At 41.6% G+C, this 288,358-nt stretch overlaps 1 protein-coding gene across 1 annotated transcript; it reads left to right on the top strand.

The window, feature by feature from the left end:
• The first annotated feature begins 2,556 nt into the window (after nucleotides 1-2,556).
• Nucleotides 2,557-211,519, top strand: LOC127647271 (heparan sulfate glucosamine 3-O-sulfotransferase 4-like). The gene is made up of 2 exons (XM_052131419.1): nucleotides 2,557-3,149; nucleotides 210,865-211,519. Exons 1-2 carry the CDS (start codon nucleotides 2,557-2,559, stop codon nucleotides 211,517-211,519), a joined length of 1,248 nt encoding a protein of 415 aa, XP_051987379.1.
• The last annotated feature ends 76,839 nt before the right edge of the window (nucleotides 211,520-288,358 follow it).

Raw genomic sequence — 288,358 nt, forward strand, 5'->3', positions numbered from 1 at the left:
TTAGGACAGTATTTTAATTTTTGTGTAATCTAGCCTTTTAAAATGCAACAGCTCAACCTCAATCAGTGCATTTTTTTTACATTGCACATTTTACTAACCTACACTGTCAATCAATGCTTACAAATTTGCTTCACACATCAACAAAACTAATTTTAAGATCAGATAGATCTTAGAGCAGGTAGAAAAAGCTTCTTTAATTAACAATTGCAGGTTATCACTTTTTACAGTGAATGGTCATTGTAACTTATGATTGTTACTGTAGCCAGTACTGCCAAGTGCATGCAGGCAGTTTAAACCCTAGATAGTATGCCTTTTATAATTTAGTGGAGGTCTTCATAGGGTTTGCTCATCTTTCTTGAATTTATACAGATAACCCCCCTCCATTTTACTGCTGGGATTCCAATTTGTCAGGAAAGTGAAAGGCTTACTTTTAACGGATGCTCTGAGATGGAAGCTAAACATCCAATCCTTTTTCAGAACCTGAGGGATATGATGAATGGGGTGTTCCAAAGGAAGGGGACATATCATTCAGCTCAGAAGTCATCTGTTTATTTCCCTAAAGGACATATGTCTAATCCCTGTAACATATTCAATAAATAACAAGGTCTATCACATTTAATTCTAAGTGGACCAAATTAACTTTGTGAACATAGTTGCCTGAAATATTACTCCATTGCTTCTATTTAGGGAACTCAATATGCATTTCCATTTGGAAAAGCAGATAAAGGCATTTCCATTGTTGAATTATTCAGTGTACATAATGCAGGGATATGGCTGAATTCCAGAGATAGGTGCATCCACCCATTCAATCAATCCTCTTCTATTCAGCCATGCCTGCAATCTGTGCATTAATGTGCTGTAATGTGCATTACGTTACCTGTCTGTCTCATGAAGAATTACCACTCTTTCATGAATTAGTCCTGCATCTTTCAGGCCAGTAGAGAGCAGGCATGAGCTTCTCTGTATTGGCCAAAGTTAGTGCTTATGTGATGAGATCCATAGTCATGACTGTAATATAATTGTGCATTGTCATATCAGAAACTTACAGTCAGCTACAAAAATAGCCCACTAACATTTCTATTATCACTGTACCCTTAATTTACGTATACCACCAGAATTGTGGAAATGCACTCACTAATTCAAGATTCGCTGTTAATAGGCCTACAAGACAAAATAATGTCTTTGAGGTTATATTATATTATGAAATTATAAAAATTATATTAGGTATTTTATTACGAAAAATATTATGCATTTGATAAAGATTTATTTTGTAAATACTTAATATTAATGTTTTTATTTTTACAATTAAATTAATATAAATATGTTATATTATATAATATTTAATACAATTAATTTATATGAATTAGTGTCTTCAAATTGTGTATTTTATATGTTAAAAATTACACTGTTTTATAATAATTAAAAATGTGAGTATATATGTTCTGTTTAAGATGCATATTAATGTTTTAATATTACACAAAATTTAGTTGGGTTATTTTTTATTTATTTATTTTTACTTTTAAACAAAGCATATAGTAACATTTGTAATTGTTATAAAACAAATAATACAAATAGTTGTATAATGCAGTGTATATTTTCTGTTTAATATTAATAATTAAAAAAATCAAAATATTAAAACGAATCAATGTTTTAATGTAGCATTCAAATTTATACTAATTACAATATTTTCCGTCTCGAGTAACTGTTGTTTCTCTGGATAAAAATACAAGCATCTCCGGTGCTTCTTCCGCCATCAGAAATTGGGCATGGGTTGTAGAAAACAGTGGGTGTATCAATACGATCTTATTGTAGTATTATTCCGATGTTTTTTTTTTTTTTTTTTTTTTTATGAGCCCACGGCTGATGCACAAATTGCGTCTACCAATCAACGTGAGGCATTACGAGCGCGAGCTGCACTCTCAGCCACTGAGAGCAGTCAATGAATATTTATGCCGAGGCTGCTCAATCTCCACCGCTCAAAGTTAGTGGATCACCAGTGGGAGGATGTCTCCGTGATAGAACATCATCAGCTCCATGCGATTAAGACCCATCGTTTGCGCCAATTGCCACTTGAAATCAGCGGTTTGAAGGAAGGTGTCAAAATTGTACCCAAAACTGATCGCGTCTCGTTTTGGCTGAGGACGTGCCTTGCACATCACTTCAGAAGACTTTGACCCCCCCACCCCTACCCCACCCCTCTTCAAAGATGCCAAAACTTGGTTCATCATCAGCATCACCCTCAGCCCACATCAAGCCGGGCTGCTCATTTGGAATGAAGCCCGACCGCAGCCTTTCTAATCTGCAATTTCAATCCGATGAATTGTGACAAAAGCTGTCAGCGTTGGAATTAGAAATCGATACCCGAGACGTTCCTCTGGAATTTTAATCATCCTTTCCTTCATCACGTGAAACTGGCGCGGAGCGCTCCGCCTGCTCTTCGCAGTTTCAGATGTTTGCCGCGTTGATGCTGACAGACTATTGTTGTTGAGTGTCCATGCGAGACTTGGGGTGGAAACATGTCTGGCCACTTCTCTGAGAGGATCGCTGCTATCAGAGATGGCATTTTGGTCCAGCACTTCGGTTTTTACTTCTAAAGTGCCCCGGAAGATCTTATTCATGTTCACCCTCTCCCTTTCTGTCACATATTTGTTTTATAGCTTGATGAGCTGTTACAACTCCTTCCAGTTCCAAGAGAACTACGTTTATCAGGCTAGGCTGGTGACAGAGGAAACAACTTTTGTCACGCTAAGGGAAAAACTTTACCCGACTTCGTCCCAGGGCTATTTCGACGAGGAAATAATAGAAAGCTCGGCGACGGAGCAAACTATCGCCGTCTCGAGTTTGAGAAACAACGCGGGGCTCGAGGAGAGGACGGCGGCATGGGCGCGAGTTCCGGCGGCTCCGACCAGCAGCGTTTCGGTCCACCAGCACCCTGAATTCAGCACCACGGACAGCGAGCTCCGGAAAGTGGTGAACTGCACCTCGGATTACGGGGAGAAAACATTGCCCCAAGCCATTATAATCGGAGTGAAGAAAGGGGGTACAAGGGCTCTGCTCGAAGCTTTGCGGGTTCATCCCGACGTCCGAGCGGTTGGGAATGAGCCGCACTTCTTTGACAGGAACTACGAGAAGGGTCTGGATTGGTACAGGTGCGCGCTTTCACGTTTGTCTATTGTTTAATTTAAATCAGAAATGAGAACTCTTTTAAATTGACAGTGAAAAGGAGAATGCATTTTGTAGATTTTCCACATTATTATTTTCTGATTTGATAGGCCTATATCAAAATGATTCAGTAATTTAGAAGAGCAGAGAATGAATGAGGCTTGTATTCAGAAAAAAAAGTATTGTTATGGCAATTATATAAATATACTGTATACACACACACACACACACACACACACACACACACACACACACACACACACACACACACACACACACACACAAATACAGTGCATTATTCTACATGGAAGACAATCAAAGAAAAACAATCCTCTGATCAAGCCTGACTGCATGATCAGGTGTGCAATGGGGTTACCATTAAATATGTTTTTTTGAATACTCATGTAAACAGCCTGAATAGTAACCCATCTGAAATATTGGCTACTTCTGTACACATTGCTTTGAATGACTACTGTATTAATATATACTCTGTAGTCCTGTGCATCTGTTTCCCTAGTTTGCATATGAGAGTATGCTTTTACATAGATTATGATTCAAAAAGTGACCAAGTTCCCAGCTGCAGAGGATACTTTAGTTCATCTTTAGCTTGTAACATCATGACCACAGCTACCATGACTGTTTCATTTCATGGTGAATATATGTTCGTATTCACTGCTCAGTGGCGCCGGTTGCAGGGAATGCTCTAATGACCTCTTTCAGCATACCTGGGCTCCAGGCTCCCAGGTGTGTGCAAATCATGAGGTGCTTACTCAGGGCTGTGTGCTCCCACACAAACCCATCTTCAACTGCTCCCAATACACTCTGGAACAAAACTAGTGATACCTCCTATTCTACATCTCTCCATGCCATTTGCAATCTGTGTCCATGCTGCCTACAGAATGTGTTATTACAGCCAGGCCATTTTTCTTCTTAATTAATTTACCTAACATTATTAATTCAAGCAGATGCCCATGGTCAGGAGATGCTTGTACAGCGATCAGTGGAGTGGCAAGCTGAAGCAGATTTAAACCAAGGTGTGTTGTGTGTTTGGCAGTGCAGTGGATCTACTAGCACAGGGCTGTGAGTCAGAGCTTTGGGGTTAGGCAACATCTGCCGCAAATTCACATAATTGTTCATTTTCCTGTGTGTTATTGCAAGCTGTTTTGTTATGCACATTTTGTGGGGCTTCTAGACTGGGGGATGACAAGCCTACATAAATAACATCTAAGAGTGGTTGTATACTTTAGAGTCCCTGAGTCTGGCAAATCCCCTAAGCGGCCTTACGTTTCTTTCCACATCTACGCGCCACATGACTTATAGCTTGCAGGAAGCTTAGATATGCTACTGCTTACCATACACACTGATGGAACAATGTTATAACTAGCAATAACTATGTCAGGCTAGATCATAGGGCAAAATTATGATTAAATGTAGCATTTCACCAACAAAATAAATGAATCTGTGAAAAATTAATTAAAAGTATACATCATAATAAGCCATATATTGTTTAAGTAGGCTAAACAATACAAACAATATACAACATAAAATCATTTGTGTTTTAATGTTGGCCTTGGTGTCTGAGTCAATAATCTCACTAAATGCATCAAACTGATTTGCATTTGCAGCAGTGGCTCATTTAACACTTGGCATTGGCTGTAAAGCTTAAACATGTGGCACGGGTAGTTCATAAATGTAAAGAATTTGCATATATTAGCAATTTAACTTGCTGGTGACTGATTACACTTAAACCCTTGGCACAAATAAGCTACAGGCAAAGTGTTACATTTTAACTCATCATTAATACATTTCCAGTGGAAGGGCTTTTTTGGGCTTCATTCTCTGGGTTAGATAATCTTTTCAGTCTTGAAATATGATGGTAAACCTCCTTGACATTTATTTTATGTCCTGACACAATGTTTAAAAGGCTTGTCAGGGAGGACCCCATGCTCACTTTCACAGAGTGGGTAATGCGATCCCCCTGTCAAATTATTATAGCTCACCATCATTAGAATAAATTGCACCATTGCTGGGGTCCATTCAAGGCTTAAAAGTCTGCAGAAAAGAAAACAAGAGGGAGTTAAACCAGTGCGGTCCTTTTTTAATTTTTTTAGATTAAATAGTGCATGTTGATTTTACTACAAAACATGTTCACTATGTTGTCTGTAATTAATAATTTCTGTCATTTAAGTATAAATATGATTGATATTGTCATTTTTATATGCCTAGTAATCAGATAAGATATTTGTACATTTTCAATTCTAGTCTGACATGCTGTTCAACTGTTCTATTCAGTGGTCCCTCACCACAGTATTCAGAGCTGAAGATCCTTGGCTATTTGACCTTGGTCCTTGGTCTTTGAGAATGATCATGAGACTGTAAAAGGATATAAAATACATTCTGATCTTTGATAGCTACACAGCGCTGAATCCTACGCATTGCTTGTGCCCTGTCCAAGGCTACACAATGAAGCACTCTTATTCCATCAACTTTTTATTCACTGATGCCCTCTTGTTTGCTGTTAAAGAAAATAACTTGTGGTCAGACATGTCCTGTTCTGTGCAGAATTTTGCAGTTTAAAGGAATATTCCAGGTAAAATAAAAGATAAGCTCTATCAACAGCATATCTGCTGCCGGCAGCATCTTACATGTTTGCCCTATAGACTTCCATTTCTAAGTGCATAAATGTCAATGCTTTTTTTATTTTCTTTATTTCTTTAGAAAAAATATTTGTATAGATATTCCTCTTCTTTTAATTATTTTTCTTAACAAATATCAGCAAACTGTTTAGTGCATTACCCATTCAAACTTGGTTTTGTATTTTTCTTTAAACTTACATAAATCACTTGTTAAAAAACACTTACAATATACTCTACAGCCATGTAGTGTATACATTATAAAAGTGTAGGATTGTCCCAAATGACAATTTAAAAATACGACACTTTTTTTAACTACGTGGAAGCATTCAGCATTTAATTCGGCAGATGTGACGATGTGACGATTTATTAATAATTATTTGCCAGACCAGTACAGCCAGGTAACACCGCTGCTTCCGCTACGTATGAATGCACAAAGTGTCCACAAAGTGCATTTTCTGTTTTAAAATATTACTCAAACTACTTACACTTAAAATGATAAAGAATAGTACAGAAGTGTACGGTGGACACACATTCAATTTTAAAACAAATTCTAGTAAACTCACTTGTCGTCCACTGGTTGTACAAAAAGATTACCCTGCACAAATTTCACATAATTTGTTGAGCCAATTAGCTGGAAGGACCACTTAAACAATCAGAGGAATGTTTGGATAGTGCCACGGTGTTACACTTTTAGATGACCTACAAATCGGATACGAGCAAGAAATGTAACATAGAAAAAAATTTAACTTCAGCTTTAAGACTGAAATCTCAAAATAATATTAAAATAATAATTAAAAATAAACACCTACATGGACCCTTTTTTGACCCTTTTCCCGGTTTTGGAACTCAGAAGTAAAAAACAGCAGGGTAAACTTCGATAGAGGTGAATTAATGGGAGACCATGCCAAATATAATCTTTGCTTAACCATTAGCTCACAAGTGTATTTCAAATTTTATTTAGTTTTTATTAAAAAAGTTTCAAATACCCTCCTCGGTTTGAATGACATGCCTGGGTCTCAGTGATGGAGACTGAACCCGAGGAGGTTGGCTCCCCTCGGGAACATATCATCACATTGTGAAAAGGTTCCAATGGTTTTGATAGAATGTTCTGATTTCAAAATTGAACAGACTGTTATGATGTCATCATATCAAATGCAATTGGTTGTTTCTTTCTTATAGCTATAGAGAACAATCAATAGTTTCTATAGTCAGCAACAGCAAAGTGGCAGAACCAAAGCATAAAACCTATGCTTGCAAATGCAAATCTAGGCATGCATTACTTGTCATTTATTTATTTTGTTTTTATAATGAATATCATGATTAAAATGCATTTGAATGTATAAGGCAGCTTTTAAGTCTTAGGCTCTGTAACAATTATTTTGTTGCCTTGGAAGCACTGGAATCTTTTGTGAAATGCAAATCTAGTTGGAATGATTTTCTATAGTAATCAACAATTTGCCTCAAATTATTTTGATACAGCTTTACTTGTATTTAACTGGGAAAATTCCTATGTTCATGTATAGTGAACCATTGGTGTGTTTGTGAGGAGTGTGAACAGCATGCAGTGTTGATTCCTTCCATCAGCCGCTGAGACACGAGCCTCTGACAGGAGGCAAAAGTCGTAGATGCAGATCCACTGCTGAGCGAAGCAGGACAGAGCCTAAATCCAGCGTTTATCCTTTGTTTACCCTTCCTCAGCACACCACTCTGCAGTTCAAGCCTGACTCCCGTCTCCTGCCTGGTGGATTTAAACTGTGAGGGGAGGTGGGCTGCTTCCCAGCTCAAGCTGGATGCCATCTCACTCCTTGCTCCTCCACGTCTCTGCACCTCACTGTGATGCCCCAATCTGCCTGCTCCTGATAAGCTCCCACCAAGGCATGCAAGGACACACCTCTGGGTACTCAGATGCCAACACGGCAGTCATGGAATTAAATGTTTTAATTAGCAGCATGCCCCTGTGCCTGTCGAGAGTGTGGACCGCTGCAGTCAGGTCTGTCTCATCCCCCTATTTGCACTTAATTAAATTCACTGGTACAACAGAACCCAGTGACTACAAGAGCATCAACCCTGCCACTTCACATGTGTATGTCCATCACTGTTATCTTTTGACTTGGTGCAAACATTCAGCAATTCTGTTAGGAATTCCTTGTCTTGTTTCACTGTTGCCCTCTGTCTGCCATTTTTATGTTAGGAATTCCTTGTCTTGTTTCACTGTTGCCCTCTGTCTGCCATTTTTGTCACCTTTGCATTCCATAGTTTTCACTTTTGTCCCTTGTTTAGCTCCACTGTCTCACTTGTCATTGTTTAGAACTACACTTCCCAGAATCCACCTGCCATCATCACTGCCATTTTGTTCTCACCTGTGTCTTATTCAGTCATCACTCACTGTGTATTTAAGCCCTGCTTTTTGTTCACTCCTTGTCGTTCGTTGAATGTTGTTAGCCTGGTGTGTGTTCCCTGCCTGTGTTTTCTAGTTTTATGTTTATTTCCCCATTGAGGGTTTTCCTTTGTGTTTTTTCTTGCTTGTTTATTTAATAAAGTGTAACTGCATTTAGATCCGCATCTCCTCGTCTGCCTTGCTGCTCAATCGTGACAGAACGAATGACCCAATATGGATCTAGCAGCTTACCTGATGGAACTGACCCAGGTGGAGTTGACCATCCGCGAGTACTCCCACTTCTTTTCCGCTGTTGCCATCCACACCGGCTTCGACGACACATCCCTGAAAACCATCTACCAGCTCGGGCTACCAACGTACCAGCTGAGGGGATTGCCGAACTCCGGAGACCTCACGTGGAGGGAATATGTGGATCTAGTCTTGGGAGTACTCGCTGCCGGGGAACCACCTCTCTCGATCCCGGTTTCCGCCACTGGGCTTTCCGTGCCTGCCACGGCCAGCGAGCCAGAGCCCACGCCTGCCACGGCCAGCGAGCCAGAGCCCACGCCTGCCCCGGTCTGCGAGCCAGAACCCTCGTCAGCTACGGTCTGCGAGCCAGAGCCCTCGCCTACCCCGGTCTGCGAGCCAGAGCCCTCGTCAGCTACGGTCTGCGAGCCAGAGCCCTCGCCTGCCCCGGTCTGCGAGCCAGAGCCCTCATCAGCTACGGTCAGCGAGCCAGAGCCAGAGCCCTCCTCAGCCACGGTCAGCGAACCCAAGCCAGCGCATACCACGGTCACCCAGCCAGAGCCTGTCGCCTCAGAGGTCAGTGAGCCAGCGCCTGTAGCCTCGACCGTCCCTGAGCCAGCGCCTGTAGCCTCGACCGTCCCTGAGCCAGCGCCTGTAGCCTCGACCGTCCCTGAGCCAGCGCCTGTAGCCTCGACCGTCCCTGAGCCAGCGCCTGTAGCCTCGACCGTCCCTGAGCCAGCGCCTGTAGCCTCGACCGTCCCTGAGCCAGCGCCTGTAGCCTCGACCGTCCCTGAGCCAGCGCCTGTAGCGTCGACCGTCCCTGAGCCAGCGCCTGTAGCGTCGACCGTCCCTGAGCCAGCGCCTGTAGCGTCGACCGTCCCTGAGCCAGCGCCTGTAGCCTCGACCGTTCCCGGGCCAACGCCAATAGCCAGGACTGACCATAAGCCAGCGCCAATGGTCATGCCCGTCCTAGAGCCTGCGCCCCTCGAGCCTTCCGAGCTTCCCAGAGCTCCGCCTTCCGAGCTTCCCAGAGCTCCGCCTTCCGGGCTTCCCAGAGCTCCGCCTTCCGAGCCTCCCGAGCTTTCCAGAGCTCCGCCTTCCGAGCCTCCCGAGCTTTCCAGAGCTCCGCCTTCCGAGCTTTCCAGAGCTCCGCCTTCCGAGCTTTCCAGAGCTCCGCCTTCCGAGATTTCCAGAGCTCCGCCTCCGAGCTTTCCAGAGCTCCGCCTCCCGAGCTTTCCAGAGCTCCGCTTCCCGAGCTTTCCAAGGCTCTGCCTCTCGAGTCTTCCAGGGCTCCTCTTGAGCCTTCCAGGGCTCCGCCTCTCAAGTCTCCTGAGCCTCCCAGGGCTCCGCCTCTCAAGTCTCCCGAGCCACCCAGGGATCCTCCTCCCAAGCCTCCTAGGGCTCCGCCTCCCAGGGCTCCATCTCTCAAGTCTCTCGAGTCTGCCAGCGCTCCTCCTCTCGAGCCTCCCAGGGCTCCACCTCTCGAGCCTCCCTCTGCTCTGCCTCCTGAGCCTCCCACGGCTCTGCCCCCTGAGCCTCCCGAGCTTTCCATGGTTCCTCCTCCCTCGGCTCTGCCTCCTGAGCCTTCCATGGTTCCTCCTCCCTCGGCTCCGCCCCCTGAGGCCTCTGAGCCTCCCTCAGCTCCGCCTCCAGAGACTCCCTCAGCTGAGCCTCCCTCGGCTCCGCCTCCACAGCCTCCTATGGCTCCACCTCCAGAGCTTCATACGGCTCCGCCCTCAGAGCCTCCCGAGCCTCCTACGGCTCCGCCCTCAGAGCCTCCCGAGCCTCCTACGGCTCCGCCTCCCGAGCCTCCTACGGCTCCGCCGCCAGAGCCTCCTACGGCTCCGCCGTTAGAGCCTTCCAGGTCACCACCTTTAGGGCCTCCTCCCAGGGGTCCTGACCCTGTCCCTGACCTGTGGCCTCCTCCCAGACCTTCTGACCCTGTCCCTGTCCTGTGGCCTCCTCCCAGGCCTCCTGATCCTGTCCCTGTCCTGTGGCCTCCTCCCAGGCCTCCTGACCCTGTTCCCATCCTGTGGCCTCCTCCCAGGCCTCCTGACCCGGTCCCTGTCCTGTGGCCTCCTCCCAGGCCTCCTGACCCAGTCCCTGTCCTGTGGCCTCCTCCCAGGCCTCCTGACCCGGTCCCTGTCCTGTGGCCTCTGCCCAGGCCCCCTGACCCAGTCCCTGTCCAGTGGCCTCCTCCCAGGTTTCCTGACCCAGTCCCTGTCCAGTGGCCTCCTCCCAGGTTCCCCAAACCTGTCCTTGCCCGGTGGCCAGGTCCCTGACCACCTGAACTTGTCCTTGCCCTTTGTGCCCCCTTGGACTTCCTGCCTGCCATCTGTGCCCCCTTGGACTTCCTGCCTGCCATCTGTGCCCCCTTGGACTTCCTGCCTGCCCTTTGTGCCCCCTTGGACTTCCTGCCTGCCTTCTGTGCCCCCTGGACTGTCTGTCTGCCCCTCGTTGCCCCCTTGGTCTGTCTGCCCACCTCAAGCTCCCCCCCAGTCATGGACATTTTTTGTTTTATGTTACTTTGATCGTCTGGAATCCGATCTTTGAGGGGGGGCTATGTTAGGAATTCCTTGTCTTGTTTCACTGTTGCCCTCTGTCTGCCATTTATGTCATCTTTGCATTCCATAGTTTTCACTTTTGTCCCTTGTTTAGCTCCACTGTCTCACTTGTCATTGTTTAGAACTACACTTCCCAGAATCCACCTGCCATCATCACTGCCATTTTGTTCTCACCTGTGTCTTATTCAGTCATCACTCACTGTGTATTTAAGCCCTGCTTTTTGTTCACTCCTTGTCGTTCGTTGAATGTTGTTAGCCTGGTGTGTGTTCCCTGCCTGTGTTTTCTAGTTTTATGTTTATTTCCTCATTGAGGGTTTTCCTTTGTGTTTTTTCTTGCTTGTTTATTTAATAAAGTGTAACTGCATTTAGATCCGCATCTCCTCATCTGCCTTGCTGCTCAATCGTGACAAATTCCAGTGACTACATTAGTCTCTGCTGGCTGCACTGACATGCAGCTGGTTAGTTGATGCATAATATGTCCACCTTTTTTTATTTTTTTTATTTTAGCGTACATAAGGGAAAGCATATATATCTTAGGGCCTGTAACTGGTCACCATTTCTTTTAATTTCTTCACCATTTTTAATCAGCTTTTTACCTTCACTAGTTCATTTTAAGTTGTCCAACAGTATGAAAATTTGATTTTTTTAAAGTAAAATATTTCAAATAGGCTCAATAGCTCATTAAATCGTCATGCATAATAATGCAGGTCATGCCACCATATTGTTATTCTACAGTCTTGGTTTAGGGTAAAAAAAAAAATTACCAATTGTAACTCTTACTACAGCTTTCAAGCTACATTTACCAAACTCTGTATGGACATTCAGACTTTTCGGATTTGTGTGCTATGTCTTTTTAAAAGAATAGTTAAAGTTGCATTCAGTAGGCAATATAAAAAGTTGTACACATTAACAAATTAATTGTGTTTTTGTGAAGTTTGATCCGAATGGTGTACACTCACAAGAGATGAAGACTTTACTCATAATAGTTTTCTATAAAAAGTGTTTTATTCTACATGGTGCAGCCCCTTCAAAGTGTTTCGCCATTTTGAAATCACATTACCCGCAGTGTTTCACTAAATGTTGAAGAAGAGAATCCTCGCGCTAACTGGCTGCTGTCTTTGTAGATAGATACGCTTGGCTATGCTTAGAACATTGTTGTTTGTTAACGGAAGTGCGAAAAGTTTGCTTACACACACAAGGAATTTGTCATGGTGACAGAACACAATGGAACATATTTATTTGTTGTGCTTTAGCAGCTGAGACAATGGGAGATCCAATAGCTGTACTGCTGAAGAAGCAAAAAAAAGGTCTAAAGCAACTTGCTTCAGTCAATAAGACAGAAAGATCAGCAAAGTCAAAAAACGGTAATGGTAAGACATCTATGTCTTCATTAGTTTAGTGTAAAGTAGCTTGGCACAGTGATTGTTGTGGATTTTGTGTAAACCATGATGTTGTTTGCTTGGAAATTAAATGGGTTCTTCAAATAAAGTATTCATGGACATGCTGAATTTGATCATCAAAAACAATTCTAATCTTACCATGACATTCTGTATCACTAGATAATTGAGGTTTATTTTACGCTAAGCAGTTCTCTAATAAAGGTAATAACTGTCTTTAGAAATAAAGTCTATGTAGACAGTCTCCAAAGAATATTGATATGAGGGACAATAATAATATATCCTTAACAGTAGAAGCATGTTCTCTTGATTTGTGACATTTGTTTTTAGGCAAAGCATGTATATTACAGGACCTGCATTTCACCACTGGAGTCGTATGGATTACTTTTATGCTGCCTTTATATGCTTTTTGAGCTTTAATGTTTTGAACTCTATTGTCTTGCATGTTTTTCTTTAAAAAAATCTTAATTTGAATCAAACACATCTGGAATGGCATAAAGGTGAGTAAATGATGAGAGATTTGTCATTTTTGTGTGAACTATTCCTTTTTTAGACTTGCAGTTTTCCTATAGTGGATAGTGCCATTTCCCATATACTTACATTGATGGGTGAAATGAGCCAGTAATTTGTTTGTGATTTCAAACTGGTTCAGTCTATCTGCCAACCTATCTGTTTAGCAACACTCTAGCAATTAGCAAGAACACCATAGTTAGGCCTAGCAAGAAGCTAGAAAGCCCAGCAACCAGCTAGAAAACCCTTGCAATGACTAGCAAAGAGCTAAAACAGCCTAGCAACCAACCAGAACACCCTAGCTATTGCTACCAATCAGTCAGAGCATTCTAGAAACTTGGGCTGGCTGAATAATACAATTTTGTTTTCTATTACAATTTTGGCTTCCAACTATTTTGAAAACAAGATAATCAAGATAAACTATTATTGGGCCGCATTCCATTTCACAATTATGCTCTCGTTTTGTCTTGTATTAAAACATTCAGCGCACCCTTTTCCTTTACAGTGGTGCACTTTCGCCCCTCCCAGGCTGTGACATGTTTAGTTCAGCTTGAGCCAAGATGATGGGAAGAGAGCCTATGGTCATATTTATATATTGAATAAATGTTTGGTAGTTTTCATTTGGTTACAAAAAACCCAATGCAGATTGAGAAACTCAATTGATCAACGATGATCAACAATATTGGGAAATGGCAATACCATGGATCTGGGAAATATATGAAACAGTGCCCAGGGTGTAAAACTAGCACCCGGTACCCGCCAAATGTGACAAGGCTGAATCCACTTTGCAAGCTCCTCGTCCAAAAGTATTTCATGCCCAAGTAATTTAGCTCATCTACCCACAACAGGCGGGTGACCTGTAAAACATCTCGGATTGACACATGACAAGAAAAGCTGTTATTGCGCGACCCTGTCACGTGGAACACACGCATGTTAAGAGTTTCATTCGTCTGAAAACTGTTTGCAAGAATAATGTCATCTATGAGAATGCTGCAAATTACCTCCGATCATCTCAGGAGGTGCTGTGAGTTTAGTTTGCTTTATTTCCATGCGGTCGGCATGCATTGCGAATGCAACTCCGCAGGTTCAGTAATATATCTTTGTATTCAAGAAACAAAGACAAAAGTGATTAACCTCTTAACCAGCACCCCTATTTTTGAGAATTTTCTGAAAATGACATACCCAAATACAAATGTCTGTAGCTCCTAAACCATATGGTCCACATTCATAACTCTGATATTTATTTAAACTAGACACTTGAAACTTTGTTACCCAAGAGTCATATTAATTCAAAAGTAGCATAGGAACAGAGTAAAACAAGGTCAAATTTACATGAAAGTGACTCACGATTTCTATGAATGAACTTCATTTAGGGAAAAATGTATCAGACTTTTATGTTAAAGGCCTGAAAACACCATAAAGATAAAACTGAATGTCTGACCATGTTCTGATTCAAATTTGAAGATGATACTCCCAAAAATGTAGTTTCTGTAAGCTTTTATTCAGGGAAAGTCTAGGCGTCCTTTCCAAAAGGCCATTTGGAGACTCCAAATGGACATCTGGTAACCAAATGACATAAGGAGTAAACACTACATACTACATACATGTATATCAATTCAGAACTGTTCTGCTCATCAAACCACACAAGAAAAAATGATTTCAGCACAACATTTTAACATTTTAACAAAATACTCTTTATTTTGAACAATTCTGATAGCAAAAACAGTGAAACAAAAAAAACTCACTTCATGTATGCATTTCAAAAGTGATCGTTTTACAACTAATTAATAAATTATATAAAAAGAAAACAACATTTGTAATTGCAACAGTGTTTTTTACTCAAATAAATTACAATAAACTGATAATTATAATAAATATCCAATTACTAAAGAAAAAAAAAAGCAATTACAGTATTTACAGTATTTATGTTGATCCAAGGCAGTCACTAACAAGGTTTGTTACCAACTGGAAACCAAAGCCACTGAAAGACAGGAAAGATAAAGTGTGTAAGCAGAACAAATAAAATTACAACACTGTATGCATGTGTGAGTACTTACGTTTGCTCCAATGGCGCCGAATCAGAAGACACCCACTGCAAAAGAGAGAGAAAGAGAGAGCAAACAAGCAGAACAAAACCAAGCAGAACAAACAAAGTCCAAATAGAATAAATGCATATGATAGCTCACTATAGCAGCAACAAACAAAACATTTATTCATATACACCTAGAACTGTAATCTCATATCTTGCTAGTCTTCTCCACTGTAATTTTTTAATCAAAACCATCTTCACCTGACTTCTTGTAATCCTTTCCTTCCATTTTTGTTATATTATATGCATCATAAATATAATGTGTGTGTGTGATATAAATATTATATCTTTATGTATAATATACAGCTATCACCTAGCTACTCGTGTAGCCTCGTGTCTTTGCTAGTCATTTTATAATCAAAAACATGATATGAACAGAAAAACTGCCAATACTTCATAAACATAAAAACTCAAGACGATGTGTTTCAACTTACCGATCTAATACGGGATCGAGTCTATGGAGAAACATCTCCTCTTCAGCCGAATCGACACTCGACACCGTGCTCTCTCTGTCTAAGATGTCTGTTTCTGCGTCTTTCTGCTGTTCTTCGTCGCTACTCCTCATTACCTCCTCCAAAACACTCTCAACACCACAAAAACTCCTCTTCAGTCGACTATCCATGATGTAGATTGTTAGATATAATGTTAGAATAAATCCGCGCATTGAAACGAGCTCCGTGTAGCAAAACAATGGTAAAAACTGTGCGCGCTGTGCGTAAAATGACGAAGAGCGCACGTGGACGCACTTGTATTAGACAGATCTTCTGAGGTAAACTAAGCAAACTGTCAATCACTGCAATCGTGGTTTAGTTGGTTAATACTCCCATACATCAAAATTTTGCTGACCAGACATTGGGTGGCTTTTATCCAGTCAAAAACCGAGGTGCGAGAGTGACAGGTTCCGCAGCCTGTTGTTGAGCTCCCTTCATATTTTGGTCATTACAGAGCCTGTGATTGAAGGAGAGAAACAGGGAATGGCTCATTTTATCGGAAACAGTCCAAACTACGGGGGAGAGATGGTTTTTGAACATTGGAATACAAATTAGAATCGATATTTCATTGAAAGTGAACATGATGGATTACTCTAACTGGAAGCGCTCATGAAAACTGAGGAGGATATTTCATTTTTTTCCCTATTTTTTTGTTGTTTTGGATTAAAAAGTGGGATGCATTTTGAAGAGTAGACCCTTACATTGAAATGTATGCTGGTGTTTCTTGGATTCGTCCGAACTGATCTGAACCATAGGAGATGAAAGATAAGTATTGCCGTTCATTTTGTTCATATTTACAGGGTCGGTCTGTCAGCATTTAATTGAACCCTTTCCTCTCTGGTGTATTGATTGCAAAAACAAGTTCAGAACGTGATTCTTGAGTGTTTTAGCTTTCAAATGATGCATAGTTTATGATAGTTCATTGAATATTTGTTATAAAACAAAGGTAATAAAATTATAAACACGCCCCCACGGCCCGCCCACGCCCCCCTGCTGGTTATGAATCCAAAAATAAGACAAGACACGTTCACATTGAACCTAAAATATAATTTAATTGAATTTTATTTTATTAATGCATTCATTGTATTAACAGTAGCCCAGGGTGTGAAACTACCACCTGCCACCCGCTAAATGCGATGAGGCTGAATCCACTTTGCAAGCAGGTTCAGTAATATATATCTTTGTATTTGTCTTTGTATTCAAGAAACAAAGACAAAAGTGATTAAATCCAAAAAATAATACAAGACACATTCACATTGAACCTAAAATTGAGTTTTAATTTATTTTATTAATGCATTAACTGTATAACCAAAATGCAATACAAACACAAATTTGATAAGAACACACATTTGGGAGCATTATTTTTGGGACCACAAGGAATCTATTAGGCTTTTTTAATATGATTATTATTATCTTTATATTTATAATTGTGTTTAATTCTTAATCTGTAGGCTATTAGTAATTTCCCACCTGTTGTCATTGATGGATGCTTGCGTGATGGCAAATGGAGCCGTTGGAGACAGTAAATGTTTGGATTTGGGGAGGTGGTTAAATACAATTTTTTAATCACATTGTTATTTTAAAAAAAAATTAAGTGCAGTTTGAATTTAGAAAAGTCTTTTGTTTATGTTTTTCGTGTTTCAATAAATGAATACAATTTTTAAATCAAAAGAAAAAAAATCACTGACCCTTGGCAAGGGGGTTGACGATATAATCTATAACATATTTTTCACATATCGCCTAGCCCTAAAATGCACTACAACATAGTTAATCTGATTTATTTTGATCAAATGTATATTTATTTATTATTTTTATATTATTTATTAAAATGTATATACATTTATATATTATTTATTTTATTTATTATTATTTTTTTAAATTAAATCCACTGTTGAAAAGATTCTATATATTTTTGATATATATATAGCAACCAACCAATGCAATGCCTATCAACAAGCTATAACACAGCCTAGCAATGTCTAGCAACAAGCCAGATCACCCAAATAAAAGAAACATGCCAGAAGACCCAAGCAATAACGTAGCAACCACTCAGTTGACCTTAGCAACCACTTAGTAATGTAATATCTGCCTGTCTGAGTTTTGTCTGTCTGTCTATCTGACTGTCTGGGTTTTTTGGGTTCTGTAAATCTGATTGACTTTCTGTCTGACTATTTAACTTTCTGTATGTCTAAGTTTGTCTTGACTCTAGATGGAGTTAGATGACTGTGTTCCTGTAGCTCAATGGTAAAACATGGCACTCTGGCAAGGTCATGGGTTCAATTCCCTGGGAATGCACATATTGATAAAATGTATAGCCTGAATGCAAGTCGCTTTGGATAAAAGTGTCTGCCAAATGCAGAAATGTAAATGTAATAATATAGCACATCACATTACAGGACATGACAACTTTCCAAAAGTATTTCATGTCGACTTCACAGCTACTGTGTTCTGCAGTGCTGACTGAGGTGCAGTGGTAGACAATCCTTAATAGACTCTTGCCATTACTTTGTTTTGACATATTGATGATATGTAGGCATCTTCGGAAATCTATATTCAGCTTTTTGGTGTGTAGATACACATGCACATATTGTTTGGCCCTCCGGAAACAATGCCAGACAGCAATCTTGACAGTTCAATTACATCTGGTATTTTAAAACAAAGAGCATTAAGGCGTAAGCATTCGCACAGTGCCACTGAGTAAAAGAAAGGTTCTTTGTGGCCTAAAGAAGCTAGGTGAAATGTGAGATCATATTGCTGAATTTACTCAAGGGTCAGCCTTCCAGGCTATTCAAGTCCATTTCTTTTGTGGCACCAGAGTTATCCAGGGAATCACACCATTGCCTCTTTGATGGCTGAGAAAGAAAAATTCACCCAACATCATGCTTATTCCTCCGATTCTAGACTACATCTTGTCTTAATCACTACTCAACGCCTCCTCCACTCTGACAGACATCCTTTCTGCCAGCTGGGATGAAACCTTCTACTGAGTTTCTAAAGTGATGATCGTCATTCAATTCCACAAATTTAATTCACTTACGCTAAGAATCTAATTTGTCAATTTAATTTGCAGGCATTAAAACATTGGCATCGGTACACAGTCGGCCATTAATGCACAGCTTCTGCCTGGCTTTTTGTCTGATTTTGAGAATCTTGCTGCAATCTCTCTGCAAAGCCTGGTACGGCTGGTTAAGCTTTGTTACAATTTATTTATCTGTTTTAACTGAGACTGAATAATCTGCCTAACTCATCCTTTTGCATTCCACAAAAGAAAGTCACATGTATGAGTTATTCCTTATTAAAAATAATTCTCCAAGGGATTAATTACTTTTCACATTATTGCCATGATGTGTTACCATTTAGAAGAAACAATGAATCCAAATGAACAAGAACTGGTTTACAGCCACCTTAAAATGTATCTTCCCTGGGCATCCCTGGGGTAAATAGGCATGTCAATCAACCTTTTCAAATTCCAATTTTCTCCTTACGTTTCCACCAGCACCCCCATCCCCTGATGCAGTCTCAAGACACAATCCAAAAACAAGCAAATGCAGTTCAGACAGGAAGTTTGACATGTTGAGGCCATGCAGCGAGGGCAAACATGCTGCTTTCAGCGTGTCTCACTTCTGCTCCTCTGACCTGACATTTACCTTAGCGGGGCTTTACTGTTCCTTAGAGGAGAAACAGGGATGAGAAAATCAGACTTCATGCAGGGAATGTGACACATGGCTTCACCTGTATCTCACTGTGACATCTGACACAAGGCACACATAAATCACAATACACCATATGGCTCTGGCAGATAGTAGAATCTAGAGTTAAGTGTTGGACGGTGGAATGATTGATTTGAGATTAGGGCTGAAACGATTAGTCGACGTTATCGACAACACAATTTTCATTGTCGAATAGTCGTTTGATCTCATTTTACGTAAAATTAGATCAGATATGAAACTAATGATGGTGCACGAGAGCAGCATTGCAGGTCACACACATGCTCCAGTTAGATTAATACGTGATGGCTCGCCACGAAGTGAATCATAATACATATGTTTTGCAGGGAGTATCTTATCGTGAAGAAAAACAGTGATATGCAGCTCTATTAAGAAGAGAGAGCTTGTTTTTTGAGAGTAAATGATAGATCAATGTGAACAAAAAAGTGAGAGAGTGTGGTCTTTGCCCATTATCTACACTGCAGTTAAATACTTTTTTGATTTGTTATTGTTTTGGCTTGTTTTCCAATAAATATCTAAAACTCTTTTAAAAAAAAGTACATCTACTGAAGGAGCTATACTGCAAAAGAAAAATTTGTTGTCTGAGAATGTTGAATATTATATAAAATATTTAAATATTTTAAAATATCTAAAAAATTCTTAAAACAAGATACATTTTCCTGAAGCAACATATGATATATTTAGACTTGCTTTCAGAGAATAGATCTTGAATATAAGTATATTTTGACTTTCTGCACTTGCAGAATTATAACCAAGTGAAAAAACACTTGTGTACAAAATCGTTTGGTTACGTATGTAACCTCCATTCCCCGAGGGAGGGAACGACACGTTGTGTCAGAGAAGCGACACTAGGGGTCTCTCTTGAGCGCCGATATTCACCTCTGACCTATTGAAAAGGGCCAATGAGAGTTGGCAGTCAGTATTTGCATACCCCGCCCCCGCATACGGGTAAATACGGAAGTTTAGTCAGGATTTTTCTGAGGAGCCGGAAATGGTCCGGCCACAACAGTGGCTCGGTTCAGCGACATGGCGGAGGAAAGACACAATGTGTCGTTCCCTCCCTCGGGGAACGGAGGTTATATACGTAACCATGGCCAGTGCCCACGAGGACGCAACACCCCTTAGCTCGGACCCGCAAGGGTAGGGGCACGGCCTGGGTGTGATAAGCCAGTGTGATGGCGTTGACAACCCAGTGGGCGAGCCACTGTTTGGAGACGGCATTCCCTTTCTGCCGTCCCCCAAAGCAGACAAAGAGCTGCTCAGAGCGTCTGGTGCTCTGTGTGCGGTCCAGGTAAATGCGCAGGGCGCGCACTGGACATAGCAACGAAAGGGCTGGGTCTGCCTCCTCCCAGGGCAGCGCTTGCAGGTTCACTACCTGATCTCGGAATGGTGTGGTAGGAACCTTGGGCACATAGCCCGGTCGCGGTCTTAGGATCACAGAAGTATCTGCCGGACCGAACTCCAGGCAAGTGTCGCTTACAGAGAACGCTTGCAGGTCCCCGACCCGCTTGATAGAGGCGAGCGCGATCAGCAGGGCCATCTTAAGAGAGAGGGCTCTGAGTCCAATTGATTCAAGCGGCTCGAAGGGGGGTCTCTGGAGTCCTGCCAAGACTACTGAGAGATCCCAGGAGGGAACTAGGCCTGGCCGGGAGGGATTCAACCTCCAGGCGCCTCTCAGGAACCTGAGGATCAGGTCGTGCTTACCCAAAGACTTGCCGTCTACAGGATTGTGGTGGGCGGCAATGGCGGCAACATACACCTTGAGGGTGGACGGGGACAGCCTCCTGTCCAGCCTCTCCTGTAGGAACAGGAGCACTGACCTAATCGCGCATCTCTGCGGGTCTTCAGTTCGGGAAGAACACCAATCTGCGAACAAGCGCCACTTTAGGGCGTAAATGTGCCTGGTAGAGGGGGCTCTGGCTTGGTTAATTGTATTCACAACGGTCGCCGGTAAGCCGGCTAGCTCGTCCGCATCCCGTCCAGGGACCAGACGTGGAGTTCCAGAGGTCTGGGCGCGGGTGCCAGAGCGTGCCCCATCCCTGAGAGAGGAGGTCCTTTCTCAGGGGAATTCACCAGGGAGGAGCTGTCGCGAGAAGTCTGAGTTCCGAGAACCAAGTCCGAGTGGGCCAGTAGGGGGCCACTAACGTGACTCGCTCCTCGTCCTCCCTGACCTTGCACAGCACCGGTGCAAGAAGGCTCACTGGGGGAAATGCGTACTTGCGCAGCCCCGAGGGCCAGCTGTGTGCCAGCGCGTCTGTCCCAAGGGGAGCCTCTGTTAGGGCGTACCAGAGCGGGCAGTGGGAGGTTTCCTGGGAGGCAAACAGGTCTACCTGGGCCTTGCCAAACCGTTCCCAAATCAGCTGGACCGACTGGGGGTGAAGCCTCCACTCCCCGCCGGGCAGGCGTTGTCGTGATAGTGAGTCCGCTACGACGTTGAGCTTGCCGGGGATGTGAGTGGCACACAGCGACCTGAGTCGCTGCTGGCTCCATAGGAGGAGACGGCAGGCGAGTTGTGACATGTGGCGGGAGCGTACACCGCCTTGGCGATTTATGTACACCACCACCGTGGTGCTGTCCGATCTCACGAGGACGTGTTTGTCCCAAACTAATGGGAGGAACTTCCTGAGGGCGAGAAGGACGGTCAGCAACTCCAGGCAGTTGATGTGCCAACGCAGCGGGGCCCCTTTCCAATGGCCCGCTGCTGCGTGCCCGCTGCACACGGCACCCCACCCGGACCGGGAGGCGTCGTTGTGACCAGAACGCGTCGGGACACCTGCTGCAGGGGCACTCCTGCCCGTAAAAAGCAGAGGTCTGTCCAGGGTCGGAGTGTTTTGAGGCATGCGGGGGTGATCCTTACCCGATGCGTGCCGTGGTGCCATGCTTGTCTCGGGACTCGAGTCTGGAGCCAGTGCTGGAGTGGTCTCATATGCATCAACCCCAGCAGCGCGACCGCCGCGGAGGACGCCATATGCCCCAGGAGCCTCTGGAAAAGTTTTAGAGGGACCACTGTGCCTGGCTTGAAGGAAGCGAGGCAATCCAGCACTGACTGAGCACGCTCGCTCGTGAGACGTGCTGTCATTGAGACTGAGTCTAACTCCAACCCGAGAAAAGAGATGCTCTGAACCGGAGTGAGCTTGCTCTTTTCCCAGTTGACCTGAAGCCCCAAACGGCTGAGGTGCCTGAGCACCTGGTCTCTGCGGATGCCGGCTACTCGTAGCGGGGCAAGGGTCGCCTCTGCGACCTTCGTGAAGACGCGAGGGGACAGAGACAGGCCGAAGGGGAGGACTTTGTACTGAAACGCCTGGCTGTCAAACGTTAACCGTAAGAAGGGTCGGTGTCGTGACAGAATTGAGACGTGGAAGTACGCATCCTTCAGGTCTACCGCTGCGAACCAATCTAGATGCTGAATGCCAGCCAGAATATTTCTCTGCGTGAGCATTTTGAATGGGAGTTTTAACAAGGCCCGATTGAAAACTCGCAGGTCCAGGATTGGTCGTAAGCCGCCGCCTTTCTTGGGTACAATGAAGTAAGGGCTGTAGAAACCCTTCCCCATTTCGGTTGGAGGGACGGGCTCTACCGCGCCCTTGGCTAAGAGGGTTGCGATTTCCGTGCGCAGGGAACTGGCATGCTCGCCGTGTACTGCGGAAAAGCGGATGCCCCTGAAGGGGGGCGGGAGCCGGGCAAACTGAATTGCGTAACCGAGTCGAATGGTCCGGTGCAGCCAGCGTGATGCGTTGGGAAGCGAAAGCCACGCTTCCCAGCTCTGCGCTAGGGGCACCAAAGGGACGAGTATTTTGGACGTACCCGGCGGAGCGGAACAGGTAGTGCAGCGTCGGGCGGCTTCGTTGCGGCCTGAGGCTGAGGTGCTGAGAATAGACTCAAAGCACTTACCTTGCTCCGCTCACCCGGCAGGGGGCGGGTTCGTGACTGAGGAGGAGGTCTGATGCTAGCGTCCTCTGGACTCGTCTGAACCGGCCAGCCGGGGGACAGTCGTGGGTAGGCGGAAGGCGGGATCGCCGCGTCTGGTGTACCGGGGCTGTCGTAATCTGAAAGCAGATTGCCGTGAGAATGGCATTTGCGGGCCAGTGGGTACCACAGCCCCCGTCAGGGGGTGTGGCAAATGAAAAAACAAAGGATTCTCCTCCCGGCCCTCCACCGGGGGACGGAGCGGTCTTACCACCTCCGGAGCTAACGTCTTCGGCTCTGGGTCGGCTGTCTCAGGAACGCTTGGGAGCCTTCCAGGTCCTAGAGGGGGTTCGTGAGACAGGGGGCGTGTGCCGCCTGCGGGGTGCTCGACGCTGGGGCTGAGAGCTGGGCCCAGGTTGAGGCAGAGCAGGAGCTGGTTTCTTCGCAGGGGAACGCCCTCGGCGGGCAGATGGGGCAGGGCCCGTAGCGGCAGGTCTGCGGCGGGGCATGATGCTTGAGAGATGGCCTCCGTCTGCTTCTTCACCGCGGAGAACTGTTGGGCAAAGTCCTCGACGGTGTCGCCGAAAAGGCCAGTCTGAGAGACAGGTGCGTCCAGGAGGCGGTTCTTGTCGGCCTCACGCATCTCGACCAGATTGAGCCAAAGATGGCGTTCCTGGACCACTAGGGTGGCCATCGCCTGTCTGAGTGCCTGCGCTGTGGCCTTCGTCGCTGTCAGGGCGAGGTCGGTCGCTGAGCGCAGTTCCTGCAGCACATCAGGATCAGGTCCACCCCTGTGCATGTTTCTGAGTGCTTTGGCCTGGTGGACTTGCAGGAGGGCCATCGCATGCAGGGCGGAGGCAGCGCGTCCAGCCGCACTGTAGGCCTTCGCGTTGAGCGAGGATGTTGTCCTACAGGGCTTGGATGGGAGTACGGGGCGGCCACGCCAGGAGGTAGGGCTACCGGGGCATAGATGGTAAGCAACTGCCCTATCGACCTGGGGAATCGCCCCGTATCCGTGGCGCTCTCCGCCGTCGAGGGTGGTGAGAGTGGAGCGGGTGGCACCTAGACGGGTGGAGAGCGGGGCTCTCCACGTAGACGTCAGCTCGTCATGCCCCTCCGGGAAAAACGGGACCGGGGGGATGCGAGGCCGCGAACGGCGCGCTGCCCCCAGGAACCAGTCATCCAACCGTGAAGGCTGTGGGGAGGATGGAGGGTTCCAATCCAACCCCACGCTTACGGCGGCCTGGGAAAGCATGTCAGACATCTGAGCGTCGGCCTCAGCCTGGGCCTGCTGGCCCGAAGGCGGCAGTCCAGGGGAGTCCTCGGCATCAGACATCGCACTCTCCAATGCAGCGGCGAGCTCATCTGCTTCGGGCTCGGGAGGATAGACAGCCAGGCCGTGAGGCGAGCCGCTATCGCCGCGAGCGTGGACGGGGACCAGCGAGCGTGTCGGGGAACGGGAGGTTCGCGGGGGGCTACCCGGCGAAACCGCACCCGTTGCCACCCCCAAATCGCCCCCAGCGCCAACCGCATCGTCCTCAATCCCGTGGGAAGAAGGAGAAATGCGGGGTGCAGCTGGGGTGGCTTGCTTTCTGTTGAAGGCAAGCCGCGACCGCAACGTGGTCATGGTCATGTTCTCGCAGTGAGAACATGAACCATCCACAAATGCTGTATCGGTGTGATCACGGCCCAAAAACACGAGACAGCGCCTGTGGCCGTCTGAAGCGGAGAGCACTCTACCGCATCCAGGAACAACACAGGGGCGGAACGGCATCTTGAAAAAGACACGTTCTGAAAAGAACGTTCAACGCCGCTGTGTTTTGCTCTTTTAGAGAAATTACTCTTTTAATAGGAATTTACTCTTTTAATACACAGTGTGTGTGTGTGTCTGCACTGTCGAAGCGCTCAGGGGCAACAAAGCACGCCGTGAAATAAAGGAGAAAGCCACTGTTGTGCGCCGTCAAGATCCAACAGCATGCAGATCGTCAGAGGAAACAGGAACGTTTTAATGTGGTGTGTAACTCGCAGCAAACTGCAGACAGACCATCGGCTCCGAAGAAATTTTCTGACTAAACTTCCGTATTTGCCCCGCTTAAATACCCGTATGCGGGGGCGGGGTATGCAAATACTGACTGCCAACTCTCATTGGCCCTTTTCAATAGGTCAGAGGTGAATATCGGCGCTCAAGAGAGACCCCTAGTGTCGCTTCTCCGACACAACGTGGAGAGAGCGACAGAAGGGGAAACACTTATATTTAAGATGCATTCTCTGACAGCAATTCTAAATATCTTAAATTATGTATATCAGGTAAATGTATCTTGTTTTAAGGATTTTTAGATATTATTAAACAAGAAAACAAGACAAAATACTTGATTAAAATATGATATCTTAATTCAGTTAATGTCATTTAGATTTTTAAAAGATTATTTTATACTCTTTATTGTTAGTAAGCACGTTTATTACAACCTTTTAAGCCAAGCAGGGCTGGACTGGTAATCTGGCATACCGGACATTTTCCCGGTGGGGCGACGCACTTTGGGGCCGATCAGGGGCGGAATGGCCATCGGGAGAACCGAGTGGCCGGTGGGTCGGCCACGGTACGTGCCGAACGGGCCACGATAAGCAAAAATGAGCCGCCGCGTTTTGCGGACCACAAAATGGCGCCATGATATGCAGAAAAGGACAGCGAGCACAATACACATTGTTAAATGCGTTATATGGGTGAGTGCAATGTTGCGGAAATGTCTTAGAACCCATTAGTAAATGGAAACAATTACACAGTGTCAAATTGTATGACCAAATTGTTTTACATTCAGGACAGTAATATTGCTCATATCAAGATTGTAATATATTGAGCTGAGCATGTTTATGTCCATTAAATCATACAATGAACCGTAGTGCCAGAAGAACTTGTTTTGTCATACAACAAATAGAAAAACAAAAGATTGCAAGTTAGTTTCACTACGTCACTCTTCCCACAGTTCAGAAACACTGGAATGGACAGCAGCAATTAACTAATCTGACCACCAAAGAAAACAATCTTAACCTGATTGCAAAAGGCAAATGTATTTTAACACGGCAGGCATCCCTTAATATATTTTTTTAAACAGACAATGCGCCCTAACGTTAGAACTATAAAACAGACATAAAACAAGAAGGACATGATTGCCTGATCAATACTTCATAGCCTCAGACTAACCAGAAACAATGACCTAGTATCTATGACCTAGTATCAATAACACAGATTTCTTAATATATTAACTTACCTTTACTGGAACACAACATCCATGTGTCTCTTCTTGCGAATAAATATCTCTGTCACTTTGTTGTAAAAGTCTCCTGCCTGTTTAAGTTTCTATAGCCTCTCTTTCTCAATTTGTAATTAAAATTAACTTTGCCAAATCCATGTAGGTCATCAATGCTTACACTATATCCATTTTTGCTCTTAATAACGCATTAGTTATTGAACGTGAAGTTGAACGTGTTGACATAAAACTAAAATCAGATAGTTTGACAGAAAGAAGGAGCTTCTGATTGGCTTACTCGTTTAGGTAAGCATGCTTACCTTGGTCATTTGTAGTAGCGAGCGTGATTCAGTTTGAATGAACGTATAATGTTGAATGAAAGGATGGTAAACAATGCTTTGAATCTAAATCAGAGAAAGCATAGCATATAATGCTTATACCTGAGGATAGCGCCAAAGCGACTAAATTAATAAATGTCTGTGCTGCTCAACTTACGAAAGATTTACTTTATATTAACAATTGTATTTAAATATTTCATAGAGTCATTTTTCTTTTCACTCTTCTGTTAGGTAAGCACTGCTTACCTTGCTTATATGGATGGCACATCCCTAGTCAGAGCTCATTCTGGAAGAGAGAGCGAGAGCGAGAGAGAGAGAGAGAGAGGTGATAAAAACTACAGCACTTATAATAAAAAATGTTATTAGAAAATACAGGTTTAGTTAAAACACTTAACCTGATTTTCTTACATTTCCCTTGTGATAAACACTATTTACTGCCAAAACAATGACACTAATCCAATTAGAAATACACTATTTTCATGTTAAGCCTTTCTCTCTCTTTTTCTCTTCTTCTTGGTGTTGTATTAAAGCATTTTTCATTTTAAGTTTAGAAGGGAACGTTCGCACTGAATGTGTTTCGCATCTGTCCACACTGTTTTTCAATGTAAATGCGCAGGAGCCCACAATTGTAGGTAATTCCTACAATTTGGTGACATTTAAGTCCCCTGTACAAGTGTGTGTGTATTTATATTGTTGAATTTCACCCGATTACAATTTTGAAAGGCTTGCTAAAAATAATAAAGACTATTTCATAATTAGTTTTAGGGTTTGGGTAAGGGGGTTGACTTTATGGTTAGGTTTAGGTGTGGCTTAGGGTTTAATTTTAGGAAAAATCCTGAAAACATTGTTCATTGGTTTATTTATTTTTCTCTAAGGTAGTAAGGTTTTTTATGATTTCACCAACTCGTTACATTATTAAGACTTGTCATGGGACCGGGTTGAAAGCTACTAAAGTTCTCCAGCAAAATCAATGCAAGGCTCCCAGCAGCGTGTGCGTTAATGCACGTGAGCATTCAAAAATAGCTGCCTGTCACTCAGACAGTGCCCAGGGAGCTGGCACTCTGGTATAAGTATTTATGTATTATTTTATTTTTTTGTAAAACTTGTGACTGAAGTAGCAGTACTTTTGACATCACTATCTGTGACATACTTTACCTCACACCACTCCTTTTATCCATAGCAGATGTAGCTTAGAACATTGTGACAGGCTTAATTCAATTATGTCAGAGCGATGTGCTTACACTCCGTAGGTGTGTAAGCACTCCTCTGTTAACACCCCTGAGTCACTGTCACAAACAAAGGCAAACACATTCATTGGATTCCAAAAGCTTGTTTGCAATGACTGCCCCATTGCCTTTGAAGTTTCTCGTTGCTTTCTATTGTTTATTTATTCATGCTCTTTTTCTTGCCTGGAATCACCATGATGTATTCATCTAGAATAATTTTAGCACAGTGTGAAATAATGTAGAGATAGAATATTGGAAGCGTTAACTGCTTTCATCATAGTTTCAAAATAAAAGTTTCTGGTGATTTGATTATAAATGCATTCTTTAGTGATTTTTAATGCATTTTTTTTTAATATGACCCATAATTTAGCCTATTGAGGTTTTATTAAGTTGTCTGGCATTAATTATATTAATACATCATTAAACAAACACCTCAAGAGAATAGCATAGCAATTTCAGCACAGCTCACAATAGTTTTTATACAGAAGCTGTCACTTGTGCCCAACATCCTTTGAGACCTGGACTAAGCTGATGAGATGAATAAGGATGTTTTCAAGGATTAGGTTAATTGTTAATTGGTATATCGGAAGGTGATTGTTCTTCCTGGGTAATTTGGATTATTGACATTTGAGATTTGGGGGTTGGGGAGGGGGGCTTTATTACAGTGCATTGCTATTTAGTTAACAACAGTAACAGTAGTTACAGTAACAACACATTTATTAAAGGGATTGTTCACCCAAAAATGTAAATTCTCTCATTATTTACTCACCCTCATGATATCCCAGGTGTGTATGACTTTCTTTCTTCACAAGAACACATTTGAAGAAAATGTTCAAACAGTTACTCATACAGTCTTTAAAAACACAGAATAAGTTTATTATATATACATACATCCAGCTCATCACCAGAGTACCATGATAAAAACTTTACAGCTCTTATACGCAGTCAATAAATACATCAAAAACAATCTTCCTCCGATGAGTTCTGCCATTTGATTACATTTGTAGCAGTTGTCATTTGTCAAACAAACAGCCAAATTCTCACCAAAGTACCATGATAACAGTTCACAGCTTGTATATAGCCAGCCATCATATCTAAACACGATATTATTTGTTCTATAAAAACGAAATAAATAATAATAAAAAAAAAAACAGTACAGCATACATAACCCATTTGTTTACACTATATTATATACAGTATTTTTTTATGACAAGAAATCAATTATTAAAATAAATAAAAAAATACTCATCTACACTCTGGCCCCCTCTACCAGCTGTGAAGTGTCACATTAACAAAATAACTCAGCAGGGGCACAGCAGAGGAATTTAAAAAAGTTTAAATTGCAAGTGAATGGCAATTTCTCTTTTGAAGCTCCAAAAATCACAGACAGTCAGCATAAATGTCAAATACGGTACGATTTATCTTTAAACTCCAATAAAAGCTGGGTAGCATTTCTAAATGATCACGTCCTACATGTTATAACCAGAGGCGGAGCCAGAGGGGTGTCCGGGGTGGCAATGGACACCCCTGCCATCTGATTGGCCACCCCGGGTGCCACCCCAACTTTTTATTCGCCACTGATTGACATCTCATTTATCCTCTTGTCCAAAGAAGAGTTTTGTTTTTTGTTTTTACGTTCGCCGGCAGGGCGCGCAGTTTTCAAACGGACGACGAGCCGAGGACGAGAGAATATTGCAAGATACAGAAGAATTAGAAAACGTCATATTTGAATTAAGTTAAGGTTTAGCATCATGTTTTTTTGCTGAATACGTTTTATGAGACGCTGTGTGAGTTAATAAAGCTCCAATAGGCTACCAGTTAATCAGAATAGAGAGATCCTTTCGCAATTTAGCATAACACTCCTTACGATTACATCTGCGCTAGTAATACATGCATATATCGCGCAGTATGGAAGTTACAGTATACAAATGTTTATCTAATGTGGGGAAGTAGGATACAGCTTCAGAGAGTAAACATTTAGCAGTTTGAAATCGATTAGCTAGTTCAGTTACATCAGTTCAGAGGAGGGCTAGCAATGATCAAACTAGTAACTTAGACTGGTAGTTGATTTTAATGTGCAGTTATGAAAATGAGGATTTGTTATTAAGATAAAAATGTTGGTAATTGGATGATTAGATGTAACCATAGGCTGTCATATTTTTGCACAGGATCAATTAAACATGAAAAGAAAAGGAGAGATATATTTTTAAAGGGAGAGTTCTTTTTAAAGAAGCACAGACAGGCAGATCAGGTACAAACAGACCCAAGCCCTTGCATCACCACTGGAGTCAGTGTGGTCAGACTTCAGGACCACCAACAGGTCAGAGCATCTACCAGACACAGGCAGTCAGTCACATGCCAAGTTCAGGAATTTACGTTGAGATGATTTTGTCAGATTAAATGGATAGTTCACCCAAAAATAATATAATAATAATTTACTCACCCTCATGCCATTCCAAACCTGTATGACCTTCCCAGAACACAAAAGAAGATATTTTGAAGCATGTTGGTAAACAAAAAGTTTTGGGTTCCCGTCGACTTCCATTGTATTTTTTTTTCTATACTGTGGAAGTTGATGGGAACCAAAACTGTTTGTTACCAACATGCTTCAAAATATAATATTTTGTGTTCAGCAGAAGAAAGTCAGTCATACAAGTTTGGACATTTAAAATGTTGGTTCATGTGTGTTCTTGTTGTTGATGGCTTTGGCATTTATATTGTGATTATACACAAATTGTTCTTTTGTTATAAAAAGATGTATCAAGGGATGACACAGAGACCTCTTGTTCTGAGAAAGACAATGAGCCAGAGCTGTCAGGAGCTGTTCAACACTTATAAACACTTGTAAATTCTTTCCTCTCTGTAAGTACTGTGTGAAATTCTTTTATGTATTTTTTTGTAATGTGAGGTTTTTTGTAACTAAACTCCGCATTTAATGTAACAGACACATGCTACTGTATCTTGTCTCCTTGGTAATTAAACTTTATTTTCTGAAAATATTTAGGATGTTCAACACTTGTAGAAACAAACAGAGTGACCCAATACTTTCCTCAATGTGAGCACTGTGTGAGTGTGTGTGTGTGTGTGTTATTACTATCAATACCAGAAAAACAGCTTATAAATCATACATACCACATTTCTATTTACATTTATATATTTAAGTGATGGATAGGTTTAGGGGATAGAAAATAGAGTTTGTACAGTATAAAAATCATTATGGAAATTCCCCATAAAACATGGAAAACCAACATTGTGCACGTGTGTGTGTGGACCCCAAAACTAGCAGTGGCCACCCCCTGGCCACCCCAAATATAAAAATCTAGTTCACGCCACTGGTTATAACGGAATATTTAAATCATCCACAGAATGATCATTTCCACTGTGTGCAGTCTCCTGAGTTAAAATAATATCACCTCAGTGAATTATTTAGTAAATAAATAATAATTTGGTATAAATATACAGGACTCTAGACTAAAAAGAATATGACTTAGGAGCAGGGGCGATTCCAGGATTTTATAAATGGGGGGGGGGCACAGGGGGGACCAAGAACCAGTCGGGGGGGGGCAATCAGAAAATTCAACTGAAAATTAATACTGGTTTAGAAAATATTAAGCACGATTTCCAAAATCTTGTGCAATGCCCTGTGCCCTAATATAGATGGTATTACATTTTTGTATTTTGCATGGATTGGACAACACAGTTCTGTTCCAATAAATTTTAAATAAAAAAATCACACAGACATTAATTAGTAATTTAACATGCTTTATTTTCAACACAAAAATGTGTGTGTGTGTGTGTGTGTGTGTGTGTGTGTGTGTGTAAACATTCTCAGCATGAAATGTGTCTGTTCCTGTGGGTTAACTGCACCATCTCAGAACAGCTGTATTCTGCGGTTTTTGTGCTGGCTACCAAATAGTCGAATAAACTCATCCATATCCAGGGACTTGGCTCTCCGTGACTCTACACTGAGCACTCCCAGGTCACTCAGTCGCTCATCAGACATGGTTGTTCGTAGGTGGTTCTTGATCAGTTTCAGGGTGGAAAAACTCCGTTCACAAGAAGCAGTGCTTACAGGTATTGCGATGGCAATTTTGCACAACCGAAAAAGTTCATGGAACACCTCTTTGAAAGGTTCCAGAAACACTGTGAACTCCAATATGCTGGTGAGGCTTTGCATACCTTCTTTCCTTTTCCTCTCCAAAATCCTTTTGGCTTGATGCAGCTCATGCTTCAGATCATCCAAGTCTGACTCGTAGATCTCTGCGAATGAAAAAAGAGGTGACTCTTGTAGAAAGCTGTTGCTGTTAGGATGGAGTGCTTGAACACCTCTCATTATGTTGCAGTTGGGCTTGGAGAAACGTTTCTGTAATTCCCCAATAACAGAGTCAAGGATTGGATAGAAGATGTTCTTTCTAAAACCATCTTTGTCATCTTGGTCACTTCTATGTGCGCCAACAGTGGATGTCACTACAGATCCTTCTAGTCTAGAGCTGGTCTTACGTTGCCTTTTTTCCACATTTTCAATGCTGATATTACACTTTTGAGCTGTGTTTAAGATTTCTCCCCATAGCTCATCACAAAATGATTCTTCTCTGTAATTCTGAAATGTGTCCTGAAGTGCTTCAATAAGCTCAACAGCTCTCGCTAGGTCTAGTGACGGTGACTGAAGCATATCAGATAGAAGCTTGGTGTCACCCAGCACTTTGCAGAATGTCGTTAGAAGCCCAATGAAAGGCAAGTCAATTTGGGCAAGAAGACCCCGTGCCTCCACAGACCGGTCCACACTTCTCTCTTCAGCAATATCTTCAAGGACACACAGCACTGCAGGTAACCGGTCCATCATATCACGGCAGGCAAAGTACCTGCATGCCCATCTTGTGTCGCTAAGCTTCTGAAGCTCTCTAGGCTGACCTCCATACATTTCTTTCTGAATTTCAAGCCATTTGTGGTGAATGTATGAGCCTGACATGAAGACATATAGTTTTTCTAGTAAAGAAAAGAAACATGATGCCTCAGGTACTGACTTGACAGTATCAACTAAAACTAAGTTCAGGCAATGTGCATTGCAATGCACATAGAACGCATGTTTTGCCACTGCCTTTATGCGTGCAGAAACACCTGTATGTTTTCCACTCATTACAGATGCTCCATCATATCCCTGGCCTACAAGATTGCTTCTGTAATCCAATCCATATCTCTCTAGACAATTGATGATCTTCTCTGTTAACCCTGCAGCATTTAAACTATCAGCTTTTTGAAAATGTAAAAAACTCTCATGTACTGCATCCTTATAATAATATCTCAGGACCAGGGAAATTTGTTCTTTTTTTTTCATGTCCTTAGTTTCATCAACTAGAACACTGAATGCCTCATTTTCTTTGACTTCTTGGATGATATTTTGTCGAACCATCTCTGCCAAACACTCCAGGATTTCTTTTTGTGTGGTATTACTTGTGTACTTAGCATTTCCGCTGGACAGTTTTTTCTTCACTATTGGGTCATGTTTTGCTATTTGCTCCAATATGGCCAGAAAGTTCCCCCTATTCTCAGACTCCTCTGACTCACGATGGCCTCTTTGGGGAATATTTTGTGTAGCAGTAAGCAGGAGAACATCTGCCACAGTTTTTATATAGTCCCGATTATCTTTTACTCTTTTTTGGTAGTCTTTATTAATTGATTTCAACAAAGATGTGTTGCTCTCAGCTCCCCTTTTGTGGACAGACCATGCCAACATTGCATTTACATGGTGCTCTGATTTGGAATGCATTGCAAAACCACTGTCCTTATATAATGCTTTTTTCCAGTTTGCAAAACCAGAGCTTTAAGTGAAGGCAGATTGAGGGGCAGAAGGGAGTGAAAAATGTCTGCATACAAAACAATGGGCCGAGTTCTGACTTTGTGAATATTCTATCCATGGATATTCTTTATACAATGTAGAATTAAATGCCCTACTTTTTTTTCCTTGCGGTGTTCTAGGAAACATCGCTAAGTTAGGCTGCACAGGACCAACCGCTCTGGATTGTGAAATATCAAAATAAATAGACATATTAATAAAGCAAAGATTAGTCCCTGTCATTTCAACATCAACAATGTTCATACTAGTAAAATGGCCAAAAACACTGGAAGATGACATTTGTCAATATACCTTGAGGTCCAAGAGGAACAGCAAATTCTGATCCAGATAGGACTGGTTGGTGCTCTCTGTCACTATCACCTCTGGAATATGAACCACTTCTGCTGCGAAGCCTGATAAGGGACTGGTCTTCTTCTCCCTCAGAGGTTTGGGAGCTTTCATCACCATGTAGATCTAAAACATAAATCAAATACCATGTTAAATATTTATCTATGAAGTGGTATCATGTGAACTGGCTGCAAAGGTAAAAAAAAAAAATAAGAAAATGCATAAAATGTTCATGTTCTAACTTTCACCTGTTGCTGCAGATAGGTGGCTGCTGACGTAGCCCTCACTGGTCCTCTCAGGCTGGCTAATTTGTTGGCCCTGCCTGGTGGAATCCTGGCTCTGACCTGCACTGGACTGCACTGCATCTGACTGTCCCTGACATGGTTTCTTCTTAAAGAAACCTTGGATGTCCTGTAGCTGTGTCTGACTCTGTCCTCTTTTCATTCTTAACTTTTTTTTTTTACACTAAATTCTGCCTTAAAATAAACAAAAACCCATTTAAGGAATAGTTCACTTTAAAAAAAAATTGTCATCATTTACTCATCCTAAAGTTATTTCAAACCTATATGAGTTTTTCTTCTGCTGAACACAAAAGAAAATATTTTGAAAAATGTTCAAATGTGTGCATTGCTGCTGAATAACACTGACAAAGTCAATTCTATTCAGTAGTCTGCCAAAGTTACGTTAGCTAATCTATTAGCTACATGCAATAGCTTGGCCAGTCACACACATGAAAGTATCAGACTACTAACATACGATGCGATATTTCAGAATATATAATTGAGTGTGTACATACCGTAAACACTGACGTGTCGTCGTGGTGTCTCTTTCCTCCTGTTTTAAAAACGTGCATCTGTGCTTCCTCTAAACGCGCTTCGCGCGAGCCTCAAATCAGGCAGTGATTGACAGCGCTCTGGTCCAATGGCGGTGGGCATTTTCAGGTTGACAGTAAATCTAGCCCAATGAGATTGGGGGGGCACCGGGGGGGGCCAATCATATTCCAGGGGGCCGGTGCCATTGGCTCCTAAACTGAAATATTAAGGACACAAATGGCTGTTCTGAGTGTCCAAATCACAGGTTTCCTCGATTTAGATTGCTGTTTAGAAACAAAATAGAAATAGAAGTCAGCAGATAACCCATTATTTGAAGGTTTAATAAACAGTATATATAGTTAAGAAGATACGTTTGTATTCCCTTTAGTCCCATATATGTTCACACCCCTTTCAGAATTTATACAAACATAAGAGATAAAATATGTTTTATTTTTTTATTTAGTACTGCTCTTCAGAATCTACATTAAAGACTTACATAAAGTATAGTATGCATATAGTAGTGTGTTGTCTTCTTGAGCAATAATTAATGTTTGCTCCTTGTGTAATAGTTGTGTCCAAGCTCCTCATATATATATATATATATATATATATATATATACAGTTGAAGTCAGAAGTTTACATACACTTGGGTTGAAGTCATTAAAACACATTTTTTAACCAATCTAGAGATTTAATATTGGCAAACTTTAGTTTTGGCAAGTAATTTAGGTCATCTTATTTGTGCATGACATGAGTAATTTTTTCAACAACTGTTTACAGACAGATTGTTTCACTTTTTTGTTTTTTGTTTACTATATCACAATTCCAGGGGGTTAGAAGTTTACATACACTAAGTTAACTGTGCCTTTAAACAGCTTGGAAAATTCCAGAAAATTATGTAAAGTCTTTAGACAATTAGCTTCTGATAGGAGGTGTACTGAATTGGAGGTGTACCTGTGGATGTATTGTAAGGCCTACCTTCAAACTCAGTACCTCTTTGCTTGACATCATGTGAAAATCAAAAGAAATCAGCCAAGACCTCAGAAGAAAATTGTGGACCTTCAAAAGTCTGGTTCATCCTTGGGAGAAATTTCCAAACAACTGAAGGTACCACGTTCATATGTACAAATAATAGTACACAAGTTTAAACACCATGGGACCACGCAACCATCATACCGCACAGGAAGGAGATGCATTCTGTCTCCTAGAGATGAACGTTGTTTGGTGCGAAAAGTGCAAATCAATCCCCGAACAACAGCAAAGTGCCTTGTGAAGATGTTGGAGGAAACAGGTAGACAAGTATCTATATCCACAGTAAAACGAGTCCTATATTGACATGGCCTGAAAGGCTGCTCAGCAAGGAAGAAGCCACTACAACAAAACTACCATAAAAAAAGCCAGACTACAGTTTGCAAGTGCACATGGGGACAAAGATTTTTTTGAAGAAATGTTTTCTGCTCTGATGAAACAAAAATTTAACTGTTTGGCCATAATGACCATTGTTATATTTGAAGGAAAATGTGTGAGGCTTGCAAGCCGAAGTACTCCATCCCAACCGTGAAACATGGGGGTGGCAGCATCATGTTGTGGGGGTGCTTTGCTGCAGTAGGGACTGGTGTACTTCACAAAATAGATGACATCATGAGAAAGGAAGATTATGTGGATCTAATTAAGAAACATCTCAAGACATCAGCCAGAAATGTAAAGTTTCTGGGTTATTCTGGGTTATCCAAATGGACAATAACCCCAAGCTCCAAAGTTGTGGCAAAATGGCTTAAGGACAACAAAGTCAAGTTATTGGAGAGGCCATCAAAAAGCCCTGACCTCAATCCTATATAATATTTGTGGGCAGAACTGAAAAAGTGTGTCAACAAAGAGGCCTACAAACCTGACTCAGTTACACCAGTTCTGTCTGGAGGAATGGGCCAAAATTTCAGCAACTTATTGCCAGAAGCTTGTGGAAGGCTACCTAAAAAGTTTGACAAAAGTTAAACAATTTAAATGCAATGCTACCAAATACTAACAAAGTGTAAGTACACTTCTGACCCACTGGGAATGTATAAAAGAAATAAAAGCTGAAATAAATGATTCTCTCTACTATTGTTCTGATTTCACGTTCTTCAAATAATTAGTGATCCTAACTGAACTAAGACAGGGAATGTTTTCTATGATTAAATGTCAGGAATTGTGAAAAACTGACTGTATTTGGCATGGTATACGTAAACATCTGACTACCGGTCAAAAGTTTTGAAACACTTATATATATATATATATATATATATATATATATATATTTTTTTTTTTTTTTTTTATTATTTTTATTTATTTTTTTTTCACATTTTGGAATAGTCAATTCATCAAAACTATGGAATAGAGTTTCCATCTATGTTGGGAACATATTGGCTGCTTTTCTTTATTATTTGGTCCAAGTTATCTATTTCAAAACCCCTTTTTTTATATAAAATTTTAGTTTTATAATGAATTAAATGAATATGGTGGCACAAATATATTTTTGTCTAAAAAACAAATTTCAAACATTTAAGCATACACCTTCAGATCAAAAGATTTTTAAGATCATGAGAAATATTTCAGTCAAGTGTTTCAAAAGTTTTGACCGGTAGAGTGTGTGTATATATATTTATTATATATATATTTATTTTTTAAAATATTGCCTTAGTCTTTATTTACTGTTACTGGATAGCTCCAGACACAGAGACTACAAGAGTGCAAATTGAATGAAATCCCAGATGCAGTTTATTGTGCTACTCCAAATCCAATCAATAATTACCAGAAGAAAAAAGTGGTGTACAATACAGGCCTTTTAATTATAAAGAGGCCCGAAATACACATGTGACTCTTAAGTCAAAATGTCTGCGCTTCCTGTTGTGAACACACTGATGGATGATTCGCTGAGAAAGTGAATCTGATTCAAACTGCTAAACTGAGCTCCTGAGTTCAAACCATCAGTTCTTTTCGGGTGATTCATGAAAAAGATCCGGTTCAAAAGAATAATTTGTTCACTACTTTATCTCACAGGTTTGTTGTTGCATGCAGTGAAGCGAGCTTGTCATAAACAGAATGGGTGAAAAACGAGACACACTGGTTGTGCGCATTCTAAAAATATATTCAATAACTGAAGATGATATCTGACTAAACCGCATATGAACGCACACAATCTGACTGTCGCCAGTGGCGACTAGATCTTAAATGGTTGTTGCGATCAGTTATTATTTTAGTTGCAGTCTGGAGCCCTTATAAGAGTACATTTTAAAATGTATCTGTATGTTTTGCCTCTCTATATGTTATTATGTTATTTTAATCAAGTAGTGATTTGTCAAAAAGTAGTTTACTACATTCAGCATGAAATAAAACACTGCAGGACTGAAGGAAGCAGTAAACTCCCAGCTTGTACGTCTTGCCCTGTGGTGGATTATGGGCAATTAACTGTCGTTGAGTGTACATCAAATGTACAGTACACCCGAAAGTGCATTGTGGCTAAGAATGAGTGAACAAAAATAGGGAACGAGTGGCTCAATCATATAGTGGATAGGGGCTGTTTCAGACACAGCAAATGTTCTGCGACCAGGGTTGAAATGTTTCAAAACCTCTCTTCTTATTGACAAATTCATCCAGATTTAACAAGAGCACTTAAAGGGATAGTTCACCCAAAAATGAAAATTCTGAGAGAAGAATGTCTAGCAAAAAATAACAAATATTGATCTGTTTCTCACACACACCTACCATATCACTCCTGGAGATATGGATTTAACTACTGGAGTCTAATGGATTCCTTTATTTGCTTTTTGGAGCATCAATATTTTGGCACCCATTCAATTGCATTGTATGGAGCTACAGAGCTGAATATTCTTCTAAAATAATAATTCGTATTCATCAGAAAAAAGAAAGTCATACATATCTGGAATGGCATGAGGGTGAGTAAATGATGAGGTAATTTTAATTTTTGGGTTAACTATTCCTTTAAATTTTATGTTACCTTCTGTATTCTGTGGAACACAAAAGATGTTAGACAGAATGTTAGGTACTGACAATCTCAGTCACCATTCACTTTCAAAATATGGAGGAAAAAGAAACACATTCACTGAAAGTAAATAGTGACTCAGGCAAATATTCTGTCTAAAATAACCTTATTGTGTTGCATGAAAGAAAGAAAGTATTTTGGGTTTGGAACAACATGATGGTGAATGATGTCAGAATTTACATTAGTAATAATAATAATAATAATAATAATTCTGTAATACATGTTCAATGTGTATTATATAATGAAATATCGGGTAGATAACGTCCATTATGTCCTTTGTGAAAGTAACGAAGTTACTCATTACTTGATTGCTCTTTTAATAGGATACTTTCTTACTCTTACTCAAGTAATTATTTATGTTAGTACTTTTACTTCTACTTGAGTAATATTTTTTTAAAGTAATTTGACTTTTTATTGAGTACAGTTTTTGGCTACTCTACCCACCTCTTTTTAAATGAATGTCTTCTTAAGTGACACAATCGCTTTTGATGCAAAAAAGATACATATTTAAGTACTTTTTAAAAATCTAAATAATGCTTCTGTGTGATGTAATCGCATTTGCATTTGCATTTGCATTTGCTGATCTGAGGCATTTGCATCACAGCCAGAAGAGCAGCACTGTTTACAAGTGAGAAGGAATACTGTACAGAAGCTTGGTTGGTTTTTGTTTAGATCTGTACTGATATGTTTCTTTACTCACAATGGTGCATTTGTGTGCTTATCCTGGATGTCTCAACTGAGAGGAGAATGTGAGATTTTGTCCTTATCATGGCAATGGTAAAACCTTGCATGAGAGACCGCCTGATCTCCACCCTCTCGTGAATCTTACCGTTACAGAGTTGAAAAATACTCAGATATTGATATTTTTTGCACCAAAAACGATCATGTCACTTTAGAAGACATTTATTTAATTATTGGAGTTGTACTGATGACGTTTATGTTGACTGTCTGTGATTTTTAGAGCTTCAAAAATCTGATCCCCATCCACTTGCATTTTAATTATTTCTGGTGAAGAAAGAAAGTCATACACACCTGGGATATCATGAGGATGATTAAATAATGAGAAATCATTTTTGGGTGAACTATCCCTTTAAGAAATGTTAGGAACTGACATTAACTTTCATTGTATGAAAAACAAAAAAAGATGCAATGAGAGCATATTATGACTGAAGCTGTCAGTCTCTTACATTCTGCCTAACATGTCTATTTGTATTCCACTGAAGAAAGACTTATGAGTTTAACATGAGGGTGAGTTTTCATTTTGGGTGAACTAAACCTAAAAAACCTAAAAATGTGACTCCAGTCTCAGTAGCCTCAAATCAACCTTCACACACTATTTTAAAGGAAAGTTCCAACAAGCTCAGAGTGTATTAAACATGCCTTGTTCTCCACTTATGCTCATTTAAATTATCTTCCAGACTTTTTTCCTCTCCAAAAGTTATCACATGTTTTCTGTGATTTACAGCAACAACAGACAGAATAAAATAATGGGAAAGAAATAATGAAATCTGACTCTCAGTGATTTACACTCACTTACTCATGCCACACATTTCTAACGTGTTTGGAATGACGCAGGATCTCTCTCCACTACCATCCACCCCCATTTTTCCTCTCGCCTGCCTGAATATATTTAAGAGAACCTGAAGTATGAATCGCTCTGTGAATATGTATCATTTTAACACTGATCCCAGAAACACAGGCTCTTGCTTTGCAGGAAAAATTTTAACATGTTAACAACCAACATGTCTAATTGATCATTTCAATAAACAATGAAGACAAGCCATTGTTCTTTTGTTTCAAGGTCACGTTCCAATCACAGCTCCTACACTCAGTCCTCTGGTTACTTTAAAAGGCCAACAAACCATAAAAGCGCATCTGGACAGAGGTGAGAATGTAGCAGTGCTGTAACTAATAGGTTTATTTAATTAAATTTACTGCAGCTACCCAGGATCACAAGAGGCATGCTGGTTGCAGAGAGATTGAGGTTCCTGTGGGAAAGAAAGATTAACCCTTTTTAAAAGGGCTAAATTCAATCTCATGCCATGCTGGATTTTCCTGCAGAGATGTGGCACTGTATAACTTGGCAGAACTAAATGAATATAGGTTTGTGGTGAAATGGGACTCTCCAGCTTATTTCTGACAAGACTCCTAATCAACGTCATGCTGGGGCCAAGCTCACTGGGCTGAAAATCGTTGAGAAATGAAAGCTTTGTAAACATGTCCTCAGATGGATGGCGAGTAACATTTGCTACAATGACTGCCTCTTGATGCAAAATGCATGCATGCCCAACCGAAAAGTAGTTAATGGCGTACGTGGTGGATGTAGCTGAGTTCCTGCTCAGGGAGGAAAATGACAGTGTTCGCTGACTGATAGAATATCACAGTCATGTTCAAGCATGTGTCGAAGTCATTAATGCTCTCTAATTAGGGACTCGCCTGCGATGCTGCTATTGTGCTTACGTGTCAGTGCATATCTGTTTCAGAGCATGCTGTCCCCAATTAAAAGGCAAAAAAAAAAAAAAAAAAAGGGAAACATCTCAGAATTCCTGATGCCTTCTGTGGAATGTAAATTAAGCAATCCCAACATCCCTCAGGTTTGCATAGCCACAGTTCCTGTTGAATTGCTTACACGATCCAATCTGTTTTCGAATAAACCTGCTTTTAAAAGGGCTGAACCTATGCACAATACACCTTGTGTGAATCAAACAAATGCTTCAGGGCACAGAAAATTAATGTGGCATGATAATTAGTTAACTAACAAAGTGGCGCCAGACCAGGGAATGTTATACCTTGTGTTTATTAGCAGATAGTTTCATTTGCCACGCTTGTAATATGCCCATTTCTTCCTGCCACAATGGTGTTCTCTGTCTCACTTTGACAGTTCCTTCTGTTCTTTGCCTCCTCACAAACATATTGGATGTTCTCTTCTCACTGTTTTTGGTTTGAGGTGTCAAAGTGTTGTTAAACATTCTGAACACTGATAGATGCCTAGGGCTGAGGCTCATTGAAGCAGAGAATTCCTGTTTGCTTAGTTCACTGTCGGCTGACTATGTCATGCTAAAGCTTATCATGCAGGGTGGATAGACATAGGGGTTGCTGGGATTTGACTATCATCAGTGCATGCTGTTGCAATACCTTTGTAACTATTGATGTTGATGTTTGACAGGATAATTTTATGTCAAATACCACAGGTCCACTGTGAACACTACGGATGGGATTCATACAACCAGCTATGGCAAGTGGTTTTCAAGCAAACAAATGTGCATTTTAATTTGAATCACAACCATACATGGTGAATTCAAGGTTATTTTGCAATCTCTAGTTAAGCAAGGGCACAACGTTCAATTGCATGAATAAAACTGCTTCTGACAGTAGCAGAAGCATGCCAGACTGTTTCAACAGCCTTGTAAAATCAAATCAACAAACCAACATGAATCTCAGTCTTCCAATGTGGCCTGCAAAACCTAGCTACTTGTTGCTATATGATGAATACAAATTTTAGTACAGTATAAAGGACAGGTATGTACTCTTTTAGTCAAAAGCTGGAAAACACATACAGGACACACATTACTGTATGTGGCGACCAAAATCTGTCCTTCCAGGATTAATGCAAATTCAACCACACTCTGCATTATTTGCGGTAGCTTGCAATTTTGTATAATCCCTGACATTTTTCAGCATAAAACGTGAATCTGATTGCTTTTCTCTGAGTTTGACAGCAGCTGATTAATGCTCCAAAAGTTGAGACAACTGCACAGCCGCCATTCTGTCATCTCCTCAGTAATAGAATAAGCGGTCTCCTCCTCATTTGTAACCCTGCGTGTCATTAACTCAACCAAAAACATTTGGCATTAAACAAATGTTAAATTAAAGTTGAATGGAGCACTTTGAATTCACTCTCAATCCTTGTCTAAACTTTTGCGGGAATGCAGACAGCGGATTTACATCACATAATCTTCACATGCTCTTCAGGAGCTGCTTTGAGTGTGATCCAAGGGTCGGTAATGGCCTGTGTTTTTATTTTATTTTGAGTGTTCAAATAATGCACTGTTGCACTGGAAATGAGACATTAATTAACCATGAACAGGGGTTCATGACATTTGTTTAAAACTCCCTTATTTGGATAGTAAATGTGATTAAACTTAAAAATGCTCAATAATAACTGTGATCTCAAATAATCGCAGTTATATAAAATTATCGCAATCAGGCGATGTAATAACCACTACAGGCCTACATTTGTGTTTTAAGTTTACAGTTTTACTTTAGGTCTACTATTTTAATCTTACTAAGGTTTAATTGCATTGTCTGAGGCAGAAAACGTTTAAACAAAAATAATAATGGTCCTCCATTGAACTTATATTAGCCATACCTAAAGTTTGGTGTTTATTTATAATTTTTGTGCTTGTGTGATGAGGAGGAGGGCCTGACGGGCCATGAGGATGGATGCCTGGTGCTGAGTTATCCCAATCAGTGGGAGAGAGATAAAGAGAAGCCAGAGATGCCAGTTAGAGAGAGAAAGAGAGAGAGAGAGAGAGAGAGAGAGAGAGAGAGAGAGAGAGAGAGAGAGAGAGAGAATCAGTGTGTACTGCTGAATAGACGTGCCTTATTGTGTGACATTGTGTGTCACTGGCCAGAAGACTCCCCAGACTGAGTTTGGTGATGGGGTTATGTGGCAGGCAGGGCATGGCCGAGCATCATCTGGACAAAGCTAGACAAGGAAGATAAGTGGTGAACGAGTTACACCTGTACGCCACACCGGTCTCGCGTTCCAGCGAGGAGTGGTGGGAATATTTAAGGAGAGGAGACAGCGGCAGACAGAGAGAGAGATACGCATGGAGCTATGTGTTTCCGCGTGTCAGTGTGAAGAGGCTGCTGAAAAGCTAGTCTTGTGTGTAATGCTGAATAGCCGTGTCTTATTGTGTGTGTCACTGAAAAGTGCAGCAATTAAAGCCTTTGTGTCTTGTTCAACCTGGTCCAAGCTTCCTCCTTTCCACCAAACAATGGACCTTGTTACAGCTTGCTAACTGCATTTTCAGTTATTATGCACTAAACTGTTTATAGGTAACTGTAATTGACACAAATTACACAAGCATACTATGATTACTTATGTATTTTCACTGCAAAATATCAGCACAAATAGCATTGCTTTTAGTTTACAATTTATGTAAATGTATAAAGGAAGGTGTGTATTTTAGGTCATGTAGCCAGTCACCATTTCACTTTACACCATTTGTAATCACCTTTTTGCCTTCACTAGTTCATCTGAATGGTCTTACAGTGTGAAATATTTATTTTAAGTACAGTCTTAAGTACATATATTCCAAATAGTCTGTTCAATCAATATAGGGTCATAAAAGCTTTATAATATACAGTAAATATCTATAATTTTATATGGAGTAGGCCAAAAATCATAAGTAATTCATGACAACTGCACAAACTCAAGTGTTACCAAACTTTTTACTGATAGTGTACATAATATGATATACAATACATTTGATATAGTGATATTCCCCACAGCTTAAGACATGTACATAAACAAGAGTGCATGTTAGAGCAACATGATTACACAGGAAATCAACATGCTGCTTCCAAAAGATCGTGGACCCTGAAATTCATTCTATTCAGCTGAATTACTGACAAGTGCCATACCCCATCAGACATACAAATGTGATCACATTTCCCTGTGACACTACTCCACTGAGACATGGGTTCTGGTCCCATTTGAACCAGGAGGTAATCCGTTCACATTAAAAATTTGCATTGAAATTTTGCTCTGAAATTAATTTTATTTCTTGCTTTTGTCACCACTCTGTGGACATTTCACCTAGAAACTGGAGCTCACATGTGCCTATACATTCAACGACTCTTCCAGCTTTGGCCACTGGAGGCAGTGATTTTAATTTTGGTAAGCACAAACCGATTTTAGCAGCAAAACTTCTGACCTACTGTTGCCCACTTCACAGTGTTATCAGCATGGTAAGAGACTGAAAGACAGGCTGTAAGAATATGGTTTTAGAAAAGTTATTAATGACAGCTCTAAAATTTGGACAGCATTTATGTTAACTGAAGTCTAAACCAGAAAGATGACAATGGAATAAAGCAACATGCCACCTACCTCAAAGAAATGATGCCCTACTGTGCTTTGCATGTACCCATAGATTTGTAGCTTTTATTTTATCCTCTCCCTGACACTGTGCACTTTTCTTTTTGCTTTTTGCATTATTCTCAAATGAAAGACACAACAAAATCCACCACATGTTCTGACAGTAATGGAAAGCAGTCCTGTTGTGATAATGAATATAGTTAGACCTCCAATGGCACAAGCACAATAAGAGAAATTGCAGTTGGTCCATATGCAGCTTAGCATTGTAAGCTACACTAAAAGTGACCACACTTCAGACTCAGACTGCTTATAGATACTTATCTTGGAAACGTTCAAATTTTCAGCTGCAATCAGACAGAGTGCAGGGTGCAGAGGGATTTTTTTCTTTCTATTTTTTTTTTTTTACTTATTATTTCCACCCATGATGGATTATTTCCATCCACATATAGCACCAAACTAAAGTCTATAAGGCTAAAACAGACATCTGTTGCAAATTTATTTTGCAGGACTTCACTCCTAGAGTAATTTGCTAATATCTACTTCCCCTTCTGTCACTCACTCGATGTTGTGTCGATGTAGTGACAGTAGGGGTTGCTCCTGGTGGCCCCAGACATTTCTGATCTTTGAGAAAAGTCCCCCGCGGTCCTCCCTTTCACAGCACGCTCATTTGCCAAAGCGAGTTCTGCGATGGGACCGCCGGCTCATCTCATGCCCCCATTAAATCATAATCATATATTTTGTATTTTTGGGGGGCTTTAAGTCAATAACTGTTAGCTTTCAGGCCATCTATATGTTAGTGTACTCCTAAAAGTTAACAAAATTAACTTAGCAGATTCAAACCATTTCAAACAGTTTTCCTGCTGCACATTTGGTATCATTAACGGATTGTTTAAATAGGGCTCTGAGTAACATATTTTCCTCAAATAACGTCAAACATTTACCTGTAGTGATTCATCCAGATTTATTGTTGATACTAAGCATCGACATGAGAGAAGCAATGAAACTGTATCATAGTTTAGATGTTCACAATTATTTTCTCAGCAGAGATCTCAGGAATGATCACTCCTGTTATAACAAATTATTTTTAGGCAAGTCATGTCACTCTGCGGACATCTTTTTTTAATGATTAAATCACTTTTTTTTTGTCACTTTCTTCTAGATAAAAGCATCTGTTTAATAACTCAATGTAAAGTAAATGACTTGCAGAGCTTAATAATTGTGTTAATGTCACTATGAATGAAGCACCTCATGCTGTTGTTTTCAGTGAGGGTGTGTTTTATTCCTAAATAATCATCTCTATGCACTTCGAAGACTTTACCATTCACTGTGTGGGGCTAAAAAATAAGGGCAATTCGGAACTCACTTTTTAATTAATTTTTATTGGAAATTCAGTTTGAAGCGATCTTACAGCATGACTATCATGAATGTTCTCCCTTCAGTGTGCTCTTTGGAATGTGATTTATCCTGTTTGAAATGGACAACTAGCAGGGAATTGTTACTTCCTTAAACCGTCTTGAAATGGTCTGTACTAAACATACAATTTCTCTTCAAAATTCTGACAACTCATCATGCTCTTAGGGGCATTAACATATTTGTATTCAATAAATGCTTTCTAGAATTACAATGTCCCTCACCTAATACCACCTGCCACTAACTAGCAATAGCAATTAGCAAATCATTTCCAATGAGTTTGGGAGTGTGCGGTCAAAGAAGAGCCTACAAATTCTGATGAGGATATTTTATTTATGTTATTAATTTATGAATGCAAAAACAATGATTATTATTATATTTTACAATACATTTATTTTTGCTAACAATAAACAGAAAATACAACGTAAAATGAGCACACAGCATGTACATCAAATTATTAAATATTTAGAGCAATATGTTTAATGCAGCTAGTCAAAAGGGCTCTAAAACAATTGCAGAGCAAAGCGTGGACATCAAAGGATGTGAAACTCAGGCTGGAAAATTGTCAGTTTAGTAGAAATCAACCTCAGGCAAGTCAGATGGACATCAGATCACACATCATCTGATAATAGCAAAAAAAAATAATTAAAAAAAAGTTCATTGTGTACACTTCTTTTCTATTTGTATGGCTTTTGCCCCATGTGGAAATCAAAACATGGAGTAAAATTCAGCGGGAGCGTTTGGGTGCGAGATAGAAACTTGCGGAGCAGGATGAATAAAACAGTCCCGCCCACACATCTAGATTAGTTCACCCAAGAATGAGAATTCTGTCATAATTTACTCACCCTTATCTCATTCCATATCTGTGTATTCGTACCTAGCATGATAAGATGTGCTGCACTGTTTATGATGTCAATTATTCGAAACACCAATGTTTTTTGTGTGTGTCATAACCGAACGCAATATACAGAAGCACAAAGGAGATTTTATGGCCGGGGAAGATTATTAGCATAGGGGACGATTGTGTGAAAACCTACTTTTGGTCTGTTCCTCATACAAAGCTATCATATGGCTTTAGAGTACATGGACGCTACAGTATGTACCTTTTGGTGCTGTTTTTTCTTCTTTCCTTTCTGCACGTAATCTCTGTTTCTGTTTTATGGAAAAGAGCATTATGAACATTATTCAGCATTTCTCATTTTGTGTTCCATGAAAGTAAGGATTTGGAACAATACAATGGTAAGTAAATGCTAACATATTTTTGATGACCAATGACCAATTTTGAACAATTATTTTAAGGCACTGTAAGCGAATACAGCATTCTGAAGCTTTCACATGACTGAGCCGTTGATTTAGCCACGACCCCTCATTCCAAAACCCCACACTCCAAATATAATTTGGAGACCAAAACCGAGCAAAAGAGCAGCATTTTTTATTCCTGTGGCTGTCAAATTCAACAGTGTCACAATAGCGCCCTTCACTAACAAACTTTATGAATCATAGCCTCATTGATCCACTTCAAATACAACCACAATGAGAACGAGCAAAATGATTGACACATGAAAAGTGTCAATGTCCGTGGTTCACGGACACATTTTCGTTTGCTGTTTACAAAGTCTACAGCCATCACGGAGAGCGGTGAGATATCCCAAGACACTTATTTCATTAACATCTTAGGGAGCAGGACATTTTTTGCATACTTTTCCATGAAAAAAATCATTAACAGCACTTTTAACAGAAGAATAATTTTTTTAATAAATTTTTTTAATAGCATCAGTCTGTAAAACCTGTACTTTTTTGGTTCTAATTAGAACCGTAGTTTTTAAGAGTGATAGCACTTACAGTGGTAGAGCATTAACCTCTGTGATTTGTGCTCAGGGCATTAACCTAGCACCCAGTTTGATCGACATCAATTTGCTCATTTGCTCTTTATAAAGCAGCTCTGAGTGATCAGGGCATCCAAAAGCACAAGCATTTGCAGAGATCATCTTCACACCTCAGTCATCTGCAGAAGGTCACTGCCCTAATATGGCAGATTAAAACCCAATATTAATTCTCCGTCCTGTGCAGGCCAAAGCCTGGGCCATGGCTTGTTGTGTCTAGGGTATGTTTGTTTTGGCCGAAGAGCTCCATCTCCACCATCCTTTTTATTAACACGGGGCCAAATGCCATGATTTAATGCTCTCTCAGAGGTCAGATATTGCGCTAGCAGCCACAGAACACTTCCTTCCACCCTGCCCCATTAATAACAGCAAACAAATCAGGGATGCCCCATAAATTTTCTCTCAGGCATATTAGAGCAACTTGGAAGTGAGGTGTGGACATGTTTATTATGAGAGGAGAGCATTACTCTTATAGAACTCTAGCCAAAAGTGAGTGTTTGTGTGTCTATGTGTACTTCTTCCTCACTTTCTCTCTCTTTCTCTCTCCCACTCCCACTTGTCATTTGTATGTCGTCCCCTTCAGCCGTAATTACACACAATATTCCCAGCTGGCAAGAACAAGTCCAGATGCAAGTCGTCCTGGATTCATATAATGATGTTTTCTTTGCCAGGAAAACAAGCCATTTTTCATCCATAAAAGTTTGCATCACTTTTAAAAATAACATTTTCAATTAAAACCAAAAAGGGGTTCAGCCTAATGCTGAAGATTTAAAGATTTATTTTTTTATCTTATTGTAGAAACATGATGTGTGTTAGGAATTCAATTGAACTGTCCGCATTCTACATCATTATGTAGGATTTTCTGTTAATGCACACGGTATGGATTAAAGTGCCGCGTATCGCCATCATTATTATGTAGGGAAATTTAGAATGGAATTAGTCACATTCGACAACCATTATAATAAAGATAAATGTCCGCTCACAATTTCTGTTGTAAGGAAATAGCTTTAATAAGGGAATTATGATTAATTCACTTATTGGAGTAATATTATTCTCAATGCTCATTGAAAATAATATTAAGCATATTTTAGGTATAGCTTTGAAGCAAAATCTTTTAAAATCAAGTGATGAGATTATTTAACAAAATAAACCACATTCAAATGATCCTTGAATACAAACAAACTTTATTGCTATTCTAAACATAAAAAAAATTATCTAACACATGCAACATGAAACAAATTGGTGAGTAAAGTGACAGAATGTGAAAGATATTATCAGTACAAAGAAAATGAACTTTATGAGTCTGTAGACAATGCCTTATGAACCATTTGTCCTTCTTTGAGTATAAATCGATTTGCAGTCAGATTACCCAGTGTATTTAAATAATATACCAGCACATTCAGCAAAAGTCTGGAGATGTACTTTCGTTTCATTGCATTTCCTTGCGTTGCTTTTCCTTGTATGGCTTGGTTCTTTGGCTCTTTGTAGAAAGTTCGTTCAGTCGATGTCTTGGGATCGGGGATATCTGATGTGTTGATAGATGATGAGGCAGGCTTTCTAGTGAGTCCTTCCGCAACGAAGACTTGCGACTCCCATTATGTGTGTGAGCCATAGAGCAGAGAGTGAGAGGCTTCCTCTGGACTTCGGGTCCCAAGATTCCTTGGACTCTACATGGCACTGTGGCTGCAAAGCCACGAGGGCAAGTGGAGTGAGGAGCTGCAAAGAAAATGGAAGGCGTAAGAGAGCCAAAGTAGAGAGGGTACCACCACCGAAGACTTCTCCCTTGGTAGGAAACTTTTGAGCTGAACTGGTTGCACCCCTCCTGAGCCAATCAGAAGTGTTTTTTCAGAGTCACATGGTCAACTGGTCTGTCCTTTTTAGAGTTGATTTACAATCCTTTGTGTGGAGGATTCTTACAAATTTCCCACTCAAAATAGTGCATTTTTAATCATTAACTTTTATATCTTGGATACATTTGAAAATATCAAAAATTAATAAACATTCCTGAAATGCAGAAAGAATTTCAACGATAGGAAATATGAGGTGTTTTATCCTGAATAGTTACCATTCTTAGTAAAAATGATATAACACAAGATTAAAGATTATAATCATCGATTTGTCAGTTATAAAAGTGATCACAGGTCATAAAGTAATTTTCAGAATTATCTAGCAATGCTAGGCATTGTGTACATTTTGAGTCCAAATGCATTCTGCATATTATAGAGGGTGAAATCATAAGTACTGGTACTTTGTGTAAAATGTTCCTGGATTTCTTTTATGCTGCTGTTTGCAGAATAATGATCATGATGTCTCATGATCTGATGAATCTAGATTAATTGTAGCAAATTGGTTTATATCAAAGGAAATAAACCGAGTGTGTTTTAGGCCTTTCTCAAGGTTTCCAGGGATTGTGTTCTCAGTCTTTTATTGCCCGTAAACTCTGCCCCTGAAACGGTGGGGTTTTCTTCAGATCATGAATTTCTCAAGTCATGTGCTATCTAGAAAATCCCTTTTGTTCATTTTATTGGCCAGATGTGAGCTTTAGCTAGACTTCTTTGTGCCTAGTCTCGCAGAATCTTTTATTTTTGATGTTGATGAATTCCAGGATTGAAAGGTTGGGTTTTCTAGATTCCTAGATTCAAGTCATATTGCAGCAATTGTTCACTCTTCTGCACATACGGGTGAAACTCGAAAAATTTGAATATCGTGCAAAAGTTCATTCATTTCAGTAATTCAACTTAAAAGGTGAAACTAATATATTATATAGACTCATTACAAGCAAAGTAAGATATTTCAAGCCTTTATTTGATATAATTTTGATGATTATGGCTTACAGCTTATGAAAACCCCAAATTCAGAATCTCAGAAAATTAGAATATTGTGAAAAGGTTCAGTATTGTAGGCTCAAAATGTCACACTCTAATCAGCTAATTAATCCAAAACACCTGCAAAGGGTTCCTGAGCCAAAGGGGTCTCTCAGTCTGGTTCAGTTGAATTCACAATCATGGGGAAGACTGCTGACCTGACAGTTGTGCAGAAAACCATCATTGACACCCTCCACAAGGAGGGAAAGCCTCAAAAGGTAATTGCAAAAGAAGTCGGATGTTCTCAAAGTGCTGTATCAAAGCACATTAATAGAAAGTTAAGTGGAAGGGAAAAGTGTGGAAGAAAAAGGTGCACAAGCAGCAGGGATGACCGTAGCCTGGAGAGGATTGTCAGGAAAAGGCCATTCAAATGTGTGGGGAGCTTCACAAGGAGTGGACTGAGGCTGGAGTTACTGCATCAAGAGCCACCACACACAGACGGGTCCTGGACATGGGCTTCAAATGTCAAACGTCTTACCTGGGCTAAAGAAAAAAAGAACTGGTCTGTTGCTCAGTGGTCCAAAGTCCTCTTTTCTGATGAGAGCAAATTTTGCATCTCATTTGGAAACCAAGGTCCCAGAGTCTGGAGGAAGAATGGAGAGGCACACAAGCCAAGATGCTTGAAGTCCAGTGTGAAGTTTCCACAGTCTGTGTTGGTTTGGGGAGCCATGTCATCGGCTGGTGTTGGTCCACTGTGCTTTATTAAGTCCAGAGTCAACGCAGTCGTCTACCGGGACATTTTAGAGTACTTCATGCTTCCTTCAGCAGACAAGCTTTATGGAGATGCTGACTTCATTTTCCAGCAGGACTTGGCACCTGCCCACACTGCCAAAAGTACCAAAACCTGGTTCAATGACCATGGTATTACTGTGCTTGATTGGCCAGCAAACTCGCCTGACCTGAACCCAATAGAGAATCTATGGGGCATTGCCAAGAGAAAGATGAGAGACATGAGACCAAACAATGCAGAAGAGCTGAAGGCCGCTATTGAAGCATCTTGGTCTTCCATAACACCTCAGCAGTGCCACAGGCTGATAGCATCCATGCCACGCCGCATTGAGGCAGTAATTAATGCAAAAGGGGCCCAAACCAAGTACTGAGTACATATGCATGATTATACTTTTCAGAGGGCCGACATTTCTGTATTTAAAATCCTTTTTTTATTTATTTCATGTAATATTCTAATTTTCTGAGATTCTGAATTTGGGGTTTTCATAAGCTGTAAGCCATAATCATCAAAATTATATCAAATAAAGGCTTGAAATATCTTACTTTGCTTGTAATGAGTCTATATAATATATTAGTTTCACCTTTTAAGTTGAATTACTGAAATGAATGAACTTTTGCACGATATTCTAATTTTTCGAGTTTCACCTGTAATATCCTACATCGTGTTCTTGTTTAGAAAATGACCTACAGTATGTTGGAGCCATGGCCTAGTGGCTACTTCACATTTTCTTAATGTGATGCATATGTGGGCAATATGAGTTTCTGTCCAGCTCTTTTTCTTGATTAGAGAACAACAGTCTGGTTCTGGAAGTAAAAACGCTATTATTGTTTTGTTTTATTCCATAGGGGAATTGATTATTAATGATAACTTGTGAACTACTCTCAAACTACTTATATTTTTATTCATATCTGAATATTTATCTCTTTACTTTAACCTTTTCATGAGTAGGGTGTAAATTCTTCCTGGGGTGAGTTATTTTTGCATGTGACACTAACAGCGGTAGAGGGGGCAGAGTGTAGACAAGTGCTTTTTTAATTATTTTTTTATTTATGTTTTTATTTTTTGTCATAAAAAAATTCTAAAAACACTGTTTAAAATATAGTAAAAATTTGAACAAATGGGTTGTCTGCTGTACTGTATTTGTTTTATTTATTTTGCTTATATATAATGTAGCTATGAAAAACAAATGATCAAATAATATCAGCAGTCTGGTTTGCCTATTCACTGTTTGACATCTCAAATATTCATGAAAATATTTAATCGCGATAAAATATGCTTCATCCAGATGTATTTTTCAGTCATCCACACAAAACCTACCCCACCAACAGAGTTGAACAACAGAAAATTAACACAACAAAACTCAGTTCAAATTGTATACAATATATGGTCGTTCTTAGTGTATTATGGCTAGATATATTTGCTTCTTTTTATGGAGTTTTGACAGACACAATCTTTCCAGGAGTATAGTGGAATTAAATAGCTCTGGTCATGTGACAATTTGAAAAAAATAGAAAAGTCTGCACTGTCATTTACAATTGACAACTCTGTGCAAAATACATCAAAACTAATTTTAGACCCCTGTCACAATTGTAACCTGTGGGATTAAATGTGTTGATGACAGTGTAGATTGCGTGCAGGGTTCCAGCAATGTCTCCAACTTCAAACAGAGACACTGTGACAGAACCTTGTAGACAGCAGCAGGGTATTCTATATGCTACTTAGGGCACCAAATCTCTAGCGGGGCACCAGAAACTCCACTGGCATCCAATACTGGCACGTTATAAGTTATTCAACGACCCGGTAGCAGCCGTAAAACACAGCCTCGACCTCGCAACTTTCGTAACATGCCTCGCAGTGTGAGGCAGGTGTTCAAATGGCAGCTGTCTTGCTGCTGCAATCATGTTAAAAGTACCGAGCTCTATCTGTGTTTTGCAGGCATGCGCTATTGCTGTGCTACATTGATGAAATGCTTGACGCAGGTACCAGCATAATGTCTCCCACCATCTGTTTTCCCGACAATCAATGCATGTGACATTAGCGGTGTTTGTGCAAACTGACTCGCTTCTCATGAACTACGGTTTATTTAAAGGGACATATTACGCGTTAACTGTGTAAAAATTGTGACATTAAACAAATTTTGCGTTAATGTGTTAAATTTGACAGCACAAATATATATATATATATATATATATATATATATATATATATATATATATATAAAGTGTACAATTGTGTACAACATATTGCAGTTCATTAGTTCATAATCAAAGCATTAGAAACTGTCTCCTTAGGTTGTTTCCATGACTACAAGACTGCTTATTTGAATTGTCTGTAATGAATCACCGTCTCATTGTATTAATTTGGCTCAAGGTCTGTGTATTTCTGGTGTGCAACATTTCTGTTGATCTGTTAATGAACAAATGAGCTCAGTCATTTATCTTGAGGCGCTGTAATTACTTTTTGTTTAGAAAATTGTGAATATGTTGTGCATCGTTTCAGCACGTCTGAATTTAGGTGAATTTACTAACATGTATCTCCAATAGATTCAGCAATCGACCGTCACTTCCGAAGCTTATCCCTGATCTCTCAAAAATGATTCAGATGCACCGGGGTATGACTTTCATCATAAATAAATGCTACACCTGTATACTACTTCTGAGTGGATTTTTATGGGAAGTAGAGAGATAATGCTGAATCACAGGAGCAGGTATGGTGTCAGACTGGCAGTGTATTCCCAATCACTCATGTGACTGTTATCAAAAGCGTCATGCATATTCATACTGCAGATAGTCTCTAATGCTAGAAATTAAGAAACTAATAAATTCCTTGTAAATAGCTAACTTTTTTCTATTTACTATAATTATATTTTATTTTATTTGATTATCTGTTTGCTAATGTAATCAAGAATGTGATCATATAATACATAAAAATAAGTGTAATCTAATCCATTTCGCCCAGTGGAGGCTCCACCCCCAGGTGGTCCAGCTGATTTGGGTCTGATTCGGCATGCACAGGTAGATCTCTATGCCTCCCAGGACAACAATCACTGCCCTGCCTGATCCCTGTTCTTGCACACTGGTGGTGTGCAAGAACAGAGATCAGGTAGTGAACCTGCAAGCACTACCCCGGTAGGAGGCAGACTCAGCCCTTTCGTTGTTGTGTCTGGTACGTGCTTTGCGTATCCTATTTGGACCGCACGCAGAGCTTTAGATGTTCTGAGCAGCTCTTTTGTCTCCTTTGGCAGACAGCGAAAAGGGAACGCCGTCTCCAAACAGAGGTGAGCTCACTGGATCGTTGACGCCATCTCTCTGATTTACCAGACCCAGCAACACCCAATACCTTTGCAAGATTTTACAATCTCAGGGTTGAGTCGGTCTTGTCCCGTGTTTTGTCAGGTCCGAGCCGGTAGAACTCCATAATGTGGAACAGCCTACTAGCCACTGAGCATCACTTCCTGGATGTTCTTCCTCCCTAGCCTTCTGGCTTGCAAATTCAGCAGAGCAATTTGCAACCAGACCCACTACGAGCCACAAGTTTTCTGTTCTGGGGTAGGGCTCCAAAGGATCAATTCCCTCTTCAGGCAATCCCTTTGTATTTTCCGTGGTACAGTCCCCCTGTCGGCGGACCCGTGCCTCCTTGGGCAGTCCCACTGACCCCAGTTGCCATGTTTGTAGAGCTCCTCCCTCATCAGGCAGGACCTACCACTGCGCCACTCCCATGTGTGGCTTGACAACCCATGTGGTGTATTAGCCACATATCCTAGCCAGGGCAGGATGTGGCCTCTGCAGGGTCTTTTCCCCCTGAAAGAATAGGATCAGGAAAGACGACGCATTTCATACATTAGGATGAAGCTTCACACCCTATGTGAGAGACATAGAGAGAGAAAAGGCCGCGGCTGCCGGGCTTGCTCCCATTTTGGTCATGTAGCACCTGTTCCCTCCTCAGGGGTGCTGGGAACCTATGGTCTGTATATGACACCTTTTCTGGGGCGTTGGGGAGAGTTACGTGCGGCCGATACAGTTGCTTCTAGCACGCAGCAGCCTGCTTGCATCTGTGTCAGCAGTTCATGTAACACGGGCTAGTGCATGGCGCTTTTGAATGGGATCCCTTGAGTCACTTCATTCAACACAATGTCTTGTCCCTTTTGCCATGGCACTAGTCCAACCACTGTAAAAGCAGTACCTTATTTTCGGCTCCTCGGTGCAAAAACCTGACTGACAGACATTTGCCCACTCTCCTTTATACCCGTATGTTAGGGGTGGGACATGCAAATTCTGTCTGCCAATTTCTCATTGGCCTTTTTTCAAGTTCAAAGGTATGCGAGGCTCCCAAGGAAGACCCCTTGTGTCACTTCATTTGACACATCGTCTCATTCCCTCCCTCAGGGAACAGAGGTTACAACAGTAACCGTGACGATACATATATATATATATATATATATATATATATATATATATATATATATATATATATATATACACACACCGATCAGCCACAACATTATAACCACCTGCCTAATATAGTGTAGGTCCCCCTTGTGCCACCAAAACAGCGGCAACACACATCTTAGAATAGCATTCTGAGATGATTTTCTTATCACCACAATTGTACAGCGGTTATTTGAGTTACCGTAGACTGAGACCTGTATGAAATCTTCAGTTTTTTGGCAATTTCAAACATTTTATAGCCTTCATTCCTCAAAACAACGATTGACTGACAAGTTTCTAGAGAAAGCTGTGTAGTTTTGCCATTTTTGACCTAATATTGACCTTAAGACACGACAGTCTTTTGCATACTGTGGCAACTCAAAAACAAACACAAAGACAATGTTAAGCTTAATTTAATGAACCAAAAAGCTTGTGTAAATAGCTTGTGCATGTGTAAATTTTTTATTTACTGTAAAATGGAGCAATCTCATTACCCTTATTTAAGTTTGACAATAATGAATAATGGAGGGGGAGGAAAATCTGATTCAAAATCAAGCAATCAAACCAAGTGTGAATGAACTCTAAATAAAAAATATTCCTCTTGACTAACAGATCTTATACATTTAGGAAAAATTACTTGTTTATATATAAAATGACTGTGTATATATGCACAAAAAAAAAAATATATATATATATATATATATATATATATATATATATATATATATATATATTACATATATATTTTTACATATATTTGTTTTTGCCTAGAGCCCCAAGTGAGCCAGGACTTGTCGCCATTAGTGCCCCTTCTGGTCCCATTGTGTTCTTGTCTGACTGCTGGAAAATGCATGCAATTTACAGCACTACCGATGACATGAGCCGCACATGACTCTTTTGCTTATCCTGGTCTCCATATTGTTTATACACCATTAATCTCACAGTGCCTCTTCCCTGCACTTCACCTATGAAAGCATAAAACACCTTAGGCTGCTCTCATGCAACAAACAATGCATCATGCTGTCCGTAGAAGAGAGAGACAGAAAAAAACATTCACTTTAGCCACAGGACGCCACCGATTCTGCTTTCAAAAGAATATGATGTCTGTGGTGATGTTGAAAGCGTTGTGACAAAATCTGTGAAATGAGAAAAGAAAAAAAAGATCAGATTACGATATGAATATTCACTGCTCTACTTCTTTAAAACTGAAGAGAGAATAAAGAGTGAACATTAATTGCACACATCAAGTAAGAAATCTTTTTAATGGCTATCAACATCAAAGCTAATGGAGGACTCAAAAGAGATCCGCAGAGAATACTCAATTGTGAGTGTGTGTGTGTGTGTGTGTGTGTGTGTGTGTGTGTGTGTATGTATGTGTGTGCATCTGTTCTTCATTTGAGTATATGTGCTCAGAATTGGCAGAATATATTCAGCTCAATCTGTTATTCTCGAAAGAGTCATGCTTTGCTCAAGGAAAAAAAAGCAACACGTTAGTCTACTGAAGCCCTGAATAATCAACATCATTATAAATTCTATCCCCCCCTTCGATATTAAAAATGAACAGCCTATGCAAGAAGCACAGCTCGACTGCAGGGTCTTGATATTCAGGGACCAATGAAATGCTTCACAAGGGCGGGCATTCTCTCAGATGTTAAGTTATATAAATTATGTAGAAAGCAGCTGTTCCAACATTTATCAGCTTATATACAGATAAATATTATATATTCTTTAATGGATTTGAAGAAATTTCATCGTTAAATCTCATACATGTCTTTGATAAATGCATATGGAATATATAAATATCTGAGATGCACACCTGGAAATGGTTTTATTTCAGCTTATGTCAGCAACATTAAGTTAACTCATACAAATTCAGACGGTAAAATGGTGTCTGATACAGTATTTATCTGCATTTATGGATATGAAGCTGTTATTATTTATCGGATTGCTCTCTGAAAAACTTGATTCTGACTGGTCAATTGGGATGTTCAACTCTGAAATATTTTTTGATTAATGACCATTGTCCATAGCAACACTGCATTACTAAACACTCATCTAGGCAACATGCTTCCTACATATTTGTGCACAAATTCTATCTTTCACATTACTTTGGGACCTCTACAATTAAGCTACTAAAATGATTTATACTAAAATTAATATTATTTTATGTCCATGTATTTATTTCAGAATCAGAATCAGAATCAGCTTTATTGCCAAGTATGCTTAAACATACAAGGAATTTGTCTTGGTGACAGAAGCTTCCAGTGTACAACAATACAAACAATACCAAAAACAGCAGCAAGACATAAGTAATTAAAACAAAAAAGAATACACTATAAATAGTTATACATATACGTACATACAAAGCGCTACGGGGAACGCAATACCCACGCCGCCGCACTTGGGGCTGTCCGGACCCCTACCGTTGTGCAGTGTACTCACAAAAATGCGAGAGGTCTCAGACATGAGATTGAGATGTCGACTCAAGGGCATAAGAGCCCGGAGTAGCATAAACATCTAAACCATTCAATTTTGATGAATGTGTGCGGAGAGGACCAGCCTGCCGCATCACAAACTTGTTTAGGCATGGGCTGAGATGTCGACTCAAGGGCATAAGAGCCCGGAGTAGCAAAGCATCTAACCCATAAAGTTCGATGAATGTGTGCAAAGAGAACCCTATCGCAACACAAACTTGTCATAAAAACTGATGAATGTGAGCGGAGAGGACCAGACTGCCGCATCACAAACTTGTTCAGGCATGAGCTGAGATGTCGACTCAAGGACATAAGAGTCCAGAGTAGCAAAGCATCTAACCCATAAAGTTCGATGAATGTGTGCGAAGAGAACCCTATCGCAACACAAACTTGTCATAAAAACTGATGAATGTGAGCGGAGAGGACCAGCCTGCCGCATCACAAACTTGTTCAGGTATGAGCTGAGATGTCGACTCAAGGGCATAAGAGCCCGGAGTGCAGAACATCCAAACTAAAAAAGTCCAATGAATGTGTGCGGAGAGGACAACCTGCCGCATCACAAACTTGCTGCAGAGGGAGACCTCTAGCCAAGGTTTTAGAGGAGGAGAGCCCTCTGGTAGAGTGCGCCCTAAAACCTATTGGCGAAGCTTGACCGCGCGCCTCGTAGGCCCGGGCAATAATGAGGATGCCTCTTTGAGGGCACCCCACCCACCAAGCCGTGGCAAACCGCAGTGGCCACATAGAACCTGGCAGTGGCGAGGAAAGTGCCCGCTGACAGTTCTTTCTACAGAAAATCCAGAACTGAAGCAAACTGGCAGTAAGCTGGTTCTGTAATAAGAACTTTAGTAGAAGGAAATGCATGCAGGCGCATTTGTGCTATGTATGCGTTACTACGATCAGCCCCTCCCGAGGGGGGGAGGACGGGGCGACTTGGGGAGAAGTAGAGGAGACATTGCGCTATCAACAGAGGCGAAGAGGTCCTCTTCTGCCCTGTAAAATCTACCCAGATCAGTTACAAGTGGAGGGAGCCCTAACACTTGAAATGGTCTCGATAATCTCAAGAGAAAACCCTGTGAACCTCATTTGGTACCCTTAGGGGCCAGACATGAAAGGTTTCACAATTCGGACCAAGGATGAGAAGGTCCTCCCTGTTCGGAATCGCCCAAGGTGAGCCGCCAAGGAGAGGAATTAGCTCCAAGAAACATATCCTGTTTGGCCAGCGCAGCACCATTATTAGGAGGCAAGACCCTTGCTGGTGAACATCGCCAAGACGCCTGGGAGCAGAGAAACCGGGGAAAGAAATGCATACAGACTCATTCTGGGTCATGTATGTGTCTTAACGTCCAGACCCAAGGGGGCTGGGTGATTTCAGGGAGAAGTAGAGGAGACATTGCGCTATTCATAGAGGCGAAGAGGTCCTCTTCTGCCCTAAGATCTCACCCAAACTTGTTCCAAGTGGAAAAAGCCTGGCATATAAAAAGGTCTCGATAACCTCAGGAGAAAGCCCTGTGTCCCTCAGTTGGTACCCTTAGGGGCCAAACATGAAAGATTCCACAATTCGGGGCAGGGATGAAATATTGCCCTGTGCCTGAGATAGAAGATCCTTCCTGTTCGGAATCGCCCAAGGCGAGCCGTCGAGGGAAGAGATTAGCTCCGAGAACCAAGCCCTGTTCAGCCAGCGCAGTGCTATCAGTAAGAGGCAAAAACCCTTGCTGGCGAACTCTGGGCAACTACTACCTTAGGGTGGAGTTCTTAACTCCCCCGTTCGTATTTTCTGTCTGGACCGTAAATCTGCTCCCGTATATGGGCATCCAGGGATATAACTGACCTGAGTGACAGGAGCTTACCCTGGGCCCTAAGGAGAATCCGACGTGTCAGAAATACAGCTGACAAGAACGTGGATCTCCTTGATGATTTATGTAAGAGGCTACCGCTGTATTGTCCACCCGCACCAAGACATGGCAGCCTCAGGAGGAGGTATTTCAGGGTCAGAAATACAGCCATCAACCTGAGACAGTGACTGTGACAACCGAGCTGACGACCCTCCTTTTGGGTCTGGACGACCACTTAAGGCCGCTACCCCGCCCGTCAGGGAGGCGTCTGTCGTTAGCAGTCTGCGACAACAAGACGCACCTAGAGTGGGACTCAAGGCAGAAAACCGGGGTCTGAACCACATAGAAAGGGAACGAAGCCTGAGGCGCGTAACCCTTTTTAGCCTAGGGGTTTTGGCCCTTGGAAGAATTCCCCTGGCTTTTCGCCACAACAAAAACGGTCTCATGAGCAGAAGGTCCAGAGGGATCACTGTGGACGCGGTCGCCCTGAGACCTGGAAATTGTTGATACTGATAACAGTGCAACCTTGACCTAGCCTGACTTTGCTCAGGGTGATCTGAATGGACTCAATCCTAGCGTGAGTCAGTTGTTCCCGCATTGTGATTGAACGCCATACGATGCCCCGATAGACAGTGTTCTGAGTGGGAGAGAGGACGCTTTTCTTGGCGTTGAGCCTCAACCCCAGAGAAACAGATGAGCTAAGACGATGTCCCTGTGCTGAACTGCCAGTTCCTGGAACTGCGCTAGGATCAGCCAGTCGTCTACATAATTCAGAATACAGATGCCCCGGAGTCGCAAGGAGCCAGCGCTACATCATGCATTGTGAATGTGCGGGTAAAAAGGGCTAGGCTGAGTGAAAGAACCTGACCCTGGAAGACTTTGCCCCCGGAAGTGAACCTCAGGAACTTTCCATGTTGTGGCAGAACTTCTAAATGAAGTATAGAAGTGCATCATAAGATCAATGGTGACCAGCCAAATGAGTTGTAGGGCTTGAGACACGACCGTCTTGACAGGCATCATCTTGGACTTGAACATCCACGGGTAGTTCAAGCTTTAAGATCTAAGCCAGACGCCACCCCTCACCCTCCATGGGAAACAGGAAGTATTTAGTGTAATAACCTAACTCTCTCTCTGGAAGGGGAACACATACCATGGCCCCTTTAACCAGGAGATTAAGTTTTTTTGTTTTTACATAAAAAGAAATCCGGTTCACTGTAGTGAGAACACGCAGTTTAAACACGGAAAAGCGGCGAGTGAATTAAATCCTGACGCCCTTATAAGACCCACAGAAAAGAATATATTTAAAGAAGTTTCCATGCTGCCAGGATCTCTGAGATGGGTATTATATTTTAACACTTCCTGTTGAGGGGTTGTCGAGTGTTTCGCGTCCTGAATAAAATGCAGGAACAGCGAAAACACCCAATTTTGATGGAAGGCTCTGCAACCCGAAACACCAAGAGGTGGCGGGAATGGAGGGGCTTCGAGGGGGTACCGGGAGGGGTGAAGTGAAGCACTCACCCCGTCCCGAGGGGAGCTACCCCCTAATCTAGGCGCAAGACCGTCAGGGTTTTCTCTTACTAGAATTTATAGTCCTGAGGTCTTGCTTCGGGGGCTGGCGAAGGTGGCTGTCCCCAATCCCTGGGAGGAGGAGCACGACTCGCCACGCTTTGCTTTTGAGTCTCCCTTCAGTCAGGACCGAGGCGGGTCTGAGGCTTGCTCGTCAAGTGCAGAACCCACACTCAGGTCATCCAGGAGGTCAGCCTGGTACACCTGTAAAACAGCATAGTGTGTAGAGCAGCACCAGCCTGACCTGCTGCTTGATAAGCCCCTCCCACTAAAGTGGAGGTTGTCCTACAAGGCTTTGAGGGGAGAGAGGGCTTCTTAAGTGACGATGCCGAGCCCGGCGAGAGATAGCCCGCAAGCATCTCTTCGACCGGCGGCATCACTGAATACCCCCGTGCCTCAGCACCCACGATAGTCGAATATAATGATGTCGAGGGTATGTGAACACGGGAAGAAAATATATATATATATATATATATATGTTTTTTTTAGGGGTTCTCCATGAGCGAAAAAGCTCTTCATGGAGGTTATCAAAGAAGGGAAGGGACCTATGAGGCGTTCCCTTTCTTAGACTGGAAGATAAAATCTATCCCCTAATTTGGAGCATTTGGGGGTCTCTTTTTCGCGTGGCCAGTCCAATCTGGCAACCGCATGAGTAACAACATCGAGCAATTCCTCCGTAGATTTTTTATGACGGACGGAAATCTCGGAGGTGGAAAGAGAATCGCGATCCACCTCATGATCCGAAGAAGCGTCGGAACGCGCATCGAGATCATGTGGAGGACCAGCTGGGTTTGGGGAGACAGTGAGAGAAAGGGATCAACCCGTCTCTTGCTCCTCAGCCAAATCCATGCAAGAGCCCCACAAACTATCTTTTTTTTTTTTCGTGAGTGCTGACTCCCGGAAGCAAGCGAGGCGAGCACGAAGCACTCTGCCTGTTAAAGCAAATCGCAGTGCTCGCACCCGCCCTGCTGCAACGCAAGAGCAGCGTGCTCTTACCCCCAAACAAACAGAGCAAAAACTGATGTGTGTCCTCTTCAGCTATAGAGCAAGAAGAGGGGAACACGCACCGTTTGCGGCTTTCAGTCATTCTTTTTTTTTTTCTTTCTTTTTTTAGAAATATATATATATAGTATTTTCTAAACAGAAGAGAAAAGAGAACAACGTTCACTGCACACTGCCTAACTGATTCTAACTCCTAACAGAGGAAAGAAAGTTTTGACAGGGTTTGTGAAACACACAGAAACAGAATCGCTCTGAAAAAAAAGTTTCTGACGACACCTGGTGACGCATCCATTTATAGCCTGGCCGCAGGTTCATCTAATTATTACATCAGCCAAGGCTATAAATTCCGGTCAATGTTCATTGATGTGTTTAACGCATTATTCAGCTCGGTTCACAGCTAGAGTTGTTCCCCGTAGCGCTTAGCAGCGCAGCATCGTAGTGAAGCTTTTTGTAAAGGGAACAGTATATTATGTTCAGAGCAATGTAAGTAATGGCAGAATTGGATATGTTGGATAATATAAATAGAATTAAACTGTGTATTGCACATAATTATTGATCAATGGGGCAATTTAATTGTTCATTAGATGGATGGCCTAAGGGAAAAAACTGTTCCTGTGTCTGACGGTTCTGGTGTTCAGAGCTCTGAAGTGCCGGCCAGAAGGCAACAGTTCAAAAATGTAGTGGGCAGGGTGAGTGGGGTCCAGAGTGATTTTACCAGCCTTTTTCCTCACTCTGGAAGTGTATAGTCCTTGAAGGGGGGTCAGGGGGCAACCACTAATCCTCTCAGCAGACCGAACTGTCCTTTGTAATATTCTGAAGTCTGATTTCGTAGCTGCACCAAACCAGACAGTTATTGAAGTGCAGAGGACAGACAAAATGACTGCTGAGTAGAACTGTTTCATCAGCACCTGTGGCAGGTTGAACTTCCTCAGCTGGCGAAGGAAGTACAACCTCTGCTGGGCCTTTTTCACAATGGAGTCGATGTGTATCTCCCACTTCAGGTCCTGTGAGATGGTAGTGCCCAGGAACCTGAATGACTCCACTGCTGCCACAGTGCTGTTTAGAATGGTGAGGGGGACAATGTTGGGGTGTTCCTCCTAAAGTCAAGTCAAGTCAAGTCAAGTCAATTTTATTTGTATAGCGCCTTTCACAACACACATCGTTTCAAAGCAGCTTTACAGAATATCAGCATTAACAGACGATAAAACTGTAATGTCTATAAAGTCGATTAATCATCATTGTGTAATTTCGATAAAATACGATTTTTAATAGTGTTTAAAAATAATTAAATGATAATTGTATTAATAACCCCAGTGAGCAAGCTGTAGGCGACTGTGGCAAGGAACACAAAACCCCATAAGATGTTGATTAATGGAGAAAAATAATCTTGGGAGAAACCAGACTCACTGTGGGGGCCAGTTCCCCTCTGGCTAACATTTTGAATGTAATGTAAATATTAATTATGTATAGTTAAAATCATGGTTTAAAATTATTAAACTAAGTGTTAAGGGTCAGTGATTAAACATCGATTGTGTTTGAACTGTAAGATAAATGACCAAAGTCTTTGAAGTCCATCTTGATTAATTGCAGTTCACATAGATGCAATTGTCCTTGTTAATTGGCTGATGAAGGCTTTTGTTGGCAATAGTTAGTCTATGCATTCCATTTCAAGATCGTAGTCCATCTATAGACCGAGGTGATGCAGGTTGGAGTTGGCATCATTTCATCCTCTGAAGTCCGTCATAATAGATTGAAGTGATGTTTGGCTGGCACCGGCTGCATTTAGTCATCATCATTCTGCGACATGTAGCAGTGGAGTCCAACATGAAGCAGGAATGGTGCTGGATCCAGCCGGTTCTGGTGACCTCAGGATAGGAGTCCCGAGGTTGAGACAGGGAAACAAATAAAAAGATGTAAGCGTAGATGCCATTTAATTTATTCCAGAGTAAGAGATCATGCTCAGTGTTTCTGGTTTCTGGTTCCGGCAGACCCAACTAAAGCAGCCTAATTGTGGATTGGAGGATAAATTAGGTGTATGCCTGGCTAAATAGATGAGTCTTTAGTCTAGACTTAAACTGAGAGAGTGTGTCTGCATCTCGAACAGTGTTTGGGAGACTATTCCATAGTTTAGGAGCCAAATATGAAAAGGATCTTCCTCCTTTAGTGGATTTTGATATTCTAGGAACTATTAATAGGCCAGAATTTTGCGATCTTAATGAACATGTTGGAAAATAGCGTGGTAGAAGGTCACTTAAGTACTGCGGAGCTAGACCATTCAAAGCTTTGTACGTAGTTAACAAAATTTTAAAATCAATACGGAATTTAACAGGTAGCCAATGTAATGATGATAAAATGGGGCTAATATGATCATATTTCTTGGTTCTTGTCAGCACTCTGGCTGCTGCATTTTGAACCAATTGAAGTTTATTTATTGATCTTGCTGGACATCCTCCCAGTAATGCATTACAATAATCTAGTCTTGAGGTCATGAACGCATTAATTCGTTTTTCGGCATCAGCAACCGAGAGCATATGCCTTAATTTAGCAATATTTCTTAGGTGGAAGCATGCTGTTCTACAAACATTTGTAATTTGATTTTCAAAGGACAGATTGGTATCAAATATAACACCTAAGTTCTTACGCTGTTGAAGATGATGTAACAGTACATCCATCTAGAGACAAATTATATTTTAGTGGCTTATTTTTAGAGTTTTTGGTCCAATAATTAGAACCTCTGTTTTGTCAGAATTGAGTAGAAGGAAATTTCTGGCCATCCAATCTTTTATTTCATTAATACACTCTGCTAATTTTGAGAATTGTGAAATCTCATCAGGTTTTGAAGAAATATAAATTTGTGTATTGTCAGCATAGCAGTGGAAACTTATTCCACGATTCCTGATAATATCTCCCAGGGGAAGCATATACATGGAGAAAAGCAGAGGCCCTAAAACTGATCCCTGTGGCACTCCATATTTTACTTTTGTTTGATTTGACAATTCCTCATTTACATAGACAATGTGGTAGCGGTCTGCTAAATAGGACCTAACCCATGCTAATGCCACTCCACAAATTCCAACATAATTCTCTAGCCTATTCAAGAGAATGATCTATCGTGTCGAATGCAGCACTAAGATCTAAAAGCACTAGAAGAGAAATGCAGCCGCGATCAGATGATAAGAGCAAGTCATTTGTAACTCTGATAAGTGCAGTCTCTGTACTGTGATGAGGCCTAAATCCTGATTGAAATTCTTCATATATACTATTTCTCTGTAGAAATGAACATATTTGGGAGGATACTACCTTTTCTAGTATTTTTGACATAAACAGGAGATTTGAAATCCGTCTATAATTAGCAAGTTCTCCAGGATTAAGTTGTGGCTTCTTAATTAGCGGTTTGATAATTGCCATTTTAAAGTTTCTTGGGACATGTCCTAAGCATAGCAAGGAGTTAATGATATTAAGAAGAGGTTCTGATATTACAGGAGATACCTCTTTTAAGAGCTTAGTTGGTATAGTTGGTATAGTTGGTCCACAATCATCTCCACCGTTTTGAGTGTGTTCCAGGTTGTTTTGACTGCACCAGACAGCCAGCCGTTCAACCTCCTTTCTATACGCAGACTCATCATCATCTCGGATGAGGCCGATGACAGTGGTGTCGTCTGCAAACTTCAGGAGCTTGACAGAGGGGTCCTTGGAGGTGCAGTCATTGGTGTACAGGGAGAAGAGTAGTGGGGAGAGCACACATCCCTGGGGGGCACCAGTGCTGATGGTACAGGTGGTGGAAGTGAATTTTCCCTGCCTCACAAGCTGCTGCCTGTCCGTCAGAAAGCTGGTAATCCACTGACAGGTAGAGGTGGGAACAGGGAGTTGGTTTAACTTAGTCCGGAGTATATCTGGGATGATTGTGTTGAAAGCCGAGCTGAAGTCCACAAAAAGTATCCTTGCATATGACCCTGGTCTGTCCAGATGTTGCAGGACGTGATACAATCCCATGTTGACTACATCGACCACAGACCTGTTTGCTTGATAAGCAAATTGAAGGGGGTCCAGAAAGGGTCCAGTGATGTCCTTCAGGTGGGCCAACACCAGTCTCTCAAATGACTTCATGACCACAGATGTCAGGGCAACAGGTCTGTAGTCATTAAGTCCTGTGATTTTAGGTTTCTTAGGGACAGGGATAATAACTGAGCGTTTGAAGCAGCATGGGACTTCACACTGCTCCAGTGATCTATTGAAGATCTGAGTGAAGATGGGGGCCAGTTGGTTAGCACAGGAACGAAGGCACGCTGGTGAGATGCCATCTTGTCCTGGAGCCTTCCTTGACTTTTGCACACATCGGCACACATCGTGCCGATGTGTGCAAAAGTCAAGGAAGACACGGCACACATCGTCTTCACAGATCTTGAGTGCACGTTGTGTAGCAGGAGGGGGGAGGAGGGGGGCTGCAGGAGGTGTTAATGGTTGTGTGAAATGAAGGTCCGAGTGCATGTGGGGTGTGAAATTGGGCCTTTCAAATCTGCAATAGAACACATTCAGGTCGTCAGCCAGTCGCTGGTCCACCACAGGGTTGGGGGTAGGAGTCCTGTAATTAGTAAGTTGTTTCAGGCCACTCCACACTGATGCAGGGTCGTTAGCTGAAAACTTGCTTTTCAGATTCTCAGAGTAACTTCTTTTAGCCACTCTGATTTCCCTATTCAGTGTGTTCCTGGCCTGATTATACAAGACTCTATCCCCACCCCTGTAAGCCTCCTCTTTGGCATGACAAAGCTGTCTGAGTTTTCCTGTGAACCATGGTTTATCATTGTTGAATGTTAAAAAGGTCCTAGTAGGGATGCACATATCCTCACAGAAACTGATGTATGATGTAACAGTATATGTGAGCTCGTCCAGGTCTGTAGCTGCAGCTTCAAAAACACTCCAATCAGTGCAGTCAAAGCAGGCTTGTAGTTCCAGCTCTGCTTCATTAGTCCATCTCCTTGCAGTCCTTACAACTGGCTTTGTTGATTTTAATTTCTGCCTGTAGATTGGGAGAAGATGAACCAGACAGTGATCAGAGAGTCCCAAAGCTGCACATGGGACAGAGCGATATGCATCCTTTAATGTTGTATAGCAGTGATCCAATATATTCCTGTCTCTGGTTGGGCATGTAATGTGCTGTCTGTATTTGGGCAGTTCGCGTGTGAGATTAGTTTTGTTAAAGTCCCCAAGAATAATAATAACTGAGTCCAGGTGTTGTTGTTCTGTGTCTGAGATTTGATCAGCCAGCTGTTGTAACGTTATGTTCCCAGACACGTTTGGAGGAATGTAAACACTCACCAGAATAAACGAGGATAACTCCCGCAGCGAGTAGAACAGTTAATAAAGAGTGCTTCCAGATTAGGACAGCACATCCTCTTTAATGTTGTTACATCTGTACACCAACTTTCGTTGATGTAAAAGCATGTTCCACCGCCTCTCGTTTTCCCCGTTAACTCCGCGATGCGATCCGCTCTGAACAGCTGGAAGCCCGGCAGATGTAATGCGCTATCCGGAATGGCTTCACTCAGCCAGGTTTCAGTGAAGCACAAGGCAGCAGAGTTTGAAAAGTCCTTATTAGTAGGTGTGAGGAGATGTAGTTCGTCAGTTTTGTTGGGAAGAGAGCGGAGATTCGCGAGATGAATGCTCGTCAGTGCTGTTCAAACGCCGCGCTGTCGGAGTTTAACCAGCGCGCCAGCTCGTCTCCCTCGCCTGCGTCTCGTAGTGCGTCTAAACAACACAGCAGCGCCTCCAACTAAAATGTCCAGCAAAACGTCTGAATATTCAAAAACCGGGAAAAGATTATCTGGTATGTGCTGCCGAATGTTCAGCAATTCGTCCCTGGTAAAACTGACTGGTAAAAGATTGCTAAACACAGGACAAACAAACAAAAAACAACAAAAGAATTGGAGAGCTCCACACCGAGGCAGCCATATGTGGCGCCATCGTAGATTTATTTGTTAAGCAGCCATGTAATAAGCATGACAATGTACAGCTAGCTGTTCATTATCTCAAAATAATCTGCATCTGCCACTTTTCAGAATTGTAGTTGTTCTCAGGGTAGGTTTAATTTTGAGTCAATTTCTGTCTTGGCTATATACATTTTATCCCTTGTTGCCCAGAAAAAGAAAGAATAAAGATACAGTCCATTGAACACACATTGATCGATCGATGAGTTCAGTGATGGGGTGTGGTCATGTGTCTGTCTACAGGAAAGAGAGAGCAGTATGGCTAGTCACCTGGGTTGTATTTATCTCTAATACCTGTCTCTTTTTATAGTGATGGCAGAGGGAGACTTAAAGGCCACACCAGCTCACCAAAGGGAGAGAGAGAGAGAGAGAGAGAGAGAGAGAGAGAGAGCTACTCGACACTTACTGAATGTTTTGATTATCTGAGTGTTTAAGAAAAGTTTATTTTGTTCTCTGATTAAGTGAATAGACTGCATTATGTCACCCCAGAACCTGAGGCAGAAAGAAATAAAAATCATGCCTGCACTTCTTCATTGCCTCCTGACTCCTCCATTGCCCAAGAGAACGTGTTACACTGGTGCGAAAACCCTGTATTTTGGAGGATAATGCCGTTATGAGGACTTCACCACTGGTCGAAGTCATCAAATCCCTTGCCAGCATCCAGCAGACCCAGCATCAATCCCTCATCAAGGAAACCATCCTGCAGTGGGTCGGTTGTAGTCCGGAGCAAAATTGCTAGTGGTTCCAATCCCTGAGATTCGAGAGACATGGCCGGCCATGGTGGTGCTGGAACAGTTCATCGCCCAGCTTCCTCATGGTATGGCCAACTGGCATCACTGGAAGAGGCCGTCCAGCTGACAGAGGACTACATGGCAGCATTTCCGGGAGGCAGCAAAGTAGACTCTTTTTCTCTCTCTTCTCTCTCCTGCATCTCAAACCCCTCCCCATTCTCTCCCTTCCCTTGCTGTTCCAGATGGGGAGAACCCCCCAAACCTTTTCCCCAAACTAAGGCGTCCTTCCTTAGGGGTCTCTCTCTTCTCCTGACTCTCTTCGCTCTCCTTCCCAGGTTGGTGGGACTGCCCCCACGAGTGAGGTAGGGAGGCTTGGGCTGGTCTGCTGGGGCTGCGGGGAAGCCGGGCACATCAAGGATCAGTGCTTGTCGATGGAGTTGGTGACACTGGTCTGGATTCCTGACACTCCACAGGCCACCCCCGATCAGGCAGGGACATATCGTGTACCTGTAAGTCTAAAAGGGGATACATACCACAAATAAATGGGTAAGTGTACCGTGTGCATGGGGAATTCACAGGTATCCAGTGGTTATTGTTAATATACTATGCAAGGGAAAATAGCATAGAGTAGAGGCCGCGGTTAATTCCCGCCTCATCCATCCACTGATTTTGGGAAGGAATTGGCCTGGGTTTAAGAATCTATTAAGGGAATGGATATGCATCCGGTGTGTGGCTGGTAATGCTATGGCTGGAGAGGCAGTGCCAGGGCCATCCACGTCTGCTCCACACCATGATGATGCAGGGGAGAGAGTTCCCATCCTCAGGGGATTCCCGGAGGAGTATTTCCCTCTAGAGCAGTCCCGTGATGAGTCTCTCAAGCACGCGTTTGCCCAAGTGAGAGTAATCGATGATCAAAAGCTCTGGCCTGATGTTGCACTCAAATACCCGTATTTTTACGTTATCAAAGATACGTAGGCTATAGCAAGTGATGCTGGACATTCATACAAAAGAAAATACAACCCAATTATTAGTACTAAAGAGCCATCAGGAATAATGGCCCGTTTTTTTGGGCCGAACATTCATAGGGACGTTCGCAAGTGGTATGCGCCATGCCTTGAATGTCAGTTGGTGAATCCACTGGCCACCCCAAAAGCGTCATTGTGTCCTCTATCACTTATCGAAGTCCCCTTCAAAAGAATTGGCATGGACCTCTTCAGGCCATTAGAATGGACCGCACACGGGCATCGCTTTGTATTGGTTCTGGTGAACTATGCAACGCAATATCCGGAAGCAGTGCCCCTGTGCAACATCTCAGCATGTAGTGTTGTGGAGGCACTCTTCAGAATAATCTCCTGAGTGGGGATTCCAAAATAAATTCTCACTGATCAAGGCACCACATTTAGGTCACGAACACTATGCAAACTGTATGAATTGTTAGATATTAAATTGATTTGCACCAGTGTTATTAGGTATCAAATCGATTCACACCAGTGTTTACCTCCCACAAACAGATGGGTTGGAGGAACAATGTAATTAAACCTTAAAAAACATTAGTTGTAAGTTCGTACAAGAGGACACTAGAAATCGGGACAAGTGGCTTGATCCCCTGTAATTTGTAGTGCAAGAGGTCCCTCAAGCCTCCACAGGGTTTTTCCCATTTGAAAAAGCAGTTTTTTAATTAACAAAGCAATTTTTTAATTAACAAAGGGTTAATGGCAGATCCCTTTAACTCCAATTTCCCAAGAACAAAACTGCTTCTTCCACATCATTCGGCTTACACCAATTCTTGACCATTCCGTTTGGTTTGTTGGGGCCCCAGCAACGTTTCATTGTCTGAAGGACAAAATCCTCAGTCCCCATACAGCATATGCTACTGCACATTTAGATGATATTATTATCTATAGCAGTGATTGGCAGCAGTATATGCAATATCTGAGGGCTGTCCTGCGATTGCTGCGACAAGTGCAGCACATGGCCAACCCGAACAAGTGCGCAATTGGGCGGGTGAAAGTTCGGTATCTGGGGTTCCACTTGAGCCACAGGCAAGTGCGTCCCCAGGTTGACAAAACCGCAGTGATGGCGGCCTATCTTAGGCCCAAGACTAAAAAGGAGGTGAGAAAGTTTCTGGGGCTGGCTACTACCGAAGCTTTGTGCCTAGTTACTGATGTCACCAGCCCATTGACTGATCTTACTAGAAAGAGGGTCCACAATCCCGTCCAGTGGATGGAGTCATGCCAATAGGCTTCGGGGGGGCTGGGGGTAGTGCTCTCGCAGAAGGTGGATGAGTGACCGGTGCTGTACATTAGTTGTAAGCTCTCACTGAGAGAGACTAAGTACAGCATCGTGGAGAAGGAGTGTCTGGCAATTATATGGGCCGTCCTCACTCTCCGCTACTTCCTGCTGGGGTGGGCCGTCACCCTCTGTTCAGATCACACCCCACTCCAATGGCTCAAAAGCATGAAGGATACCAACGTGCGGATCACCCATTGGTAACTGGCACTTCAGCCGTTCAAATTTGAGGTGACCCACAGACCAGGAGCGCAGATAGCTGTGGCAGACAACCTCTCTAGAAATGGGGGGAGTTGGCAGGCCATTTTTTGCCCTGGTCTACGGGAGAGAGAGAGCAGTAAGGCTCGTCACCTGGGTTGTAATTATCTCTAACACCTGTGCGTTGTTATAGCGATGGCGTAGGGAGACTTACAGGCAGCACCAGGTCACCAGAGGAAAAGAGAGAGAGAGATATAGATAGAGAGAGAGAGCGCATGAACTCGACACTTATTGAATATTTTGATTATCTGACTGTTTAAGAAAAGGATTTTATATGATTGAGTGAATAGACTACATTAAGTCACCCCAGAACCTAAGAAACCTATGAAAGAAAGAAAAATCATACCTGCACTGCTTCATTGCCTCCTGACTCCTCCATTGCCCAAGATAACTTGTTACAGTGATGTCTTCCACTAGGGCTAAGGTCTACGTTACAGTGGGTAAGGCGCTGGATTTCAATAGCCTTGGACACAAAGAATCTGAGAAATGCTAATCTACTGGAAGCACAGAGAGGGTTACAATCTGGTACACAGATATACAGCCCTTATCCCAATGCAAGATTCATCATCTGGAACACTCACATGCAAGAAACTTGAACAGAAGGTTTGCTCGACAGAGCTAAACCTTGTCACTGTAGTTATATCCCTTGTATAGGGATTACGAACTTGCTGTTGCAATAGTCTCTTGTAGTGAGACTTGGTACTTGGTCAATCTACTTCTGTCTCTTGGATGGAGAATAAGTACGTTGGATGATCTGTTATACTCTCTGCATGGAGTGGGACTTATCATATTGGATGGTTTGTATTCTGTTAATGTCCCTCTGGACGGGTACTCAGGACATTCATTATTATTCTGTTATTGCTCCCAGACTCGAACAGCTGGGAACTCAGAATGTTGATTATTATTCTGTTATTGCCTCTCTCTCTCGTAGAGTGAGACCAGAACAAAGGTGTGGCTGTTGTAAGGATGATTTATACCTTCCTGATGAGGAGATTTCAGTTTGGCGCTTCTTTTTCAGGTTTATGATTGGCTGTTGAAATCAGAGGGGGCCACATAGTGTGCCTCACCCTCCCTTCTCTGTGTGGAACATTTGCATAATTTTAAGTACATAAAACAATGTCTTTAAAGTCTCATCTATGCATTGTTCCTTTTTCAAACCTATTCAAAAATGTATCTGAAGATAAAGAGACCAAACATGATATTGAAAGATTAAATATTAGGTGTTCTTATATATATATATATATATATATATATATATATATATATATATATATATATATATATATATATATACACCTTAATAGCTCAGATTGTGTGAACTATTGTTTTAATCAAACAACTGTAATTTACATATATAGTTATGTGAACAAACATGGAGTCCATTTTAGGAGTAAAGTTTGTGTGTAAAGATTTGTCTTTGTGGCTTCTTTGTTTCAGCCTTTTCTACCACATAGGACGTAAACACTGCCTCTGGAATTTTTATGACCATCTTAGCTAAGATGGGGGTTTCAGATTTTGGTGCCACAAAATCAGTCATGAACCAATGCCTCTTTCCATGTGTAGGTCCTTACATCCTTGTGAGGGGTGTCTGCCACTTGTCCGAGCAGTTTATCTGATGGCTGTGCTTGACATTTGTTTGTGTTGGTCCTGCTATGATCCGATCAAATTGGAGCCACTCTTCTTTGCCTTGAAAGTTAAGGAGGGGCTCTGCCATAAACTGGCTCATGGAACGTCATCTGGTCTGGTTGTCCACCACACAGTTTATTAGAGGCTTTTCAGCAAAATGTAAAAAGCAAAACACTTATGAGTATCATCAGAATGATTCATGAAACAAAAAAATTTGAAAATGTAGGGTAACATTCAAAAATATCATAAACTTGTCATAGCCTTAAACATGCCCTTACCTAAGTTTCATAAATAACTGTTTGTCCTAAGAACACATTTAAAAACTTTCAATAGCCTTCATAAAAATTGTTGACCCTTGTTGTCCCTGAAAATTAATTTGGAGGGACAAAATCACAAAAAAATACATATATTCTAATTTAAGAGAAGTTAACAAGTTGTTCAAAATCAACATACAAGACCTCTTCTAGAGAAAACACACATTTGCAAAACTTTTGACTTTAAATCTTATCGTTATTGAGATATAGCTCTTGAAAAAACGTCCCTGTGTGACAGCTAGCCCCAATCATCCTTATATACATATAAAAGGTGTAGGCCAAGATCTGGAAATGTTTAGAGTATAGGTTGTTGTGGTTCCTAAACCTGTTCCTGGAGGCTAAGGTATTGTGTATGTTGCAATAAGCTAAATCATACAAACTCATACAGTAGAATGATATTACTTTACTAGAACATCTGTTTAAATGTGTAATTTGTTATGCGACATAAGCAGAATTATGCAGCCTCATTTTGTGCTGTTGTTTTGTTGCATACACACCTCAACTAAATGATGCGCCTGCAAATTGTTGTTGTATCAAATTAGGCTGCTTCCCAGAATCACATCTTAAAAAGGAGCTCAGTCTTAATTGGCAACAGCGAAGTAAAGTTTCAGCAAACAGGCACCCCTCTCTTCTCAATGTAAAATGTGCAAAAAAAATTATGGAATGGGCCAAGCCAACTCTCTTTCAACTTTCATCCCTGCAATTCTAAGCCAAATTCAACTGAGCTGTGCAGTGTTTAACCTCTCCACCCCCGTATCCCTAAGGCTCCGGCTGGAATCTCCTTACAGAAATGAAAGTAGTTGTGGGTAATGTTAGGCGAGTTGACTGAGGAATGCTGAATGACGGTGATATAATTGGTGCTTGCTGGAACTCTCCGTCCATCGCTACTACTGACTGGATGGTTTAGTGAGGTCCTTGGATCGGCCCCGCTGGGGCTCCTCACGTGCCTTGGTAGAGTGCCAAGAAGACAATCAAACTTAACTATCTAGAGGAAGTAAAAGTCTTAACACAAAGTCATGGGTTTGATACCCAGGTGACACAAACAATGATAAACATTTACAGTACCATGAATGCACTATATGGTGCTTTGGATAAAAGCATCTGCAAAGTGCATAAATGTAAATTTATCAACATTCCTGCCAAATAAACATAGTTCAAACCCTATCCCTCACCATAACCATAACCTGTCCTTAAAATTAGAGGGATATGATAGGTTGATAAGGATCATGTACAAGTCTCTTAGCACAACCCTTACATAAACCCTAAACCTAAATTTAATATCTGATTGGTTTATAGTAATGGTGTTTGAGGAACACCAAGGATGTTGATCCAGGAATATGTGCTACTCAGCATGGTTCGGTTATAACATGTTTTTTAGTTTCACATTATATTTACTTTTGCGTAACTCAAAATATATTTGTATGCAAATAACACCATTTGTAGATAGAGACATGTTCCTCCTGTTGTATCCATATAGAATAAGCAAATGACTATTTGACACAGACTTAACATGTCAACAAATGTCTGAACTAATCAACTGTTTTTTAATGGCCGATTCCAATATCCAAAGATCAGGGTGGCCGATAGGCCGATATAATGCTGACACACAATTTAATAAAGTAAAAAATATATACATAAAAATGCTTATGTAGCACAATGTTTACATGTAAACAAGAATCTTTCAAAAATAAGATTGTGTTTTAATTGGTAGATAGCTGTTTCTTCTGATTTCTGTTTAGTCATCCAATTTTAGTAATTTATTTGTACATAAATAAATATTTAATATACACGATCAGCCACAAGATTAAAACAACCTGCCAAAAATTGCATTGGACCTCCTCATGCCACCAAAACACCACTAACCCGCATCTCAGAATAGCATTCTGAGTGGCAACAAGGCATTTCTATCCACTGAACTGCCCCTCACTGGATGTTTTTTTTTGTTTTTGGCACCACTCTGAGTAAATTTTAGAGACTGTAGTGTGTGAAAATCCCAGGAGATCAGCAGTTACAGAAATACTCAAACCAGCCCATCTGGCACCAACAATTATCCATGCGATTATCTTATCAACCAATTGTGTGGCAGCAGTGAAGTGCATAAAATCAGGAGATACGTGTCAGGAGCTTCAGTTAATGTTCACATCAACCATCAGAATGGGAAAACTATGTGATCTCAGTGATTTGGTCCGTGGCATGATTGTTGAATAACAAGGAGGATAAAGGCTACAGCCTCTAGTGTCAGTTGCTCTTGAGGCCAGGGGAGTGAGGTTTACATACTGCAAAGCTACCTACCAGCTGGCTCCCGTTACACTCCCGGTGAGAATGATGTCCTTGGCATATCTTTGGAAAAAGCACTGCTAAGTGTCGGACCTTGAGCCAGTGGCATGTTTACCCAGGAGACGTGTGAATGGTGACACATGCTTTTACTTTGATTAATAAATAATTGACGGCCTGATGTGGATCGATGGGCATGCAGTGTCAGTTTGGATACTTGATTAGCATTTCTGTCACTTTGCCTTACTTTTAACATAACTCCAGCTCAATCAGAGCCATTCAGAGACATGTCAATGATGAGCCATTCCTCAAACTGACAGCCTGTTATGACAACATGTTCACTAGAGGGGAAGAGCATCTGAAAGCGCTGTACATGCCAAAAGGGCCCTTGTTGTAGAGTAATAGCCAGACAGCTGAGTGTATCAAACATCCAAGTTATTGATTCTAAAAGCAGCAGCCTTACTCATCGCTTTTGGCCATTTTGAAAGCTTTATTGAGCAATTGTGTGTGGTATTAAATGAGTTGTTTAACAACTGCACAAACGTACACTGGCAACAGAGTTTATGGTTCACTGGGACGTTTAGCTGTTGAGTTGCATATGGCAGCTCCCACCTTTTACATGCTAATGAGAAGGTGTTGTGAATAAGATCATCATATTTTCACTCCCCTGCATGATCTCTAGGGCAGTTAACCTAAGTCAGACTTAAAATCTGTGAAAAACTCTCCAAACAGAGAGGCCAAGGACAATCGCTAAGACTTTTTCAAGCTTTTTTGCTGTGTCAACAAATTTTTGAACTACTGTGCAGGACATGTAATAGTTTAAATATCGTATTGTAATATCCATTTTTATGAATATATTATTTCTTAAATAAACAACCCATACTTGTCTGGTAACTTGGTTAGCTTGATTGAGGTTATTTTGATTGCCTTGATACATTTTTGGCTTATTATGGTTTTAACAGTAACAATAATTCAATTTTAGATATTGGCAGAAGTGGCATCCATGGTAAATTATTCTTTGGGATATGTGTAAGATAAGCAGGGCAGTGCAATATGGTGCAATAATGTCACATGAAGCATATGTGTGTTAACTGCATTAAATAAATGTAATAATGTTAAATATTTTCTCTCAAGTATTATTTAAAGAAAAAAAAAATTTTTTAATAAAAATTGTATGAACATAAACAGAAGATTCGTAAACATTTCAGCCAGTTTACGCTGTAAATTCTGTGACTGTAGGTCGAAAGTTCTGCTGCTGAAATTGGTCTGTTCTCTGAAATCTGCCTATTTTAATAAGGGGCCATGGTTTGTTCCTGACAGGCAGCAGATGCCCTAACACCGCCCCTGCCCAAATCCTAATCAAATGGAGCCTGTGAGGCAGAGTAGCCTGCCAGGAGCATCTTATGGCACCTTTCTTCCATTGTTCCAGAGAGAAAAACACTGCCCCCAGTGGCCAAAGCTGGAAGTGTTGCTGAAATCAAGGCCCTATGTGAGCTGGAGTTTCTGGGTGAAATGTCCATAGTGTGGTTTCAGGAGCAGTTGTAGGGTACAATGGGGCTAAAAGCTCCGTAGGGTAAAAGGCTCCATTGATTTTATTTTCTCCCAAAACTACCACAGGACTTTCCTGAACACATGTTTGTCACTATACACTGCAACATTTTCCTGTTCCGTGAAATCTTTGTGTGTGGTGTCTAAAGGTGGATTTTGAGGGAATTTGATCTCATTTTGATAATTTTTTTTAAATGTTGCAAATTTATGTAGCTAATGAAAATCCCTGAAATTAACACATTTCTTTTGAGACAAAATACTTATTTTTCATTTTCAGTTTTGTTTAAGGACATTAAATAAAATGTTTTTTTTTTTTCAATAAATGTCCAATAAGGGAAAGGATAGTATTTGGGGTAAAAAGCCCCCCTGTTGCAGGGGCTAAAGGCCCATATAAAACACAATGTTTTTCATAAGTGGGGTGAATAGATTTGTAATGAAAAATGTTCAAAGGCTCACATTGACTGATCCAATCATAATAGAGATTAGTTTGTTTATAGAATACTTGAGATGTAATTAAATGTTAAATGTGTTTGAAATTAACAGGAAATGGGTGACATTGTCTGTAGTAGAGTAACCATCATCTTAATTTGTCATTCAAAAAAGCTGTCTCAAAATCATTTTCAATAGTTGACAAATTGTGCTCTATAACTTGCCCCGGTATCTAAACGATCTCACTTTAAACCTCCTAGGGGCCTAAGTGAGTAAATGTGAGTAAAATTTTACTGAATTGTAATCGAAACAACATTCCGTTATTATTTCTTTTCTCACAAATTGTGTTGCTCCATCAATATTCAATAAAAATAAACAATTTATTTTGAACTTGATACCATTTGTGACCAGAAAATGTTTTTCATGAAGAGGTCCCTTTAGCCCCATTGTACCCTATGTTTAGTATTAACTGATGTAATAAAGAAAAAGGAATGCAGATTTTAATAACTCTACCCCCTAAATAAATATTCAGCCCTAAACCTAACCATGAAAATGTAAATTTAGAATTGTAAAGAGGGTGGAGTCCAAGTGGTCTCGCATGTGACGTATTCACGTTGCCACGATACAGACATAATCTCACATTCTCCACTCGGTTGAGACATCTAGGATGAGCACACATGCAACATTGTGAGTGAAAGATAAATACAGATCTAAATAAAAACCAAATAAGCTTCTGTACAGCGTTACTCCTACTCACTTGTAAACAGTGCTGCACTTCCTCTTTCCCTGGGGAGGGGCATGCCTTCTGCACCGTCTGCCGGCAGGTCATCCCCGTCTACCTGGATGAGGGAGGGGACAAGGGGAGGAAAACAAAAAAAAGTTTGGCACTTACTGGTAACTGCGATCGAGCCAAATAAAAAAAAAAACATTTTAAATAGAGAGTGAAAGGCCAACACAAAGCGGAAGTGAAAGAAAGAGAGGAGAGAGAGAGAGAGAAAAAAAAAAACTTACCGGTTCTTCGATATGCCGTAGCTTGGTCCTCGGCTACTCCTCCACCCGCTAATGGACGACAGCCACGGACAGATTGGAGGCAGACCTGTTTTTGGTGGATGGTAGGGGTCTCCCCTGCCTCAGGCAGAGGTAACTGCTCCAGGCAGTTGATTGGGAGCCCCTTTGTTGGCCGCCGTTCCTCCGCTTCCAGGTGGCCAGGCTCCTCCGTCCTCCTGCGGATGGCAGTGGCTGCTCCGTTGGGGTGGATGGTAGTTGCAAGGATTCTACTACGGTTTATCCCTCCTCCTTCCCGGATTTTGTAACCAGTGTAAAGGGATTCATGTAAAGGGGGAGGTGAGAACCGGCTTGACAATGTAAATAGATTAATATAAAACTTAAATGAAAAGACTAACACACAAGTGTGTCGGACAGCTCTCGCACTGCTGCTTCCAGTGGCCCATATAACTCTCTGAGGTTTGATTAGCCTGATTATGGGCCGGGTGTTTGGTATCACCGCACTCCCACAAACATTTATCTTTTCCGCACCAAAAGTGATCGTGTGACTTTAGAAGACATTAATTTAACTGCTGGAGTTGTATTGATGACTGAGATTGAGTGTCTGTGATTTTTGGAGCTAAAAAATTCTGATCACTATCCACTTCCATTTTAAGGACCTTCTGAGCTGAGATATTTTTCTATTTTTCTTCAAATGTGTTCTGGTTAAGAAAAAAGTAATATACACCTGTGATACCATGAGGGTGAGTAAATGATTAGATAATTAAACTTTTTGGGTGAACTATCCCTTTAATAATCATCAAAACACAACAAGATCACCATCGAGTGCTACAACATCATGAAACGTGAACACCAGCTATGAAGTAGGCATGCGGTCAGCAGCACCTAAACAGTTGAAAGTTTTTAGAAACTTGACAATCAGACAAAAGTCAGTCAGGCACTTGTGGATGCGCGAAACAATCTATATGTTTAAAATTATAGAAATTTTGTTTTTGTCTCATATATATAATATAAATATTTATAATTATTTGCAAAGCATATAGAGATGCAAGCACAAAACAGACAACCAAGTAGCTTTAATGTTATCATAAGACAACAGAGGGCTTTTTTCCTGTCATCTTTCCATCTATAATTTTCACCTTTTTGCTCATGAGTTTCTCCTGTACTGATGGATCTTCCAGTGCAAGTTCTTTAATGTGCATTGTAATTAAAAGACATCTTACTTTTCACTGTACAGCAGATGTACTGGAGCACAGATTACATCACAGCTGGTTCACTGAAGGTCAGATGATATATTATCAAACATATAATGTGGTTTTTAGATTTTTATAATTGATTGATTTTAAAAGATAAGATGCGATCATGAATGCACTTGCTGGCTATGCATGCAACCATATATTTGTGCAATGCAAAATGGGATTCTGAGTTTGTATCATCACAGAAGCATACAAAAGGAGGTGCATTAAATGTTCTAAAAACCTAGCCCATCCACTCTTCCAGCCCCGGGATTGGTTGTGATGGACAGAATGGGAGAAGGCTCGAGTGGCATGACTAGTTTGTATATTCTTTAACATCAGAAAACATGGCCACAGCGCTGTATCAAAACAGCGTGCTCCAACAGTAACGTCTTTATACTTTTTTTAGTGATTGTTTTAAAATTTGTAACATTTAAAAATAAAGATATTGTGATAAAAGTAGTAGGAATGCAGATCACACCAGTTTGATCGTCAGCATCTGAGCCCAGCCTAATGTAATCACACCGATTTTATCATATGTATGAAAGGGTTAATTTAGTTTATTTGCACCAAAACGGCATAAAACGTTTTTATGCATATTTCGGCATTGGTTCCCCGTCTGTCGCTCACTTCGACGTTGTGTCGAGTGAAGCAACACTAGGAGACTTCTTTGAAGGCCTCGGTTACCTCTGAACTTGAGAAAAGGCCAATGAGAAATTTGCAGACAGAATTTGCATGTCCCTCCCCCGGACATGCGGGTATAAAAGAAGGGAATCATGCATCGGTCAAAAGAGAACAATATACATTTCTCTAAAAGAGCAAAATACACGACTGGCATTGAATGTCCTTTTCAGGATGCGTCATTATAAAGATGGCCTTCCGTCCCTGTGTATTTCCTGGATGCAGTTGACTTCTCTCCACTCATGACGGTCACAGGCACTGCCTCGTGTGTCTGGGCCGTGATCACACTGAGGCAGCATTTGTGGATGGTTCATGCTCTCACTGCGAGAACCTCACCATGGCAACGTTGTGGTCGCGGATTTCCTTCTTAGAGAGGACCAGCGGGGAGCGGCCACACCAGCCGCTCCCCGCATCACACCTTCTTCCCACGGGATTGAGGACGACCCGGCTGATGATGGAGTTGATTTGGGGATGGCAGCGGGCTCTGTTTTGAGTAGACCCCCACAAACCACCCGCCCCCCGGCAAGCTCGTTGACTTACGTCCAAGCTCGAGGTGAGAGAGGCTCGCATTACGGCCAGTCTGTTTACTCCCTCGAACCCCCCGAGCTGGATGATGAGTTCGCCGCTACACAGTAGAGCGTTCCGGCATCTGACGCGGAAGACTCCACTGGAATGCCGCCTTCGGGTCGGCAAGCCCAGTCTGAGGCTGACGTCTGTGCTCCCCTCCAAGGCCTGTAGAATGACATCGTCACTGACCACCAAAACCTACAGCGGCATTGGACAAGCCGCCTCCGCCCTGCATGCATGGCCCTTCTGCAAGTTCACCAGGCCAAGGCACTCAAAGATCTGCACTTGGGTAGTCCTGACCCCGATGTGTTGTAGGAACTGCGCTCTGCGACCACCCTTGCTCTCAGGGCCACGTAGGTCACAGTACATGCAGGCGATCACCATCATCTATGGCTGAACCTGGTCGAGATGTGGGATGTAGACAAAGCACGCTTTCTCAACGCCCCTGTCTCCCAGCTCGGTATATTCGGTGACACCTTTGACGACTTCGCCCAGCAGTTCTCAGAGGTGAAGAAACAGATGGAGGTAATTTCCCATATCATGCCCCAGCACGGGTCGCCATCTTTCTGCTCTCCGTGGGCGTCCTCCTGCGGCTTCCAAACGTCAGCTCTGCCTCAACCCAGGCCCAGCTCTCAGCCCCAGCACCCCACAGGAAGCGCACGCCGCCTGTCTCCTGAATGTCTTCAAGGACCCAGAAGGCTCCCAAATGTTCCTGAGACGGACGACCCAGGTAACGAGACGTTTTCTCCGGAGCTAGAAAGCAGACTACGGTGGAGGGCTGGGAGGAGAATCCTCAGTTAAAATTATTTTCTTTGCTGCACCCCCTTTGGGCTGCAGTCGCCACATTCTCAATAATAGTGCAATTTCCTCTTTCCCTGGGTCACCTGGCCCGCAAATGCCATTCTCACGGCAACCCGGTGCCACACTCCAGCAATCCCGGTACCCCGGACCTCTCGCCTCCGGACCCACGACTACTGCCCCTCGGTTCTGACAAGTCCAGAGGACACCTACAAGGGACCTCCTCCTCAGTCACTAACCTGCTCCCTGTCGGGTGTGCTGAGCAAGGTAAGTGCTTCGAGTCTTCTCTCAGCACCAAAGCCTCGGAAGTGCTTTTGCTTCCCGATGCCACACTACCTGCTCTGCCCCCACTGCAAAGCCTCACCAGGTATTTAAAAAACGATCGTCCCTTTAGTGCCCCTCCCACGAGCTTGGACACGTGGCTCTCACTTCCAAACTCGTCACGCTGGTTGGCCAAGACCATCCGACTCTGCTACGTGATTCAGTTCACCAGGCCCCCGCCCCCTTTCGGTGGTGTCCGCTTTAACTTGGTGCACGTCGAAGATGCCAACACCCTGCATGCAGAGATCGTGACCTTACGCGATAGAGCCTGTCCCTCCAGCCGAGATCAAGAAGGGTTTCTACAGCCCTTACTTCATTGTACCCAAGAAAGGTGGCGGCTTACGACCAATCTTGGACTTACGAGTTTTCAACCGGGCCTTACACAAACTCTCATTCAAAACGCTCACGCAAAGACACATTCTTACTTGCGACCGGCATCAAGATTGGTTCGCAGCGGTAGACCTGAAGAACGCTTCTATCTTGCCTAGACATCAACCCTTCCTACAATTCTCGTTCGATGGTCAGGCTTATCAGTAAAAAGTCCTCCCCTTCGGCATGTCCCTTTTCCCTTGCGTCTTCACAAATATCGCAGAGGCAGCCCTTGCCCCACTAAGGGAAGTGGGCATTCGCATACTCAATTACCTCGACGACTGGCTCATTCTATCCAACTCTTGAGAGTCAGTGTGCGCTCACAGGGATCAGGCACCTCAGCTGTCTAAGGTTTTTGGTCAACTGGGAAAAGAGCAAGCTCCCCCCGGTTCAGAGCATCTCTTTTCTCAGCATGGAGTTAGATTCCGAAATGCCTCAGCTTATTCAAGCCAGGCACAGCGGTTCCTAGGGCATATGGCATCCTCTGTGGCGGTCGTGCCACTGGGTCCCGAGATGGGCATGGCACCGCAGCATGCACAGTGTGTTCATCACCCCCGCCTGCTGCCAGTCTTTCAACCCCTGGACAGACATCTATTTTCTGCGGACAGGAGTGCCCATACAAACAGGGTTGGGGGACTCGGCTCGTTTGGCATATCAACTGACTAGAATTACTGGCTGTAATCCTTGCCCTGCGGATGTTTCTCCCTCTAAAACATGGCAAGCAAGTCTTGATTTGTTCAGACAGCACCGCTACGATAGCGTACATAAATCACCATGGCAGCGTGCGCTCTCATTATATATCACAACTCGCCCGCCATCTCCTTCTTTGGAGCCAGCAATGACTCAGGTCGTTGCGCGCCACTCTCATCCTGGGAAACCTCAACATGGCAGCGGATGCGCTGTCACCACAAGGTACGTTCAGCGGAGAGTGAAGGCTCCACCCCCAGGCGGTCAAGCTGATTAGTGGCCTCTCCTGGGGAAAAGAGCACACATGATCACCTCAGTGGAGGGGAAAGGCACTATGTGCAAGTGGAACAACTGGTCAGATGTTTCCGCATTCCCAAGTTCTACGTGCTCGGACCCGAGAGAACACGAGACGAGACCAACTCAACCCTGAGATTGTAAAATCTCGTAAAGGTATTGGGTGTTGACCAGCCCGCTACTCTGCATATGTCTGCTAGGGAGGTGCCGTTGACATTTGTGCATTTGGCAGATGCTTTTATCCAAAGCGACTTACAGAGCCCTTATTACAGGGACAATCCCCCTGGAGCAACTTGGAGTTAAGTGCCTTGTTCAAGGACACAATGGTGGTGGCTGTGGGGCTCGAACCAGTGTCCTTCTGATTACCAGATTACCAGTTATGTGCTAAGACCACTACACCACCACCACTCCAGACGTACATTTGCAAACTTACAAATTATTCTATCTTAACTTCTGGCATAATTGTGGAATTCTCCTAAACTTCAAAATATGATTATTTTTTTATTTTTTTTTGGAGAAGGGTACATAGCTCATTATATTTGTGGTGCACTGTTTTTCTTTATTCGCCTCTGGTGCATTTTTTTCACAGTACATTAAACAAATAAAGCTGTTCCTGTGGGTCTAGTGGAGCTCTCTGATTTGTTTCAGAGTTGGCCATAGAAAGCGCTCTGGTGCCTGACACTTGCCAGGGGGCAGCTGACCTACATTGTACCGAATATAGAAGATCCTCTTTATGTATTTCCTGCAGAGAGGTTGTGAAAAGGTATAAGAACTTTCACAAAGCGTAATTTGTGAGGAAAAACACTTCAGAGAAAGCTGGTACATTTATAATTCTTTAGAACATTTTATAAAAAAAATCACATCAACTTTTTTGGCAGACTGGAACTTTTTTTCCAAATGTTTTTGTTGCAAAAAAATAGTTTACACTGGCAAACTTTAGCAACAAATTTTGTATGAGTTAAAATGTTACTTCAAAGATTATGTTTCAGCCTAATTGAATACCTTGTTTTGTATAGCACTGTCTGCAATGGCAGTCAAATCGAACATTAGTTAGAGCTGATGCACAGATGAGGTCAAAATATAAAGTAGAGCTCAAGAAACGTATTTGACCTGACTAACCCACACAGTGACTTTGACTAATTAGATGTCACCAACGACCATGCTGAACTGCCACAGAATGCAAAAGCATGAATTAATATTCATCTATGTTCTGCTTAAAAGGAAAATTGACTGATAATGGGGGCCAACTGCTCTGCATCTGCTAAAGTTGTTTGTTAGTGCTGATTAAATGCTTTGTGGCCTATAGGTTGTGATTAGACATTGATAGTGTTATAACTTCATTATATTCAGTCAAATATCAAGAATCTAACCAACCATAAAAAAGCTATTTGTCTGCAGTGACCTTTTTGTTCTGGTAACGTTAACAGCCTCATTTGGTGAAGTCTACGGATGGTTCTAATGTTTGCTGTCACACACACGCACACACACACACACACACACACAGTTGTTGTGTTTCCATGTTTTATGGGGACTTTCCATAGACATAATGGTTTTTATACTGTACAAACTTTATATTGTATCCCCTAAACCTAACCCTACCCCTAAACCTAACCCTCACAGAAAACTTTCTGCATTTTTACATTTTCAAAAAACATAATTTAGTATGATTTATAAGCTGTTTTCCTCATGGGGACCGACAAAATGTCCCCACAAGGTCAAACATTTCGGGTTTTACTATCCTTATGGGGACAAATACACGCTCACACACACACACACACACACACACACACACACACACACACACACACACACACACACACACACACATATACACATAGACATTTAGTCTGAAAGGACTAAATATAAAATTAAACAAATGACAATAAAATGCAAAGTAATCTCTTCAGTAATCAAAATACTTGTTGAATGTAACAGTATCCTAAATACCAATGTAAAAATTGTAACTGTAGTGGAATACAGTTACTTATATTTTGTATTTTAACCCTCTGGGGTCGACATTACAGCGGAAATAACATGAAATACTCCATCATTTTGGGACATACAGATATGTGTAAGGCATCATTAGAGACTATAAAGGGTCTACTTTTATTTTTGTACCTCACAATAACAACGCTTTTGTGCTTTTGTAAAATAAAGAAAATAAAAAGGGTGCGCTTTCAGCAGTCTCTGTGTGCGCGAGCATATTTCTTAAACACATCACAAAAATGAACCTAATAGGCAAGTTTTTGTTACATTTAAATGCTCTTTCGGCTAAAGCAGGCATTTAAATGATATAAATATGATATGTAATATGATATAAAAATAATATGAATTTTTAGATTATATTTTAACAAGTGTTTAAACCGCCACATTATCATATACAAAGCTTGTGCTTGCAAATATCTGTTCAGGTGTAAATGAGTAAAATGCACTTTAAATATGCCCATATTAGAAAATCAGCATCTTATAATGATTTCTGAAGGATCATGGGACACTGAAGACTGCAGTAATGATGCTGAAAATTCAGCTTTGTTCACAAATAGCATTTTACAATATATTCAAATAGAAAAATGTTTTTTTAAATTGTAAAAAGAATTCACAATACCACAGTTTTTACTGTATTTTGGATCAAATAAATGCAGTCTTGGTGAGCGGAAGAGACTTCTTCTAAAACTTTTAAATGGTAGTGTAGGTCTAAAATTAAGTAAAGTCTTTATGTAAAGAAAATGTATAGTCAGATTACTTCTTTTAACTTGAAACTTGATTTTGATCATTAAGTCTCCTCACATTCATTCTCTTTCTGGCACATTCCTGAGTGATAGGCCCAGGGGAGGGGTCTTTGTCTCCTCAACTGTGGATTACAATCAGTATTCATGATCATTCACGCTTCCTCGCATATGACATTTCTAACACTTAAAGTGTCTTGCAAAAGTTCAATTACCATATTTTATTTTGTATGAATGAGTGATTAAGATAGTTTTTACATCATTTTGTAGCAAAAACTCAAAAGTCTTGTGGACAAATGTTTAGTATGTGTTATATGGCCTTATTTCAATGACTTAAACATTTCGTTTTTTCAAAAACAACGTATAAACTTTATGTTCTCAAAAATACAAACATGTACACACAGGTTGCTCACATATTATTGTAGCCCAGATTGTGTTGAATACAGTGTTATCAGATATGTTTTTAAGAAACTGAAAAAAGCACAAATGTCAAGGCATGTCGAAACTTCTCCAGGGCCCAAAACACCCTCAGACCCCAGAGGGTTAAATACGTATTCCCATTACATGTATTTCGTTACTCCTCATCCCTATATATAAATATGCAGAGGTAGTCCACATGGCTGCACAGGTCCCTCTTGATCTCACCCTTGGACTTCTTCACACGTCTGAAACACCTGCACCAGTGCTATGCATCAGGCCTTCTCAGCACACTTAGCCATGCTCCCCTAATCTCCTGTGCCACGCTCAACTGTGCTGGCCTTTTATCAACTATCACACTTGTATCAGTATTTTCATTTGAAGTTTTGCACCTCATAACATGTAGCTGTGCCAGTCCCAGATTACATTTTATTACAAGAGTGCCGACCACAAATCTTACGTCATTTTGCTAATTGTACATCAAGGACTGTGGACTTGGCAGGTGCATGAATTATTAAAGGTGCACTCAGTTTTTTTTTATTTTTTACAATAATAATTAAAAAAAAGATTCAAACTAAGTGAAATAGCACTTATGCTCAAATCAAATGAAGACACGTGAAGAAAAAAAAGCTGTTTCATTCTCATTCTACATGGTGGCTGCCATTTTGAGATCACATGGCCAGCCAAATACTACATTACTCAATTTATTGCAGTTTCTCCTTCTGTTATCAGATAATTTCACAATCAGTCATATGAAAAATATGCCTGTGGATAAGACATTTCCTCAATAATATCAGTATCTGAAAGTGTTTTCTTTTGCCTGTATTTTCAAACTAACTTTTTGTGTTACACAAAAGTTGCTCAACATTAATATTAAAACAACTCTTGTTTATTAAACTACTCTTTAAAAACATCACAATCTCTGAATATCATCAGCACTTGTTGAAAGATCTCATAAGTAATGGTGTTTTCAAACTAAATTTGTCTACATAGTACTGAATGTGAGTGGCATTGTCTTGGGGGTTCTTTTATACTGTATTTTTTAATTTCATGTTTTTAGGATTTGTTGATGATTGATTATTTTGTATTGTTATGTTAATTAGTAAATTATGTATATTGTGCATATAATGTATTTCATTGTTTTTTGAATTTAATTTCAACCTGCCCAGGGACATCTTATGAAAATTAACTATTCTGGCAAAGTCTGGCACATTTAAATCAGTGAGATGTTTGATTAATATGTAATGTCTCTGACAAAATAAATAAATAAATAACAAAATAAATCAAATAACACTTTACTGAATAACACCTTAAAATAAGATTGAATTCATTAATATTAGTGTAGCGGCGGGAGCGTGGTCGAGTGTTCGTCCGGTGGGAGAGGAAGTGGTAAGGGTGCACATACATAAGCGCTGTAATGTCTAACACCTGATTCAGATTGCAGTAAGCACTAGGGCGAGCGACCATGCCAGAGAGAAATACCAGTCAGAAAGATACTGTACTAAAACTCAACCTAATGAGTGTGATGCTGAAAAGCTATTGTGAGTTTGTTTATTAAGAGTTATACCTTTGAGTTAAAGCTCAAGTTCCCTGTGTCCTCCTTTCCCTCCCTTCCTTGAACTTCTACAATTAGTTAACTACATTAGTTAACATAAACAATCAATGAACAAAACGTCCACAGCATTTATTAATCTTGGTTAATGTTAATTTCAATATATACTAGTAATTGTTTTTAATTTAAAAGTTGCATATGTTAAAGGTGCAGTATGTAAGATTCAGAAACCCTTGTTTATTAATGACACCTGTGGCCGTTAAGTGAACTGCATTCATCTATCTGATGTTTGCGCACGTGCTCGTGCACACACTCCATAGGGATGCGAGCATCGGACAAAACAATGGCGTAGCATACAAAGAGGCTGAATGCGATTCACTGACATCATGCTGACAGATGAGGTAGCATAATTAAAATGACACATTCATGATTGTTTTACTACAAACTTTGAGACCGCATATTATATTTGACTCTCCAGTTCTGGAACAAGGCTAAAACAAAGTGTGGATATTGGTCTGACTATGCGAGACTGTAGTTTGAAGTAATCACTTTTCTTTGCATGGTACATTGACTTCCTTTATATGATAGCTTATGTTGGCGTTAGTTAGCTAGTCAGATTTACCAATAGCTCTCAGCTAAATTTGGTGGATGTGACAGTAGCTGTTTATAAAATAGACTCTAAATTATAAATATGTTGACACAATTCCGTATTGATGTGATTCAAACTGTCATTTTGATATATCGATATGCTATTGTTTTATAATAATAGAATGTATATATTTTCTGTTTAACCAAGTTACGGTACACTAATGAATGGGTCTTTTTGAATTATCTTGAACATTGTATTAATTTTATGTGTTATTATAGTTTACCTTGCTGAATAATTACATATTAACATTGTTTATGACAGTTACTGTGCAGGCAAGATCAAGTTAGCTAAAACTACACATATCAATCCTTATGGCACTATATTTCACATGCTTTGCAGTTATGTAAGCTTACCTGTACAATAAGAAGAATGCCAATTCAGGGTCGGTTTTTATCCCCAAAACGGAACAAAGGTTCCTCTAGGAATCAAATGCCCAGCCGATGTTCACTTTAGCATTATCATCACAATGATCACATTCCCGCTTAGCCAGAAGGGATTCAGATTTTTGTTTGTTTTTTTGGCTTACTCTGTAGGAGTTGGTGTTGTGCTTGGAGCCGGATGATTGCTTGATTCCATCTCTAAGATAACATTACCTAGTGTTGCAGTTTGTTGATGCTGTTGACGTGGAAGAGAAGCTACTGTCTGAGGCAAGGCTCTCGGGAGCGTGGATATACGTCACATCGTTATGATTTTCCTGGCAAAAGTGATCTGCTCACTTTGCATGAAAATTAGTCTACAGGCTTTAATAGGCAACCTAGGAAGTCCAGGAAGGGCTCATTTTTTAAGTTGTGTTTCAAGCTGTTCACACATTGGCAAAAAAATTAAGGAGAACATTTCATGAAAATGTGTACATATTGCACTTTTAACATTAGTTCAAACTAATAATTCACTATTTTGTTTTAATAAATGTAAAATTTACCAATTTAAATAAATGCTGTAATTTTTTTTATTTTTAGTTGGTAATACCTGGTTGGTAATATGTTAACGAGTTGAACCTTACTGAAAGTGTTTCCATTATCAATTAATACTTTTTCATATATAATTATTACTACTTTATCATAAATTGATTTTGTCAGAAATATTTATTTATTCAGTTAATAAAAATAAAGATATTTCTCAAATTCTAAAATTAGCAATAAATACCACATTTAATACATGTAATTTTGTTAATTATTAACCCTTGTGTGACCTTCGGGACATTCTTGTCTTTTTCATTTTTATTTTTTTGATAATTTTGGCTGTTAATGCCAACGGCATAAATTTTGCCAAAGGTGTGTATTTTTGGAGGAATTTTGATATTTCAACCTCAGTTCCTTTAATACATGTGTAATACACGGTGTACAAAAAGGTCCCCATTGAAACCCAGTGACATTCAAGCGTAAAATCATGAATTCTATTATATTATGCTTTCATTCCAGACCCCTGGCATCAAAATAATTTTTTTTTATATTTTCCTATGGCATTATGTAAACATATTGGCATTTAAAGGGTTAAAATCCTTAAAATGAATTAATATTTTGTAGTTATGATCAGGAATGATGTTGGTTAAAAAAAGTTACTAATTGAAAGTGGAAAATAATATTAATATATAATATTATTATTGCAGTTTTTTTTTCTCCCCAATTTGGTATGCCCTATTCCCAATGCGTTCTAGGTGCTCGTGGTGGGGTAATGACTTACCTCAATCCGGGTGGCAGATGATGAATCTCAGTTGCCTCCACATCTGAGACATCAATCTGCGCATCTTATCACGTGGCTTGTTGAGCGTGTTACCGTGGAGACGTAGCGCGTGTAGAGGCCCACGCTATTCTCCACGGCATCCACACACAACACACCATGCGCCCCACCGAGAGCGAGAACCACATTATAGTGACCTCGAGGAGGTTACCACATGTGACTTTACCCTCCCTATCAATTTGGTTGCTTAGGAGATCTGGCTGGAGTCACTCAGCATGCCCTGGATTCAAACTCTTGACTCCAGGGGTGGTAGTCAGCATCAATACTCGCTGAGCTACTCAGGCCCCCATTAATTTTTGTCTTCTAAGGACCTCTGAGTAATTTTTTAATTGACGCACAAGGGTTAAGTGTTACACTGCACTTAAGTTGTTTATCTTTGCCTCTATGTTTGTGTGTTTGTAAAAACTTGAGATGCAAAGCGAATCGAGGCAATTTCCACATGCACACAAACTTTCTATGAGATTTAACAGGTTCTTCTGTCTTTCAGAGTGTTGCTCAGCAGCGGTCTCCTGTACTCCTGCAATGTTCTTAGTATGGAATAACAAGATTAGTTTCTGTTAATGGCTTTCACACCTGCCATTATAATGGAAGGTCAAATATTAGAAATAAGTGCTATTCAAATCCTTAGTAATTGAATATTTGAATGGCCAATTAAAGTCCCTGTTGGAGATTTAGATAAGGGGAATAAGCTTTTCTTTATTCACCTGCTCTGAAAGGCTTTCCTCCCATTTGCCATTTCTCCCCAAAATTCTGTCATTTTTCCATGTACTTTTTCTTTACATTGTTGGACATGCTAGTCTAATAATAACAGTGGAGATGAAACTTCACATTTTTCTCCACCTTGCAGGGGAAATGTCCTAGGGTGTCTACAGTCCGTTGGACCAACTCCATCAATTCAGCATAGTAGAATCTGTGGGTGAAGAACAGTGTTCACACCCACCCATGGACAAAAAATACAATAATCCACATGTCCCACATATGCCAAAAATTCCTGTTGCTTGCACTGTGTTTCCTACATCATCTTTGTTTCATTACAAGCAGCAATCAAATCCATAGCGGCAGGCTTTTGTGTTTACATTAAACCCAATTATATTTAGCATGGCTAACACACATTTTGTGTGATGAGTATGTTGGGAGTCGAGCGTTTCTGTGTATATATCAGCACAAATATCTGTCATGCTCCTAATTTCTGCCATGTGATTTTTAGTCCCCCTGTGGATTACTTCTGTGAACACTTTTTGAGAAACTCTTTGTGAAGCTAAGATGTTTTTCAGCTTGTGCATCTTGAGAGGTCTCAGTCAAACACTGTCAAATGTTTTTTTCCGAAAATGCTCATTTGTTTTGTCATCTATTTTTGTTCCTGTTTACTAGAGTGTTTCTGGTTACCCTGCACACCACAAAAGCAATAATTTATTTAACAATTTTAAGCAAGGGTGGAGGGTGCTCAGGTCATCTTCCTCAAGTCAAGGCCCATTGGCCTATTCAGATAGATCCTCAATATTACAACGGTGATATTTGATGTATTATTGTGTGTAAACACAAGATAGAATTGAAATCTTAATTGCTCTACCTGTGGAACAGTAAAGTAGGCTATATTTTAAACATATTCCTCTTGACAAATCATAATGTTAGAACATATTGTAAGCTATTGCATGTGAACTGTCAATTACATGCCAAACATACAGGTTCCGCTATACTTTGAACTAATTTTATTTAAATTTAATAACAAATTAATGAAGAGAGTCTGAAAAGGTGTATCATTAATGAAGTTGAAAGATTCAGGTAGCATACTCTTATATTTTCAAGCTGATTAGATAATACCTCAGTAACTTTTAGAAGCACGTTGTGTTACTTTGCTGTAAATTATGTAATTTATGCACACAGACACGTTGTAGGCTGGAATACTCATACTGCCCAGCTCATCACTCACTGTGTGTGTAAGGACAGATTTTTTTAATTTTATTTTTTATTTTTTTGGTTCTAGTTGTCTTGGAATATTAGAGGAAGTATTCTACTGTAAAATTACTTTGAGAGTTATGTCATGTGATAATCAGAAAAGCCTTGAAGTCAATTCTTGCCCTTTTCTGGAGCTTATATTAAAACTGAAATTAAAATTTGGTTTTTATGTCCTTTCATGCCTTGAAGGAGGAAGGGCAGCTTTAGACAGAGAAGAAGCATGCAGTAAACATGATCCATTACATAGTTTACATATTGTGAGGATGGATAAAAAATATAATATTGTTCAAGTTACCTTTATAATCCTGAAAGTATCAATTTGAACTTCAAATGAAATGAACACTAATTGGTGTAAAACAGAGGTTTTCAATTTGTGACAGAGAGCCCCTGGGGGGGAGGGGGAAACATAACGGTTCACATCTGTACACATCTGTCCTGCTAGCTTGCATGTTAAAGAGCATGTTATGCATATATGTGTTGCAAAATGGATCGCTTTGTAGTGTCTACAATACAAAAGTCTACAGCAGAAGAGGCAGATTCTGCGCCAAGCAAAAAAATTTAGGAAATATGATCACAAATATATAAAGTTGGGATTTTCTTGGACCTGTCCCGATGATGCGCTGCTCCCACAGTGTGTTTGTTATTTGCAAAGAGGTGCTAGCAAATGATCGTATGAGACCCTGTAAACTCTGTTGTCACATTGAAGCCAAGCTCTATTCTGGTGGCCAAGCCACTGGAATGTTTTGACAGAAAGCTGAAAGAATGGCAAACATAAAAGAGAGTAAACCATACTTACAGCTCTGTTAATACTAAGGCGACTGAAGCATCATATCGCGTTGCTTTACGTATAGGACTGAGTTTCCCACCTCACTCGAAAGGCAATGAAAGTCCTCATCCCCTTCACCTCCACTTACTTATGTGAGTGCGGGTTTTCCGCTTTGACCCAGCTTAAAAGCAAATATCGATCTAGGCTGCAGGTGGAGAACAATTTACGTTTATTCCTTTCTATCGTGCAGAAAGCACTGATGTAGGGGCGATGAAAATAATGAGGCAAAATCGGCAATCAGATATGTTTCTTTACTTTTTCTTTTTTTTTTGCTGAACGTAGGCCTATATGGAAGTGATGTTTACACATTTGAGCGCTGTTTTCAGCGCTGTTTTCATTTCTGATGTTGATGTTTTCAAAGTTGAATTATCTTATGCAGCCTAAAATCTCCAAATGGCTCTTATTCAGTTGATATAATGTTAGTAGCCTGTGGCTGTTAATGAACATGTTTCCAGTTTAGTTGATTGAACTTTGCGTGTTATCCGTTCAGTGATCAGAAAATAGAGTTGTCCATTGTGATTTTGTTCCATGTCTGATTTTGTTGGCTCTTTGGTTATAGGGCTGTTGAGAATATTTTGTTTAATTATTGGACTGTGGAGGATTCTGTTCAGAAGGCTAATTTTAACAGTTTCCCAATTGCTTGAATGTGGTAAAAATGTGTTGCAAAGTATGTGTTCACAATATGTTTTAAAAAGAAAGACAAACGTGTTTGAAATGTTTTGAAAAAATATAACCTATTTCAAAATGAATCAGAATTTAAAATGAAATGTTAATAGCTTAATAAAAAAGTTTATCTTAATAAAAAAAAAACATGTATATTAATGAAACTCATTTTGAGTGGAACATAGGCTAAAGCAATACAATACAATACAATAAAAGGTTGGGGGGACAGCGCTGTCTTCAAGTTCTCTATGGGGAGGCTCACTTTCACCCAATTTCAAAACCATTGATCAATGTGTTTTTAGGTTATGGCTTTATGAGCTTTAAAGTACTTAATAATTACTTAAAGTAATTGAGTAAAAAAAAAGTATTGTACTTAAGTATTATTGTATTGGGATTTGTACTTTACTCGACCTTACTTGACCTTAATTACATTTCCAAAGAAAAAATATGACTTTTTACTCATTACAATTTTATTTAAACTTGAAAAGTACTCACTACCTTTTTGCAGATCATTTTATTTAGTCTTACTGGATTGAAGCCGTCTTTTCACTGTGTCCGATAAATGACAGATGACAGACCAGAGGTCAGTCATTTCAAATGGAGTGTTGCACGTCGACTGTGTGGAGTTTCAACCATCTGCAGAGGCGGAATTTCAGATCTGATTTGAGCTTTAGATATGTTGAAATATTTGTGCGACTACTCCGTTTAAGACCATCTGACTGAATGTGATGTATTCATTCAAAACTATGAGCACAAAGTGAAAAACTTTGACAATTTTTGTCCTAAACTTTATTCTGCGACTGCAACTTCTACTGATTGGACAGTTATGAACAAAAAAATTATCATTAGTGTTGCAAATATATATATATATATATATATATATATATATGTATATATGTGTGTGTGTGTGTGTGACAGGGCGGAAGTCGGGTCCGGGTCATGATTATACACACCCAATCCCTTATCAGGCTAATTAAGCCTCCGAGAGGGATAAAGGCAGATTGCGGATGGTGGTGCGACGAGAGAGAGATCGTTTGTGGACATGTCCGTCATGTGTGTGTGTTTGTCTTTTGTTTAAGTTAACCATTAAAATATTGTTTATATCGCCCGATATTGCCCGATTCTCGCCAGTTCTCAATACGCCGTAGCAATACGCCCTCCAACCTTTAACGGATGACAGCCACACCTCTCTGGGCGGATCGGAGGCAGTCCTCCAGCCCCTGGCGGACGGAATGCCCTGCCGCAGTCTTGGGGAACAGAAGGGGTCTCCCCCGCCCCTGGCAGCGGTTCTCCCACTCCAGGTGGTCGGTTAGGAGCCCCTTGCCAGTGGCTGGAGGACTGCATACGATTCGCCCTGTCACATATATATATATATATATATATATATATATATATATATATATATATTATGTATATAAACAAAAGGGCTTTGTAATTGAATGTGTACAAGTGTATATATTTCTGCACTTGCCTTCATATTTAAATAATATCTATGAATTTGTATTCCCTATTTGCTGAATTATTACTGTTGTTGTGAGGCAAGTATTAATTCTAATAATTACAATAAAACAAGTGGCTCATGTCCAAATAAAATTAAGTGGCTCATGTCCAATGTGTGGCACTAAAAGTGAGTGAAATTATCTCCCGAACAGATGAGGTTTTTAAGGTTAATGTTATATCGAGATTTAAATCAACAAAACCTACTTCCCTATCCAAAACCAAATCAATAGTGTCATAAATAGCAAATTTTTTAAGCAACCAAATAATTTTGTGGTGCTTCTATTACACTTTCGGCTGACATGTCGACTCACGTGCTCTTCAGGACTCATACCGATCCTTTGTAGCGCATATGCAACACTCTTATCAGTTGAGCTACCGTGCAATTTGATCACACTTAAACAAGCTTGAAAATGTAGTTGGTTATGTAATGCAAATGTTAAAATGAGTCATGCACTATCGTAAATGTGTTTATATGTCATAAGATAGCATTGTGTAAGGAACAGAGTGAAAAGTAAGTGTTTATTAACTGATAATGTGCCGTTTAACTTGTGATTTGAGTGAAAGGGGATAAAAGTTATTGCTGTTTAATGCCTCAAAATTTAATTCCACCATGAAATTCAAGTCAAGTCAAGTGGTTTTTGTTGTCGTTTCAACCATATACAGTTAGTGCAGTACACAGCGAAATGAGACAACGTTCCTCCAGGACCATGGTGCTACATAAAAACAACATAGGACCAACATAGGACCACATGAGACTACACAACCAAATAAAATACATGTATAAAATACCTACAGTATATACGTATACCTATATAAAGTGCACGTGCAAACATGTGCAAAAGTACCGGACAGTACAATAACATTTCTGACAATGAGCAGGACAATAGACACAGTGAGAGACAGTGCAGCGCCGACCAGTACACAGTAGTGCAAAAAGATGACAGTTTCTAAAAACGTAAACATAACATACTATGAGATAGTGTTCTATGCACATAGCAGTTATTGAGGTAGCAGACAGTTATAAAGTGACAGTAATTAAAGTGCAACTCAGGACACGTGTGTGTGTGTGTGTGTGTGTCAAACCAGTCTCTGAGTATTGAGGAGTCTGATGGCTTGGGGGAAGAAGCTGTTACATAGTCTGGCTGTGAGGGCCCGAACGCTTCGGTACCTCCTGCCAGACGGCAGGAGGGTAAAGAGCTTGTGTGAGGGGTGTGTGGGGTCATCCCCAGTGCTGGTTGCTTTGCGGATGCAGTGTTTTGTGTAAATGTCTTTGATGGAGGGAACAGAGACCTCGATGATCTTCTCAGCTGTCCTCACTATCCTCTGCAGGGCTTTGCAGTCTGAAACGGTGCAAGTTCCAAACCAGGCAGTGATGCAGCTGCTCAGGATGCTCTCAATAGTCCCTCTATAGAATGTAGGGTCCATGTTATTGCCATGGAATGTATTGACATGTTAACTACAACAAGCCACATAAAAATAATTTGTTAAGCAAAAATCTGGTTATTGTACTATGACCAGGTTGTGAATGCCACTGGGGGAGAAATATGTCAGTTGTCAGATAGTGAAAAGGCAACTTAACAAACCAATCAAATTTTAACATCCTTTCTCACACAGTGATTTCACACTCTTGATTTCATTCTAGCTAGTAAAAAAAAATACTTTGAAATGTTTTAATTCTAAAGTACAATTTAATGTGAATACATTTCACTTTCACTCAAGTATGTTTTTGGCTAGATACTTAGACTTTTAATTTAGTAAAAATATTTACTCAGTATACATACTTTTACTTAAGTATAATTTCTGAGTACTTTTTACTCCCCTGGTTATTTCCCTTTGCGCAAAAAAAAAAAAAAGATATACAAACGTTAACATAGTGTGCATACTTCTCACTTGCCCTGTGATGTCAATGTCATCCAGTTGTGTCTCAGGAGTGTTTCTACATTTTGAAACTGTCATCTAATCATAATTTTATCTGAATTGTTTGTTTTAAAAAGTTATATGCAAAAGTTAAAATGTTAAAATTTTATTGAAGAAAATTAAGTTTTAAAGTAAAAACAAATATGTATATAGTAGGGATGCACCAATTGTGAAATTCTGGGCCGATACCGATACCAATGTTTATAATAACTATTTGGACGATGGCTAAAGCTGATACCGATTTTTTTTTTTTTGTTTGATTAGCTTGTTTTTGCTGTTATTTATTCCCCCTTTTGTGCCAGTGTAACAAAGAAATTTTCATTATTAAAAATAAATGAACTGTTTTTAAGTCTTTCAGCCCTGCATCACACTATATTTGAATGCGCACAAATTGAATCATTCAAATTTATGAAACAAGGTTTAATATAATCTTCTTTCAAACAACAAAGATTATTTTTGTGAAAAATTACTTTTTCAAGAGCCTTTTTAGCCTGCTATACACCTGCTAAACAGCAGAATGTTTCACTAAATCACAGACCAGACAGTAAAATACTCCCACATCACCAACATTTTCTTGCACTTTTTAAAATAGAGGTTTTCAATTGGTGACAGAGAGCCCCTGGGGAGGCGTGGCACGGGGGGGAAAAAAACATAACGGTTCACGTCTGTACACATCTGTCCTGCTAGCTTGCATGTTAAAGTGCATGTTATGCATATATGTGTTGCAAAATGGATCGCTTTGTAGTGTCTACAATACAAAAGTCTACAGCAGAAGAGGCAGATTCTGGGCCAAGCAAAAAAATTTAGGAAATATGATCACAAATATATAAAGTTGGGATTTTCTTGGACCTGTCCCGATGATGCGCTGCTCCCACAGTGTGTTATTTGCAAAGAGGTGCTAGCAAATGATCGTATGAGACCCTGTAAACTCTGTTGTCACATTGAAGCAAGCTCTATTCTGGTGGCCAAGCCACTGGAATGTTTTGACAGAAAGCTAAAAGAATGGCAAACATAAAAGAGAGTAAACCATACTTACAGCTCTGTTAATACTAAGGCGACTGAAGCATCATATCGCGTTGCTTTATGTATAGGACTGAGTTTCCCCACCTCACTCGAAAGGCAATGGAAGTCCTCATCCCCTTCACCCCCACTTATGTGAGTGCGGGTTTTCCGCTTTGACCCAGCTTAAAAGCAAATATCGATCTAGGCTGCAGGTGGAGAACAATTTACGTTTATTCCTTTCTATCGTGCAGAAAGCACTGATGTAGGGGCGATGAAAATAATGAGGCAAAATCGGCAATCAGATATTTTTCTTTACTTTTTCTTTTTTTTTGCTGAACGTAGGCCTATATGGAAGTGATTTTTACAGACAGTAAAATACTCTCACATCACCAACATTTTCTTGCACTTATTTGAAAACAAACCACACGTGCACACGGCACCGTTGCCCTCTTACTTCATGCCAGAGTCGTGTCTAGCCAGTGGCTGTGGGTGGTATTATAGTACCACCTGTTGGATCTTCTCCGAAACTGCAGCTGGGTAGGCAACTGTTGTCCAAGTCGACCGCAAATAACATCGGCCTCTGCCATCGGTGAATGACATCTTATTTGCAGATAGGCCAATTTCAGTCAACAAAGCGAATATTAGACGATACCGATGTTTGGCCGATACATTGGTGCATCCTTAATATAAAGTCCTGACCAATTTTAAATGTAATTTTTTTGCTATTTGAGTTACTGTTTACTAATAGCAAATTATCAGGACTGCCAACTGAGTGATTAACTAGGTTGTAAGAATTACATTCAAATTTTTTTCTAAATGACAGTTTCTCTAATTAAAGTTGCTGTAATTATTTATTTTATAAATAACAGCTCATTACTTTAACAAAAAATATTTTATGTAAAGCTTTAGAATTTAATATGTACTTATAAAATATAAAACTACTGTTGAATTTGGAGAAATTTCATATCTACTAATCAAATATAAACTGGCATGCCTGCAAATACATTTTAAATATAAAATGAATACTGGATAAAAAAAGAATTGAAAAATTCTCACCTTTTTCTAGTCGAGCAATAAACAATATGTTCTTTAAATAGTACCTGTTTACATATGTGAATTATTCTATCAGCATTAAGTGTGACAAGTCACACTGCACACTAACACATTGTCTCTTGCAGCTGCACTGCATTCTGTTCACCTTACAATAGAGGCGGCAGAAATCTCTGGTTGATCCTGTTTCATTTTAGTGCACTCAACAGACACATAATGCCTTGAGTGCTTACATGAGCCACATGTCAACCGAGGCTTTTCAGATGCCTCTCTCTCCATCTACATTGTCCGGCTTATAACAAGTGGAAGGAGGACAAAAATAAGATGAAAATGGACCATGGGGAGGGGTGGGGTCTTCCTAGTCACTGTCCCAGCGTAGCCATCATACAATGAGAGAGAGCCTACCTCGGGCAGGATAACATAAGAGACCTCTCTGGTGCTTGCTAATCGCCTCACCCAACCAACACTAACTTGTATGTTGCCTGTGTCAGCTTTGACTGTAGTAGAGGTCTACTCCTCCATCAATGTCAAAGTTAGGACTAATCAGAGCCAGAGGGCATGAGGGTAAATGACTAAGCTGATTTGCCTACTGATAAGCGATGACTGCTAGACAGAGCCAAGGAGAATTGAGAAGGGACTTACTACTGTCTAGATATAAGATAGCTCCACATTGCTTTTGTGTGCAGTTTATGAGTACTTGCAGATTTTAATTTTGGTCACAATCAGGGGTGTAACAAATAAATAAATAAAATGTGGCTGCCTTAATATATTCTCACCCCCAACTTTTCAAAATGTTCTGAAGTCCCTAGTAACTACTGCTCTATAACTATTTAATAATATTGTAATAATATGTAATAAACATTTGTAACATGTTATAACTATGTAGTAATTGCATTACAACACTGTAATAATGATGTTACATTTTTCTTGTTGAATCATTATGGCTTATGATGGGACTCCTTTGACCAATGTAATAAATGCAAGCAAGCGAGCATGGAAACAAAAAGAGAAAACTACTTCTGTCAAGGAATCTTTTTGCTGCAAAGCAAATATACAGTTTTTTCATTGCTTGTTAAAGAGATTTAATTTGTTGTACAGGATGTTTGGTACTATAATAATTTTCTTTCTCTTTCCATTTCTCCCTGATCCTTTGCAATTTCCAACAAGTAGAATAAGTGACATTCGACAGATATTGCTCCCAGATGATTTCACAGTGCTATTCAAATAGGTTCCCTATTACAGGCTCCTGGGTAATTTGCATATGATTTTACCAAGGGTTTTGTAGCAGGAAACAGCACGGCAGTAATTGACTAACTGTTATCGTGTTATTACACAGCCTTTTGCACTCTGTAATCTTAAATTCTATGGTTGGAGTTATATGGAAGAATTCATCACACAGTGACATATGCTTTCTGGAATATTTGACTTCATATTTAGAGTTTTTCAGCAGCATCTTTCTGCTTGAAATACAGTACAAAGGATTTCAGTCATATTCGTCTTTTATGTATCTGCAGGAAGTTTCCTTTGCATGAGAGATATTACTGGGTGACCTCTAATGCTCGTGCTATGATGTACAGTGCCATCATCCACATCCGCACTGTCCCAGATGACATGAGATGCTTTTGGGGACACAATAGTGATGAGCAATAACCCTTTACCTGCTTAGACCTCAAAACAATTCCACGTGCCAAGTTACACAGGTAACGTCTTATCACCTGGTCAGTCTAGGTGCGTATCTCCTTCCTTTTACTTCACCTAAAAGCACCACTGAGCTGCTGATTACTTTATTCTCTAGCAGAAATTTTGTGCATATTTAAGCGAATTGTAGAAGCCCACTGCGCATGGCTTTCAGGCAACTGAGGCTTGTTCACCACCTGACAACAGTTCTATCTGTCTAGCTCTCTGGAGTGGGAATGGGGAGCGTTGCATCTTGCTGATTACAGATACAATCTTGATGGCTTTATATTGGCCCCTCTTGTTCGGAGGCTGCTAGAGGCATTGGCAGTTCTCAGGAAGACTGGCAGCAGGTATAATCAATACGACCATCCCGCATCAGTGGGAGACAGCCGACCCCAGAGGCGAGCCATCCATCAGCACTCCAGCAGGCCTTGGGTCCACCTAATCATACTGAATCCAACATACCGTAGAGGATGTGAATAAATAAAAAGGTTGGTTTAATTAGTTGCTCCTCCTCTGAAGTTTATTCAATTATTTTGCTTTTATAAAAGACATTAAGAGATAGTTAAATAATACAGTGTCTGCCCAATGAAAGGCAGACTCTGTTACGGTCTATCCAAGGATTTGAAAACCTAACTACAATCTCTAAAATGTTAAATTTGGCTGTAAAAAACAAAAAACAAAACAAAAAAAAAACAACTCCAATGAAAAATGTATAATGACTGGTTCCAATTAAACTTTCTCTTTGCTAAATACAACTTCTGTAAATTAATGAAGTTGAGCTGTTTTAACAATGTGTTCAAAATAAATATATTTTTGTATCTCTACATCTTAACACAAATTTTGGAGGTGGAACAGCAGTTTAATTTTTTGGTTAATTTACATGAATTCATTCTGCAGATGCTTTCTCCAAAGCAGTTTACATTGAAGGCATATGTATCAGTACGTGTCTCCTGGAAATCAAACCTGTGAATTACCAGTTTAGCTACAGAAAATCTGTAGCACTTTAGAGCCACCAAAGTCTACTTTGTTGAGAAGTGTATAAATGGATTCACTGTTTATTTAGCTCAAGAGTGAATCTGAAAATAGTTTTGCAATGTTACTTTGCTCTTGCACAAACTCAAAAAGATTTAACATGTGCACTGCTGCTGTGGAATTATAGATTTTTATGTTGAATTTAAAGTCAACATGAATTGAATTTTGCAAACCATTTTAGTTCCATAATGTGAAATTTAGGGAAATGTGAAAATATGGGGCGTGATTTTATCCATCATGAATTTATTGGTCATTGCATACAAGGATGGAATCAGACCGAATATGAGATTGCTTATAAAATGCCTACATACAGTAGCTATTTGGGTGTTGGTAACTACAGTAGGTGACATCAGTGGAAAAGAAACATCATGGTTATTGTTGTAACTTCCGTTCCCTGAGGGAGGGAACAAGACGTTGTGTCGAATTAAGTGACACAAGGGGTCTTCCTTGGGAGCCTCGCGTACCCCTAAACTAGAGAATGAGAAATTGGCAGACAGAATTTGCATGTCCCACCCCCAGACATACGGGTATATAGGGAAGCACACATGCGTCTTTCAGTCAGGTTTTTGCACTGAGGAGCCGATAATGAGGTACGTTTACAGTGGTAAGTCTAGTGTCATGGCAGAAGGGACACAATATCTCGTTCCCTCCCTCAGGGAATGGAGGTTACAACAGTAACCATGACGTTCACCTTCTGTCACTCACTCGACATTGTGTCGAATGAAGTGACACAAGGGGTCCCATTCAAAAGCGCCATGCACTAGACCGTGTTACGTGAACTACTGCTGCGTGCTAGAAGCAACTGTATCAGCTGCACGTAACCCTCCCCACGCCCCCAGAAAAGGTGTCATATACATACCTTAGGTTCCCAGCACCCCTGAGGGGGGAACAGGTGTTACATGACTAGCATGGTAGTAAGCCCAGCAGAGCCTTTTCTCTCTCTATGTCTCTCGCATAGGGTGTGAAGTGGCTGGGGCAATCTTAATGCAATGAAATGCGTCGGGTAAGGCGGTCATTCCGATCCTATTCTTTCAGGGGGAAAAGACCATGTGGAGGCCACATCCTGCCCAGACAAGGGGGAGGTGACATGTGGCAAATAGGGAGAAGCGGGTCTGCCGACAGGGGGACCGTTCTGCGGAAAATGCATCACAGGGAGTTGCCTGAAGATGGAATTAAGCCTGTGGAGCCCTACGACAGAACATCTAAAACTGTGCGTGCGGGCCAAATAGATACGCAAAGCATGTACCAGACACAGCAAGCGAAAGGGCTGGGTCTGCCTCCTCCCGGGGCAGCGCTTCCAGGTTCACGACCTGATCCTCGAAGTGGGTCGTAGGAACCTTGGGCACATAGCCTGGTCGCATTCTGAGGATAACGTGAGTATGTGCCGGACAGAACTCCAGGCAGTTGTCGCTGACAGAGAACGCTTGCAGGTCACCAACCCTCTTGATGGAAGCTAGTGCTATCAGGAGGGCCATATTCAGAGAGAGGGCCTTGAGCTCAACTGAGTCAAGCTGCTCAAAGGGGGGGTCTCTGAAGGCCCGAGAGGACCACGGAGAGATCCCAGGAGGGGAACAGGCTTGGCCGGGGAGGGTTTTGTCTCTGGGAACCTCTAAGGAACCTGATAATCAAGTCGTCCTCATCAAAGGACTTGCCGTCCACTGCATTGTGGCGGGCCGCGATGGCGGCTACATACACCTTCAAGGTGGAGGGGGATAGCCTCTCCTCCAGCCTCTCTTGCTGGAATGAAAGCACTGACCGAACTGTGAGTCTTCGGCTCAGGAAGAACACCAATTTGTGAACAAGGGCCACTTCAGGGCGTAAAGTTGCCTGGTAGAGGGAGCTCTGGCTTGGTTGATCATGTATACAACTGCAGCTGGTAGATCACTCAGATCTTCAACGTCCCGTCCAGGGGCCAGACGTGGAGGTTCCAGAGGTCTGGGTGTGGATGCCATAGGATGCCCCATCCCTGAGAAAGAAGGTTCTTCTTCTGGGGGATTTTCCAGAAAGGTGCTGTCGCGAGGAGAGTGAGAACCAAGTCAGGGTGGGCCAATAAGGGACCACCAAGGTGACTTGTTCCTTGTCCTCCCTGATCTTACACAGCACCAGTGCAAGAAGGCTCACTGGGGAAAATGCATACCTTTGCAGACCCCGGAGCCAGATGTTTGCCAACGCGTCTGTCCCGAGAGGGGCTTCTGTCAGGGAGTGCCAAAGCAGGCAGTGAGTGTTGTCCTGGGAAGCAAAGAAATCTACCTGTGCAATGCCGAATCAGCCCCAAATCAGCTCAACCACCTGGGTGTATTTGTATTTATTTTATTTTATTTATCCCCGTAGGGAAATTGTGTTTGCAGCGTACAGCAACTCACCCAACATTTGGCAAATTCACATTTAACATATTATTTACAATTTGAATACATAAAATAAAATATAATAGTAAACATAATTAAGATATCCAGTCTAGCATCTATTTCATCTACTACCACTAGGGGGAAGATAATTTAAAAACTTAATTGCTTGAGGAATAAAAGAAAATTTAAACCTATTTTTTAAACATCTAGGTAAGCAGTATCGTCAACCTGATGGTAGTAGTTCAAAAGTATAGGATAAAGGGTGCCTTTTATCATTCACAATGATGCTAGCCTTGTTTAACACTCTTCCTTTGTATATACTCTCTATACTCTCTAACTTTTTTCCTAGTAATTTACTTGCTGTTACTACCACCTTCCCCAATGATCTCTTCTGAGCTTCAGAGGCATTACCATAACAGCAAATCACACAAAAAGACACAATGCTTTCGATAAAAGCCCCATAAAACATCAACAGTGTTCTATTTTGAACATTAAAGGACAGTAATTTCTTTAAGAAGTACATTCTCTGTTGAAGCTTTTTACTTACACAGTCAGACCATACATCCCTCTTAAGTTTATTGTCCAGCATTACACCAAGATATTTATAATTTGTCACTAACTGTACTTGCTCCCCGTTAATTGATGTAAAATGAGTTTCACTTTGCTCTTTCTCTCTAAAATCAATAACCATTTCCTTAGTTTTTGAAATGTTTAAAGTAAGATTTAAATTTTCACACCAATTTAAAAAAAAGTCCAGAACAGGCCCATGTTCTTCCTCCCCATCGTATAAAAGACTCACTAAAGCAGTATCATCTGCATACTTTACAATATGTCTATTTTTGAAAGAACTCAAGCAAGAATTTGTATATAAAATAAATAGTAACAGAGATAAAACACATCCTTGGGGAGCTCCGACTGAGGAAATCAAATTGTCTGAAATGGACCCTCCTATTTTAACCTGCTGAGTTCTAGAACTTAGAAAGTTTACCACCCAAGCAAGTGTTCTACTATCTATAAACAAATATTTTGCCAAAATGGCAGCTAATGTATTGGGAGAAATACTGTTAAAAGCTGATGAGAAATCCACAAACAAAATTTTTGCTTGAGTTTTTGGTTTCTCTAAGTGTGAATGCAACAGATGCAATACAGTTAAGATTGCATCCTCAACCCCTCTAGAAGCTTGATATGCAAATTGCAGAGGATCTATGAGATGCTGTGTTACGGATACAATGTGCTTTTTTACTAAATGTTCAAAGCTTTTCATCACAAGTGATGTAAGTGCTATTGGACGATAATCATTTAATTCAGACGGCCTAGGAACTTTCGCCACTGGAATTATTGTAGATGTTTTCCATAAAGCAGGGACGATACCAGAATCATAAGATGCTCTAAAAATTTCTGTAAAAACTGGTGTGTGGAGCCTCCACTCTCCGCTGGGCGAAACTGCACATCTGCCATCGTGTTGCGGTTTTCTGGGATATGAGTGGCGCGCAGTGACCTGAGTCGCAGCTGACTCTAAAGTAGGAGATGGCGGGCGAGTTGTGACATATGACGAGAGCGCATGCCGCTCACGGTGCTGTCTGAACAGATCAAGATGTGCTTGCCCCGAATCAGCGGGAGAACCTCAGCTGGGAAAGGAATACAGCCAGCAACTCTAGGCAGTTGATGTGCCAATGCAGCAGGGGCACTGTCCAGGAGCCAGCGGCAGCGTCGTGGGTCCGGAGGCAAGGTGACTGCGTCTGGGGAGCCGGGACTGTAGGATTTTGGAGCCGAGATGCCGTGAGAATGGCACACACCAGCTAGATGACCCAGGGAGTGAGAAAATCACTCTTTTATTGAGAATGGCAAAGGAAAATAAGGTAAATTTCTCCTCCCGGCCCGAGTGCCTATGCTGTGACCTTCGTGGCTCTGAGTGCGAGGTCGGTGGCAGAGCGCAGTTCCTGCAGCACGTCGGGGTCAGGACTACCCAGGTGCAGATCTTTGAGTGCCTTGGCTTGGTGGACCTGAAGGAAAGCCATGGCATGTAGGGTGGAGGCAGCCTGTCTGGTGGCATTGTAGGCTTTTTAGTTCAGCGATGACGTCCTCCTACAGGGTTTGGAGGGGAGTACCGAGCGGTCCCGCCAGGTGGCGGCATTCTCGGGACACATGTGAATCGCCGTGGCTCTGTCCACCTGGGGGACGTCCGTGTACCCGTGGGCCGCCCCGCCGTCCAGGGTAGGTAGAGCGGACGAGCGGAGGGGTCGGTTCTGGGCAGTAAAAGGTGCCCTCCTCGACCACGTCAGCTCGTCATGCACTTCCGGGAAGAACGTTGCCTGTGTATTGCTCTTTTATGAGTAAAATCTCAAACTCTTTTAGAGAAAATAAAACTCTTTTAAGGAGGGGTAAACACTCTTTCAGACAATGAAAGCATTGTTGACTGCACAGCATGCAGAGAGAGAGAGAACGCCACTGGAAATGCTCCATAAGATCCAACAGCAGTGCTTCTTGCCAACAGAGGTGAGTAGAACAGTGGTGAACTTCAGCTTGCTGTTGCACAACCACTTGGCTCCGAAGAAAATATCTGACTCACAGACGCATGCCCGCTTCCCTTTATACCCGTATGTCTGGGGGCGGGACATGCAAATTTTGTTTGCCAATTTCTCCTTGGCCTTTTCTCAAGTTCAGGCTCTCAAGGAATACCCCTTGTGTCACTTCATTTGACACAATGTCAAGTGAGTGACAGAAGGGGAACCTTATTTCAGAGGAAAAGCAAGTTATTAAATTTGTATTAAAGATTAGAAAGAAAAACATAATCTTTAGAATAACATGCACCAATGAATCATTCACACTGAGACCAGGGATATATCTGATTTCACGTTGATCTGAAGAGGTTGAGTAAGCACAGTAATTATGATCAACTATATAACATCATTAGTTAAATGGCAAAATGTTTTAAATCATTGATTAAAACAAAATGTTCTTTATTGCACTGCGCTTTCATGTGTTATATTGTGCTGCCTTCCCTTCTTTCTTATATTCTCACATGAATGTTTACATTGTATGTTTGCATAAGAGATGTTTTTTAAACGTGAGGTTGTTCAGCTACCCACTGTGTTTATGAAAGCAACAATGCTAACATCTGGACCTGGTGCTGCCGGAGATAGTCACAGTATGTGTCGGGAGATTAGCAGAGCGTGAAGTAAAAGAAAGTTTCCAGAAGGTGAATTCTGAAATGTTAAAGTGGCCCAGAATTAGTCACCCTGTGCTGAGTCTCCATGTAGGGTCTGTGCTGGTGCATGTAGAGATAACTGAGTCATGCCTCTCTCCAAGAATCATCGTGAGGAAGCACAGCTTCAGTGTGAAACCTACAAAGCATGGCACAGCATGGAGGGAGGGCAGAGTGCCAGGCAGTGCACTGAGGTGATATTTGTTGTAAGCAGTCATTAACAGCAGCACAATGCCATTACTAGCAGTTGATTCGCTATAGAATGAATCAGTTCTGCTCCCTTTTGGCATTCCCATGTTGCTAATGACCGTCACAACCTCACACTTTCACCAGTTGCACTTTCAACTAACCTGACCATACAGCATCCATTCCCTGGTCACTTAAATCAAGAATTGTCATCGCAATGTAGGGTCATTGTTTTAAAACAAAATCACCAGCAGATGTTCAATAAAGCATTATAAAACGGATGGTTCAGACTCGGATGAGCCGCGTTCAAAGCTGATGCAAAATGACTATAAACTCACCTATGACTGCTCATTCTATATTAATGTGCTAGTTGCTGTGTTGTTTGGCAACCGCAAAGTCCTACAGTTAGAATAATGGACAGTATTCCTTGACGACTATTTTTTTCCCCCCAAATATTATTAATCATAAATTAACATTTTTACATGTCTTTTATCACATTGCTTTAAAAAATAAAAACAAATAAAAAATAAGCCACGGCAGGCCATGCATTATTTTACTATGAGTAAGTAATGTTCATAGGAGTGACTAATACTTCCTTATCAATGATCATATCAAAGTATGCACAGATTTTAGTGGCTGCAGCAAAACAATATGTCAATAAATATATTGCAAAAGGAAAATACAACTAAATTTAAAAAAGTAATAACCTGCAATTGTTACATTAAGGAGCTATGTCTACTTGATCCGACTTTTGTTTGTGTAAACTAAAGGATCCAGTGCTAAGTTAAATAATATTTTTGAGTTGAATAAAACTAGAAACGTGATTACCTGCTAATGTTACCTCATTTATCTTTTTGTACTTGATCTAACTCATGAAAATTAATTTTGTTGGTGTAATCTTATGTAGCCAAATGGACAAATGTCATGTAATTTAACTCAAGTCATAAATGGGATGTGACCCCTTTAAGATTGGAGTTTTGTGACCCTGGATTTTTGCAACAACCTCTTTCTGGCACTCTCTTGTGTTGGAGACGTGATACTATGCATTGTGAAAGAGAGCTCCCATTTTTGTTCATTCATAATTCTTTGGGATGTGTATGGATTACTTGTGTGGAGTTTGACCACTTTTGTGCACACATGCAAGAACTGGCCTCTGCCGTATTTCATTGACCCATATCTAATTTTTGAATTTAATTTTATGTAATTCTTTTTTTTTTTAAATGCAATACATCTACCGCTGTTTTTTTTTTTTTTTGAGAACATCCTTCAGATAAACATCCAACATGCCAAACAAACCCACCATGTTCCACTAAACCAATTACTATTAACTCTCTCTAGACGAAGCTTAGAGTGACATCCCTAATGCAGCAGTGCTGTGTGTGTGTGTCATAATAGAGAATTAATGTGGTGCTCCATAAAGTGCGTGCTCCAGAGAACGCCCATTGTGACTGCAGTAATCAGTGTTTGTGAGTTTGTAGAAAGCAGTTATTAGCTTGTGTAAACAGTGAGCAAGCTTTCCTGATCCCCACTGTGCTCGTCCCAATGCCACTGCCATGAGGAGTGCTTATGGCATCCTATTCACAAGTGTTAATATAGTTGCCAGACATCACTAAATATATATATACACAACAAATTATCCAAAGACTTAGTTTCAAACCACTGCAACAGTTTTAGATCACTACGTCAAGACTGCATAAAGGGGGTCAAAATGGCCAATATGCATTTTGTATGGAATTGTTACTTCATGTGGAATCACGTTTTTTTTTTTTTTTACTTTTTAGAATTGATGACAGATACATTTTGAAGCACTGACATTCAGCTATTTTAATGATATTTTGAATCAACTTGCTTGCAAACTACTAGAGCTAATATTTAGGTAGTTACCAAGTTGGTAATTTTGTATGGAAATACTGTATTTTTTTTAACTATTTTTAAATATATGACAAATTTTGAAGCATAGACATTCAAATATTCTAAATCAGCTAGCAAGCAAACTATTAGCAAAATATGCTTGTATATACAGCAGAGGAGGCGTTGGAAATGTTCAATGAGACACCCATAGTGGCTTTGAAGTCAAAATCAGAGTACTCAGATGATAATGATCCAGATTACAGACCAGGTTGTTCTGGAGGTTACTGTCATTAGGACTAAGTATTATGTAGTTGTTTGTTGTTTTAATGAGGTTTAGAACATTCCAATGGAGAAAGCTGTTGCACTATTAGGTGTTTTGAATGTGTTTGAGATAAAGGCTCAGAGTTGGATCAGGAAAACATATTTTTAAGGATATTTACTTTTAAAGGATAACATTTAAAAGAACAAATAAACATGAATTAAATACTAAAACCATTGTGAACTATCCATATCTGAAATTCTTGAAGATACAGATATAAACAGATACCTTTACGTGGAAGAAACCAATAGGGGTTATTTTGACCCCTTTTATACATTCGTGTAGATTTTTTTGGGTCATGCATACTAGGGTTAAAGGTTAGATCAGGAAGAAATATCTTTTTAATGCATCAATAGCAGGTCACCACTTTTTGCAGTGAACAAATATTGCACTTCTACTTCAGCCAAAAAACAAAGCTTTCCAATTCCTCCATTTGCGTTTCCATATGCTGTTATTTGTTTATTTTTAAGTTGGAGTAGGTATGAAAGCCTTTATATTTCTATAACTTCTGCTACTATTTGAAACCACAAATTTTCAGCAGTTACCCAGATACTCAATGTAGAATCAATGTCTCCCGTGGCATCGAAACTATGTTGATCTCAGACGTTCTTTCCATATCTTTTTGCTCATCGAAGTCATGTTGAATCTACACTGTTTACTCCATTGAAAACTAACATAACATCGATCTAATTGGTTTGCTTACCTGACATTGAAATGACGTTGATTTCAGTTGGGAGAAACAATGTTATACAATCGACATATTTTCTAATTTTGTTTTTAAAATCCCAAATTCTTAAAGATTTATGTATCAGCCCGTATATGTACTCTTTATAAAACACACAGCACATTCAGTTACTCATTGTTTTAGTTATATAAAATATAAATTTACAAAAACATAATTCTTTACTAACTTTCTACATCTAAACTTTTTAGCTAATTATCGGAAAATGCCTTCACACTGTTGTATTTACAAATGGATGTATAATAACAAATTACAGGCTAATTTAAAGGTAGTGTCAATTTTACAGATTTTAAGATAGCTCATCCATAAAATTGAAATGCTTTCACACACTCATGCACACACCCTCATGTGATTCTGAACCATAGATATTTTTATTTTGTGAAACACAAAAGGAGATAATGCAGAACATTAGGGACTGACATTTCCAGTCAACATTTTCTTTCATTGTGTCTTTCTTTTCTATAAAAGTGAGTGGTTGACTGAAATTCAATATTGCAATATTTTCTTTTGTGTTTCACAAAAGAATAAAATACAGGTTTGGAACATACAGTGTTACTTAATAGGACAGAGGAGGAGGAATATTTTCCACCTGAAACATATTTAACATATTTTAGTACAGTAACCATATTTTGATAATGGTATTTGTAGTAAAACCATAACTACAAAACTTACCATGGTTTTAGTAGTAACCATATTTTAACCATGAGACTTGTAGTGAAAACATTGTATAATAACACAGGACAATGAAAAGTATGGTAATAAAATTGGACAGTATTAAACTATTGTTAATGCTGAATAAATAAATAAATAAATAAATAACCGTTATGAAAATTAAACCTTGTTTTACTATTGTTTAACCATGGTATTTGAAAACCATTACTGCATTAATACATGCCAACACAAATTCGTCACAAGAGGGATGTGTTCGCAGCACTCTCGTGAATGTGTATACACCTGCTGACAGAAAGTTTTAGAGTTAAAAAGTACTTAGATATTGATCTTTTTCACAACAGAAGTGATCATAGAAGACATTAATTTAATCGCTGGAGTCGTATGGATGACATTTATCCTGACTGTCTGTTTCTTTGGAGCTTCAAAAGTCGGATCACCATCCACTTGCATTTTAAGGACCGACTAAGCTAAGATATTTTTCTTCAAATATGTTCCCTATCAAAAAGCTAGACTTTGATGCTGTGCTGATTTAGCTCTTTGGGAACAACTTTAGGTGTGACCAGCTGTGAATATGTGTTAAACACGTCAATGAAATTGACTAGAATTTATAGCCTCTGCTGATGACATCATTGGATGCACCTGTAGCAGGGTTATAAATAGATGCTTCACAGGTGCTTCGTCAGATCTTTTGTTTTCAGATCATTCTGTATGTTGTTCTTCTTGACAGTCAGAACTTTCTACTTTCCTGTTAGGAGTTAGAATTCTTAGGCAGTGTGCAGAAACCTTTCTCTTTTCTTTAAAAAAAGAAGAAAAAGAATGACTGATAAACAAAGAAAGTGGTGTGTGTTCCCATGTTTAGGCTCTGTGGCTGAAATGGACACACACCAGTTTTGTTTTGTGTGTTTGGGGTCACACGTTGCATTTGCGTTGGGGCGGGTGCGAGCATTGCGATCTGTTTACAGTCAAAATGCTTCGAACTTGTCTCACTTACTTCCAAGAGTCTGCACCCACTCTTTCATCGTGGGTCTCTCGCATAGATCTGGCTGAGGAGCGAGAGATGGGTCCGTCCCTATCGCTCACTCTCTCCCCAGATCCAGCTGATCCTTCGGCGCCTCTTCGGGTCACGAGGGGGACGCTGAACCTCTGAACATTCCACGCACAATAATAAAGCGGCTGAGGAATTACTCGAGGTGGTTACTCGGGCTGTGGCCAGACTACAGTTAGACTGGCCACGTGAACAAGAGACCACAAAACGCTCCAATCTAGAAGACAGATTTCTGTCTGGTGGCCAAAAAAGTAAGGGAACGCTATTTCAGTCCCTTACTTTCTTTGATGACCTCCATGACGAGCTCTCTCATTCATGGAGGAAACCTTATACTTCCCATGTCTTCGTGCCCTCGATGTCGACATATTCGACTATCGTGGGTGCCGAGGCACGGGGGTATTCAGTGATGCCGCCGGTAGAAGAGACACTTGTGGGTTATCTCTCGCCTGGCTCGGCATCATCACTAGAGAGACTTACTTTCCCCACAATGCCGTGTAGGACCACCTCCACGCTTGTGGGGAAGGCTTATCAGGCAGCAGGTCAGGCTGGTGCTGCCCTGCACATTATGGCAATGTTACAGGTGTACCAGGATAATCTGTTGAAGGACCTGAGTGCGGGCACCACGGTCGACGATGAGGCTTTCTCTGAGCTTCGTCGAGCCACGGATCTGTCTCTCCGCGCGACCAAGCAGACAGCTTGCACCATTCCCGTCGCCTTAGTCCAGGACTATACTCGACATTCCCTCATCAGGAAGTGTCAAAATTGATACCCATCTCAGAGAACCTGGCAGCGTGGTTCTCTCGCTGTCCTCCGCGTTTCAACGGCATGGTCTCCACTACCATGAAACCGGAACAAGCATGTCTACTGTGGATAGAACTGCAAACTCTCTTGGTCAAAGGGGCCATAGAACATGTTCCCCTTCCAGAGAAAGGCTGGTTGGTCCTCTCCGCACACAATCATAAGATTCTATAGTTTGGATGTTCATGCCACTCTGGGCCCTTATGTCCTTGAGTCAACATCACAAGCTCATGTCTGAGACCTCTCACGCTCTTGTGAGCACAACTACACAACCTTAAGGGGTCCGGACATGCGCGGTTACTTAACAGTAACCCCTGTTCCCTGATAAAAGCGGAACGAGATGCTGCACTTCATTGCCGCACTGGGATGCCCCAGGACTGCTCTTCAGACAAAATACCTGACGATGCACCTGTGACGCATCTATTTATAGCACTACAGGTACATCCAATGATGTCATCAGCAGAGGCTATCAATTCTAGTCAATTTCATTGACGTGTTGCACACATATTCACAGCTGGTCACACCTAAAGTTGTTCCCAAAGCGCTAAATCAGCACAGCATCTCGTTCTGCTTTTATCAGGGAACAGGGGTTACAGTTAAGTAACCCGAGACATTCTGCTGAAGAAAAATGTCATACTCACCTGGGATGGCATGAGTAAATGAGAGAATTTAATTTTTGGGTGAACTAACCCTTTAATAAGCAATCCCTTAGTGACAATATGCTTACAATAATATCTAAAGGTTTTTGAAGGGTTAGTTCACCCAAAACAATTATAACTCCCTAATCACTTACTCACCCTCATGCTATCCCAGATGTGTATGACTTTCCTTTATCTGCAGAACAGGTTTTGAAAAGGTTTTTAGAAGAATATCTTAGCTCTGTAGGTGCATACAATTTAAGTGAATGGTGACCAAAACTTTGAAGCTCCAAAAAGCTCAAGAAAGCAGCATAACATTAATCCATAAGACCTAAGTTGTTCAATCCATTTCTTCTGAAACAATCCAATCAGTTTTGGGTGAGAACAGACCAAATTAGAACTCTTTTTATTTTTCATTATTAATCATCACACGAGCAGCTTCCTTGGCAATCATGATTTCAAGTTCGATTACACCATTTAGCGCTCTGTGTGTGTGTGTCAAGCACTAGGAAGTGTAACTGAGCTGGAAATCATTATTGTGCCTAGAGACTGAATTGGCAAGGTGTACAGTAAAAAAGGAGTTATATTTTGGTCTGTTCTCACCCAAAACCGACTGGATCACATCAGAAGACATTGATTAAACTACTTGAGTTGAATTAATTACTTTTAGAATCAGAATCAGAATGAGCTTCATTGCCAAGTGTGCTCAAGTACACAAGGATGTTTTATTTTTTTTAGTGATAGGAGAAACAAGCAAGTACACACTGATCATTACAGTGAGACACAGAATATAAAACAAGGTATATGCTGGCTTTATCTGCTTTTTGGAGCTTCAAAGGTCAGGCCAACATTCACTTGCATTGTATTGATCTACAGAGCTGATATATTCTTCTAAAAAAATCTTTGTTTGTGTTCTGCATAAGAAAGAAAGTCATTCACATCTGGGATGAAATGAGGGTGAGAAAATTATGAGATAATTTACATTTACACTATCCTTTTAACTTAAGTATTTGCTGCAACTGGATCAAGTTCTTTGCTCTTGCAGTATATTTTTCTAATTTTGCAGTAAACTTGAAAGTAGACAGACATCCATATAAAAGCAGAAAAAAGTATTGTGTGGTTTAGGTAGGACTGGAATAGGTGTCTGTCCAGGATGACTTTGGCTAAGGCCAACATATGTACTTCTCAGTCTTCAACTGGGGCTCACAGAAAAACAAAAGACCTGCAATAAAAAATCAAAGCAATGAAATTATTTCTATATTACCCACTTCAGGATCAAGTCTTATCTGGTCACAGGAGTATTCCCAATACTATAACAACTCTTATAATGCCTTTAAAGCTCTATACATTTATTTATTTATTTATTTTTATTTTTTTATGCTGGGAGAAATACAGCATTTGAGAGGCTGAACCAAGTAAGTGGGCTTAAATGTAAAAAATTATATATATATATATATATATATATATATGTTAGAACATAGATTATGAACATAAATTAATTTATGAGGTATTTTTATGTTATTACCATTTTAAGGGTTAATGATCAGCAGGCTTGCAAAATATTGTATAAGTACTTTTTTATGGAGTAATTTATGTGCATCCGTAAGTGTACAGGCAACATTTAATTCCACCGACATCTGTTTTTTTGGTCTGCACCATGTAAGCTTGCAAAGGTGGAAAATTGTAATCAGTGGATGAGAAAGCATTTACCATCAGTGATGTGCTGTGATGTGGCTCTGTTGAGGAGTTCCTCCCTTAAGGTAAAAGAAAAGACATCAATCACATTGAAAATGCATTTCAACAGTGGGTCATTCCATACTAAAATCTAATTCTTACGAATGTAAATTCTAGAATTATACAGAAAAAAACAGGTTATTATATTTTAACTCCACCCTACAATATATCAAACATTATCATGAGATATTTTGTATAAATACAATACTCAAAAAACAGAAAAAAAAAATACCATACAATACCACTGTTTTGTATTTGAGCCTCTTCGGGGTCGATTTATATAAAATTAGGCATGCTTGAGCATTAAGTGTCGTTTAAAGTTCTGGCTTTCATGCGTGGACTTGTTTTTAAAATGTCAATTGGTATTATAAGTTAGCTGCAACATAATGTATGATGCTCAAAGGCATAGGGTGTCTTATTCATTGTGAAACTGAATTTTCTTATTGGCACCCTCATCCTGACTTTTAATGCATTGCCTGCCACTGTTGAAATCTAAAGTTCAATGATATACTGACAAAACATTGTGTAAAATGATGAATAGAAGTTCATTTATGTGTACCTTTTTCTAGCGACACATCCACTGATGGTTGACCTGACGTAGATTCAGAAATGTGCATGAGCAAAACTCTGACTTCTCTAACCAAGTTTCAGCATAGAACAAACGTTAAGATTTCAACCAAATGGGTCGGCGGTGCATTTAGGTCAATGCTGTCATATTAAATCTAATTATTTTTTTTATTTTTTTTACTTGAATGAAATCAGTTAATTTGGATTTCATCATATGAAGTACTTTTTTTAGGTTATAATAAAAAATTTAGTACCATTTACAAATATTTTAATCAAATATCTGTCATTTTTCTATTTCTCTTAGGATACACTCTAAATAAAGAACTATATATATATATATATATATATATATATATATATATATATATATATATATATATATATATATATAAATAATGTTATGTTATAACAGGTCTGTTAAATGCTTGATTTTGATTGGTTCATGGACGTTTTAAGGTGTGCAATTATTTTTCAAGGAAATGCACGGCTATAAAGTAGCTCCAGGTCTTGACCACATAATGGTTCCATATCACTTTGCCAAATTATTTAAGTTATTTCAAAGACCCCTACAGGCTACCACAACAAAATGACCAGTTAAAACAAAGACATTGGTTAAAGTAAATCGGATAAGAACGTCAAACAATGTCTAAAATATCCTACATTTATTTCAACTTCGGTAAAAAGAGCCCTCACGCTCCCTCGTCTCCCCCGCACTTACACATGCTTAGACACACATACGCACAAACACATATTGAGACTCGGGTTGTGACCAACAAATAGTGGCAAACCCCCATGAATTGATCAATACAACAATTCCTGTTATCCTAAATAAATGTTAATGTTTCAACCTATTTCGCCCTAATCAGCGTCACATTTCTATAGTGGAATGCCCGCCCCCCCGCTTTCTCACACACACACACACACATACAGAGAAAAGCATTGCATCCTTTGTTGCTATTTCTAAAATTACGTTTTAGAATTGGCTTCGGAGGCTTGAGCTGTATCAAGGCTAGATACACTTGATCAATACAACAGTTTCTATATTATCTGAAATATCTCTGGGAAAAACCCCTGCACTCCCTCTCCCCCTCTCTTACACACACTTCCACACTCGTGGACACACATTATACATGTAACGCACACACTTAAGACCCAAACATACTCGTGAGAGAAAAATAGAGTCATCATGTCAGCGCACTCCTGCATCTCAGTGGTGATGAAAAATAAGTTGTTAAGGTTTATAACGGGAATATGGCAACACACATCTTGGCAATTTTGAAGCACTGTTACTTCTGACAAGAGCTGCAACACGATCTCAACATGATCTCTCTCATTTTCTGAGTTTCTCTCTTTTGATCCCTGAAATACAAACTCACACACACACACACACACACACACACACTCACTAACTTGTTACCTCAGTAAGTCCTTGAGTAAAGCAGAGCAAGCAACCGTTGCTAGTTCTAAAGTGACGTCTTCAAATTAGCAACGAACGGTATGACCGCATTACCACATGCTCCTCCCTCATGTGGTACACTTCCTGGAGGCTCATGCTGACATGACCCTCCGGCATGACAATGCCACCAGCCGTACTGCTCATTCTGTGCATGATTTCCCGCAAGACAGGAATGTCAATGTTCTGCCATGGCCAGCGAAGAGCCCAGATATCAATCCCATTGAGGAAGTCTGGGACCTGGTGGATCAGAGGGTGAGGGCTAGGGCCGTTCCCCCCAGAAATGTCTGGGAACTTGCAAGTGCCTTGGTGGAAGAGTGGGGTAACATCTCACAGCAAGAACTGGTATGTATTTTTAGGACATTAATTAAAAACATTAATAATATTTGACTATACATCCTCCCAGAAACCCATTATCTTTGGGCATTTAAAAAATGTACGAACATGATGAGCCTTTCTTTAGCACCACGATTCCCTTTGCCTCAATTCAATTTCATTGACAACACAGAGCACAAAGTGCTGTGTACATAAGCCTCTCAGATTCTCCTTTGAGAATTCTGTCACAGGTGTGTCATACCACACCGCAGTTTTCTTCGTCCTAATAGATGACTGTCTTAGAATATTATGTCAGTTTTTCCCCTAACCAAAAAAGGTCAATGTTATCCAACCTTCACTTTTGCCTGTCTCAATTTACCTTAATCATTCTGAATATGAGAAATATGAAAGCAGTCTGGCTGGAGACAAGAGACTGTTCTTGATTCAGCACACAAGGTGAAGATTTCCTCTCTGTTCGGATGAATAAAAATCACAGTTTAGAGTGCTGGACATTACTAATTACCTGCTGTTTATGTTACCTTACGGTACCTATAGACACAGTATAAAATAATTAACTTTAGAAACTACAGTAACTTACTGGCAGCAGTTCACCAGTAACTTAATGCAATTGGACTACAATCATTTTACTGTAAAAGCATTTGCAGTACCATCCATTTTACAGTCATTTTAGATACTGAAATATACTGTTGCAGTGTCAAATTTACAGTATATTACCGTTTTCTTGCATCAGTATTTTACTGTAATACTATGAATAGATACTATTAAACTGTAAAATGTACAGTAATTGGCTGGGCACTTTCTCCAGTATATTTACTGGAATACAATATATACACATTATAGAATTGCAGTACTTTAAGTATACCAGTGAATAAAGACAAATGACAACTAAATATGACTTCAATAACTTTTATTATGCAATGGATCTTCAAAATGAAGACAAATCATCAGTTATTTCAAAGTATCATAATTAACTACATTCCCACTCCTTTCAGTTTCAATTAATTTAACACTTCTACATGTCCATACTAAAAATTAACCTCATTTACAGGTATACAAGCATTTTAATATTTACAATAACATTTCAACTTTGTGCAGAATTGTCATTTTTAACATTCCTGAAAAAAAGCAGTCATTCACTTAAAAAAACGTTCCTACATAAACTCTCCTGAGCACTACATAATCTCTTGTGGTAGATGCAAACTCAAATTAACAAACTCCCTGATGGTTGGAGGAAGCAACACGAGGATTCAGGCTTGAGTTTGTTCGTTTGCAACGTTTTGCCACTTCTTGAGCACCTGAAGTCTGGATTCTTCCTCACAATGAACCTTAAATACATTCAAAATAAATATGCTTTAATACATGGCCATTTGCTTTTCAACATTTCTCCCTAATATCACTCAAAACTAATAAACTAATATATATTTATATTATTTTATTCTGTTAAACACACAAAGTGAACATATAACTTCAGACTTGGAATATGACACACAAGCTGCATGAAGGCACTGTCCACTGCCATTGCATTGATTTTGCTTTAAGTTGACAGCATCCATTTATTTACTGGGCAGAACTGAATCCACTGAAAATAAATAAATATATAGTTTTAATCTTGACAAAGCATTTAAAAGTGTTCACCCAAAAAGGAAAATTCTCAATCAATTCCTCACCCTTAACCCATCCCAGACATGTATGTCTGTCTTTCTTCAGCAGAACACAAACGCAGATTGTTTGAAAAATATCTCATCTCTGTTGTACCATAAAATGCAAGGGAATTGTTGTCAAATTATTGATGCTCCAAAAAGCACATAAAGCCATCATATAAGTAATCCATATGACTCCGGTGGATTAATTAATGTCTTCTGATGTGAAGCGCTAGGTGTGTGTTAGATCAATACTTACAACTTTTTTTATTTAAAATGTTCAAATTCATGTTCTTCAGACACCGTCTAAACAAAAGTAGCTGCATTCAAACATTTAGGGCAGCTGACTTGCTGGTCTCAGAACAGTTTGAAAAGTAACATATTTTCATCATACCATCGCATACAGCATCACAAGCCAGCATTTAATTTTTTTGATGCAGCTATTGTGAACGTATACGGGGATTCAGACATAGCCTAGTACATGAAAACCTGAAGTTTGCTAAGTTGTGCTCCTTTGAGAAACCGACACTGCTTGCTGACATGCATTTTGAATCATTTTGTTAATGTTAAGCCAAACAAACACATAATACATGTAGGCTATCAAATATTATGATTAAATGGTGATTCAAAATCAAATCTCCACTAGCTAACTATCTAGTAACTAATTTTACGGTGAAGTTTACATGAGGGGAAAAAATTCAAAAATAAAAAAGGTTCAAATTGCTTCAACAACACTCACCTTTTTGAGCCTTTCGAAAGTGGTTCACAAGAACCAGCATGGAGTCCTTGCTGCTACTTTCAAACAAATATTGGTTACCAAAAATGTCAAATTTCCGAATGTCGAAGTTTAGAGAGATAAAGTTTACTTTGAAAAATGTATCCGCTCAAAGTGAATTCTGAGGCAAATGGGAAGCATTGTGAGAACTCCTTAAACATTACATAATCAATTACTTAAAAGATGTTTTAAAGAACTATACATAAAGGTGAAGAAAAAAATATTATATAAGAGAATTACATATCAGAAATATATCAGCAAACTCCCATTACATTCTTATTCCCATAATCATTCAAATCGCTCTCAAATTAAATTGGATGGAGTTGTATTCATTAGAAATTAATGTGGAGTCATGCATAATATTCAATATTGGAGACAACCGACTCTTTCTTTCATCTTTTTGTCTTTTGTTCTTAATTTATGTGTGGACGCCAGATAAGTCAGAGTTCTAAGACAATTAATTAAGTCTCTGACAATAGGTCATTTCATATGTTTTCTCATAGCTTCGTGGGAAAATTAGCTGAATTTGATTCACTTGCTTCTTTCCTGTACACGTTTGGAGACATTTGCTCTCGAGTTTCCATCACAGCTCGTGCTCGGTGTCTTTATATGCTAATCAAGAAAAATCTGTATACTCGCCTGTTTGCCAGCATTCAGTTTTAAATCTCATGCCCAATGTGGCACAGGCTGTAATTTCTGAGGTGGTGGCTGCCAGAGATTGCTGAAAGATAATTTTGTTTTCCTGCCATTATTAGATTTTTCTTTCTCATTGTTTTAAGTGATAAATACAATGCAGGATTGTTTAAGATGACAGAAAATGTGTACTTTTATGTTTATAAAAGATGGCATCTGAATAATAGGTCAGTTTTAGAAGATAAAAGATCAGAGGAAAACAGCATTGATATTATCTGTAAAGTCAAGAAGTTTGCGAGCTTACACTTTATTTCTTGGTTACATAGGACTGGCTAATCTGAGACAAATATATACACCAATAAATGGCAGTCAGTAATGATAAGAATTTCAAATTCTGTTAGCAGTCTTTCATTTTTATATATATTTTCTTTATTATTCATTGAACCTGCATTCTGTATGGTGCATTCTTCATACACTGAATAAGTAATGAATGTTATACACTTAAAATCCTGTTAGAAGATGTTACCAAGTACTGTAATTATATGCACATGGCACTCATAAAATTATTTGAAGCATAAGGCATGGAATTAGAGGCAGTCTCTGTACCTTTAGATTTAGCCAATAAATAAATATTTTTTCATGAGATTCTGTAATTTTCAGAATTATTTTGCAGCACTTGCACCAAGCCTGCATGTGTAAATATTTTCTTGCGCTCTTACAGCCTCTTTATCTCATGTGATATGCGCAAAGAGCAGATGTTTGTGATTTATTGAATGGTTGAATGATCGTTAAGAGTCAAATACCACCAGACAGATATTTAATAGTTTAATAAAGAGTGTTCTGTGACTGCGTCAGTCATTCATTGCACAAAATGGCAATAGTGCCAAAAGAATGGATGCATTAGCACTGAACAGCTTCCTGCAGGTGCTATAATTACACTTTGATTTATGCTTAAGGGTTAGTTCACTAACAAATGAAAAGTCTTTCATCCTTTTTTTTTACTCTCATGTAATTTCAAACCCGTATGACTTTCTGCCTTGAGTAGAAGAGGAGACATTTTGAAGAATGTACAATTAAAGTGCAAGGGCACCAAAGCTACCAACATTCTAACACGATCACACGGGAAGTCTGCATGTTGTTTCTGATACTTCTGGTAACCTAGAATCGGCCATATTATGCCGACTCACTGACAAGTGGCATCCCCTATCAGACATTTTTACGTCGGCTCCAGCATGTTTACCTTCCTTTGTCACGCAACCGGAAGAGCGTTGCTCCAGCTGCTCATCCCAGAATTCAAACGGGGCATACAAGCGTGTTGGGGTTTCCCGGCAGAGAAGCTCCCATTGAGGTCCCCAAATTGCCCCCAGTGCTAACCGACTCAGCCTCATACCCGTAGGTAGAAGGACCGAGTCAGGGAGCTGCTGAGGTGGCTTTCCCTCTGACGAAATAAAGCCGTGACCGCAACGAAGCCATGGTCATGTTCTCGCAATGAGAATGCAATGTGCTGTAGAATCCAACAGCTCGAAAGAGTCACAGAGATAAATGGATGGCGGAGTAATTCAGCTTACTGAACACAAACGCTCGGCTCCGAAGAAGAAATCTGAATGAGTGGCTATATTCCAGCTCCTTTTATTCCCGTATGTTCAGGGGAGTGGCATGCAAATTCCACTCACCAATTTTCATTGGCCTTTTCTCAAATATCACAGATGTCTGGGGCTCCCAAGAGTGACCCCACTGAGTGACCCTTCATCGACATAACGCTGAGTGAGTAACAGAAGGGGAACAGACATATGGTGGACAATAATTATTGTTTTAAATGTATTGTACATAAATAATAGTAGTTTAGAATAATATGAACCCAAGAAATGTACTTAAAAAAATCTTAATTGAAAATCACTAACTGTAATCTGATTGCACAAATTTAAAATGCAGTTTGTTACACTACTTTTTTGACTATAAAGTAATGTTTACATATTACAGTAAATAATTACTGTAGTATCAAATAAAATTATAATTTGTATTAGTAAATAATATAAATTACAGATTACACTGCTCAATATGCCCTTCTTTTTGCCCTGTGTCTAAACTTGTCATGTGAAACTGTCATGACAAGTCATACAAGCTTGTAGCACCTCTTATATTCAGCAGGCTGAGCATGAGAACTTTTTAGCATGTGATACATGTTTTTTATGTTTATCATTTATGCCTCCCTCCAATCCCCCTCCTCCCAAACCTAAACACAATAGTGAAACTACACTTATATTTCTAGTTCAATTCTAACACCACTCTCAAAATCAGCTTTACGAGTTGAGTAGAAACAATTGGAATTGTTGGGTTGGTTAAAAAAATTCCTGCACCTGTATTATTCACAAAGTGTGCGGAGACCATTCTTAGAATGTTTGTAACACGTACAGTTCATCACCTGTCAGGGTTCGTTGTTTACCCAGTGACTTAGCTTAAATATAAAAACAAAGACATTGGCACATTTAAGTTCTGCTGCCCATCTTCCAACTAACACCTTCAGCACCCTAAATGTGGCAAAGCCATTTGCTCAGCTTATAAAATGCTTGGCTGCCTCTATCCTCCTCCCATTTACTTTTGTGAGTATATTGGAATCCACAGTGTGTGTAAACCGTTAAATGCAGGGAACTTGGAGCATGTCTGAGCATGTCAAGAACCAGAAGGGCAAACGTAATTTTATTGCAGGAAAGGGTACTTACACTGTACAGTATATGTTTCCACAACAGTTGATGTTTCTATTAGCTGTCAAAGATTTATGGAATGTTACCTTGAGCTGACTTAGTCCTTTATTTTATCCATGACAGCTTGCAGTCAGGGAAACAAAATCAATTCCCACCTGTACACGAACAGGTATTGAATTGGCTTACGGGAAACATTTATTATAACGGTTGATAAAATTGTAGAAAATTAACAATGTGGTCAGTAATATATACAGTAAGTAAACAAAAGACAGCTCAAAATGATTCCCAGTAAATAATAAATTATTAAATATTTAGGGAACAATCCATATGTGACAACTTATAACAAGCTTTAATCATATCATAGCTGTCATGGGTATGTAAAACCTCCACATAACAGTCATGAGACTGTTTTATGCCAGCTGTAAAAGATGTTGTCAGTAGTCATGACAGATAATAACAATTTCTGATGGTTATAATAATGCTGTCATACAGCTGACCTTTGGTCTATGTAATGAGAGCTGTCACAACACTGCCCGACAACACATCTGTCAAACCCACACTTTTGTTGGCCGACCTGTCAGGTCTGTCAATTTCCATCTTCATTAAATTTACACATTTATACTCCATGAATCTGTATTTCATTGCATTTGTATTATAGTGCTATATGATACCATTAGTGTGATTTTATGTTTAAATTTAGGCCATTCAATGCAGCACAGTACCAATTTAGTCAATTCAATTAAAAGTCCCTGCATTATTTAATATATATATATATATATGAAATTATTATCAGTAACACTATGTACTTTGATTTTATTAATTTCAGTGTTAAAAGTAAATAACATCACTACAGTATGTCGTTGCCTACCCTTCACATTTTTGTTGCTTCATTAGTTTCCTACATACTCTTTTCTTTGACTTTATGTTACACATTTATTTAAGTACTTTAATGACATTAGAGAATGCTGTTGTTTAATAGTAATATATATATATATATACACACAGTATATTTGAGGAGAACACAATAATACTTGCAGAAGTTTTCATATTTTAAATTCCACTGTTTTCATACAAAGTTCAGGTTATCTTGTACTGTATATTCCCGCATCTAAATGTTGTCATTTTGGCCTCTAAAGAGGTTTAGCTGCTTGCGCTCTCTTTGTAGCTTCTGTCAATGTCAGAATACTTACAAGGGGAAGCCGTGCCTCACTCTGGTAAACGTATGTCTTTTAAGAGTTTCCTCAGTACCAATGTGCTCTAAATCAAATGAGCACTGTTTTCTTTCTTCTGCACATCTCCTAAGAGACATTTTGTTTCAAGGTTCAGAGAAATTGCACAGTTTAGTCAGGGTTTGAGGGCATTGTTTACTGCCTTCACAACAGTCCTCAGAAATACTTCTGATAACTTGTGGTACAACAGACCTTTTTTTCTGTGGTTTATTTTTTCACGTCTTGTCTTTTGTCAGTACTGTTCCATGCCACTGTTCCTTTTTTCTTGTTCCCGGTCGGGTGTGTGCTTAAGGTGTTGTCTTTGATACTGATCTTTGAAGGCCAGCGATAACCTTTCGGCATGCTTCTCCATGTCTGGTTTTGTGCTTGATGAAAAGCGGCGAGAGGCTGTTGAGTGGAGAGGGATGAAAGTGCTCCTCATGCCCTTCCAGTGACACTATCTCAAGTGAGACACAATGAGAGTGGACGAGTGTGGGGTGCGCAATGAACATCGCAGAAAAACTGCAGATAACATTGATCAAGGGGACAACATGAGCCCTGCGAGTGAGCTATTCATCATTAGCACTCAGCACTTGTAAAGCCTTTTTTTTAGAACAGACAGGCTACATAGACACTGCAAAATTTTGGGAGTGAGGACTGCATTTAAATTCAGGGGTGTTCAAATCCTTCCTGGAGCAAGAAACCCTCCATTTTCTTTCCATTGAATTTTCCTTACTTATTACATGGCTCCCTGGAGTACTCGATTCTGATTGGTTAATGGTGCCATCTAGCAGTCTGCTATTGCTCAGTAATAACTGCATTTCCACGTATCAGCTCATCCAGGTATTGCGAGCCATTGTTCCATGCGTTTTGGATCACTTTTCAATCTGTACAAGTAGGCCTCCATGACCTGAACTAGGTGTGTCAGATGAGGTAAAACCTCTAGAATGTCCAGTGCAGGGGAGGCTCTAGGAAAGGTTTGAAAACATACTTGAATTGATGCAAAAATGTCTAATGGGGATGATGCTTGTGAGTACAGGGCCTGGAGTATTTGGAAGCAAACATGCCAATTTCCCGTGTAACCATATTGTGTAAATGTGTAAATATAAAACATGTCCAAATATTTTTTGGCATATACAGTATACTTGCAATGTAAGCATATCAGGCAAATGGGTCAGATGGCATAAAAGCAAACTTATGTACTCATTTATATAAATTCTTCAGTAAAAGTAAGTATTGTTTTTTAACTGTATATTTGTGTAATGCATTTTGAGGTGGAACTATTGTATTTTATATATTTTTTTTGCTCCATATAAATGTTATATAATGTTATGTCATGTTCCTTCCTTATTTCTACGTGGTATTCTCACAAGTGGAAGTAATTAGATACAATTTTTTAGCTGGTTATGACATGAGTTGATAATTGAATATATCTTTGCACAGACAGGGATTGTAATGTACTTGTTATGGTTACCAGTACCTCTGCTACCTATACGTATATTATGCAGTCTGTGTAGGGCACCAACTCCCTAGGGGGGAACCATCTTATTCTAGGAGGGCACCAGAAACTCTACCGGCTCCACTTCCTTGCATGTTATACTTTATTCAATGACACGATAGCAGTCGGGGAGCACAGATGATCACCTCGCAGCTCACGCAACATCATATTATCACCTCAACCCTGCCCCATACCTAGAATTAGATTATTCCTTTAATTATTATACAGTGGGGTGTAATAGTCTAAGACAACACTGAAAAGATGAAAAAAAGAAGGAAATTAACAGATATTTTCTGTATTTTGAAAAACAAAACAAATAAAAAACAACCTTATGTTGTAAAACAAAAAGACATGTAAGATTCTGTGTTTTTTCTAGGTTACTAATACATGGGAAATTGTGACATTGACCATGTTAAAAGGTCAGATTTCCTTGTATCCATTGAAGCACATATAACATACTGAAATCTTGCTGGGATAACATGGATGGTCACGTTTTGCTTACACTTGTGCATGCTGTCATTAAAGCAAATATACCAAATACTAAGAAATCTGAAACTGTTTTTTTTTTTAATCTACATTCATTTTTTCACTCAAATTATTATGGTAGTCAATTACTATGTAATACAAATTTGTATTTAATTTTGCTATAATGAATGTGAACGAAAGTGAACGACACTTGCACCCCTGTGCATTACATGCCATAATACAGCAGATGAGCATGTCCAGGAAAAGGCAACTACTGTATATCTGCTGCTCGCAAGCAGTCTTTTTCACAAGTTCCCTGATTCATTTAGTCCTGGAGCACATTAAGGTAAACGGATTTGGCATGCTGTCCAATGGAGGGACTCGAGCACTGGGCTTGAGCTATGAGATCCCCCTGGACAATCAGACTAAAGCAATGAATTTAAAGACAATTTTATAGTGATAATAGGCATTGGTGTTATGAAATAAAGGGGAAGATGGGAAGGCAAACTTTTGGAACTTTATTTGAGGAGACAGTTGGTTGCAAGCAGTGCTTTTGCATCCCTGCTCATGTTCCCTTGCCACTTATTGTTTTGCAACTGATGATGTCATTATGCTTAAATCAGCAAAAACACACATGCAAGTTACTCCCTGAAGAAAGTGCTGACCCTAGTTCCACAGATCAATTGCAACTAAACTGAGATCATCTCCTACAGGTAGTCTCAGGTTCATTACCATGATCCACTCCCTGTTCCGAAAAACATTACCAGATTTGACTTACATTACATTCAGGTTACAAATTTGTTATGTGAAACATATTATTATATGGACTAAACTGCATGTGTAAATTGTCTCAAAAACTATTTTGGAATACAACTGCATTTTTTTTTTCTTCTGTGGTCTCAGGCTTTTGGACTTGCATATGTGTGTGCTTGTGTGCAATAAACATGGTTGGCTTCACAAACACCCTTAAAACACACATCACAACATACCCCTGTTTCCATTCCATTACATCGTTTCTTGCACAGACATTAGCTTTGTGTATGAGCTCCCCTTTTAGCGCCTTTTTCACCCAGGGCGTATTGCCTACATAGTGGAACACAATGTATCCATAAAGACACAGCTGGGTTCATTCATGGATGTTTTCAGTTATGATAGGATGCCCTCTGTGAAGATGGCCCATGTCCTTTAACAGCTGAAAAAGCTTAATGAATAAGTAAAAAGCTCCATGCATGGTTTACCTTTGCTCAGCACTGAAATTATAAGTGAAACTGCGCTTTCCTGGGAGACGATCAGTGCACATTCATGTCCTATCTCCTAGAGAAATTTTTTGAGGGACTCTTTTGAAGTCCTTTTAGTAATGGCTTGTTAAGATCCTGGTTCTCTTTGTTCAGCAGGTTTGCATATCCTTAATAGATTAGCTCGAAATCCATATGCCAGTTTAGAAAAGGGTTAGCCTTCCAAAACCATAACTGAGAGAGAGAGAGAGAGAGAGAGAGAGAGCGAGACTAGGAAATGGAAAAAGGGCTGTCAATTTAACATATTAATTCAGTGCAGTTAATTGTAGGTGTGAGTGAGTTAAATAATTAATGCAAATAATAATGCCCCTTTGACCTATATGTACATTTCTAATGCAATTCAAGCTTGAAGTACCACCAAAATGTGTATTTGCAGTCCAGCCCCAGCTGCCACAACAGGCAATGTGCCATGCCAAACCTAACTCACAGAGTGCAAGCAGCACAGTACGATTAAGAGGTAATTTACAAAATGAAGCAGTTTTGAGTTTAAAAACAAATAGATGGTGTGCAAATAAATTGCAGTGGTCTAAAGACACCTTTCTGAACTAATTTTAACTTGATACAGCTTCTTAAAAACATGGCGCTCATGCCCAAGATGCTTATAAATGCGAAATGCAACACAACAGCCATAGACATTCATTTGACGCATGTGTAAATACAGTAGACCAACAATTATCATACGTGAACATAGATTGTCAAATTTGATGGCTAAATGGAATATGTGGACTTTAGGCTTAGGTTCAATTATATAGAAATAAACACTTTACTCTATGCCTGTTGACTTCTAAAGCCTCTTTTTATAAAGTCCATTCAATTCTTTAGTGGTCTGTCACAATAATTAAATGTTCTGAGTTGTCTTCATTTGGTTAATTTGATTAATTAATCAACATATAATGGATTTTATTTGATTATTCCTAAAAAAAAAAAAATTAATACTTCACTGCCTCAAGTATTTATGGCATGATGTAGAGGAAACAATTGACGTCTGTAAGATTTCAATATCAGCTTTTCTGAGAAGAAAATGGAATTACTCCTCACCTATAAAACTGTTCACCTGTGTCTGTAATTTGATGAGTTATGCTTTAGTTGCATTTCCAGGCATTTCCAGGCTCTGTCGTGTGCAGAAGAGTTTGTGCTCTGTCAAAACTTCATCAGTACATGGTGAGCAAGACAATATGGTAAGATAGATTGTACAGACACCTCTCACCAGGCCTCGTCACATTCCGTTTATGACAAAGCAGTCGGGAGGACAAAGTGTCGTTGTGGCTGTTTAGCCAACTTGCAATGCCGAGGTTTAGCTTCCTAGAAATGGCATGGAGTTTGATGTACATTTGTCATTAAACAGAAAGCATTGCATCTGCTTGGGCTGATTGTTAGTGTCTGAGCACCCAGCTAATGATGCCAGAAGTAATGAGACAGGGTTTGATGTGACTCTGTCTCTCTAATACACACAAGACTGCCATGTTTTTACAAGCAAATGTTCCAAATCTAAAAATAGACATACAAATTATTGATATTCCTACAAATGTTCAGGAAAGACACCATTTCAGGGACAACCAGATGCTTTCAGAACTTGCTAAATTTTCAATGACACCAGTGTTTAAATTGTTGTGATTTTGTCTTGCACTAGCATGCTAAACGGTTGCCATGCTCTGTTCGTTCTCTGGTGGTGCTCAGCTGGATTTCAGAGCACTTTGTGATTTGCACGAGTGTCTGCAGTAATGGGTGTCCCTCCCAGCCAGCTCCCAGCAGATGGCTGTGATTGGCATGACAAACACAGAAGGGCTCTGGCACTCATTTACAGCTCAAACTCTGTCTCTGTGAGGCTGGCACATCGATGAACTCCTCTGTCACACTAGTGTGAACTGGTAGTGTCAGGATGTTGATCAATGTAGAAAAATAAAATAAAATGAAATAAATTGAAACAAAAAATTTATCATCTGAAAACATCATACAGATGCAGTGCTTTTGGGCAGGGTTTGACTGGGAGGCAAACATTTTCTGTAAATTATAGGATTCTTGCAGCCCACTGGACATAGGTTGCATCATATATATCTATATATTGTTTTATTATTATTATTATTATTATTATTTGTATTATTCGTAGTAGTAGTAGTAGTAGTATTGTATAAATATTGAAATAAATATAGGTTTCATAGACTGCATTGTGCATAAATAGCATTTGGCATCTAGCATCATGGCTTCCTAATAATCCCCTATACATAGAAATTTGCAACCTCACTGCACTCACCTCTCCACCAATAGCTGGTGTTTGGACGTTCTGGTGCACTATGGCTGCCGTTGCGTCATCCAAGTGGATGCTGCACACGGGCGGTGGTAAAGGAGATGCCCCTGCAACTATATAAATATATATAATCTATATAAGTCAGATGCTCTTGAGGCCAATGCAGTGAGGTTTGAACATACCTCAAATCCAAGCTATCACGACCCGCTAGCTACTGTTACAGGTGCAGTTTATCTGCAATTTCTGTGTCCACCACACATTTGGAGTGCCACTCTGTTATTGTTATATCATAGTGTGCATCGGCCTTCATGATGGCCGATCTGACCCTGCTTTTTGGAGTAATTTAAACTTGTGCATGCTCATTTTGTTTCTTTTAAGATACAAATAATTAAACGTCCTATGAAAACTTATTTTCAGAATTGTAAACTTTTTCACCAATCCAAAAAGATTTTAAAAAAAGATAAAAAAATGGCTCCATACTGCCTTAGCTGGATAGACACTATTCCTAAACACCAGAAGAACGACATACAAGAATAAAATTAGGAAAACTTTGTGCTGTTCCAAGCTGTGTGTAGCACCTGCTGCTCTGCATATCCTTCGAAAGGATCCTAATGTAGAAACAAGCAGCTGAGATTTATTTTTAATAAGGACCCTTATCAATTCAGTTCATGCTTAACAGGTTGAGTGGCACACTTCAGCGTGGATTTTGTTCACCTGTCACTTTGTAATATAGGCTTTGCAAAGAGGTTGTTATTGAGTGATGGGTAGTCAAAAACTATATTAGACTTGACAGCAAACCCACAGCTCACGAGTAATAGGTCAGGATTGTGCTGTATCTCATTTTACAAGGAGAGAGGGCATGGACATAGAGGTCTTAAAGATACAGCAGCAAACATTTGCTGTTTAATTCTAAGGGTCAGAAAAAGGGTACTAAACTAAAATATGACAAACACATCTTTACCAACCGTTTAAATGTGTGTAATACCCTTTTAATGCTCGTCTTTTTGCTAGACATACTCCGTATTGGAGCAAACAATTTAAGTGCTGGAATGCAGCAAACATCTGTTATATCCAGAATCATTTAGCACATTTCATTGTTTTGAGAGACTCTGAGGCCAGGCCTCTGGAAGTTTAATTGGCATTCAGAGAACACTGTATTTCCATTAATTTTTAAAGCCTGCGTCATACTCTGTCTTGACGGGTGAGAGAACATTGCATGTTGATTTTGTTAGATTTCCCAGCATAAAGTGTGGAGAAACGTGTGACCTACTTTAAAGCTCGGAAAGCAGACGAGCGGAATGATGGACTCCATTTGACCAACTTTGCAGTGTGAATCCCAGTATCTTGCTGTATCTCTCTTGCAAAGTCAAATAATCACCATCTAACTGTCTCCCTTTCACCACTTCTCCCTCTCTGTCATGCCACGGACAAACCGAGGGTTTTAAACATTGATAGAACCTGCCATGAAGCCCATATAGTGCAAGTGTAAGTTACCCAATGTGATGTCAACCATACATGACACATGGTCTAGAGTTTGTGATTTGCCTTTAAAAACAACTAAATAACTATCTTTTTTCTCCTCCTTTCTTTGTCAGACCAATGTTGTTTCCCATTGCAGGTTCCAGATGTGCCTTTGATCACGTCTCTGTTTTTGCTTAATTTGTTGTCATGAAAGAGCATGTATGGAGAAGGTGGTTTTCTACATCTGAGCTTTAGAGTGTGGGATACGTGTCTTATATCTTGAGAAACTCAGATGGCAAAGAGCTTTGAACAACTTACAAATGGGTTCTCATTTGCCCGTTAGTCTTGACTGATCCCTTGTGATTTGGAATTGGCTTGTTGAAATCAAACATCCTCCTTTATTTGCAGTGATGAAGAGGATGAGATTGTGAAACACTCACCTCATTTCAAATATCCGTAATAGTCACAGCATGTCAAAGCATCATAGATTTTCTTCTGTCACCTCCTTTTCCTGTTTACTGTGTTTATGTAACTGGCAAGCTGCAGCATGGCCCAAATCAAACAATTATAGCAGAATGTGTATGAGCTCTCTAAAAAATTGTCTGATTTTTAAATTTTTTTTGGCAGTGTCAGAAATTTACTTTTTTACAAATTGGAATTGTTTGACCTTTTGAAATGTTTTTCACTGACATTTGTTTTTTTTTGTTTTTTTTACCTTCCGAGGGTATTTTATCAAGCCATTTTGAGGACATTTATTCATGTCAAATACTTAATTGAATCAATTAGTTTAAATAGAGTCTAAATAATTTAGGCTCAGCCTTCTCAGTCTAGATTTGTCTCTTTTTTTTTTTTTTTAATGCTGATGCAGTAATCACAAACGACTGGGAAAGTCATGGAAAATTATCTTGTCAAAAAGTGTGGGGAAAAAATTGGCCATTTTACAAATTTTCAGTGGCATTTTTGCCCCAAGCACTGTTTAATTTCTGACCCTTGTTGTAAGTGAATACTATCTGTGCCCAGACTTTGCCTGCTTTTTTGTACAGATGTATGTAACTGGCATGCAAAGACAATTCTAATCCGCTCTTGGCCATTACTCCCTGTTCCCCTTCTGTCGCTCTCTCCATGTTGTGTCAGAGAAGCGACACTAGGGGTCTCTCTTGAGCGCCGATATTCACCTCTGAACTATGAAAAAAGGCCAATGAGAGTTGGCAACCAGTATTTGCATGTCCCGCCCCCGGACATACGGGTATTTAAGCGGCGCAAATCACGGGAGTTCATTCAGAAAATTTCTTCGAACCGATGGTGCGTGTTTGCAGACTGCTGCGTTTTACACACCGAGTTCCTGCTATCCTCTGCTGCATGCTGTTGGATTCTACGGCGCACAACAGCGGCTTTCTCCTGTTTGCACGGCTGTGCACTTCCTGCCCCTGAGCGCATCGACAGTTGCAGATAAGAAAGATCTCTCACGAGTTCTTTCATTCATAAAAGAGTGATTTTATTTAAAAGAGTAATTTCCTCTAAAAGAGCAAAAAACACAGCGGCGTTGAACGTCCTTTTAAGGACGCGTCTTTATAAAGATGCCTTTCCGCCCCTGTGTTGTTCCTGGATGCGGTAGAGTACTCTCCGCTTCCGACGGCCACAGGCATTGTCTCGTGTGTCTGGGCAGTGATCACACTGAGGCTGCGTTTGTGGATGGTTCATGTTCTCATTGCGAGAGCATGACCATGAAAAAGTTGCAGTCGGGGCTTGCTTACAACCGTAAGCAAGCCACTCCAGCCGCCCCCGCGTCGCTCCTTCTTCCCACGGGATTGAGGACGATGCGGCTGGCGATGGAGGCGATTCGGGGATGGCAGCGGGTGCAGCTCCGCCGGGTACGCCCCCTCGGACCACCCGCGCCCCGGCACGCTCGTTGACTCCCGTCCCCACTCGAGGTGGCAGCGACTCGCCTCACAGCCAGTCTGCCTACCCTCTTAAGATGGAAGCAGATGAGTTCGCCGCGACATCGGAGGGCGTGGGCTCTGATGCTGAGGGCTCCTCTGGGCTGCCGCCTTTGGGCTTGCTCGCCCAGGAGGAGGCCGACGCACAGATGTCTGATATGCTTTCCCGGGCAGCCAACAGCGTGGGCCTGGATTGGAACCCTCCATCCTCCCCACAGCCATCACGGCTGGACGAATGGTTCTTGGGCGTGGGGCGCCGCTCACAGCCTCGCCCCCCCCGGTTCCTTTCTTCCCGGAGGTGCATGATGAGCTGACGTCTTCGTGGAGAGCACCCCTCTCCACTCGTCGCACCGCCACCTGCTCACCCGCCCTCGCCACCCTCGACGGCGGAGTGCGCCACGGGTACACGGAGATCCCCCAGGTGGATAGAGCTGTTGCGCTCCACTTATGTCCCGAAGCACTACCACCTGGCGGGGCCGCCCTGTACTCCCTTCCAGGTCCTGTAGAGCAACATCCTCGCTCACCGTGAAGGCCTACAGCGCTACCGGACGCGCCGCTTCCGCCCTGCATGCCATGGCTCTCCTGCAGGTCCACCAAGCCAAGACACTTCGCAACATGCACAGGGGTGGCCCTGATCCCGACACGCTGAAGGAACTGTGCTCAGCGACCAACCTCGCCCTGAGAGCGACGAAGGTCACAGCGCAGGCACTCGGGCAGGCGATGGCCACTCTGGTGGTCCAGGAATGTCAGCAATGGCTGGACTTGGTTGAGATGCATGAAGCTGACAAGACTTGCTTCCTTAACGCCCCTGTCTCCCAGTTCGGCCTCTTCGGCGACACCGTTGAGGACTTTGCCCAGCAGTTCTCCCTGGTGAAGAAGCAGACGGAGGCCATTTCGCACATCATGCCGCGCCGCAAGCTTGCCGCCACGGCCCAGGCCCCACCTGCTCGCCGAGGGCGTCCTCCCGTGGCCAGAAGACCTTCTGCTCCGCCCCAACCTGGGCCCAGCTTTCAGCCCCGGCGTCGAGCAAACCGCAGGAAGCGTACGTCCCCTGCCTCACGGACCCCTTCGAGGACCCGGAAGGCTCCCAAGCGTCCCTGAGACAGCGGACCCAGAGGACGAGAAGTTAGCTCCGGAGGTGGTAAGACCGCTCCGTCCCCCGATGGAGGGCCGGGAGAAGAATCTTTTGTTTTTTCATTTGCAGCACCCCCTGACAGGGGCTGCGGTACCCAAATTCTCAATAAAAGAGCTATTTCCTTTACCTCTGGGTCACATGGCCCGCAAACGCCGTTCTCACGGCACTTTGCTTTCAGGCTGCAACAGTCTCGGTGCCCAGGATGCGGTGCTTCCGCCCTCAGCCCCACGACTGTTCCCCGACGAGACGAGTCCAGAGGACGCCAGCATCAGACCTCCTCCTCAGTCACGAACCCGCCCCCTGCCGGGTGCGTGGAACAAGGTAAGTGCTTTGAGTTTATTCTCAGCACCAGAGCCTCGGGACGCCACAGCGCCTCCTGACGCCGCGTTACCTGTTCCGCACTGCTGCGAAGCCCCGCCGGGTACGTCCAAAATACTCGTCCCCTTGGTGCCCCTAGCACGGAGCTTAGAGGCATGGCTTTCACTGCCCAGCTCGTCACGGTGGCTGCACAGGACCATCCGACTCGGTTACGCAATTCAGTTTGCCAGGTCTCCGCCCCCCTTCGTGGGCGTTCGTTCCTCCGCAGTGCACGGCGAACATGCCCGATCCCTGCGCGAGGAAATCGCCTCCCTTCTAATCAAGGACGCGATAGAGCCTGTCCCTCCGACCGAAACGAAGAAGGGTTTCTACAGCCCTTACTTCGTTGTGCCCAAGAAAGGCGGCGGCATACGACCGATCTTGGACCTGTGAGTTTTCAATCGGACCTTGTCCAAACTCCCGTTCAAAATGCTTACCCAGAAACAAATTCTATCTGGCGTCCGGCATCTAGATTGGTTCGCAGCGGTAGACCTGAAGGACGCGTACTTCCACATCTCAATTCGCCCTCGACATCGACCCTTTCTACGGTTCGCGTTCGACGGCCAGGCATATCAGTACAAGGTCCTCCCCTTCGGCCTGTCTCTGTCCCTCGCGTCTTCCACGAAGGTCGCAGAAGCGGCTCTTGCCCCGCTATGAGGAGCGGGCATACGCATACTCAATTACCTCGACGTTTGGCTCATTTTGGCCTCCTCGCAGGAATTACTATGCGCACACAGAGACCAGGTGCTCGAGCACCTCGGCGTTTAGGGTTTCAGGTCAACTGGGAAAAGAGCAAGCTCACCCCGGTCCAGAGCATCTCTTTTCTCAGTTTGGAGTTAGACTCAGTCTCAATGACAGCACGTCTCTCCAACGAGCGTGCTCAGTCAGTGCTGGAATGCCTCGCTTCTTTCGAACCAGGCACTGTGGTCCCTTTGAAACGTTTCCAACGGCTCCTGGGGCATATGGCATCCTCCGGCGGCCGCGCCACTGGGGTTGATGCATATGAGACCACTTCAGCATTGGCTCCAGACTCGAGTCCCGAGACGAGCATGGCGCCACGCGCACGCACGGCGTGGAAGTTACCCCGCCTGCCGCCAAACCTTCAAACCCTGGACAGACCTCTGCTTTGTACGGGCAGGAGTACCCTTGCAGCAGGTGTCCCGTCGCGTTCTGGTTACAACCGGCGCCTCAAATTGGGTTGAGGCGCCGCGTGCAACGGGCGCACAGCCGCAGGCCGGTGGAACCGAGGCCGCTGCGCTGGCACATCAACTGCCTAGAGCTGCCGGCCGTTTTCTTGCCCTGAAGAAATTTCTTCCGTTGATTACGTGGCAAGCATGTCCTAGTCAGGACAGACAGCACCACGGTGGTGGCCTACATAAACCGCCAAGGCGGATTACGCTCCCTCCACATGTCACAGCTCGCCCGTCGTCTCCTCCTTTGGAGTCAGCAGCGACTGGAGTCACTGCGCGCCACTCACATCCCCGGCAACCTCAATGTGATGGCGGACCGGCTGTCAAGGCAAAACTTGCCCGGCGGAGAGTGGAGGCTCCACCCCCAATCGGTCCAGCTGATTTGGGACAGGTTCGGCAAGGCCCAGGTAGACCTGTTTGCCTCCCAGGAAACCTCCCACTGTCCGCTCTGGTATGCCCTCACAGAGGCTCCCCTTGGGACAGATGCTCTGGCGCACAGCTGGCCCGCGGGGCTGCGCAAGCACGCTTTTCCCCAGTGAGCCTTCTTGCACAGGTGCTATGCAAGGTCAGGGAGGACAAGGAGCAAGTCACTCTTGTGGCCCCCTACTGGCCCAACCGGACGTGGTTTTCGGATCTCACGCTTCTCATGACAGCCCCTCCCTGGCGAATTCCCCTGAGGAAGGACCTTCTTTCTCAGGGGCCGGGGCACGCTCTGGCATCCGCATCTAGACCTCTGGAATCTCCACGTCTGGTCCCTGGACGGGACGCGGAGGATCTAGCCGGCCTACCTTCGGCCATCATAGACACTATTAACCAAGCCAGAGGCCCTTCGACCAGGCATCTTTACGCCCTGAAGTGGCGTCTGTTCGCGGACTGGTGTTCTTCCCGAGCCGAAGACCCGCAGAAGTGCGCAGTTAGGTCAGTGCTCGTGTTTCTTCAGGAGAGGCTGGAGAGGAGGCTGTCCCCTTCCACCCTTAAGGTTTATGTTGCCGCTATCGCGGCCTACCACGACACGGTAGACGGCAAGTCTCTTGGTAAGCACGACTTAATCGTCAGGTTCCTAAAAGGTGCCCGGATGATGACTCCCTCCGGGCCTAACCTATTTCCCTCCTGGGATCTCTTGGTCGTCCTTATGGGACTCCGGAGACCCCCCTTCGAGCCGCTTGACTCAGTTGGACTCAGGGCCCTCTCTCTTAAGACCGCCCTGCTGATCGCGCTCGCTTCCATCAAGAGGGTCGGGGACCTGCATGAGTTCTCTGTTAGCGACGCTTGCCTGGAGTTCGGTCCAGCGGACACTTTCGTGATCCTAAGACCACGACCGGGCTACGTGCCCAAGGTTCCTACCACACCCTTCAGGGATCATGTGGTGAACCTGCAAGCGCTGCCCCGGGAGGAGGCAGACCCAGCCCTTTCACTGCTGTGTCCAGTACGTGCCTTACGTATTTACCTGGACCGCACACAGAGCACCAGACGCTCTGAGCAGCTCTTCGTCTGCTTTGGGGGACAGCAGAAAGGGAATGCTGTCTCAAAGCAGAGACTCGCCCACTGGGTTGTCGATGCCATTTCCCTGGCTTATCACACCAGGCCGTGCCCCTCCTTCTGTGGTCCGAGCCCACTCCACCAGGAGTGTTGCGTCCTCGTGGGCACTGGCTAGGGGCATTGCCCTAGCAGACATTTGTAGAGCAGCGGGCTGGGCAACACCTAACATTTTTGCGAGATTCTACAATCTCCGAGTTGAGTCAGTATTGTCCCGTGTTCTCTCAGGTACCGAGCCCGTAGAACTCGGTGGCACGTCCACGATCTGACCGGGTGAATCGCTTGCACCCAGCGCCCTTCCCCCTAACCAGGGGAAACAGTGTGCCTTCTTTCCCAGGAGATCCCAGGTTTGGGACACTGGTTGACTCCTCCCTAGCCCTCGTGGGTCACAGTTCTGCGGTGGAACTCGCCGACCCAAACCACTGCGGGTACCACTGGCTACCCTGTACTGGTATAGGTGCCCCACAGGTAAGGCCTCCTGTTCGGACTCCCCCTGTGTGTAAAACCACAGTTCTGTCCCCTCACGAGAGTTGACTCCGTGTTTTCCTTAGGCAGTTACAGCTGCCTCGGGTGCCGTGCTGTATGCTTCCCCCCTCTGCGAGGCTGGATCTACCACCGCACTACTGTTCCGCATAAGACCTAAGTATAGGCCATGCGATGTATTTGCCACTCAAAATGTGCCTCCCATCCTGGGTAGGTGTGGCCTCCGCAGGGTCTTCTCCGCCCTAATAAGGGCTAAGCCCCCCTTCCCTCAATGCGTGTAAGGGCCCCGGCCGTAGTTGCTCTATGCGAGAAACATAGAGAGAAAAGAGGCCCAGCCAGGCTGGCCCGTTCCCATGTTGGCGGCCGTCACCTTGTTCCCCCCTCCAGGGTAACGATAAGGAATCCTGATGGCTTAAATGGGGCATTGGGGATGGGTACGTGCAGCCTGATACAGTTGGTCGTTCTGCACGTAGGAATACCTGCTCACTCCTGTATCAGCGGATCACGTACACGGCTCAGCGCATGGCTCTTTTTAAGTGGACCCCTAGTGTCGCTTCTCTGACACGACGTGGAGAGAGCAACAGAAGGGGAACGTCTAGGTTACGTATGTAACCTCCGTTCCCCGATGGAGGGAACGAGACGTTGTGTCTCCCCTGCCACGTTGCTGAGCCGAGCCCCTGTTGTGGCCGGACCATTTCTGGCTCCTCAGAAAAATCCTGAATGAACTCCCGTATTTGCGCCGCTTAAATACCCGTATGTCCGGGGGCGGGACATGCAAATACTGGTTGCCAACTCTCATTGGCCTTTTTTCATAGTTCAGAGGTGAATATCGGCACTCAAGAGAGACCCCTAGTGTCGTTTCTCTGACACAATGTCTCGTTCCCTCCATCGAGGAACAGAGGTTACATACGTAACCTAGACGTTATAGCTTTACAAATATGCTATAAATTCAAAGTGCTCATGAAACTTCATTATTTTCCCAAATACCCTGAATTTGGTGGATTTTGAAGCGATTAATGGGACATGTAGTACTATGCAGAGCCCTGCTAACTCCAGATGTTGCCTATGCTTTGATTGATGTTTACTGCCTCTTGGTCAGTGGGTGGTTTTTAGTTTTCATTTCGGTTTATTTGTGAGAAAGATCTATCATGGCAAGTTAAATGCTACTTGACAGCTATCGTTTCTCTGTACCTCACTGACATAGTAATGTTCTTCTAGAAGGAATTTTTTATTTATTTTTTACTTTGCAATTAGAGCAAGGTAGAAAGTGCAATGCATGCAGTTCTACTGCTCCACAACACCAGTGTGAGCTGAATTCAATTCCTGGCTTAAAACAGGAGCAGTCAGTGTAGACATGACAGCAAGCCAATGAGACAAGAGTTTTCAAATCTTGCTGAAAAATTCCTGACCAGACCACATTTTTCATAACAGGAGAGTGTTCTATTATTTAATACGGCTGCCAAACGAACATAGATCCATGATTTAAACCATGATTTAAACCTCACAAACACATTTCTAAAGAGGATTATAGCCTATCCAGCTGGATTCTGGAGCGAAATACGAGCAATAACCAGCTCTGCTGAATGGTGAACTTGCTATAATCCTTGACAACACTGCTGATAAAAGATTACCCAAAAGTAATCCTTGCATTCAATTTAGCATAATCAAAAAAGAAAGAAAGAAAATCATAGGTCCCACTCTTAAGATGAAAAGAAGTGGAATTTTGACCCATACACACCAAATTACTTTTCTATTTCCAGTAAATTACTTATTATAATTTTTCTAACACATTATAAGCAAGGATGGCACATCACGGTTTCCCATGAAGACCAAATAAGGCATATAGGAATCAAAGACTGTTTAGAAGATTAAGGGGAAAATCACAGAGATAGAATTATGCCTGCTGATAGCATGGTTTGTTTTCTTGCACTGCGTTGTTTCAGTGCCCGGTTCACTATATTAATTATGCAAATCGGGTAACTGTGCAAACTGTGCAAATATTTGGTGCTGAATGCAATTCCTAATCTTGCAGCAGATTACTGCAATCGGGCAAACATTCCGGAATCAACTCTTGAAAATGCCAAACGTTTACTCAACTACACCATGTATCTGGATATATGCCCACATGTGAATTACTGCTATGATCAACAGACAACATACTCAAACATCTGTTTTTAAAAAAAAATATTTCCGCCTGCTTTCTCTGGGCAGTAATAGCGCAATAAAAATTGTAACAGTCAAGTAACGGTAAGTTTTGTGAATAAAGTTCATAGAAATTAGGAACTGAAAAAAAAACAATGATGAATGCTGCATTGCATTATATTCGGAATGTCAGAACTTTCAACTTCCAACTAGGAAAAGTACAATGGAATGCCACTTGAAGTCAGATTTACACCTTAGAAACTTGTGCAGAAATCAACTTCTGTCTCACCGAGATGCAGATGCATGACGTCACACAGCCATGTCACCACCCAGGGAGGTGTGCAAAGTTAATGATAAACATTAACTTTTATGAAATCATATAAATGAGTCAAGGTTCCTACTTTACATGATAATAAAACACGTTTAGCAAAGGCATTGACAGGTGTTAAAAATACAGTAAATTATACTGTCTTTTGATAGTAATAATACACATGTACAGCAAATGTTAGCATTGAAGAATAATTTGGTTACTAAGATAAAGCTCTGGTGACAATCCAACACCTGCTAAGATAACGAGAGAATTGTAGTTTTGTCTGTTTGTACGTCATCTTCTGAGCATTGGCAATGGAATGCCTTTATAGTCGGCTATCGGAGATATCAATTCGGATCTTCCCACTTTTGACTTGGATAGGAAGCAGCATTATTTTCACCATGATGCAGCACTATTTCAGTGCATTTAACACCTGGTTAACTGGATTTTGGCATTTAGGTGAACTTGATTTTTTTTTGCACTGAAAAACCACCCACAAAATTGGTGTAACTTTATAATGAATGTGTCCCAGAACACAAAGAGTCAAAAAACTGTTGACATCTCTTTCCTGTTGTTTTCTTCTGAATATGCAATGCAACGAGGAATAAGGGAACCACAAATAATCAGTTATCTCTCTGCCAGCATCAGCTTGGCAAAATAAGCAAAACAAACCCATATTACATGCTGGGCTAATTAGGCCCCAACTTGCATTATTTATTTACAAAGCTCAAACAGACATTACACTCCCCTTGCTGCCAATTCTTTGCGGCCAATCGGAGCAAAGCTGACAGGGACAGTGTCTTCAACATGCCCTCTGCTCCCAGCCTGCTATCAGCCATGTGTGAAAACAGAGGAGTGCTTGTCAAAAAAAGTGCACCTGTAAGCGTTTCGCCTTTTGACACATTAGTCATTTGGTTTGTGTAGCCTAGATAAAGCATCCAAACAAGGCAGAAGAGATTAGTAATCTCATTTACATGTATTGCTCTCCTTAAAGCATAAACAGCCAGATGCTCTATTTATGAGACTGCGACAATTAGCAAGTTAAAATTCACATAAAAACAATTTCACGTTAATATTCAAGGCTAAGAAAAAAAGGCAGACATGTTTATTATTTTTTTTCTTTAAAGTGGAGTTAGTTTACACCCATGGTTTCTCATAATATTAGAGTTAAAATAATATGTTTTTATTCTTTCCATATAGATTATATATTTAGAGTGTTTTGTATGCAGTGTATCAATGTTTTCAGTATCTGTCTTGTTATTGTTATTCAGGGCCAGAGCTCAAATCTATTTTGGCCCCAGGCAATTTGACTTGCCTGTTTTGGTTTTTGTGATTTTTGATTTGGTTAGGAGACCAGGGAATTCACTTCCTCCCTTCCCAGACTATATCAAAGGACTGTAATGAGAAGCTTTTGTCAGCGTTCATTGCTACAGCCTCTAAATTACACCAGTGAAATTGGAGAACAATATAACTGTAATCAGTTGTACTGTGTGTACACATGCAGAAATTAAGTCTCCTGATTGACATTTAGTGTGCTTGACAATACTTTGGAAAAATTGTTACTATTGATTGTGTGAAGATTTCATTGAGTTTTCCGATGGATTTCCTGGTTATATATGACTCCCCTTTATTGAGTTACTCCAATATACCAGCCGCGATTTCTGCCAATACCGAGGATCCTCTGATGTCTGCCTCCCTCGTTGTTACCGTGGAAACTACTCCGAGCCGATGAACGTTTGCTGCAAACATGTCTCCAACATAGATCTGCCGTTTCAGCTAAAAAATAAATAAATAAAAAGCATGCCTATATTGTTCTTTTCAGATATTTGCAGAATCTGAGCCGACACTTGTCAGAGGAAGTGTCATTGTGCTCCGACGTTTTTCATCATGCGCTGTGCCACTGTCATTATGAAGCACATTTTTCATTTTACCATGTCGTTTCATTCCTCTCCCCACAGATTAAGTGATAAGAGTTTAAAAGTGGTTTTGACATGAAGATGATGGGTGCGAGAAGTAAATAAGCACAGTGTACTTCAGACAGCATCTAAAAGCAGTAATGCGGTGGTTAAAGTTCCTCTGGAGATGACTGGGAATTATTTTGTGCAAGTGATGTCACATTAAAACACACCTTGTTGCTTAGGAAATTAGTGGACAAAAAATATAGTATCATGTTATTGACATTAGGGAGAAAGAAAGACGATGCCTCAACCCCCCCACACACACACACACAAATAGTATTGTTCGTTTTACAGAAAATTAGACTGAATTTAAGGGTATAAGTGTGATTTGTTTGATGTTACAACATTTTCTCACATCAATGCTTAATGTGAATAGACAACTGTACTGCCCTACAAATTCAAAATTCCAAAACCATGTCAACACTAAAACTGAAAAAAAGAGATTTTGATTGAATTTTCAGTCATAACTAAATTTTAACAAAATATATTTACTGTATTTTGCACACAAGTAAACAATTTTTAGGTAGATTTACCTGAAAAGGGTAAACACTGTGACTTTCATATGCTTTCTAAACATTGATCTGTGCTGCGTTTCCTAAAAGCACCATGAGCTCAAGTTGATCGTAGAGACCATTGGTGCCAGTGGTTTCTAAGATATACTTAGGCTTACGATGCTTTTGGGGAATGAAGCCATGTTTGTTTGAGCATCCCAAACAGCCCGACATGGCAACATTGTCAAAACAAATAGCTTGAGTTTGGTTTGGGACTGCTTGATTAATGAAAGATGCAGGAATTGTTTGGGAAACCTGAAATATCTGTTTGGTTCTACTTAAGGTACAGCAATGATACACTTTACGATTAAGTTTTAACTGGATGATTTTGATAAATCTAGTTACAACAGTGTTTCATCCAACACCCCACCACCACACCTCCCTTAGATAACATACCAATTTAAACTCAACAGCTTATTTTTAGAATGCTCTAAAACCAGAATTAGGTATCCGATTCGTGAGACACCTAAATGTACTGAGCTGGGGATGGCTCGGGAACAGGATTGAGAAAAACTGATGTAAGTGCATATTTTCTATAGATGCTGTAATAGTGGAATATAATTTTCTGTTAATGCATGATTTTCTGTAAAGCTGCTTGAAATGATATGTGTTTTGAGCCTATACAAATAAAAATTACTTGACTTATAATTGATGCAGTTTAGCCACAGTCCAGGCCAAGTTTAAGCTGCTATAAACAGTCTATTTCAGCAACTTAAATTGAGGGACTGCCATAGCTGGTAGGTGGCCGGTAGTGTGAGGAGAAGTGCCATGGCTGTTTGGGCATTATGCAGAGAAAATCAAATTGTAAAGCAACTGTAATTGATTAACCGTTCATGCATTTACTTGCTCAAAGCAGGAACATTTAATTTAAACCTCCATAATTTGGCTTTTCAAATACGCAAGCGAATGTAAGTGACTTTGAATGTACCGTATAGACTCTGTAGTGTGTTGGGGTGGAGGGGCTGTGGGTAAGCTTGATATTCTCAGAATGACATGTTTATAGTTTACATCTGATAATATGTTGTCAGTGTTTGATCTTTCTTTCTTTCTTTCTTTCTTTCTTTCTTTCTTTCTTTCTTTCTTTCTTTCTTTATTAACTTCAATAGTGGATTTAAAATATTCATGTAGTGTTTGACAAATGCATTTTTTAAAAGTACAAATATTCTAGTAATTTGTTCATAAAAACAGTATTTCAGTATTTCATGTAAATGTTTGCATAGTGAATATAAAGTATTTCATGTTAATACCATATACCATTTCATTTGTATCATCATATTGTTATATTTATAATGTAGCCCTATGACTTAAAAAAGTGCCTTTCTCATGCAGTGCACTCTTTACTGCACTATTGTAAATCACTGTACAGTAATATTTAATAGACTGTAGGTTTGGACTCTTTATTGCATTGTTTTAACTGCATATTGTAAGAGTCTCACCGGATTCCCATAAAAAAATGAACCATTTACTTGGTCAAACACGTCGTTTTGGAGAGGAAAGACAATCATCCATATTTGATGAAATTGTTTGTTTGTTTCATTCTTTGTTCTCCTGAGTACAATCCCCACTTTTCCAGTGCTTAACTGGCATCACTTCCAACGTTAAGTGCATTTTGCATGGGGCAATTTGTGAGATTCTTTTGATGTGAGCAAATTCCGCCTTCTTCTCTTCTATTGTCGCTCCCTCTGGATGCATGGCTTTTTCGCCCTGAACATTCGCTTTGTAACAAAACTATCATATGGGAATTTTTGAGGACACAAGAGAAAGGAAAACAGATCTGCCAGTGTCTGCAGGTCAATTTTTCCACCACATTCTGTGAAAGATCATAAAGGTCATCCGGAGTTATTCCTGCACATTCAAAAAGGCTGTGTTTCACGGGGCATGAACCAAGGCCGAGAACATGGCTGGTCATGACTGGCATCTGGCCCAGAAGGTCATCGGTTCATCCCCCTGCACATGACTTGTGCTCACTGTAATTCTATCAAGTACTCTGCTAAAAAACTCTCCAATCTTTCAGCCTGCAAAGGTCACTTACATTGATTCCAGCAAAATTATGTCATGTTCTCGTCTCTGGGCTTCTGTTGCTCTGTGGCAAACTCCTTGGTGGAGTAAGGCAGCCTCGTCAGCCTGGCTGCTAATTGCACCTTAAATGAAAGTGCACTGATAACCCAATAGTTTTGCTATCAATCTTTGTCATACTTATCTTTAATTGGACTAGCAAAGGTTTTTATAACTATGATCTGTCCTATTTTTCCAGATGACATTTGCTTGCCTTGACTGGCATTTTATTCATTTTCTTCGCACACAAATTCTACTAGTTTGCCATATCAGCATGCCCATCAGAACTCTATTGCCTGTGTGGGTAATAGCCTTTTTCCCCAGTCCGTCTTTTCTTTGCAACCTTTTGAAATGCCTGTGCTTTTGATTGAATGACGGTCATTTTCAACAGACATTAGGCAAAGATAACATGGTAGTGAAAATGATAAAGGCAAAGCAATAGGTTTTCTTTCATACCAGGAAGTCATCTGTAGTCAGAACCACATTATCTCTGCTTGTGATTCAAGAAGGGTCATGATGAAGCAGAATTTGTGTCACAAAGGAAAGAATCATGTGCACTTTGCACACATTTTTGTCTCCACCACAATTGAGAGTGTTTAATGTCCTTCCATAATTACCACTGAAAGACACAGATCTTTGGCAGTCACCATAAATGCCCTCTGTACATCCAACCTTTATATCACATCTGCCGAAATAACATTTCATAATGACAGAGTACAATACAAGGACCTCAGGGGCCTGGTATTGTCCTAATGCTGTAGAATTATCAAACTGAATACAGAACATGTTTTGAGTTGAATAATGACACCAGCGAGTGCTTCTGAAATGTGTAAGAGTTTTTCGTTAGCACAGCTTTTAATTACCACGTTTCCCCAGGGTACTTTCTCAGGGTTTGATATGAAAAGGCTTATTAACACCATGCTCTTCCCATTGGGTTGATTTTGTCAGTCGAATCCCTGCATCCTCCTATTCCTGCCAATTGGTGGTGCTCAGCTGTATTCATATTACCATCTTCTGCTTTCCATCAGTTACTGTATGCCTTCAGACATTAGGCCACACACAGAAGCCCTGCTGAAAAGACTAGCTTACTACAGAGAATGCTGTTCCAGGATGTTTTTGATAGTTAGTATTGCTGGATTGGTTGGACCAGCATGGTCTTTCAGACCAATCATACTGTGAATTCACCAACTAAAGTCTAAAGTTTTGCATCTGAAATCGGTCATTGCTAACTGAAATTCTGCTGATCAACCCTAGATGGTAACCAGCAGTGCTAGTCTTTTTAACATGGAAGTCCCCGTGTCAGTGTGCTGGAGTGACACACATACCAACAATAAAGAGATTATAGCTCATATCAGTCTTTTACTGTGCCTCAGGCAATCGTCCAGTTAACATGCAATAGAATGACACTTAATATTATTCAATAAATTATCACAACATTAATGCTCCCTCATTTAGTGACTACTCTTTCTTTCAGCCCTCTAATGTTTTTTTAATTTGTGTTTTAAGTGACTTCGTATAACCTCTGTTCTAAATTGTCCATCCGCTCTCCGGGAGTCTGGTCTGACAGCGATGCTGTGGCATTCTTCATTTGAGAGAGCCATGAGGAAGTCTTAGGGATTTCAGACACTGCTCATCCCATGTGAGAGGAAGTCTGTGTGCCCCTCCCCCATTCTCCTTAAAACACACAGAGACAGATTGTGTGCTGAAGGGATATGATACCTGAAGCATGCCTGTCTGTCATCATCAGTGACTCTGACAGGACCTGATTTTCTCTGGCTCAGCTCAAAGAGATAGACACTATCACACTAATACAGAGACACTATCACACTGATATAGATAACCCCTCCTTAAAATCAGTTATTTCACACTGGGGTCTGTTGGGTCACCTCTGATCTGTTTACCTTGCTGAGAAAAAAAAAACAGCTTAAATCAGCCTATAGTGGTTTATGGATATTACCTGGTCTCCCAGTCTGGTCAAGCTGGTCTGGTTTGCTAGTTTTAGAGGGATTTTGAACATGTGTTCATATGGTCCAGCTGGTCAGCTAATAAGTGCCAACCAGCTAACTGTGAGTTTAGCCTGACTGGGAGACCAGTTAAACCAGCCCTGCCAAAGGGCTGGTTTATGATGGTCAGTCTGGTCTACTCTGATGGTGTGGCAGGGCGTAGGGCGGGGCCGGGTCGTGATTATACACACCCGGTCCCTTATCAGGCTAATCAAGTCTCCGAGAGGGATAAAGGCAGACTGCGGAGGATTGTGCGGGAGAGAGAGATAGTTTACGGACATGTCCGTCATGTGTGAGTTTGTGTCTTTTTAAGTTTATCATTAAAACTATTATTTATATCGTCAAGCCGGTTCTCGCCTCCTCCTTTCCATTGACTCCTTTACAGATGGTTTTAAAGAGGTTTGGGGCACTTGATCAGATTGTCAGTCTGGAAGACCAGCTTGCTTGTCAGCAAACAAGTGCCAACCAGCTAAACTTAAGTTAAGCCAGGCTAGGAGACCAACTAAACCAGCCTAAGCCAGCTCTGCCACAGAATTAACAACTTAAACCTGCCTAAGATGTTCTGTTTTGAAGTTTTAGAGGGGCTTTTGTGTACTTTTCAGTAGAGGCTAGCTAAACTAGCTAAACATCAGTTTGGCCAGTCTGGAAGACCACCTAGACCAGCTGAAAAACTGCTTGGCCAGGTGGGAGACCAGCAAACCAGTTTAAACCAGTCATGCTGATTATATGGCCAGGCTGATCTGTTTTGAAGGTTTTAGAATGTTGTTGTGTTCTTGTCAGCTTAGCTAGTCTGATAAACCACCCAGACCGGCTGAAGATCATCTTGGCAAGGCTGAGAGACAAGGAAATCCTAATAATAAAATAATACAAGCCTAAGAAGGTTTGATGGTCTTAGCTAGTGGTTTGGGGCACTTATCTGCTGTTCAGGCCAACTAAACAAGCTCAAAACAAGCTTGACCAGGCTCGCAGATCAAAACAAACCAGCTTGAATCAGCTAAGACCAGCAAACCAATTTAGGCCATTTATTTGAACAAAAAAATACAGTACGATATCCTTCTTTTGGGGTGTTTGAATATGTCACAAAAATAAAAGGAAGGTCAGCACTCTGGAAATGTCGTCATAAGAGTTCTTTTTTCTAAATAACTTGTATAAAGACATTTTCAGAGTGTACAGTTTGGGACTTGGCACCTGGGAGAGCATTCTGGGAGAGAGTGTGACAACATTTATTTTGTGTTTGAATATGAGCAATGTCACCACTATGACATTTGTTTTGGAAAATGCATGCCTGAGTCTTGAGTGACTGAACACATGTAAGCTTGGATTTTTGCCTTGGTGACTACATTTGTCTGATGAAGTGTAAAAGCAATAATATTGAGCTTCATGAGAGAATCTACTTCAACCAGTCTCTTTTGAGTGGCATGTTTAAGAAAACATCAGGATTTTAAAATGACCAGAGATGAGATGTTCTATTAGTATTTCAGTCCATCTGCCTCTCTGGTTCACATCTCAGGTAGTAATTTTAAATCAATCAAGCCCCCAACATTAAAGGAGGGGAGGCACTTTCACTACTGTAGCTTGGATTATACCCTTTCTCTCTCGCTCTCTCTCTATATATCTCTCTCTCTCTCTCTCTTTTACATTCTCCCCCTTTATTCCCCTCTCTCTCTGAAACTAGACTCGCCTAACAAATGATCCCAATATCTGGTAGGGAGCACTTAGGCAGCATGAATAATTACAGGTTGTAGTGGTATGGTGTGACAACAGCCTGGCTCGAGTGTGTGTGGGTGCTGATGCTCCCGGCTTGTCGCTGGCTGCACATTAAGGCAGTATGGGACTTGAGGGCTGTCAGGCAGGCACATCTTTATTAATAATGAAAGACACATTCAGGCCCCCCCACTGCGGCTATATCTCAACTGGCCTCATAATATCTTCAAGAACAACAGCCAGAGCATCCGTGGCTTATGTACCTCGGAAAACCTTGTTGTTTTATGACCGGCAAATTCAATTCGAGCAACCCCACATTTGGATTTCAGTGTGGGTGGTCTGAGAGGATAGAAACATCACAAATTAGTTCTCTATAATATAAATGATCTTCAATTGTTTCTCCTGGACAGCAATGCAATTAAATGGATAACTAAATAAAGAGTTTTTATAAAGACTAATAAACACTATTTATTTAAATAAAGATAAAAAGATAAAAATAGACTTCGCAACTCCTGTCACAAAACACCAGTTCTTAAATCTTATCCAATTTATGATAAGATTTACATTTCACGAAATTCCTCCACTTGGCTACATGTATAATTATTTTAAATTAAAAAGTGTGTCATTTATGAAAGAAAAAGATAGTCCCACCCCAAATTTACACCATTGGTTGAGTCAGGTTGAGTGTTGTTGTGTTGGGCAGGACAGGACATTTTTTATAGAATCACAGATACAGTGTCTACAGTTTTCAAGAATATCAACCTACAAATAACTTACTTTTAGTTGACTCTGCATATTAAGATATAATAGAGGAAAAAAAAATTAATACCACATTACTGATCATGTTACTAATTACAATTATAACTGTGTAAGTTAAAATCAGTACCAGATTATGTTTCAGAAGTAATCTAGCAAAAACTGCCTCTGTGCTCTTATTGTATGTCAACAATTGCCTCATTTGTCCTTTAAACATGTCCTAAAGAAAATTTGGAAAACATGTCTTTGTCACTTTACAAGACAAGTTAAGATGCAAAGTTGAGATTTAAATGTAACAAATTAAGAACTCAATTAGGTCTACTGAGCTTTTAAATATATTTAGACCTAATTGAGTTCTTACTGCAATTTTTGCAATAGTTTTTTTTTTCAATTGTATATATATATATATATATATATATATATATATATATATATATATATATATATATATAAACAATTACAAAAACAAATTTCCTTTGAGGTGATTACTCAGCTGAATAATCCATCAAATCCATTTAGTGATTTTCTGGTCTTAGCTGATTTAAGAATGTTTCGCTAGTTTTCCAGTATGGCCAAGCTGGTGTTTAGTTGCTCATCCAGCATGCAGCCTAACTAACTTTCAAGTGCCCCAAACCCCTCTACAACCAGCAAAACTGATCAGCCCAGTCGGCTTGGACAGGCTGGGAGACCAGTAAACCTCCTTAGGCTGGTTTAAGAGTTTCTCAATTTTTTTTTTCAGCAGGGAAGTGCAGAAGATATGTATTGCATAATACTTTCTTGTAGAAATAGTGATCTTTATAATGAGGATTGTGAGCTTGTCTGGTTTTTCTTGGTGTGAACCAGCTATAAGGACAGGAAGGCTGAGTGGATACTCAGAGGGAATTGTGTAAGGTGCCTGCATCAATTGCTCACAAAAATAATGAACCTTTTAGGAGGCAATAATCACTGCAGATTAGCTCCATGCCAACAGAAAATCCATTAATAATGTGTGCGTCATCAGCTAAGCTTTTCTTCATTGGCAGTCGAGAGCTCTCCTCGCCACATTCAGCACACACTCAGGAAGCATCCAAGGCTCTGCACGGCTCATATGTTTCACCTTATTCTGCATGTAAACAAACAGAATGTTAATAAACGAACAAAGATGCCACGTTACAACAATATGTTTCTCTGTCATCTTGTGTCAGAGCTTTTCTCGATCACTTAAAAATGAACTGAACTGCTTCATACTCGTCACTGTACACGTCACTAGACTTCCTGATCCTGTTGCTGATTGCACGCTGTACAAGTGTTTGTAGCCTGCTTAGCATTGCTTATTCTTATTCTCATACATTTATCTTTTTATCCTTTGTCATTTTACCATGTGTTTCGGGTATTTCCTCTTTTCTACTGTTTCATCTGTGTGTATTTTACCTGTTGCTGCTGGCGCCTAGCTCGAGTCTGTGTTAGTACCCTGCTAGCTTTTTTAGCATCGCTTATATATCTGTTTTCAGACTTTAATACTTAACATCTGCCATTTTTCAGTGTGCATCGCGTTTTCCCCCGCATTATTGTCTTATTACGATTCAACTGCGTGAATATTCCACATGTATCTGCTTTCTATTTTTATTGTGATTAAACTGCGTGCATTTTATAGCATGCACCCATTTTTGTCCTCTGTGTTACATGAATTATTGCATCAATCTCAAAGCACCGCTTATCAAGAACAACCAACAACAACAAACAATTGCGTGAGAGATTCACATCAATCTCAAACCCTAACCGCTCAGGAAAATCCAACAACAACAAACAACTGCGGTAAGTCATGGCATCCACTCATTGCATGTCACATGTTTACAATAGCCTCTTCCGTCAGCAGTGAAGGATTCACATGTGATAAATGTAAGAAATAAGTCAGGCTGATGGAGAAGTTTAATGAGTTAGAGACACACATCCAAATGATAGCGGAAGTTAGTGAGAAACAGAAGCCAGTAGATACTGTTTCAGATGTGGGCAATACAGAGAGCAACACACACACAGGGCATTTGGGTGATGTCTCGGTGGCATACTCGCTCAGCAAAGCGACACCACTCTCCCGTTCCTGTTAGGGTTTCCAATCGATTCTCCACACTCAGTGATGCACCCACTGAGAATCATGTTGAAAGAGCCCTTGTTACTGGTGATTCTATTGTAAGGAACGTGGAAATAAAGACTCCAGCCACTATTGTTAAATGCATTTCGGGTGCCAAAGCATCAGATATCAAATCAAATTTACAAGTGCTGGCTAATGCTAAACATAGATTTCTAAAATTGTTATTCATGTCGACACTAATGATGTTCGGCTTAGCCAGTCAGAAATCACTAGAGATAATGTTAAAGAGGTGTGTGAATTTGCAAAAATTTCAGACACTGTAATATGCTCTGGCCCCCTCCCTGCTCATCATGGTGATGAGGTTTAAAGTAGATTAGTGTCACTGAATGCCTGCATGTCTGAGTGGTGTCTGGAGAATAGAATAGGATTTATTGACAAATGGAAGAGTTTTTGGGGTAGACCTGACCTGCTATAGAGAGAGACAGACTCCATCCCACCAGGGAAGGTGCTGCTCTTCTCTCTAGTAATTTGGCTCATAGTCTTAATAATGATTGTATTTCACTAAATGGGGCCCAGGGCTGGAATCAGACAAACTGGTTAATCCGAATGTCTGCTAGCTGCCTTGAATCATCACACAAGTCACATAAACTACATCACATAGAGACTGTATCACCTAGATATCATATAGAGTCTGTGAAAACCCTCACTAAATAATTTAGAAAAAATTGTATTAAGGCCAAACTTGAACAAAACAAACAAATTAAAGATAAACATCATATAAAGATAGGGCAGCTAAACATTAGATCTCTTTCTACCAAAGCACTAATTGTAAATTAAATTAATACAGATCAAAGTTTGGATGTGCTCTGTTTGAATGAAACCTGGCTTAAACTGGATGAATATATTTGGTTAATCAATCTACTCCCCCAGGTTATTTTTATACACATTAGCCTCATCTAAAGGGTCGAGGAGGAGTTGTTGCTACAATTTACAGTTAAGTTTTTGGTGTTACTCAGAGGACAGTGTAGCCACGTTTTTTATAGTGCACTCACCTAGAGACCCTGTGGTTTTAGGCCACCCTTGGTTAGCGCTTCATGACCCCCACATTTCCTGGTGCACGGGGGAGCTGTTGCGCTGGACCGACCACTGTTTTTTCACATTGTATTTCCCTTCCGGTGTCCTCCACCTCCGTAGAGAGCCCCGAAGTGAAGTCTCCTGTCTCCATCCCTCCTGAGTACTCCTCCTATGCTGATGTGTTCGAGAAGACCCAGGTTAGTCTTCCCCCACATCGCAGTGTGGACTGCGCCATCGATCTCCTTCCGGGGTCCCACTCCCTAAGAGCCGAGTGTACCCCTTAACGCTACCCGAAACCAAAGCCACGGAGGACTACATCGACGAGGCGCTCAGTCTAGGCATCATTCGGCCGTCCACCTCCCCGGTGGCGTCCGGCTTCTTTTTCGTGGGCAAGAAGGACGGCGGGCTTCGCCCCTGCATCGATTACCAGGCCCTAAATAAGGCTACGGTGAAGTTCGCCTACCCCCTGCCTCTCATCCAACCGTCCCTCGAGCAGGTCAGTAAGGCTAAGATCTTTACTAAGTTCGACCTCAGGAGCGCGTACAACCTTGTACGCATCCGCAAGGGAGACGAGTGGAAGACTGCGTTCATCACCACCAGGAGGCACTACGAGTACTTGGTGATGCCGTACGGCCTCGCAAACTCCCCCTCGGTGTTCCAGTCATTCATGAACAACGTCTTCCGGGACATGCTAGACCTCTTCCTCGTCGTCTCCATCGACGACCTTTTAATTTACTCCTCCATACTCTCTGAACACACCGTTCACATCTCGAGAGTGTTACAGAGACTGCAAGAACACGACCTGTTCGTGAAGGCAGAGAAGTGTGCCTTTCACCGCCCCTCCGTCTCCTTCTTGGGCTACGTCTTATCTGCTGGAACTATGGAGATGGAGACCGACAAGGTTGCCGCAGTCCTGTCCTGGCCCGTGCCCAGCACGCTCAAAGAACTCCAACGATTCCTGGGTTTCGCTAACTACTACCGGCGTTTTATTAGAAACTTCGGCAAGATCGCCGCACCCCTCACGTCCCTGACCCGAGGCAACCCGAAGTTCCTCACTTGGAACACACCTGCCCAGCAGGCCTTCCAGGCCCTAAAGGAGGCCTTTACAACCTCCCCAGTTCTCCAACAACCCGACAACACTCTGCCGTTCATGGTAGAGGTGGATGCCTCAGAGGTGGGGGTGGGAGCTGTACTCTCCCAACCACACGGGACTCCCGCCAAGCTATACCCTTGCACTTTCTATTCCCATAAACTGTCCTCCCCCGAACAGAACTACGACGTTGGGAATAGAGAGCTGCTGGCCATCAAGCTAGCCCTGGAGGAGTGGCGTCACTGGTTGGAGGGCTCTAGGTTCCCTTTCGTCGTTTTCACCGACCATAAGAACCTGGAGTACCTCCGCTCAGCCAAGAGGTTGAACCCTCGACAGGCCAGGTGGGCGATGTTCTTTACCCGCTTTAACTTTTCTGTCACTTTTCGCCCGGGCTCCCAGAACATCAAGGCTGACGCCCTCTCTCGTCTCTTCGACCATGGCTCAGAACCCCCGGGGTCAGAGACAATCCTCCCCACGCCGTGCGTCGTCGCACCCGTTAGGTGGGAACTGACGGAGGCCATCCTGCAGGCTCAAGGCGACGAGCCCGCGCCTCCTCAAACGCCCCCGAACAGGATGTATGTACTCACCATTATTCGCCCCCAGCTCATGCAATGGTCCACATGATCACCCACATCTTCCGAAACTTCGGTATTCCCGAGGAGATCACTTCGGATCGGGGTACCCAGTTCACGTCTCGCTTCTGGCGGGCCTTCAGTGACAGACTGGGTATCCAACTCAACTTCTCCCCCAGACCAATGGCCAGACCGAGCGTCTCAACCAGGAGATTGGCAGGTACCTGCGAGCCTACTGCGCCCAGACCCAAGGCAGCTGGCACACCTATCTCCCCTGGGCCGAATACGCCCAGAACAGCCTGGTCAGCTCTTCTACTGGTCTTACCCCTTTCCAGTCCGTCCTGGGCTACCAACCACCCCTTTTCCCGTGGGAAGCGGATCCCAGTGACGTTCCGGCGGTGGATGCATGGGCCCGAAGATGTGCCCAGGTCTGAGAGCCACCCATGACCGGATTCAACGCTCCACCCAGACCCAGAAGGCTAAGGCAGACCGCCGACGCCATCCTGCACCCCTGTTCCATCCGGGCCAAAGGGTTTGGCTCTCGACCCGAGACATCCGCCTCCGTCTCCCGTGTAAGAAGCTAAGCCCCAAGTATGTTGGCCCTTTTAAAATTATTAAACGTATTAACCCAGTCACTTACCAATTACTTTTGCCACCCTGCTACAAAATTTGTCCTGTGTTTCATGTTTCCCTTTTGAAGCCCGTGTTCTATAGCCCCATGTTCCGCCCACGGCAGCCCAAACACCCCTCCACCACTCGATGTCGGTGGTCAACCCGCCTATACGGTCCGGGCCTTGCTAGACTCCCGACGTCGGGGTGGCGAGTTGCAGTATCTGGTCGACTGGGAGGGCTACGGACCTGAGGAACAGTCGTGGGTACGATCGAGAGATGTCCTGGACCAGGCTCTCAAGCTAGACTACCATCGCCAACATCCCGATCGTCCCGCACCGCTTTCCAGAGGTCGCGCTCCTCGCAACCGAGCGCGGCCGTCCGGAGCCGTCCGTAGCAGAGGGGGGAGTACTGTAACGAACCCTGCTCCTCTAGTTCTCCCCGCTTCATCGAGCTCACAGGCTCCCTCCCCGAGCTCACACGCTCACTCCCAATCACCCCCCTCTGGCTCTCATGCACGCTCCCAATCACCAGAGTATTAGTTTCACCTGTACTCGTCCCAATCACCTGGTTATTCGTTTCACCTGCACCGCTAGTTTTCTCCCCTATATATATATCACAACCCTTTCGTTTCACTCTTGTTGGTTATTGTTTAGTTTACCCCTTCGCTTTGCCAGCTCTAGTGTTCCCCTAGCTCCCCTGTCTATTTAACTCACTTGTTTACCCGTTCTGCTATTCTGACTTCCCCGGCTTCGACCTTACGCTTTCCTCGCCCACTCTTTTGTAGTTTTGCCCCGTTGCCATATCTTGATTCCCCAGCTTCGACCTTACGCTCCCCTCGACCACTCTCTTCTGGATTTGCCCTATTTGTACTTTTGCTTTGCCTGCAATAAACGCAGTTTGACTATACATTGTGACTGTCTCTTCTTGTGCGGGTGACAGACAGGATATAAATTTAATTCTTTTGAACTAATAATGCTTAATGTGACACCGTCAGATATAAATTAAAAAATTTATTTTACCCTAGATCACTCTGATTTCCTTGGTGAATTTGCAAATATTTTATTAGACCTTGTAGTTACTGTAGATAGAGATTTAATTGTTGGTGACTTCAACATTCACATAGATAATGAAAATGACACATTGGGATTAGCATTTATAGATATTCTCAACTCTCGTGGAGTCAGACAAAATGTAACAAGACCAACTTATCACAATAATCATACGCTAGATTTAATTCTGTCATATGGGGTTGATGTTGATAGTACACAAAGTCTGCTGCAGAGCAATGATATCTCAGATCATTACCTTGTCTCTTGTATGCTGCGATCAGCTAATGTGACTCAATCTACACCATGCTATTGTTAAGGTAGAACTATTGTTTCGATCACTAAAGATACCTTCACTAATAATCTTCCACATCTATCTGATACACTCAGTAAATCCCAAAGCCTAGAATAACTTGAAGAAATAACTACAAAATCAGAGGTATTGTGCAGTGCATGGAAGGATAGTGTCTGTAGCTATAGACAGGCTCTAAAAGCTGCCAGGTCAGCATATTTTAGCAAACTCATAGACAATAACCACACAAATCCTAGGTGTTTATTCAGTACTGTGGCTAAATTGGTTAGGAATAAAGCCTCAACAAAACCAGATATTCCATCGCAGCACAAGAGTAATTACTTTTTACTGATAAAATTGAAATAATCAGAAATACAATTGGAATTATGCAATCATCTGTCATAGCACCTCAGAAAACAGTGTCTCATAATTTTCCTCACGTGTAACGTCAATCCTTCGCTGTCATAGGTCATGAAGAGCTACGAAACATCAAAAGCCACAACATGTTTGTTAGATCCAATACCAACCAAGCTCTTGAAAGAGGTATCCCCTGTAATCTCAGAACCTCTTCTTAATATTATGAACTCCTCGCTGTCCTTAGGACATGTCCCAAGAAATATTAAAATGGCAGTTATCAAACCACTTATTAAGAAGCCACATCTTGATCCTAGAAAACTGGCTAATTATAGATCGATTTCAAATCTACCGTTTATGTCGAAAATACTAGAAAAGTTAGTATCCTCCCAAATATGTTAATTTCTACAGAGAAATAGTATATATGAACAATTTCAGTCAGGATTTAGTCCTCATCACAGTACATAGATTGCACTTATCAGAGTTACAAATTACTTGCTCTTATCATCTGATTGTAGCTGCATTTTGCTTCTAGTGCTTTTAGATCTTAGTGCTGCATTTGACACGATAGATCACAACATCCTCTTGAATAGGCTTAAGAATTATGTTGGCATTTAGAGAGTTGCATTAGCATGGTTTAGGTCCTTTTTATCAGACTACTACCACTTTGTCTATGTAAATGAGGAACTGTCCAACCAAACAAAAGTAAAGTATGGAGTGCCACAGGGATCAGTTTTAGGGCACCTGCTTTTCTCCTTGTATATGCTTCCCCTGGGAGATATTATCAGGAATCGTAGAATAAGTTTCCACTGTTATGCCGACGATACCCAACTTTATATTTCATCAAAACCTGATGAGATTTCATAATTCTCTAAATTAGCAGTGTATGATCCAAATGTCCAAATCCAAAGATTGGATGGCCATAAATGTCCTTCTACTCAATTCCAACAAAACAGAGGTACTAATTATTGGACCAAAAACCTCTAAAAATAAGCCACTATCATCTGACACTCGCTGAATGTACTGTTACATCATCTTAAACAGCAAATAACTTAGGTGTTATATTTGATACCAATCTGTCCTTTGAAAATCAAATTACCAACATTTGTAGAACAGCATTCTTCCACCTAAGAAATATTGCTCTCATGTTCACATGCTCTCTGTTGCTGATACCTCAAGACTATCTCCAGGTTGCTCCGGGGGGGATTGTCCCTGTAATAAGTGCACTGTAAGTCGCTTTGGATAAAAACGTCTGCCAAATGCATAAATGTAAATGTAATAGTTCCTAGAATATCAAAATCCACAAAAGTCGATAGATCCTTTTCCTATTTGGCTCCTAAACTATGGAATAGTCTCCCTGACACTGATTCGAAATGCCGACAGACTCACTCAGTTTAAGTCTAGACTAAAGACTCATCTATTTAGCCAGGCATACACCTAATGTATCCTTCAACTCACAATTAGTCTCCTCCCTGACATTGCACAGCATCTGTGCAAGAAGGCTCACTGTGGGAAATGCGTACTTGCGCAGCCCCGTGGGCCAGCTGTGTGCCAGTGCATCAGCGGGCAGTGGGAGGTTTCTCGGAGGCAAACAGATCTACCTGGGCCTTGCCGAATCGTTCCCAAATCAGCTGGACCGACTCGGGGTGAAGCCTCCACTCTCCGCTGGGCAAGCGTTGTCGTGACAGCGCATCCGCTATCAGATTGAGGTTGCCGGGGATGTGAGTGGCACGCTGCTGGCTCCAAAGGAGGAGACGACGGGCGAGTCGTGACATGTGGCGGGAGCATACGCCGCCTTGGAGATTTATGTACGCTACCACAGTGGTGCTGTCTGACCTGACTAGGACATGTTTCCCCCGAACCAGCGGGAGGAACTTCCACAGGGCAAAGAAAACAGTCAGCAACTCTAGGCAATTGATAGGCCAGTGCAGCAGGGCCCCTCTCCAACAGCCCACAGCTGCGTGCCCATTGCACACGGTGCCCCAACCCAATCTGGAGGCATTGGTCGTGACCAGGAAGCATTGGGACACCTGCTGCAAGGGTACTTCTGCTCGTAAAAAGCAGAGGTCTGTCCAGGGTTTGAATGTCTGGCTGCAGGCGGGGGTGATCATCACACGGTGCATGCTGCGGCGCCATGCTCGTCTCGGGACTCAAGTCTGAAGCCAGTGCTGAAGCGGTCTCATAAACATCAGCCCCAGCGGCGCGACTGCCGCGGAGGATGCCATATGCCCAGGAGCTAACTCCATGCCGAGAAAAGAGATGCTCTGAACCAGAGCTTGCTCTTTTCCCAGTTGACCTGAAGCCCTAAACGGCTGAGGTGCCTGAGCACCTGGTCTCTGTGTGCGCATAGTCATTCTCACGAGCGGGCCAGGATGAGCCAATCGTCGAGGTAATTGAGTATGCGGATACCGGCTTCTCGGAGCGGAGCAAGAGCTGCCTCTGTGACAGGTGACCCAGAGACAAAGGAAATAGCTCTGTTATTGAGAATGTGGGTACCGCAGCTCTGGCTAGGGGCTGTTTTAACACAAGATTCTCCTCCCGGCCCTCCACCGGGGGACGGAGTGGTCTTACCACCTCCGGAGCTAATGTCTTGGGCTCTGGGTCAGATGTCTCAGGAGCGCCTGGGAGCCTTCCGGGTCCGTGAGACAGGGGGCGTGCACCTCCTGCGGGGTGCTCGATGCTGGGGCTGAGAGCTGGGCCCGGGTTGAGGCAGAGCAGTGTGTTTCTTAGCCGCAGGGGGACACCCTCGGCGAGCAGACAGGGCATGGCCCATGGCGGCAGGCTTGCGGCAGGGCATTATGTGAGATATGACCTCCGTCTGCTTCTTCCCCGCAGAGAACTGCTGGGCGAAGTCCTCGACGGTGTCTCCGAAGAGGCCGAACTGGGAAACAGGGGCGTTGAGGAAGCGAGCTTTGTCAGTTTCACACATCTCGACCAGGTTCAACCACAGATGACGTTCCTGGACATCGCCTGCCCGAGTGACTGTGCTGTGACCTTCGTGGCTCTAAGGGCGAGGTACTTTTTTCATAGTTCAGAGGCATATTCGGCGCTCAAGAGAGACCCCTAGTGTCGCTTCTCCGAAACAACGTCGAGAGATCGACAGACAAGGAACCCTTCATCATCCAACGAACAAGGACAATTGCATCTATGTGAACTTCTGCAGTTAATCCAGGATGGACTTCAAACACATTAGTCATTAATCTTACAGTTCATACTAAATATTTGTTTAAACACTGACCCTTAACACTTACTTAGTTTAATAATTTAAAACCATGACTTGCACTATACATAATATTGGCATTATATTCATGATGTTAGCCAGAGGTAACTGGCCCCCACAGTGAGTCTGGATTTTCCCAAGGTTATTTTTCTCCATTAACCAACATCTTATGGAGTTTTGTGTTCCTTGCCACAGTTGCCTTCGGCTTGCTCACTGTGGTTATAAATACAACTGATATTTAATTACTTATTTTTAAACACAATTCACAATCATATTTTATCAAACTACACAATGATGACTCTAAGACATTATAGATATTACATATAAATATAATAAATTATAGATATTCTGTAAAGCTGCTTTGAAATTATGTGTGTTGTGAAAGCGCATTACAAATAAAAATGACTTGACTTGTCTATTTGTTTGAATCTTTCAAGGATGATCAAAGATTGTGATCATGTTGAATAAGCAGTAAGAACATTGACTATGTTTACCAATGCAAATGGGTGCAGTGTCATGAAAATGTGTAGGTACCATTGCATTTAAATATCTATTAATCAGTGTTTGTGTTAAAAAATAGCACAATATGAACCATATCATTCATTCTGATTGCCTGCCAAATTTTGACTTGTCATTTCAAGAGTTATTTTTGTTAGTTTTAAGCAAACTTTAATGGACTGATAAAACTCTAAAGAGCTACTAAACTGTTTGATTATGTGACAGCATAAAAAAATTACACTGAAGACAAATTCATTCATTCAGGATCAAATGCTTTTTACTTTAACCATTTGCATTGCATTACAGATCAATGCCAATTGATATAAAACATGTGCTTTTGTCAGGTTCTTTTATTACAACTTTATATTCATATTCAACAGCATATGTGTCACAATTCCCCATTGTCTGCTCAGTGTTTCTCCCCTGTCACCTGTCCCGAACTACACTTCCCATAATCCCCTGCCCTCATCACTGCCAGTGTCATTGTTCTCACCTGAGTTTAATTTAATCATCATCCTTCTGTATTTAAACCCTGTTGTCTGTTCATTCGTTGTCGGTCATCAAATGTATGTTATGGTTGTCCTTGTCTGTGTTCCTGCCGTGCCCTTTGTCTATGTCTCTCATGTTTATATTTTGTTATCCCCTCGTGGATGTTTTGTTTGTTCCCTGTGTTGTTTAGTTATTTTTAGTTATCTTATTCACCTTTTGCTCCTTCACTAATAAATGCTGCATTTAGATCCTCACTCCTCGTCTGCCCTCATCTGATTCATAACAATATGTTTGTATTGAAGGTGAAATGTATAGAACTGCATTAGAGGGTTAAGTAAAAAGAAGCTTATTTCTCAACTAATTTCAAAAGTTTTATTTCTCTTTTACGGAAACGTATCTTTATTCAGTGTACTGCTGAAGTCAGGGCATTGTGTTAACTTATCAGTGGAGAACATCCCTTCTAAAGGGCTTGTCTTGATACAGCACTACCTGTTCCAAGCAATTTTGGGTTCAAGGACTGTCTCCACCACACTGGAGTGCTTTCTGTGTGAATGCTAAAACTACTTTGGGGGCATTGCAGATTCTTCTGAATGAGCAAATGCATCTTAGATCACTCATGCTGTTATTCACCCCACTATAAGTCGCTGTTGAGCCAATCTAAATCTACTCAATGTAAAGAGTGGATTCACCCCTCCCACTCAACACATGTAAACTGCAAACATCACAGGCAATTTTGCATGTTTAATGATGCGTGATATTCACATTAGTAAATTTTACAATTTGCAAGTTCCCCACCAGCAGAAGACTGTAAACTTGCCTTTAATCTGGGTTCCCCTTCTGTCGCTCTCTCCACGTTGTGTCAGAGAAGCGACACTAGGGGTCTCTCTTGAGCGCCGATATTCACCTCTGAACTATGAAAAAAGGCCAATGAGAGTTGGCAACCAGTATTTGCATGTCCTGCCCCCGGACATACGGGTATTTAAGCGGCGCAAATACGGGAGTTCATTCAGAAAATTTCTTCTGAGCCGATGGTTCGTGTTTGCAGACTGCTGCGTTTTACACACCGAGTTCCTGCTATCCTCTGCTGCATGCTGTTGGATTCTACGGTGCACAACAGCGGCTTTCTCCTGTTTGCACGGCTGTGCACTTCCTGCCCCTGAGCGCATCGACAGTTGCAGATAAGAAAGATCTCTCACGAGTTCTTTCATTCATAAAAGAGTGATTTTATTTAAAAGAGTAATTTCCTCTAAAAGAGCAAAAAACACAGCGGCGTTGAACGTCCTTTTAAGGACGCATCTTTATAAAGATGCCTTTCCGCCCCTGTGTTGTTCCTGGATGTGGTAGAGTACTCTCCACTTCTGACGGCCACAGGCATTGTCTCGTGTGTCTGGGCAGTGATCACACTGAGGCTGCGTTTGTGGATGGTTCATGTTCTCATTGCGAGAACATGACCATGACAACGTTGCGGTCGCAGCTTGCTTACAACCGTCGCCCCCGCGTCGCTCCTTCTTCCCACGGGATTGAGGACGATGGGGCTGGTGGTGGAGGCGATTCGGGGATGGCAGCGGGTGCAGCTCCACCGGGTACGCCCCCTCGGACCACCCGCGCCCCGGCACGCTCGTTGACTCCCGTCCCCACTCGAGGTGGCGGCGACTCACCTCACAGCCAGTCTGCCTACCTTCTTGCGATGGAAGCAGATGAGTTCGCCGCGACATCGGAGGGCGTGGGCTCTGATGCTGAGGGCTCCTCTGGGCTGCCGCCTTCGGGCTTGCACGCCCAGGAGGATGCCGATGCACAGATGTCCGATATGCTTTCCGGGCAGCCAACAGCGTGGGCCTGGATTGGAACCCTCCATCCTCCCCACAGCCATCACGGCTGGGCGATTGGTTCTTGGCGTGAGGCGCGCTCACAGCCTCGCCCCGGTTCCTTTCTTCCGGAGGTGCATGATGAGCTGGCGTCTTCGTGAAGAGCACCCCTCTCCACTAGTCGCACCGCCACCTGCTCATCCACCCTCGCCACCCTCGGCGGCGAGCGCCCACGGGTACACGGAGATCCCCAGGTGGATAGAGCTGTTGCGCTCCACTTATGTCCCGAAGCACTACCACCTGGCGGGGCCGCCCTGTACTCCCTTCCGGTCCTGTAGAACAACATCCTCGCTCACCGCGAAGGCCTACAGCACTACGGACGCGCCGCTTCCGCCCTGCATGCCATGGCTCTCCTGCAGGTCCACCAAGCCAAGGCGCCGCCAGCATGCACGGGGTGGCCCTGATCCTGACACGCTGCAGGAACTGCGCTCAGCGACCGACCTCGCCCTGAGAGCGGCGAAGGTCACAGCACAGGCACTTCGGGCAGGCGATGGCCACTCTGGTGGTCCAGGAACGTCAGCAATGGCTGGACTTGGTTGAGATGCGTGAAGCTGACAAGACTCGCTTCCTCAACGCCCTGTCTCCCAGTTCGGCCTCTTCGGCGACACCGTTGAGGACTTTGCCCAGCAGTTCTCCCTGGTGAAGAAGCAGACGGAGGCCATTTCGCACATCATGCCGCGCCGCAAGCTTGCCGCCATGGCCCAGGCCCCACCTGCTCGCCAAGGGCATCCTCCCGCGGCGAGAAGACCTTCTGCTCCGCCCCAACCTGGGCCCAGCTCTCAGCCCCGGCGTCGAGCAAACCGCAGGAAGCGTACGCCCCTTGCCTCACGGACCTCTTCGAGGACCCGGAAGGCTCCCAAGCGTCCCTGAGACAGCGGACCCAGAGGGCGAGAAGTTAGCTCGGAGGTGGTAAGACCGCTCCGTCCCCGGTGGAGGGCCGGGAGGAGAATCTTTTGTTTTCATTTTCGCACTCCTGGCGGGGCTACGGTACCAAATTCTCAATAAAAGAGCTATTTCCTTTACCTCTGGGTCACATGGCCCGCAAACGCCGTTCTCACGGCACTTTGCTTTCAGGCCTCAACAGTCTCGGCGCCCAGGATGCGGTGCTTCCGCCCTCAGCCCCACGAATGTTCCCGGCCGGCCGGTTCAGACAAGTCCAGAGGGCGCCAGCATCAGACCTCCTCCTCAGTCACGAACCCGCCCCCTGCGGGTGCGCGGAACAAGGTAAGTGCTTTGAGTTTATTCTCAGCACCAGAGCCTCGGGGCGCCACAGCGCCTCCCGGCGCCCGCGTTACCTGTTCCGCACCGCTCGCGAAGCCCGCCGGGTACGTCCAAAATACTGCGTCCCATTGGTGCCCCTAGCACGGAGCTTAGAGGCATGGCTTTCACTGCCCAGCTCGTCACGGTGGCTGCACGGACCATCCGACTTCGATTCACGCAATTCAGTTTGCCAGGTCTCCGCCCCCTTCGTGGGCGTTACGTTCCTCCGCAGTGCCGGCGAACATGCCCACTCCCTGCGTGGAAATCGCCTCCCTTCTAATCAGGGCCGATAGAGCCTGTCCCTCCGACCGAAAGCGAAGAAGGGTTTCTACAGCCCTTACTCCGTTGTACCCAAGAAAGCGCGGCATCACGACCGATCTTGGACCTCGCGAGTTTTCAATCGGACCTTGTCCAAACTCCCGTTCAAAATGCTTACCCAGAAACAAATTCTATCTGGCGTCCGGCATCTAGATTGGTTACAGCGGTAGACCTGAAGGGCGCGTACTTCCGCGTCTCAATTCAGCCCTCGACATCGACCCTTTCTACGGTTGGCGTTCGACGGCCAGGCATATCAGTACAAGGTCCTCCCCTTGGCCTGTCTCTGTCCCTCGCGTCTTCACGAAGGTCGCAGAGGCGGCTCTTGCCCTTCACGAGGCGGGCATATGCATACTCAATTACCTCGACGATTGGCTCATTTTGGCCTCCTCGCAGGAATTACTATGCACACACAGAGACCAGGTGCTCGAGCACCTCGGCCGTTTAGGGTTTCAGGTCAACTGGGAAAGAGCAAGCTCACCCCGGTCCAGAGCATCTCTTTTCTCGGTTTGGAGTTAGACTCAGTCTCAATGACAGCACGTCTCTCCAGCGAGCATGCTCAGTCAGTGCTGGAATGCCTCGCTTCTTTCGAACCAGGCACCGTGGTCCCTTTGAAGCGTTTCCAGCGGCTCCTGGGGCATATGGCATCCTCGGCGGCAGCGGCACTGGGGTTGATGCATATGAGACCACTTCAGCATTGGCTCCAGACTTCGAGTCGAGGCGAGCATGGCGCCACGGCACGCGCGGCGTGGAAGTTACCCCGCCTGCCGCCAAACCTTCAAACCCTGGACAGACCTCTGCTTTCTCACGGGCAGGAGTACCCTTGCAGCAGGTGTCCCGTCGCGTTCTGGTTACAACTGGCGCCTCCAAATTGGGTTGGGCGCCGTGTGCAATGGTGCGCAGCCGCAGGCGGTGGAACCGAGGCCCGCTGCGCTGGCACATCAACTGCCTAGAGCTGCTGGCCGTTTTTCTTGCCCTGAAGAAATTTCTTCTGTTGATTCGTGGCAAGCATGTCCTAGTCAGGACAGAGAGCACCACGGTGGTGGCCTACATAAACCGCCAAGGCGGAGTACGCTCCCTCCACATGTCACAGCTCACCCGTCGTCTCCTCCTTTGGAGTCAGCACTGGACTGGAGTCACTGCGCGCCACTCACATCCCCGGCAACCTCAATGTGATAGCGGACGCGCTGTCAAGACAAAACTTACCCGGCGGAGAGTGGAGGCTCCACCCCCAATCGGTCCAGCTGATTTGGGACAGGTTCGGCAAGGCCCAGGTAGACCTGTTTGCCTCCCAGGAAACCTCCCACTGTCCGCTCTGGTATGCCCTCACAGAGGCTCCCCTTGGGACAGATGATCTGGCGCACAGCTGGCCTGCGGGGCTGCACATTACGCTTTTCCCCCAGTGAGCCTTCTTGCACAGGTGCTATGCAAGGTCAGGGAGGACAAGGAGCAAGTCACTCTGGTGGCCCCCTACTGGCCCAACCGGATGTGGTTTTCGGATCTCACGCTCCTCATGACAGCCCCTCCTGGCGAATTCCCTGAGGAAGGACCTTCTTTCTCAGGGGCCGGGGCACGCTCTGGCATCCGCATCCAGACCTCTGGAATCTCCACGTCTGGTCCCTGGGCCGGGACGCGGAGGATCTAGCCGACCTACCTTCGGCCGTCATAGACACTATTAACCAAGCCAGAGCCCCTTCGACCAGGCATCTTTACGCCCTGAAGTGGCGTCTGTTCATGGACTGGTGTTCTTCCGAGCCGAAGACCGCAGAAGTCGCGCAGTTAGGTCAGTGCTCGTGTTTCTTCAGGAGAGGCTGGAGAGGAGGCTGTCCCCTCCACCCTCAAGGTGTATGTTGCGCTTATCGCGGCCATCACGACTACGGTAGACGGCAAGTCTCTTGGTAAGCACGACTTAATCGTCAGGTTCCTAAAAGGTGCCGGAGGATGACTCCCTCCCGGCCTAAACTGTTTCCCTCCTGGGATCTCTCGGTCAGTCCTTATGGGACTCCGGAGACCCCCTTCGAGCTGCTTGACTCAGTTGGACTCAGGGCCTCTCTCTCAAGACCGCCCTGCTGATCGCGCTCGCTTCCATCAAGAGGGTCGGGGACCTGCATGCGTTCTCTGTTAGCGACGCTTGCCTGGAGTTCGGTCCGGCTGACACTTTCGTAATCCTAAAACCCCGACCGGGCTACGTGCCCAAGGTTCCTACCACACCCTTCAGGGATCAGGTGGTGAACCTGCAAGCGCTGCCTCGGGAGGAGGCAGACCCAGCCCTTTCACTGCTGTGTCCAGTACTTGCCTTATGTATTTACGTGGACCGCACACAGAGCACCAGACGCTCTGAGCAGCTCTTCATCTGCTTTGGGGGACAGCAGAAAGGGAATGCTGTCTCCAAGCAGAGACTCGCCCACTGGGATGTCGACGCCATTTCCCTGGCTTATCACACCCAGGCCGTGCCCCCCTTGCTGGGTCGAGCCCACTCCACCAGGAGTGTTAGCGTCCTCGTGGGCACTGGCTAGGGGCATTGCCCTAGCAGACATTTGTAGAGCAGCGGGCTGGGCAACACCTAACACTTTTGCGAGATTCTACAATCTCCGAGTTGAGTCAGTATAGTCCGTGTTCTCTCAGGTACCGAGCCCGTGAGAACTTCGGTGGCGCGTCCACGATCTGACCGGGTGAATTGCTTGCACCCAGTGCCCTTCCCCTAACCAGGGAAACAGTGCGCCTTCTTTCCCAGGAGATCCCAGGTTTGGGACACTGGTTGACTCCTCCCTAGCCCTCGTGGGTCGCAGTTCTCTTGGAGGAACTCGCCGACCCAAACCACTGCGGGTACCACTAGCTACCCTGTACTGGTATAGGTGCACCACAGGTAAGGCCTCCTGTTCGGACTCCCCCTGTGTGTAAAAGCATGGTTCTGTCCCCTCACGAGAGTTGACTCCGTGTTTTCCTTAGGCAGTTACAGCTGCCTCGGGTGCCGTGCTGTATGCTTCCCCCCCTCTGCGAGGCTGGATCTACCACCGCACTACTGTTATGCATAAGACCTAAGTATAGGCCATGCGATGTATTTGCCACTCAAAATTTGCCTCCCCTCCCGGGTAGGTGTGGCCTCCGCAGGGTCTTCTCCGCCCTAATAAGGGCTAAGACCCCCTTCCCTCAATGCGTGTAAGGGCCCCGGCCGTAGTTGCTCTATGTGAGAAACATAGAGAGATAAGAGGCCCAGCCAGGCTGGCCCATTCCCATGTTGGCGGCCGTCACCTTGTTCCCCCTCCAGGGTAGCGATAAGGAATCCTGATGGCTTAAATGGGGCATTGGGGAAGAGTGCGTGCAGCCTGATACAGTTGGTCGTTCTGCACGTAGGAATACCTGCTCGCTCCTGTATCAGCGGATAGCGTTACACGGCTCAGCGCATGGCTCTTTTAAGTGGACCCCTAGTGTCGCTTCTCTGACACAGCGTGGAGAGAGCGACAGAAGAGAACGTCTAGGTTACGTATGTAACCTCCGTTCTCCGATGGAGGGAACGAGACGTTGTGTCTCCCCTGCCACGTCGTTGTGGCCGGACCATTTCTGGCTCCTCAGAAAAATCCTGAATGAACTCCCGTATTTGCGCCGCTTAAATACCCGTATGTCCGGGGGCGGGACATGCAAATACTGGTTGCCAACTCTCATTGGCCTTTTTTCATAGTTCAGAGGTGAATATCGGCGCTCAAGAGATACCCCTAGTGTCTCTTCTCTGACATAACGTCTCGTTCCCTCCATCGGGGAACGGAGGTTACATACGTAACCTAGACGTTAAACCCCCTTCCCTCTTCCACACCCATCATTAAAAATCTTTGCTTTGAAATAACATCTGTTTCATGATTCCTAGTGATACACGAGATACAAAAAAGCTGCATTGTAGTGTCAAATCATCAGATTACAGGGTTTATTCAATGTTGATTAAATAACAGACAGCAAATACAGCCAACTGATGACCTGTGGAACCGTCAACAATTAAATCTGTACAACTCCAATCTCAACTCACTTAGATCATTAGCACTCACAAATAATTGAGACCGTGAACATTTCCATCCAAGATAGCAGACAGAGTTAAGGAAAATTTAGATTTTAAAGATATTTTATTAAATACTGAAAAGTATTGATAGAATATAGATCCCAACCATTGCAGAGACTCAGAGACTTTATGAAAGGGTGTTATGTGTGAAAGACACCCATGGCCAACTAAGCAGACAAGGCTTTGGGATATAAAGTGATATTGTTTGGAAAGGTAACTTGATTTCCTCTTTGCAACTGTTTGATATAGGCTTTAGTCAATTTATGGAGCTCTCAACTAGCCCATGCTTACTCACTTGCACCTGCAAACTAAAAAGACAAACTCTGAGACAGGTTCTATGTAAATCAAAAAAATTATACAAAAATAAATAAATAAAAAGCTTTTTACACAATATTTGTGTGTGCAATATATTTTTGTTGCTAATAAGAGTCATTAGCTCAAATTTTTTAATTATAACATATACAATTTTAGCAGAAATGTGCAGAAATCTTTTGCACATTATGTTTTTCAAATTGTTTTTTTAAATATGGTTATTTTATATATTATAGTGTATCAGTAGAAAATATCAATTTTAGATTTCAACATTACAAATACAGTAGAATTGAATAGAATAAGAACAAGGAGCCCTACAACAGATGGTATGACCTCCACAGACCCTGGATCTCAACATCATTGAGTCAGTCTGGGATTACATAAAGAAACAGAAGCAATTGAGACAGCCAAAATATGTGAAGAACTACGTTTTTCTAGACGCTTGGAACATCCTATCTTTCAACAACCAAGAAAAACCATGTCCATGTGTACCGAGGAAAATTGGTGCTATTTTGAAGGCATAGGTTGTCACACCAGATGTCTGAATATCTGCAATGTACTTTAAATATATTGATGTTATACTTACAATCAACAACTTAAAATTCATAGTTTTATATTTTTCCATTGTTTATTTTTTCTTGTATGTATGTATCTTTGTCTGATTTTGCCTTAAATCAAAATTTGCAGTGTGTTGATTCACTAGTTGGTTTGGTTCATGGTTTAGAAATGTAAGTACTTTATGAAATTCTTGTGGATAAATAATTATTGTGTGCTTGCGAGTCTTGAAACTTGTTTCCTCTTGATGTTGTTCTATTACAGTCTGTTATGGGAGAATCCCAACTATTCCATAGTTGATACTTCATGACAGATTAGGTAGGAAAATGGTATGTTTTATAATAGATGCTGTGAAGTGAACACAATAAGTAGCCAAAACATCCTCCTCAAACATACTGTATGTTAAATTTATTACCTGCGGTTGGTTAGACTAGATTTTAGATCTATTTGCATATTTGATATTTTGTGAAAATAGCATCTGCCACACAGTGCAGCATTTTCACCCCAATAGTCTGGTGAAACCACAGGAATATATGATAAACTAGCCAATAGGTATCGCTCCAGTGGGGTGTAAAGATGGCATGAATTTGTAATATTGTCCTAGCGCCCCCGGTTTGATTCCGATTTTTGTGCCATTCTTTTTTCCATCTGATTTTCTATTTCCACTCAAAATGAATATAAATGTTGATTTCATCACAGTGATTTGGTCACGGTGAATTTCAAGGAGTGCAGAGAATGGTTTGAACCAGAGGTGTGGTCTGTTGATTGCACTCATTCCCGCAGCTCAGCATTGCTTGTGTGTGAATTGTATCAATGTAATTCTAAAGTAATATTGTAGTAATCATGTTTTTTTTTTTTTGGCAGAAACCATAGTTTTAATACAATGAACCTTGGTGATCCTACAGTATTATGGTTGCAATATAGTAACCATGGATAATTTATGGTTACTTTTAATTGACAACAAAATATAATGGTTAAACTTCATGGAGGGAACGAGAAATTGTGTCGATTGAAGTGACACTAGGGGTCTTTCTTGAAGGCCTCGGTTACCTCTGAACTTGAGAAAAGGCCAGTGAGAAATTGGCAGACAGAATGGGTATAAAAGGAGGGAATCGTGCGTCTGTCCATTCAGGTTTTACACTGAGGAGCCAAGAATGAGGTTCGGCCGTTACAGTGGCTCGGTACAGTGTCGAGGCCGGGGAGACTCAATGTCTCGTTCCCTCCATCAGGGAAAGCGGGTTACAATAGTAACCTAGACATTCCCCTTCTGTTGCTCACTCGACGTTGTGTCGATTGAAGCGACACTAGGGGTCCCTATTCAATCATGCCATGCACTGAACCATGTAAATGAACTGCTGATGCAGGTGCGGGCAGGCAGCTGTGTGCCAAAGCAGCAGACTGCGTCAGACTGTGAGTACACTTCCCCAACACCCCATAAAAATGTCATAACGTTTTTAGGTTCCTGGCATCCCAAAGGGGAGCAACGTGCCAAGCATGGGAGCAGGCTGCGCCTTTTCTCTCGCTATGTTTCTCGCATAGAGTTAAAGCGGCTGGGGCCATTTAACACTATAACACACATTGGGGATGGCGTTCTTTTCCAACTCCTATTCTTTCAGCTGGAAAAGATCCCATGGAGACCACATCCTGCCCAGGCTGGGGGGAGGTTGAATGTGGCAAATACGTCACATGTGGAAGTGGCACGGTGGTAGATCCTACCTAGTGAGAGAGGAGTTACTACAAACACAGTGACAGGGGGGCAGAGGGGACTGCTCAAGGGAGACACGGGTCCGCCAAGAGAGGGACTGTACCGCAGAAAATACACATAGGGGAATTAATCCGTGATACATAGTAGTTAGTACAGCACCCGTGCAAGTAGGCTCGCTGGGGGAAATTCGTATTGCGTAAATGCTAGCGTATCTGTCCCGAGGGGAGCCTCCAATAGGGAGTACTAGAGCGGACAGTGGGAGGTATCTTGGGAAGTGAACAGGTCTACCTGTGCCTCCCAATTCAGCTGGACCACCTGGGGGGGCTCCACTCTCCGCAGAGCATGCTGCGTCCACTGCTGTGCTGAGGCTGGCCGGGATATGGCAGGCGAGTTGCCAATTTATGTACACTATCATGGTAGTGCTGTCTGAACGGATCAAGACCTGCTTGCCCCGAAGTAGCGAGAGAAAAACCTGACTACAGCCAGGAGCCGGTGGCTGCATGCCCATTGCAGAACCCTGTTTGGAGGCATCTGTGGTGACCACAATGCATCGGGACACCTGCTGTATGGGGACTCCTGTCCGCAGAAAACAAAGATATATCCAGGGGTTGAAAGACTGGCGATGGGGGGGTGATGAACACACGGTATGTGCCACGGCGCCATGTCCATCTCGGGACTCGAGTCTGAAGCCAGTGCTGAAGCAGTCTCATATGCATCAACTCCAGCGGTGCGACCGCCACGGAGGATGCCATATGCCCCTGGATCCTCTGGAATTGTTTTAGAGAAACTGCTGTGCCTAATTTGAACAGGGTGATGCATTTCAGCACTGACTACACACACTCGTTGGTGAGGTGCGCTGTCATTGAGACTGAGTCTAACTTCATGCCGAGAAAAGAGACGCTCTGAACTAAGCTAGCTTGCTCTTTTCCCAGTTGACCTGAAGCCCTAGATGGCTGACGTGCCAGAGCACCTGGTCCCTGTGGGCGCACAGTAACTCTCGAGAGTAGGCTAGGATGAGCCAGTCGTCGAGGTAGATGCCCACTTCCCTTAGTGGGGCAAGGGCTCCTCTGCGACCTTTGTAAAGATGCAAGGAGACAAGAGACTTTGTACTGATACAACTGGCCATCGAACTCGAACCGTAGGAAGGGTCGATGTCGAGGCAAGATAGAGACGTGGAAGTACGTGTCCTTCAGGTGTATTGCTGCGAACCAATACTGATTCCAGACGCATGTTAGAATGTGTGTCTGTGTGAGCATCTTGAACGGGAGTTTTTGCAAGGCTTGGTTGAGAACTCGCAGGTCCAGGATTGGTCGGAAGCCACCGCCTTTTTTGGGTACGATGAAGTAAGGGCTGTAGTAACCCTTCTTCATCTCGGCTGGATGACCAAGGGAAATAGCTCTTTTATTGAGAATGAGGGCAAAATAAACAAAAGTAAATGAAGACACTCCTCCCGCTCCTCCATCGGGGGATGGAGTGGTCTGCTTACCAGCTCCGGAGTGAACATCTCGTTCAAAGTCAAGTCAATTCATGTCAAGTAAAGTCAAAATGTATTTCTATAGCACATTTAAAAGTAACAGAGTTGCACCAAAGTCCTGTACACTGTGTCCATCTGTCTCAGGAACGCTTGAAAGCCTTCCGGGTTCTTCCTACGAAGAACTTCCTGCGGGGCGCTCGATGCTGGGGCTGAGAGCTGGTCCCAGGTTGAGGCGGAGCTGCCTGATGGTTAGAGGCCACAGGGGGATGCCCTCAGTGAGCAGACGGAGCACGGCTTGTGCTGAAATGGCAGCTAGGCATGATGTGGGAGATGGCCTCCATCTGTTTCTTCACCACTGAAAACTTGACAGTGTCGCCGAATAGGCTGAGCTGGGAGATGGGGGCGTTGAGAAAGCGGGCTTTGTCGACCTCCCGCATCTTGACCTGGTTCAGCCACAGCTGATGTTCCTGGAACACGAGGGTGGCCATCGCCTGCACGATTGCCCACGCTGTGACTTTCGTGGCCCGGAAGGCGAGGTCGGTCACAGAGCACAGTTCCTGCCGCATGTCAGGGTCAGGACTACCCAAGTGCAGATTTTTAAGTGCCTTGGCCTGGTGGCGCTGTAGGCTTGGTCGGTCAGTGATAACGTCATCCTACAGGCCTTGGAGGGGAGATCCCGCCAGGTGGCAGAGTTTTCCGGGCACAAGTGGATCGCAACCACTTTAACCACATGGGGGACCTCCGAATACCATTAGACAGCCCCGCCATCGAGGGTAGTGAGAGCGGACGAGCGAGGAGGTCGGTTATGGGCAGTCGGCCATCTGGGCGTCAGCCTCAGACAAGGCGGGCCGACCCGAAGGTGGGGCAGACATCAGAAACCGAGATACTCTCCGATGCAGCGGCAAATTCATCATCCAGCTCGGCGGTATGAGGGACTAGTCAGACTGGCCGTGAGGCAAACTGCTCTCACCTCGAGCCTGGACGGAAGTCAACAAGTTTGCCGAGGGCAGGTGGTTCGTGGGGATTTACCCGGCGAAACCGAGCCCACTGCCATCCCCAAATCGCCTCCATCGTCAGCCGCGTCATCCTCAATCCCAACACGGGGGGGGACTGAGGATTGGCATTCCTTTTCAGAAAGAAAAGCCGCGACCACAACGTTGCCATGGTTAAGTTCTCGCAGTGAGAACAAGAACCATCCACAAACGTCGCCTCAATGTGATCGTGAGACACATGAGACAGCGTCTATGACGGTCAGGAGCGGGAGATATTTACCGCATCCAGTAACTACAAAGAGGCGGAAGGTTTCTGTGAGTTGGCTGCTGTGTGTGCTCTTTTAGAAAAATTATACTCTATTGTGAGAAAATATGTTCTTTCAGAAGTGCTGCACCGGTGTGCAAAGAAGGAGAAAGCTGCTGATATGCGCCGTAGATCCAACAGCATACGCTCTGCAGAGGTGAGTGGAACCGAAGAGATCTCAGCTCGCTGATTGCACAACTGCTCGGCTCCGAAGAAAAAATCTGAATGTCTGAATACAGACGCATGATTCCCTCCTTTTATACCCGTATGTCCGGGAGAGGGACATGCAAATTCTGTCTGCCAATTTCTCATTAGACTTTTCTCAATTTCAGAGGTAACCGAGGCCTTCAAGAAAGAACCCTAGTGCCGCTTCAATATATACAACATGGACGTTAGCGACAGAAGGGGAACTATGTTTGCTGTAGTAAAAACAAGGTTATTTTTCTAAGGTAAAGTAAGGGTTAGGTTTAGGGGTAGAGGTTAATGTAGTGTGTCTATGTGACTCTTAATAAACACAATAAAAACACTTCAGTGATGCTATATACTGTACGTTAGTTTTTAAATATGGGTGCAAATAGCAATTAGGGTGCAATAAGTATATACTATTATTTGCACCAGGGTTGTGATGCAAATAATATCTGCCACTATTTGCACTGGGGTGTAAATAGCATATATACAGTTATTTGCACCAGGGTGAAAATAGCATCTTTCATAAAAAAATTAAAAAACGAATAAAAAATATTATTAATTTTGATATACTGGTTTTAGAGCTGGCATTGTGGTGTCTCTTACAGAGTATTTATATCTTGGTGGTAATGAGAGTGTGTAATAAAGAGTGTAATAAAGAGTACGTAGTTTCTATAGCCCATATATATATATATATATATATATATATATATATATATATATATATGCATATATATATGGGCTATAGAAACTACGTACTCTTTATTACACACACATATATATATGCATCCCATGGACCACCACCTAGAGCTGCATGAAACAAGTGCTAACCGACCAGCATGGAAATGCTTGTAGGTCTTAGCTGCATTTCAGCAGAGTTTGAAGGTGGCTGACTATGTAAACAGTAGAATGCGAGGCAGCCAAATAGATTCTGCAACAAAGTTATTTTCAAACTCAAAATGTGGAAAAGTGGTTAGTGGTTAGCTAATCTGATTTTGTGTTAAAAACTAAAACAGCTTAAGGTCTTTTAAACATAATGTGTTTTAAAGTAATAAAGGTCTTCATCAGTCAGGAGTTCATTATTAGGTTGGATATCACATGTCTAGACTTCGAGTTCACCTTGGAGCTCTCTGGGCATGTGAGAGTTAGCTGGGATTGTGGTGTCTCTTACAGTATATTTTTACGAGTGTGTAATAAAGAACACACAGTTGCTATAGCCCATGTAATGTCTGCTGCTTAACTTAGTCATAAAATTTACCCTCAAATAAAGAAGTTTCAGGATCTGAGTCCATATATGCATTCTTAAGCAGTACTGTGGGTTTATCCACTGGTGTCCTGTAACTTTCTTTATAGCAGTGATTATAGCTGGCTGCAGAGAGACTCTCTTCTGGGCTGATGACACAGTGTATTTGCACATCTCATGTAGGGTATAAGAAGTACTTTGACCCTACCTTAATCTCATAATTTCAAAGTGCCTTAAAAACAAAATATCGCTAAACAGCATCCACACAATAGGAACTCTTCATCTGTAAATATATTCATAGAAGCTGAAATAATTTTTACATAGTAAAATGATAAAAACAAAAGGCCTACCTTGATACTGAAAAATCCAAATGTAATTTGTTAATTGTATTTGTTTTTTAGTAAGGATTATAACAACTTTGCAACTCTACCACAACAATCATGCAAGGCTTTTGAGTTTTGAAATTGTATGCACTGATTCCTACATTCAGGTTAATTTCATGGTGCCACTTTAAAAAGGTCATTAGCAAACCAAGCAAACTTGATACTGCTAAAGTTGCTTAAAGTGGGCCATGATGATGTTATTTGAGGGTCAAATATAAAAACAAGGTTGAATGAACTGCAACGGCACACTGGCAACAACTATGCCATGATTTGCTAACTGCATTGAATGATTCAGCAAGAATCTGTTCCAAGAACAACAAAGTCAAAGCCATAGTTTTTCTACCACAGAAGTGACATTATTCCTCATCCACGCTTTTAGCAATTATTTGTTAACTTTTTTCCGCCGTCTTATTTCAAATATTTAGGAGCAATCAGACACATGGGGACTTTAATAAATGAAACTGAAGATAGCAAAATACAGATAACTATTGTAACATTTACATGAGTAAATTCCATAGTAACGTTAGTTGGTAATTGTTCTGTATACTTGCAGTGTGAATATTGCTTCCTAATGGTGAGACTGATTCTATTTAATGTTTTTAAGCAAAATCATTTACAGATCATTGAAAATAGTATTTAACTAAGTGAACAGATTCAAGATCAGTAGGCCACAACTAACAAGCTTTTAACTAGTAATACAGCTTCCAAAGATATTTAATATGGTTTAAAGTCTAAACAGTGTTGGAGGTTTTGTGGAATATTTCTGCACACAGGGCAGTGGAGCTCTATTTCTTTCTCTCTCTATCTCTCTCTCTCTCTGCCCCTGTTTACATGTGTGAGGTGATAATGGCAAAGTTGCTTGAAAGTATAATTTTTCATCCCCCTCTGCCTGGTGCCTAAATTAAGCTTTTTCAAGGTTGGATGTGCAGCTGGGGATCGAAAGACAGGATCTTCCATCAGCGCCTAGAGATCTGCGCCTCAAGGATCATATTTCCAGTTATATTCTGCTACTGGAGCCCTGCTTCATTCGAACCCTTTGACTCTAAGCTATGGTTTAACCATACTAGCTAACCCATATCACCAAAGGTGGCCACATCCTCTAATCAATAACTTCACAGTTATTTTAAAGGGTTGTTAAGAATTTAAAATGAATCATGTGACTGATTTTCATAAGTTGTATTTAAAGACCCCACAAAATCATTTGATATATTTCCTAGTAAAAAAGGAAGTTTGGACAGGACATTTTAAACAGCTTGCCCCTTACTTTTAAACTGTCAGAGGGTGAGGGGAGACAATGGACACAAATGCAGAGGTGACAGATCAAAAGGATTTATTAAACACAAAAGTTGCCATGAATGAGGTCAGGTGCACGCGGGGCTGGCTGCAGAGAGCAGAGTCCAACCGAGCCACTCAATGGGCTAAGGGAAGAGTGTGTTCGTAAGATGGGTGTCTGCGTTGTGGAAGTCAGGAGCAATCCGAAGAGAGTCTGTTGTAGGCAACCAACAGAGACACGAGCAAGCTCCAACAACACAAGAGAGCACAGTTAACATTCAACAACAAATAATAAACTGGCAAAGAAAGAGGGGAAACACAAGGAATAAGTATGCAATCAGAGGGAAGCAGGTAGAATGGGTGAGTAAACCATTGTCAAGAGCAGTGTCTCCCCGAGAACGATTAACGTTCCCATGAAATACTGATCACGTGTTTATGAGACATAGTTTTGAGCTGTGGTCAGATAAATAAATGTTTTACCTATGCTGTCTTCACGTGCTATCAGAATTATTGTAAATACAAGTTTCCCACTTGAAGGTTACACATGAATGTCCCCTCAAGACACAATTACAAGTTACTTGGAAACAACTTGGATAATTCTGATACCTGAGTTTCCGAGATAGGAGGAGTCTTAAACTTTCAACATATTGGAGGAGATGCAGTTTCTATAGTGAATGACAGGTTTTGCTCATGTTTCTAAATACAGCTAATTGTTAGTGCTTGCTATTTTGGTCACATTCATTTCAGTAACCATACTGAGCATGTTGTAAATTTTTACACCGTAAAAACAGCTTGAATTTGAATAACACTCCATTATTGTCAGCAAGCTAACTGAGTAATATGTATAATGTGTCATTAGAAAAGTTCCTAAAAATTTATTTTTTAAATGAACCATGAATCGTCCATGTTTCCTGTTCATTCCGACAACAAAGCACTTGAACACAATGTAATTACCACTTAAGAAAAGGGTTAAAGGATCATTCTGATAGCATATGAAGGCAGGAGTAGCACTGTCTTAACCCCTGAGTTCATGGCCATTTTGTATAATTGCAACAATATTTATGCATTTATTTGTGAAAAAGGAATGCAATTGGATGCGATTCACTTTGAGATTTGGTAGATGTGATCCTGAATGAGCAGATATTTCAAGGGGAGAGTGATCTTTGAGATAATCGCATGAACAGAAACCCTAGAGACAAGGATTTAATATTCAGGTTTTAAGTAATCCATAAATGTTGACACATCCTGTTTAATATCTTTCTTTTGGCTATGCAGATTACACAAGTTAATCTGTATATCTGTAAAACATTATCCTGCATTTGCAATGTGCGATCCTCACGTAATGTCAAGCTACCTCTGATGAGAAGATTAGAGATATGTACAGTACACTGCTTGAAAGTGCTTAAACAAGCTGTTCATTGGCCCAAGGCCTTCTTAGAGCTGCACTAAGATCCATTCTCGGATTACACAAATATCTCGACCCATCTCTTGAATTGCAAACCAGTGAACTGCTCAATGACTTGCAACAGTCATTTCACAGTTGGCATGTCCTATGTTACTCCCTCTGAAGATAAAGAATGATTTTTCCCATTTATTGAGTCGACACAGCATGCTGCTAGGAGATATTATACAAGAATCTGACAAGAGAGTATACTGAAGAGAAACTGGGTGCAACAACAGTGCAACATTCCACATAAGATATTCCCCAAATAAATATGAAAACAGAGATCCCCCCACTAAAACAGTATGAGTGTGGTTCAATGAGCATACAGTATGGACTTTATTATGAAATAGATAGTTCTGGTCCTGGATGTTGATTGGTAAATACAGTGTTCCCAATGGGTTCTCACTCCAAAGGCATCAAATACTGCTGTTTTTATAAGAGCCCTGTATAGTATATTATTACAAACAATTGCTATGCAAAATGACTTGAATCCAGGAACAACACTGGAAATTCTTCAATGTCATAATTTAAAGACTCTGCTCTGCTAACACCAAACAAACGAGTCAGAGGCCTGAAAAGAGTCCATTAAAAGCTGCTCTGTTGAGTGTCAACCATCTCAAGAACTAAGAGTTCTGTGGATGCACCGAGACCTCTCCTTATACATGTGGTAAATCAGAAATACCCCAACACTTAATGGTCAGACATTTCCTGTGTTGCATGCTAAAACTCTGTACAAGACAAGAGATAGATTGACATCTGTTTTACAGATTAGTATCCCTTTGAACTATTTTTAGCAGGAAATCTCATCTTAATCTAGGAACTTTGACACAATCGCAAAACTAACTTTTCTTGTGTTTTAAAAATGCAGATACATATATTATGAAAAAAGCAAAAGACTCCATTGTATTGTTCTACACTGCACAATGCACACGTCTATTTTTTTATAGTAAAATTGTGTCGACTACAAATTATTGTAGTCTGATGTAACCTATAAAATATGTGTACTGACTTGTAATCATGTATAACTGACAAATTGATGATTATAATCTTTAATCTTGTCTTATTCATGTCATATTACTAGAATGGTAACCATTCATGATAAAGCACATCATGTTTACTATCATTGAGATTCTTTCGGCATTTCAGAAATGTTTATGTTAATTGTTCAATTGTATCCAAAATGTCATGATTAAACATTACCCTATTTTAAGCGGGAAATGGGAATCTTCACAGTCAAAGACTCATTACTAACCTTCAGAAGGAGGGACAGGGAGATGATCACACGGTATCTAAAAAGACACTTCTGATTGGCTCAAGACACCTTTGGGGTGCGGCCAACCTCAACAGTAGAAAGCCTCCACGCCTAGGACGAACACTCTCTTCTTCTTCAGCTTTCCTCTGTGCTTCTTTGTCTCTTCTGCTTCTGCCTCTGCCCTCTTAGCTCTGGGCTCTTAGCCCTTCATCGGCTGGCAGGAAAGGAAAGCTCGGAACACAAAGTTCAGAGGAACTGCTTTTCCCTCTCTGCTCTATGGCTCACACACATGACAGGAGTTGTGAGTCTTTCTAGCGGAAGGCCCCACTTCAAAGTGCCGCCTGGTCATTTCATTACCCATCCATCGATGCAACAGACAAAGAACTATCCGACATGCACGATCTTAACAAAACATTGACTGAAAATAGCCAGCACATTCTACTGACCCAGCCAAAGGAACAAAGCAACACAAGGAAATGCAAGTGCATCTACAAATTTCGCTGAATGTACTGGTGTGTCTTTTATTTAATTTGAGTAAACTCAATCTTAAATCACGGCATTCTAAATTAAGTGTTGGTGGTTCATGGCATGGCCTATAGACTCCATAAAGTTCAATGTTCACTGTTGAAGATAATTCACTAATCTGTTTCATGTTTGTCTATGTATGTTAGTTAGTCTGTTAATTTTAAATTAGAAATAAAGTCTTGTTTGTATTCAAAGATAATGTTATTTTTGGTATATTTTGATAATCTCATCACTTGATTTTTAAAATATCTGTGCTCTGAGCTCAAACTATATTTCAAAATATTTGTGATATTATTTTCAATAGCCATGAGAATAGTACTCTATATAGATGTGTCATATCAACTCAGCGTGGCCGAGTGATCAGATGTATACCGTAATTCCTTCAATAAGTGAATTAATTATAATTTCCTTATTTTGCTAATTCCTTACATATAAATTGTGAGCGGATACAACAAACCTGTGGAGAATTTTATTCAGATTTCTAATCTGATCATTTGTCATTTATCCATCTTATAATGGTGGTCCAACGTGTCCAAGATTTTTAAACTAATTTTATTATACAATTTCCTACATATTATTGTTGGAGATATCCAAGTCACTAATTTACATTTATACTATGTACATACAGTGTACATTTATACTACTAAAATTACAAAAGGTAATAATTTAATAATTAAAATTGGGAAAAAAAAAACATTTCAGTAGACCACTGTTATGAATAATGGGCGTGGGGGGGCATCTTTCATATTGTTGTGAAGTGGTAATTATGCCTATATACTGTATTTAAAAGCATAATAAAACATATTGTGGTTAAACACACAAGGTAATATCTGAAGATTGACAGGGACCCTTCCCTTTGAGACTGCTATGTGCTTACCTGCAGTGAAACTTGCCTGTCCCTGTGAAGTAAACAATATGTTATGAAGGTAAGTGAGGACCCAAAAGCGGTGTATGAAAAAACAGAGTCTTTAATGAAGCTTAGTAGATAATGTCAACACAATGTCTTTTCCTTGAGAGGAATACAAACAAAAACAGCCCGCAGAGAGGGCGATAACAAACAGCATAAGCAAGTGCTTCCTACGAGCTGGAGTAAGTCCACGGGTAGTAGACAGGGCAAGTGGAGAAGCGACAACAGGCTGCGGGTCTCTCCCAAGGCAGAGGGTAGCTGTAGAATACCACTCTCTCGTGGCGCCAGGTAACTGGGCACAGAGATAGGAGATGGTCTTTAGCGGTGAACAGTTTAGTGACGGCGGATGCCAACAGGACAGGACTCTAGACAGAGATAAACAGGGCTGTAGTAGCTTCTAGAGATAGTATCACTGAGTGAGAATCCGACAGAGAATGTAGTGAGAGCGAGGAGAGAAATAGAGAGCTAATCAGAGGAAAGAGGGACCAGGTGGGCAGAGGATTAACGAGGAACTCAGGGAAGATGAGAAACAGCTGGAAGGGGAGGAAAGGAGAGGGAATAATAACATAAAACGACCAACAGAGGGCAACAGAGTAGAGGGAAAGAACAGAAGTGAGACATAACATGACAAGACAGGACAACCCCTCCCTCAACGAGCGCCTCCTGGTGCTTCCGAGGAGGAGACCTGGCGGCGACGGAGGAAATCATCGATAAGCGAACGGTCCAACACGTCCCGAGAGGGATCCCAACTTCTCTCCTCGGATCCGTAACCCTCCCAATCGACCAGAAATTGATGACCACGACCCCGAGCGTGCATGTCAAGAATCTTGCGGACCCTATAGATAGGAGCACCTTCAACACGAACGGGAAGAGAGGGGGGACGAGTGGGAGCGCGAAGAGCGGGCTTTACACAGGAGACGTGAAAAACTGGGTGGACGCAGCGCAGATAGCGGGGGAGAATTCGCACCGCGACGGGGCTAATAACCTGCGAGATGCGGAATGGACCGATGAAGCGCGGAGTCAACTTACGCGAGACAGATTTAAGGGGAAGGTTGAGGGTGGAAAGCCATACCCTCTGGCCGCTACAATATCTGGGGCTCTTAGTTCTACGCTTGTTGGCCGCCCTTACAGTCTGTTCCCTATAACGGCAGAGAGCCGATCTAACACCCCTCCAGGTGCGCTCGCAACGTTGAACAAAAGCTTGAGCGGAAGGGACGCTGGAGTCGGCGATTTGCGACGAGAACAGCGGAGGTTGGTACCCGAGGCTGCTCTGAAAAGGAGACAGGCCGGTAGCAGACGACGGAAGCGAGTTATGGGCGTATTCTTCCCAGGGAAGGTGTTCGGACCAGGACGCAGGGTTACGGAAAGATAGGCTGCGCAAGATGCGGCCGACAGTCTGACTGGCCCGTTCGGCTTGACCGTTAGATTGAGGGTGGAAGCCAGACGAGAGACTGACGGAAGACCCAATTAGGCGACAAAACTCCTTCCAAAAATGGGACGCTGGCGAATGGAAGCGAGCGTGCCCCGAACGCCGGGGTGACCAGCCAATTTGCCCGAGTGAGCCCACTGAAGAACGGCCAGGCGGGTGGGGGCGGGAACGAAGAGGAGGTGTCTAGGACAGGCGCGTGGCGAGGGAGTGAGAGCGAGCGCTCGTTTAACCTGCCTCTCTATTCCCCAGACAGTTGACCCAATGATACGGGCCATAGGGAGAATCCCCACGGGGTCCGTGGAGACTTCGGGGGAATAGAGACGTGACAAGGCATCGGGCTTAGTGTTCTTGGAACCAGGGCGGTAGGAAATAACGAAATCGAACCGGGCGAAAAACAGAGCCCAACGAGCCTGGCGCGCGTCGAATCGTTTGGCGGAGCGAATGTATTCCAGGTTCCGATGGTCAGTCCAGACGACAAAAGGAACGGTCGCCCCCTCCAACCACTGTCACCACTCGCCTAGAGCTAGGCGGATGGCGAGCAGTTCGCGGTTACCCACATCGTAGTTACGTTCAGGCGGCGACAGGCGATGAGAAAAGTACGCGCATGGATGGACCTTGTTGTCCGAGAGGGAACGTTGGGAAAGGATGGCTCCCACGCCCACCTCTGACGCGTCAACCTCAACCAGGAACTGTTTAGACAAATCAGGCATAACAAGGATGGGCGCGGACGTAAAGCGGGTCTTGAGGAGATCAAAAGCCCCCTGGGCGGAACCGGACCATCTAAAGCACGATTTGACAGACGTAAGGGCAGTCAGGGGGGCGGCCACCTGACTGAAATTACGGATGAAACGTCGATAAAAATTTGCGAAACCGAGAAAGCGCTGCAGCTCGACGTGCGACTTAGGAACGGGCCAGTCTAAAACGGCTTGGACATTAGCAGAATCCATCTTAATACCCTCTGCAGAAATGACAGAGCCAAGAAAACTAACGGAGGTGGCATGAAAGGTGCATTTCTCAGCTTTAACGTAAAGACGGTTCTCTAAAAGGCGCTGGAGGACGCGACGCACATGCTGGACATGAACTTGGAGAGACGGAGAGAAAATCAGGATGTCGTCGAGATAAACGAAAACAAAGATGTTTAGCATGTCTCTCAGGACGTCATTAATTAGTGCCTGAAAAACGGCAGGGGCGTTAACCAGGCCGAACGGAAGGACCCGATATTCAAAATGCCCTAATGGAGTGTTAAACGCAGTCTTCCACTCGTCCCCCTCCCTAATGCGAACGAGATGGTAAGCGTTACGCAGATCCAATTTGGTGAAAAACTTGGCTCCGTGCAAGATCTCGAAAGCTGATGACATAAGAGGGAGCGGGTAACGATTCTTAACTGTTATGTCATTCAAGCCTCGATAATCAATGCAGGGGCACAAGGAACCGTCCTTCTTCTGCACAAAAAAAAACCCTGCCCCGGCGGGAGAAGAGGAGGGGACAATAGTACCAGCCTCGAGAGCTACGGATAAATAATCCTCGAGAGCCCGACGTTCGGGAATCGACAGCGAGTAAAGTCTACCCCGGGGGGGGGGGTACCCGGACGAAGTACCCGGACGAAGTTCGATACTACAATCATAAGAACGATGGGGGGGAGGGAAGTGGCCCGGGAACGACAGAACACCGTCCGCAGATCGTGATACTCCTCCGGTACCCCCGACAAATCACCAGGCTCCTCCTGATAAACAGAGACAGAGGATACAGGGGGAACAGCAGACATTAAACATTTAACATGACAAGAGACATTCCACGAAAGGACAGTATCTTTAGCCCAATTAATAGAGGGATTATGTTGAACTAACCAGGGGGCTAAAACAATGGGGGCGAAAGGGGACTGAAAAATAAAAAAAGAAATGGTCTCGCTGTGATTACCGGAGACAGTGAGAGTCAAAGTTAACGTCTCACGCTGAATCTTGGGAAGGGAACTGCCGTCCAGGGCAAATGGGGCTGTGGGCTGACATAAGTCCATGAGAGGGATACCATGTTCTCGAGCCCAGGTGTAGTCCATGAAGCAGCCCTCCGCGCCAGAGTCCACCAACGCCCTGCAGGTGGCAGCAGAGCCAGTCCAGCGGAGATGGACAGGAAGAGTGGTGCAAGACCTCGAAGGAGAGACCAGAGTAGTAGCGCTCACCAGTAGCTCTCCTCTTACTGGCGAGCACTGGCTTTTACCGGGCAGGAGGTCACGAAGTGTGCAGCAGAACCGCAGTAAAGGCAGAGACGGTGGGTGATTCTTCGCTCCTTCTCCTTAGCAGAGATGCGAATGCTCCCCAGTTGCATGGGCTCGGGAACCGAGGCAGTGGAGGAGGGTGGTAGCGCAGCGGAGAGGGGTGCAAAGGAAAATGTGGACTCCTGGTCGCGAGCTCGGTGACGGCGATCGAAACGCCTCTCTAGGCGAATAGCGAGCTTGATCAGGGCATCCAGACGGGAGGGTACCTCTCGGGAAAGAATCTCCTCCCTCACCTCCGTGCAGAGACCATCCAAAAAACGAGCGAGCAACGCTGGCTCGTTCCAGTCACAGGAGGCTGCGAGAGTACGGAACTCAATGGAGAAGTCAGTAACAGAGCGCTTACCCTGACGCAGGGACGAAAGGACCCAGGATGCCTCCTCCCCAAAAACAGAGCGGTCAAATAACCGAATCATCTCCTCCTTGAAATCCTGATAACAGTTAGTACATTCAGCCTCCGCCTCCCAGATGGTTGTTCCCCACTCTCGAGCCCGTCCAGAAAGGCGTAGGCGATACGGGCTCTGCTCTGGGAGTAAGTAGTGGGCTGGAGAGAAAAAAACCACGTCACACTGGGTGAGAAAAGCACGGCATTCAGAGGGCTCACCAGTATAGCACGGCGGGTTATTAATCCTGGGCTCTGGAGGCTCGGGGCCCCTGGAGGAGACCGGTGGCTCTGAACGAAGGAGAAGAACCTGCCTCGAGAGTTCGGTGACTTGGGAAACCAAGCCCTCAATGGCGTGTCGTGCAGCAGACAGCTCTGCCTCGTGTCTGCCCAACATCGCTCCCTGGAGCTCGACGGCTGAGTGGAGTGTGGCCGGGGTCGCTGGGTCCATCTTGGTCGGATTCTTCTGTTATGAAGGTAAGTGAGGACCCAAAAGTGGTGTATGAAAAAACAGAGTCTTTAATGAAGCTTAGTAGATAATGTCAACACAAAGTCTTCTCCTTGACAGGAATACAAACAAAAACAGCCCGCAGAGAGGGCGATAACAAACAGCATAAGCAAGTGCTTCCTACGAGCTGGAGTAAGTCCACGGGTAGTAGACAGGGCAAGTGGAGAAGCGACAACAGGCTGCGGGTCTCTCCCAAGGCAGAGGGTAGCTGTAGAATACCACTCTCTCGTGGCGTCAGGTAACTGGGCACAGAGATAGGAGATGGTCTTTAGTGGTGAACAGTTTAGTGACGGCGGATGCCAACAGGACAGGACTCTGGACAGAGATAAACAGTGCTGTAGTAGCTTCTAGAGATAGTATCACTGAGTGAGAATCCGACAGAGAATGTAGTGAGAGCGAGGAGAGAAATAGAGAGCTAATCAGAGGAAAGAGGGACCAGGTGGGCAGAGGATTAACGAGGAACTCAGGGAAGATGAGAAACAGCTGGAAGGGGAGGAAAGGAGAGGGAATAATAACATAAAACGACCAACAGAGGGCGACAGAGTAGAGGGAAAGAACAAAGTGAGACATAACATGACAAGACAGGACAAGACATGACACAAGACTATAAGGTGTCCTATTTGACATTTTTGTGCTCAGAAGGGTGCTCATGAGCACCTCCTTCCATCTATAATATTATAACTGGAGAACATACTTTCTTAGTCATAGTTTTAGATTGCAAGGTTGCTTATATGTATTTAAACAACAGTGTTCTGTCTACAGGTAATAAATATGTCTGAAGAAGTGTGGCTGTTTGTATAAATATTATTATAATTTTTTTAAGACTTTTACATTTCATGCACCCTCATGGATTTGCTGACTAGCTTCCCATGGCTCTGCACTCACATACCACATGAAAATCTTGACCTGGAGGAGGAACGTAAGGACTTAGGATGTCATTTTGAACAGGGCATCCATTTTCAAGTAGATGCTTTCTAATAAATAAATTGCTTAATAAAATAACATTATAATAAAAATGTGTTCTTACTGTTTTTAATTTGTAGTAGGAATTTTACTCAAGCGAAAAGGTAATCAAGGCAAGGCTAGATATTCATTGCTAAAGGCAGGGACCTAGCTAACAGGCTGGAAATTATTCTAGCGGTCCACCAGTGCAGGGAGACAATTCCAAGTAGTAGTAATGCAGGGGCTCCAGATAAATATACTGTACAGTCAAGGGGCCCAGAATAGCTTACTACAGCATAGCCCTGGCTAAGGGACTGCAGGCACTAAGCACTTTTGTGAATATAGGTTGTATGTTGTGCCTAACATTGTCCTATAGCCATGATCATACAATATTCACAACATAGCACTGTCTCTTGTACCTAATTGAAGATCTAAGGTAAAATAAAATGAGAGGCCATTCTATATAAGGAATATATTCAAAGCTAATTGACATTGTTAGGCACAGAAAACCTACATTCACAATATAACTTTTCAGCTGTGACATCAATTTGTAGGTAAACCCGGAAGTCTAAATGGGTTCCCTCTGTATTTTCCTATGGGGTTTTATAATGTTTTTTTTTTTTTAAACTTTTGAATGAAATTAAATTTGTGGTAAACATTACTTCACAATATGTGGACGTTTTGTTCTACAACCAGGGATGGGAGGGTGACTTTTGAAATTTATTCTGTTAGATTACTCAAGGTCAGTGACATATTCAAAATACTTTGGATTACTTCATCTGCACTTGTAGATTTTTTCACTTGTTTTGACTATAAAATCTCTGCAAGTACAGTAAGACAAAATACACATGTTAAAAATACATTCTCTGAAAAACCTAAATATCTTATTCAGTGTTGTTTCTAAAACAAGATTAATCAAATTGATCTTGTTTTAAGGATTTTTAGATATTTTTACAGGAAAGCAATTAAAAAATTATTATCAAGAATATGGTTTTTGCTCTAATATCAAAGGTCTTATAAGAAAAAGAAATTATGATCCAATGTGAATTGTCTTGATAAAACAAATGTGATCGTGCCTGGTAACGTTCATGTAAAATCATTAGAAATAGTATTTTAGCTTAGCGTAAAGCTGACAATTTACACAAGGTATTTCTATTTCTTGTGCTCCAAACTTACTTTAAACTTACTTCTCTGTCTGCAAGTATGAATGTAACACATAAGAAAGTGTTTCACTGCTGTTCAAATGCACTTTGGATCGCATAATTTGTATAAATGTTTTCCATCTTAACTCTTTCCCCGCCAAACACGGAATTTTCCGGGTTTTATGAAAAAACGCTTCCCCCGCCAAACACAGAATTTTCCGGGTATCCGTGTTTTAGGTGGTATATGGTAAGGAAGACCCGCACGCATGTTTTGAAAGAGTACGCAACTCTTTGATCAAAGAAACAGACTGCGATCGTCTCAAACGTGAAGTGGAACACCATACTAATACTAAAGCACTTGTTTGATAAAAATGCCTTTTTCTCAGCTTTTTGTCCGAAATGTTGTTTTTGACAAAACCTACCTCTGTTCAAGTGGCAATAAAAAAGAACAAATGAAGATAAAATAAAATCTTTTTTTTTTGCCTAAAAGCAGAGGCTCAGATCTTTATTTTGATATATAGCATCTTCATATATTCATAGAAGAAAATATTCTGCGGGCCATTAAAGTTTAGCGAAAATCGTCAAAAACCCTGGCGGTGGCTGGCAACTTTTTTTAAAAACGCTGGTGGGGAAAGAGTTAAAGGAATAAACATTAAATGAAAAAAATGACAATAAAATGCAAAGTAATCTTTTCAGTATTCAAAATACTTTTTGAATGTAACTGTATTCTAAATACCAATGATTTAAATTGTAAGTTTAGTGGAATACAGTTACTTATATTTTGTAGTTTAAATCCGTAATCCCGTTAAATGTATTTCATTACTCCCCAAACCTGTCTACAACATATATTACACACGTCAAACCTCAAACATGGATTTTGTAGCAGCAATGTCATTTATTTATTTTTTTTCAAAAGTATGTAATTCGATACACCGTCAAAATTCACATTTGAGGTATAAATAGGTATAATATATGTTGTAGAACAAAATATCAATGCATCGTCAAGTAAAGTTTACCACAGAACTTATTTTACTCATATATCCAAAACTCCCATTATCAACCCAAGAGGAAAATCCAGAGGGAACCCATAGTGAATTATCTTCCGGATTTGTGGACAACAACTAAACAGCTCTATGTGGCACAGCGTTAGGTGCCTTACTGCTTTTATTAAATGGCTACCACAAAATAAAAAATAGTAGGGACAAATATGTTTAAGTTTTTTTTCCAGTAAAAGTTTATTTTCGCTGAAAGATGTTGTCCCTGACTGTAAACCGAACTTTAATATATATATGCAACAATTATGTTTAGCTATGGGTACACAGTGATGCAAATAGGGGCTTGGCAAAGAGGTCATATTGATTGACCAATCTGCATCCAGGAGCAGAACTATATCCATTTTATAATAAGCTCTTTGGCCTTGAATGTGTGGTTTGTCTTGGCAATCATTTAGCTTTCTGAAAGAACATCCTGTGTTCAGGGCTTTGAACAGATGTTTCATTGGTAGAATCCATTCACAAGTTAGCATATGTTTTTAGGTCAATCAGATTTTTTGGAAGGATCTTCGTTAATGCTTACTGTATGATTTTGCATGTTTACTGAATATGTTGAATCATCCAAACCCTATGTCTAACTGCTAGTGTGATCTACAGTATTGCATAACCTATAGCTAGAGATAGACAAGTGATGGACATTAAGACTACAAGACGTTCCTTTCCATATGCTGTGGCAGACCACATGACAAATGTGTTGCTTGAAATGGTCGTTGAGTGCGTTATAAGTGCCTTGTATGCCAGACAGTCGCTGAAGCTTTAATTAACAAGACAACTCACATTATAATACAATCAAATTTTGAAAAAAAATAAACTGTACTGATGACTTTGTTGTATCAAGATTTTTCATTTCAAACAAAGTATCACCATAAGGTAATGGACAACCTGCTTGCAGAAGTTTCATGTAAAACAAAGAACAAAAACAATCTCTTTTTATTATTTGCACCAATAAAAGCACAATTTGGATTACCAAATGTTCCAGTAATAGTTCAGCTTAGCCTTTAAAGGAGCAGCTTAGTCCTTTATTACATGATTAGAATGTTCTTAGCAGGCTCTTTCCATGAGGCCAGATGTTCATGTTTAAAGAGCAAACCACTGTGTGATCATGTCTCCTTGAAAGCTTATGCTGTTCCATCTCAGCTTTTGGTAAACCACATTATTGTGGTGTTAAAATTAAGACGTTACAATGCTAAGGAGCAATTTAATTGGCAAAAGTTCATCTAAACTTGCTCTGCTGTGGATATGCTAGTTTTTAGGTAGATGGATAGAGCTAAAATCCACTTGCTTTCTTCACCAAATTAGTGCTGCTTATTTTCCTATTGAAACTATTATGGAAAGCTTGTCAACAAAAGTCAACTTTCTCTATTGACCGCCATTCAGTTAGCCATGTAATATATATTCAATAGAGAAAGCTGACTTTTTGTGTCCAGGTGGCCATGGCCATAAGCCATGCTAGCCAGCCAAACATGTACTTCTTGATTTAAACTTGCAAGCTATTATCAGTGAGACCACATACTGTACCTTCAGAACGTGTGTGCCAGCTAAGCATTATTTGTGTGCTTTATTTGTTTTGTGCTTTTTGAAATCTGGACTTGAGAGAATGTTGGATGTGTCTCCACAGTATATTTGATCAGTAGGCCTGTTACATTAAGCTTGATTTCTTTAATATAACTGGAAGCATTCTCCTCAAAGTTATTTCAGAACTTCAGAACTTTCAAAAGATTCCATGTATATGATACAGTTTTACAAAATACAATACCAAGTTAAAAACTAACATGCAAAAACTTTTACTTATTTGCTGGTCAAAGATAAGCTTGCAGTGTGCATTGTGGGCAAGTCTTTTTGACTTTATATAAGAGTAATCAATGAACAGGCAGAACACACTGTTTACCACATTACAGTTAAAGGTGTCATGAATTGGATTTTTATTTTATTTTATAATGTTCCTTGAGGTCCACTTATAGTGTTAGTTTGATTTTCTTTCATTAAAAGTAGTCATAATTTAGGAATAATTGGTCATTTTCTATCCAGATTTTGTGAATCTGATTCAAATGCTAAATTTTTGGGGGCGTGTGTTCTTGAAGACTTCAGTGTAAATGCCCACTGCTGTGACTGGGTAACATCATTGCATGTGAATAAATGTAAATGGCCCACCATTTTTATTTTGAAAAATTCGGATGGTTAAAGAAGTGACAACCGGAGGAATATTGTGAAGAACAACTCTTCACAAACACCACGGGTACTGCAGTCTGTGACAGCGTGGTAATTAATCGCTGTAACTTACTTTTTTGTAATTTACTAATATTACTTTTATTCTTGTTTAAACCAAGATGCGACACAATGTGTGTATCTTGTTACATAGTTGGGGTATTTTCCAACTGTAAAACATTCCCGTGTTTTACAAATGCTGAGTTATGCATGACAGTCCCAAATAAAGTGTAAATATATATATATATATATTAGGGCTGTCAATCGATAACATTTTTTAATCGAATTAATTACATGGTGTCCCGATTAATTAATCGTGATTAATCGCATATACAAATATTGCTGAGAAAGCCCCACATACAAAAATAACTCAATATATAATGATTGTATAATTATATATTGATATAAATATGTATAAAGTTATCTTTAAATATTTAAAAAAAAAATATATATATATACAAATATTCAGATAATTAAAATGCTTTACATTCCTGTAGCAGAAGAGTTAATCATTGATAAGGCCACACAAAAAGCGGCTTTAGAATACAATGTATTGTTATTATTATTATTATCATATTATTGATCATAAGTCATTCATTGGCATATGAATGCAATCCATTTCACAAGTGAATTTGTCAATCAGTTGGTGATTTATTATGTTATATCTACCGTTATATCTTTATATAAAGCAATATCACACGAGCAAGAGTGCGATTATGGCCCTACATCAGCACTGCTGTGATTCGGCCGCAGGTAATCACAGCAGTGCTGATGTAGGGCCATATAGCACGACTGCGAGTGTGATATTGCTTATATAAAATAGTTCAATGAACAAGTACATTTAAAAAAATTAGAAAAACCGAGTACAGTCATAAAAACGCATTTGTGCATGGAACTTTCTTATGCGACGAATCAGAATCTGCCGTTGCTGGTTCAAAACAAATGATGCGTCCAAGCCTCCATTAGTAATTCAAAAAGTCTGACGGATTCACATTACATGCTCATATTACACACAAAAAATTATCTTTTGTCACCACCTGCTGGCTAACATATGTAATTTCAAAAATAAAGCCAGTAACTCCTTACAGATACACTTTAGTTTAGAACAGCATGAATGCGGAGTGATACATACAATGAAGCGCATGTAACCAATAACGAACTCCTTGTCTTTCCAGCCAACCCTGCTGTCGAACACAACATCACCATGCAGCATAACAAACTCAATTTTGAAAGACCACATCTCAAAGACTGCAAGATCATGTAGACTCTTCCTCTCTGAACATGCCTTACAACTACTTGTTCAATCACTGGTCATAACTATACTGGACTACTGTAACGCTCACATTGCAAGCCTCTCTGCATGTGCAATTAGACCTCTGCAAATGATCCAGAATGCAGCAGCATGCCTGGTCTTTAAGGAACCAAAGAGAGTGCATGTTACACCACTCCTTGTCTCTCTCCACTGGCTGCTGGTTGATGCACATATCAAATTCAAGGCTCTGATGCTGGCATATAGAACAGTCACTGGGTCTGCTCCAGCATACCTAAAATCATTTCTGCAGAGTTCCACGCCCACTAGAAGCCTGCGGCCGGCTAAGGAAAGTCGCCTTGTTGTACCAACACAAAGAGGCAAAACACTTTCCCAGACATTCAGCTTCATCATACCACTTTGGTGGAATGACCTTCCCAACTCCATCCGTGAAGCTGACTCGCTCTCTGTCTTCAAAAAACGACTTAAAACACATATTTTCCATGAGCAATTAACAGTCACTAAAAAAAATATTGTCGCACTTTATTCTGTTTTGAATACTATTCTGATGCTAGTGAAACTTGGTAATATGGCACTTTTTGTACAACTGTCTCCTTAAGATGATTTGCTTATGTTTTCCTCCTTTGTAAGTCGCTTTGGATAAAAGCATCTGCCAAATGAATAAATGTAAATGTAAATGTGGGAAAAAGATTATCTAAATATATTGATATCAATACTCTATAGGTGCATCTGTGGAAATTATGCCATCATGCCAATAGAACAAGAAAATATATGCTGCTAAGAGATCCCTGTGCACTAAAAATCAGTCTCTAAAATCACTAGGATCAAATCAAATACTCAGTACACATCTAACAGTCTGTAACATATGAAGCAAATCACTTAACATGGATACTCACACTTGTTTGTTGCAACATCACTGTTAGGTCCAATATAGTTGGCACTGCATACATTTTTATTTTAAAGCTCTCTGCAAAGCCTGCTTCGAACTGTGTCTTGTTTGTGAAAGAATCATCGGTAAAAAGAAGATCAAACAAACACGTTCTTACCGACGCAAACCGGGACTTTATTAAAAATAAACTTCAGCCACGCTTTCTTAATGTTGGATCCTTGCGAAGCAAATTCAAGAGATCTAGTTTTCTACAACCTGGCACTGCAATGTCTTGACATCTTCGTGGCCATTGTGACACCTCCTGTTACTCCCCAAAAAATCTCACCGCTCTACTTTAACCTCAAGACCAGTGAGCGGGCCTAAGCTGTGTTGACGATAAAGTAGGTGTTGCTTTGTTTATGCAGAGGCTGGCCTGTGCTGATGTGACATCTCACTATGACATATTAGTGAGGAGGAAGTAGAGAACAAGCCATTTTGGCACATTGGTTTCAATAAAGCCTTTTTTTGGACTAACAAGGAAGTTTTCGGTTCTGAAAATTACAGTATGTATTTATAGTGCTATGAAATCTTATCTGTCAAGATATCATGGGAAGTTTGATGTTCCAATTCATGACCCCTTTTAAGTCGACACAGAAATGAAGTTTGCCCCTCCATGTTAAGGAAATGGACTATAGAACTACCTGAACAATAATCAGTTGCCTTTGATAGCCTATCTAAAATTTGCTTTGTAAACGTTTTACCTCGTCCGAGGGAAAGGGCGCTAGGTGCAAGCGATGGCTTGGGTGTGATAGGCCAATGAAATGGTGTCCATCACACGGTGTCTGGACCAAATTTGGAGGCGTCGGTCGTGACCAGGATGCGTCGGGACACCTGCTGCAAGGGGATTTCTGTCCGCAGAAAGCAGAGGTCTGTCCAGGGGTTTGGCGGCAGGCGGGGGTGATGATCACACGGTGCGTGCCGCGTCGCCATGCTTGTCTCGTGACTTGAGTCTGGGGTCAGTGCTGAAACGGTCTCATATGCATCAACCCCAGCGGCGTGGCCGCCGCGGAGGATGTCATATGCTCCAGGAGCTTCTGGAAAGGTTTTAAAGGCAGCGAGGCATTTTAGCACTGACTGCGCACGCTCGTTGGCGAGTCTAACTCCATGCCGAGAAAAGAGATGCTCTGAACTGGGATGAGCTTGATCTTTTCCCAGTTGACTTGAAGCCCCAAACGGCTGAGGTGCCTGAGCACCTGGTCTCTGTGAGCGCAAAGTAACTCTCGGGAGTGAGACGATTTCCACACGCAGGGATTTGGCATTTTTGCCGTGCACTCCGGGATCTCAAGGGACCGGGGCCGCACTCATCCCGACGGAAGCAAACAATCATGCCGGGGAGGCGGGTGGTTCGAGGGGATTTACCCATAGAAACGGAGCCCTTCATTATCCCCAAATTGCCTTCATCGCCCGCGGCACCTGCCCCAATCCCGTAGGAAGGAGGCGAGGCGCGGGGGGCGGCTGAAGTGGCTTTCTCTCATGACAAAAGAAAGCCGCGATCGCAATGCTGACACGGCTATGTTCTCACACTGAGAACATGAACCATTGGAGAGAAATCACTCATCTCGAGCTCGGACGGAAGCAAGGAAGTGTGCCGTGGAGGCGGGTAGTTCGAGGGGATTTATAACCATTCATAAAATGCTGCCTGCATGTGATCGCAGCCCAGGTATGCGAGGCAGCTTTTATGACCTTCAGAGGTGGGGAGAAATCAACCGCATCCAGAAACTACACAGAGGCGGAAAGACGTCTTTAAAAAGACGCGTCCTGAAAAGGACATTCAACAGCAGCTGTGTATTTGCCCTTTTAGAGAAACTAACTCTTTTAGAGAAAATTTTTTAACTGCGCTGTCGAAGCGCCCAGGGGTAAACTGCACTGCCATGCAGAGAAGGAGAAAGCCGCTGATATGCGCCGTAGATCCAACAGCAATCGCACTCAGAGGTGGGAGGAACAGCGTGTGACTCGCAGCTCGCTGCATACACGATCATCGGCTCTGAAGAAAATATCTGAATGAACGCCACGTATTTCCCTACTTTTATACCCGTATGTCCAGGGGCGGGGTATGCAAATACTGTCTGCCTACTTCTCATTGGCCTTTTGTTCATAGATCATAGATCGCTTCTTCGACACAACTGTTTTAAAAATATTCAATTTACATTTTAGTTAACATACTGAAAGTTACATTAATATACTGAAAATCCCAAAATAAACTTTGAACTAGAAAACTGTGAAAAAACACAAACCATCACAGAATTAAAACTGATGAAATCTAAACAAAGTTGAAAGGACAAATAATAAATAAAAAAATAAAAAAATAAATGAAACCTTCATAACTGTAGTAAATTTGTACTGTATGTATGGGACCAATACGATATTGAGCATCAGCATTAATGATAGTGACATGTTGGAATTGCCCACCAATTGTGGACTGTTAGCAAATATCTCATTTCACAGTGCCAAGTATTTCTCAGTCAGAGCAAGGAAACTGAGAATATACATCAAATTTGACTATTTGAGAGAGAAATGTTCTGTAGTTTGTGATGTTATACCAGAAAAAGTGTCAGTCAAAGAATGAGCAGAGCCACAAATGCTGGTTTGCACAAAGCTATTATAAGTAAGTGCAGTGGACCAGCGGGGCCCCGTGATGCTGACTCAAGCAAATATCAGGCTCAATGGAGTGGTTGCAGACTAACAGCACTCTAAAAGTACTGTTGTGCTTCAGAAGACTTCAGCACATCAGAGAAGCAGCTGCATAAGACAGTATACTTATGTCTTATTTTACTCGTTGAGGCAGACTGCTTCTTTTTTATTCACTGGCTTTTTGCCTATTATTAAATAATACTGTATAGAGAGACATACAATTATTGTGGAGAGAGAAGGTCGAAAGGAGATCGGGAAATGATGCAGGTCAGACTCAAACCTAAAAAAGCCATGAGAGCGTTAAAACTCTAATGTGTCACAAGCTCATGTGTTACTGCTGTGCAACAACTCAAAACTTCTTTCTGTGAAGTTATATTGGAATTGGGAAATAATATGAGCCAGATTTGAACTCAGATTGCTCATAAAATTGCTACCAGGCAATGTGTCTGAGCACATGTACTACCTTATATTAGAAATTAATTAAGAATGCCTTTTAAAGTCCATTTCAGTTACAGAAATACGGATTTAAGGAACATATTCAACAATGTTACATGTTTCAGTAAGAATTTTCCATTAAAGGGTTATCATACAATGTTTTGGGTATTCCAGAAACTTTTGATGACATTTATAATTTGTTTGACATGTATGGACATGTGCATTGAATTGAATATATTTCAGTATATTTAATAATTAACTTTATTTATGGACCATCATGGTACAGCAGTTATTTTTCCCAGAATGCTGTGATACACAAATTAGAGACATGTTATTGTGTTGACAAATTAAAATCTGTGTAAATTTTTTGACATTAACTTTTTTGAGAAATTTCTGTTCAGATAAAATGTTGTAGTCTGCAAATGCATTCTACTCTTTGGGAAATGTACACAATTCATTTAAATGAATATCAATTCAATAAATTATTTTCACTCCAATTTCAAATCTTCATGTTGTGGTGCATGGCCAATTCAATTATAATTCAACATTTCTTTCTTTCTTTCTTTCTTTCTTTCTTTCTTTCTTTCTTTCTTTCTTTCTTTCTTTCTTTCTCATTGTGTCATGCTGTAGCGTAGCCACGGGTGGGCCTGGGTGGACCAGTGCCACCCATTGGAATTTAGGCCTACCAAATCATTGTCTAATGCCTCTATTGAAAAATAGATAGCTCTCATCTCAACAAAGCTATTTACACTGTAAACACCTGATGCAGCTATGACACACAGTTGACGGGCATCCTGTATTGTGCAACGGCTCAAACAACTTTATTTTCCCCATCTAATAAAATATTTTTAACAAATAACACATGAGAATTGATTGTTATGAATTGTATTATTTAGGCTATATATTTAAATAACTTCTGACCTGTTCATCAAAGCCAGATCCTATTGACGTAAGAATTATATAACTTTGGTTTTAAACTGCTCTTAAAACTCCCAAAACTCTAAACTCCCTCCACTTTATTTAAGATGATTAAAGATGTTAATTACAAATATCATAAGTATGGACTGATTATGTATTTGACTTGGTATAACTTCTATTAATTGAATCAAAAGCAGCTTGGCATGAATAAGCTCTGAAATATATTCTTTTTGGTGATTAAATATGCTTTAAAAACTCCTAAGACTTTTAAATTACAAACAACAAATAAAAAAACTAAATTAAACCATAGTGGAGACATAGCAGCAATAGTCATTTCCATCATTTTTATCCATCATTTCCATCCGTTTATTAAAAAATTTCCAAAATTACTCCATTTCATGATTAAAGTGTCCATTCTGTTTTTTTTTTTTTTTTTTTAAGTCTTGGGTAAATCCCCCTAATTCCCTTATAATATACTGTAATTTTATATCTGTTCTCTGCTACAAGTAATGCTCCATATGTTGTAAAATAAAATAACACAATTCTGACTGTACTATAGCACAACTATTGTTGATTGATCTTTTAATATTCTTAAAGAAGTAGGCAAACTTATAAAATATTCTTATTAGCTAAACATACAAAATGCAAAATTATTAAAAAAACAATTTAAAAAATTTGCATATTCATGCAATCGATAATTTCTCTCGACCCACTCATTCAAAGGTTTCTGCTACTGGTGTCATGGTATTTAGACATGTGGAAGAAACTACATTGTGCATTCAAGATACATTTCTTTTCTGGTGTCAGTCTGTTACCATGGATGCGTGCCATATGGACAACTCTGATTTTAATGTCTAGGTCTACATGGTTATCGTTGCACTAATAGAAGCCTTTAACTCCTGTCACTCATACAGAGTAGGAAAGTGGTGTTATCATTCATGGGCAGCAGTGCAATCTTCCTCAGTACCTGGATGAATGCTCATTGCTTTTTCTCTTTGGCAATAAAATCTATCACATCCAATCTGTCATATTAATCAGTTCTGCTTAACTGAACCTTATCAGCAAGATTTTCTGGATATAAATTATAGCATTTGCCTCTGTTGTACCCAGGTGTGACTTCTACTTCTACTCTTTTTTTCAGATGGCAATACATTTTCAATTGCATGTTGGTAAAATATTAAATTACATTGAAAAGCTAAAGAGTTACTGATCTAAAGTGCTTATAAACTCTCTGTTGCTAGGCAGCAGGGAGCCAAACATGGCATCTACTTGTTTTTGTAATTGCAAAACCAATCAAACAATATTGAGGGCCATTGAGAGGAAATTGTACACGTTTTGCCTGAAGCACTCTACTCACCCATCAAAAGGAATGTAAACAAATGCATTTTCAGAAAGCTGGAAAGTAACCACATGCATATTCCAGTAAATGGGAGGTTGTTAGAGTCATCCAGTCCATGTGAATGATAAAAAAAAATAAAAAATTCTCCTCTCCCCCGCTCCCCTCAGGACTGAATTCATAAATAGAGCCTGCCGCTCAGAGGTGTGGTGCCTTCCTCTGCAATTTCTTGTTAAAATTATGTTGTGAGGGAAAACAAGCTAATTTACAAGGTGATATACCGGGTGGTTTCATTGAGCAATTATCAGCTTTATGGTGATATTCCAAAGATCCATAAAGCTTCTCCTCTGGTATATTTCGTCATGCTCAGCATGTCCAAGAGGCTCATAAACATAGCTTGAGATCTACGTGAAGCAGGGTGGGTAGTAATGCTCCTTGTTGGACATATAATATGACATTTTGGGGATCGCAGGAGGAGAGATGAGAATTTTTTTTTTATCAAGCTCTGCTGTCAATTCTCTCCTAAATGGTTTAATCGAACTGAGCAGTTCTGCAAGAATCGTAAAAGGGCTTACTTACAGCTGGGAGAATGTGTTGTTGTCTTAATTACTTTCACCTTTCTCCATACAACCTATAAACTCACTGTTCAACAGCTCTCTTATCGCATCATCAGTCAGAGAGTTGAAAGCACAGAGGCAAAACCGTCTGGGGAACTGTCGTAGGTGTTTCATCCTGTCAAGACTCTCTTGGCATTGTTCTCAGAAAAGCTTTCTTTTCACCCCACAATAAATGAAATACAATATCCTCTTCATATCATACTGTAGTAATATCCAGATGCATTACAGAACTTTAGATGCCTAGGTTCTGCTACACTGGCTTTGTCAGTTGTGTTAAAAAAGTTCTGAGATTTCAGGGCCTGTATGGCAATTTATCGAGGCTCTGTCAAACCATTCAGGTTTGATAGGAGCCAATTGAGCCTTGAGGCTCCGGCTCTTGTCATAAGAAGGACTGAGGATGGGCACCAGACTTTTCCTTGTGTTTCTCTTTCCCTGCGGATGGATGCATCTTTCTTGCCATTGAGACATGCTCCTTTACCTGGCAAGCAGCATAGTTCGGTGCTGTTACGCGCCACGCAGGCCATTTTCCATCAAGGAAACACTGGTTTGGAGGTGCTTCATTGTGGGAACGATGGAAACGGTAGCTTGTTTAAAAATACATAATTTGTACTATTGTTCACCATAGAGAGTTTACAGAAACCTAAAGAGGCACGGGCCATGGCCCCAGCCTCTCTTTCTTTCTCTCACATTTTTGGAATGCTGTTGCATGGCAGGCAAGTTCCTGCATGATTGGTGCTCAGGCACGGAGACTTAAGAGGCTCAATAAAACATTACAATATTGTGAACCGATGTGCGGGGTGCTTCGTAGGCATTACTATTCTCCCTGGCTCCCATCTGGAGATGGCGATTGTGTGTAACTCAAATGGTTTGCGTGGCTGTCTTTTCATTGATGGTGAAGAGACGCAAATGCTATCTTTTTGCCTGTTCAATGGCTGCACGTATAGTACTGTGCAAAAGTCTTAGGCACATAAGATGTTTCACAAAAGCATTTGTGTTAAGATGGTTATTTATATCTTCAGCTTTAGTGTGTCAGTAGGAAATATAAATGTTACACTCCCAAACTTTACTTTTGCAAATTGAAAATAGAAAACATTTGAATAGAAGAACAGGGAGCCCTGCAACAGATGTCATGGCCCCCACAAATCCCCCCACTGAAGATCATGTCAGTCTGAGATTACATAAAGGGACAGAAGCAATTGAGACAGCCTAAATAGATAGACGAACTGTGGCAAATTCTCCATGAAGCTTGGAACATCCCATCTGCCAGCAACCAAGAAAAACTGTGTCCAGTTGTGCCTAGGAGAAATGGTGCAGTTTTAAAGGCAAAAGTGGTCACACCGAATATTGATTTAGCTCTTTTATTTTTACTGGACTTTGTATGACATTAAGTGATACATTAAAACTATTTATGTCATAAAACTTTTGCACAGTACTGTGCTTTGTGCTCCTCACTCATTTTAAGATGTGTTAGTTCTGTACTCACTGATTTTTCAGTTGTTTTATGAGTCCCCCATTTTATATGCATCGGACACTCGAAATTTTGTGTGTATGAATGATCGAGTAGGTCATGATTTTTGTATGGAGGACCAAACATGTCATAATTTATGTATGAACTGGATTATAGTTTATGCTTAAGAAACCATTGGGTCATACTTTGGATATGGATGCAAACTGGTATAAAAATATGTCAATGGAAGCCAATTGTTATTAAAATTTCCCCTGCAAAGGTTATGGCTCAGTTTTCCCCGCGACTTAAGCAAGAGAAAAAAAAAAGCAAAATGAATGTAAAAATGTTTTCCCATGTTCACACATTCTTACCTGTTTTATACTATGGAAGATGAGCTATCTGGCGTTCTCTGCTACAGATACATCATGAGTGACAGACACATTTTTATATTTGCCTGATCTACTACTCTATATCTGCCTCTTTCCCCATGGCTAAGGGTCTTAGGACAGGCATAATGGAATGTATAATAAGCACAAGTATTCATGAATCATACACTCATAAATGTCACACACCGTTCCCCCATATTAAATAATTGGGCCATTGTGGCAAACTTGTTTGCTTTCAATTCCTCCCATGTTTGCACAGTCTTCCCTGTTCTAATGCTAGGGAAGATGGTTTATCTGGCATCCTCTGCTGTAAATACAGAGTGACCTCTTTTTATAATTGCCTGATCAAATTCGGCCTCTGTCCCCATAGCCAAGGGTTTCGGGACAGGCATCACATAATTTGATGTACAATAAGCACAAGTGCTCTCTCCCAATGTTCATACATTATTTCAGTCTTAGTGCAGTCTTAAATAGTGCAGGCTTCTTGATTCCCTGTCCATCATCGACATCCAGTGGGGCTGGAGCATGTGGACTTTGAATTCGAGTCATGTTGGTGGATACATTTAGGATGTTTTGCCTTCTGTTGCCCAGTGGCCTAGAGTTTTACTGTTTGCACTCAGCAGTTTCAGCAGAGAGCCCACTGCTTGTTTGCAAGTCCATGCAATCATCTTTCTTCTGATATGGTTTTATTCTATTCATCTCTGGATTTACAATGTTTGAATTCCTCGGACTACCTGTCAGACGGAGTATGCAATTATTGCACTGCACTTGGAATTGAGCGTCACCCACGTCATGTCCATCGAGGGTCACGTCGACATCCCCACCAAATGATTCCGCTGACAACCACCACATTTCTGTGCACTTGTGTACAGACCTCCCAGATTTAATAAGGACTTCATTCAACAATTTTCACACATTCTCTCTGGACTAGTGTCTCGTAATGACAGACTCCTGATTCTTGGGGATTTTAATATTCATGTATGCTGTCCATCGAAACTGATGGTAAATGAGTTTATCTCCCTCACTGAGTCTTTCAATTTTGTACAAAATGTCACAGGTCCTACTCACAATATGGGTTATACATTGGATCTTGTGTTATGGTATGGTCTTTCTGTGTCCAACTTAGAGGTCTTAGACATTGGCATGTCTAACCATTATTCAATAATGTTTGAGTCCATGCCTACATGTCCTCTCCCTACTTTTTCTCAGTCCTTACATCACTCCCGGTCCAATTACTCATCTACTGCCAATCTTTTTCAGAATTGTATCTAACGCATTTCACAGATGAGGTCTTAGCTGAATTGTGGCAGACAGATTTTAGCTAAAGAAATGCAAACCAACTGCTTCTGAATTCACTGTAAGATCAGTCTGTTAGAAAAGCCCTTATAGTAAGTCTATATCAGACAGATTGATAAATTTAATTGCTAAATGGATTGCTGTGGACTGTTGGCCAATGATAAGCTTGTTCAATGATGGAAATAAACAATATATTGCATTATAAAGCACCTTTTGTATTGTTTAATCAGTGCTTTACAGTGTGTACTTGTTGCTTTACTGTATGTGTATTTATTTTTTTATTATTGTTTTCATAATTTAATATATTTATAATTATTTATCCCAATCATTTATAATAATTTAATAATTAGGGGTTATTTATTGGCAAATATTGATATTTGTGATTCATTTGGTTCAGCAAAATATGTAGCTAATAATAATAAAAAATAATAATAATAAAAAAAGATTTACAACCCTAAAGTAAAATAAAATAAAAATGCTACAAAGGTGTACAATGTAGCCCTTTTAAATATATACTTATGTGTACTATGCCTAAATCTCCACACATAATGTAGAAAACATTGCTTTGATAACGCGAGTTAGCAGTGTGTTTCTATATAACACCTTAGAGGATGCATTTAGAGATAAACCTGAGTAATATGTGGGTAAAATAACACCTTTGGTTCATACATTATCCTCCAATCTTGTAGATCACAGCAAGTGGGAATTCAAATGCTTTTTACTTCAAAGCTCAAAGTCACAATATGTTTTTTTCATTCTGAAGGTTTATCTTCACCAAAAATGATAAACCTTGTCAGTTCCTAAAGTAATACAATGTGAACTTCTTTATTAAACTTTTTTGAGGCTTTGTAAATGTTATCAAGTAAACTTTCCTACATTAAGGAGGACAGATCGTGGAAAACAAGTTTCCCCTTCTGTCACTCACTTGAGGTTGTGTCGATGTAGTGACACTAGGTGTCGCTCTTGGGATGCCTTTCCGTCTTTGTGTAGTTCCTGGATACGGTCGTTATCCCTCCGCCTCCGACGGACACAGGTGATGCTTCACGTGTCTGGGCAGCGGTCACGTTGAGGCAGCGTCCGTGGATGGTTCATGTTCTCATTGCGAGAACCCTTCTCCAGTTAAACGTTTTGTTCAAACATTGTTATGGTGATCATTACAGGACAATGCGGACATTAACATATGACTGTCATGGCACCAGAACAAGTTTTGAATTGGGCAGGGGCCACAATTGATTGTATGTCATGTCATGACACTGCAATAGCTTATCTCTTGAATACAAATTTTTATTTTATTAATCTGAAAAAATTCACCCCATATCAAATGATCCATAAATACAAGGAATTTATCTTGTTTAAGTCTAATTTTCCTAAGCATGTTTAAACAAGCGTTATGCAAGCATGGCAAAGTTTATAGACAAAAAGCTCTGGTACATTATGTGATTTGTTTGAGTAGGTAAACAGCAGATGGTGAGGGAAGCCTTTAAAGCCCTGTGCGCTGTATTTACCTGCCCACTTGAATGACCTGTGTCATGATGCACTCATCATGCAGGGATAAGCAATTGTTAACCATTTGTATCTGTTTTTCACCATTCCAGCTGAGCGCGAGGCCAGACGAGTCATCAGTGCTTCGTAGGAAAATTAGCTTATTTATCAGCAATGCACTTTTTTCCACCTCTCTCTCTCCTTCTGACATTTTAAATGTACACAATCCATGACTGATTCACTCACAAATGAAAATGAGTTCGACCTCAATCACAAATTAATGTATCGCGCCTCCTTAATCTCCATATTTTTGTAATTAAACATATAATGCATTGCTTGATGAGGACAATGGCCAGTTATGTGCTCGTCTTAAATGAAAAAGGTTACCTAGTGCATCAGTCATCTGTCCTGTTGACTAAAAGTTTTGTCCAGAGAAGTATGACATGTTTTTATTAAACATCTAGGCCTGTGGAGCCTGTACTTCAGGTGTGATTTACATAGTTGAATCCAGGGTGATTCATTATGGGAGGGTTTCTTTCTTTCTTTCTTTCTTTCTTTCTTTCTTTCAGTTTAGTTCCTTCTCAGCATTTTTATTTTAATATTTAATTCCACTTGTGAGCAAACAAACCCCAGTTTATTCCTGGACATCTTGTGTGCTTTATCATTGACTTTAAATAGCCAACTCGTAAAGACCTTGAGAGGTGAAAATCTTTAGCCATTCATTACCAGAACATTGATGGAATGTAATGAAAACTAATACTCTTTCTTGTCACTGAGCTATCTACATAAGTTTTATACCCCATTACTAGCCTAGAAGAGGCCACAGCTCTATAGCATGTTGAGCAAAGCATAATCCATTGGGAAATTACCCATCAGAAGTGCAGTACTGTAACAGAAATGAAATTACAGCAGCACTTGCAAGTGATTATGTACATGTATGTGCTGAGGGGAATATATATATGTTCTCTATCTGATGTACCAGAGAGGTGCTCATTTAGAAAGTGTCCAATATGCAATGATTGATTGGCTTGTGTTATTGCTTTTTTAGTTTGATGGCTGTCACATCAGAAGACATTTTATACACCTATATTGAAACAGACAATATTATGGTCACTGAACAGGTTAATTTACATTATTTAATGTGGTATACATTTGTTGATTTAAGTGTGGTATTTCTTATCAAATATTTCTGTTAACGCAAAACTGTTTTATTGTATCATCCCTATGAACAAAAATTACCACATCTGATCTGTGAACTGTAACACAGTTCCATTTTATGAGCTCTGATAGATAATACTTACATGTCAGCCCCACAATCCCATAGCATCTATATAATAAATGTTGTCAATGGCATGCTGCAGTAAATATGAAGCAAGACATACATGATCCAATGTAGTGTGATAATGTACGCTACTACATCACTTTGCTTTGCTCTTTGAAGCTCCAGCGCAGTTTTGCAAAGAAAATGCAAATCTATGAAACAACAAAACATCAATCCCATTAGAATGGTGTTAGCTGGTTACTTCTTATGCATGAAGCCATTGAAATGATACACTTTTCAACCAATCAGATTGCATGACCAGACCTAAGTATAAATTGTTTGAATATTTCTCCTCTTTCAAATGAGATTGTGTAGCAAGTTAATAATGGTGATGATGAATTACAGATGGACTGGTGCTGCACAGAACAAGAATATTATCTTTTCTACTTACATTGTGGAACCTTCTTGTCAAAGGTTAATTCCATTTTACATCAGCATTTCTTTAGAGCAGTAATATCATCGCAGTAAATCCTAGCCTGGAAGGCTGCTGATCTGAAACCCTCAGAAAGAGCACGTAACCTCAGGGTTAAGGCTTTGGCCTGCTTGTTACATTTTTAGATAGTATGGTGCTATTAATGATAGAATGAATAACCTGAATTCTACCACATTGTTTATTATAATGCCTAGGAATAGTAGGTGGCAGTTTTTGTGGAAATGAGATCATTTACAGGTAGATGAAGGGAAGCTGGAAAAAAGTTAACTGTTATTTTATATATATATATATATATATATATATATATATATATATATATATATATATATATATATATAATATTAACTGCCTTCTTAAAACCAAAGATTCAAAGTTTGGCATTGGCAAATTGGTGCAAAACATATATTTCTCCATTGCTGGCCAGTCATAAGTTGCTGTGTATTGTGACTAAATAAAATTGTTATTATATTAGATGTTTTGCCAGTGACTGGCAAATGTTTTGCCTTTGATGTATCACTCAGGATAGTCACTAGACAAGGGCTTGGAAATGCTAATGGAGAGCTTTCTTCAGTTATTGTATATTTCCTTTTCAAATCAAACTGATCTCACAGTGAAAGTGACAACATTAGTTTGACATTTCTTTAGCTAAAATCAGCCTGTGCTTACAGAAATGTGAAACACTGTGGCCAGTGGCCAAAACGCTAAATGTTGTTATGCATATTAGTACGTGTGAGCTTAATTTTCCGAGTGTAATGTCCACTGAGGGTGCCAAAAGCAAGTTGTGAAGTGAGATGTTTTTAGCAGTACAGACTGTGATACAGTGAAGAGGAATGTAACCATCAGTTGAGTAAAAATGTCATGCTAGAAGGAAAAAATGAAACATAGTTGAGTCAATGATTGTTAATACGATTTCCTTGTTTCAATGTGGGATCCGAACCTGGGTCACCCACACTGCTGATGCAACATACATCTGGTCTTGCACAAGGAAAGGTAAACACATTGGAGCCAATGCAAAAATGTCTGATAGGAGATGCCGCTTCTCAGTGAGTCGGCATAATCTGGCCGATCCTAGGGTACTGGAACTCTCGGAAACAACATGCCGACTTCCCAATGCGACCATATTGTTAGAAACACACATTCTTTATTTATATAGACTTAATCTCAATATTTATCTGCTATTGTTGGATGTGGAGAAAAGGACAAAGGATCTTAATACTCAATTTGTTCTCAAAATCATTATTTAAACTTTTGTCTAGTTTAAAAATAAGTATTTTTAAATGGTTGACAAGCCACTTGTGGTCAAGGTGAGGTTTTTGTTTCTTGCCAGTTTAACAAAGGCTCGAGTTTATGTATTTATTTACTGTGTGTGTGTGTGTGTGTGTGTGTGAACTCGCTACTACCAAATCTGAAAAATAAAACTCAAAGATTAAGCAAGCATGTCTTAAAATTACCTAATAAAAGTGTACAGGACAATTTGACAGGTTTTAGCTGAAGATAAAGACCTTCTCTTTAACCATTGTGCCCTAGAGCAAAGCTTTCAATTCTTAAAAAAAAAAATATTTGGCTTTGAGGGGTTGAGACCAAGGCAAATAAATAATTATGCTATCTATAACTGTGTATATTTAAAATTATTATATTTTTTTCTTTCATATATTTAGCATTTCACTTGAAATTTTTCCAAAGCCGCTAGCATAGAACGCATATATTTAGACTTTATGTTTAAGGGTTTAAAAGAAATCCCTTTTAGTCTGCGGTGATGGGGGCATGGCCGAGCAACGTCTGTAGAGAGCGAGGCCGGAAGAGTAAGACCAGTAAGGATTGACAACAGTAGGAAATAATTTTGTTTTGCTGTGAGAGCTGAGAGGGATAAATGGGGCAGTCCAGACTGCCAGAGGGGAGAGAGAGCTATGCTTCAAACGACTGAGTGTGCGTTTAAGTGTGTGTGCTGAAAAGCAATGTTGTTTATTGTAAATAAATGGCTTCATTGAGAATAAGTGACTTGTTACACAGTCCTTCTGTAAAAACACTACACTGTGGTTTTTTGCAAGTAAAAAAAAAAAAGTTAATCAAGTACAAATGTACAAATAATACAAATAGCTCAATAAGGTAGCAACTGCGCATTTTCTGCTTTAACATTGTAGCAATCTCAAAATACATAATAAAACTGTAAATACTTTGCAAAGAGTATTTCTGTGAAATGCAATATTTACAGAATAAATTAGGTATTAGATAAAATCAACAGATTTTAGTGAATATTACATTGAATTTGACATCTGTGATATATTTCTTTAGTTTTGTGAATGTATTGATATTTCTCAAATTGTCTTAGTTACAGTACGTAGAACTGAAGGCATATGAATTATGTAGACATAAATTTAGGTCAAATTCTATTAGTGAGATTTAATGAGGGATCATACGGAATAGATCAGTATGAACAGATCATAGAGCTGAGAGCTTGCTAAATATTCATTTGTTTTGCACTCCTAAGGCATGAATTACACTGAAATATAAACCCAAAACAGAGATTAAAAAAGAAAAATCATTACTTTTTTCTTTGAATTACTTTTCTACCAGACTGATTCCATTCCCAGTTTGATTTTACAATGCAAAGTTGAACACAATACTTCATACAGTTACAAAGAGCTGCCTTTTATCACTCAAAGCATGAACATGTCTCATGTCGAAAAATAGAAAATAAAAATAAAAGACTTAATTAATATTTTTCCTCTCATGTGAGGGCGCTTTAACATAAAATCAGATCAAGCTGAGGAAAAGGGTCAGGGGATGTTCCTGCTAAAAAGGACTTAGACGTTTCTGTGAAGGAACGCAGTGTGTGAAGCTCATTGAGCATTTCATTAATACTGTTGAGCCTGGGGTTCTGCAGTATTAATGAAATGCAGTGAACTCATTATTAAAGTTCCAAAAAAGTGCCAGGAGTAACACAGATGGAGTCAATTAAGCAATGAGCATGCTGGTACACATGCATTTCATCTTTCGTCTTTTATCTCTTACATGTTACTCTATGGGTGTATTTAGCTGTACGGTTCTTCTTGCAACATTATTTCCAGTGATAATAACAGTTATTTTCATGTGTGATTTCAAATAATTTATTGCTTAATATTTGTATCATTTTTGCACATATACCCTGTCCTTTAGCATTCCCTTTGATAACAATGGTGAAGCACAATATTAACAAACATGGGTTTTTAATATTATATAATTTTTAATTTAGCATTTATTTGTTTATTATGTTCCATTTGTCCTTTTAGCCCTGACTGTAAGTTTTTTATTTAAAAAACAAAAAAAAATATATAATAATTTTACAGTATATTTAGTTTGTATTTTTTGTTTATGTTTTAATATTTTAGGGCTTCAAAAGTTAATATGTTAACTGATTTGATTTAAATGTTTTTAACATTGCTAAATTTTTCAGGGCCATCTAGAGTTATCACACACTGAGAGCATTTGCATGCACATTCTTAAACTGATTACACTTAATAAGCCAACAATATTTGTGGTCAGGTAAACAGATAAAACAGCTTTCCTTTATTGGGGTGAAAATGTTTGACCATTACCAGCTTATCCAATGTAAGCAAGTGTTGTGTGCGTGACAGTTGAGGTTTTGACATCAAAAGCAAAGTCTCGTGTAAAACAAGATTTCTTGCATTGTCAGATTTTTTTTAATAAGCTGATTTTTGGTAGTTATCAGCTTATTGGTGTGCATGGAAGCACACTAGTTCACATTTTAAAAAAGCTCACATTAATTTGTCTCTCTTACTTCTGGTGTTTGTAGGGAACTGATGCCTTCTACTCTGGAGGGCCAGATCACAATGGAGAAGACGCCCAGCTATTTTGTGACAAACAGCGCCCCAAAGCGAATTCACTCAATGGCGAGAGACATTAAGCTAATCATAGTGGTGCGCAATCCAGTGACCAGAGCCATTTCAGACTATACTCAGACACTCTCCAAGAGACCAGAGATTCCTACCTTCGAAGTGCTGGCCTTCAAGAACCGAACACTAGGACTGATTGATGCGTCATGGAGTGCATTGCGAATAGGGATCTACGCACTTCACCTGGAGAGCTGGATGCAGTATTTCCCCCTCTCGCAGATGCACTTTGTCAGCGGAGAGAGGCTTATCGTTGATCCAGCAGGCGAGATGGTGAAAGTACAGGATTTCCTGGGACTCAAGCGAATTGTTACAGACAAACATTTCTATTTTAATAAAACCAAGGGATTCCCATGCTTGAAGAAACCAGAGGACAGCAGTACCCCACGATGCCTTGGCAAGTCCAAGGGCAGAACTCACCCCAAAATAGACCCTGATGTCATTCGCAGACTGCACAAATTCTATAAGCCCTTTAACATGATGTTCTACCAAATGACAGGGCAAAACTTTCAATGGGAATTGGAGGAGGATGGTAACTCACCTGGTTTCCGCGACTAAAAGACTGCTGCTCCACACCACCAGCCTCCTCACAGCGTAAAGTTCACAATTCCCTCAAACCATGCCTCGACACATCAATCAATCATTGCTGACTTTTCAAAAGTATGTGTACCTATAGCAAGAGTACTGATCTACACTGTCAACCTCCAATACCAGTGGTGTTTATGATGGCAAACGTTATTGTACATATTATCGGAACATAAATATATTTATATTGGTTGAAGAGGAGAGGATTGTATTCATTTTTGATCAGAAAGTGTTGCTGTATGAATCATGTCTTCTATGATGATGCATGAAATAAGTTAAGTGTCCTTACCCACCATCACCTTGAGGGATTTATTTTTTAATCTTCACTTACCCTCACGCACACCAGCAGTGAGTGCAGTACAATTGAATCTGATAACCAAGGCCATTTGTGAAATCTGAAGCTTATAAGCAACTACAATCAAATGCAGATATTATCAGTACAGTAATCAATAAGAAAGTTTCAGCCATTTCAGTTTCTTCCTTTTTCCATGCATTTTTAAATTATGACTAATACACCATGTTTTAAATTAGCCAAAAGAAATTTAACTGAATGCACTATATATATACTGTATATATATATATATATATATATATATATATATATATATATATTATTTATTTATTTTTTTTTTTTTTTTTCTCGAATGGAGAAAGCTTACAAAAATATTTTTTGTTTGTTTTTGTTTTTTTTTGTTTTTTTTTAGCAATGCCATGGTATTTTTTTGAAGTTCTTTGGAGTTCCATGGAAAAACCAGCTGGTTTCAAAAGTCTGAGTCCACACTGAAACTCTGGAATTCAAAATAGAATTGGATCCTGAAATAAACAGTATTATTATTAAAAAAAAAAATGATGTAAAAAAAAAGAAGATATTTTTTTTTTTTTTACGATTCTACACTATTTGTAGGTCACTAATGAAATAAGCAAATGTGGCGCACTCTATCAAAATGAGTCAGAAGTCGCAGTGAGCCGTTTATGGAAAAATGGGATTTTCAGTTGTTTTAGACACAAACCCCCAGCTTTCAAATTATTCATGAAATTCAAACTATAAATACTTGTTTTTATACTCTTTAATGTGGCGTGTCAAATCGCTGTGTCTGCTGTCAATTCAAAAGGGAACACTGTGTTGTTTATACTCTGATCAGCCTTATTCTACTACAAATTATAGTAAAAAAAATGGTGTGACACCATCAGCACTCGGACGCCTCAATGTGTGTGTATCCCTCTGCGTTCATGCTGTTCTAAACTAACATGTATCATTTAGGAGTTAATTGCTTTAATTTTGAAATTACATATGTTAGCCAGCAAGTGGTGGTTTATGAGCTAGTTGGTGATGTAAAGTGAATCCGTTAGTCATTGTTCACATAGAACTGCGCTCCGTGATCGCTCATATTATTAATACATTACCAAAACTAGGAAATAGCTTCAAACGGCTTTAAACAGACATTTTCAGGATTAAAGCTCATTCTGAGAGACACAACAGACTGATTACAGAACTCAAGTGCTTACCTTTTATCGGATTTTCCACATTGGATACATACTGTTTACAATGGCGGAGGACATAGCTGTTTCTATAGTGAATGACTCTTGCACACCGGCTACTGCGAAATAGAGAGGAATACCCCCGATTGGACGTCTATTTTCCACTGAGAAAACTGACAGCATCTCTGATTAAGTGTGGCAACAGGTGATTGCACACGCTCCATCTCTCTCTCTCTCGCTCTCTCTCTCTCTCTCTCACTCTCTCTCAGATATTAATATCTGCATGAAACAGAATTTTCGATTGTCTGTGCATGTATAACAACATTATTCTGAAGGCAGGACGTATCAAGACAAATGTGAAATGTCAAGCACATATTTTGCAGTGAATATTAAATACAAATTCAAACATTAAAATAAATTCAAATGAAATCTATTTAGCCTACAAAAAGGTGAAAGTCCCTTTAGACTATCAGGAATTTTTACAATAGGACACCAATTCAGATAATAATCTGAATAATAATGCTAAATTTATATAGTGCCTTTCCAGAGTTACTGGGTTAAGAACACTTAACACTCTCAAATTTAGCACAATATAAAGAAGTAGAAAAAAAAGAAAGATAGCACATTTTGCATAAGGTGGAATAGGCTATTCCTAATAGATGAATATGGAGCAGTTAAACCTTTATGGAGCATTTCAACTTTTTTTTGGAATGAAGTCTTAACCAGATAATTAATTCACTCGCAATCGTGCTATATGGACCTAAATCAGCACTGCTGTTGCACACTCTTGCTTGTTTGCTATTGCTTGCTATTGCTTAAACAACGTTCCATGAGAACTGTGTGACAGCATCAGCACTCAGACGCTTCACTGTGTGTATCACTCTGCTTGTGTCCGTGCTGATCTAAACTAAAGTGTAAGCATAGTGCATGTGTGTTAGGAGTTTTGAAGTTTTGAACTTTAGTTTTGAAATTACATTTGTTAGCCAGCAGGTGGTGGCAAAAGATCATTTTTGTGTGTAATGGACTCTGTGAGTTTCCACATTGGATACATACTGTTTAAAATGGAGGACATCGCTGTTTCTATACTGACATTTGCGCACCGGCTACCCCGAAATAGAGAGGAATACCCCGTTTGGACACCTATATTCCTCTGAGAAAGCTGACCTTCAGAAAGCTGACAGCATCTTTGATTGGGTGTGGTAACAGGTGAACAGGCTCACGCTCCATCTCTCTCTCTCTCACACACACACATCCATCTGTCTATCCTTGTTTATCCAATGACTTGTTAGAAACAGCTCAAGCCGGGATACTATTTCTGAAGAGAACATTTTGATTTACTAAGGGAGGCTTGGACACATCATTTGTTTTGAACCAGCAACGGCAGATTCTGATCGGTCGCGTAATAAATGAGTTCCATGTACAAATACGTTTTTATGACCGTACTCAGTCATTCCAAATGTTTTAAAATGTACTCGTTCATTGAACTGTTGTATATAAGCAATATCACACTCGCAATCGTGTTATATGGCCCTACATCAGCACTGCTGTAATTACCTACAGCACTCGGCCTGCGACCAAATCACACACACGCAGTGCTGATAAATATTTAAGCAATATCACACAAGCAAGAGTAATATATAGTAACACATAAATGCAAATAGAAGTATTTTCAAAGGAGGACTCAGACTTTTGAACCCCACTCTATTTCAAAGAACCATGGTATCTGATACCACCACTGAGGTAAGGAGTTCCAGAAATATATGACTGGTTTGGTTGTTATTCAAGGGATTACAAGTCTTAAATGAATATTCCGGGTTTAATACAAGTTAATTTCAATTTTTCAATCTTTTAAAAAAGCAAAAATCTGGGTTACAGTGATGCACTAACAATAGAAGTGAATGGGGCAAATTTTAAAATACTCACTGTTTGAAAAGTATAGCTACAAGACACAATGGATATGCATGTTTACATGATTTTAGTGTTATAAAATTGCTTACTAACCTTTTCTGTGTAAAGTTATAGCCAATTTTACAACTTTGCTGCCATGACGATGTAATGTAGACAAACCCTGAAATGACTGTAATTTCAATTTAAACAAGGTTACAGCTCAAATAGTTTTAACAGAAAAATTATATAAAGTGTTATAAATGTGTTATAAAAGTGTTATATTATGAAGTGTTTTTATAAAAGCTTCACATTTCTGCCTTTAAACCCTCCAAAAACTGTCCCATTCACCTCCATTGTAAGTGCCTCACAATAACCTCGATTTTTGCTTTTTTTAAAGAAAAGGAAGAATGGGTCAAAATAGATTTTTGTGGTAATCAACATTATGCCACAAATGCTGTCGGTTGAGCTTAACTTGTACTGAACCCAGAGCATTCCCTTAATTGTTCAGAATGAGATTGATTTAGCTCAACACATCAGAAGGATCCTTCTCTTATAAGGCTTTCAGAATGTAGTATTCTTTGAATATTGGACACTGTGGTATCATTAATCACTATGTGAAACATCATTACAACTTTTTCTCCTCAAGAGTGATCCCATATCTTATGTGAGTTGATCACACCCGCTAAAACTGTCATTATCACACTCAAGGCTCTTTCTGAAAACTCGAAAGTGCTGCACATATGTTCCATTTGTGGGTTTAAAACACCAAGTTTTTTTTCTTTTCTTTTTTCAATGCAGGCACTGGCATAGTGATGCAGCAAGATGATAATGAGTGTAGCAGCAATGCTGCCGGAGTTTCCAAACATCTGCTGTAACAAAGTCTTCTGTCATTACAGACAAATGGGATATTAACAGAGTTGACTGTGAAAATCATGAGAAAAGGGAAGTTATGCAAATTGCTTGCAACTTATAGTACCTGGTGGATGCATTTCAGGTTTACATTTAAGAGCTGCTGTATTGAAATGACTGATTACTGATGTTTAAGAGATTACTACATTTATCTAAAAGCTAGATTTTCTTTGAACCTAAAAGCCATATTGTTTTCACAAGCTTGCTGTGTTATCTCTATACACTTGGCACAGGTGTTTGGATGTGTTTTTACAAAGAATACTATTGTCAATCAGCCAATGTCTAGCTACTTCTTGGTCATCTAGAACCAAATGTTGCTAATTTGGCCTCATCTAAGATGGTGTCATCAAACATTTAAAATGTTTTGGAAAGCTCTATTGCATGAACATTTCATGCTTAAACACAACTCTTTAATACTAATGGATTTGTATTAATTTGGCAATTTTACTCTGCGTTCTGCTAATGTAAACCATACGTTTCCAAGTCTCAGCTGAATAGAGCGTTACTTGAACAGCAAGTAGTGATTAAATGCAACAACAAGTTGGATTATTTGGGGAAAAAATTAATTACATTTCTGCTGTGACATTTAAAGTAAACCCTCAGTATATAAATACAGAGATAAGACATATCTTATTGGCTTCCCATTTAGAACTTATTTTCTACCATCAACTGATGATAAACATTCAGGATATAATGAACTTTAAAGTCAATTTGCTTATTCTAATAAGGGTGACATAAACAGAATACTTCAGTTAAAAAGCAAAGTGTGTTGTCTGTGTGTTTTTATTTTGTGTGTGTGTGTGTATATATGTGGCTCATTTGATAAGACTTTGTTCAAGCAAACATAGTAATGACTATAACAGGGTGTCATTATTCATTCATGTTTGCTCCTTAAATTCAAATAACAAGGGGACTTTGAATTCCACTCTACATCCAGTCTGTTGTGCTTCTATGCCATTTCTTACTATTAAACAACTTAATAAATCAATAAATCAATAAACACAGTCTTAATACACATCCCTGGCTGCCACAGCTGCTGACCTGTATCGGCCCCTCCCTCCGCACACCTCGCTGGCCATGCAGCAGTTGTTGTCTGTACTCAATGCTGAGCTGCTGTGTTTTTCACCCTGGGGAATGGCAGACCTGAGAGATAGTTACACAGAGCAATTGGTTCAATCAGAGTAAGCACTGTGCTGCCCTTTTTATATCCTCCTGACTGAACACTGGAGCCTAAACAACAATATAACAGGTCACCCTTTCGGTTTTGAGCTTAGCTATCCCCCTGGTGCTCTAAATTCCCATTTAGAATATCCCAATGTGGCGAATTAGTGATATAATGATATTATGTGTTTCCTTACACATTTCATGGCAGTTCTGATGTGAAATGTCCACTGTGTGGCACTAACAGCAAGTTAAATGGTCTCCCAAACAGATGTGGCTTTTAAGGTTAATGCTGTTTTGAGTTTTAAATCACCAAAATCTACCTCTTGCTTCAACCTTAAAACTAAACCTAAGCAATAGTGTCATAAAAGCAAATGTGATGTAAAAGACACAAATAATTGTATGGTGCGTCTATGACTCTTTCCACTCATGTGTCAACTCTCAATGTCTTATGGTCTCGTATCCCGGTCTGTGCAACGCTCCATCAGTTGAGCTTCTGCGCAATGTAATCGCACTAATTTATCGAACATATAAATGTAGTTGGTTTTGTAATGCAAATGATATTGTCTTACAAGTCATGCACTATAGTAAATGTGTTTTGATGTCATAAGCATTGTGTGAGGAACAGGGTGAAAAATAAGTTAATAAAATGAAAATATGCCCTTTTACTCGTGATTTGTGTGAAAGAGAATAAAAGTTGTTGTTTTAGCCCCTCTAGTGTTAATTTTACTAGGAAACTACTGTGATATGTACAACGAGCCATGTAAAAACATTTTGTAAAAATCTAGGTAAAGTAATGTTTGTTTAAGGTTTGTCCTTTGTTAAAGGAACAGTTCACCCAAAAGTGAAAATTCTCTCATCATTTACTCAACTTCATGCCATCCAATATGTTTATGACTCTCTTTCTTCTGCTGAACATAAACAAGATTTTAAGAAGTATATTTCAGCTCTGTTGGTCCTCACAATGCAAGTGAATAGAGACCAGAATTTTAAAGGCCCAAAAAGCACACAAAGGCAGCATACAAGTAATTAACAAGACTCCGGTGGTTAAATCCATATCTTCAGAAGCAACATGATAGATGTGAGTGAGAAACAGATTCATATTGAAGTACTTTTTTTTACTGTAAATCTAAAATTCAAAATTCCAGTGTGGCAGTGAATTTCACTTTCACATTCAGCCACCTACTGGTCAGGGCTGGTCAATGGTGGAGATTTATTGTAAAATAAAAATAACCTAAATATTGATCTGTTTCTCAACCAAACTCATTATATCGCTTCTGAAGATATGGATTTAACTACTGGGGTCTTATGGATTACTTGTTTTGCTGCCTTTATGCGTATTTTGGGCCTTACAAGTTCTGGCTGCTATTCACTTATATTGAATGGGCCAACAGAGCTGAAATATCCTTCTAAAAATCATTGTTTGTGTTCTGCAGAAGAGAGAAAGTCATACACATCTGATTTTTTGACAAACTGTTTCTTTAAGATGGGCAGACCTACCCACAGTGATATCTCCTCGTAACTGCACATGAAATAATGAATCATTTCTATTTTGATTGGAAATTAAATTATACTTTTAAATAAAATAAAATAAATAATAAAATATATCATGATGGCAACAGAGGAAGAACCTCGTAAAGTTGTTGGTTGTTGCCCAGCCCGCTGCTCTGCAAATGTCTGTTAGAGGGGCACAACTGGTCAGGGCCCAGGAGGCCACCACACTCCTGGTAGAATGGGCTCGTAGCCCTGCTGGAGGCAGCACGTTCTGGGTGTGATATGCCATAGCTATGAAGTCAATGATCCAGTGGGCGACCCTCTGCATGGAGACAGCACTTCCTTTCCGCTGTCCACTAAAGCAGACAAAGAGCTGCTCAGAGACTCTGAAGCTCAGCGTGTGATCCAAATAGATGCGTAAAGTGCGCACCGGACACAGCAATGTCAAGGCTGGGTCTCCCTCCTCCTGGGGCAGTACTTGCAGGTTCACCTGATCCCTGAATGGGGTCATGGGAACCTTGGGCACAAAGCCTGGTCGGGGTCTCAAGATCATATGAGAGTAGCCCGGACAAAACTCCAGGCACATTTCACTGACAGAGAACGCTTGCAGGTCACCTATCCTCTTGATGGAAGTGAGCACAGTCAGGAGGGCAGTCTTTAAAGAGAGTTCCTTAAGCTCAGCTGACTCCAAAGGCTTAAAGTGAGCTCCCCTTAGAACCTGAAGGACTACAGAGAGGTCCCATGATGGAATGAGGCGCAGTCTGGAGGTATTCAACCTCCTGGCACCTCTCAGGAACCTGATGATCAGGACGTGCTTCCCTAAAGACTTACCATCCACTGTGTCGTGGTGTGCTGCTATAGCGGCTACATATACCTTCAAGGTGGAAGGGGACCACCATCCCTCCAACCTCTCCTACAGGAAGGAAAGCACCAATCCGACTGCACATCTCTGGGGGTCTTCGCGTCGGGAAGAAAAACACTTAGCAAACAGAAGCCACTTCAAGGCATACAGGCGCCTCGCAGAGGGAGCCCTAGCCTGAGTGATCATGTCTACCATGGCGGGTGGTAGGCCACTTAGGTCTTCCGCATCCCATCCAGGGGCCAGACATGGAGATTCCAGAGGTCTGGTTGCGGGTGCCAGATGGTGCCCCGTCCCTGAGAAAAAAGGTCCTTCCTCAGGGGAATTCGGCAGGGGGGCTGTCATCGAGCCGTGAGGGTTCAGAGTTTGCGGCTGCCCGGGAAAGTATGTCCGTCATTTCCGCATGAGCCTGTGACTGGGTGACCGCACCAAAGGGGGAAGCCCAGCCGAAGTTTCTGCGTCTGACTGGACGAGCTCGCTCTCCGATGCTGCCCTCGAGAGCTCATCAACTTTGCGGGCCCCAAACAAGAGGTCGAACTTGCCCTGAGACGAGTCAGCGGATTAATTCGGATGCCTAATCAGGGGGAAACAAGCATGCTGTGGAATGGGAGGTCTTTGGGGATTTACCCAGCGGAGGTGGTCCCATTGAGGTCCCCAAATCGCCCCAGTGCTAGCCACGCTGGTCTCAAACCCGTAGGTAGGAGGACCGAGGCGGGGAGCCGCTGGGGTGGCTTGCTTTCTTATGAAGGAAAGCCGCGACCACAACGTTGCCATCGTCATGTTCTCGCAGTGAGAACATGGCCCATCCATGGCACCCAGGCACAAAAGACAGCGATCGTGGCTGTCAGAAGGCGGGAGATAATGACCGCAACCAGGAATAACATACAGATGGAAAGGCATCTTCAAAAAGATACGTCTTTAAAAAGACGTTTCCGTGTGTGCTGTTCTTTTAGAATATATTCTGTTAGGATTTATACTCTTTTAGAATATACTCTTTTAGTTTGTTCTGCCAAAGCACCCAGAGGCAATCTTTGCAGTGCACCAGTGCAGAGGGGGGAGAAGCTGCTGTAATGCACTGTCAGAATACAGCAGATTAGAGGATAGCGACCGCTCGGCTCCAAAAGAGAATATCTGAATGAGCTGTTTGCATGCCAGCTCCTTTATACCCTTATGTTCGGAGGAGTGGCATGCAAATACCACTCGCCAATTCCCATTGTCCTTTTATCAAAGATCAGAGGTGTCTCGGGCTCCCAAGTGTGACCCCTAGTGTCACTTCATCGACACAACGTCGAGTGAGTGACAGATAGGGACAACCTTAACATGCCATAAAGTACATACATAAAGTTTATATGGAACTAGAATTCTTTTTCAAAGAAAATAAAAGTGGAACAAGAGCCACTGAGGTCTCAGCCTATTGTATGTGTGTGAGTGTGTGTGTGTGTGTGTGTGTGTGTGTGTGTGTGTGTGTGTGTGTGTGTGTGTGTGTGTGTGTGAGCGTGTGTGTGTGTGTGTATGTGTGAGCGTGTATTTATCACTTTGTGGGGACCAAATGTCCCCATAAGGATAGTAAAACCCGAAATTGTTGACCTTGTGGGGACATTTTGTCGGTCCCCATGAGGAAAACAGCTTATAAATCATACTAAATTATGTTTTTTGAAAATTTAAAAATGCAGAAAGTTTTCTGTGAGGGTTAAGTTTAGGGGTAGGGTTAGGTTTAGGGGATAGAATATAAAGTTTGTACAGTATAAAAACCATTATGTCTATGGAAAGTCCCCATAAAACATGGAAACACAACGTGTGTGTGTGTGTGTGTGTGTGTGTGTGTGTGTGTGTGTGTGTGTGAGTGAGTGAGTGAGTGAGTGAGTGAGTGAGTGAGTGAGTGAGTGAGTGAGAGTTAATGTGCTGCTGTTATGTTCTTGCAACACTTTTGCTGACTCAGTTAGCAAAGAGATAGAAACAAGAACTCTGAGGGCTCAGAACTGCAGTGAGAAAAGGAACAAGAACCTCTCAGAGTCCAAGGAAAAAAGATGAAAATTGAAAGGAATCAAATTTTGATTACTTTACAGTCTGTCTTTTATTCTTGAACTCCGACAAGAGGTGTTCCTTTAGTGTACTCTGCAATAATGAAAATTGGGATGATACAAATCCTACTCTCTTTTAAGAGCAAAACCTGAGGTATTACATTTAAATCAGTCTCTGATTATGTCAAACGTATGAGGAGGAGATCTTCTCTGTGCAGGGGTCAGAGTCATTTGTTTCCAAACCATTGAATAAAAGTAAAATGTTATCATAAAAGAAAAATGTAAGCAAGCAAGCGGCTGCATTTCTGGCAAGTGTGATTCTGTCACTGACCACAATGTAATTCACTAGAAGGATAATAAGATCAAAATGTACTGATATGGGCTTATAAACTAAAAAATCACACAACAACAGGATGTACAGCAGAATAATATCCCAATGCCAGATGTCAGCATTTAAGAGTAAGTACATAATTCACTTGTTGCTGTGTGTTGTAATTAAACCATAATAAAATCTACAACCAAACCATTCATATGTATCTGCATATGTAAAAATCTATTCATATGTATCTGCGAAACCTTAATTTTTTTATTTCCAAAGGTGATGTTTCATAAACCATGCTGAATGAGTGTGCTCAGTGTGTCCGTTTACTATACACTGCTAAGAAAGAGAGAATGCTCTCTGACAAGAATGGAGAGATTAATGTATTTATCCTTTTGCCAAGATGAGACAAGATGCAGTTTGTGTGCAAAGAAAGTTGAAGTAGCATTTTCCCAGTGGGTATCTGCTCTCCTTCTCCCTCCTGGTTGTGCAAAGTTTGTGGAGACAGACAGTGCTGAGCATTTCAGTGACTGATCTGTCATTCATTCTGCCTGTACAACAGTGTGTTATAAAACTATGTCAAGGTAAAACTAAATGCACTCCAACAAATGTTTATGAAAATATTTAATAATTTAGCTGTAAGCAACGATGACAGGCCCAAGCACCATGAGTCCATTTCCAACTGGTAGCTTTCAGAAAACAATGCATGATGGACACAAGCATTTTGTCGAGGAAAGCAAGACAAGTGCCTCCAAAACATAAGAATATACAAAGAAAAAGATAATAACATTTAATGTGTTGCCATGGTAACAGGATTTAAGATATCAAGTATCCCTTCACAAATTTACATCAGCTTTGTCTTGACATTATTCTAAACAATTTTGAAGTGATTTGGGTAAACTTAAGAGTACTATGTCAAATTCTGCTGTAAGTGCCACACTTCCAGCTGACCATGACCCATAATTGCCACATCAGTGTGATCAGCCCCCATTACCAAACATACAGATGAATATAAAAAGAATATCACATAATGCACAAAGATATAAGGCACTTCCCATTTCCGATTTTTCGCCATAAATGTATTGCTTCGCCATGGTGTCACCTTTCAAAATATAAAAAATCCATTTTCAATTTAGCATCTACAATGTCTTGGCATGATGTTGCACAAATGTGGTGCCAGTCACATGAATCCCCTAGGAAGAATATTTAAAAATTCAGAGCCTGTGGTTTTCAGAAAATCCAAAATGGTCGACTACCTGTTGGGCAGAGCTAATGACTGGGAGTATGAAAGTTGTTCAGCTTAATGGGAACTATATACGTACCAATTTTGGTGACTGTAGGTGAAAATGGGGCTGCTAGAGCCCTCCTTACATGCCCATTTTCAAGGGGGCACTACAGAGCCCACCCTGCACACCCACCCCCCTGCAACTTTGCCCAGCCTTAAAGGCCGATGACTCTGGTGTGTGTGCAAAATTTCTAGAGTTTCCATGCATGTTAATTACCCTAAAAGATCCAAAAACCTTGAAAATAATAATCATAATTATAAATATAGCCGCAAGCAGCGATGACAGGGCCCAAGCACCTTGGGCCCATTTCCACCTGTCATGATGATGTTGGCAATGTTGTGGAACAATAATTGTTTATTGTTTACTAGTTGGAAATTTTTGCTTTTAATTATTATTTTATGCGTGGACATGCAGTAGTCTAAACTAATTTATGTCCTTATTTTCCCAGCATAATTTAAAAGCTATTTAAGTTGTGTGTATGTATAACAAATGCAGACTAAAAGATAATGTACTTCATTTATTTTGAAAGAGAACAGAGAAAAATCCACAATAAAAGAAACTGAGACCTATTGCCACATACTTGCAATGAAATTACAAGGCTAAATGACATCTGTACAAACTCTACTTAGACCAATTTAACACTTAATGCATTGAATTACATTTATTAATTTTATTTAAAGCAATTTTAAGGATATATAAAAATGGTAAATTACTTCATTACAATATAATCTACATATTTGTTTCAATAAATAATTATTTTAAATTACCCGTCTTTATGTTTTTGTCGTGCCAGCCATCTCGGTAGTCAATGTTATACAGTAGTCTTTGTAGTAACATTCAACCATATTGTTTGACTGATGAGTGTGCCTGTGCATGTGTGTGTGCGTGTGTTTGCTTAACACTTACCAGCTGGAGCATTCAAATTTGGGAACAATTATTCCATGGTTCCTCTCTCAATATCTTTGCCGTCCAATCACCAATTTTATTTCTGTAAACTGCCAGATACTCTATGACAATATAAGCTAAAAGTACATATGATTACTGGGCATGAATAATACATGCATCATCATCCTCCATTTGCCTGGGCGGAGCCAGAGAGGATGCCCCGGTAGATTACCTCCAGTGTTGGACTTACTGCTTCAAATTGAAAACTGAGGTGATCCTTTGAGGTAAGACAAGTTATTTAACGTGTGTTGTCATTATTGTCTATTGAAAGTCAAAACTTTTTAGTTACTAAGCATTTATTTGTAGGAGTAACACTAGGTATTTCTGGAAAAAATTACATGACCGTCGGTGTTCATCGTACTGGCAGCTAGCCTTTATTATTAAGCAAATTTCTGTGAAACGTACTAAATAAACATTAGCTAGCAATACATCGTACATTTTTAGCTAAATATCAATTACTTTTTTTGCACAATTTTGTCGCTTGTGGAAGATAGACAAACCTTTTTAGTTACGAAGCATTTATAGTAGTGCTAGCTAGTTTTTTTCTGGAAAAAAACGTGACCGTCTTTGGCGAGCCTATTCTTTTTATATAAACGTTTTTTGACAGTTTCTGTGAAACTTGATAAATAAACATTAGCTTGCAATACTATGTACATTTTTAACTAAATACTAAAAATAAATAATTTTGTCGCTTGTGAAAAATCTGCCTAAAGTAATGTGAGGTAGAGAGCAGATCAGACCTTTTTTTTTACGCTGTTCAGACCTGCCTGGAAACTGGCCAGCTAGTTAGATAAGTTATCTAGATTGTTTATTTTCCCATGTATTAAAAAATGGTAGATATCTTTCTATAATTTAGCAGATAGTATTACCCATCCATCACACAGACAAGTGTGAGAGGGCTGTCTGCAGTTGGACATTCTGGTTAGAATATTTAGTGTACGGATTTGTGAAGAACATACTGCTGACTACTAATTGTGTATTTTTTCTGTTGTAGAGATGGATAGAACTATGGCTCCCTGCTCAGCATCCTCAAGATGAGGCTGCTGATGAGCTTAGGTTCATAGCAGAGGTGGACATGGCATGAGGGCATGAGGGCATGAGCACACCGGAGGAAGATCTGCTGGACCAAAAACTACTGCAGGAAGACCCGGACCATGAGGAGATGGAGGATGAGATGGAACCTGATCCCCAGCCAAGACCATCAACTGGGTATATGTATGAATGTGTATGTATTGTTTGTTTCTATTTCTCATATGACTGATACTCACAATAACACTAACACTGTTACTCTTTTTATTTTGGTCTCAAGTCAGCTAGAAAGCATAAACACTTTCCTGACTCTGTGTCTAATCCCTCGTACTCTGACATCGATTCACAGGCACCAAAACCTCACCCATTTAAGCCTAGCCATCCATTCGGTGTTGTAGTGTGTGCCAGGCTGTGCGGTCAACCTCCAATATGATGTTGCGAGAAATTTACTTTTTCATGCTGTTTTTTTACTCGGGCTGTAGTTGCTGAGATATGCAGCTTTATAAAACATCAGAGGTGGGAGCTCGTCCTAAACTGTCTAGTTTGACAAATTTCTTTGGATGCTCATTTAAATGGGGTATTCAATTCTCCCTGATTCCCATTGTCATTAGGGAACCAAGTCACTTCAGGGCTCGTGGGCGAAGGGATTTATGTTGCGTGACCTCTAAAAGGTTCTTTTAGCAGCTCTACATGTACCACAGAGGATAATCAGGATTGCCATAGGAAGTTGTGTTATCTTATGGACAACCTCAAACAAAAATGCAAGCAGCTCTTTAAGCCTAACCAAAATCTTACAATAGATGAACGTATGGTCAAGTCTAAAGCTTGGTCAGGATTTAAACAACACATGAAGGGCAAGCCTACTCGGTGGGGTTTTAAATTATGGGTAATTGCAACATCAGACTCAGGGTATACACTCACCTAAAGGATTATTAGGAACACCTGTTCAATTTCTCATTAATGCAATTATCTAATCAACCAATCACATGGCAGTTGCTTCAATGCATTTAGGGGTGTGGTACTGGTCAAGACAAACTGGTCTCCTGAACTCCAAACTGAATGTCAGAATGGGAAAGAAAGGTGATTAAAGCAATTTTGAGCGTGGCATGGTTGTTGGTGCCAGATGGGCCGGTCTGAGTATTTCACAATCTGCTCAGTTACTGGGATTTTCACGCACAACCATTTCTAGGGTTTACAAAGAATGGTGTGAAAAGGGAAAAATATCCAGTATGCGGCAGTCCTGTGGGCGAAAATGCATTGTTGATGCTAGAGGTCAGAGGAGAATGGGCCGACTGATTCAAGCTGATAGAAGAGCAACTTTGCCTGAAATAACCACTCGTTACAACCGAGGTATGCAGCAAAGCATTTGTGAAGTCACAACACGCACAACCTTGAGGCGGATGGGCTACAACAGCAGAAGACCCCACCGGGTACCACTCATCTCCACTACAAATAGGAAAAAGAGGCTACAATTTGCAAGAGCTCACCAAAATTGGACAGTTGAAGACTGTAAAAATGTTGCCTGGTCTGATGAGTCTCGATTTCTGTTGAGACATTCAGATGGTAGAGTCAGAATTTGGCGTAAACAGAATGAGAACATGGATCCATCATGCCTTGTTACCACTGTGCAGGCTGCTGGTGTTGGTGTAATCTTTGGGATGTGGTGGAACGGGAGCTTCGTGCCCTGGATGTGCATCCCACAAATCTCCATCAACTGCAAGATGCAATCCTATCAATATGGGCCAACATTTCTAAAGAATGCTTTCAGCAACTTGTTGAATCAATGCCACATAGAATTAAGGCAGTTCTGAAGGCGAAAGGGGGTCAAACAGTATTAGTATGGTGTTCCTAATAATCCTTTAGGTGAGTGTACACTCAACTTTAATGTTTACACAGGTAGTCATGATGGGCATGTCACTGACTTTGCCACCAAAGTAGTTGAATCGTTACTGCAGCTATTCAAAGACCAGGGCCAAAATGTTTGGTTTAACAACTTTTACACATCCCCAGATCTTATGGTTAAGTTGTTAGAAATGGGAACTAATGCCTGTGGGACATGCAGGGTGAATCGTAAACTGTTTCCTGCAGAATTTAAGGACATCAATAGATAGGAACGCAAGACAGCTCATGGGGATATGAGGTGGATTAGGATTGAGGAGAATATACTTGTAATTCAGTGGAAGGACAAGCGTGCAGTTACATGACTCAATTTCCACAATGCAAATGGCTCAACCGAAATTATTAGGTTTGCAAAAAATAAAGAAGGACAAAAGAAGTAGCTCTCCAGTCCACTGTCATCAGCGATTATAACAAAAACATGGGCGTGATGACATGGTGTTGATAGGTCAGACCAAATGAGAAAATCTTACGACGTCCAACAAAAAAAGTGGTGGAAGTCGCTTTGGATAAAAGCGTCTGCCAAATGAATAAATGTAAATGTAAGACTCTTTTTTCCCACTTCATAGACATTGCCATTGTCAATAGTTTCATATTGTTTAAGGAATGGCAACACATTCATGCAGCACCAGAGGATGAGCGTAGACCAGTGAACTTAACCCAGGCTCGTCAGCTGGGAGGTATCGATATGCACACAAGTTTCCCTTTGCATACACTAAAGCCTGTAGTCCCTTCTTCGTCATCACTCCTTGCAGCCCATGTCCCTAAATTGAAGAGTCCTCTTAGAGATGTTGGCTATGCTATTTGAAAATATGGACTGAAAATAAAACTAAAGTAGCTTGTTGCTGTCACGATTCCCCGTTGTCTGCTCTGTGTTTCTCCCCTGTCACTTGTCATCCCGAACTACACTTCCCATAATCCCCTGCTCTCATCACTGCCAGTGTCATTGTTTCCACCTGTGTTTAATTTACTTATCATCATCCTTCTGTATTTAAACCCTGTTGTTTGTTCATTCATGGTCGATCTTACACCTGGCAGGAGTATGTGGAGCTCATCTTGGAGAGATTTGCCTCAGAGGAACCACCTCTCTCAATCCCGGGTCCGGCCAACGAGCCAACGCCCACGCCTGCCACGGCCAACGAACCAACGCCCACGCCTGCCACGGCCGACGCATTGGAAGCCGTCGGTCCGGAGGAGGAGGAGAAGAGGAAAGGCTTCTTCTCCTCAGTCTCCGCCTGCCACGGTCAGCGAGCCAGAGCCCACGCCTGCCACAGCCAGCGAGCCAGCGCCTGTAGCCTCAACCGTCCCAGAGCCAGCGCCTGTAGCCTCGACCGTCCAAGAGCCAGCACCTGTAGCCTCGACCGTCCCAGAGCCAGCGCATACCGAGCCTTCCAGGGCTCTGCCTGTTGAGCCTTCCAGGGCTCTGCCTCTCGAGTCTTCCAGGGCTCCGCCCCTCGAGCCTTCCACGGCTTCAATCCCGGAGCCTCCCTCGGCTCCGCCTCCAGAGCCTTCTACGCCACCACCTCACTCGGCTCCGCCTCCTGAGCCTCCCTAGGCTCTGCCTCCAGAGCCTCCCATGGCTCCGCCTCCCTCGGCTCCACCTCCTGAGCCTTCTACGATGTCGACTCCCAGGCCTCCAGACCCTTTCCTTGGCCTGTGGCCAGCTCCCAGGCCTCCTGAACCAGTCCCTGTCCTGTGGCCGCCTCCCAGGCCTCCTGACCCAGTCCCTGTCCTGTGGCCGCCTCCCAGGCCACCTGACCCAGTCCTGTAGCCAGAGTGGCCACCTGACCCTGTCCTGTGGCCAGCTCCCAGGCCACCTGATCCAGTCCCCGTCTTGTGTCCCCCGTGGACTGCCTGCTTGCCCTCTGTGCCTCCGTGGACTGCCTGTCTTCCCTTTGTGCCCCCCTTGGACTGCCTGTTTGCCCCTTGTGCCCCCGTGGACTGTCTGTTTGCCCCTTGTGCCCTCTTTGGTCTGCCTGCCTCCCCGAGCCCCCCTTCACTCCTTGGATGATTTTGTTTTTTTTGTTTTTGTGGGTTTTTTTAAAAAATGTTTAGGATCGTCTGGAATCCGCTCCTTTGGGGGGGGGGGTTATGTCACAATTCCCCGTTGTCTGCTCTGTGTTTCTCCCCTGTCACTTGTCATCCCGAACTACACTTCCCATAATCCCCTGCTCTCATCACTGCCAGTGTCATTGTTTCCACCTGTGTTTAATTTACTTATCATCATCCTTCTGTATTTAAACCCTGTTGTTTGTTCATTCATGGTCGGTCGTTGTATGTTATAGTTGTCCTTCACTGTGTTCCTGCCGTGCCCTTCGTCGATGTTTCTCATGTTTATATTTTGTTATCCCCTTGTGGATGTTTTGTTTGTGCCGTGTTGTTTAGTTATTTTTAGTAATCTTGTTCATCTTGTGCTCCTTCATTAAAGTATGCTGCATTTAGATCCTCACTCCTCGTCTGCCCTTGTCTGAATCCTAACAGTTGCACACCGGAATGTAATGGCAAAAGACTTGGTTCCCGATAGGAACCGTTTTCAGCCTTGGCACTCAGCTGAGTGTGACCAGTTTCGCGAAGAGGCCTAGGTTGGGCTATGTTTACTGGTGTTGTCAACCTCCCCTCTTTTCTCCCTCTCTTCTCTCTACAGGTATTGCAGTTGTTGAGTTTTTATTAATTTATAAATATTCTGTTCCTGCACTCTCTATTTAAAATGTATTTACTGTGGATAGTCCGAAAGTTTGATTTAGTTTTTTTTGCTGTGAAATTTATGTGTAATTCTAATGTTCAAATTAAATAAAGTGTGTGTTTTATTGAACACATAAAATGTATATTTCAGTGTTTGTGTCCTTCAATTTCAGATGCAATCTCAATTTATTATTACAGGTGCACAAAAGGAGTGAGTAGTCATGTGAAATGTATATTAACATTCAAAATATGTTTTATTCTGTTTTCCCACCAATCACTAGAATGGTTGTTTTTTTTTTATCTACGATGGCACCACAGATGGCCGCCTCGGTGTGGAGCTCTCCAATTCTTTTGGAGTTTTTGTTTGTTTGTCCTGTGTTTAGTTATCTTTTTCCAGTCAGTTTTACCAGGGACGAACTGCTGAACATTTGGCAGCACATACTAAATAATCTTTTAGTAGTTTTTTTTTTGCTGTGAAATTTATGTGTAATTCTAATGTTCAAATTAAATAAAGTGTGTGTTTTATTGAACACATAAAATGTATATTTCAGTGTTTGTGTCCTTCAATTTCAGATGCAATCTCAATTTATTATTACAGGTGCACAAAAGGAGTGAGTAGTCATGTGAAATGTATATTAGCATTCAAAATATGTTTTATTCTGTTTTCCCACCAATCACTAGAATGGTTTTTTTTTTTTATCTACGATGGCACCACAGATGGCCGCCTCGGTGTGGAGCTCTCCAATTCTTTTGGTGTTTTTGTTTGTTTGTCCTGTGTTTAGTTATCTTTTCCCAGTCAGTTTTACCAGGGACGAACTGCTGAACATTTGGCAGCACATACTAAATAATCTTTTCCCAGTTTTTGAATATTCAGATGTTTTGCTGGACATTTTAGTGTTGTTTAAACACGCTACGAGACGCAGGCGAGGAAAACTCAGTCAGCACGGCATTTGAACAGCACTGCCAAGCATTCATCTAGCGAATCTCCGCTCTCTTCCTAGCAAAACAGACGAACTATATCTCCTCACACATACTAATAAGGACTTCTCAAACTCTGCTGCACTGTGCTTCACAGAAACTTGGCTGAGTGAAGCCATTCTGGACAGCGCATTACATCTTCCAGGCTTTCAGCTGTTCAGAGCGGATCGCATCGTGGCGTTAATGGGGAAAACGAGAGGTGATGGAACATGCTTTTACATCAATGAAAGTTGGTGTACAGATGTAACAACGTTAAAGAGGATGTGCTGTCCTAATTTGGAAGTGCTCTTTATTAACTGTAAACCATTCTACTCGCCGCAGGAATTTTCTTAGTTTATTCTGTGTTTGTGTACATTCCTCCAAACGCGGGTGGGAACTTAGCGCTTCAACATCTTGCTGATCAAATCACAGACACATAACAACAATTCCCGGACTCAGTTATTATTATTCTTGGGGACTTTAACAAAGCAAATCTCACATGTGAACTGCCCAAATACAAAAAGCACATTTGTGAAATAATTAATGCTTCTCAACAACTTCTCTGGTGATGTAATGTGGAATAATGAAGGCCTCTTTTAAACTTCTTGTGTTGGGTAGCTGCAGCTGCTCCCTGTTCTAAAGATGTTCTAAAGGAATGTGTTTCTTGTCTCTACTCTCACGTTTCACATGTAGCTCAAACATGTATGTTACCCCCATATAAGGTAAATAACTATTTCATTGGTGGGGGTCCAGTGGAATGTGTTTTTTCTGGACCATATATCAGAAAGCTGAACAATAAACTTAGGAGAAGGATTTGATACCATTGGGTGTCTGTGTCATTTCTTTCTTCCCTCAGCTGAGCTGTATCAAGATGGGGTTTGCAGATCAACAAAATAAATTAAATACATTGGATGACAAAATTATCTAACAACATTACATGCCCCACCAGAGACAGAAATATACTGGATCACTGCTACATAACAATAAAGGATGCATATCGCTCTGTCCCACGTGCAGCTTTGGGACTCTCTGATCACTGCCTGGTTCATCTTCTCCCGACCTAGAGGCAGAAAATAAAATCAACAAAGCCAGAAGTAAGGACTGTTAATTGATGTACCAATGAAGCAGAGCTGGAACTACAAACCTGCTTTGATTGCACTGATTGGAAAGCACCTGGATGAGCTCACAGATACTGTTACATCATACATCAGTTTCTGTGAGGACATGTGCATCCCAACTAGGACATTTTTATCATTCAACAAAGATAAACCATGGTTCACAGGAAAACTCAGACAGCTTTGTCATGCCAAAGAGGATGCTGACAGGGGTGGGGATAAAGTCTTGTACAATCAGGCCAGGAACACACTGAATAAGGAAATCAGAGTGGCTAAAAGAAGTTACTCTGAGAAGCTCAAAAAAATGTTTCTAGGTAACGACCTTGCTTCAGTGTGGAGTCGCCTAAAACAACTTACTAATTACAGGACTCCTACTCCAACCCTGTGGTGGACCAACGACTGGCTGACGACCTGAATGTGTTCTACTGCAGATTCAAAAGGCCCAGTCTCACACCCCACATGCACTCGGACCCTCACTTTACACAAACATTAACACCTCCTGCAACCCCCCTGCTGCTATTCAACCTGCACTTACGATCTGTGAAGACGATGTGTGCCATGTCTTTCGGAAGCAAAGGTCAAGGAAGCCTTCAGACCCAGATGGCGTCTCACCAGCGTGCCTTCGATCCTGTGTAAACCAACTGGCCCCCATCTTCACACAGATCTTCAATAGATCACTGGAGCAGTGTGCAGTCCCATGCTGCTTCAAACTTTCAATTATTATCCCTGTCCCTAAGAAACCAAAAATCACAGGACTTGTCTACAGACCTTTCGCCCTCACATCTGAAGTCACATGAAGTCATTTGGTGACTGGTGTTGGCCCACCTGAAGGACATCACTGGACCCTTTCTAGATCCCCTTCAATTTGCTTATCGAGCAAATACGTCTGTGGATGATGCGGTCAACATGGGATTGCATCATGTCCTGCAACATCTGGACAGACCGGGGACATACGCAAGGATCCTTTTTGAGGTCTTCAGCTCAGCTTTCAACACAATCATCCCAGCTATTCTCCGGACTAAGTTAAACCAACTCCTTTTCCCATGTCTATCTGTCAGTGGATTACCACCTTTCTTATGGACAGGCAGCAGCTTGTGAGACAGGGAAAATTCACTTCCAGTACCTGTACCATCAGCACTAGTGCCCCCCAGGGATGTGTGCTCTCCCCACAACTCTTCTCCCTCTACATCAATGACTGCACACCCAAGGATCCCTCTGTCAAGCTCCTGAAGTTTGCAGATGACACAACTGTCATCAGCCTCATCTGAGATGATGATGAATCTGCATACAGAAAGAAGGTTGAACAGCTGGCTCACTGGTGCACTCAAAACAACCTGGAGCTGAACACGCACAAAACGGTGGAGATGATTGTGGACTTTAGGAGGAACACCCCAACATTGTCCCCCTCACTATTCTAAACAGCACTGTGGCAGCAGTGGAGTCATTCAGGTACCTGTGCATTACCATCTCACAGGACCTAAAGTGGGAGACACACATTGACTCGCCAGCTGAGGAAGTTCAACCTGCCACAGGTGCTGCTAATACAGTTCTACTCAGCAGTCATTGAGTCTATCATCTGCACTTCAATAACTGTCTGGTTTGGTGCAGCTACAAAATTGGACATCAGAAGAATACAGAGGACAGTTTGTAACTATACACTTCCAGAGTGAGGAAAAATGACGGGAAAATCACTCTGGATCCCACTCACCCAGCTCAATACATTTTTGAACTATTACCTTCCGCCCGACGCTTCAGAGCTCTGAACACCAGAACCATCAGGCACAGGAACAGTTTTTTCCCTCAGGCTATCCATCTCATGAAAAGATAAAATTGCCCCATTGAGCAATAATTATGTGCAATACACAGTTAAGTCTATTTATATTATCCAACATATCCACTTCTGACATTACATACATTGCATTGTACATAATATACTGTATTTTTGTTCTTTATATAATGGATTTATATATTAGATTTGCACTGTGTGTGTGTCTGAATGTATTTATGTATATGTATAATTATTTATTTGTATTATTCTTTGCTGCTGTTTTTGTATTGTTGTGTCACCAAGACAAATTCCTTGTATGTGTAAGCATACTTGGCAATAAAGCTGATTCTTTTTCTGATTCTGAACTTTTAAAAAATAGGATATATTTCTAATCTGTCTGCTATTCTACATTGCCCACACAATTATGTACATCTCATACATTGTAAGTGTCCCTCTAGATTTTAATTAAAATGGTTGAAATTGCAGTTGTCTGATGAATTATGGTGGCTGGAGAATATTTTTGTAAAAAATGCTTTGTGAAATCTTATTGATAAAGGATGATTATCCTTAAATAATAATAATAATAATATATATATATATATATATATATATATATATATATATATATATATATATATATATATATATATATATATATATATCATTTGAACGCCCTAGTTCTTCTCTTCAATATGGTATATCCAGTTCAAGTTTTTGATGTTAAATGAATATGAATATAATATGAATTTGGATATGAATATCATTTTCTGGCACAGAATGGAATTTTCAGAATTTTGGACACAGTCAGGAAAGGATTAAACAGTGAAACAACTCTGGCTACGTCTATGCCTTCAGCGGCTAAAACAGCTGCATGCAGACAGAGATGTGTTCATTAACTTCTGTTCCCTTTACAAAAAGCTTCACTTTGATGCTGCGCTTTTGCTAAGCGCTACGGGGAACAATCTTGCATTGTGAGCAGCTGTGAATTTGTGTGAAACACGTCAATGAACATTGACCTGAATTTATAGCCTCGGCTGGTGAAGATCATTAGATGCACCTGTGGCCAGGCTATAAAATAGAGGCGTCACCAGCGTGTCGACAGATATTTTTCATTCAGAGCATACTATGCTGTGTGTCTCACAACCTGCTCAGAAAACTTTCTTCCCTCTTTGTTAGGAGTTAGAAATTGTTAGGCAGTGCATAGAACTTTCTTACTTTTTCTCTCTGCTCTGAAAGAGATTATATATATATATATATATATATATATATATATATATATATATATATATATATATATATATATATATATATATATATAATCTCTTTCAGAGCAGAGAAAAGTAAGAAAGTTCTGACTGCCTAACAATTCTATATATATATATATATATAATTTTGTTATATTGGGGAAGAGCACGCGGCTCTCGCGTTGGGGCGGGGCGGGTGCGCGCATTGTGACCTTCTTTCGGTCGGGATGCTTCGCCTCGCTTACTTCCGAGAGCCAGCACCCGCACTTCATTCGTGGGGCTCTCGTATGGATCTGGCTGAGGAGCGAGAGACGGGTGCGTCCCTTTCGCTCGCTCTCTCCCCAGATCCGGCTGGCCCTTCTCGTGTTCTTGAAGCACGCTCCGGCGCCTCTTCAGTTCAGGAGGGGGACCTCGATTCCCTTGGGTCTATAGATTTCGAGTTATCCACATCAGAGCACTCAAAACATGATGCAAAATCCTCTGAGGAGTTACTCGATGTGGTTACTCGTGCTGTGGCCAGACTTCAATTAGACTGGCCACGTGACCAAGAAACCCCCAAACGCTCCAAATTAGAGGATAGATTTCTGTCTGATGGCCAAGGGAAGGGAACACCTCATCAGTCCCTTCCCTTCTTTGATGACCTCCACGATGAGCTTGCTCATTCGTGGAGGAACCCTTATACCTCGCGCGTTCACGTGCCCTCGACGTCGTTATAGTCGACTATGCATGTTGGACTCCACTGCTACATGTCGCAGAATGATGATGACTAAATGCAGCCGGTGCCAGCCAAACATCACTTCAATCTATTATGACGGACTTCAGAGGATGAAATTATGCCAACTCCAACCTGCATCACCTTGGTCTATTTATGGACTACGATCCTGAAATGAAATGCTTAGACTAACAATTGCCAACAAAAGCCTTCATCAGCCAATTAACAAGGACAATTGCATCTGTGAACTTCTGCAATTAATCAAGATGGACTTCAAAGACTTTGGTCATTAATCTTACGGTTCAAACACAATCTATGTTTAATCAATGACCCTTATCACTTAGTTTAATAATTTTAAACCATGATTTTACCTATACATAATTAATATTTACATTACATTCATAATGTTACCCAGAGGGGAACTGGCCCCCACAGTGAGTCTGATTTCTCCCAAGGTTATTTTTCTCCATTAATCTACATCTTATGGAGTTTTGTGTTCCTTGCCACAGTCGCCTACAGCTTGCTCACTGGGGTTATTAATACAATTATCATTTAATTATTTATAAACACTATTAAAATTCGTATTTTATCTAAATTACACAATGATGATTAATCGACTTTATAGACATTACAGTTCTTATTGTCTGTTAATGCTAATATTCTGTAAAGCTGCTTTGAAACGATGTGTGTTGTGAAAGGCGCTATACAAATAAAATTGACTTGACTTGACTTAAATATCGTGGGTGCTGAGGCGCGAGGGTATTCAAGGATGCCGCCGGTCGAAGAGACACTTGCGGGTTATCTCTCGCCGGGTTCGGCATCGTCCTTGGAAAAAAAACCTGCTCTCCCCTCTAAGCCATGCAGGACTACCTCCATGCTAGTGGGGAGGGCTTATCAAGCGGCAGGTCAGGCTGGTGCTGCGCTGCACACCATGGCTGTGTTACAGGCGTACCAGGCTGACCTGCTAAAGGATCTGAGTGCGGGTAACACTCTCGACGAAGAGGCCTTTTCAGAGCTTCGTCGAGCTACGGCAGGCATCCGAGATAAGGACAGAGTTTTCTTAATCGATGCCCCGGTTTCGCCTTCTGGTCTCTTCGGAGACGCCATGAATACGGTTATCTCCAGATTCCAGGAGGCGAAAAGCCATGAGGAAGCCTTTGGGCATTTTCTTCCTCGCCGCACTCAGGGGGCGGGGCCGTCGGCCACCCAGTCTCGCCCCGCTTCTGCTAGGAGAGAGGCTCAAAAACAGAGCGTGGTGAGTCATGCTCCCCCTCGTAGGGACTGGGGACAGGCTCGTCGCCCTCAGCAGCCGCCCAAGAAAGACCTCAGGGCTGTGATTTCTAAAAGAAAGAAGCCCTGACGTTCTTGTACCCAACTTTGTGAGGGTAGTTCCCTTCGGGACGGGGTGCATGTATCATCCACTTCGGCCCTCCCGATACCCTCACGAAACCTCTTCACTCCCGCCGCCTTTGGTGTTTCGGGTGATAGAGGCTTCCAACAAAGAGTTGGGTGTACTGTTGCTTCCTGCCTTAGTCCAGGACACGGAACACTCAACACCCCCTCAACAGGAAGTGTTGAAATTAGTACCCATCTCAGAGAACCTGGCAGCGTGGAAACTTCTGCCAGGTATTTCTATGTGGGTTCTGAAGACAGTAGAAAGAGGCTACATAATTCAATTCACTCGCTGCCCTCCGCGTTTCAACGGCGTGGTTCCCACTACCGTAAGACCGGAGCAGGCATGTCTACTGTGGAGAGAAAATCTCTTGGCAAAAGGGGCCATAGAACATGTTCCCCTTCCAGAGAAAGAGTCAGGCTATTACAGCAGATACTTCCTGGTTCCCAAGAAGGGCGGGGGGTTGCGTCCGATTCTAGATCTTCGAGGCTTGAACCGCTCGGTCAGGGTGTTCAAGTTTAAGATGCTAACTGTCAAGTCGGTCGTGTCTCAGATCCAACATCACGATTGGCTGGTCACGATCGATCTCATGGACGCATATTTCCATATTGGAATTCTGCCACAGCACAGGAAGTTCCTGAGGTTCGCTTTCGGGGCGAAGCCTTCCAGTATCGGGTTCTTCCATTCGGCCTAGCCCTATCACCCCGCACATTCATGAAATGCATGGATGCAGCACTGGCTCCTTTGCGACTCCAGGGCATCCGCATTCTGAATTATTTAGACGACTGGCTGATACTAGCACAATCTCAAGAACTGGCAGTTCAGCACAGGGATATCGTCTTGGCTCATCTAGGTTCTCTGGGTCTGAGACTCAACGTCCAGAAGAGCGTTCTTTCGCCAACCCAGGAAATTACCTATCTAGGGATTATATGGAACTCGATCACGATGCGGGCACAGTTGTCTCCCGCTCATGTCAGCTCCATCCAGAACTCCCTGAGCAATCTCAGGCTAGGTCAAAGTTGCACTGTTCATCTGTATCAACGAATACTAGGTCTCATGGCGTCTGCGTCCACGGTGATTCCTTTGGGCCTTCTCCATATGAGACCGTTTCAGCTGTGGCTAAAAGCCAGGGGATTTCATCCAAGGGCCAGTCCCCTAAGGCAAATAAGGGTTACGCGCCGAGCGCTTCGTTCCCTTTCTATGTGGCTCAGACCCCGGTTCCTTACCTGCAGTCCCACTCTCGGTGCGTCATGTCGTCGCAGGATGCTAACAACAGACGCCTCCCTGACGGGTTGGGGTGCGATCTTATGTGGTCGTCCAGCCCAAGGGGAATGGGAGGGTCATCAGCTCGATTGGCACATCAACTGCCTCGAGCTGATGGCGGTATTTCTGGCCCTGAAATACTTCCTCCGACACCTGAGAGGCTGCCATGTCCTTGTGCGGGTGGACAACACAGCAGCAGTCTCCTACATAAACCGTCAAGGAGGTCTACGCTCTCACCACCTGAATTTGCTGGCACGTCGGATTCTCCTTTGGGCCCAGGGCAAGCTCCTGTCACTCAGGGCAATTTACATCCCTGGACGCCTAAATGTGGGAGCAGATTTGCTGTCCAGACAAAACATACCGAGGGGCGGAGTGGAAACTCCACCCCGAGGTAGTACAACAAATTTGGGAGAAATTTTACAGAGCAGAAGTGGACCTCTTCGCCTCTCAAGAGACTGCGCAATGTCCCCTCTACTTCTCTCTGAGTCACCCAGCCCCCCTGGGTCTGGACGCGATGACGCATACATGGCCCAGAATGTGTCTGTATGCTTTCCCCCCCAGTTTCTCTGCTCCCGGGAGTCTTAGCCAGAGTTCGCCAGCAAGGGTCTTGCCTCTTACTGATAGCGCCTCACTGGCCAAACAGGATTTGGTTCTCAGAAATTATATCTCTCCTCGACGGCTCGCCTTGGGCGATTCCGGACAAGAGGGACCTTCTGTCTCAGACATTTCATCCCCCGGCCCGAATTGTGGAAACTTCATGTTTGGCCCCTGAAGGGTACCAACTGAGGAACACAGGGCTGTCGCCTGAAGTTATCGAGACCATTCTAAGTGCTAGGGCTCCCTCCACCAGAAGAATCTACACCAATAAATGGGGTGTCTTCGAAAGGCGGTGCAGTTTACATGGTGCAGATCCAGTTAACTGCCAAATTGTTTCAGTTCTGGACTTTCTGCAGGAAAAACTGTCAGCAGGCATATGCGCCGCTACTCTCAGGGTTTATGTGGCCACCATTTCGGCTTGCCACACCTTGATGGACGGGGCGCCTTTGGGGATGCACCCTCTACTCGCTCGCTTCATTCGTGGAGCCAGGCGACTGAGGCCTCCTGTTAGGACCAGAACTCCCCTCATGGGACTTAGCAATAGTCCTGGAGGGTCTGGCCGAAACCCCCTTTGAACCTCTAGAGTCAGCGTCTGATAGACTTCTGACTCTCAAGCTGGTTTTTCTTGTGGCGATTACCTCTCTTAAGAGAATCGGGGATCTACAGGCTCTGTCTGTTTTGCCGGCCTGTTTAGAGTTTGCCCCAGGTATGGCCAAAGCTATCCTGCACCCTCATCCTGACTACCTTCCTAAGGTGCCTTTCTCGACACTACACCCTGTCACTCTGGAAGCCTTCTGCTCCCCGCCGTTTTTAACGCCGGAGCAGGAAAGTCTTCACGGACTCTGCCCAGTCCGTGCCCTTCAAACTTATGTCCGCCGCACTAGCCAGTGGCGTAAGTCTGGGCAATTGTTTGTCTGCTTTGGGGGCCGCAACAGGGGGGCAGCCGCTACCAAGCAGACTATGTCACATTGGGTGAGGGATGCTATTGCCCTGGCCTATGAGGCGCGTGGTCAAGCTTCGCCAGTAGGTGTCAGGGCTCACTCCACCAGAGGGGTCGCCGCCTCTAAAGCCTTGGCTAGTGGGGTCCCTCTACAGCAGGATTGTGATGCGGCAGGCTGGTCGTCTCCGCATACATTCATCAGATTTTATAGTTTGGATGTTCATGCTACTCCGGGCTCTTACGTCCTTGAGTCGACATCCCAAGCTCATGCCTGAACGGGTTTGTGACGCGGCAGGCTGGTCCTCTCCGCGCACATTCTTCAGTTTTTTATGGCAGGCTCGTGCCTGAAGACGTTCGTGATGCGGCAGGCTGGTCCTTTCCGCACGCGTTCATCAATCTTCATGGGTTAGATGTTTCTGCTACTCCGGATTCTTACATCCTTGAGTTGACATCCCAAACTCATGCCTGAACGGGTTTGTGATGCGGCAGGCTGGTCCTCTCCGAGCACATTCTTCAGTTTTTTATGACAGGCTCATGCATGAACACGTTCGTGATGCGGCAGGCTGATCCTTTCCGCACACGTTTATCGAACTCTATGGGCTAGATTTTTTTGTTACTCCGGGCTCTTATGCCCTTGAGTCGACATCTCAGCTCATGCCTGAACAAGTTTGTGATGCGGCAGGCTGGTCCTCTCCGCTCACATTCATCAGTTTTTATGACAAGTTTTGTGTTGCTATAGGGTTCTCTTCGCACACATTCATCGAACTTTATGGGTTAGATGCTTTGCTACTCCGGGCACTTATGCCCTTGAGTCAACATCTCAGCTCATGCCTGAACAAGTTTGTGATGCGGCAGGCTGGTCCTCTCCGCTCACATTCATCAGTTTTTATGACAAGTTTTGTGTTGCAATAGGGTTCTCTTCGCACACATTCATCGAACTTTATGGGTTAGATGCTTTGCTACTCCGGGCTCTTATGCCCTTGAGTCGACATCTCAGCTCACGCCTGAACAAGTTTGTGATGCGGCAGGCTGGTCCTGTCCGCACACATTCATCAAAATTGAATGGTTTAGATGTTTATGCTACTCCGGGCTCTTATGCCATTGAGTCGACATCAAGCTCATGTCTCAAACCTCTAGCGCTTTGTGAGCACACTTCACAACCGTAGGGGTCTGGACAGCCCCAGTGCGACGGCGTGGGTATTGCGTTCCCCGTAGCGCTTAGCAAAAGCGCAGCATCAAAGTGAAGCGTCTCGGGTTACATGTGTAACCCTTGTTCCCTGAAAAAAGCGGAACGAGATGCTGCACTTTTTTGCCGCACTGGGACGTCCCAGGACTGCTCTTCAGAAAAAGGTATCTGTCGACACGCTGGTGACGCCTCTATTTTATAGCCTGGCCACAGGTGCATCTAATGATCTTCACCAGCCGAGGCTATAAATTCAGGTCAATGTTCATTGATGTGTTTCACACAAATTCACAGCTGCTCACAATGCAAGATTGTTCCCCATAGCGCTTAGCAAAAGCGCAGCATCTCGTTCCGCTTTTTTCAGGGAACAAGGGTTACACATGTAACCCGAGACGTTTTGTTATTCATTTATTTTTTTCATTGCATCACAAATGTCATGGACTCGCCTGGACTCCAAAACAAATCTGAAAACTCAAAGGCTCGAGTCTGAGTCAAGTCTGAGTATAAATGCATCCGAGTCTGTGACAAATTCAAGTCCATTAAAACTGAACTCGTGACTCCGACTAATGCATGCAGAAGATATGCAAATGTTAAATGCCAAATGCATGTGTCCACATTGCACTGTTTTCCAAAAGTGACCAGGTGGAAATGGACCCATGCATTTGGCATTTAAATTATTCAAAAAAATACTGAAGCAATTTGGGTAAATACAAGATTACTATTCTCTATGACTGTGTCCCAAAAAGGTCACATCCATGTGTTTAGCCCCCAAGATTAAACATACATCTCAATATTGATCACATATTGCAGAAAAGATATGAGATACTTCCTGTTTCGCATTTTCGCCATTAATTGAATGCCTCACCATAAAAACACCATTCGATATATCAAAAATCTGTTCACAATTTGCATCTTCAATGTCTTGAAATAATGTTTTCTAATGTGGTGACAGTCTCATAAATCCCCAAGGAGGAGTATTTAAAAGTTCAGAGACTGAAATATTAAAAGAATCCAAAATGGCATACTTCCTGTTGGGAAGATCTAATGACTATAATTATGAAAGTTCTCCGGCTTGATAAAAACTATATACATACCAATTTTGGTGACTGTAGGTGTAAACGGGGGTGCTACAGAGGCCATCTTACATATCCGTTTTAAACCTGTTAATGGTCACTGGCCAACGGTTGAGTGTGGCTAAAAAAACAAATGCTTTGTTTTATATCAAATATGTAATCAGTGTTCACATACTTGGTATCAAATTAAATGTAAAAACTCAAATTTCGTCTTCTGCAGTCTATTTTTTATGATTTTTTTACAATTATTCTTTCAATAGAAAATTACAGTGAAAACAAATTTAAAATTGTTAAAAGAGTGCATTTTTAAACATGCGACATGTGAGTGACAGGCTACTTATGTTTCACATACTCTGCTTAAGATTCAAACTATTGGTTGAAGAAATATCCATTATATCCAATAATATCCATTAATATTCAATACAATGTAGTCCACACATTTCAGACTTCCAGGTACAAACTAAACAGTAACATTATTAGATATGGCAACAAATAAGCCTATACTACATGAAAGGAGTGTACGTCTATGTGTGTGTGAATGGATGTATGTGTGTGTGTGTGTGTGTGTGTGCTTAAGGAGAGGAGGAGGACACAAAATGGCAGACGTGGCTCTTGTGGAGTATATGACACGCAAGGTTTCCGGCTAGAGAATGTGGGCGGAGAAACTGGTTAATGGCATCTGCCCTTTTAACGCATGTCTCCATTGCTATGATAATTTAGGGACAAAGCTGGGCTCTATTGCCAAATGTGTGTGCGGGTATGATTGAGAAGTGTTGTGTGTGTGTGTGCATTTAGTATGAGAGAGAGAGAACAGAGTGACAGCACCGTAGCCGGTTTCAGTGATCATGGGAGAGAAGGCAACCGATTTATCACTCAGAGATGCAGTGAATGGCTCATAATCCATCCGCCTCATTCTTTGGTTTTTTAATTGATAAACTCAGTGTGTCAGTCTCACTGTGATGGCAGAAATGCACAAACATCCCAACGTGATCTTCATACTCTGATCTTTGAAAAAAGGACAATGGGAATTGGCAAGTGTAATTGCATGCCTCTCCCCCAGACATACAGGTATAAAAGGAGCTGGAATGCAACCAATCATTCAGGCTTTGTGCTGAGGAGCCGAGACAATGTTCTGGCCATTTCAGCAGGTAGTTCAGTGTTGTGGCAGGAAGGACACAATGTCTCGTTCCCTCCATCAGGGAACAGAGGTTACAACAGTAACTGAGATGTTCCCCTTCTGTCATTGTGTCGAAGAAGTTACACTAGGGGTCCCTATACAAAACATCACGACTAACTGAACTGTGTTACGTGGACTAGTGGTGCGAGACGGGCAGACCTCTGTGTGCCTCGTAGTAAAGCACACCCGGCCATCATGTAACCTCCCCCAACATTCTTATGGGCGTAAAAACGGTCCCCTGTACCTCGGGGACAAGCCGACTGCCCAAACAAATAAGGACCGGCTGACCCAGCCATGGCTTCTTCTCTTTTTTCTCCCCACAAGGAACAAAATTGTTCAGCTATAATAAGGCCTGCTTTGGGGGGTGTGCCTCCAAAGAGGAGGACACCGCGGAGACCACACCCCGCCCAGAAGGAATAAACAGTACATGTGGAGCACCTACCCCAGTACAGGGCCTAGTAAGCACACGTACTGGGCCGGCAGCGAGTTTCTCTGAAAACTTAGCCACAGATCTAAGGAGGATAGACATCCAGGGTCCACGACTTTGTGAACATGACTGGGAGTGAAAGTGCATGTCTTCACCTCAGGGGAGGGGAAAGGTGCTATGCGCAAGTGGAACCCCTAGCCAGCTGTCCTGGAACTTAACTGCTCGTACCTGACAACACAAGGGACAAGTACGGCCTGTCCAGCAGCACTGCAGGCCTTAGTTGCCAGTGACAACGTAAACCTACAGGCACCGCAATCGCCTTATCAACCTGGAGAATCGCCGAGTTCCCCCTGGCAGACCCACCATCGAGAGTAGTGAGAGCAGAGAAGCTCAGAGACTGGGTCCGGGCAGTAAAAGGTAACCGCCGTGATTGTGTGAGCTAATCATGCACTTCCGGCCCAGATCGCCCAAGAAGGTCTGAAAAGGAGGTTGTAGTGTCTTAGGAGTGACCATTTTGGGGAGCAACTTGGCCTCCCCTGTTCCCCTTTCCCAACCCACAAAGTAAACTTTGGGGTTAATGGTAGGGGGTACATAGTCTAGTCATGCTGACAGGGGGTCAGCGCTATGTTCCTTTGAGGAGTTTGGCAGCCCTGATGAATGGTGGAGCACCCAAGCTGCATTACTGCCTCCATCAGACATCTCCTGATTATACCCTCCATTTCCTGTCTCAAATTTGTCCTCTGGGGGGTTTTGTTTTTCCACTCACCATCTTGTTTAGGTTTCCATTCAAACTGTTCCTTTCCCTTTGGCTGGTGGGCATTTTGCCATTTTGGCACGCCGTGGTCCTGGGGGTGTGTCTGGTCACCACCCTCGTGGTTCTCTTGCCCATCCTGCTAGTAATGTGGTCGGCACCCCTGTGGTCCTGTTCTAACTTTCACCTTAATACGAGGCATCTCGTTGCCTTCAAATGCTAGGCAGGCGTTTTCTGAGGCTTGGATCCCCAGGACTCTGGTGTCGCCTTCGTGCCCTCAAGCAGGGCGCATGCGCGTCTCCCAGTCCAGTTGTGTGTACCTTCTGATTTCCTTCCTGGTAGGGTTGCCTGTTCTGCAGTGCATCATGACCTAGTGCTGTACGTCCTTGCAAGTATGCAGTTCTCAGCCGTCTGTGATAATTGTGCGGAGGCTCATGAAACGTCTGTGCAATGGCGAAAGTGCCTAGGATAGCGGAGGCTTTGTCGGTATACTGCGAATACACCTTGTGCTTTAAACAGAGCTGAGTAGTGGTCTCAGGTACCAGTAGGTGACGTTTTCATGAACACATGGACAGTCCTCACCGTGGTCTTCCATATGAGCTGGAGTTTTTCAAATGATGAAGCATGAGATAAGACAACAAGGCTGCACTCAATTTCACTGAGATAATCATCAATGTTTGAATCTCAACTACCCAGGTTAAAGCACTCTATGTCCATTGTGAAGGACTCAAGTTGTCGAGTGTGCAAGCCTTGGTGTCGGTATGACCACGGGTCATCAGATTAATCCGAAACACCATAGTCACTCAGATTGCTATAGCGATGAGGATGACTTCTTCCCCTTCGTGGTGGGGATGGAGTCTTGTCGACGCGTGGGGGCAGTTCCCATATTGCTTACAGCTCCCTGGCTAATGGAGCCCTCGAGCCACTTACACCACACTGATCTTGGAAGTAATTTTCCACCCTTCATGGTGTGTAATCAGTCTGGTTGAAACCCAAGGTATAAAACATGCTGAGGGGGGCAACAGGAAGGAGGGGCACCTGCATCCAACCAGTGGGCCACTGGAGGAGCTTGAAAAGTGTCTAGGAGGACGAAGTCAGAGACTGTACCACTAGGGGCTCGGCTCCAAGTGTGTGTCCCTGGGTCTCCTAGGGGCACATCTCTACTGGTTGTGCTAAAGAGGGGGCCCTCTTCAATGTCAGATGTTGTGTTGTGCATTTCCTGGGTGACCAGTTTAGAAGCTGCATTTACCTGATCTGACTCTGTTTTTAGCTGGGCAGCTTTGAGCTGCCTGCGCAGGGTTTCATTTACCTCCTGCATCCGGACATATTATCTTCATGTGTCCGGACTCTCTCAGCTTGGGTGCACCTAACATCTTGGAGCAGGCTTCTTGGGAGATTTTCCGTCTGCACTGCTTGGTAGATTTTCTGCAGCTGGGTCAGCTGGGCCTGGTGCTCTGTGGTGATGAAGGAAAATTTGTCCCACAAGGTCATGAATTGTGCGCTCTGGCTTCCCGACTGGAGCGCTAAAAATAAGCCTATACTACTTGAGAGGAGGTGTGTGTGTGTGTGTGTGTGTGTGTGTGTGTGTGTGTGTGTGTGTGTGTGCGTGCCTAAGGAGAGAAGAAGGGCACAACATGTCGGACATGGCTCTCATGGACACTGACTGTAATGTTGGGGCAGGCAGAGCAAGACAGGCAGACAGGAGCAAGCGAAGACGATGATGTAGTGAGAACCCAAATGCCGTTTATTGACTAAGTGTATCCAAAAAACTTGAAAGAAACAAAACAGAACCTAAACATAAACCAAACAGGAATAGACTATGACTTGACTGAACTTGACTAATGAAAATAAAGACTTTGACACAACATTACAGGATAATACAATCACAATACTAAACAAAGGACAAACATGAACCAACGAAAAGACTAATAAGCCAAGAACCAATAAGAACAAGACACATAAAACATGAGGGAAACAGGAAACCACATGACTAAAACACATGACCAGACAAGGAAGTAAACTATTTTAAAAATAAAATACATGAATCAAAAACATTCTTCGAAACATGAACAAAACTCACATAAATGTGACACTGACTAAGTTTGTATCTCATAATATTAAAACCTATTGATCTAGAGGCATATGGTAAACCACTTGGGATTATTTCTGTACTCAAATTATTCAATAACGTTTAAAAAGCATCCCAGGATGCACCAGAAGTTGATTGAGAAAATTAACTGTGTGCAGAGATGGAATAGACAAAAGGCTACACTGAAGAAAATAAAATAGAAGATGTTTCTAATATAATTTGTTTTGGTCACTGCATAATTTCCATATGTTTGTGTTACTTCTTAGTTTTGATAATGCTGTACTCTAAAATCTCAAACGTGCAATAACAAATAATAAAGAATAGGCAAGTATGATCACACTTTTCTAAAGAATTCTAGTCTTACACTGAGGGGTCGTTTATATTGAGTGTGTTTTTTATTTCAATTTAAAAGTGCACTAGATAGATGTCTTTGACGGCTTGTTTGTGTTTTTTGATGCCAAGTTAAAAAGAACCTAAACTGTTAAATGTCTCGAGTCGAGACACCTACGTTATGCTCTTTTGTTGCGCTGCATGGAATTTTAGTGCAACAACAACGTATTCCAGCATGTGAATGGCACCTAACATGTTTTCAAACATTGCGCTGAAATTTCAAACAAATATTTTTAATATTAGCTACCATAAAGAACTATGCAAGTTGCGCCAGCTTCTAGCAAAAATAAAACTAATAATCAAATTCAGAGCTGAAAACCGTGTCTGCTTACTAATAATTAACCTATAAAAACATAATGGACAGCTTTATTCAGCAGTGTCACATATAACCTATAACAAACGATGAAGACAGGTGAGAGTGATTTAGCCTGTTCAATTTTACGGCTCCCAAAATCTTGTTAAATACAAAGCAAGGAAATATGTTATAATGTTTCTTTTAACAGCATAAATCGAGCACAAATGAACAACGCTCGTTCGGAGCGATTTGGAGAAATGTCACTGCTCCCGAAATGTTTTATGCTATTTCTAAGGAAGATAAATAGTTTAATTATTTGTTTTAACAGCACAAATGAATGACACCAGTTCAGAGCGATTTGGACCACATGGGGTGGAGAGTGACGTCACTGCTCCCGAATACAAGCTGTTATTTGTAAGGAAGGGAAATAGATTCAAGATTAATTTTAGCAGCACAAATCGAGCACAAGTTTGGAGCAATTTGGATGATATGGGGTTGCAGAGTAACATCACCTAATTCAAATTCTTATTTTTAAGGAATTCAGGGAAATGCATAAAGTGTTTCTTTTAATGACACAAATGAATGGCACCACTTCTGAGAGATTAATTATCAGAATCAGCTTTATTGCCAAGTATGCTTACACATACAAGGAGTTTGTCTTGGTGACAGGAGCTTCCAGTGCACAACAATACAAAAACAATACAAAAACAGCAGCAAGACATAGATAATAATAATAATATTTAGGGCTGTCAATTTAACGCATTAATAACGTGCGATTACACATTATTTCAATATTAATGTATAGCTGATTAAGAAAAACTTTATTATTAACTGGTATGCTGGATAATGGAGCAGCAAAATTAACAGTAATTCCAGTCTTCAAGTCTTCTGTAGAAAAGAAACCAGTGTTTTCTTTTGTCTTTTTTTCTTTTTCTTTTTTCCCCAAACATATATCAACCTGCATCTGGACTTTAAAGGATTCAAATCTCTCTTTTTTTCAATTTAGTTGTAGGACATCAGTCTAATATTCATTCACACAGTTATTTTTTGGAACACATTCAACTTAAATATTGTTATAAATTGTAAACAAATACTAATGATGACAATAATAATAATAATAATAATAATAATAATAATAAATTATTATTAATATTATTATTATTGACTTTTAATTTGAAATAAAACAGTAATATATTTAAATCGTGCACTTTTTAAACCCTCACCCTTTTATTTTGGCATTCTAAACTCTCCAGGAAATCCTTTAATTGTGTCTGTTTGTAGTAAAGTTCACAGTAGTTTAATTCGCTTCTTATTCAAATTCTAGTAAAATGTACCTCTGGTGCCATTCTAAATGCATATTATAAGTGAACCGAACTATTGAGCATCTACATCTGAGATGTTGTTCGTGAGTATATTGCGCACCACTGTCATGTCTAGACATGGTTTTGTTTATGTTATGTTTTTAAGTCTTTTATTTTGAAAAGTTTAGTTCCTGTTCATGTCATGTGTTTCCCTAGTCATGTGATGTCCTGTTTTCACTCCATGTTCACGTGTCTTGTTTTCATTGGTTTATTGTTTAATTATCTTGTTTAGAGTTCTGTTTGTTCATTGGTTTATGTTCCCCCTTGTCATGTATTTAAGCCCTCATGTTACCATTGTCCATTGTGGAGTATTGTTAATGTAACACTGTTGTTTTGGTCAAGCCACAGTCAAGCCACAGTCAAGCCACAGTCAAGCCACAGTCAAGCCACAGTCAAGCCACAGTCAAGCCACAGTCAAGCCACAGTCAAGCCACAGTCAAGCCACAGTCAAGCCATGTTTTGTTTATGTCTAGTCTAATCATTCATGGTTTTGTTTTGATTCACGTATGTAGTCAGGGTTTTGGATATCACGTTTTATAATAAAACTGCACTTGGGTTCATTTTCACGTCTTCCTCATCATCTTCATTATTGTCCTTGTCAGCACTTTACAACCACGTGAAGGCAAAACATTTGTTAAAAGTATGTATATGTGTAAAAAGATCCCCCACTGGAGCTGCGCATACTATATATTTGCTTATTAAACAGCCTTTTGTGATTCACAGAGCTACTGCAAGTCCTCAAGTGACATTGAATAACATGCACAAGTTATATGAACTGCTTAATGGTTATTTTATGTAATTTTTGGAGCTTGACAGTAACGAACATGACTAACACACAGTATGGGATTTGTATCGGGCTCGTCGGACCGATACCCGATCCGTCTAAAAGCTTGAGTATTGGAGATCCAGGTATCGGATTGGTGCATCCCTAGTTTGGTATATCAAAAATGTGTTCACAATTTAGCATTGTCAATGTCTTGGCATGATGTCGCCCACATTTGCTACCTGTAACATGACATCCCTAGGAGGAACATTTCAAATTCCAGAGCATGCATTTTTCAAACAATCTGAAATGGAGCTTATGACTATCAGCGTGAAAGTTGTCTGGCTTGATGAGATCTATATGCGTACAAAGACCCCCCCCCCCCGGGAAACTTTGCCAAGCCTTAATGGCTGACTACTCTGTGTTTGCAAACTTTCAAGAGTTTTCACACGTTAAGTACCCCAAAAGGACTGAAAACCTTGAAAAGAAGAAGACGAATCCTTAGAAGAACAATAGTGCCTCTGCACTATTAATGCTTGGGCCCTAATAATCCTTAGAAGAACAATAGGGCCTCTGCACTATTAATGCTTGTGCCCTAATAATCCTTAGAAGTACAATAGTGTCTCTGCACTTTCAGTCTTGGGCCCTAAATATGATCACATGTATTGCCAGACTGCGATATAAAGCAGTATAAATTTGTATTTTTGTATTGCTGAAATAGCTGGAGGTGACATATACCGGAAGAGGTCCAAATTCAAGGTTGATAATGGTAGCGCCCTAGTCACAGTGAAAAATAAAGTGAATAGGTTGTTGTTGGTGGTTGCCATGAAATTGTTCCATGGTTAATGGGGAGCCTCATAGGTGGTTGCTTATTGGCCCAAATCAAAAGAGCCCACTCCCAAGTTTCCATAATATTAAGGTTCCTAAACATAGGCGGAAATCTCGGGGGGGTCAGGACCCCCCCATCTGAGGGTTGTCCCCCCCTAAAATATCATTAAAATATGTGCATTGTAAATAATATAATGATATATTCTTAAAATAATTGTTTAAGAAATAAAATAATACAAATGCAAACGGGGCAACAACAAAAAAAACCTTGGTGTCCCCTTCAGAAATTGCTCTTGAGAATTGTTATGTTTATTGTCCCCCAACATTTTGATGACATTTTTTTTCAATTGAACTTTAATAGATTTTTTTTCAGCCATTTTATTGTTTACTAAGTGAAAATCTAAAGTCTTATCACTGGTATCTTATCATTTAGTGTTATCAATCCAAACATAATTTTTTTAACGTGTCGGCAATGCTGACGAAGGTTGTTGCTGACTTGGAGGATCTTGCTGTGATACGAAGATCGATCACTGCCATGGAGGTGAAATTCACTGATATTTTTTTTTTTAGACTGATCTCCAAAAAGTCTTTGCAAAGAAAATATTTTATACTTAAATATGCTTGAGAAAATCTATGAAACAGCCCTATTTTGGGGCTTTGATTTGAACTGTTGCTTCTGCTCAACCCCTCAGGTATGCCTACCCTTTTTCTAGAGAAATAACTCTTTGATACTCTGTACCAGAGATCTATGGCATGAAAGATATGCAAAACTGTCCTCCAATTGCCTCTCCCTATGGGGGGTTTATCGTGTGTGGTTCTGAGATGGACTGATCTCTCCTAGACTACAAGTGGAGCCAAACTGCTCTATCAGAACCACTACATTTGGACTGTCACCCCCTTTCAAGCTGCAGAAATCAATGGTTTTCATTTTGCATGGTAAAGGTAAAAGCAAACACAATCAAGTTGGGTGATTTCCTTTACATTGCAGTCTAATAAAATTATAAAAGAGTTTTGAATTTTGAGTTTGAATATCATTTAAAAAGCTCTAAAGAAGATCAACAAGACTTGAAGAGCCAAACTTGAAGTTTTTGTATAATAATGAGTAGTAATAATTTAATTTTCTGGATGCACTGAAATGTTGCTGTAATTACTATTCAAGTAGGTATTAAAAAAAACTAAAAACAAATACATTGCAAGGATTGTATTTTTTTTTCTTTTTGTTTCTTATGTTCAAATTTGCGATACAAATACATTATTGTTCTGATACAAAACCTTGAGAGCTCTCTATTGTAAATGTTAAATATGGGCATATTTACAGCATTTAAAACAAAAATATTTACAGAAACCTCATTTTGCATTTTAAATGAGGCCCTGTGAGAAATTAGTTAGCACCACAGACTCAGTGAAAGGCAGACCTTGGCTCTGTTTGTGAACAGCTGTCAAGTATCCCTGGCTGGGGGTGAAGAGCATCATGTATATGGGAAAGAATTGTGGGTGCTGTTTCTTACAATTCAATTTATTTCAAAGTTGCCTTTTGCAGCATTAAGAGCACAACACTAGCCTCTTAATTTTGCTCTAAAAGTACACCAAATGGAAGTATTTAACTTTAAAATGTACAACATTTTCTTATGGGGGAGCATGCCCTGTATGCCCCTAGGGGGTCGGAGGTACACCCCCCATAGTCTCACAAAATCCTGTGGGAAACACTTAACACTCTGGATGCTTTTGTCCATACCACATGCAAATGCGAGATTACAGAGTGTAACTTAATTTCTCTGGTTAGTTTTATAGAAAGGCTTTGCAATGGCGAAATAGGGGCAAGAACTTCCTGTTCAATACAAAATCAGGGAGGGGCTCTCTCAGGTGGAAGCGACCGATGAGCCAAATGTCTAAGACAGAATGCATAATAATAAAACAAAATCTTGAGTAGGCCTAGCGCACTTTTGTCAATTGGCCTATGCAATTTACTGAAATGTAATTGGACATTTACCATTCCAAATGAAGGACTTCGCTAAGCTATCAAATTGCTTGAAAGAAGAGTGGGGGACATCTATAGGGAGAGATTGTAGCAGGTAGTTGAATTTTGGAATACAATTCATTTTAATAACATTAACCTTCCCAATCATAGATAAATTTAATTAAGCCAACCTGCCCACATCGCTCAAAAAACTTTTTATTAAAGGGTCAAAGTTAACTCTAACTAAATCACACAAATTTGATGGGAATAAAATACCCAAATACACTGGAAGGTGTCTGGCTGAAAAGCTGTTACAAAGCAATAAACTGTCAGAGCCAAAGCTTTTTATTTAGACCAATTAACTCTGTATCCTGAGAACTTAAGAAAAGGAATTGATAATTCTGTGGAGGCAAGGCATAGATCTAGTAGGGTCAGAGACGGATAATAAAATATCATCTGCGTGAAGCAAAAGCTTATGTGCCACACCTTCCGCCACCACCCCTGGAAAATCATTCTCTTTCTTATCGCGGCTGAAAATGGTTCCAGGGCAAGACAGAACATTAATGGGGAAAGAGGGCAACCCTTCTGGATTCCCCTATCCAGAGTAAAATAATCCGAAATGAATCAATTTGTTTGTATCGCCACTACCAGGTGTCTATAAATTAACTTAATCCAAAGAATAAATTATTCCTGAACCCGTACATTTCGAAAATCTTAAAAAGATAAAGTCAGTGTCAATAGAGATGGCAGTGACCGGAGTCAGATCATTTGCCACTGACCACATTGAATTTATTTGACACCTAATGTTATCAGAAGTAAATAAATCCCACCCGATCTATATGTATAACAGGTGTCATAACAATATTTTAACGTCTTGCTGGATCAGGGAAATTGGACGGTAACTCTTACACTCACTAGGACATTTGTCCTTTTTAAGAATCAGACTGATCCGGGCTTGTGTCATGGTTGGTGGAAGCTTTTCATTCATTAATGATTCTGTATAAACTTCTAGCAAATGTGGAGCCAGTTCTGTAACATAAAAAATTTACGGAAAAGCCATTTGGCTGTAGGAAAGGCCTTAATTACCTCGGCAAGCTCCTCCAAGTCTATCTCAGACTCAAGAAATGTTTTTGATCAGTCATCAGTTTAGGCAGTTCTAATTGTTCCACAAAGATTCTAACATATTCTTCAGTAGACGAAGACATGGAATTATAGAGATCAAGCATTATTAATATCAATGGCCGAGGTAAATATTTCACCCCCAGCAGATTTCACTGAGGGAATGGTAGAGAAAGACTCTCTGTTTTAAATATCTAGCCAGAAGCTTCCTTGCTTTGTCCCTAGACTCAAAGTATGACTCAAACCAAATATCCACCTTATGAGACAAAATAGTATTATATCTGTATTTCAATCAAGTAAATTCTCTGAGTCCATTAGACGACATTCAGCTCTTCAGCTCTGCCTCTGCACTATTAATATTCCCTCCCAATTCAACAAGTTCTTGTGCTTTGGATTTTTTGGTGAATGAGGCATACTGTATGATCTGGCCTCTAAGAACTGCCTTAAGTGCCTCCCAACCACGCACACAGAGGATACTGTTGACCAGTTGGTCTCCATATAGACAATGATTTCAGCTTTTTAGCATTTGATGGAATTCAGGATTTTACAAAAGGGATACATTAAAGTGCCAACTATATGATTTATTTTTCTCCTTTTGTGGCAACACCTCTAAACACACCAGGGTGTGAACCAAGACTAAATTGTTTCCAATTGAGCAATCAACAACAGATGAAATGAGGGACTTAGATAAAACAAATATCTATTCTAGAGTAAATCTTATGGAATGAAGAAAATTTGTTATAGTCCCTACCAGATGGGTTCAGAGGTCTCCAAATATCTGTAAGACCAATAATTTTACACATCTTGTGAAGCGTCACTGTTGCTTTAGGGGGCTTGTACACTTTTGCTTTACTAAGATCAAGGACTGAGTCCATAAAAATATTAAAGTCTCCTCCCAGTATTATAATATTAGGGGTGCCAGTGGCTTGCAACATCCCTTCAAGATCTATAAAAAAGCCCTGATTATCAATGTTAGGTGCATAAACATTTGCTAAAATAAGACTTTGTCCCTGAATTTCAGCTTAAACAATAATGACTCTTCCTAATTATCTTTACTCTGTTTGAGACATTTGAATTGTAGATGATTACTTATCAGTGTATTGATCAGTGTAGTTTCCTGCGGGGAAAGGTGCGTTTCTTGAAGAAACACTATATCATATTTCTTATGCTTAAGAAGAGAAATAACCTTCCTTCTTTTTATGGGGTGCCCCAACCAATTCACAATCCATGTATAGAGAGAAAATCCACTCATTTTAACATTCGACATGTATGTAAAAAATTATTATGTGTCAAAAACAGGATTATAAAGACCACATTCAAACATTAGTGCAGCAGTCAAACCCTGAACATCCCCAAGAACAGAAAAAAAAAACAGAAAAAGAAAAACATGTGCATTAGCCCAACGCACGACAGCGGCAACTGGCGTCCATCCCTCCAAACTCAAACAGTCCATGTACACCTAAGAGAGCCCCAGCGACAACTTTGTAGTCGGATTGCTCAAGTCAAAGTATCTATACAAATGTTGTGATACAGAATTTTACAGCAACAGATCATTTATAAAACAAACTCCAGCCAATAGGTAGAGTAAACACAAAGAGCGTGTAGCTTCATCCATAAAACTGTCCTGAAGATGTATTATTCTACAAAATAAACTCCAGTTGCTAGGTGGAAACAGCACAAAAAGAGAGTGCAGATTCTTCAGACAGTCAAACGAATGTACAGTGAGCCATTCCACTTGGCTGCAACATGAGTTTAAGCAAATTACTTACTTCAATGACTTTATGAAGGACATCGCATGTTGTGGGCATGTGAATGTTTTACGGCCATCCTTAGCATCTATTCTCAATTTGGCAATTGGAATATCAGTGCAAAAGCGGCCTTCCATTAATGTAAAGGTTTCTTGCATTCCTCGAATCGATCACGTTTCTCTGTTGTTGAGTTCACAAAGACTGGGAACAAGAAAATGCTGAGTCTCCGGGAAAGCCTTCCTTAACTACTCGCCTCGCGTAACACAAGATCTTTATCGGATAATCTCAGAAATTTGGCCAGAATTGATTGGTGTAATGCTTTTGTAGAGATGAGATAAGAGACGATGGATCTAAACGCTAGAAGGTATAAATACAAACTGATGATTGACAAGGGAACAGGGAACAGGAGAGGAAGATGGGGATCAGATGGCTGTGATGAGGGCAGTGCAACGTGGGAAATGTAGTATGGGGAAAACTAACAACAGAAGGCAACAACCATGTAAAAAATAATAGTCCTTATGAACAGAAAGGTGACAAACTCTGACAATTGGGGTCTGTCTCCTTCCAAGGATCACCGAACAAGAACCCTGTGAGCTCGCTCGATTTCCAGCTTATGGCCTGTTCGGAAGCAGACTTTGAAAGAGCCCATCTAGGAATTTCACCATATCCTGTCCTTCTTTACCCTCAGGAATTCCAATGATACAGACATTACTCTGCCGGCTACAGTTTTCCATGTCCTCCAACTTCTCCTAGTCATTCTCCAAATCCACCTTAGCAACCAAGGTGGATTTGGAGCATATTAGCAGATTAGCAGATAATTTCCTCTCCGATGACTCCAGATAATCAATCTGTTTCTTGACTTCTCCCACTCTTGTAACCATATCAGTGAATTTCACCTCCATGGCAGTGATCGATCGACGTATCACATCAAGATCCTCAAAGTCCAATACTCCAGTTTAATTTATTTATGGTTAGAGCTCCATCTAGTGGCAAGTTTGAGGTTGCTTTTAATTCTGAGATTTTCCGGTATTCACGTGAATCAGGCACTAGAGAGTGCTCTATGCGGGCAGTGATAATGATGGCTCTCTTGAATCACCATGTATTTCTGTAATCTTTAAGTATTTATTTGATTTACATGGATATTCATTAAACTTGCATATAAATGTGCATTGTTACGGTTAAAGAGTATTAGTAACTATTTTCCATCAGGCTATTGCATTGGCCACATTATTCATTATTTACATTACAAAATTACATGTTTATTTGCAAGCATCATTAGAAAATTGCATTAATGTGGATGTTGATATGATGATGTAATTGTTGTTAATTCCTGGATATTATTATTATTATTGAAATATGTTTGTTTATTTGTATTTTCACTCTATTCCCAAGACCATTAAACCTGTAGTCAAATGAACTTCTTGTCTTCAGAGTGGTGTGAGGGAAGGGAGTTTATCTGACTGTCAAAACACTAAAACTACATTGAGGACAATATAATGTGAATGTATGAAATATTGATAGGGAATTGGTCTTGGACTAGACTTTTATAATGCTGCTGCCTCTGCAGCAGCAGAGCAAATATGCAGAATTGCTGCTGCTAGACAATACACATACATACTAAGTGAGCATGTGGAAATGCTGCTGCTGCCGCACAATTAGACGAAATACAAGAAATGCTGCATCGAGTATAAATTACATGCACAAACAGACACACAAACATTCCAAATGTAGTTGATCTAGACATATGGAGCTGGGGTGGAGGTGGGTTTCATAGAAAAACTCTCGCAGTGCGCTGCAGTGAAACCAGCTTGTGTGCAAAACTGAGCCATTTAAATGTTCTACCTATCAATATCTCCAAAATAATCCTGGCTCTGGAGGTGTCTGGCTCCTCTATCCAAGTTTATTGGTAATAGTCTCAGTAATAGAGTGTTGATTCATTTTCTACCAGGTGGATATTAACCATTTGCCAGTAAACTTTGATTATGTGAGAGGTGTGATCTATTAGAGTCTGTGATTCTAGAATAATAAGTGACACGTGGGGGTATCACACCACAGCTACTAGAAGCTTATAGAGATGCCTGTTCCTGCCGTTGAAGTATTTTATTTCTATGCAAAAAGCAGCAACACAGCAGAAATTGATACAGTTGCCTTTACTCTGGGAAAATGTTGTCTCTACTTATTTAGAAATGCATGTTCTGCAATAAAATTGCAATTAAATGTGGTAAAAAAGATCTATGGCACTAAGTAGATGGAACTGTGGCCTAGTACACATGTCCCAGACATATAGTTGAGATGCTCATGTAGAAGATATGGGTTCAAATCTGGCCTGTGTCTTGTCTGATCCTCTTCCCACAATCTTGACATTTGCTATCCATAAACCCTAAAAAAAACAAAGAAATTATAATACAATGACATTGTAATATAACGTGTTACCCCCACTTTACAGCTTCTTGAACAAAAGACACACAAGAAGCAGGCAAGGACTCTCATCGCATAGCACAATACTGTAATCATGTAATATATTTCTGATTATTGTAATTTCTTTGGGACTGATAATTTACCATCAATGCATAATTCAACCAGTTCCTATCTGTCACTCACTCGATGTTGTGTCAATGTAGTGACACAAGGGGTTGTCCTTGTGAGCCCCAAACACCCCTGATATTTTAGAAAAGGCCAATGAGAATTGGCAAGAGGAATTTGCATTCTACTCCCCCAGACATACGGTTATAAAAGGAGCTGGCTTGCAACCACTCATTCAGATTTGTTCTTCGGAGCCAAGCGGTGACGATGGATTCCACTGCCATTTCATTCATCTCTACAAAGTGTTGTACGCTGTTGGATATACGGCACATTGCAGCGGGATCTCCTCCTCACTTTGGCAGCTACACTAAAAGAGTATATACTCAAAGAGTATTTCCTCTAAAAGAGTGAGCACTGACGGAATGTGTCTTTTTACAGATGCTTGATCTGTAAAAAGATATGCGCTCATAGCCATACCCCGCCCAATTCCATTCTTCCCGGAGGTGCATTAGGAACTCAAAAAGTTGTGGTAGGCACCTTTCACTGCCCAGACCCAGTTTCTGAGTTCCTCCGCTCTCACTACCCTTGACGGTGGGGTGGCCAGGGGGTATACAGAGATTCCTTAGGTGGACAAGGTGGTTGCGGTTGTGCCCAAAAATGGCGGCACCTGGGGGACACGCCTGAGACTCCCGTCCAAGGCCTGTAAGTCTAGATCGTCCATGATGGCTTACAGTGCTGCTGGACAGGCCACTTACGCTCTGCATGTCATGGCCCTTCTGCAAACTCACCAATCCAAGGCATTGAAAGAGCTGCATGAGGTTAGTCCTGACCCGGGAGTGGTGCATCTCAACCTGGTTGAGATGAGGGATGCCAACAAGGTCGCTTTCTTGATGCCCCATCTGGCCTGTTCAGCGACACAGTCAAGGACTTTTCCCAGCAATTCTCGATGGTCAAGAAGCAGACAGAGGCTATCCAGCACATCCTGCCCCGGCCTTGATCAAGATCCCACACCCCATCTGCTCATCGCCTAGGGCATCCTCCTGCGGCAGCAACAATGGCTCCGCCGCATCCCAAGCCATATGCAGGGGCTCTCGGCCCAGTCGTAGAGCCCCTGCAGGAAGCTGGGGTTGCCTTACCCCATAAAACATTTTCCACAGTATGGTTTCCCTGATGGCAAACCCGTGTCTTCCCTTGGGCAGAGCCTCCACTGCCCAACTTCCGGTTGGTAAGTCTCCACATGTTAACCTCCCCTTCGGGCAGGATATGGTCTCCGCTGTGTATTTTCCCCATGGGAAAAAGAACACCTACCCTGACACGAATACATCTGGCTCCAGCTGAATGATTTAACATTTTTGTGGAGAAAAAGAAAAGAAAGGGCCAAAGTGGCTGGCTCTGCCTGTTCCCATTGTAAGTACCCCCCCCCTTTTTGGGTATGAGGGACAATGCAACATTCGTGGGGTTTTGGGAAGGTTACGTGGGGGGCCTGTGCACCTGCACTGCCAGTCAATATAACACCATTCACCTAGTTGTGGCATTTTGTATAATGACCCCTAGTGTCACTACATCGACACAACGTCGAGTGAGTGACATATAGGGAACGTCTTGCTGTAACCTCTGTTCCCTGATTGAGGAAAAGAAATGTTGTGTTGCTCTGACCACAACAGGGAACTACCCACTGAAATGACCGGGACTCTGTCTCAGCTCCTCAGCACAAAGTAGAATGAGTGGTTGCAATACCCATATGTCCAGGGGAGTGGCAAGCAAATTCCACTCGCTCATTCTCATTGTCCTTTTCTCAAATATCAGAGGTGTTTTTGGGCTACCAAGGGCGACCCCTAGTGTCAATTCATTGACACAATGTCTCATTCCCTCCATCATGGAACAGAGGTTACAACAGTAACTAAGATGATTTTATAGATCCAAATTTGCATTACTGTTGCTTCTAGACCCATACAGATTAATTGTTCTCTCCGTGTATTTGTGTTTCGGTTTTCTTAAATATGTCACACTAATATGCATCATTTAGAAATATGAAAACTCATATTCAAGAACCTAGTAAGTTCCTGTGCTGTGCATGTGAATATTTACTTTTTTGTCTTTGTTTTAGCAACTAGTGACATCTTCATATGTAATGTTAAGCATAGCCATTATTCCCTTGTGCATTTAAGGCATCATCTGCTATAATGCAGCTTTTCTCAGGTCAGATGGCCTGAGAGCTAAAGGCAGCTAAACAAGCATGCATAATACCTTTTAAATTATTTTAGAAGCCTCAATTATTTAACAGCATTCAGATCTATTGTTGTACGTGTAACTTGAAATGAAAAGTCTGATAACAGAAAAGTTAAATGCAGTTAGCTTCCTCTATAAATTGCCCAAAGCATAACTTTAATATTTAACCAGTTACTTTTCCTGCTTTTTTGTTTACAGTCATGGTATTATGTCCTTAAAGGTGTTTGACTTCAGAAAATTACTTATTTTATATATTTGTTATTTATTTATTTTTTGTTTTTGTAATTTATAAAAATGCATTTAATTTACTCTGGATTATGTTGAAGTATGGACTAAGCTATACACTACCATTCCAAAGTTTTGAAACACTTGACTGAAATGTTTCTCATGATCTTAAAAATCTTTTGATCTGAAGGCGTATGCTTAAATGTTTGACATTAGTTCTGGAGACAAAAAATATAATTGTGACACCATATTAATTTATTTCATTATAAAACTACATTTTAATTAAAAAAAGTTTTTGAAATGGGTGACTTGAACCAAATAATAAAGAAAAGAAGCCAATAAGTGTTCAACATAGATGGGGACTCCTTCAATACTGTTTAAAAAGCATCCCAGTGTGATACCTCAAGAGGTTGGTTGAGAAATTGTCAAGAGTACATGTCTGCAAATTCTAGGCAAAGGGTGACTACTTTGAAGATGCTAAAATATAACACAGTTTTGATTTATTTTGGATTTTGTTTATTCACAACATAATTCCCATAGTTCCATTTATATTATTCCATATAGTTTTGATGACTTTTATATTATTCTAAAATATATATATATATAAAAAATATAATAATGATAATAAAGGAGTAAGTATTAATTTTGAATGGTAGTGTATACTGTATATACTTTTCATATATTTACATTTTCATGCAATTTATTAATGAAAATATCAGGTGTTACTAATAACAATGGTTTGGAATTTTTTTTATACCATGACATTTTGCTGCATTCTTCATTATTTAAATTTTTTTTTTAATGATTATTTCTTTATTTATTTTATAGTTGTTTTACTGTTTACATCTTGCTTAAAAGTTTAATAGGCTATGATGGGTTACATTGTGACTACTTAAATCTTTGAGTGTACCAACATGCCCTGATACATTATTTTGTTGCGTTGTGGCACTGTCATCCATCGCAATATGTTGCAGATATTTGACCAAATCAGGATGCCGTTAGTAGATTTTAATTGTGAATTCCCAGAGTCTGTTTGCAATGTATGTTTATTTATTTTACACATATAATGTAAAATGTCTGTATGAACAGCCAAATTGGTCTAAATCATGAAAACATTTGGAGTGAACCTAGTAAAAGAATATCACATAATTGAATCTGCTTACATCTGTACTGATTCAGAAGTGCTACAATCTCAAAGCAGTCTGGTACAGGAGAGTTCAGTCATGGTAGAAGTTACCGTATGCAAATTTATTCCACCTCTGGAGTAGTAACTTTCCCACTCTGATTAAATTCCACAGCAGCCGTGATTCCTCCAAACACGGTAGAGGTATTTGCCAACGGGCTGTGTAGCTCTGTTGTATCTTGCCCTGGCATCACATAAATTATGCAAAGCAAGGAGATGCCAGATCTGATTGGTATGTGTGTCTGCACCCAAAGGAGGAATTTTAATAAGATGTTGACTAGAGATTTACATGCTCTAGTATAACACAGGCTCTGTTTTCTTTCTGTTAGTTTGAGATGATAGAGGGGTGATATTTTCTTTAGAAAATTTAATTTTTATGAATAAATTTGTGTGTTTCATGCTCACATGTTCTCCTTCTTGGTTTATATTTGATAATCTTCAAAAACGCTGTGTCCACTAAATTGCACAAAAATTACAAGGAGCAAGTGAGCGCAAGTATATTTATCTTGCAAAGACGCGCAAATACATAATATACTGCACTCACCAAGGCACCATCGCATGTAAACACGATATCGTGCAGACACCGAGCATACTCTCCTAAGCACTGTCCTCAATCTTTTCCAAATGTCTTAGCAGCAGCTATGACCAATGTGTAGAAAATAGCAGGAAAAATCCCCACACAATTAATTTCGTAGTGGGATTTGAGGTGTTTTGCAACATTTAAAATATCCCTGCACATTCTGTGTTGATAGTGCGCAAAATCCCCACATTTTTCATTTTTACATGTTGGGGAAAATTAGTAATCCACATATTGGAACACAAGAAATCAACAGTTTCTTTCTATAGGACTGAAAATTCACATCTCTCTGTGTATACGTCATCATCATCATCTCTCTCCATGCAGCGTAGTCTGTTTAACATGCGTGCGCTCTCGTAAAGGGAAAGAGCACACATTTTTTTCCCACTGTAAAAAACATATTTTCTTATTAATTCGCCTTTAGAGATGAAGCGCCAAATGAGACGAAATACACTTTGTTAAACCCCAGCTATACACGTGTCTGGATATCATCTTATGTTACTTGACTGTAAACCTTGTTCCCTGATAAAAGCCGAACAAGATTCTGCGTTGAGTTAGTGCTTTGGGAACAACTTTAGGTGTGACCATCTGTGAATATGTGTGCAACTCGTCATTGAACATTGACCGGAATTTATAGCCTCTGCCTGTGACATCATTGGATCCACCTATAGCAGGGCTATAAATAGATGCGGCATGTGCATCGTCAGGTATTTTGTCTGAAGAGCAGTCCTGGGGCATCCCAGTGCGACAATGAAGCGCAGCATCTCGTTCCGCTTTTATCAGGGAACAAGGGTTACAGTCAAGTAACCCGAGACATTCCCTTTCAAAAAGCTACACTTATGATGCTGCACTGAAAAGTGCTTCGGGAACGAGAATACCCACGCCACTGCACTGTGGATGTCCGGAACCCTTAAGGTGCGTACACACTGCCAGCGACATTGCGCGCGACAGCGACTCCATCCCATTCATTTTCAATGAGAGCACAGCGACTTCCGGCGATACGAGCTGTCGCGACCGTTGGCGACTAGATGTGGGCGTGTCCAGTGACGCGACAAAGTTGAGACAAGTTCAACTTTATTCAAATGAAGATCGACTAACGGAAGCGACAGCCAATAGGAGAGAAGACGGGAGAGCTCACGTGATCCTTCTCTCTCTCTCTCTCAGCTCCTGCAGTAACGGAAAGATGGATGAAAGGCTAATTCTTGCTGTTAGAAATTTTCGAGTGCTCTATGATATGTCTCTTCCCACGTACAAGGACATTTTTAAGAAAAATACTGCGTGGAAATGTGTATCTGAGATCGCGGGATTTTATGGACCCGCAGACCGGCATTTGCGTTTTCGCCGCAGATAAACAGCCGCTATGGCAAACAGCACACCTTGTTTCTCATTCATCTTTGATATAAAGCATTTTATGTACTGATTCCATTTATATTTAGTCTTTTCCCTCCAAAATGTTTGTTTTTAGTGGCAAGAAAAGAGATTCGCTATCAACAGCAATGGAATGACATCCGTGAATGTCATTTATAAACGTTACTAGGCAACCAATAGTGGGAACACCCACTAGCGACTTCACCGCCAGCCACTGGCGACCTGCAGCGACAAAGTCGCTGGCAGTGTGTACACACCTTTACGGTTGTGTAGTGTGCTCACAAGAGCGCGATAGGTCTGAGATATGAGCTTGTGATGTCGACTCAAGGACATAAGAGCCCGGAGTGGAATGAACATCCAAACTATAAAATCTAATGAATGTGTGCAGAGAGGACCAGCCTTCTGCATCACAAACATGCTGCAGAGGGACACCTCTGGCAAAGGCTTTAGAGGAGGTGACCCCTCTGGTAGAGTGAGCCCTGATACCTGCTGGCGAAGCTTGACCGCGTGCCTCGTAGGCCAGGGCATTAGCGTCCCTCACCCAATGCGACATAGTCTGCTTGGTGGCGGCCGCCCCCCTGTTGCAAAAGAATAGTTTCCCTGACTTATGCCACTGGCTAGTGTGATGGACATAAGTCTGAAGGGTTAAAGACTGTTCAAAGTCTGTGAAGTCTTTCCTGCTCCGGCGTTGTAAACGGCGGGAAGCAGACGGCTTCGAGAGTGACCAGATGTAAGGTCGAGCAAGGAACCTTAGGTAGGTAGTCAGGGTGAGGGTGCAAAATTGCTTTAGCCATTCCTGGGGCAAAATCTAAGCAGGCTGGCAAGACACACAGAGCCTGTAGATCCCCAATTCTTTTTAGAGAGGTGATTGCCATAAGAAAAACCATCCTGAGAGTCAGAAGTTTACCAGACGCTGACTCTAGAGGTTCGAAGGGGGTCTCAACCAGACCCTCAAGGACTATTGCTAAGTCCCATGAAGGGGTCCTGGTCCTAGCAGGAGGCCTCAGTCGCATAGCTTCGCGAATGAAGCAAGCGAGTAAAGGATGTCCCCCCAACGGCACCCAGTCAATCAAGGCGTGGCAAGCCGAAATGGCAGCCACATAGACCCTGAAAGTGGCGGGGCATGTGCCTGCTGACAATTTTTCCAGCAGTCCAGAACTGAAGCAATCTGGCTGTTAACTGGATCTGCATTATGTGCACTAAACCATCTTTCAAAGACACCCCATTTATTGGCGTAACTTCTTCTGGTAGAGGGAGCCCTATCACTTAGAATGGTCTCGATAACTTCAGGTGAAAACCCAGTGTCCCTCAGTTGGTACCCTTCAGGGGCCAAACATGAAGGTTACACAGATCGAGCCGGAGATGAAATATTGTCCCCTGTGCCTGAGAAAGAAGGTCCCTCCTGTCCGAAATCACCCAAGGAGCCGTCGAGGAGAGACATTATCTCTGAGAACCATACCCTGTTCGGCCAGCGCGGCGCTATCAGTAAGAGGCAGGAACCTTGCTGGCGAACTCTAGCCAAGACTCCCGGGAGCAGAGAAACCGGGGGGAAAGCATACAGGCGCATTCTGGTCCATGTATCTCTTTAGCGATGATGCCGAGCCAGGCGAGAGATAACCCGCAAGTGTCTCTTCTACCGGCGACATCACCGAATACCCCCAAGCGTCAGCACCCATGATAGTCGAATATGTCAACGTTGAGGGCACAAAGACACGGGAAGTATAAGGATTCCTCCATGAATGAGAATGCTCATTATGGAGGTCATAGAAGAAAGGAAGGGACAGATATAGCGTTCCCTTCCCTTTTTTTATTAGGCAAATAAAAAATAATTTTTTGACCACCAGAAAGAAATTTGTCTTCTAGTTTGGAGCGTTTGGGGGGTCTCTTGTTCGCGTGGCCAGTCAAACTATAGTCTGGCCACAGCCTGAGTAACCACCTTGAGTAATTCCTCAGCCGCTTTATTATTGTGCGTGGAATGTACAGGGATTCAGCATTCCCCTCGTGAACCGAAGAGGCGCCGAGGCACGCTTCAGGCTTACGAGAAGGATCAGCTGGATCTGGGGAATGAGAGCGAGCGATAGGGACGGACCCGTCTCTCGCTCCTCAGCCAGATCTATGCGAGAACCCCACGACGAAAGATTGGCCTTGGCTCTTGGAAGTAAGCGAGACGAGATCAGGCATTAACAGAAGATAAAACTAATGTCTATAATGTCGATGAATCATCATTGTGTAATTATATAAAATATGATTGTTAATAGTGTTTAAAAATAAGTAATTAAATAATAATTGTATTAATAACCCCAGTGAGCAAGCTGAAAGTGACTGTGGCAAGGAACACAAAACTCCATAAGATGTTGATTAATGGAGGAAAAATAACCTTGGGAGAAACCAGACTCACTGTTGGGGCTAGTTCCCCTCTGGCTAACAACATGAATATAATGTAAATATTACTTATGTATAGTTAAAGTCATGGTTTAAAATTATTAAACTAAGTAAGTGTTAAGGGTCAGTGTTTAAACATCGATTTTGTTTGAACTGTATGATTAATGTAAGTGTAGCTTTTTGAAAGGGAACACAAGCAGCTCAATATCCAAAATGTAAGTATACATTTAATTAGGTTGGTAATGTTTGAAAACGTAAACTTTAAATCGACACTATAATGGCATTTGATATTAAATGAAGCAAGATCACTATGGCAATTAGGCTATTATTATCAGAGCTGTTCAGCTGCAGGGTGAAGATGAATATTTGAAACAGTCTACTTTATATCATCCTCATAAAACACCTGTTACATGTGTAATTTCTGGACCATATATGTATTAGGTAAATATGATGTATTTATGAATTTATATCTGTAAAGCCAATATATTGCATTGCATAAGGCATAAATCATATCTTGCAATTTATAAATGTGATTCAGTTTTGAGGGACATTGTATTTTTCTCCCCAATTTGGAATGCCCAATTCCCAATGCACTCTAAATCCTTGTGGTGGCATAGTGACTCAATCCGGGTGGTGGAGGACAAATCTCAGTTGTCTCCGCTTCTGAGACCATCAATCCGCACATCCTATCACATGGCTTGTTGAGCGCATTACTGTGGAGACATATTACATGTGGAGGCCCACGGTATTCTCCACGGCATCCACACACAACTCACCACATCCCCACCGAGAGTAAGAACCACATATTATAGTGACCACAAGGAGGTTACCACATGTAACTCTCCCCTCACTAGCAACCGGGCCAATTCGGTTACTTTGTAGACCTGGCTGGAGTCAATCAGCACACCCTGGATTCGAACTTGCGACTCCAGGAGTGGTAGTCAGCGTCTTTACTGGCTGAGCTACAGAGGCCCCTGGGGGGCCATATTTTTTTTAAAGCCATGATGGTAAAAACAGCTATTTGTATTTTTTGGGGAGAAAACATTTTTGGTGTTGAGCCCTGTATATTGAATATTTTTTTTCCCCCCTAGCACATCCTTTAGTCTTACATCTCTGTAAAGAGCTTGAACATTTAATGAGGTGGTACAGGTGTATTGATTTTGTCTGTGTTGAAGCAAGAACACATACTGTAGGTGAAAAGATAAAAAATAAAAAAAAGAATGCATTCTGTGTGAACTGCCCCTAAATGTACCTTGAACAGATTAACAAAATCAATTAGAAGACTGATTTCTGTTGGCCAGTAAGTAGGCTTATGATAAATTAAATGGAAATAAAACACCATATTAACTTTTATAGCCACTTTTTGTTTACTTGAGTATTTACTCATCTGCCACAATAGTGTAATACCTTAAATGGTCTTCGTTTGGAGGCTTTTCTCAGCAAAAGCTATGTAATAGATAAAGATTATTTGATTAATGAATCTTTATATCATGTAATTTGATGAAAAACATTTTGATTGATTGACAGTCTTACTATTTTAACAGATTAACTCTATACTTTACATTCAAGCTGTAATAACTTGCCCTGTTACAGTAACAAACCTGTATGGGGTAATTTTTGAGAGAGTTCCTAAGAAAGACTGACTGTTATTAGCAAGTTTGATATATGCAATAAATAGGTCTTAAGGTTTTTCAGGATTTGTCACTGATCAAATTGCTCTGAAAGAGAAAAGAACAAGCACTGAAAAATTGTGGGTTAGTTGGGATTAGAGGTTGCATGACTACTGATTTTAATACTCAACTGGCCAAGCCTTTAAATTGAGTAAAATTTGACATCCATTAGTCATGGCGTCATTCCACCCTCAAACCACCAAACACCCGCCATTGTTTTTAAGTGAACAGATCAGATCGGCAACAATCACATCTACTAACAGTTATTGAATAAATAAACATCAACCATAAAGTTATCTTCTCGTAAGCACCTTTTTATTAAAAGTGTGCCACAAGGGAGGCCTGAGTAGCTCAGCAAGTAAAGATGCTGACTACCACACCTGGAGTCGCAGGTCTCCTAAGCAACCAAATTGGCCCGGTTGCTAGGGTGAGTAGAGTCACGTTGGGTTATCCTCCTGGTGGTCACTATAATGTGAATCTCACTCACGTTGAGGTGTGTGGTGAGTTGTGCGTGGATGCTGAGGAGAATAGCGTGAGCCTCCACACATGCTAAATCTCTGTGGTAACACACTCAACAAGCCTCGTGATAAAATGCACAGATTAATGTCTCAGACGTGGAGGCAACTGAGATTCATCCTCCGCCACCTGGATTGACGCACTATGCCACCACAAGGACATAGCACGCATTGGGAATGGGGCATGCAAAATGTGGCAGAAAAGAGAAGAACACGCATGGGTAGAACATGCATGGTTCTTTTATGTAAACGTTTTATTTTTGCTGTGTTTTACAACTTTTCTTTTTATATTTGTGGAAGTAACTTGTTTTTATAATAATACATTACTACTTTTCTCTCAATTAATATAATGTTTCAGAATCACACCCACCACAGGGAAGGAGTTTGCAGCTGCTGTCAGGATGTGTCTAAGTCTGTTGGTTTTGAACAAACAGATGTCTCTCAAATGGAATATGAGATGCGTTCACTTGAAAAAAAGTCTAGCAAAATAATTCTGTTGTCTGCTGTGTTTCGAGACCGCCATGTTATATTCATGAATTCTGAGAATTTCTACATTTGTATGTATGATCTGGAATAGTGCTTATCACTTAATTCCATGGAAAACAGTCAGAGGAATACACTAGAGATTTTGGGTTTGACATGCAGAAACAGAAATCCCTAAAATCCATCAAAATGTCTTCTTTTATTAAGCATTAAAATGTGCACTCAGATTGTGAAGTAAAAAAATTTAATAAAGCAAAATCTTGAGCAAACCATGGGGATGCATAAAACTTTTATGACCACACAGTAACAGAAAATAGCAATAATAATACGGTCTCTCTCTCTCTCTCTCTCTCTCTCTATATATATATATATGTGTGTGTGTGTGTGTGTGTGTGTGTGTGTGTGTGTGTGTGTGTGTGTGTGTGTGTTTATGTTTATGTTTAGCAGAGACACATTGTACCATCATTAATCACTGGGCTCAGTTTGGGCTAAACAGATTGTTTTCAGTGAGGTGGTATGCTCTCTCCTAATTATAATTACGTTTAATACCATAGCTTACAGTGTTAAAGTCATTGATCAGATTTAGGGGATACAGCCCTAATGCTGAGACATCTATAAAACTCCTGGTTGGTGTTTAATTTTTATTTTTTTATGTTTCAAGGAAATACCTAAAATAACAGAGACTCTCAGTGAGGGTTAGATTACTTCTGAAATGTACTCTGATACTGATTCAAATTACACAACTGAAATTGTAATCAGTAACCTTTTGTTTAGAGTACACTTTTAGTTAATCTAATCACATTATTTTGGGGGATAGCTGAATGCCATTTTTCATTCAAATCTAATACTATATTAGGTATCAATTAACACTTCTTTCATTAAACATTAGCAAACATAAAATCAAATAGAAATTTAATATTTGTCCATTGCGAAGTAAAAAAAAGGTGCTTTAAAATAGTCATGAAATACTAAAAATATGATATCAAAGAAATAAGACTATGACAACATGCAAGTAACATTAGTATTGTTTATCGGTTTTATTTGCAGCCACACACATATAAACCAAACCTCCTTGGTCCTAAATGCATTTGTGATTCTTGTGCTTAGAAGTATGATGCTGTATGTGCTGTCTAAATTAAGTTAATTAAAAAATGTTCTGCATATTTTTTAAATAATTCCAAATTGTTCCAAAATAGTCTAATCGAATCATTACACAATTTCAGATTTCATAATGCATTGTAATCATTAGGGAAAACAATCGTAATCGAATCTAATTGTTGTCAAAGCAAATATACACACCCGTATTACAGCCGTTGGTATTTACAGGAAATGTAATAGATAATTTAATCATGTAATCCATAAAGACAATGTAATCTTATTACACATACTTGAGTATAAAATGTGATTATTATGTAATCCAGATTACATGCAAAATCAAAATCAGAATTGACTTTATTGCCAAGTTTTCACATACAAGGAATTTGCCTTGGTGTTTGATGCATACAATAACAACAAACAATAAACATAGTAAGATAAATAATAACTATATTTAAGATACAATATATAGAGAAAAAGTAAAATGACTGGTTTTAATAAAGGAGCTGTAGATTTGTGCAAAATATGTGAAGTTGTGCAGGGATGTAAAGAAATATGTGTAGAATATGAATCAAAGTATGTGCAAATGTTCACTGTTCACAGTTGTTCACATTTCACAGAAAAGTTCACAGTTTGAGTATAATAAAAAGTGCAATAGACCAGATAAATGTTCTTTAAGTTGATGCAAGACAGATGTGGAAACTATGTTAATGTAACTTGTAGTGTCTATGGAGGGGGATAAGAGACAGTGTCAGGGAGGTCCTAGGACTTGTTTATGAGGCCAGCTGGAGACGGGAAGAAACTGCTCCTGTGGCGTGAGGTTTTGGTCCTGATGAACCGTAGCCTCCTACTGGAGGGGAGTGTCTCAAGAAGATTATATGTTACTAGAGCTGGATATTCTGACCCCTTTCCACCTGGTATTAAGTTGCTTCTCGGGTGAGCCGATTACATGTGGTCAGGTGAGACAATGCATCTTCTGTGACCACTTGTGATGGGAGGGACTCTGTTTCATGATGACATACATCAATCATATGTCAGTGAGTTTCTGCATTATAATAAACCCCAACAAAGTCAGAAAAGAAAAAGAAAATGCTGAAAAAAATACTGCACTATTTCTCCCAGACATATCTGAAATGTAATCTAATCACTAAAGCTACATTTTGAGCAGAAATATCTGTTAATTTAGTGGATTATCTTTATTAACCTGAGCTGCAGAAGTCTGTGCTTCTCATAAGTTCCTGCAAGTTGATTTTCAGATTGACAGGTCAGGGGTGGCGCCTCACTGCTGCCAGGACGCATACAGGACGGATTATCCTTTACACCTCAAATGTGAGGCGGTTACATGTGTTTTTGACCATATTCGTAATTGTTTTTTGTGATTCGATGACAAAACGTTTTAGTCCCCTTTACAACTCTTTTTAGTGCTGACTACATGTGATCGGATCACCCAAGATGCATCTTAATACCATATGGAACGGGTTCTCTGTTGCACTTCAAAATATGCTTTAGGGTTTTGCTTTCACTTCAAAAGTTACAGTTATTAAAAAGTAAAAAATATACAAGGTACAATGCACAAGCTAAAAATTATAATATGTTTGTATAAAACTGCTCATTAATTAACATAAAAATATTGTACTATGGATAGATATTGGATTTTTAATTGAGTACTTTATACATCTGCAAAATAACATAATATTACACCTAGGCTGTTAAAAGGAACAAAGACAGTATATAAAGTGACTATTACCCAGATAGCAAAAAATGTCCGCACGGCTTCTTTTTGCCGCCGTCCCCAAGCTGTCGGCTATAGGTGCGTCCCACTGGCGGGGATGAAGCGTTTGCCGCCGAATTCGTCACTCCCATTTCTTGCAGATGTCGCCATATCTGTTTCCGGGTTTACTTGCGCTGTCGCCTAAAATGTCTTTTTACTCGATGTCTCCAGAATCTTCCGAAAATACGCGTCAGCGTATGTTCATCGCATTGTTGATGCCTGGTCCCCTGCTCCGACAAGCAAGAGGGACAAGGGCTTTAAACTCTACATATCGAGTTATCTGCACAACTACAAGGGTAAGTATTTTAATCTAATGTGGTGTGCGGCAGGTAGCTGCTAAGCTAGTTCAGCCACGTGTTCATTTTTAATGTAACGTTAGTATAGAAGCTTGTTTTTCTTAGTTTTAAAGCAGACTGTTTGTTAATTTTTGTGATAATTGTGATATCAATTATATTAACTTGGTCTCCTCTCAGTTTCTAATAAAGATCAGGACACCGGTGAAGTCACTGTCAGGGCATTGTGTTACAGGTCCATGAGAAAATCAGAATCAGAACCAGCTTTATTGCCAAGTATGCTTACACATACAAGGAATTTGTCTAGGTGACAGGAGCTACCAGTCAACAACAATACAAACAATACCAAAAACAGCAGCAAGACATAGGTAATTAAAAACAAAAAGAACACAAAATAAATAATTATACATATACGTACATACACTCACTTCATACATACCCACATACACACACGTAGTGCAAATCTAATACAATCTGTATATAAAGAACAAAAAACAGTATATTATGTACAGAGCAATGTAAGTAAAAGCAGATAAACCTCACAGTTTGAGTGTATGGTGAAGCTAGAATTAATAAGACTGCAGTTATAGGCTTGTTACTTTAATAGCCCGATGTTCCTGGGGACTCGGCTAAGGTTATTCATGTTTAATGTAACTCAAATCAAATGAAAACAGTTATTGTAGGCAGGTAAGTTTCCCTAGCTGGTCCCTCTGTGTAAAATGCGTTCTTATTCAAGTTTTCAACTCAGTCATTCGTTTAAGATGCAATCTTGTGTTATAAGTATTAGGCTATCATGATTATACAGTGAGCAAGCTATATAAATAAGTATTTAATATAATAAAGGTGTAGAGCAACAACCAAGGGTGTAAGGTAAAGGCTGAATATTGTAGATTTATTACAATATGTTGCATGTTTGAATTAAAATACCTGTGGATATGCAACTTCCCACTAATGAAAGTTTTATTCAAAAGGATCACACACTCTACAAAGGCCTGACTGGAGATTTGCCTGATCTATCCGTCCTTCAGGTGAGTAGGGATATAACAATAGCACATTTCACTGTACAGCATGATATATCAACCAAAATCTGTATACCAATATTTCATTTTCTTTTTCCTCCCCTTTTACAAACAAATATTCTGCTTCAAAGAAAAAAAATGAAATTGATGTTATCATAAGGGTTCTTCATTATGAACTTGTATGCCATGCATAACATACTGTGGATAGAAATTACAGGGAAAGTTACTGGTATGATAATTGTGGTTATATTATATTACTATTATATTTAGTGTATTGCCAATCAATATATTGTTACTTCCCAGATGACAGCTGCTCACTTCAAGAGCAGGTGAAGCAAGTTGGGACAATGTTGAAGACATTTGCTCGCACTGGGCAATCAGGTACAACTTGCAAACAACACCTGTGGTTGTTGGTTTAATTCCCACTGGGGCCACCTGTACATGTAGTAGACCTAGATATAAATGTCATAGTTTAGTAGTTGAAGGACCAGGACTGACTACTTTATTCTTTTATTCTGGGAACCCCTGTAGGTGCATATCAAACCCTAATGCTGCGACATCTTGGAATTTGGCGATGTTGTGCGTAGCGTGGACGACAAAATGCTATGCTGCAACGTTTCAGTGCCAATGTGTCTGCTGGAGAGTTATCCCTGCCAGGAGATCTGTTACTCCCCCCTAGACACCCAGGAAGATTTGGCGTTGCTTGACAACAGTTTGAGGCAGGATAAAGAGCTCCAGCAACGATTTGTAAGTGTGCCGATTTCGTTTATAACGCCATAGGGTAATCTAAAAAGTAAAATTAAGATCGTACACTGCATATTCTACAGTCTGAATCCACAGCCTGTCACATTTTAAATTTATGAGAAGCTTCAGAGAAATGTAATTTGTAACATGTTTTTTTTGTATTTTCAGCTTCGGTTTTGGCAATCAAATGTGGGAGGGACCTAAAGACAACCGTGTGGCTGAATGCTTCAGAGTATCTTCTCTAATCACCTTTCCATCAATACAACCTGGACTGGTGTAGGGGATAAAGCATGTTTTAGAGACATGTTCCTGAAGACCATTGTTCAAAGTAAGTTGGATATTTTTTTATATTTAAGTAGATGTGTATGACCTTATGCCATTCAAATGGAATGACAGATCTTTATTTTCTACAGGAGCCATCCGGAAGAACCCGGCAACACAGGATGCCACTGATGAGGCGATCCAGGTTAACGTTACCTGAAAGGAGCATCTGAACATGAAGGTGGAAAAGGCGCCGCACAGCTGAGAGGGACCCACAGCCGACCCCTTAAACCTAGGCTGACTACTGACACCCCAGCATCACTGACAACTGGAACCCTTTCTTTATCCTGCAGTCAGTAACATCAAGACCCCTAAAAAGCCTGCTAAAAGTGTCAGACTACACTCACCCAATCCACACTGTTCACTGTGGAAATTGCTCTTTTTTTTTTTTTCTTTTTTTTTTTCTCGTGACCCTGCTTTGAGGGCAGCTCCTTGGATGAATATGGGATGGTTTGTCCTTTTATACAGGCGCACGAGGAATCACTGAAGATATGCTAATTTGCACTGCCTCATTCTGGAGGTCGGGGAAAACCGGTGATTCTTAGCCCACTACGCCACACAGTCCCCAACCTCTCCAGACATTCTGATTGGCTGTGTTCTCTACAGCCAAAATTTTCTGCTGTTAATTATATTTATTCCCACTTGTTGTCATGTGTCAGTTGAATGTCAAAATGTATATTATACCTGTTATCCTGCACATTCCTTGATACCAAAGATCTCAATTATTTAATATACAATTTGCTGCTTATTTCATTGTTACAGTGCTTAACTATTCTATTTTTAAATATAGCTTGTAAATCCTAGATTACACATCTAATACTTGATATCTGCACATTATCTGGTATCAAATATTCTACTTACCGTGACTTTAGTATTGGCTTATTTCATTCCGTCAGTGCTTAACAATTCTATTAGAGTTTGTAAATCCTATTTCATACCTCTGATACTTGATATTGCACATTAACTAGTACCAAAAATTATACTTTCATTCCATCACAGTACTTAACTGTTATTCTATTGTTACATATAGCTTGTAAATCCTTGTGCCACAGGTCAGCATTGCAGTTATAATGGTATATTCTACTCCAGAGCTTTACTCTAAATTATTACCACTTAACCTATTGTTAGAAATGACTTGTAAATATACAAGTCATTGTATATCATTGTATATGTGCAAGTGGTACACCCAGCCAGTTGTCCCACAAACTTTTGTTCTTTCCTGATAACACACGGGACGAAACCAGCTCAATCCAGAGATTGTAGAACCTTGCAAATGTGTTAAGAGTTGCCCAGCCCACTGCTCTGCAGATGTCTGCTAAAGAGGTGTCATTGGTTAGAGCCCAGGAGGCCACCATACTCCTAGTAGAGTGTGATCATAGCCCCAGGGGCGCAGCATGGCCCTGGGCGTGAAATGCCAAAGCGATGGCGTCAATGACCCAGTGGGCAATCCTCTGTTTGGAGACAGCGTTCCCTTTCTGCTGTCCTCCAAAAAATACCTCAATTTATTTGGTATCCTGCACTTTCTTTGGTACCAAATATCCTCATTGCTTGTGTTTACTGGTAATTCTTTTCATCCCAGAGCTGACCTCTTTATATTATTAACAATTATTGTAAGTGTTACAATAGTGTTTTTTAAAAAAAAGAAATTGGAAACCTGCATGTTCTTTTGTGTGTGTGTGTATATATATAATGTTTGTATTTTTCTGTTATTTATATTTCAGTGATCTGACATCTTGTTTCAATGACAGCTACTGTACTTTGAAATGTGGAATTAAAACGCCAAATGGAAATTTGTCTGGTTTGATCAATCATTATTCTTGATAAACTGCATGCTATAAATATATATATATATATATATATATACATATATATATATGCGTGACAGATCACTCTCGAAAAAGCGTTTGCCTCCGACGGTCCGCCTTCGATATAACGGCGGCGGAGCGGCGGCTGGCCAGTGGGCGGTCCGCGTATCGAAGGCGGTAGGAAGGCGGCTGCCGCCGTCAAACGTGTTTGCGATATCGCCATTCTGCCGCTTCTACTGCCGCCGGCGCTCCGCCAGCGGACCGCCGACTTATTGCTATCTGGGTAAGAGGGGTACTCCGTGGTCCAAACACTGAGTTCAGTACACAAGGTCCTGTGTATTGCCTGGAAATGTCAATTCACTCTTTATGTTGTTTGGCACAAAATGCCACATGGAGCCAAAGCTGCCTGCAATTATTCAAAAAAAATTAAATTCAGTCCTCAAAGAAGTTAACATTATCATCTTTGGCAATATTTCACCTCTTAAGACCTCATCCAAAACACTATAATTGTAGTACTCAAGAGTATTGTTAATAGCTGTTAAAAGTTTTTATTTAATAATTCTCATATTCCCTAGTTTCCAAACATTTCGTTATTGAATAGTAATCATTGCATGAGTTGTCAGAATAGATCAATGTGCAGAGAATGTGAAGAGCTCCAACCCTCACCACACCTCCTCCACCCAAGCACCACTTCTCATGTGCTTCCACACATAAAGGGGCATGAGGTCAAGACTTGTTCGTATCAGCGCCTCCCTCCCTGAGGCTAAACTACAGCAGTTGGGTGGTGAAATGGGGATGAGCCTGCTCAGAGAGGAAGACCCTACCAAAAGGGCATCATTAAATTCCTTCTTATTGGTTTCTGTGCAATATTTATATCTGGCCTTTGAAATATAAATGCAGCTATGTTGCTGATGTTCTCAAAGATTGTAGCCACATAAATTCTTCTGCAGAGAGCCCATAGTATTTGGTCAGGTTTATCTAAAAATCCAAGAGTATGAATCCACAAGGAAAGCTCCTGGAAGCTCTAGTTGGCCCAGAAGTCATCAATTTTGAATGTAGACCAAATAGAGCAGCAAAAAATTTTTTAGCAGCTTGTCATTTAGCCACTCATTTAAAGATAGACTGTAGATGATGAAAAGCTCTCACATAGTTTTTGCTATGTTTCAGTGTTAAAATGAGTTATATCATAATATGGAGAAAAATGTAAGCTATCTCCCGACCAATGGAAGACAGTTCCATTGTTTTCAGTTTTCAGGAAACCAGTTTGAAAACAGGGATAATTTCTGCAATTCCATTTTTGATACAAGTTCAATGGAAGATGGAGATTCTCCATGCTTTCCGTACATATCCAACTAATCAATAATTACATTTGTTGCCGATAATTTCCATTTTCAATGACTTATTAAGATTTTATCGATTAGATGTTGCTGCACTACACAATACTGAGACTTTTACTAGCACAAGTCTAAGGTGATACATTTTAACATTTGCATTACATAATCAATTACATTTACAATCTTGTTTGAGTGCTATTAGCCTATATTGTGCAGTAGCAAAACTGACAGTGTGCTGTACTTGCAATGTAAATTATCGAGTACTGAAGAGCTTGTGAGCAAGAGCAAGGATATTTTTCTCCATTAACCAACATCTTAGGTATTTTGTGTTCATTCTAAATACAATTATTATTTACTTCTTTATTTAATTATTTATTTTATGACACAATTCTTGACTCTAGGACACTACAGATATTACAGCTTCATTTTCTGTTAAAGCTTGATTTCCTGTAAAGCTTTTAAACAATGTGTGTTGTGAAAAGCACTATACAAATAAAAATGACTTGACAACTTCACAAAGTGGTGAAAAACAAAAAAACAAACTCAACTTATTTTGTGGTTGTTTTTCCCGCCGGTGAGACTACAGAGTTGGTCAACTCTCCCACTCTCTCTCTGTTTATGCACTGACATTTTCTGTTAAGTGATATCAAATAGCATACGCATCAAATGTGGCATGAACCAGCGCAATTCACTGCCCGGATCAATGGACAAAGCAGTCCGAGCGCAGAACAGCTGCACTTATGCATCTCGCTGACCATTCTCCAGCCCTCAACCTCACATCTCAAATTACAGTGCTGCGAGGACCAGTGAGAAGCATGGCATGAGTCACGGAAACATTTGAATTCGGCACAGAGTTCTCTGGTGGAAACCTCTGGCTGAGCAAACATTAAACGGCCAGACAAAACAGCATTGATGCTGAGAAAACACAGTGACATGCACAGACATAAATTAGCAGACTTTACACATATCACCACCTTTATCATGAATTTACTATAGTAACACTACCTGTATTGACTGTAGTATTTTAGGCATAAATATATTCATAATAAATATTATATTACTACTATAGCTCTATTAAATGTATAATAGGCTACATTAGGGAAGTGAAAATATATCATTAATTTTTGTTATTAACTATGGCAGTTCCCTATCTGTCACTCACTCGAAGTTGTTTCGATGTAGTGACACTAGAGGTCGACCCTAGGAGCCCCAAACAACTCTGATCTTTGAGAAAAGGCCAATGGGAATTTGCAAATGAAATTTGCATGCCATGCCCCCGGACATACGGGTATAAAAGGAGCTGGCTCACAAGCACTCATTCAAAGTGCATGAGCTCTCAACTGCAGTATCGGAGAGCGGCTGGTTCAGTGTGACAGCAAGGACTCGACGGGGCTCCTACCTTTGGGTGCAGTCGCTCTGTCGCAGGTCGACTCAGAGATGACAGCCATGCTTGCCCGGGCGGCTGCGAGCGTCAGGCCGGAGTGGAACCCCCTACCCTGAACCCACTTGATGATTGGTTCCAGGACCCGGAGTGCCACTCACAGACCTGCCCCGCCCAGGTCCCTTTCTTCCCAGTTGTGCACAAAGAGCTCACAAAGTTGTGCTGGGCACCTTTTATTGCCCGGACCCGATCTCTGAGCTACTCTGCTCTAACTCGATGGTGGGGCTGCCAGAGGGTACTCGGCAGGTGGATATGGTAGTTGTGGTGCACATATGCCAGCAAGTCACTGCTAACTTGCGGAACCATCCGAGACTCCCGTCCAAGGCCTGTAAGTTTGCATCATCACTGGCCACTAAGGCCTTCAGTGCTGCTGGACAGGCCACCTCCACCCTGCACAACAAGGCTCTCCTGCAAGTGCACCAAACCAAGGCACTGAGAGAACTGCATGGGCATAGTTCTGATTGGGATTGATGCAACAGCTGCGCTCGGATACCGATCTCGCCCTCTTGGTCACAAAGGTCACGGCGCAGACTATCAGGCAGGTGATGTCCACCTTGGTGGTCCAGGAGCGCCACCTTTGGCTCAATTTGGTCGAGATGAGGGAGGCTGACAAGGCATGGTTCCTTGACGCCCCATCTCTCAGGCTGGCCTATTCTGCAACACCGTTGAGGACATTACCCAGCAGTTCTCACTGGTTAAGAAGGTGATGGAGGCTATTCAGCACATCCAGCCCTGGCGTGGATCAAGATCCCGAACCAAGTGTGTCCCCCTGTGGCAACGACACCGACTCCACTGCAGCCCGACCCCAGTGTAGAGCCTCCCACAGGAAACAGACACCCCCCCATCCCACGGCCCGCCAAAAAGAATCCGAGGAAGGCTTTGAAGCACCCCTGAGATGGGCGACACTGGGAAGTGGTGACACGCTACAGGACTGGAGCTGGTGAACAGACCATTCTATCCCCCAGTGGAGGGCTGGGAGGAGAATCCTTTGTTGCCTTTTCTTTGATTTCGGCGCATGCCTGATTTTCAGAAAAAGATCGGTTCCTCACTCCCTGGGTCACACATCCGGTGTTCATGGCTATCATTATCATGACTGCCGGACACCGTGTTTTTATGGTAGGTACGGCATTGCATACCCCTGTGTGCCCAGCTGTAGCACAAACACACTCGCCAGGGTGGTTGTGACGAATGGCGACGACGGGTTCCTTCCTCCCTCATTGCTGACTGGTTCTATGGTGGGTACTGGGAGGGAGGTAAGTGCTTCTATGGCCCTAGACTCAGCAAGGCCATGAGTTTGGGGTTCAACCTCCCTCGACGTGGCGCCTCCGGCTCCACCTCGCCGCAAGGTCCCACCCGCCGGTACTTCAGACGCAATTGTTCCCTCGGTCCCCCTCACCTGGAGCTTGGAGGTGTGGCTTGCACTCCCCAACCCATAGGGGAGCTGTCCCCATCCATCTTGTAGGTGAAAGTGGCCACTGTAGTGCCGCACCACGATGCAGATGACGGTAAGTATCTCGGGAAGCACAACCTGATCATCAGATTCCTTAGAGCCGCGGGGAGGTTGACTCCTCCCAGAACGCGCCTCATGCCCTCATATGATCTCTCCGTGGTCCTGCGGGACCTGCAGGGAGCCCCGTTTGAGCCCCTGTAGTTAGTTGAGCTGAAGGCAGTCTCTTTAAAGACTGCCCTCCTGACTGTGCTCATATCCATCAGGGAGGTAGGGGATCTGCTGACGTTCTCTTTCAGCAACATGTGCCTGGAGTTCGGTACGGAATACTCTCACATGTTCCTGAAACCCCGACCGAGCTATATGCCCAAGGTTCCCATGACCTCATTTAGAAATCAGGTGGTGAACCTGCAAGCGAAGCTGCTTTTTTTGGAGGACAGCAGAAAGGGAGCGCTGTCTCCAAACAGAGGATTGCCCACTGGGTCATTGACGCCATCGCTTTGGCATTTCACGCCCAGGGCATGCTGCGCCCCTGGGGCTATGATCACACTCTACTAGGAGTATGGTGGCCTCCTGGGCTCTAACCAATGACACCTCTTTAGCAGACATCTGCAGAGCAGTGGGCTGGGCAACTCTTAACACATTTGCAAGGTTCTACAATCTCTGGATTGAGCTGGTTTCCTCCCGTGTGTTATCAGGAAAGAACAAAAGTTTGTGGGACAACTGGCTGGGTGTACCACTTGCACATAGCGCATTTCCCCTCCTGGAGGGGGAGACGTGTGCTTTTTACCCCCAGCCATGTTCACAAAGCCATGGACCCTGGATGTCCTTCCTCCTAAGCCCTGTGACAGGCGAGTTTGCAGAGAAACTCGATGCCGGCCCATTACGTGTGCTCATAGGCTCAGTACTGGGGTAAGTGCTCCACATGCGCTGGTTGCCTGTATATAACCCTGTGTGATGTATCTTCCACAAGACCGTTTCCCCGTTGATAAACCCACATCTTCCTTGGCCATCTGCCACTGGTCGCCATGTTTGTAGAGCTCCTCCCCTCTGGGTAGGACCAACCACAGGAACTTCTCCACATGCGGCACTGCCATCAAAACTCTGTAAGGCGGTAGTGGCCGGACCACTCCTCAGAAAATTCCTGAATGAATTCTATGTATTTGCCCGCTTTTATACCCGAATGTCCGGGGGCGGGGTATGCAAATACTGTCTGCCTAATTCCCAATGGCCATTTTTCATAGATCAGAGGCATATTCGGCTCTCAAGAGAAACCCTGTCTCGTTCCCTCCATCAGGGAATGGAGGTTACATCCGTAACCTAGACATTTTTCTTTACAAACACACCAAAGTTTGTTTTATAGAAATCATGTTACATTTTACCATGGTAGAGATGATCCATGCTTGATTTTATCTGAGGTTACCATGGTCTTGTTACAAATAAATACCATGGTTTAAACTACAAAAAACTATGGTACATTTTCATAAGGGAAAATGCTAGTTTTCCTTTTATATAAAATATGTTCTCTTTTAATGCAAAAAGAGAAAGAAAAAAGTAAATTGATTGTTTCCTGAATAAAAATAAAATCCATGATTAAAGTAAACCTGTATGTACTTTATTAGATAAATAAATAAACAAGGCATTCCCATAAAGTAGTCCGTTTTAAATATTTCAAAATTATATTAGCCTTACTCAGGGTTTATTAAACTAACCAGCTGCAGATAAAGACTTATTGTCAAAATATAAATAAATACATAAATATAAATAAGACTTGACTTAGACTTGTGACCAAAGATTTGACAGTTCATAATGCAAGTAAAACCATTTTACTACAATACTGCACACAACAACACTGTAAACTAAAACAAAAAATTATGATTTATAAATGATGAATAAACATGAAAATAATATGCAGAACTATTCAATAAAAATAAAAAACAAAGCAAATATAAAACTTTAGCAACCATTAGAAAACTAGTTTTGCTTAGGCAAAGAACCATTCATGGTCTGGAGAAATTAAGCGAAGAAAAAGTATCAAATAAATATTTATACTCAATAAAGTTTAAAATCTTTAAAACTGTACTTAAATACAGTATTGAAGTGTTTGTACTTTGTTACTATACACCTCTGCCAGAAACTCAATCGGCTGCCCTTTGTCACATGTTAAATAAAAATTCATAAAAATATAAACTTTGCTATTTGTGGATATGGTGTATTTTCGAGAGTGACAGTTTGTTGTGTATGTTGAGTTTTTCATCTCTTTAGACTGTAGACAAAATACAGTGTCTCAAGGAGCCACATTGCAGAACAAACAGTAGAGTATAAAAAGTCTATACAAGAAAATCACTTAACATCCTGTCAAGGACACAGGAATCAAATGCAGATGCAGTCTCAATACACAATTGAAAGGTTTCTTTTCTTGTTTCTTTCTTTTTTATGTCTTCTTGTAAGTGCCTCTTTTAAAGTTTCTTTAAAACATTTATAAAACATATACTTTATACAACCAATGTACCAAAGATTCCATATTCAGTTATGCATGATATTCAACATTAAACTGACCAGGTGTTACGTTCAGCAGAAGGAGGCAGATGAGGAGTGAGGATCTAAGTGCGGTTCTTTTTATTAAACAACGGTGAGGGTAAACAGACAGCAACAAAGGAAATAACCACGATGGGTAAAACAAAACTAAAACAGAAGAACATCAAAGGAACACGGAAACTGGATGAATACAACAAGACAGACAGGCAGGCAGGCAGGGCAGGGCAGGCAAAACAACAGGATCCGGGCATCAACAAACATCAGAAAAGAGGGAACATGAACATTCATCAACCGTCACAAACAACGACCGACAGAGACTGAACAAACAACCAGGGTTTAAATACAGAAAGGAGCAAACAAGGGAATGAGGGACACCTGGGGAAACAATCAGGGAAGGAGGAACAATCAGGGGAAAACCAATCATAAAAAGAAACTACAAAGGACTACAAAAACCAAACAGGAAACAGGAACTAAACTAAACTTCAACATAAAAGCACAAAAACAAAAGACAACAGTGAACATGACACCAGGTAAGTTGCTCATGTGTGCAATTTCTACCTAGATATATATATAAACAACTGATTGAAATAACATTTCGGTCATAGCAGAAAACGTCTCGGGTTACATGTGTAACCCTTGTTCCCTGAAAAAAGCGGAACGAGATGCTGTGCTGCTAAGCGCTACGGGGAACAACCTTAGTTGTGATCGAGCTGAATAATGTGTGCAACACGTCAATGAACATTGACCGGAATTTATAGCCTCGGCTGATGTAATCATTAGATGCACCTGCGGCCAGGCTATAAATGGATATGTCACCAGGTGTCATCAGATACTTCTTTTTGAAGAGTAGTCCTGGACGTCCAGTCGCAGCAGCGCAGCATCTGTCCCTTACAAAAGCTTCACTACGATGCTGAGCTGCTAAGCTCAGGAACACAATACCCACGCCGCGACGGGGCTGTCCGACCCTACCGTGCAGTGTACTCACAAAACACAAGAGGTCTCAGACATGAGCTTGAGATGTTGACTCAAGGTCATAAGAGCCGAGTAGCATAAACATCTAAACCACTAATTTTGATGAATGTGCGAGAGGACCAGCCTGCGCATCACAAACTTGTTTAGCATGGCTGAGATGTCACTCAAGGACATAAGAGCCGAGTAGCAAAGCATCTAACCCATAAGTTCGATGAATGTGCAAAGAGAACCCTATCGCAACACAAACTTGTCAAAACAGATGAATGTGCAGAGAGGACCAGCCTGCGATCACAAACTTGTTCAGGTATGACCTGTGATGTGACTCAGGGCATAGAGCCGAGAGCAGAACATCCAAACTAAAAAGTACAATTAATGTGCGGAGGACAACCTGCCGATCACAAACTTGTTAGGCATGGGCTGAGATGTTGACTCAAGGACATAAGAGTCCGAGTAGCAAAGCATCTAGCCCATAAAGTTCGATGAATGCGTGGAAGGACAACCCGCATCACAAACTTGTCCAGACATGAGCTTGAGATGTGACTAAGGGCATAAGAGCCGAGTGGCAGAACATCCAAACTATAAAAATCTAATGAATGTGGAGAGGACAACCTGCCGCATCACAAACTTGCTGCAGAGGGAGACCTCTAGCCAAGGTTTTAGAGGAGGAGAGCCCTCTGGTAAAGTGCGCCCTAAAACCTACTGGCGAAGCTTGACCGCGCGCCTCGTAGGTCCGGGCAATAATGAGGATGCCTCTTTGAGGGCACCCTGCCCACCACGCTGTGGCAAACCGCAGTGGCCACATAGAACCTGGCAGTGGCGAGGTAAGTGCCCGCTGACAGTTCTTTCTACAGAAAATCCAGAACTGAAGCAAACTGGCAGTTAGCTGGTTCTGTAATAAGAACTTTAGTATAAGCAAATGCATGCAGGCGCATTTGTGCAATGTATGCATTACTACGATCAGCCCCTCCCGAGTGGGGGCGACTGGGCGACTCGGGGAGAAATAGAGGACACATTGCGCTATCAACAGAGGTGAAGAGGTCCTCTTCTTCCCTGTAAAATCTACCCAGATCAGTTCCAAGTGGAGGGAGCACTAGCACTTGAAATAGTCTCGATAACTTCAAGAGAAAACCCTGTGAACCTCATTTGCTACCCTTAGGGGCCAGACATGAAAGGTTTCACAATTCGTGCCAAGGGTGAGAAGGTCCTCCCTGTTCGGAATCGCCCAAGGCGAGCCGTCGAGGAGAGGAATTAGCTCCAAGAAACATATCCTGTTCGGCCAGCGCAGCACCATTAATAGGAGGCAAGACCCTTGCTGGTGAACATTGCCAAGACTCCCGGGAGCAGAGAAACCGGGGAAAGAAATGCATACAGACGCATTCTGGGTCATGTATGTGTCTTAACGTCCAGACCCAAGGGGGCTGGGTGATTTCAGGGAGAAGTAGAGGAGACATTGCGCTATTCATAGAGGCGAAGAGGTCCTCTTCTGCCCTAAGATCTCACCCAAACTTGTTCCAAGTGGAAAAAGCCTGGCATTTAAAAAGGTCTCGATAACCTCAGGAGAAAGCCCTGTGTCCCTCAGTTGGTACCCTTAGGGGCCAAACATGAAAGATTCCACAATTCGGGGCAGATCCTTCCTGTTTGGAATCGCCCAAGGCGAGCCGTCGAGGGAAGAGATTAGCTCCGAGAACCAAGCCCTGTTCGGCCATCAGTAAGTGGCAAAAACCCTTGCTGGTGAACTCTGGGCATCTACTACCTTAGGGTGGAGTTCTTAACTCCCCCGTTGGTATTTTCTGTCTGGACCGTAAATCTGCTCCCAAATACGGGCATCCAGGGATATAACTGACCTGAGTGACAGGAGCTTACCCTGGGCCCTAAGGAGAATCCGACGTGTCAGAAATACAGCTGACAAGAACGTGGGTCTCCTTGATGATTTATGTAAGAGGCTACCGCTGTATTGTCCAACCGCACCAAGACATGGCAGCCTCAGGTGGAGGTATTTCAGGGCCAGAAATACAGCCATCAACCCAAGAAAGTGACTGTGACAACCGAGCTGATGACCCTCCTATCCCCTTAAGCTGGACGACCACTTAAGGCCGCTACCCCGCCTGTCAGGGAGGCATCTGTCGTTAGCAGTCTGCGACAACAAGGCGCACCTAGAGTGGGACCCAAGGCAGAAAACCGGGGTCTGAACCACATAGAAAGGGAACGAAGCCTGAGGCACGTAACCCTTTTTAGCCTAGGGGTTTTGGCCCTTGGAAGAAATCTCCTGGCTTTTGGCCACAAAAAAATGGTCTCATGAGCAGGCGATCACCGTGAATGTGGTCGCCCTGAGACCTGGAAATCTTTGACACTGATAACAGTGCAACCTTGACCTAGCCTGACTTTGCTCAGGGTGATCTGAATGGACTCAATCCTAGTGGGAGACAGTTGTGCCCGCATTGTGATTTAACTCCATACGATGCCCCGATAGACAGTGTTCTGAGTGGGAGAGAGGACGCTTTTCTTGGCGTTGAGCCTCAACCCCAGAGAAACAGATGAGCTAGGATCAGCCAGTCGTCTACATAATTCAGAATGCAGAGACCCCGGAGTCGCAAGAAGCCAGCGCTACATCATGCATTGTGAATGTGTGGGTAAAAAGGGCTAGGCTGAGTGAAAGAACCTGACCCTGGAAGACTTCGCCCCCGGAAGCGAACCTCAGGAACTTTCCATGTTGTGGCAGAACTTCAAAATGAAGTATAGAAGTGCGTCATAAGATCAATGGTGACCAGCCAAACGAGTTGTAGGGCTTGAGTTGTAGAGAATGGAGGGGTTTCGAGGGGGTACCGGGAGGGGTGAAGTGAAGCACGCACACTTCCTGAGGTCTTGCTTCGGGGGCTGGCAGGCCAATCCCTGGGAGGAGGAGCACGACTCGCCACGCTTTGCTTTTGAGCCTCCCTTCAGACAGGACCGAGGTGGGTCTGAGGCTTGCTCGTCAAGCGCAGAACCCACACTCAGGTCGTCCAGGAGGTCAGCCTGGTACGCCTGTAAAACAGCATAGTGTGCAGAGAAGCACCAGCCTGACCTGCTGCTTGATAAGCCCTTCCCACTAAAGTGGAGGTTGTCCTACAAGGCTTTGAGGGGAGAGAGGGCTTCTTAAGTGACGATGCCGAGCCCGGCGAGAGATAGCCTGCAAGCGTCTCTTCGACCGGCGGCATCACTGAATACCCCCGTGCCTCAGCACCCACGATGGTCGAATATAATGATGTCGAGGGTATGTGAACACAGGAAGAATATATATATATATATATATATATATATATATATATATATATATATATTTTTTTTTTTATTTTTTTTTTTTTAGGGGTTCCTCCATGAGCGAAAAAGCTCTTCATGGAGGTTATCATAGAAGGGAAGGGACTCATGAGGCGTTCCCTTTCTTAGATTGGAAGATAAAATCTATCCCCTAATTTGGAGGGTTTGGTGTCTCTTTTTCACGTGGCCAGTCCAATCTGGCAACCGCTTGAGTAACAACATCGAGCAATTCCTCCTCCGAAAGCTCGGAGGCGGGAAGAGAATCGCGATCCTCCTCATGATCCGAAGAAGCGTCGGAACACCCTTCGAGATCATGTGAAGGACCAGCTGGGTTTGGGGAGAGAGCGAGAGAAAGGGATCAACCCGTCTCTTGCTCCTCAGCCAAATCCATGCAAGAGCCCTACGAACGATCTTTATTTTTTTATTTTTCGTGAGTGCTGACTCCCGGAACCCGCCCTGCTGCAACGCGACAGCAGCGTGCTCTTATCCCCAAACAAACAGAGCAAAAACTGATGTGTGTCGTCTTCAGCTATAGAGCGAGAAGAGGGGAACACGCACCATTTGTGGCTTTCAGGCATTCTCTCTTTTTTCTTTCTTATATATATATATATATATATATATATATATATATATATATATATATATATTTAATATTTTCTAAACAGAAGAGAAAAGAGAACAACGCTCACTGCACACTGCCTAACTGATTCTAACTCCTAACAGAGGAAAGAAAGTTTTGACAGGGTTTGTGAAACACACAGAAACAGAATCGCTCTGAAAAAAGAGTTTCTGACAACACCTGGCCGCAGGTGCATCTAATGATTACATCAGCCGAGGCTATAAATTCCGGTCAATGTTCATTGACGTGTTGCACACATTATTCAGCTCGGTCACAACTAGGATTGTTCCCCGTATCGCTTAGCAGCGCAGCATCGTAGTGAAGCTTTTTGTAAAGGGAACCATATAACCACATGACATTTGTAGTTTCAACACTAATCCATCCTGATACATCCTTAAAAACAGTGAAGTACCACCAACTAATCTGTCTTAAGTAATTCCAGCAAAATGAAGGTTTTAAACTTTGATGGTTGCATGCATCTTTAAATGAAAACAACCATCAGATCTGGAAAAAACAATGGAAAAGCATATACTACATGAAAAAGACTTCACAGAATGTCTCTGGTTTGCTTCACATTACTATGCAGTGACGTAGATCCTGTAAAGCATACATACAGTACCAAAGGTTTAGTTAATATACTGTAGGATCTCGACTAATATAACAACAATCACTGCCTCAATCTCTTGCATTTGCTATGACATTAACTTTTGAAAGTGTCTTTGTAAACCACAGTTTGCCTTCTTTTGTTCAGACATAGTGATATGCATATGTAAGTAGTATATAGTCAAGAAATCAGAGACCCTTCCCAAGAAATCTGCATTGCAACACATATGTTCCTACCTGGTGTATATGGCAAACATGTTTCGTCTGACCATTTTGATCAAGCGAGATGTTAAAGATAGGTGTAGACAGTCTGTAGGGTTTATATAGATTTTATTTGAAATAACTGGAAAGAGTAAGCCAGCAAGCAGAATTGTAGAAGCATGGTAGTGACCATTGGTTGTCAAGATATTTGTATATGAAAAATATGAGAAAAATAAAATGAAAATAATCATTTAAATTTTTTTTGTTTTGCAAGTCAGTGTATTTATTTCTAATTCAGATCTATCACATTTTTACTCAACTTCCACATTTCACTGTCATCATGAATCCACTGTCATAATTGTATCTCTTTGATAAAATATGATATTTTGTTTAAGAAAATGTGTTGCCATATGGCAGCACAACTGTGGTGAATTTTCCATCCATCACATTTTGATAAAAGGGTTCCACATTCTACTGTCATCATGAATTCACTGTAATTATTTAATCTCTTTGGTAAATCAATGTAATTGCTGAATATGTTAATGCATTTAAGCCCATGCTAATGACAATCTGAGTAGTACAATAAAAGACTAGGTGCCTCCTATTACTTCAGTAAAAGCATCTCTCAAGCCTTTCATATTCATATATAAAACCAGAAATTATCTGTTATTTCCACAAATGCATAATGTAAAATGCTGACTACAAAATGCAATTGGATGTGAGTCTAATCAGAGCAAAATAGTTTCTGCAGCACTCACGCGTGGATGGCATGTCAGCAGGCTTTGAAAAGGAAATAGAATCTTAACAAAATGCTTTTAATTACATGTGCGCAAATGCAAGGAGTGCAAGGTATTTGTTTGCATTTTGTGTTTTGATTTTACCAATCTATTACATCTAGACAATGGGCTTCTTTATAAAAAATGTATTAAATAAAATGTGAATAAAATATTGCATAAATGTAAAATTAGTGGTTAATTACACAGAAAGGACTCTGATTTGACCGAGCATACTCGTTTAATCTTTGATCTATTGGGCAAAACTGC

The sequence above is a fragment of the Xyrauchen texanus genome, chromosome 8 (genome assembly GCF_025860055.1).
Source record: "Xyrauchen texanus isolate HMW12.3.18 chromosome 8, RBS_HiC_50CHRs, whole genome shotgun sequence".
In the NCBI taxonomy this organism is placed as follows: Eukaryota; Metazoa; Chordata; class Actinopteri; order Cypriniformes; family Catostomidae; genus Xyrauchen; species Xyrauchen texanus.

What these genes read in the sequence shown, in the direction of transcription:
- LOC127647271 (XM_052131419.1), top strand. Translation starts at nt 2,557, where the DNA reads ATGGCATTTTGGTCCAGCACTTCGGTTTTTACTTCTAAAGTGCCCCGG. An exon ending in AAGGGTCTGGATTGGTACAG is followed by an intron (nt 3,150 to 210,864) that starts GTGCGCGCTTTC and finishes TGGTGTTTGTAG; the next exon opens with GGAACTGATGCCTTCTACTC.